This window comes from Melanostigma gelatinosum (assembly GCF_949748355.1).
Source record: "Melanostigma gelatinosum genome assembly, chromosome: 23".
Taxonomy (NCBI): domain Eukaryota; kingdom Metazoa; phylum Chordata; class Actinopteri; order Perciformes; family Zoarcidae; genus Melanostigma; species Melanostigma gelatinosum.
Window position 1 is genome coordinate 12,184,805 of NC_136656.1, and position 277,995 is coordinate 12,462,799.

At 43.5% G+C, this 277,995-nt stretch overlaps 20 protein-coding genes and 1 gene segment (V, D, J or C); 16 read left to right on the top strand and 5 right to left on the bottom strand.

Annotated features, from left to right (window-relative positions):
* Positions 1–6,368: 6,368 nt before the first annotated feature.
* Positions 6,369–7,186, top strand: LOC306796844 (Ig lambda-1 chain V regions MOPC 104E/RPC20/J558/S104-like). The segment is given in 2 exons: positions 6,369–6,372; positions 6,585–7,186.
* Positions 7,187–17,242: 10,056 nt separating this feature from the next.
* LOC306796845 (uncharacterized protein) lies at positions 17,243–25,177 on the top strand (the record flags this gene model as incomplete). Its single annotated transcript, XM_079295907.1, has 5 exons — positions 17,243–17,257; positions 17,377–18,066; positions 19,954–20,076; positions 23,461–23,525; positions 25,010–25,177. The coding sequence occupies exons 1-5, from the start codon at positions 17,254–17,256 to the stop codon at positions 25,175–25,177; spliced, it is 1,050 nt and encodes a 349-aa protein (XP_079152033.1). The 5' UTR covers positions 17,243–17,253.
* A 3,116-nt stretch (positions 25,178–28,293) lies between these two features.
* Positions 28,294–30,215, top strand: LOC306796256 (uncharacterized protein). The gene is made up of 4 exons (XM_079295101.1): positions 28,294–28,359; positions 28,510–28,836; positions 29,265–29,360; positions 29,599–30,215. Exons 1-4 carry the CDS (start codon positions 28,314–28,316, stop codon positions 29,652–29,654), a joined length of 525 nt encoding a protein of 174 aa, XP_079151227.1. The 5' UTR covers positions 28,294–28,313; the 3' UTR covers positions 29,655–30,215.
* Positions 30,216–32,432: 2,217 nt separating this feature from the next.
* Positions 32,433–45,586, bottom strand: rbm4.3 (RNA binding motif protein 4.3). Its single transcript, XM_079295908.1, has 11 exons — positions 45,509–45,586; positions 44,604–45,032; positions 43,866–44,483; positions 42,650–42,732; positions 41,974–42,046; positions 39,446–39,628; positions 36,851–37,165; positions 36,443–36,593; positions 34,184–34,602; positions 33,431–34,080; positions 32,433–33,032 (listed from the first exon to the last, which is right to left on the bottom strand). The coding sequence occupies exons 2-10, from the start codon at positions 45,010–45,012 to the stop codon at positions 33,452–33,454; spliced, it is 2,880 nt and encodes a 959-aa protein (XP_079152034.1). The 5' UTR covers positions 45,013–45,032; positions 45,509–45,586; the 3' UTR covers positions 32,433–33,032; positions 33,431–33,451.
* On the top strand, positions 36,528–37,495 carry tifa (TRAF interacting protein with forkhead associated domain). Its single transcript, XM_079295436.1, has 2 exons — positions 36,528–36,646; positions 36,740–37,495. The coding sequence occupies exon 2, from the start codon at positions 36,804–36,806 to the stop codon at positions 37,386–37,388; it is 585 nt and encodes a 194-aa protein (XP_079151562.1). The 5' UTR covers positions 36,528–36,646; positions 36,740–36,803; the 3' UTR covers positions 37,389–37,495.
* A 1,592-nt stretch (positions 45,587–47,178) lies between the features above and the next one.
* On the bottom strand, positions 47,179–61,437 carry fxr2 (FMR1 autosomal homolog 2). The gene is made up of 17 exons (XM_079295412.1): positions 60,740–61,437; positions 58,039–58,091; positions 57,139–57,232; positions 56,532–56,603; positions 54,983–55,131; positions 54,779–54,872; positions 54,284–54,400; positions 53,957–54,127; positions 53,781–53,859; positions 53,503–53,660; positions 53,111–53,197; positions 51,244–51,463; positions 50,971–51,150; positions 50,453–50,644; positions 50,173–50,280; positions 49,872–49,960; positions 47,179–49,774 (listed from the first exon to the last, which is right to left on the bottom strand). Exons 1-17 carry the CDS (start codon positions 60,788–60,790, stop codon positions 49,664–49,666), a joined length of 2,025 nt encoding a protein of 674 aa, XP_079151538.1. The 5' UTR covers positions 60,791–61,437; the 3' UTR covers positions 47,179–49,663.
* A 2,433-nt stretch (positions 61,438–63,870) lies between these two features.
* Positions 63,871–68,414, top strand: haus4 (HAUS augmin-like complex, subunit 4). The gene is made up of 9 exons (XM_079295173.1): positions 63,871–64,040; positions 65,491–65,630; positions 65,909–66,040; positions 66,276–66,416; positions 66,539–66,635; positions 66,724–66,869; positions 67,076–67,206; positions 67,376–67,444; positions 67,691–68,414. Exons 1-9 carry the CDS (start codon positions 63,974–63,976, stop codon positions 67,875–67,877), a joined length of 1,110 nt encoding a protein of 369 aa, XP_079151299.1. The 5' UTR covers positions 63,871–63,973; the 3' UTR covers positions 67,878–68,414.
* A 1,307-nt stretch (positions 68,415–69,721) lies between these two features.
* dock11 (dedicator of cytokinesis 11) lies at positions 69,722–122,600 on the top strand (the record flags this gene model as incomplete). 2 transcript variants are annotated; one of them, XM_079295676.1, is made up of 54 exons in its annotated part: positions 69,722–69,826; positions 74,099–74,215; positions 74,683–74,772; positions 75,871–75,953; positions 76,527–76,593; positions 78,063–78,158; positions 78,489–78,623; positions 79,503–79,686; positions 80,654–80,733; positions 82,028–82,111; positions 82,266–82,406; positions 83,672–83,950; positions 86,937–87,059; positions 87,189–87,271; positions 87,428–87,550; positions 87,791–87,867; positions 88,668–88,852; positions 89,006–89,071; positions 91,288–91,380; positions 92,860–92,983; positions 93,093–93,205; positions 93,299–93,382; positions 93,620–93,709; positions 94,525–94,646; positions 94,731–94,800; positions 94,888–95,013; positions 95,733–95,804; positions 96,323–96,469; positions 96,600–96,683; positions 98,007–98,118; positions 98,515–98,553; positions 99,775–99,956; positions 100,884–100,997; positions 102,637–102,712; positions 103,183–103,271; positions 104,065–104,185; positions 104,478–104,544; positions 105,207–105,254; positions 105,578–105,723; positions 108,666–108,781; positions 108,997–109,134; positions 110,054–110,236; positions 110,709–110,822; positions 111,401–111,616; positions 112,774–112,831; positions 113,732–113,838; positions 114,206–114,328; positions 114,991–115,104; positions 115,906–116,052; positions 116,312–116,522; positions 116,654–116,844; positions 117,235–117,335; positions 117,471–117,609; positions 121,178–122,600. In XM_079295676.1, 54 exons carry the CDS (start codon positions 69,722–69,724, stop codon positions 121,265–121,267), a joined length of 6,285 nt encoding a protein of 2,094 aa, XP_079151802.1. In that variant the 3' UTR covers positions 121,268–122,600. The 2 variants fall into 2 exon arrangements, with proteins under 2 accessions (XP_079151802.1, XP_079151803.1); XM_079295677.1 differs by lacking the exon at positions 98,515–98,553.
* Positions 122,601–123,607: 1,007 nt separating this feature from the next.
* LOC306796400 (interleukin-13 receptor subunit alpha-1-like) lies at positions 123,608–129,536 on the top strand. Its single transcript, XM_079295294.1, has 10 exons — positions 123,608–123,839; positions 124,875–125,011; positions 125,555–125,711; positions 125,814–125,907; positions 126,172–126,347; positions 126,496–126,629; positions 126,734–126,875; positions 127,790–127,889; positions 128,299–128,383; positions 128,465–129,536. The coding sequence occupies exons 1-10, from the start codon at positions 123,767–123,769 to the stop codon at positions 128,561–128,563; spliced, it is 1,197 nt and encodes a 398-aa protein (XP_079151420.1). The 5' UTR covers positions 123,608–123,766; the 3' UTR covers positions 128,564–129,536.
* A 1,532-nt stretch (positions 129,537–131,068) lies between these two features.
* Positions 131,069–137,237, top strand: il13ra1 (interleukin 13 receptor, alpha 1). The gene is made up of 10 exons (XM_079295659.1): positions 131,069–131,317; positions 131,820–131,968; positions 132,765–132,888; positions 133,048–133,147; positions 134,553–134,758; positions 135,126–135,253; positions 136,032–136,152; positions 136,298–136,394; positions 136,477–136,555; positions 136,758–137,237. Exons 1-10 carry the CDS (start codon positions 131,254–131,256, stop codon positions 136,851–136,853), a joined length of 1,164 nt encoding a protein of 387 aa, XP_079151785.1. The 5' UTR covers positions 131,069–131,253; the 3' UTR covers positions 136,854–137,237.
* Positions 137,238–142,439: 5,202 nt separating this feature from the next.
* On the top strand, positions 142,440–169,455 carry kirrel1a (kirre like nephrin family adhesion molecule 1a). Its single transcript, XM_079295109.1, has 15 exons — positions 142,440–142,680; positions 156,576–156,725; positions 159,288–159,437; positions 159,522–159,679; positions 159,790–159,940; positions 160,247–160,352; positions 160,526–160,674; positions 160,863–160,990; positions 161,690–161,816; positions 162,036–162,136; positions 163,416–163,632; positions 163,991–164,098; positions 164,283–164,410; positions 164,727–164,804; positions 166,752–169,455. Exons 1-15 carry the CDS (start codon positions 142,635–142,637, stop codon positions 167,496–167,498), a joined length of 2,544 nt encoding a protein of 847 aa, XP_079151235.1. The 5' UTR covers positions 142,440–142,634; the 3' UTR covers positions 167,499–169,455.
* Positions 169,456–170,250: 795 nt separating this feature from the next.
* ndufs2 (NADH:ubiquinone oxidoreductase core subunit S2) lies at positions 170,251–177,378 on the top strand. Its single transcript, XM_079295720.1, has 14 exons — positions 170,251–170,390; positions 171,461–171,564; positions 171,926–172,116; positions 172,497–172,617; positions 173,212–173,324; positions 173,845–173,919; positions 174,070–174,147; positions 174,243–174,328; positions 174,454–174,573; positions 175,664–175,793; positions 176,198–176,293; positions 176,548–176,631; positions 177,001–177,058; positions 177,156–177,378. Exons 1-14 carry the CDS (start codon positions 170,284–170,286, stop codon positions 177,191–177,193), a joined length of 1,401 nt encoding a protein of 466 aa, XP_079151846.1. The 5' UTR covers positions 170,251–170,283; the 3' UTR covers positions 177,194–177,378.
* Positions 177,379–177,592: 214 nt separating this feature from the next.
* On the top strand, positions 177,593–183,955 carry fcer1g (Fc epsilon receptor IgFc epsilon receptor Ig). Its single transcript, XM_079295136.1, has 5 exons — positions 177,593–177,790; positions 181,266–181,357; positions 181,699–181,740; positions 182,896–182,919; positions 183,223–183,955. Exons 1-5 carry the CDS (start codon positions 177,727–177,729, stop codon positions 183,274–183,276), a joined length of 276 nt encoding a protein of 91 aa, XP_079151262.1. The 5' UTR covers positions 177,593–177,726; the 3' UTR covers positions 183,277–183,955.
* Positions 183,956–184,700: 745 nt separating this feature from the next.
* On the top strand, positions 184,701–199,643 carry nectin4a (nectin cell adhesion molecule 4a). 2 transcript variants are annotated; one of them, XM_079295276.1, is made up of 11 exons: positions 184,701–184,981; positions 188,625–188,822; positions 189,353–189,520; positions 191,417–191,695; positions 192,228–192,345; positions 195,182–195,336; positions 195,441–195,597; positions 195,933–196,008; positions 196,318–196,380; positions 197,194–197,382; positions 197,517–199,643. In XM_079295276.1, the coding sequence occupies exons 1-11, from the start codon at positions 184,927–184,929 to the stop codon at positions 197,904–197,906; spliced, it is 1,848 nt and encodes a 615-aa protein (XP_079151402.1). In that variant the 5' UTR covers positions 184,701–184,926; the 3' UTR covers positions 197,907–199,643. The 2 variants fall into 2 exon arrangements, with proteins under 2 accessions (XP_079151402.1, XP_079151403.1); XM_079295277.1 differs by having other exon boundaries at positions 197,194–197,358.
* Positions 199,644–200,362: 719 nt separating this feature from the next.
* Positions 200,363–206,176, top strand: LOC306796416 (ubiquitin thioesterase OTUB1-like). Its single transcript, XM_079295317.1, has 7 exons — positions 200,363–200,437; positions 201,618–201,679; positions 202,226–202,324; positions 202,491–202,609; positions 203,209–203,293; positions 205,057–205,251; positions 205,592–206,176. The coding sequence occupies exons 1-7, from the start codon at positions 200,395–200,397 to the stop codon at positions 205,787–205,789; spliced, it is 801 nt and encodes a 266-aa protein (XP_079151443.1). The 5' UTR covers positions 200,363–200,394; the 3' UTR covers positions 205,790–206,176.
* A 479-nt stretch (positions 206,177–206,655) lies between these two features.
* Positions 206,656–208,295, top strand: LOC306796717 (citrate synthase-lysine N-methyltransferase CSKMT, mitochondrial-like). The gene is made up of 2 exons (XM_079295786.1): positions 206,656–206,817; positions 207,576–208,295. Exons 1-2 carry the CDS (start codon positions 206,730–206,732, stop codon positions 208,250–208,252), a joined length of 765 nt encoding a protein of 254 aa, XP_079151912.1. The 5' UTR covers positions 206,656–206,729; the 3' UTR covers positions 208,253–208,295.
* Positions 208,296–212,983: 4,688 nt separating this feature from the next.
* On the top strand, positions 212,984–217,276 carry LOC306796506 (mannose-P-dolichol utilization defect 1 protein-like; the record flags this gene model as incomplete). The annotated part of the gene is made up of 7 exons (XM_079295456.1): positions 212,984–213,110; positions 214,657–214,722; positions 215,172–215,304; positions 215,413–215,498; positions 215,967–216,085; positions 216,457–216,567; positions 216,682–217,276. 7 exons carry the CDS (start codon positions 212,984–212,986, stop codon positions 216,802–216,804), a joined length of 765 nt encoding a protein of 254 aa, XP_079151582.1. The 3' UTR covers positions 216,805–217,276.
* Positions 217,235–220,930, top strand: LOC306796847 (mannose-P-dolichol utilization defect 1 protein-like; the record flags this gene model as incomplete). Its single annotated transcript, XM_079295909.1, has 6 exons — positions 217,235–217,240; positions 218,128–218,255; positions 218,364–218,449; positions 218,594–218,706; positions 220,541–220,651; positions 220,766–220,930. The coding sequence occupies 6 exons, from the start codon at positions 217,235–217,237 to the stop codon at positions 220,886–220,888; spliced, it is 567 nt and encodes a 188-aa protein (XP_079152035.1). The 3' UTR covers positions 220,889–220,930.
* A 14,139-nt stretch (positions 220,931–235,069) lies between these two features.
* Positions 235,070–238,601, bottom strand: LOC306796877 (transcription factor Sox-19b-like; the record flags this gene model as incomplete). The annotated part of the gene is made up of 2 exons (XM_079295941.1): positions 237,640–238,601; positions 235,070–235,331 (listed from the first exon to the last, which is right to left on the bottom strand). The coding sequence occupies exons 1-2, from the start codon at positions 238,296–238,298 to the stop codon at positions 235,070–235,072; spliced, it is 921 nt and encodes a 306-aa protein (XP_079152067.1). The 5' UTR covers positions 238,299–238,601.
* A 13,903-nt stretch (positions 238,602–252,504) lies between these two features.
* On the bottom strand, positions 252,505–262,057 carry LOC306796449 (eukaryotic initiation factor 4A-I). The gene is made up of 11 exons (XM_079295369.1): positions 261,982–262,057; positions 260,615–260,657; positions 260,322–260,454; positions 259,353–259,492; positions 256,980–257,148; positions 256,437–256,546; positions 255,998–256,141; positions 255,611–255,748; positions 255,255–255,344; positions 254,634–254,713; positions 252,505–254,469 (listed from the first exon to the last, which is right to left on the bottom strand). Exons 1-11 carry the CDS (start codon positions 262,002–262,004, stop codon positions 254,325–254,327), a joined length of 1,215 nt encoding a protein of 404 aa, XP_079151495.1. The 5' UTR covers positions 262,005–262,057; the 3' UTR covers positions 252,505–254,324.
* A 1,224-nt stretch (positions 262,058–263,281) lies between these two features.
* LOC306796848 (sentrin-specific protease 5-like) lies at positions 263,282–272,482 on the bottom strand. Its single transcript, XM_079295910.1, has 13 exons — positions 272,198–272,482; positions 270,653–270,778; positions 269,624–269,821; positions 269,054–269,527; positions 268,559–268,672; positions 268,336–268,447; positions 267,872–268,019; positions 267,349–267,396; positions 266,622–266,699; positions 265,776–265,913; positions 265,168–265,251; positions 264,941–264,991; positions 263,282–264,719 (listed from the first exon to the last, which is right to left on the bottom strand). The coding sequence occupies exons 2-13, from the start codon at positions 270,738–270,740 to the stop codon at positions 264,609–264,611; spliced, it is 1,644 nt and encodes a 547-aa protein (XP_079152036.1). The 5' UTR covers positions 270,741–270,778; positions 272,198–272,482; the 3' UTR covers positions 263,282–264,608.
* Between the last annotated feature and the right edge of the window lie 5,513 nt (positions 272,483–277,995).

The following is a 277,995-nucleotide window of genomic DNA, read 5'->3' on the forward strand; positions in this document are numbered from 1 at the left end:
CTGCTTTTCTCTGACATCAATGGGTAAACTATCTGCCAAGATTACAAGTCAAGCGACCTCCGGGCGTTGGAGGCAGCTGTGGTCCGGTACTGGCCAGGAGTGAAATGAGGCCCTCGTAAGGCTGCCAGAGTTGGTGACGGGAGGCTGCCACCAGTCCAGTATGGAGTGAGCGCGCTATATATTTTCTAAAGACGTTCAAATAAAAAAATGAAGATAAATATACAGCATTGGATGCAGACATAAGCAGAACATGCTCGAAAATCCCCTCTGGTCTGTTAATAACTTCTTCTAACCAGAAATGTAAGCGGGGGGGGGGGGATGCAACCTTCAAAACTAGCCAGCTCTCTGCATTCTCTTGTTCTGACTGCTGTGGTATAAGGTGTGAGGTGCTGTGAACCGGTTTCCGCTGATGGAAACTTCAGTCCTCGCTTGAGCACAGGAAGACTGGCCCAGTCAGAAACCAAGAACAAAGAGAAGTCATTTTATGAGGGCAGCTCTGTCAAATGAGGGTCATGCCTTAAATGCAATAGGAAGTGCAATCTCACTGAACAAACTGCAATAATGCAGGTGGGGGGTATCATCTTAGGCTCCGGTGCCTATTATGCAATAAAACAACTCAAATAATGTAGTGGTTTCAGACAGTGTTGTATGAGCCATAAACGACTTATCTATCAACCAGACAGCATCCGTGTGATTTTAAATCCCCAAAGAAACCACTACAAACAACTTGGGATGAACGTCATGCGCCTTTATGCATTTGCCAGTTCATAATCTCTATAAACACAATCTGCACACAATCTGTATGTAGCTGGGCAAGATTTGTATCGGAAGCATTCTGGTTTCTGTTTGTAGTATTGACCAATCCTGCAAGAGGAGGTTTTGGTTGAATTTAGGGAAACACTCTATGTTGAGGGAAAAAGAGGCCGATCACATTGGCTGAAATGCAATCTGGTAACCCACCAGCTATCATCCGACGATGATTTAACTTTTTATTTGTTTAAAATGAACTTGTAAGCTTGTTACTTGTGAAACAATCCGGTCCTATATGTCACATCTCAACTCCAACTCCAAGTGTTGTATCTCAAGTTGCTAATCGGAGTGGAAACAACGAGCAGATCACAGACAATGAAGTCTTGGCCCGGATATCCTCTGGCTACACCGGAAGCCCAGAAATACATCCCCTAGCCACCAGAGGCCTCTCCGTCATCAGACCAATAGCCAAGGGTTCCGAGATCCCGTTTATTATTGATCACTCATTATGCACACATTTATTTTTGTATATTGCTTTAGTTTGATTTTATTTTTCATTTGCCAGATTTGTAGATTTCGTGGTTTGGTTCAAGAATAGTTTGTTGCATACGTGGCGTAGTTAGCATAACAAAAGTAAGGTAAAAGCGATCTCCTCTGGTGAGAGGCCTGTGCTTGTTTGACCCGTGTATCTACCCCGACCTCCTCCTCACGTGGACTTAGTCGCTCTTTTTACACTGCGTCACCTGACTTCATAGAAGCAGCCCTGCACGTCCTGGCTCAGGACGATGTAGAGTTTATACAGATTACAGAGTGTTTTCTCAGGCATACGTCTACAAACAGTGAAGGAGAACAGCCTATACACACTTTCACGTGTTACATCGTACATACTGCACATTAGACAACGTTGAACTGTTGCCGTCTACTTCTAGTTGTATGTGACCATCAATACCTTCAGTTGCTGCTAAAAATGTTGTCTTACGACACCACAGATAACTCTCTCGGTGTTTGGACTAAAGGGAAAGTCCTTCATGTCCTTAACTGTGAATCAAACAGCAGAACGCCAAAGCAGCAACATTTGAAAGTGGTAGATGTTCTTGAATGTTTGTTATCTTGAAAATGGTTCCTTCCGTTGGCCTATATGCTATATGTGGCAAGTAGCTATCAAATAATCAATGCTACGCAGTCACAACTGTGGTTAGTATTTTGCACACACGCTGTGGATGAGACTCTTCTGATGAGACCAACAAAACCGAAGTAGGGGCCGCTGAACATGTGTTCAATGTCAAAATAGGACATCCAATCAAACACAGTCTCCTCTGTGAAGAGGGAAGAACATACAGACAGGGGCGGGCTGGCCATAGGGGATACCGACGGGGTTTTGGGCCGGTCCACCTCCATCACTAACCGGCCCTCGCTCTGAGATCGCCGATCCCGACTATATTCTATGCTTCACAGAACACGTTCCTTTCCCGCTAGTCTGCTGTTTGATTGTGCAGTTTCTCCGCCAAAGTTCTCCTCTCAAACGGCTCTTGGAGGAGCAGCGCTCGCGCAAATAGGCAGAGGCAGCAAATAGATTCTGCCCCAAGCTGAATCTATTTGAGGATGCTGATTGGCTAAATTGTATGTCACTCATTTATATCTTGAATCAGCATTAAAGCATCATTGGCTAAACTGCTTCATAGACCCGCCTCTTTGGGGCAGATTGCATGCTAGGTGTGTGCTTGTGTGTGTGTGTGTGTGTGTGTGTGTGTGTGTGTGTGTGTGTGTGTGTGTGTGTGTGTGTGTGTGTGTGTGTGTGTGTGTGTGTGTGTGTGTGTAGGGGTGCTGCCGGCTCACAGATGGAAACCATGAGTGTGAATACAGATCGCGAGGAGCAGTATAAATATCAGTCAGCGATTCTTGACTTTAAGTATTAGAGTCAATTTAACGTGTTCTGTGAAGCATAGAATATAGTCGGGGTCGGCGATCTCAGAGCGAGGGCCGGTTAGTGATGGAGGTGGGCCGGTATTGGACCGGCCCAAAACCCCGTCGGCCTACCGGGGATTCCCTCTGTATCCCCTATGGCCGAGATTCTGCAGACCAAAGAGCTGATCCCAGATCAGCCTGACCTCACAATCAGACAGCAGACTATCAGGAAAGTACATGCAAAGCAAATGTTCCACCAGCTGCCACTGTTCTCTGATAGACAATATGTGTTTTATTTGATTTATACCAGTTATTTTTATTTTATCTTTCAGTGCTCTATTACATTCAGTACAGATATGAGTTGTAAACATTCCACAACCCGTCTTTGCTTATTCTAATACATACTTGGTTGTGGAAACCATCATCTCCTCTTTTAGTGGATTTGCTGGTCAACTCCCAAAGCACCAACATAAAAGCTCATTTGTGTTGCATTTTTTCCCTAAACACTGATCAGTTCAGTGGTTTAGTGAAGGTTTATGTGTGTGTTCCAATAACCATAGCTCCATTCTGTTAATATGCCAGAAAAATATCTAGTATGTCCTAATACATAGTATATCAAATGCAGTTTGCCACAAATACCAGGATGTACTGCGTCTGGTCGCATTTTGCAGCAAGCAACTGGTGATGTCTGAGATAACACTCAGAGAGAAAACACTGACTGGACAGATGGTCCTGTGGGTCTAAAGTCATAATGTGAACAAGACTCATGAGACACTCTGTTTCTGTATTAGCCGGGGTTAGAGTTAGAATTTATTTTGGACGTTAACACCACAGAAGAAGAAAAATGAAGGATGAGGGTGGGATCCCTCTGTCAGGACGGAGAGTGCAGGCATCAGATGTGTGTGTGCACACTCCTGGCTCTCCTGTCATTCCACATGTTTGGATCTCCATCCTCCAGGACATCCAGCCCCCTCTGCTCCATCTCTCCATCCTCCAGGACATCCAGCCCCCTCTGCTCCATCTCTCCATCTCTCCAGGAGATCCAGCCCCCTCTGCTCCATCTCTCCATCCTCCAGGACATCCAGCCCCCTCTGCTCCATCTCTCCATCCTCCAGGACATCCAGCCCCCTCTGGTCTATCTCTCCACCTCGCCTGAAGATCAGAGCAGAAAAAGTCACTGATGAATGACTCTATATTAGATAGAGAGCGTGCAGAAGAGGCAGAGGTATTTGTGTGTTTTTGTATTTATTTTAAAACAGACTGAATATGAACAGCCTTCCTTGTTCTCATCATCCAATCAGAAATCCATAAAAGAGATATTTAAAAGCCCTGCTGCAGGATGCTACCTATCGCCAACCCCGCCAGACGCAAGGGAAGGCTGTCTGGTGCTTTATCAGTCCTGCCAGACACAAAGGTTTCACAATCCTGCAGCAAACAGGCTGTCGGTCTCAATCTGAGTCGCTGTCTTCAGCCGGCTGCCAGTATCTTCTGTGTGAGGGGGACTGTGTGTCGTCATCTATCCGGCTCTTCTTTGGGGAGGGGCCGATGCCTGAAGTGGAGGCTGCTGCGTCGTCTTGGTCGTCTTCACCGTTCCTCTGCCTCTTCAGACTTACCTGCTCCGTGCGATCCTCTTCCTCTTCTTCTTCGTCTTCTTCTTCCTCTTCTTCTTCTTCCTCTTCCTCTTCTACATACCTGACGCCTCCCTCCTCCTCGTCAGCAATGTGCCAAGGCCACTGACCTGCAGGGAAGAGCTGATCATCACCATCCTGGAACTCACCTTCCACTCCCTCGTCGATGGGGAAGAGCATGAAGATCCCGATGATCGGTTCTGGTGCAGGAGGGTCTGGTGGAGGAAGTGCTGGTATGAAGGCGAAGGGGTTCACATGCGCTGAGAGGGGAAAATTAAAACTGTAAGGATTTCTCATAACATGAAATATTTCTGGATTACATTGAGCAATAATCAAAGATTAAGCAAAACCAGCAAAACAATTAAGGTATCAAACATGTATTACTTTGCAGTAAAATATGAAAAAAAGCAGTAAATAACACTTTGACAAACAGGACATCTTATTTGTGTCACCCACACAGGGAATTCAATACAATATAATAATATATAAATCATATAATAATATGCTGTATAATACAATGATATATATCATATAATAATATATATATATCATATAATAATATATATATATATCATATAATAATATATATCATATCATATAATAATATTCACTGTAATATAAAACACACACACAGTCACATATATATAATGATGTATTTATAACTATATATCATTTCTCAGCAGGTGCTTCATGTCTCTCACTCCCTAACTGTCCGTGCTGGATCCGTCCCCGTTGTTTTAAAAAGCTAAATAAGTTATTAGCATGACGTCATCCAGCGAGCCAAACCTGTCTGGTGTTCAGCTAGTGGAGGAGCTTCGCATGTACTGCTTCCCTTTCCCGCGAGTCTGCTGTCTGATTGTGCAGTTTCTCCGCCAAAGTTTATGTTTTCATTGATGTCTTTAATTAGTCTAACACTATGTAAAGTTATTAGTTTTTGTAGGTTCCGAGATCCAGTTTATTATTGATCACTCATTATGCACACATTTATTTTTGTGTATTGCTTTAGTCTGATTTTATTTTTCATTTGCCAGATTTATACGCTGCATGTGTTGCCGAAAAACTGAAAAATTCCCCTCTGACTGCAGATAGATATGCATCAATGCAAAGTATCCTCATACAACGTTACATGATGTGTTAAAAAAGGTATTGGTCATTTTCTGTGCGTTCTCCTTCGAGTGATCAGCAACACGAGCAGGCCCCTGCAGTGCAGAACCTGTCTAGGTTAGCTGTAGATCGTGGTTTGTGCTCAAGAATAGTTTGTTGCATACGTGGCGTAGTTAGCATAACAAAAGTAAGGTAAAAGTGATCTCCTCTGGTGAGAGGCCTGTGCTTGTTTGACCCTTGTATCTACCCCGACCTCCTCCTCACGTGGACATAGTCGCTCTTTTTACACTGCGTCACCTGACTTCATAGAAGCAGCCCTGCACGTCCTGGCTCAGGACGATGTTGAGTTTATACAGATTACAGAGTGTTTTCTCAGGCATACGTATACAAACAGTGAAGGAGAACAGCCTATACACACTTTCACGTGTTACATCGTACATACTGCACATTAGACAACGTTGAACTGTTGCCGTCTACTTCTAGTTGTATGTGACCATCAATACCTTCAGTTGCTGCTAAAAATGTTGTCTTACGACACCACAGATAACTCTCTCGGTGTTTGGACTAAAGGGAAAGTCCTTCATGTCCTTAACTGTGAATCAAACAGCAGAACGCCAAAGCAGCAACATTTGAAAGTGGTAGATGTTCTTGAATGTTTGTTATCTTGAAAATGGTTCCTTCCGTTGGCCTATATGCTATATGTGGCAAGTAGCTATCAAATAATCAATGCTACGCAGTCACAACTGTGGTTAGTATTTTGCACACACGCTGTGGATGAGACTCTTCTGATGAGACCAACAAAACCGAAGTAGGGGCCGCTGAACATGTGTTCAATGTCAAAATAGGACATCCAATCAAACACAGTCTCCTCTGTGAAGAGGGAAGAACATACAGAGATACACTTCATTCATCACAGCATTTTGAAGCACAATGTCACCTTCAAGCTTGGCGTTGTATATCACATGTCTGATCTTGACGGATATGGGTAAGTTGTGTTTTGTTATTGCCTGTTTGCTTTAATTAAACTGTGTTTGCTTCTGACATGGTTTCGTGCATCTTTACATACTAGCATTAAATTACTTGTGTATTTGCTTGCCTCCTCAGCTGCTATGGGAACTTTAAATCAATCCTTGTTATATTTTCTATCGGATGATGTTGGGGGAAATGTGACTCTGCCGTGCGTCTGTGATGATGCAGGGTTGGTTTTTTACTGGTATAAGCAAACCCTGGGACAGAAACCAAAGCTGATTGCTGCATTCTATACGTATAACCGTAATCGCACCTTCCACGGTGAATTTAAGAACAATCCACGTTTCTCATTAGATACTGAAAGCGGTAAAAGTCACATGAAGATTTCAGATCTGCAAATTTCAGACTCAGCCACTTACTACTGCATAGGGAGCAATTTGATTGACTTTAAATTTTGCGACGGCACTACTGTCAGTGTAAAGGGTTCAGGTTTGAAGGTCCCAGCTTTGGTCCATCAGTCAGCACCTGAGAGCATCCAGCCAGGAGGCTCTGTGACTCTGAACTGTACAGTTCACACTGGGACCTGTGACGGACAACACAGTGTTTACTGGTTCAAAGACTCTGAAGCATCTCGTCCAGGACTCATTTACACGGATGGAGGCAGGAATGATCAGTGTGAGAGGAAACCCAACACACAGACACACACCTGTGTCTACAACCTGCCGATGAAGAGCCTGAGTCTGTCTCATGCTGGGACCTACTACTGTGCTGTTGCCTCGTGTGGACACATACTGTTTGGAGACGGGACCAAGCTGGACTTTGAGGGTTAGTAACACGAGTAAAGGTTGTCTCACTTAATAAATTGTGATCATAACTGCTGAAAGGATAGTCTAAAAGTCTGCCTAAAAATGATACTCACTTGACAATAGTAATTACTGGTCATTGTAATAATTTATTTTGTGATCTGGTCATAAAGTGATTCCTCCGCTGTGGGAGACAGTAGACAAAATCTAACAGGGTATTTTCTCCCCTCGCTTGTTACAGCAGTCGTGCTTTGGCAGATACTTCACTGGGGCGTGAACCGTTGACCAATGTGTCTTTCAATTGGCATGTGGTCTCTGAGTGTTGTGTTTGGAGGCAACCCAGTCACCAGAACAAAACGATGGCATTGTACGTTTCTGCAAACCACGGATACGTTGAAGCTCGATATTTCTGAAGCAAAAATACGTTCATATCAACAATACTAAATACGCCTGTTTCAAAACTGAAAATAGTCATTTGGGAGAAAGATTTGGTTCCTAAACGTGATTGACAATGCATTTCGGGATATGGGAGTATAATTCCTCTGCTGAAAGACACCAATTTGATTTGTCCAGCTCAGACTGCTGAAGCCTTGTGTCAATTAAATTTCTTCAATTGAAAAAGCTTTAGGAAGGAGTATTCCCAGAGATGGGCAAAGATACATCAAAATGTATTTTGATACAAAATACCCCTCAAATAAATGTATCAAAATAAAATACAAAATACTGGTGCCAGAAAATGTAACAAAATACAACACATGTATTTTGTCTTTAAAATATAGGAAATACTTTTTTCTGGATTTTCCGTTTTCTCACAATTTGGTATAGCAGAGCATTCAGCTTTGGGCTTTATAATGTACACACAGCTCTGGTGAACCCCACAAAACTAAGAATACTTTCATAATATGCCTTTTAAATAAAATCAATTGGATATTTAATGTTTTTTAACAAATGGACATCTACTGTCATAGCCTGGCTAACTGTGAACTATACTATCTGCCAGTAATTGATATGACATTATGACATTCACATTGAGAAGATACAGCATCACTTGTAATACAGTGCAAAATTAGATGGTCAGACGTCTCTTGATATGGTTATCATGAACATACAAGGTCCCAATCTCCCTCTTTCTATAGCTAGCTACTCGACTGATAACTTGCTAAACACTGGCTATGCACTAGCCTAGACAGCGTGCTAGCGTCATTAGCATGTTAGCATCGATCACTAGCTTGATATTATAACCATCACCATGTATATAGACAGCATGCTAGCGTCATTAGCATGTTAGCATCGATCGCTAGCTTGATATTATAACCATCACCATGTATATAGACAGCATGCTAGCGTCATTAGCATGTTAGCATAAATCGCTAGCTTGATATTATAACCATCACCATGTATACAGACAGCATGCTAGCGTCATTAGCATGTTAGCATAAATCGCTAGCTTGATATTATAACCATCACCATGACAGACAATCCATTGAACTGGAAGATCTGAAGACTGAACTCGTGAACTGTTTTTTGATTGGTGGAGAAAGTATTTTGAGTATTTTAAATACGAAATGACTCCGCTCTAAAGTATTTTGTTACAAATTACAATTTTTATCGGCCCTATCAAATACAAATTACAAAATACTCAAAGTAATTGAAATACGTATTTCAAATACAAGTAATAGAAATACTGCCCATCTCTGACTATGACCAGTAATCCTTTCAGTTGTACAAATGGCATGTCAGTATTCGTTTTTCAGATATACCTGAGAGAATGCAACTAGTCCTTTAAATCAACATTAAAAATCCCGATAATGTCTCCTGATATCTGTTTCTGTTCAGGTGACGGGGACTCTCTGGTTTTGGTGTATTTCTTGAGTGGAGCTTGGGCATTGACCACCATGCTGGTTGTTTTACTGGCTTTCTCACTGTATAAGAGCAACCAAAGAAACCGCCAAAGTGCAGGTAACTGTCACTCTTTGAATACGACAGTAGGTATTGAGTACATGCTCCATTTGAATAACACGGCTTTCATTTTGTGTGTCACAACCAGAGAGTAATGAAATATTTTCAGAAAATTCTCCTCCGAATACAGATGTAAGTATCACTATTTTTAATCACGCAGCAATATCTTTATATTCTTTACATGTCGGCTGCTGCTATAACGTATGTGCAACATACAGTTAGCAAGTTGTCAATATGATTTATATTGACAACATGACAATTATATGTTTTCTTGACAAATGTTTAATTCAAGAGCATTAATATGATTTTTTTCCACATGTCTCTCTTGTGCTATATTGTTTATGATAGCGATTGATAATTTATTTTATATTTTGTCACCAGTTATGTGTAGACGCAGAGAACCTCCATTACGTTGCTTTAAGGGATCACAACTGCAACAGATCAAAAAGACAGACGGCCAACACCCAGCATGAATGTGTGTACTCCAGCGTAAGGCCGTAGGGCCGGAGATGATTCTGTGTACCAAGACATCTGTTATTGTTTCTGAAACACGAACACTTTATGAAATAAATATAAGGGCTTGCCTTGGAAGAAAAGATGTGCCACTGAAAAAAAACACTGCAAGACTGATTATTACAATTGTTAAAGAACTACACTCACAGGTCTGCTGGTGTCGTTATCTACTCTGAAAGTTTCCACAATTCTAACCAGCACTTCGTCTTTGACATCACATACTCAGTGAGGACAAAGCCACCACAGAACATTCTTTGCAGGTTGTTTATTGTGCATGCTGCCACAAAGCCGGTGTGTGTAAGAAGCTTTCTGCTGTTCGGAGTAAAGAGAGGAGATCTCAAAGCATCTCGTGTCTTTGTCTCTGTGGTTACAGGCAGGATGTCTCTTCATCACTGTTACTCAATGTCTCTCCCTATATGCTAAGGTGGGTCTGTTGCGTGACAAGCACTGCTGCATAATGTTACTTTTCTTTTGCCCTGACGTGATATAACTAGATGGAAAAAGAGCTTTGCATCTTAACTATAGATCCGATGCAGATCTAATCTAAGCAGGTCTTTGGCAGGAAAGGTGTTTGGGTCCTTTACTAAGTTAGAAGCAGAGATGCCACAATGTTAGTGTAAGTATTGCATTTACAGGGGAACACGTGAAGATGAGCGAGCGCAGTACTCAGCCTGATTTACCAGGTAGTCTGGGTCGAAGGAAAAAGATGCTATTGAGGTGCAATGTGGGAAATGTAGGAGCTGGATATACAGTGTTGACGAACATCCGTGTTGTAGCTTGAATTAACCCCAAATACTTAAAGTAAGTAGTTGCGCACCGGAGAGGAGAATAATCATTTTTCTAAAAACCTGTCACTTTGACATGAGAAGGTCCAACAAAGAAAAGGAAGTCCACAGCCACATCCGAGCAGGTCACAGAGATAGTTGAACACGTTTAATCCAGACCCACTCCATCAGCACACTTCCAGCAGCACATTGTTGCCCAGGGGACATCCAGCCGATTCTTGGAATACCTTCCATTCTGTTTACTTTTATAGATGGCACTATCGGTCTTTCTTTGTAGCAAAGATTTCCAGAAACTGGATTCCATTTTCAGTGATCCTTTAGCCACTCGCCCTCCTCTTTCTGTTCGCCTCCACGCTTTGTTCGTTTTTTCCCCCTGCTCACAGGTGTGTCCCATTTATCACTTTCCCCACCTTCCCTTCCTGTCAAGGTTGAAAAGGGCTATTCCATACTTTTTCTTTTCACCCTGTCACTTTAGGTTCACACACACAACTGCGGCCCAAAGCGGGGTTTAGGCTTCAGCACTCTTAGTTTATAACTAAATAAACTTAACTTGAACCTGCTACATTTGATCAACATTCTACATCTTTGGACTGCAGGCCAGACCCGTAACATGAGAAGGTCCAACAAAGGTCTTCATTTGTTCACCTGAACAGCTCCTCCTGATGTAACTCGTCCTCAAGTTCACATTTGAGTGTTGAGTAGCTTTTATTTGTCTTTCAAAAGCTACATTTTCAGATAATTATAATGTGCAAATTAAAAATAAACAATACCCGAGAATCCTTGCCATCCTTGTGTGAAAGTCCCAGAAAAACGAGTGTGTCATTGTGTAAATTCACTCAGTGAGAACTTTATTCTGTATATTTTCGTCTTGTTTCATGTTCAATGACATTCCAGCTTAATCACAGAAAGCAGGTCAGTCAGTTTCACGGTCAGTATCTTTTCACAGTCTTGTGGTCGTCAGATGAGACATTTCTATAAATTCTCTATAAAAGAGTCCAGTGCCTCTGAAAGACCCTGTGCTCTCCTTGTGTTTGTGTACTGGTGATTTCAAGCAGGATGTCCTCATTTTGTTGCAAGTAACCTTGTGTAGCTCCACCACTAAGACTTTCAGTGGATCACAGGGAGCTATCTTTGTGATCAAACTATATGTTTAGAAGCAGTTCAGTGATGTTCCACGACAGTGTGATTCTCTGTGTTTAACCACACAGAGGTTATGTTGCGCTGTGGTTAGAAAAACCTGAACAAAGTTTCAGAGTTAATAAGACAATAGATTCAAAGTATTTTCACTGCTGGGTTTGTTCAGCTAAGGCCTCATGCTGACTGTTTATCGCTCCAGTCCTGCTGTGCGTTTAGCTCCATTAGCTGTTAGCTCTGTTAGCCAAACACACCGTAGGACTCCAACCAGCTGCTAACAGCTAACTAGCTCTCCTCCTACCGACACAATAAGAAAATAAATGTCATAAGAAAAGTAGGGAGGAGTCAGCAGTAGTCAATAAAATACATCTTCAAAAAGTGTGAATCACCACAACCACACGAGGTCCATGAGCATTCAGTCATAAATGAGCACAAAACATATTCGGCTGATGGGTTGAGCAGTGTAAAGAAAGATACACAAAGATGCATAATCGCCACCTACAAACAGTAGTCAAAGTTGTTTTATTTCGAAAATTGTAATACAGTCAAACAACAAAATGTGTGTAAAACCTTTTCTTTTTTTTAGTGATAGCATACATTTTACAAAGATACTGAGCTGAGATATTTTGAGCCAAACTCTTTAAGACTTCACCAGCTCTTACCGATGTAAACCACGAGACAAATAGATACTAAGAACAAGAGAATCACAGTTCTAACGATGGAGAGCCAGACTAAGGTTGTCATCTGTGCCATTAGGTCTTTTCCATCATCTTTGATGAGCAGCTCGCTTCCATTACCGAACAGCACCTCCCCGCAGGAGGCCACAGCACAGTGATAGGTTCCAGCATCTGAGGAGCTCAGGTTCACCTTCTGCAAATGGTAGACGCAGCTCTGTGAAGGATACCCTGGAGGTGTGGAGACGTGTTTACACTGATCCCCGTGCGTCTGAAGGACGCCTTGGCGAGATCCGTGTCGGAACCAGTAAACACTGTGTTCTCCAGCACAGGTCCCAGAGTGTACGGTACAGTTGAAAGTCACAGTGCCACCTGGCTGGGTGGTCTCAGATACTGGCCGCTGGACTATTTCTTTGAGGTTGGCTCCTACAATCCACAGAAAACGAGGCTTTATTTGTATTTCATTTTTGGAGACATAAAGTGAAAGTAGGGCCTTAAACTTTTCTTTTCTTTTTTTTAAAGGGGTTTAATATGAGAATTTGCCTCTTTTGGATCCAGTTATTTTTCCGTGAAAATAAATGAAAACTTCAAAGGAACAGCATATTTTAGGTCGACAAGTGTTGATTGGAAAGACAAATATCAAGAGTTACATGATGATATGTTACATATATATAAATATGCATATGTGCTTGTTTAACAACTATAAGCAAATGAACAGTGACAATTTAGCAAATACATGAGGTGATAGAAAAAACTCAAATCAGACGATTTGCTACCTCTGCCTTTTATCGAAAGTAAAAGCCAATGAAAAATAACAGCACGATACCTTTGACGCTTAGAAAGACCCCGTCTCCAAATTCCGCCATGTTGGAGTGTGTGCTTCCACAGAAGTATGTGGCTGAATCTGATAAACGGACGTCAGAGATGATTAAATGATTCATCCCTTCCTTCCTTTGCACAGAGAAACGAGGGTTCTTCTCCAACCAGTGGAAGACTTTGGATGGTACATCATACTTGTAAAAATTAGACAGGAGCTCGGGTCCACTTCCTAAGGTTTGTCGGTACCAGGAGAAGTGCATTGCCACTTGGGTATTGTAGAAACAATGTAAAATCACATTGTCCCCGATGCTGGCAGATACAACCCCAGTGTCCTGTTTCACTGCTGCCGACTGGATCCCTGCCAACAGGTGAACTAGGTCAAAAAAGAGACAATGTTAAAGAAGCATGAGCTCACATTTCATTTTTGGGCCTTAATTAGACACTCATACACTGAAAATATTTCATATGAAGAAACTTACAGACTCCGCAGATGATCATATACAGGTGCATCTCAGAGGTCTCAAGAACGAAAAGGTTTGATCGACGGAGCAGAAAGCAGCTTAAAATGGGGTTGCGTTTGATTGGTTGCTAAGAGGGTCAAACTGTGTGACGCTTAAAAACATGTCAGTGGAAAATTAATGAACATATAAGGATTGCAAAACATGTGAAATGCAGCTCTGAGCTTCTCTTCAACGCAGGTTTGACAGTTTACAGAAAGTGAGATTAGAAATGATAACTTCTTCTGAAGCCACACTTGATGATATTATCCAACATCTTTATGTTCTCTTGTTATATTTCACTTTGAGCCACCCACCAAAAAGCATCATTTCAGGATATCTCTTACTATTACCAGAATAGTGTCATTTGTAAAAAAAGGTAATTTTTGATTAGATTTTTCCTTTTTTGTAACAGTAAGACTGTTATAGAGTGGCTATGAGGTTTCATAAAACAGTCAATTTGCTGCTTATTATTTATTTCTTGGTTTTTTTTATTCCGTTTAAAATCAGACTCAATCAAGCAGGTTCACCAGAACCACATTCAGACTCCAGCGAGGCGTCCAGCAGAAAACCAGCCCAGCTGCGGACCGACACAGATACGGCTTTGCTGCCACCTTCGACCTGCTGTCCTCTGCTCCCAGCAACAGCGTCTCCTTCTCTGGCCGGGAGCAGAGCTGAGGAAACTGCCCGACTTATAAAGTATAAAGAGAGAAAACTGCAAACTGACCCGCTTGTTTTAAGAAATAAAACCAGCTAATGTATTTGTACAGAGGAAATGAGTCAAAAACAAAAAAAGTCTCCATCACAGGAAAGCTTCAGTCATGACAAAAAACAAATTCTAATGACCAACAATAAAAAAAGGTGTCAACACTTCATTAGTGCCTATTTTACAAGCCATGTAGTACAGTATAGTGTTTGTGGCAAAGGTTGTGTAGCCTGCATTAGACTTAAGCTTAAGGATAACTGCTGTTCAGTCTAAATCCAGCCTTCCATCAGTACGGATTTATATCCAGCGACCACAGAAGTCGAGATGCTATGTCTGCTGAAGAAGTGAGGCCTCCGACAGCACCTGCATACATTTCTGCTACAGTAGGTATGCAGTGTAATCAGCCTAGGGAATTAAGGTCACTGTGTCTAAGATCTAATTTTGAGAAGAAAAAAAAGATTCAATATTAAAGTAATTGTATTGTTTTCTTTTGATCGACTTTTAAAGATTTTAGACTCTATTGCGAACTGACGAAGGGAAAGTGTACATGAAACATACAGAGGGGTAGCTTTCTGCCCTGGTTGTGTTTGCATGCACATGTGGGCAACAACAAGTCTTGTGGCTCCCCCCCCCCCCCCCCCCCCCCCCCCCCCCCCTGTCATTTTCCACTGCGGTGAACACTTTGTGTATCAGCGAAAGCCACAGGAAGACTGGCCTTCAGCTCTCGGCAATAAAACCACAAGCAAACTTGTGCTATAATACTTTCTTTAAAAATGTGAAGATGAATCAGACAGCATCTCAATCTCTTCTCAAACTGTCCCCCTCTTTGCCGACGACACTGACCAATTTCCTCACACTTGTTTTGTTCTTTCACCCTCACACATCAGCATCCTGCTTGCAGAAAAAGTGCCTTGAGCAGCCTCATACTTGTCGGGCCAGATGACGCCTACAAATGTACGTCCCAGCTCAACACAACTTACACTGTTGGGGCCCTCAAATGACCGTGTACCATTCATCTCTTGGCATGTGTGCTTCTCCCCTTCCATTTGGTGATTCCCAAACAGCTCAGTGAGTCTTTCTCAACAGAAACAGTCTGGAAGAAGGCGATACTGAATCGACAACAGCTGTTACCACAGTTGTTTATGGGCCTTGTTATCCGTTTGTTGCATCATCAGCTGAGAATTAAATCTCTTTGCTTTTTGTCCCAGGCTGGATCTCGATCTCAGTCTCTGAGTCTCAGACTTCTCCAGTTCCCCCACCATGATAATCCGGTTCACACGTGTCAGCAGCACACAGGCCCGCTGCATCTCCTTCATGTAAAGTTCCATCGAGTCCGCTTCATTCGACAATGGGGTTGAAAGTGACAAATATAAAATGGCATCCAATGTCTCCGCTGTCTTTCTCAAACATGTGCACGTGGGTTTGTGTGACTCTGGGCTGTATTTTTGTTTATTTCACATAAACAGACACACAGTAATTATCAGTGCGACGTCTTTAAAGGTTCAAGGTAAGAATGTTGTTTAGTGTCATTTCGCTACTAACACAAAGAAAACGTGTGTATCTTGTCAAAATAAGAGAAATACGGTGAATCATTTTGCCATCATCGTGTGTGAAGGCAGTGGTGAAGCTCATGTTTTAACTTACTGGGGTTCACAGAATGTTGAGCTGACAAATCTGCTACCTTTGAATCCATGCCTTAATAAACTGGGCTGCTCCAACTGCAAATCAAAGATTATAATAGATGTCTTTATGGAATAGCATTGTTGTAGTAGTAGTAGTAGTAGTAGTAGTAGTAGTAGAAGTAGCGTAGAACAACCCCCCCATGACAATGTAAGGGCGGCAATATTGATCATTGTTCAATAGAATCTTATTGAATCATCTTTCTTGTAGAAGAGCTGGTGAAACAAAGCTGACTGTGGTCCTGAGCGCTGTGACTGTTCTCACTTAGGTCATCATTTGCCTTGTTGTCAGGATGATGCAACTCCAGACAGGTGCTGTCTGAGGACTATCCTCTTGTTAGTATCAGGGTTCAAAAACGTCCTGCTTATCAATCAAATTGTATTAACAGCAACTTAAGTGCCGGACTAATTGTTTCTGTCACTGCTGATGAAGCTTTACGTCTTTCTATATCGTACAAGCTTTGACTTCAACTCACAATTGGTCAATCATTGTATTGTTTTTGTTAAGCTCATGCGCAAATTCTCTGACTCTTATTTGCAGAATCTGGACTCTGAAAGACTTGAGTTTCCATCCAAAACTAGTAGATGAAAGGACAAGTTATACAACTCAAAGTTCTATGTTGCAAATACAACGGGAATTTCATCTTGTGGCCATCGACAATGATATGAATCAATTTGAAGAAGGTTTCCTTGTCTTTATGACCCTGGTGTAATTGATTGTCTGTAACATGCAATCATCACCAGTCCATAGAACAACACTGAATAGAACAATTTGGATGCAGATTAATATATACTATATCACCATAATGCACCTAGTTCATCCATCCACGGCCAAATAAGCAGGGTACCTTCAACTATGGCATGGTCGCTGTAGCATCGCAAGCACCATCCGCAAATGTTTCTTGGGAATATCAGCATCCAAACACAGCATTCACAGAGCGCAGCATCCATTACTAAAGCATGACAGGTGGCCTCTACAGGATCCTCGCCAAATCCCAGCCACAATGTGTGGCAGCTACTTTCAGGGTCTCAAGTGGACTGTGCTTCCAATTCATCATCTGGCTTTATAATCAATGCTACGCAGTCACAACTGTGGTTAGTATTTTGCACACACGCTGTGGATGAGACTCTTCTGATGAGACCAACAAAACCGAAGTAGGGGCCGCTGAACATGTGTTCAATGTCAAAATAGGACATCCAATCAAACACAGTCTCCTCTGTGAAGAGGGAAGAACATACAGAGATACACTTCATTCATCACAGCATTTTGAAGCACAATGTCACCTTCAAGCTTGGCGTTGTATATCACATGTCTGATCTTGACGGATATGGGTAAGTTGTGTTTTGTTATTGCCTGTTTGCTTTAATTAAACTGTGTTTGCTTCTGACATGGTTTCGTGCATCTTTACATACTAGCATTAAATTACTTGTGTATTTGCTTGCCTCCTCAGCTGCTATGGGAACTTTAAATCAATCCTTGTTATATTTTCTATCGGATGATGTTGGGGGAAATGTGACTCTGCCGTGCGTCTGTGATGATGCAGGGTTGGTTTTTTACTGGTATAAGCAAACCCTGGGACAGAAACCAAAGCTGATTGCTGCATTCTATACGTATAACCGTAATCGCACCTTCCACGGTGAATTTAAGAACAATCCACGTTTCTCATTAGATACTGAAAGCGGTAAAAGTCACATGAAGATTTCAGATCTGCAAATTTCAGACTCAGCCACTTACTACTGCATAGGGAGCAATTTGATTGACTTTAAATTTTGCGACGGCGCTACTGTCAGTGTAAAGGGTTCAGGTTTGAACGTCCCAACTTTAGTCCATCAGTCAGCACCTGAGAGCATCCAGCCAGGAGGCTCTGTGACTCTGAACTGTACAGTTCACACTGGGACCTGTGACGGACAACACAGTGTTTACTGGTTCAAAGACTCTGAAGCATCTCATCCAGGACTCATTTACACCGATGGAGGCAGGAATGATCAGTGTGAGAGGAAACCCAACACACAGACACACACCTGTGTTTACAACCTGCCGATGAGGAGCCTGAGTCTGTCTCATGCTGGGACCTACTACTGTGCTGTTGCTTCGTGTGGACACATACTGTTTGGAGACGGGACCAAGCTGGACTTTGATGGTTAGTAACACGAGTAAAGGTTGTCTCACTTAATAAATTGTGATCATAACTGCTGAAAGGATAGTCTAAAAGTCTGCCTAAAAATGATACTCACTTGACAATAGTAATTACTGGTCATTGTAATAATTTATTTTGTGATCTGGTCATAAAGTGATTCCTCCGCTGTGGGAGACAGTAGACAAAATCTAACAGGGTATTTTCTCCCCTCGCTTGTTACAGCAGTCGTGCTTTGGCAGATACTTCACTGGGGCGTGAACCGTTGACCAATGTGTCTTTCAATTGGCATGTGGTCTCTGAGTGTTGTGTTTGGAGGCAACCCAGTCACCAGAACAAAACGATGGCATTGTACGTTTCTGCAAACCACGGATACGTTGAAGCTCGATATTTCTGAAGCAAAAATACGTTCATATCAACAATACTAAATACGCCTGTTTCAAAACTGAAAATAGTCATTTGGGAGAAAGATTTGGTTCCTAAACGTGATTGACAATGCATTTCGGGATATGGGAGTATAATTCCTCTGCTGAAAGACACCAATTTGATTTGTCCAGCTCAGACTGCTGAAGCCTTGTGTCAATTAAATTTCTTCAATTGAAAAAGCTTTAGGAAGGAGTATTCCCAGAGATGGGCAAAGATACATCAAAATGTATTTTGATACAAAATACCCCTCAAATAAATGTATCAAAATAAAATACAAAATACTGGTGCCAGAAAATGTAACAAAATACAACACATGTATTTTGTCTTTAAAATATAGGAAATACTTTTTTCTGGATTTTCCGTTTTCTCACAATTTGGTATAGCAGAGCATTCAGCTTTGGGCTTTATAATGTACACACAGCTCTGGTGAACCCCACAAAACTAAGAATACTTTCATAATATGCCTTTTAAATAAAATCAATTGGATATTTAATGTTTTTTAACAAATGGACATCTACTGTCATAGCCTGGCTAACTGTGAACTATACTATCTGCCAGTAATTGATATGACATTATGACATTCACATTGAGAAGATACAGCATCACTTGTAATACAGTGCAAAATTAGATGGTCAGACGTCTCTTGATATGGTTATCATGAACATACAAGGTCCCAATCTCCCTCTTTCTATAGCTAGCTACTCGACTGATAACTTGCTAAACACTGGCTATGCACTAGCCTAGACAGCATGCTAGCGTCATTAGCATGTTAGCATCGATCACTAGCTTGATATTATAACCATCACCATGTATACAGACAGCATGCTAGCGTCATTAGCATGTTAGCATCGATCACTAGCTTGATATTATAACCATCACCATGTATATAGACAGCATGCTAGCGTCATTAGCATGTTAGCATTGATCGCTAGCTTGATATTATAACCATCACCATGTATATAGACAGCATGCTAGCGTCATTAGCATGTTAGCATAAATCGCTAGCTTGATATTATAACCATCACCATGTATACAGACAGCATGCTAGCGTCATTAGCATGTTAGCATAAATCGCTAGCTTGATATTATAACCATCACCATGACAGACAATCCATTGAACTGGAAGATCTGAAGACTGAACTCGTGAACTGTTTTTTGATTGGTGGAGAAAGTATTTTGAGTATTTTAAATACGAAATGACTCCGCTCTAAAGTATTTTGTTACAAATTACAATTTTTATCGGCCCTATCAAATACAAATTACAAAATACTCAAAGTAATTGAAATACGTATTTCAAATACAAGTAATAGAAATACTGCCCATCTCTGACTATGACCAGTAATCCTTTCAGTTGTACAAATGGCATGTCAGTATTCGTTTTTCAGATATACCTGAGAGAATGCAACTAGTCCTTTAAATCAACATTAAAAATCCCGATAATGTCTCCTGATATCTGTTTCTGTTCAGGTGACGGGGACTCTCTGGTTTTGGTGTATTTCTTGAGTGGAGCTTGGGCATTGACCACCATGCTGGTTGTTTTACTGGCTTTCTCACTGTATAAGAGCAACCAAAGAAACCGCCAAAGTGCAGGTAACTGTCACTCTTTGAATACGACAGTAGGTATTGAGTACATGCTCCATTTGAATAACACGGCTTTCATTTTGTGTGTCACAACCAGAGAGTAATGAAATATTTTCAGAAAATTCTCCTCCGAATACAGATGTAAGTATCACTATTTTTAATCACGCTGCAATATCTTTATATTCTTTACATGTCGGCTGCTGCTATAACGTATGTGCAACATACAGTTAGCAAGTTGTCAATATGATTTATATTGACAACATGACAATTATATGTTTTCTTGACAAATGTTTAATTCAAGAGCATTAATATGATTTTTTTCCACATGTCTCTCTTGTGCTATATTGTTTATGATAGCGATTGATAATTTATTTTATATTTTGTCACCAGTTATATGTAGACGCAGAGAACCTCCATTACGTTGCTTTAAGGGATCACAACTGCAACAGATCAAAAAGACAGACGGCCAACACCCAGCATGAATGTGTGTGTACTCCAGCGTAAGGCCGTAGGGCCGGAGATGATTCTGTGTACCAAGACATCTGTTATTGTTTCTGAAACACGAACACTTTATGAAATAAATATAAGGGCTTGCCTTGGAAGAAAAGATGTGCCACTGAAAAAAAACACTGCAAGACTGATTATTACAATTGTTAAAGAACTACACTCACAGGTCTGCTGGTGTCGTTATCTACTCTGAAAGTTTCCACAATTCTAACCAGCACTTCATCTTTGACATCACATACTCAGTGAGGACAAAGCCACCACAGAACATTCTTTGCAGGTTGTTTATTGTGCATGCTGCCACAAAGCCGGTGTGTGTAAGAAGCTTTCTGCTGTTCGGAGTAAAGAGAGGAGATCTCAAAGCATCTCGTGTCTTTGTCTCTGTGGTTACAGGCAGGATGTCTCTTCATCACTGTTACTCAATGTCTCTCCCTATATGCTAAGGTGGGTCTGTTGCGTGACAAGCACTGCTGCATAATGTTACTTTTCTTTTGCCCTGACGTGATATAACTAGATGGAAAAAGAGCTTTGCATCTTAACTATAGATCCGATGCAGATCTAATCTAAGCAGGTCTTTGGCAGGAAAGGTGTTTGGGTCCTTTACTAAGTTAGAAGCAGAGATGGCACAATGTTAGTGTAAGTATTGCATTTACAGGAGAACACGTGAAGATGAGCGAGCGCAGTACTCAGCCTGATTTACCAGGTAGTCTGGGTCTAAGGAAAAAGATGCTATTGAGGTGCAATGTGGGAAATGTAGGAGCTGGATATACAGTGTTGATGAACATCCGTGTTGTAGCTTGAATTAACCCCAAATACTTAAAGTAAGTAGTTGCGCACCGGAGAGGAGAATAATCATTTTTCTAAAAACCTGTCACTTTGACATGAGAAGGTCCAACAAAGAAAAGGAAGTCCACAGCCACATCCGAGCAGGTCACAGAGATAGTTGAACACGTTTAATCCAAACCCACTCCATCAGCACACTTCCAGCAGCACATTGTTGCCCAGGGGACATCCAGCCGATTCTTGGAATACCTTCCATTCTGTTTACTTTTATAGATGGCACTATCGGTCTTTCTTTGTAGCAAAGATTTCCAGAAACTGGATTCCATTTTCAGTGATCCTTTAGCCACTCGCCCTCCTCTTTCTGTTCGCCTCCACGCTTTGTTCGTTTTTTCCCCTGCTCACAGGTGTGTCCCATTTATCACTTTCCCCACCTTCCCTTCCTGTCAAGGTTGAAAAGGGCTATTCCATACTTTTTCTTTTCACCCTGTCACTTTAGGTTCACACACACAACTGCGGCCCAAAGCGGGGTTTAGGCTTCAGCACTCTTAGTTTATAACTAAATAAACTTAACTTGAACCTGCTACATTTGATCAACATTCTACATCTTTGGACTGCAGGCCAGACCCGTAACATGAGAAGGTCCAACAAAGGTCTTCATTTGTTCACCTGAACAGCTCCTCCTGATGTAACTCGTCCTCAAGTTCACATTTGAGTGTTGAGTAGCTTTTATTTGTCTTTCAAAAGCTACATTTTCAGATAATTATAATGTGCAAATTAAAAATAAACAATACCCGAGAATCCTTGCCATCCTTGTGTGAAAGTCCCAGAAAAACGAGTGTGTCATTGTGTAAATTCACTCAGTGAGAACTTTATTCTGTATATTTTCGTCTTGTTTCATGTTCAATGACATTCCAGCTTAATCACAGAAAGCAGGTCAGTCAGTTTCACGGTCAGTATCTTTTCACAGTCTTGTGGTCGTCCGATGAGACATTTCTATAAATTCTCTATAAAAGAGTCCAGTGCCTCTGAAAGACCCTGTGCTCTCCTTGTGTTTGTGTACTGGTGATTTCAAGCAGGATGTCCTCATTTTGTTGCAAGTAACCTTGTGTAGCTCCACCACTAAGACTTTCAGTGGATCACAGGGAGCTATCTTTGTGATCAAACTATATGTTTAGAAGCAGTTCAGTGATGTTCCACGACAGTGTGATTCTCTGTGTTTAACCACACAGAGGTTATGTTGCGCTGTGGTTAGAAAAACCTGAACAAAGTTTCAGAGTTAATAAGACAATAGATTCAAAGTATTTTCACTGCTGGGTTTGTTCAGCTAAGGCCTCATGCTGACTGTTTATCGCTCCAGTCCTGCTGTGCGTTTAGCTCCATTAGCTGTTAGCTCTGTTAGCCAAACACACCGTAGGACTCCAACCAGCTGCTAACAGCTAACTAGCTCTCCTCCTACCGACACAATAAGAAAATAAATGTCATAAGAAAAGTAGGGAGGAGTCAGCAGTAGTCAATAAAATACATCTTCAAAAAGTGTGAATCACCACAACCACACGAGGTCCATGAGCATTCAGTCATAAATGAGCACAAAACATATTCGGCTGATGGGTTGAGCAGTGTAAAGAAAGATACACAAAGATGCATAATCTCCACCTACAAACAGTAGTCAAAGTTGTTTTATTTCGAAAATTGTAATACAGTCAAACAACAAAATGTGTGTAAAACCTTTTCTTTTTTTTAGTGATAGCATACATTTTACAAAGATACTGAGCTGAGATATTTTGAGCCAAACTCTTTAAGACTTCACCAGCTCTTACCGATGTAAACCACGAGACAAATAGATACTAAGAACAAGAGAATCACAGTTCTAACGATGGAGAGCCAGACTAAGGTTGTCATCTGTGCCATTTGGTCTTTTCCATCATCTTTGATGAGCAGCTCGCTTCCATTACCGAACAGCACCTCCCCGCAGGAGGCCACAGCACAGTGATAGGTTCCAGCATCTGAGGAGCTCAGGTTCACCTTCTGCAAATGGTAGACGCAGCTCTGTGAAGGATACCCTGGAGGTGTGGAGACGTGTTTACACTGATCCCCGTGCGTCTGAAGGACGCCTTGGCGAGATCCGTGTCGGAACCAGTAAACACTGTGTTCTCCAGCACAGGTCCCAGAGTGTACGGTACAGTTGAAAGTCACAGTGCCACCTGGCTGGGTGGTCTCAGATACTGGCCGCTGGACTATTTCTTTGAGGTTGGCTCCTACAATCCACAGAAAACGAGGCTTTATTTGTATTTCATTTTTGGAGACATAAAGTGAAAGTAGGGCCTTAAACTTTTCTTTTCTTTTTTTTAAAGGGGTTTAATATGAGAATTAGCCTCTTTTGGATCCAGTTATTTTTCCGTGAAAATAAATGAAAACTTCAAAGGAACAGCATATTTTAGGTCGACAAGTGTTGATTGGAAAGACAAATATCAAGAGTTACATGATGATATGTTACATATATATAAATATGCATATGTGCTTGTTTAACAACTATAAGCAAATGAACAGTGACAATTTAGCAAATACATGAGGTGATAGAAAAAACTCAAATCAGACGATTTGCTACCTCTGCCTTTTATCGAAAGTAAAAGCCAATGAAAAATAACAGCACGATACCTTTGACGCTTAGAAAGACCCCGTCTCCAAATTCCGCCATGTTGGAGTGTGTGCTTCCACAGAAGTATGTGGCTGAATCTGATAAACGGACGTCAGAGATGATTAAATGATTCATCCCTTCCTTCCTTTGCACAGAGAAACGAGGGTTCTTCTCCAACCAGTGGAAGACTTTGGATGGTACATCATACTTGTAAAAATTAGACAGGAGCTCGGGTCCACTTCCTAAGGTTTGTCGGTACCAGGAGAAGTGCATTGCCACTTGGGTATTGTAGAAACAATGTAAAATCACATTGTCCCCGATGCTGGCAGATACAACCCCAGTGTCCTGTTTCACTGCTGCCGACTGGATCCCTGCCAACAGGTGAACTAGGTCAAAAAAGAGACAATGTTAAAGAAGCATGAGCTCACATTTCATTTTTGGGCCTTAATTAGACACTCATACACTGAAAATATTTCATATGAAGAAACTTACAGACTCCGCAGATGATCATATACAGGTGCATCTCAGAGGTCTCAAGAACGAAAAGGTTTGATCGACGGAGCAGAAAGCAGCTTAAAATGGGGTTGCGTTTGATTGGTTGCTAAGAGGGTCAAACTGTGTGACGCTTAAAAACATGTCAGTGGAAAATTAATGAACATATAAGGATTGCAAAACATGTGAAATGCAGCTCTGAGCTTCTCTTCAACGCAGGTTTGACAGTTTACAGAAAGTGAGATTAGAAATGATAACTTCTTCTGAAGCCACACTTGATGATATTATCCAACATCTTTATGTTCTCTTGTTATATTTCACTTTGAGCCACCCACCAAAAAGCATCATTTCAGGATATCTCTTACTATTACCAGAATAGTGTCATTTGTAAAAAAAGGTAATTTTTGATTAGATTTTTCCTTTTTTGTAACAGTAAGACTGTTATAGAGTGGCTATGAGGTTTCATAAAACAGTCAATTTGCTGCTTATTATTTATTTCTTGGTTTTTTTTATTCCGTTTAAAATCAGACTCAATCAAGCAGGTTCACCAGAACCACATTCAGACTCCAGCGAGGCGTCCAGCAGAAAACCAGCCCAGCTGCGGACCGACACAGATACGGCTTTGCTGCCACCTTCGACCTGCTGTCCTCTGCTCCCAGCAACAGCGTCTCCTTCTCTGGCCGGGAGCAGAGCTGAGGAAACTGCCCGACTTATAAAGTATAAAGAGAGAAAACTGCAAACTGACCCGCTTGTTTTAAGAAATAAAACCAGCTAATGTATTTGTACAGAGGAAATGAGTCAAAAACAAAAAAAGTCTCCATCACAGGAAAGCTTCAGTCATGACAAAAAACAAATTCTAATGACCAACAATAAAAAAAGGTGTCAACACTTCATTAGTGCCTATTTTACAAGCCATGTAGTACAGTATAGTGTTTGTGGCAAAGGTTGTGTAGCCTGCATTAGACTTAAGCTTAAGGATAACTGCTGTTCAGTCTAAATCCAGCCTTCCATCAGTACGGATTTATATCCAGCGACCACAGAAGTCGAGATGCTATGTCTGCTGAAGAAGTGAGGCCTCCAACAGCACCTGCATACATTTCTGCTACAGTAGGTATGCAGTGTAATCAGCCTAGGGAATTAAGGTCACTGTGTCTAAGATCTAATTTTGAGAAGAAAAAAAAGATTCAATATTAAAGTAATTGTATTGTTTTCTTTTGATCGACTTTTAAAGATTTTAGACTCTATTGCGAACTGACGAAGGGAAAGTGTACATGAAACATACAGAGGGGTAGCTTTCTGCCCTGGTTGTGTTTGCATGCACATGTGGGCAACAACAAGTCTTGTGGCTCCCCCCCCCCCCCCCCCCCCCCCCCCCCCCCCTGTCATTTTCCACTGCGGTGAACACTTTGTGTATCAGCGAAAGCCACAGGAAGACTGGCCTTCAGCTCTCGGCAATAAAACCACAAGCAAACTTGTGCTGTAATACTTTCTTTAAAAATGTGAAGATGAATCAGACAGCATCTCAATCTCTTCTCAAACTGTCCCCCTCTTTGCCGACGACACTGACCAATTTCCTCACACTTGTTTTGTTCTTTCACCCTCACACATCAGCATCCTGCTTGCAGAAAAAGTGCCTTGAGCAGCCTCATACTTGTCGGGCCAGATGACGCCTACAAATGTACGTCCCAGCTCAACACAACTTACACTGTTGGGGCCCTCAAATGACCGTGTACCATTCATCTCTTGGCATGTGTGCTTCTCCCCTTCCATTTGGTGATTCCCAAACAGCTCAGTGAGTCTTTCTCAACAGAAACAGTCTGGAAGAAGGCGATACTGAATCGACAACAGCTGTTACCACAGTTGTTTATGGGCCTTGTTATCCGTTTGTTGCATCATCAGCTGAGAATTAAATCTCTTTGCTTTTTGTCCCCGGCTGGATCTCGATCTCAGTCTCTGAGTCTCAGACTTCTCCAGTTCCCCCACCATGATAATCCGGTTCACACGTGTCAGCAGCACACAGGCCCGCTGCATCTCCTTCATGTAAAGTTCCATCGAGTCCGCTTCATTCGACAATGGGGTTGAAAGTGACAAATATAAAATGGCATCCAATGTCTCCGCTGTCTTTCTCAAACATGTGCACGTGGGTTTGTGTGACTCTGGGCTGTATTTTTGTTTATTTCACATAAACAGACACACAGTAATTACCAGTGCGACGTCTTTAAAGGTTCAAGGTAAGAATGTTGTTTAGTGTCATTTCGCTACTAACACAAAGAAAACGTGTGTATCTTGTCAAAATAAGAGAAATACGGTGAATCATTTTGCCATCATCGTGTGTGAAGGCAGTGGTGAAGCGCATGTTTTAACTTACTGGGGTTCACAGAATGTTGAGCTGACAAATCTGCTACCTTTGAATCCATGCCTTAATAAACTGGGCTGCTCCAACTGCAAATCAAAGATTATAATAGATGTCTTTATGGAATAGCATTGTTGTAGTAGTAGTAGTAGTAGTAGTAGTAGTAGTAGTAGTAGAAGTAGCGTAGAACAACCCCCCCATGACAATGTAAGGGCGGCAATATTGATCATTGTTCAATAGAATCTTATTGAATCATCTTTCTTGTAGAAGAGCTGGTGAAACAAAGCTGACTGTGGTCCTGAGCGCTGTGACTGTTCTCACTTAGGTCATCATTTGCCTTGTTGTCAGGATGATGCAACTCCAGACAGGTGCTGTCTGAGGACTATCCTCTTGTTAGTATCAGGGTTCAAAAACGTCCTGCTTATCAATCAAATTGTATTAACAGCAACTTAAGTGCCGGACTAATTGTTTCTGTCACTGCTGATGAAGCTTTACGTCTTTCTATATCGTACAAGCTTTGACTTCAACTCACAATTGGTCAATCATTGTATTGTTTTTGTTAAGCTCATGCGCAAATTCTCTGACTCTTATTTGCAGAATCTGGACTCTGAAAGACTTGAGTTTCCATCCAAAACTAGTAGATGAAAGGACAAGTTATACAACTCAAAGTTCTATGTTGCAAATACAACGGGAATTTCATCTTGTGGCCATCGACAATGATATGAATCAATTTGAAGAAGGTTTCCTTGTCTTTATGACCCTGGTGTAATTGATGGGCTGTAACATGCAATCATCACCTATATCACCATAATGCACCTAGTTCATCCATCCACGGCCAAATAAGCAGGGTACCTTCAACTATGGCATGGTCGCTGTAGCATCGCAAGCACCATCCGCAAATGTTTCTTGGGAATATCAGCATCCAAACACAGCATTCACAGAGCGCAGCATCCATTACTAAAGCATGACAGGTGGCCTCTACAGGATCCTCGCCAAATCCCAGCCACAATGTGTGGCAGCTACTTTCAGGGTCTCAAGTGGACTGTGCTTCCAATTCATCATCTGGCTTTACAGCACATACTGTACAGTATTCTCTTCAGTGGGAAATAACAGCATCCATCTAAATATTACCAGGCATTAACATGTTAACTTGTGATTTCCTCAAAGAGTGTCAAGATGCTCCGAAGCTTTACGTTTGACACATCTCAGCTTTTTGATGAGGTTGTGTGAATCCTTGATATATCATTATATTTGATGTACTTTGGTGTGAAGATGTATGATGTCATGAGATTTTGGGAAAGATAACTTGTCTCATATTCACGAGGCTGAGCGTTCGCGTCAACACTATTTTCCTGAAAGCATTAATGTGGTCAGTTTGATCAGGAAACTAAAAGACATGCCCCGCCTCTTCACGTTGAAAGCAGCCTTACTGGAGAACAGTTCAGTTACAGATGTTGCAGAGCTTCAGTCACCCGCACCATGAAGAACTTTACCTTGATAACACCTTTAAGTCTCTGCAGCCTCTGTGAGTACAACTGCATTCATAATGTCGGTAACTTTAATTAAACCACCGGAATTGAGACAATTTGCTGATTTAAAAGTGTATTTAAAGGAAATGTTCATGTTCCTTGTGTTTAATTGAGAGTAAATCTCTTGTTGTCTCTTTCTGTTTCAGGTTCTGAGTGTCAGACTGTGGAGGTCCAGGCTGGTGGAGAAGTCACACTGCTGTGCTCCAACTTTTCAACTTCTCTTACTCAGATATTCTGGTTCAGAGTGGTCAAGGGATCCCAGCGCCGCTCCATCTCCTTCATGTACGAGCCTCTTGAGACGGCTACATTCTTTGTAGGATTTACAAATGGAAAATTTGAAATGAGATCCAACATCTCTACTGTTTCCCTTAAAATCAAACAAGTGAATTCATCCGACTCTGGACTGTATTTCTGTGGATATGAAGTCAGCAAAAACCCGGTTATTGTGGATGCAACATATTTAGAGGTTCAAGGTAAGATTGTTGTTATGTTTGGTCTGTTTTTGATTGAAGTGGCATTTTAAAGGGAACCTATCAACTTCACATTTCGTTTTGGTGAAATTCATAGTATTGACAGTAGTAACTGATAGTTTACATTTTCTTTTTTAAATCCGCCGTGTATTTTTGTCCATTAATATGAATCAGATCACTGACAGGTTAGATGTTCAGAGTCTTGTTAAATGTAGTTCTGATGTAAATGTGCCACGTTAGAGACTGATCTCTTCATTCCATTAGAAGGCAGTGGAGAGCCACACGATGACAGCAAGTGTAAAAGTAAATCATTGTGCAAACTATCAAATGTTTAAAGGTGAAACTCTTCAACTAAATTCAGTTTGACCCATTTTGATTGTAACCAGGCCTCAAGTCTTTAATAACTCACTGAATGATCTCTCTTGTTGAAGCGAATAAACTGGTGAGTGTGACTCTGGCCGGTCTGACTGTTCTCCTTGTTACGGTCATCATCGGTCTGGCTGTTAAAGTGAAGAAGCTTCAGAAAGGTATAATTGTTCTTCACTTGATTGCATTTTCACATCCTTTTTTCCCCACAACTTCCTATTTACCAAAATGCATCAACAGCAATCATTATGAATTGACCACAACAGATTGTTTCTGTCGTGCAGCTCGTGTTGAAGAACAGAATCCACGACGGACAGAGTTTTTTGTCTGTCAGTCGGTGCCACAGTCACTTCAAATCACTCGTCAGATCACGACTCTGTCTTTATCTCTTATTCACAGAACCAGGGCTCAGAGGAGCTGAACTACGCAGCAGTGACTTTTCATCCGAAAACTAAACGACCCCACCGGCCTGCATCAGAGAATGAAGAGGCGACAAATACAATCTATTCAGCCACCAGATAGACTCAGGAGGCACCTGCAACTGATGTTTTATTATCACACCATCACCATGGTGTCAAAGTTACTAAGAACGTAGAAGACGTTGACTTTGTGTCAGAGATTCTTGTAACAATATTCTCATTCATACTGATTATTCATGCTCATACACTTCTTTATTTGTTCCTAGCGTCTAGATTCTCTTACGGTCAATATTGAGATTTTGGGCACTTTTGCTTCCATTACATGTTTTCTTTCAGACTGGTGGAAAGAAAACATCCAAAATACACATTTAGGTTTTTATTTTACTACTTTATGAGTCTGTAGATTTCTCCTAAATAATCCATCATTTGAATGTTTACACATACATTTTAAGAAACCTTGTAATACAAGAAATAATTGTCTTAATGTAAAAGATCAACTGGTAAAGTTTGATGGTGATATCTATTTCTAAATACATATAAAGGCTGTTTTCATAAAATGAGTTTTTTTTCTTATACTGAGCAATAAATCTCTATAAATACTCCAAACTCTGCACTTTCATTCCGATCTATATTCTCCAGGTTTTTACAGAGGGGTTTGTTCATGTATAATTCTGATTTATAGAACATTTTATTCCTACAAATATTTTTTTCATGGCTGTTGACTGTATTTTCTGATTCATGAAGTGATGAAGAGATATCCAAAATGTGTTCTGTAAAATCCTTTGACTCCAATATGTCAACAAAATGAAACTAGAACGTGGAACCTGTCTTCATCGAACCTTCATATTTCAGTTCTGGAAGTGTCTGCAAACTAGCACATATTTTGCAAGATAATACATCATTTGCATATGTTAATATAGATTTTCAGAAAACTTGATTGTCTCAGTGAAAGTTATAAACTGAAGTTTCATGGTGGTATATAACTGTTCACCCTTTTCTCCTGGGGCGTCTGCCCTCACATGTTTGTCAGAAGGTGATACAATCACGACAGCACTTGACTGGAGGTCTGCAGCAGTGGAGTGCCGGGGAGCACAGTGTGGTCTGAGCTCAGCTGATAGTGTTCATGCATGCAGTATAGAGGTCACGCGTTAGTATTGATGCCCTGCTTGTTTTTTTTCATTGTGATAAACGGTGCCGTCAGTGAATTACATTTAAAGTTTGAACCGCAGTTACACCGGTGTTATGTTGAAGTCTGTACCCTTGTAGAATAGTGCCCCCCTCATGGTGACGGTTAAGGGATGAATCAGGTTTATGTCGGGGGAAACACTTAACAGGGAAACGGTATTCAACACAACACTGGCCTTCATCATAACCTAACAAAATGAAGACCCGTTGATCTTTGGAGTGACATCCATTCAAATAGATTCTTCGATGATGGGATAGTTTTAACACGCACTAACTCAATAAATGGACGTGTTTTTCTGGACTAGACATACCGTAACCAAGCAACTTTACATCAGCTCTCTATAAACATGTAATCCAGCTTGTGGGGTGATAGTCTCATGTGGTAAATTACTAAAGCCACACATCAATGCTCTTATCGGGCTGAATAAACTGCTGTGATCATGTTCACTGTGGCTGCAGATTAGGAAGAATGAAAGTAAAACATGTTACGGTGTCGACAAAAACAAAAAGTATTTTCCATTAAGAGCACTCGAACTCAAACTCATATGTGAACTGATCCTAAGCTGAGGGACTTCTCCATGTGCTTCTGTTTCAGGGTAAGTGTTAGAAGTAAGAATACTACAGGCCTGGGCTAGGACTGCGATAACCGAATTTTGCAGTGTTTTACAATTAAATCAACCAGTGTCATCTACCCTCCAGATCAACTGTGACCCTGCTTTCAAGTTGATATATTTATACTGAACATTGTGAATGTACCCTCATGCAAAAGGTTTGCGGTCCAAATATGAAACTGTGGGTGGAACAAGTCTTTTCTAAAAGGAAATCACAAACAATGCATTAAAGCAGTAATAAGAAGCTAATCAGGAGAACACTATAGTATTACTGGCAGTACATTAGTGGACAGACACTGTGTTAGTGATTGAAATATTTTATTCATACAGGTCAACTTCCAAAACAGCAACTCAATGCAAAGTACTGTCAATTTGTCATCCATTGAAGTTCTTTGTGTAAAATCAGTTTATGTAATTTCATGTTTTACAACAGTTCATAAATGTATGTCTGCAAGACAGAGTGTAGAATGTTCTTTTTTGTCATATGTATATGTGCTATAAAGAGATAGCTGTGTGTCGACTGTTAATAATCTAGAAAGGTAAATGTGAGCTGTCTGTAGTACTTCCTGCTTCAGTGGTCCTTGAGGCCCTCGACTTACCTGTTCACTCTGAAGGTCTCCAGCAGCCTTTGATGTCATCTCACCCCCGAGTCAAGATAAACTAGTCCCAGTTACACAACCTCACCTGGTGCAGAATGGCAGGACTGTGTTGCGCCCTTCTTCACTTAAGCCCTAATGTGAGCCAGTCTCAATTTTGGCACTAAAAGGGGAAAAGTTAAAAGGTGCACTGGGGAAGGAGGAAAGCTGGAGCATTCCAGACGAGACCAGGGGAGATGTTTTTTTAGATCAGCGCAACGATTTGATCTAGTTTGTTGTACGAGATATCACAAATAAACGTGGAATGATTTAATATAGACGATCCTTTCGAAGAGGTTAGATTGTTCGAATCAATTCAAGCGGTTACACTGATGAGGGTTTTTTAGCGCTGGGCATGAGTTTGGGCACATCCGAGAACAACATTACTGCACAAATCCGTTTATTAAAAACAAGTTCGACAATGGACAGGTACATGTGAACGCTTTGCGGTAACCGTCCTATTAACGGCTACTTTCTACATTTGTCAAACCCATACGTCTTAGCAGTTTGAATTTTCACAGCAACGCCACATGGCGGTTTTGTTTTCGATGGGAAAGCGTAACAATGGAACCAACGTGCAGATTAGATTTAATACCATGATTTAGTTCAACTAAATCTAGTCACAAGTATCGCCTAGACTGCTGCTGAAGTGGTCAGCTTTCTACGGTCACACACAACATCAGTACACTAATTTTTTTTTTTTTACGTAAATGTACAAAATAAAAAAAACGCCTAATTCAGAAGTCAAGCATTAAAAAAATACTACAGCACAATGACAAACTAAAACAATCAGGGGGGGGGGGGGGGAAACGAGTAAAAACTGTCCCAAATGAATAAAAAACAAAAAAACAGACGTGGGCGTCGGTAATTCGGTTCCTCCTGTGAGCATCGCAGTGGAACGCAACGCGCTCAGCCACAGACAGGGAGAGGATAGTGTCACGTGCATCAGGAGGCGGCGAGCGGCGACGCAGTTGACGACGATCCTGAAAAAAGAGCAAATGACACAAATGAACTGTCTGCAACTGTTGATGCAAAGCACGTTGTTCCATCTCAACTATCTGCTTGTGGAGTTCTGCATCGAGTCCCGTTCAGCCAGAGATCCCAGGTCGAAAGCTTGTATTTTGTCGGATTACGCCACACATTTAGAAGTAATATTATTTCCTTAAGTTTAGCTGAACTCCAGGTGAGTGCACAGACGTGCATTGCCAACGCATTTACAATTGTTGAATAGCACTTCGTACGCATGCTTTTTCAAACCTTGTTTTTCCCCCACAACAGCTGGAGCGTGCAGGACAAGTGACAAGCTGCCTCTGCCTTTACAGGGACGAATGGCAGTTTCGGAGAAGATATGAACACCAGTCTACCTCAGACCTATTCTCACCTTCACGTGCCTGGGCCTCGCTTAATAAGCGTAGCGTGCAGGTGGTGGCGGAGGCAGCCGTTCTGCGTAGGGGTCCCTGGCGCGTGGAACTCCGTATCCCGGGACCCGGGAAACCGGAGAGAGTCGAGAGCGCTCGTAGGAGTAGCCATTATTAGCGGGCGGCATTGGCGCGCTGGGCACCCTCCTTAGGGGACTGCGATCACGGGCGTAGTACGAGGACGGGGGTGGTGGGAGGGGACGACGCTCATACGGGTCAAGCGACGAGGGCATAAGACGGTCTCGGACGACGGCTGAGGGGGGAGGGGGAGGAGGGGCGCCAGCACGTTGGTCCTCGTAGGCGGCCATGCCATACGGACGGGCTCTGTACTTCTCATAGTAATCTACCACGTTGTATCGCTCCCTCTCACCCTCGTAGGGACGTTCGGGATAAACTGCTCGTCTAGGGGGAGGGGGTGGCAGAGGAGGGGCGGGGTAACCTGGGGGCATATGGCTGAGGCGGCCTCTCATGTAGCTGGGCGGGGGAGGCTCATGCCTCTCTCCCGGGTAGCGAGGGGGCCAATAGCCACCCCTGTCTGGGGGAGGAGGGGGGTAGTCATCACGCTCATCGTGTCTGGGACGGCTCTTAGAAATCTGGACATGGATGCGTTTGCCTAAATACAAAAAAAAAAAACAGATAAAAGAAAAAAAAACATTGGTTTAATAAGTTAAAAGGACTACAACGTTACTTATTTTACTTCATGACAGTTTTCTTACCTTGAAATTCAGTATTGTCCAGGCCCTTGATGGCATCCATGGCCTCGTCAGAGTTGGACATGTGTACAAAAGCAAAATTCTTGACTACAGCAGACTCTGTGACTGAGCCGTACTCTTCAAAGAGAGCACGGAGCTCGTCGTCAGCGCCCTTTTCTACGTTAGCTACGTGCAGTTTGACGGAGCCCTGGTTCTTCCCGTGGCTGGCCTCCACGTTGATCGGTGTGCCGTGAAGCTTGTAGAGGTGCAAAGTCTTAATGGCTTTGGTGGCGGCCTTGCGGTCATCCATGTGGATGAAGGCGTAGTTCTTGATGATGGCACATTCTGTGACTGTGCCATGCTCGGTAAAGAGTGCCTTGATTTCCTCCTGGTCTGCCTCTCGGGGCAGGTTTCCCACAAAGATCTTCACCATTGTTGAAGATCTGTTTGAGAGCAAATGAGAGAAAATTGAATATGTAGGGATGGGAAGAGTAAAATCATTTTTGCACCCACAGTGTTTGAACATTCAGCGTTGTGGTATAAAGTGAAATAACAGCTAACTGTATACCTAAATCCTTCTCTCTGATACTAGAGTCCCGTCTGTGAAATAAACGGGCCTGTTCATTGCAAAATGGCGGACGTCAGTTTAACTAACGCTGCCGCTCAATTTACGGATTTTAACACAAGTTATCAAACGTTAATTTATTTTTATATTGAAACGTTTCGATTGTTATTATCGCTATAATCCTGCGGTGTGGAATTCCCAGACCTCGGTTATGCTAATTCTCGTGCTAGCTGTTAGCGTGGCTCCACTGCCAAGCTATCACACAAAGCACCGCCGTCCATACTAACGTATAGCGGTGAGCTGAATAACATATTCACAGGTGAGTATATGTTACGGTTTTTTTATTGCAGCGAATTGTATATATCAACACAGGTGTGTACATTTAAGTTTACCTTTATATCGGGCGGCCTCGACAAATAATTCAAAACCGCTTTCGAGAGTTTTCCTTACACCGATTCGACTTCCGCTTAGCTTTTCTCCTCTGTGCGACATCCTACCCTACTACTATAATCAAAGACCCGCCCTACTCTGCCTCTGATTGGATAGAACGCGTTGCCTTCCTCGGTTAGATTGGTTAGGTTCAGGGTAAATACATCAGGGTAAGTCAATCGCGAGGCAGAGTGGGGCGGGAGATTCCTTCTTCTTCGTCTGTTTTGTCGAATTTATGTGGAACACAACCAACCCATAACAACACCGCCACCCACTGTCGTTTAATGGACATTGCCAATACAAGTTGTACTACCGTATCAGCCTTATTACGATATAGATAACATGCTATGGATTTTAGACACAAATTTGAGACGCAAAAACAAACTGAAGGCTCCTTAAATATGACTGAACAAAGAGCGATTCAAACAAATGGCATTCTTTTTTTTTACCAAAAAATGCTGTTTAGCATTCATTCTGTCTCGCACTTTTTACTACTTTATTAGCTTACCTGGAACTAAAGGAATGGAAGTTAGAAATACCTTCTGGTAAACAATCGCCCTGTGTTTATATGTAACACTAGTTTTATTTATTTATTTAAATCTTTAAACCTGTATAGTCAGTTATGTATGTTTTTCTTTTGTATGTTGTTCCTTACTGTTATGGCGTCATCTATTTTGTTTTCATTCTAATTACTTCTATTGTTTCTGTTTTTACCATGTAAAGTACCTTTTAAAGCGCTATACAAATAAAATGTAGTATTATTATTTGTACATTCCGGTGTGGTTGGTAATGTTGCAATGTTTTTTTCTGAAGATGTGGAAAGAAAAAGGTCGACCGTGTATATAAACTGAAACTGCAGCTCCCTTTCTCTTTCATGTTGCATCATTCGGGGAATTTTCTGTATCGTAATGCTACGTTCAAGTGCTGATCTTAAAATCGTATTTAGAGAACAGCTGTGTTTTTGATTAGTGCACTCAAAAAATGAGCATTGTAATTATATTACTGCATATTAGCTCACTCTTTCAGTCCGAACAGCCGGAACGTCAAATTTATTCACTTCAAATGATACAAAACAGATAAATCAGCAAATTCCCTTTCAAAAGTTTGAAAGGGTTAATTGTTGCCGTTTAGCCTAATAAAAGACGATTAATTTATAGTCAAATGAATCGTTAATTGTCTGTTCATCAGTTAACTGATTGATTCATACACTTAAGTGTATGAATCTTTTCACAACTGCTTTTCCTCATACACAATTTTCAACAATGATTTTTTTTCCCCCAGATTTGCACATGAAGGCAGCATCGTCCTGGGTCTTGTGAGAGTGATGCAACTCAGAAGAGGAAGACAGCAGCTTGAAAACAAAGAGCAGTTGGAGGACGTCTCTCTGCAGCAGCACCGTTAGTCTCCTCTGAGTGACTCGCTGTGCGTTATCTAGCTCCTCTGTGGACGGAGTCAAAGCGTCTTCTACATTAAAGTAGAACCTCAACATTCAGGTAACACACAAGTAATGTTTCTTTACTTTAGTTTGGACTGGTAAATACATCATCTCACTGGATTCCTAATATGTTCTTCTTTTGTCCCAGCAGCCTTTCATCACAGAAGGTCAATAGGTCAATCTGGTCCTGATTCACTTCAGGAGCTTTTTCTTCCATGATGAATGTGTCCCAGACGATGGAGACAGAGGAAGACCTGCTGACGTGCCTCCACATCAAGCTTCACCACCCTCAGCAGAGCTGTAAGGGCCTTTACGGGCTGCTTCCTCTGGGGACCAGGAGCAGACACTCGGCGGATGACCCCCTCAGGCTGGGACGTGACGCCCAGGCCTGCACCTTCGCCCTGGTCGACGTCCGGGTGTCCCGCAAACAGCTGGCTCTCCACGCCTACCGCACGCCGCAGAGCCCAGACTTGCTGTTCACCATCCAGAACCTGAGCCAGAGGGGGCGGCTGTCGGTGAACAGCTCCGAGTTGGGCTACCTGGAGAGGACGGATCTCCCGGACAAGGCCCTGGTCCGCTTCGGGGAGTATGAGATGCTGATCATCCGTGAGTCCGGCGAAGCCAAGGGGAGCTTCGAGGTGGACTTTGAGGTGCTGGCAGTGCCTCCGTCCAGGGAGACGTGCACAGGCGAGCCCAGTATGACACCCGTCGTGGAGACAGGCTCACGTGTGATGAACAGTTTCCCAGGAGGACTCAGTCTGCCTGGCCCCCTTGAGAGTGATGAGACGTGTTATTCGTGATGTTGTGACTTTTTACTTTGTCATTGGCTTGCATCTGAAGTGATACTGTGGTTACTGTGTGGTTGTTCCATGAGAGGATGAATCCCTCTTTGTAAATGTGTCTATAGATCAAGAAGCTGTGATCTTGATATGTCGGCTACTTTTAAAGAGCAAATGCTGTAACTTCTTGAAGCTGTTCCATTTCTACATTTTCAACTTGAGCACATTAAATTGTCTTTTTGTTAAAAGCTGTTCATCAGCCACAGATTTGGTAATCTGGCATCTGACTTTTCGGAAACAGGTTTGTTCAGATTTGTTTGAGGTGAAAGTTCTCAACCAAAACGCACCTCTCTTTGCATCAAACTCTTGGAAACTTGTGCACGTTCGGTCTCACTCAGCGGTGGAAGATGCATCGAGTATTCCTTTAAGTAAAACCTCGCATGAAACAATAACACATAACCAGTTGAAATATATAATGTAGGATTACGAGGTAGATTATTACTGGCACATTCATTTGAAAGCAGTATTGTAATATTCGTTTTGGTCGTATGTAACGATAGCTTTCAAATAAATGTCGTGGAGTTAAGTTAAAAGTAAAACGTAGTGGAATTAAGTATAACGTTGCTTGACTAAAGTACGAGTACCACAACAGTGTACTTAAGTACAATACTTCAGTACTTGGTTACTCTCCACGGACTTATTTCAGAGCAGGCTGCACAGACATGTTAATCAGTTTCAGCGTGACATGATGTAGAGATGGGAGTCAGTCTCGGGAAAACCTGTTTGCAATTTTTTTGTAATCGCCTTCGAACAAAGTCCAGTCTCACTGAACAATCTTTAATCTTCTTTTATAGAATTTACAAGCAGGGCAGCAACAGGAGATCTTTATCTCCTCCTGGAAGCAGACGAGCGTGGTTATTGTAGATGGTAACAGCAGCAGGCTTCAGGAAGGACAAGAGTCATACCAGGTATCACGGTGGAGGGTGTTGATGCAGGCAGCGGTCGGACCGGTCCAGGAAGCCCTACAAGCGCTTCATAAAAGGACCTCTGGTCAACACTGTGACGACACTCCAAACAGGACTTCCCGAAACTCAAGTCCAGCAAGAAGGCGCTTAAAAGAAGAAGCCTCATTTGAACTCAAATAATTTCAGTCAGCAAACAAAACGCCCCTCCCCTAAAAAAGGAACAGAGAAAATGAGAAAACTGGGAGGACTTTCTTCCAGTTTCCCTTTGAGAAATTTACAGATTCATTCGTCTTGTTTTAACTTCAGTATCTATCCACCCATAGCGGCTTACTTGTCCAGGATGGAAGATATCCATTGTTATCTGGGAATGATAATTATATGATAAATCACTTTACATTGTGATAAACTGTCAGTACATTATCCATTTTACATTGTTTACATTGGTTAAAGCAAGATGGTTTGAATAAAACGAGTCAACTTTGAGAAAACAAAACATGTTTATTTACTCAGGTTCATCATGTTTGAACTTTTCATACTGAATACCACAAGGGATAAAATGCATCTATATTATAAATAAAATGACAATGTATTAAAAAAAACTTATCAAAAATAAAGTGCTACAAACATTTGTATGCAATTGTCTTTATACAGTAACTTAAAATAAATTATGTTTTAGGATCATAAATAGTTTATGGACATAAATATAAAGATAATAGCAAAACAACTTTTTTGTAAATAGGTCATTAAACTAATATGGTTGAGCCATATCTCAATTTCATCAGTTTGGTAGAACGTCAGTTTGAGGTATCTCAAGTCAATAAGAATCAACACAAGATGTGACCTGTAGGACTGATCTGAATTCACGCCTCGGCATCAACTGCAGACAAAAAAAAGATGACAGTGCAGGTTTTCAGAGGACTGAACATTCCCTCCAGATCCCCAACCGCAGGACAAAACACACTTCCTGTAAATTCCTAATATGTTCTTCTTTTGTCCCAGCAGCCTTTCATCACAGAAGGTCAATAGGTCAATCTGGTCCTGATTCACTTCAGGAGCTTTTTCTTCCATGATGAATGTGTCCCAGACGATGGAGACAGAGGAGGACCTGCTGACGTGCCTCCACATCAAGCTTCACCACCCTCAGCAGAGCTGTAAGGGCCTTTACGGGCTGCTTCCTCTGGGGACCAGGAGCAGACACTCGGCGGATGACCCCCTCAGGCTGGGACGTGACGCCCAGGCCTGCACCTTCGCCCTGGTCGACGTCCGGGTGTCCCGCAAACAGCTGGCTCTCCACGCCTGCCGCACGCCGCAGAGCCCAGACATGCTGTTCACCATCCAGAACCTGAGCCAGAGGGGCTGTCGGTGAACAGCTCCGAGTTGGGCTACCTGGAGAGGACGGATCTCCCGGACAAGGCCCTGGTCCGCTTCGGGGAGTATGAGATGCTGATCATCCGTGAGTCCGGCGAAGCCAAGGGGAGCTTCGAGGTGGACTTTGAGGTGCTGGCAGTGCCTCCGTCCAGGGAGACGTGCACAGGCGAGCCCAGTATGACACCCGTCGTGGAGACAGGCTCACGTGTGATGAACAGTTTCCCAAGAGAACTCAGTCTGCCTGGCCCCCTTGAGAGTGATGAGACGTGTTATTCGTGATGTTGTGACTTTTTACTTTGTCATTGGCTTGCATCTGAAGTGATACTGTGGTTACTGTGTGGTTGTTCCATGAGAGGATGAATCCCTCTTTGTAAATGTGTCTATAGATCAAGAAGCTGTGATCTTGATATGTCGGCTACTTTTAAAGAGCAAATGCTGTAACTTCTTGAAGCTGTTCCATTTCTACATTTTCAACTTGAGCACATTAAATTGTCTTTTTGTTAAAAGATGTTCATCAGCCACAGATTTGGTAATCTGGCATCTGACTTTTCGGAAACAGGTTTGTTCAGATTTGTTTGAGGTGAAAGTTCTCAACCAAAACGCACCTCTCTTTGCATCAAACTCTTGGAAACTTGTGCACGTTCGGTTTCACTCAGCGGTGGACGATGCATCGAGTATTCCTTTAAGTAAAACCTCCCATGAAACAATAACACATAACCAGTTGAAATATATAATGTAGGATTACGAGGTAGATTATTACTGGCACATTCATTTGAAAGCAGTATTGTAATATTCGTTTTGGTCGTATGTAACGATAGCTTTCAAATAAATGTCGTGGAGTTAAGTTAAAAGTAAAACGTAGTGGAATTAAGTATAGCGTTGCTTGACTAAAGTACGAGTACCACAACAGTGTACTTAAGTACAATACTTCAGTACTTGGTTACTCTCCACGGACTTATTTCAGAGCAGGCTGCACAGACATGTTAATCAGTTTCAGCGTGACATGATGTAGAGATGGTAGTCAGTCTCGGGAAAACATGTTTGCTATTTTTTTGTAATCGTCTTCGAACAAAGTCCAGTCTCACTGAACAATCTTTAATCTTCTTTTATAGAATTTACAAGCAGGGCAGCAACAGATCTTTATCTCCTCCTGGAAGCAGACGAGCGTAGTTATTGTAGATGGTAACAGCAGCAGGCTTCAGGAAGGACAAGAGTCATACCAGGTATCACGGTGGAGGGTGTTGATGCAGGCAGCGGTCGGACCGGTCCAGGAAGCCCTACAAGCGCTTCATAAAAGGACCTCTGGTCAACACTGTGACGACACTCCAAACAGGACTTCCCGAAACGCGAGTCCAGCAAGAAGGTGCTTAAAAGAAGAAGCCTCATTTGAACTCAAATAATTTCAGTCAGCAAACAAAACGCCCCTCCCCTAAAAAAGGAACAGAGAAAATGAGAAAACTGGGAGGACTTTCTTTCAGTTTCCCTTTGAGAAATTTACAGATTCATTCGTCTTGTTTTAACTTCAGTATCTATCCACCCATAGCGGCTTACTTGTCCAGGATGGAAGATATCCATTGTTATCTGGGAATGATAATTATATGATAAATCACTTTACATTGTGATAAACTGTCAGTACATCATCCATTTTACATTGTTTACATTGGTTAAAGCAAGATGGTTTGAATAAAACGAGTCAACTTTGAGAAAACAAAACATGTTTATTTACTCAGGTTCATCATGTTTGAACTTTTCATACTGAATACCACAAGGGATAAAATGCATCTATATTAAAAATAAAATGACAATGTATTAAAAAAAACTTATCAAAAATAAAGTGCTACAAACATTTGTATGCAATTGTCTTTATACAGTAACTAAAATAAATTATGTTTTAGGATCATAAATAGTTTATGGACATAAATATAAAGATAATAGCAAAACAACTTTTTTGTAAATAGGTCATTAAACTAATATGGTTGAGCCATATCTCAATTTCATCAGTTTGGTAGAACGTCAGTTTGAGGTATCTCAAGTCAATAAGAATCAACACAAGATGTGACCTGTAGGACTGATCTGAATTCACGCCTCGGCATCAACTGCAGACAAAAAAAAGATGACAGTGCAGGTTTTCAGAGGACTGAACATTCCCTCCAGATCTCCAACCGCAGGACAAAACACACTTCCTGTAAACAAAAACAGAAGACACCTTCACTTCCAGCTCACAGAAGTGACAGGTCTGTTGTGGACTTCATAGTGAAGTTGTACTGCTTTACCTTTAACTACCGGGACGTCTGGTCCCATCTCGTAAGGTTCAGAGAAGATGGTTACAGCAGGCGGAGCAGAGACCTGGAGACAGAGATCCCACTCAACACATCTTTCATCATTACTTCATACCCAGGATCACGTAACAATGGAAAAATAAAAATACATTTTACACTTTTTTGTTGCTCAAATATATTTTAAAAAGTCAATGTTTCTTGATATTGAAAACAAAAGTTAAGTTTTATGGGAACACTGCAGTATGACTGCAAAAACACAAGAGGGAGCCATTAGACATGCATCTCATTAATAAGTGTTGCAGTACCAGTTTAAAGGGGGCCTACCTCCATTCCACTGGATGCTGCACACCTTCCGAGGGGGACTTACCATGAGCGAGCCTCTCCTGCATTGAGTGGGCCTCTCCTGCATTGAGTCTAACAACCTACAAAGAGCAAAAATACTAAGAACACCAACACTGCATGCCAATTGTGGTATAAATATATAGCTGAGGCTAAAGACAATAAATGAAAGTGGAACTGATATGTAGTGTGAACTCAATGACAGAGAAAATGAAAGATGCAAATCAAGACCAGAGAGCAATTGTCGCAAGACGACAGAAAGTTCAGGCGTCGCAAAGCTCGGGTGATTTTTGTTCTACTTCTAGGAGAACCGCTGATCGGCTTGACACACGGTAGGCAGCGGTTGCTGAGGACAGAGGCAGCCGGGGACGATGCGCGGCAGCAGGCGGACGCGGTGTGGAAACAGCATTTTCACTGGAACGGAACAGGGCTCACGAAGCATCACCCACCATGTGTCAAGAGGAGAACTCTGAGGTGCGGTAGAGTTTAACGGCTGGGTATATCTGGTCTGGTGAATGGCGGCTGCCTGCCGAGTCAGACTAAAAAGGCCTAAACCCAACGAGGAAGAATTTGACAGTTAAAACTGAGTTTTTGGTTTGATTCGTTTATTAAAAAGCCTTCAAATGAATAGCAACTTGTAAAGTAAATAAAAATCATACATAAGGGTGCTATAGATTCTATTTCCGCAAGAAAAGAGAACACAAAGTTTAAAAAGAACAAAACCACACTGGAACGTTTGCCTCTACACTGAATTATTTAGAAAAGGATTTAGATTTGTGTGATCAACCTTGGTCTGAGCACAACAATTTTGTTCACAAAGACGATATATTTTCTAATTTAAATGACTTGTTATGAAATGATGACCGTTTACCAGAGGCCATGTCTATTTCGAAAGAGTGAAGAGCAGAGGGATTTTGGCCGTTAACAGTACTGCGTCTCACTGAAATACACTAAACACCTAAACCAGCATCCTATTCTGCAAAACACTTGGAAGGATTTGAACAATAAAACAAGCAAGACGAACAGAAGAATGAACAGCTCAGAAATATACGTTAACGGTAGACATGGAATCATGTTTTTAAAATATGGGGCTGTCTGCGATACAGTATCTTCCAGTAAGTCTCAGGCAAACGCAACGCAATCCGCCATAGACGAGGGGGATGTATAGCGCCACGTACATCAGCAGACGACGATCTTGTCATATTCTAAACCTGGAAAGAGAGCACACCACACATGTCAAGGAGCGGGTTTTAGTCAGGATTCGCGCAAGGCTGATCTTTGATGTTAAAGCAACAATATATTAGGATTCTATCAGCAATGTTAAGTCGTATGTTGATCTCTTGGCTGGACTAGCTCTGCAGGAATTAAGAGCTCTGGCTGATGGTGATGGGTTCAAACGTGATTCTATTTCAACTTCATTCAGCTCGATTAAATTTAGGTACATATTTAGATGCGATATCAGGCCTACTTTTTATTAATGCGATTCATTATGTCAGGAACCATCCACTCTCTGTTCTCACCTTGAATTACACTCTCGTGGGCTTAATAGCCTGCATATCGAGGTGGTGGTGGTGGCGGCGGCGGCGCCCCCTCTGAGTAGGGGTCCCTGGGTCGGGGAGTCCCGTACATCGGCGCAGCATACATCGGAGCCCTGGACAGCGGGGAGAGCCGGGACCGCTCGTAGGGGTACCCGTTACCAGCAGACATCGCGGGCGGAGGGGGGGCTCGCCTGATGGGGCTTCGGTCCCTGGTCATGTAGGAGGGCGGAGCCGGTGGGGGGCACTCGTATGGGTTATGGCCCCCCATTCCGAGGCGCTCCCTAACCAGGGCCGAGGGAGGAGGCGGAGGAGGGGGATTGACACCGGAGTGCCTGTCGTCGTAGCCCCCCACGCTGTAAGGGCGGGCTCTGTATTTCTCATAGTAATCGACCATCCCGTAGGCTTCTCGCTCGCCGTAGCCACGGTCGGGATACACCGCTCGTCTTGGGGGAGGGGGCGGCGGAGGAGCGTACGCGGACATGCGCTCTCTGTAGGGAGGCTCGGGCCTCTCCCCCGGGTAGCGAGGAGGATAATAGCCGCCTCTGCTTGGCGGAGGCGGATAGTCCTCCTCCTCATCGGGCCCACCTCTGGGTCTGCTTTTTGATACCTGAACGTGTATGCGCTTTCCTGAGAGAGAGAAAATCAATGTCCCTCAAGTCTAAAAAAGGCAGAATACGAACAGTATGGACACCCCAAAAAAAACTTCCAATCCTTTCATTCGTGGAGTAAAATATCAAATGTACGTACCTTGAAAGTCTGTGTTATCCAGGCCCTTTATGGCATCCATGGCCTCATCAGAATTGGCCATGTGTACGAAGGCAAAGTTCTTGATAATGGCGCACTCTTTGACTGTGCCGTACTCCTCAAACAGCTCCCGGAGCTCATCGTCGAAGCCCTTTTCTACGTTGGCTATGTGGAGCTTCACGGGGCCCTGGTTCTTCCCTCTGCTGGGCTCCACGTTGATGGGTCTGCCGTCCAGCTTATAGAGATGGAGCTCACGGATGGCTTTGGTGGCTGACTTTCGGTCGTCCATATGGACAAAAGCATAGTTTTTGAACTTGGCACTTTCTGTCACTGTGCCAAACGGTGTAAACAGAGCTTCGACGTCTTCCTTCCCAGTGTTCTGGGACAGGTTCCCAATGAAAATCTTGACCATGGTTGCTCCAGTGTACTTTTCTAAAAGAGGGATAAACAGCATGAGACAACACAGGCCACCATGTAGTAGGAGAACGTAAGCAGTGAGAGAGCGAATGGTGGATCCGTAACGTCATTATCAGGAAATAGACAGCTTGTAATCGAGACGACATGCGGGCTAAAACAATAAACTACATGTGTCCTTATAAAACGTTAACCGTTGTTATAGAAGCTGAACGACTTTACTCACAGCTAACTTATTCAAAAAGCTTAAGTTGAAGAAGTTTTCGTGTTTTCACTTCCTGGTCAGGGAGCTGCTAGACAGGCTCGGTTATTTTGAATGGTTTCTATTAGCATGCTAGCATTAGCTCAGTTAGCCATTTTGTCTCGTGTGAACGTAACCAAATACAATTCAGTTCAGCCATTGGTATTGTATGCAGTTACGGTTGAAAACATGTGAAACCACAGTGGTAATAAAAGATAAGAAGAGATAAAGGCGTATATACGAAACTACTCACATCTTGCTTGTGTTCAGCGCCACAACGAAGTCGAAACTCCCCAGGATGCGATTCAGTGGATTACCAGCTGGCGATAAACGCACACGTAGGGCTCTGATTGGTGGATTGACGTGTCGCTCAAAACCAACGGACTGTGATTGGATAAAGACACGAAGGGTCGTTTTATGCGGCAAAAGCGTTTCATCATGGCGGCTCGCTCGAAAAGTTTGCTTTCAACTTTTTCAAACTAACAGCTTAATTTGTGCAGAAGTCATTTATTGTCGTGCTTTCATTTTTCTTGTATACTTATTTTCTTTACGTTTTGTCACGTTACATAAATATCTACTGCACATAAGTGCGAGGACTGGACCATCATTTAGTTGTGCATTAATTTACACTGTATAATAAAAAGCGCATGGTTGAAAGAAACTAGTGAATGATTAGATTTATGTGTATATATTATAAGTGCTGGAATATCTTTTGTAACATGGCTTACAGGTCAGTGTGGTAAAGTGATTCTTCTCAGTCTTATCAATATCTCAACTTCTAGTGCGCGAATGGAACTTCATTGAAATGCAAAGGTGCATTAGTGCTGGGTGACACAGTCATCTTTCAAGTTAGGTTTCTGCAGCTTAATGCACTTTAGTGTATTTTGTGAATGAGGGCATTCAGTAGAGTATATTCCTGCTCTACTGGATTCTAATAGGATACAAATACAACTAAAACAGACAGAGAAATTGTACAGTATTGCCAGAAGATGGGAAAATGATGGGTCAATATTAACTCAGAATCAAACAGGCACATTCAACACGTGCAAGATAAACTGATAAAGGTTCAGTAAGATGGGAAATTACAAACCCAGTAAGTCCATATCAGTCAAAATACACGTGAAGAAATTACCTGTGATTTATGATATTCTAAGATAGAATTAAAACCACATTAGGGAAAATAAATAGCGTTTGAAGTCAACATGCCTGCTTTTTTGTAGAGTAGTCAAGCAATTTTGAGTCAGAATTCGGCAAACAAGAATATCATTGATCACGTATTAACAGTCAGTGACTTTGATCTGTACATCCTCCCTAAACAGCGTTTGCCGTCTGGAGACTCGGGGCAGAACAAGGCCTCTGGGATTTGTCGCTCCGAGAGGGGTTTCTGAGATTAATCCCCAAAAGCAAAATTGAAAAGTATTCCTGAAGGATGTGACATCCCTTTGCAACAAGTTCACCCCCAGCTCCACAGTAACCTTTTAAGGAAACTGTAAGGATGAACAGTGTATGATTATACTAGGAATACAACAGTGAGTGGTCGGATGTCCTGGAGTTCCACAGTTATCTTTTTCAACAAATTGCTTACAATGCTGCCATAAAGCTGTGACTGGTGGAGCAGCACCCAGCCAACAGATGCAGTATGTACACTGGGTCTCAGCCATGCAGCTTCAGTGCTCACCGTCCTCTTACTGGGCTCCCTCACTGCTCTTCTCCTGCTGTTCTAGTGTCGCATGCTAAGAACATTCCTATATTCGTTTTTGATTGGAAAGGAGTATTTAACACTTGTGACGAGTTGAATGACTGCTGTATAATTCATACTAGCGAGTCTATCAACTGCAAAAAGTTCCAATTAACTTTTGTTCTGGCTGCTGTGTCAGCGTTTGAGCCGATAATAAAAAGAACAAACTATTCAGAAAAGATGTATACCAAACAATGAAAAGTCCTTTATTGCCATCAGAACATGAGTGAGAAAACCAGAGACAAAATCTGACAAGAGTGAGGAGTCGACTGTACAACCAGCATCCGTCCACACACACACACAACAGTCTTTCAACAGGACGCAAGGGGTACAGATACACAAGGATATACAGTAGTCACACAATGAGGTATAAAGGTAAACAAACACACCAGATAGGGGCTTCTGTCCTCCACTCACACACACATGCGACTGAACCAAGGTACAAATACTCAAGTGCTCGTTCATTCTTTAATAAAAACACAACATACAGGCGAGCAGAAATGTATGACAGCAGCATCTGGGTCATCTCAACCACACTCCCATTCATCTGTCTCTCCAAAAACCTTTGGTCATGTGGACGCTTGCGTGTCATGCACAACGTTGCCCTCGTAAAATGTAATACTTTGTGAGACTCCCGACAACTTGTGACTTGTATCCACGGATAAAAACATGGGCGTTCTGGGCAGATGAGAGGGAGGGAGGGAGGGAGGGAGGGGGGGGGGCGAAATGTTTTTGAAGTCACAAATAGTTTCTCTTCAAGGTAGAGTTTCTACATTAGTTGGACATTCAATGTGTACATTAGCAGCAATTCTAGTGAATGAAACGATGGCTTTGTAAGTCAGATTAATAAACACCTTTTCCTCATGCACAGGACAGGCACCACCTACTACTCGTTAACTAAAGGCCATGCACGTTAGAAAAATAGACTGCAAACTCACAAGACATAGAAATCAAAGTCTGTCTCCAGAGAATAGGTTGATTTCACTTCAATTTTTTATTTCATGTTTTTTTTTTCTAAGATGTGGAAATAGCAACAAAAAAAACTTGAGAGCGGTAACCAAGACAACAGTAACAACATGAGCAGAGAGCCACTGAGGGTTTCGACTTCCTCTCGTACTCCCATTTGACAACCCAAACCGCCCGGGTACAAGACCGACACCTCGCTCGTTTCGCCCGGTTCTCCTGTTGCCGACCTCTACTTTGCGCCATGCGGGAGACCACGTCGACTTACACGCACCTGGTGTGTATGTATGTGTCCTGCGAGTGTGGGCCTGTGTCTCGTGGCTCTCATGTCATTTGAAGCTGTCCCAATTCCCCCACAGTCCGCAGTGTCCAGGCCCATCCCCCCCCCCCCCCCCCCAACTAGCAGCGCCCCGTCCCAGAAAGGTGGTCGCCCTCGTGTGCGTCCGGAGCCGTGCGCTGCAGTGGTTTATCAAGACACTAGTGTGGCTGGAAGCTAGCACCGCCGCCCCCTCAGACACTGAGAAAGAGGCACGGTATAGTTCTCTTTAAGTCTAAATCTATAGTTCAAGTCTGCCGTCGGTCTGGTCTCAGCCTGTCCTGTTTTACAAGGCTGTGTGGGAGCCCCCCTGGACCCTCAAAAGAGCTCAAACAGGTGGTAGGAGGAGGAAGACGCCCCTCAGGCCTGTCGATAACCGTGTGACCCGCCCAGGGCTGCCTTACGTTTTGTTACCTCACCCCTCCCAGTTTTGTTCTGTGGTTGCCAAATATCTCAACTGTGCACACACAAACGCGTACGTACGTGCATGCACGCACTGACCCCTACGCTGTCCATTCTACACGGAATGAGGACAAGCGCCTTGAATTTCGTGTTTGGCACCAGACTTCTTTTTGCCTCGCGTTGGCTAGCCACTCTCTCCTCTTCTGTATCCTCTATTCACTCCTTTTACTCCTCACACATCTGTTCTCTTCTCAACCCCCCCCCCCCAAAAAAAACCTGGTAGAACACCTCGCCCCTTTTCTTCCTCTTGGGAAACAAAAACAAACTTAACTGGAAAAACGCAAGTTTTTTTATTATTATTTTTTTTTCTTCAAATTCAAGGCACAATGTCTATCCATATCCCAGTCTGTCTGTCTCCACTCAGGTTCAGTGTGCGGACATCGCGTCACATAAGCTATTGGACTGTCTGCTTGTGCGCCGCTCCCTGCAGCTTACATCTCTCTAGTCTGCACTTCAACACTGTTAAGAGACGAGTCTGTTTTGGTTGAGAGAGCGACCGCCAAGTCCAAACCAGTGATAAACAATGAACGAATTTAACATAACGAAAAATACACAAATAGACAACCGTTTCAAAAACAAACAAAACAAAAAAAAAAGAAAGTCTCGTCCTGTTTCTCGTATTTCAGTATTTTTAAAAATCAAGTCTTATCCACCAGCTCTTTTTTGGCAAGCTAGGTTTTTTTTTTTTTTTTTTTTTTTAAATAAGCACTAAGTACTGATAGATAGGATAGCATACACCGGTAACGTGTGTTTTTAAGTAGATGCGTTTGTCGTTTTTTTGTACTTTTTCACTCTCATAGTATGAATTCAGGTATTTTGTCAGGTACTTTTCACTCATCTGTTTAAGGTTTAAGTTAATGCAAGCAGGGACAGAGTTTGCCATGGAGTCTTGCTCTAGACTTGGGTTCACGAGGAGCAGGGCCATCTCTTTACGAGACCCCGTTGACCAAGGTCAGGGTCTCGCTGGCAGAGGTCATGCCTTTGCTGGGGGAACCCTTGGAGGGCGTTTGCTCATCCTTAGTGGTGCTGGTCCCGTTCTCCTGTGGGGAGGGGGGGGGGGGGGGGGGGGAAAGGTGAGGCTCTGACTTATATCAATAAAACTGAGGCTGAAGTCAATACGCGTGTTCCTGCCTGTACCTTGGGCTCGGGGCCAGCGTGGTTTTCCTTCTGTGGCAGGTTCTGTCTGCTCTGGGACTCAGCACGGGATATGTAGTCAGCAACAGTCACTGGAAACATTGAGATGCGTTAGCTAGAACAATCGCTGGGGGCGAGCTATATCGTACATGAAGCACACCGCAGACAGAGACTCAAAATGCCCTGGTACCGCTTTAAGAAAGGCTGTCAGCAACTCTGGAGCAATAAAGACGTCCAATAGAGAGCAATCATATCCTGTTCATTCTGAAGAGGAAACGTTAACTAGTGAAACCCGGTGACTCACCACTTTCAGCGGGCTGTCTGTCACGGCTGGCTGAACCTCCCTCTGGGCGGTTGCCACGATTACGACGGCGGCGGCTTCTGTTGCGGCGTTGAGGTCGCGCCTCATCATCTAACAGTCAAATGAGGAAACAAGAGGTTACCGTCTCTGGTTATGTCTCCGTGCTAAACTTCTGCTTCCACCATCAAGCGTTCTGGTTGTAATTGCAGAGATTTACAATGTGTATTTCTGTTTCGACAACAATGCCACAGAGACAAGAGTACAACACTGAGGTTCTTCTCACCCAGTCCGTTCTCGCTGGGGCCGGCCTGGCTGTCCGACTCCGTGGCAGCGTCCATCACGCTGGGCTCCTGGTCGTTGCGGCGGCGTCGGGAGCGCCTGCGGCGGTCTCCCACGCCGTCACTGGTGTCTGCGTCAGCCAGCTCTCCCTCACCCTCCAGCAGGGAGTATGGGTTACTGTCTGGGTCCCTCAGCACTGGATATGCCACAGAAAGTTAGTATTGCATCCAATAGTATTTATTTACATTGGATTTAACGCAAAGACTGTCTGACTGAAAACCATATTGTGAATCTCCTGTAGCCACCTGATGCTGGCTTTTGTTTCACCAATGCACGACTAATCTCCCCGGATTCTCAGGTGAGCTCTCTTTCCTGGAAAGACTTCCAGACCTGTTTAGCAGCACCATACTCTGCTGTAGTTTCTCATGTTATTATTCTAAGGTCATATCACATCCGAAGTGAACTAAAGGTGACATGTAAGGGCCCTTGATTGTTGGTAACCTGAACATGGGCTGTAGCTACCTGAGCTGATGGAGTTGGAAGGCTTGGACCCCGGCCCCCCGCGGCCTCGTCCTGAGTTAGAGCCTCGGCCCCTGCCGCCCCGTCGGGAGCCTCTCTCATCTCCGCCAATGCCGCGGGGCCGCTGCTCTCGCTCGCTAACCTCCTCTGACTCAGAAGCATTGGACAGTTCAGAGTTTGTGCCTGGATCAAGACATGTAAAAACAAACATTAGCGTGTGACTTTTTACACGACAGACGTGTCTTCCATTCTTTACATCACCTCCTTCATTCTCACCATATCCAGAGTACTGGGTGTTGGAGGCCCTACGCCCTCTGCCGCGGCCCCCGTAGGTGCGAGAGTTGTGGAGTGAGTTGCTGCTCTCATCTGTCAAGTAGCCTTTCTCCCGTTCGACACCGGGGCCCCCGGTCCGATTAGCAGGTGCGCGGTACCCAACCCCGATCTGACGGAGCTGCTCGTCAATCTGAAGACGCTCTAGGCGCAGCTGCTCCACTTCCTACAGGACAGGGACGATGAGACAAATTTAGACGGTGTGCACTTCATAGCCTGTTCCTCTGCACACAGTTCATTGAAATATTTCAACAAAGTGCCCCCTCCTCCCTGCCTCCTGTCCTACAGTACACCTTGACATCCGCTGGTCAATAAACAGAAAAAGTCACAACACAAACCACCATATAAATAACAGTTATCAAAGTGAGTCCCCAATGGCACCAATCACATGTATTCTATATTGCATCGTCATCATAAATTAAACATAAGATTCCTGAGTCACCTTGGTGACAAGGTGACCTGCGCCACTTCCAGTTTGTCAGAAATAATGCAGCCTGCCGAAAGTTCCATTGTACGCAGATTATCTGACCGACAGGCATCAGATTTCACTTCAAACAAAGGACACATGCTGCTATTTTAAAATCAGATGAGCCACATGTGTGGGGACCAAAAAAGGATTGCAACAACTTCAATGCAATCGAGGATCAATTTTATATTACAAAGATGTTTGCAAGAATTATTATTAAATCTACAAAAAGTAATTTGCAGTATTAAAGTGCTTTCTACTCACAACAATAACAGATGTTGTTGCTGACCTTTCACATGGTTGACTGATTTATTGAGACCAAGCCATGGTCTTAAAATCCTCTGCTGTGGGCCTGGGCTGGCTCTGTGCTTGTTATTACATCACTATACCACTAAGTGGCAGCAATGAGTCAAGTTCAGTGTACTGACCAGATATGACTGTGGGCAAATTCAATCCCCCCCCCCAAAAAAACCTGAAACATAACAGTCTTCTGCTGAAACACCGTCCAATTTCTGACAGATACAGAGTGACAGTATTGGTTTGTGGGGATCAAGGTTCGGAACGACTTATTGGTAGAGAACATCTGAAGTTTTCTGGATGTGTCTTGAATGACACAATGGAGGTGAAATTGAGTCGGCCACACAATTCTCCAGCTACTTAATATCATTTTGCTGGTTCCAGTCCACCCATGGGACATAAATCTTTTAAAAGTATGAACACTTTTTCCAGCATGTGCCGTCTTCCCTGATGAGGGGGCTGGGCTTTGGCCTCTAATGGCAGCAGTGCAATGCCAGCAGTTTCTATGGCGGTTTAGTGGTGGGTGATTTGGAGGAGAGGGTCTCACTTCATGGTGTGACAGCTGCCTCCACCAACGACCGCTGAGCCTCATGGGAAGAGTGAAAGAAGTGAGGCACAGGGCAGGGGGTCTGGGGTTATTTCTGGAAGCTGAGGGTCCAGATAGCTGGTAATCTAAACTCATGTGTACCCTTCACCCCATCCCACAGAGAGCGGCTATTTATGAAAGCGCATGAGGTCAGGGCAAAACGAGGCACTCTCAGCAGCTCTCCTCACGTGGTGTTGGGCGGGGGGGGGGGGGGGGGGGGGGGGAACAGGTGAATGACCAATATGAAATGAAACACATGTTGCATAAAGGACATGTGCTTCTAAGAAACATCTTTCCTCAACCAAGTGTCCAGATATTCTGAGCAAAAACACATTTATGGAATCAAAGTCTGCAATGTACAGAAGACAAATGCAGGTCTTGTTAATCTGAAGTGGTTTTAATTGACAGGAACAGAGACACGGCCAGTGCCGCCATCTACTGGGGAACGTGGAGGATTTACTCACCTGGAGGTAGGACACATGGTACTCCAACAGCGCCTGAGCATTGCTGATGTTCTCTTTAGTTCCCACAAACACGAAGGGAACCAGGCCCTGATAAAACACACAGAGGGGGAGATGTTTCTCATTAAAAAACAAACACTCATCACTATAAATGCTGACGCCCATTATTGGGCAGAAATCCCTGAGTAGGAAACAAAGTAGGAAAATAACATTTTAAGTGGTGATTTACAAACAATTTCTGGTGTGATTAAACATCACAGGAAGCACACTCAACAGAAACATGTCAAGCCATCAGAGACAACAGACAGCTGAGTGCCCACACACAGCCAACATAGCGGGGGGGGGGGGGGGGGGGGGGTTCAGGGGACTGAGTTCCAGTCGCTCTGTCCATTCACCTCTTTGTTGCCGGCAGTGTCGTCCCTGCTTGCCGCCTGCCTGCCTCCCTCCTCCCGGGGAAGCTTTTTGTCGTTGTCTCCCTCAATCCGCACACGGACCACGCCCGACTTGTCCACGATCTCCTGAATGACTTTGCCGCTCTTGCCGATGACTTTGCCTGTGCAAGAGAGAAAGAGGAAGGAATAGAATGTCAGGATGATAAGAGTGTTTACGAGTAGTGACATGGAGTGTGTTAAGTGGGACAAAATGAGCTCCCTCAGGAATGTAGCTCACTCACCTACAAGGTTCCTGGGTACCTGAAAGTAGTCTTCTTTGAATTCTAGAAACTCTCTAGCCTGCTTTACTGCCTCTGGGCTCTGCAACACAACACAACCATTAGACCACATTACACTACAGTATATCTATCCAAACATTGGGACAAGAACCGACACACAAGCTCATTAAGCGGCGTACCTCTCCGTAGATCCTGAACGTGCAGCTTTCCTCCTCCAACTCGATCGCTGTGACACCGGCAACTTTCCTTGCCTGCTGGATGTTGGCACCATGGGAGCCGATGGCGAGGCCCATCAGGTCCTCCCTGACCTTCACCTCCTCCTGGTACGCTGATGCTAACTGCTTACTGGTCTGGGAGGGGAAACACATGGGTGGTTTGTGTGCAAACGTATAAACGAAGCCTAAATGGCTGGCTAGGGTTTGTAGTTTTTCAACGACAAACATCCATGCGTACAGGCTAAATGAAGTGGATTTGACAGGATGTGGTCATAAGAAGAGTAGGTTTACCTCCAAATGTTTGGTGGCTTCTTCGTTGCGGGACATTAACATAAGCTTGGTACGGATGCTGCGGAAATGCATGTCGCTCAGAAGAGACGCACGCTTTACTGTAGTTTCATTTGTAGACTGAAGGACAAAAAAAAAAAAAAAAAAGGGGGTAAAGTTACAATTCAACAACAATTGTTTGATCAGTATTTGTGAATATGACTATTTGATGAGTCTTAAATAAACACAGTTGTCAAAAATGAGCTATCAGAATTTTGTCATTGTATTTCTTTTGTCTAAAAAAAAATAAGAAAGGCTGGAAGAAGAGAAAATATGTGACATTAGCTGGATTCAAATATACATCCAACAGTAAGAATACCCAGAAAACCCGTTTCAGATTTTAACAAGTGAGAGTGGCTACAGCTCCTTCCTATCATTTCTTCATCTGTGGATGTGTAACGAGGCCATTCCCTTGTTCATGAGGTGAGACCAGCTGAAGTGTGTATTCTGACTACTAACCAGCACAATGAGTTCGTGTGTTTGGGCACTGTAGAAGATGCAGTTGGCGCCGATTGCTTTCCTGAACTCTTTGTGAATGTTGTCATTTTCACAGCTGTCGATAAGAAAACAAACCACAGGAGAGTCAGCCTCGTTACTGAGCTCGGTGCAACGCTGACGTTTATTCAAATAAATCTACCATCAGGGTGTGAACCCGACACTCACATGTCCCTCAGGTCTTCTGGGATCAGGATGGGGACCTTGTGGAAGGAGGTTCGAGAGGAAGGGCTGTTGGGGTTGAGGGGCCTGATGCGCTCCGCTGTGACAATCTCGTTGTATGTGGCGTCGCACGCGGCGTATTCTATCACATAGAACTGAAAACGGCACACAAGAGACACATTTTTTAATAACGTAGCCAGAAATGTCAAGACACATGAATGTTGGCCAGCCCAGATAACCAATGTGAGTTGAAAAAAAACAAACACATGCCAAGATATACACGGAGCAGCACTGCTGAATTCAATCCATACAAAACTCTGACTCAGCTGTCAAGTTAAAGATTCATTGACGTCCGCTCTCTAGATTAAAAATGAATTGGTGTACACTCTCATATTAGAATAGAATAGAAAAGTACTTTATTCATCCCCAAGGGGAAATTTGTCTGTTGCAGCAGCAAACAGGGTTCCACAATAAAATAAAATATTGGGTATGGAAAATGCACACTATATACACACAACATAATAAAATAACAGAGCAGGACCTATTAAATCCTCCCTGACCTTAAATATTGAGATATTAAGAAAGCATGTCACATCAAAAATACATTCATTCATCTATTAAATGAAGCTACGCTACACTCCGTTCCTTCTGTGTTCCAGAGTGAGATGCAGAGAAAGAAAAAGGGGAGCCCAGAGAGAGTGAGGCAGTGAGATGAACATTGCACACTCCGTGCTCAAAAGGACAGAATTAAAGGCATCAGTCAATGCTAGACATTCCTGCAGGCTCTTATCAGACTGCTCCAAATAACAGCACGACACCAGCAGCAGCTCCCCGTGGCTCAGTAGCACTACAACGCTGTCCTTTGCCATATCCCACTGACCCACTATTCAACCTGCAGCTCGTGCCGTTGGTGACTAAGAGCCAGTTCCGGTTCTCGGTTATTAGAAACATCAACAACAACAAAAATACGTCAACTGTGCCCGTTAGACCGAGCCGGTTGCAAATCCATTTTGTCACGAGAAGTCGGTGAGAAGAAGCAGCACAGGGTGCATGGGAATACAATTTGAAGGCACAATATCAGACACATCAGGACATACTGGCTCTTTGAGCTCATTACGCTGCAGCTACCACAGGCCTGTATTTACTCAATACAGCAGTACTCAGAGCTCAATAAGAAGCTACTGTCAATACAGCAAAACACTGACAGTAAAGGGAAAGATAATAGCTATATATTAAATATTGAGATCCAGAGGAAGCTAACCTTGTTGGATATCATCACTGACTATATTAATATTCGTCATTTTCAACTAAATAGACCCGGGAACTAAAACTCAGGAACTACCAATTCCTTCAGTGCAGTGTTTCCACCGCATTCAAGGCACTGTGAAGATTATCATCATACAGAGGGGGAAAAGGGATTTGAAAACACCATTAAGACAAAGAAAAACATGGCTCTGAATAGAGTTTACAGTTAGTTGTTTTTTGTATCCCTTACCCCCTTCTTTAAATCTGTTTGTTTTAATAGTTATGATCCTTGGTTCATGGAACTACTTACCTCTCCCTTCATCATACGGACTCGGGCCAACCACCAGCCACATGGCTCCTGTTCGTTGGCCCTCGAGTAAACCTGTGAGGAGATACACAGTGAATGAGACAAAAAAATAAATGTAACTATTCCACACAGTAACTGCACCTTAAAACAGCAGACAGGATGCATACATATTGTGCAACCAGCTACTGTTGTGTGACAATGAGAATATGCAGAATATGTGAGGGATTGTTGAATATTGCAAAGACTCAAGTGCTCAACTTTTATAGTTACAATTTATGACTGATTGTACAAAATGCATGTAATATATTCTTCAACTTTAACACCAGACGATAACTTCAATATGCATATAATAATAAATGATCGTGGTCAAAAGTGCCCAAAAGCACCAAATAAATCAGATTTAAAACGGCTTTTAATCAGTCACATCCCAGATGACGTTTTACAATAAGAGCAATACTTAGAGTTTCATTTGAGATGTTTCATAATTCAGAGGCCATATAGATGTCCTGGAAAAGTCAGTCAAAAGTCAATATTATAATTATTGTATAATGATCCTCGTGGTGAGGCCGTGAGTGATGAGGTTAGTGTAAACTCAGGTGGATGGTCTTACCTCCACCTCCTCTCCTTCACCAATCTCCTTGTGGTATTCGGCTGGAGGAGGCAACCGCACGTCGCTGAAGGGCAACTGTCTCTCTGGCTGCCAGCTACGGCAAGACAACACCGAGACAAAACAAAAACACTCGTCAGCTAATCAACAACTCGCGGTAACAAAACGTAATACGGTTATGTTGTTCACGCTGTCTAGCTCGAGCTCCTTTTACCCTCATGTCATATTGGGATTGTAAAGACATGGTATATTACCCACTCACTGCTGTGCAGAACATGAACAGACTGAATGAAAATAAAAATGGGTTAATAAAAACGGTGTCTGGACAGTGAGTGACTATGTTCATTGTATCATGCACTTTACATTACATAAGAACTTGAAAATGGATCAAAAAGAGTGCAAAAAAGTTCAGCCAATGACCGGCTCAGTCAGTATTGATATCGGAAAAAAACTAATTTCCATTAAGAGCTTTATTATTATTCATTATATTCAATATGCTACTCCAACAACTCTGTGTGCTCAGAGAAAGTAAAAGGAGAAAGGGGAGGAGGGGAATCATTCTACCCCTCCCACCCTGCATACCGCGGGTCCCTATTTTTAGGGGCACCCTGCTCTACAAGCTGAGATAAAGAGGGACCAGGGGGATGGGTGGGTCGTGGAAAGGGACAGTAGGTGGGGCTATGAGTACATGCTATCAGAGCAGGACGAAAAAAACAAAAAAAAACTGTTAGACATGTATGGACAGCTGCATGCCAAGCACAGGTGCTGAAGAGGACAGTTTTGAATGCGTGGGTGAAGCCTGGAGCAGTCATCGTAACTCTCCATTACTACCGGTCAAGCTTTATTTCCCCGTGTACGGACTATTTACCGTACAGGAGACGTTACCAGAAAGAGGAAACTTACTTGTTTTCAAAAACAATTGTGAGCGAGTCTTCGTGGACATCTTTGATGTAACCCTAAGAGAGAAGCAGAGACAGATTTTTATTCCCATGAATTCTCAAGACAGACAGTGATGAAGGGTGGGGCCGTGAGCATTTGATTTTACATGTAAACAACTTAAGACAGCTGACTTGTACGCCATGCTTAGACAGATACTGCGACTGTTGCTGAAAAAGAGCATCCGAGGCTTTTTTGGAAGCCGAGACATTTCATCACAAACACAATTCTCTGGCTGTGAATTCTGTGCTGGGTAAAGTGACGATGAACACCGACATCTCCTGACAGCACAGACAGCCCGGGACTTTCTCTCACAATATTAAAATGCATGAGCTTTATCTTTGTATTCAAAGTGGGAATACTGTAGTTTTTCAAGAGGCATGTTCATGAGGGCACTCACTCAGCCTAGCCTACATGGACATACTATGCGATAGCCCAGACTACTACTAGAGAGATCACTTTAACATTGTCCATCATGGCCATCCACAAATCTGTCACAGCATGCCCAAAACTTTGACCGACAACCCCACCCACCCACCACCAGGCAACGCCGAGACGGAAGGAAAGTGGTGGGTGTGGCATGTCTCTCGGTGTGACACAACCGTATATGGGACAGAGCGGTCAGGCAGTATCTCGAAAGCATGTGTGGCTGTCGGAGTGGGGGTGTGGATTCACCTGCTGGCAAGGTGCTGCCTTTGCACTGCAAGAGCTGGCTAGGGTTTCAGCCTGGATCATGGGGGAAAGTGTGTGTAGTCACATTGGGATTTTACACCCTTTAAGCAGTCCACTCTTGACTACAACTCTGATTATCAGTCACAACCTGTTGCCGTCCTGACCCGGTCAAAACAGGCTTCTGTACGTACATGAACGGTTCTTGAGAAGAACCCAGCATTGACAACAGATCTGACTTAAAAGGGGCTCATCCTCCAGAGGTCACATTAGGAGACAGCCGCATGTTACCGGTATGTCAGATTGAGTATTGCTTCCACCAAATAATACCAGGTCAGAGGGCAGGCAAGCCCTTGGTCTAATGGGACATGACTGGTGGAAAGGTGGGGGCAGAGCGCTTCGTAATGATGTCCCCTCGTCCTCAGCCACATGCAGTCCACGTGGTGAGCAGGACCTTTAGGACCAGAGGAGGCAGGTTTGCAACCTTCCTCGCACACAAAAAAAGCTATTGTGTTCAGATAAGCGTATTTGATTATCCTGCTTATAATAAAATGTAAATAAATGTGCAAAACCTGAGATCTTTATTGAAGCAAGATTCCCAGCCAACAAAAGGAAACTAATAATTACTTGCAATTAACAGAATACCAAATTGTTTGAATCCTCATTTAGGCTTTTATCAGCTTGCCTGTCACGGGCTTACTTCTGCAAAAGATGCCGACTTTAGGCTACACAAGACAAAGTGCCAGTTTTCTTACAGGTGCTGCATTGCCCCGACAGGTTCATGAGTATGATCCTGATCCATAGTTAAAGAGGAAAAACTGACTCAAACCGGCACTAAGGTGAATGAAGAGCATTCAAACAGCAAACAACATTTTACTCCATGTGTCAACCATAACAGGAAAAAGGCAACGCCAGATTTGTCTCCACTCCCTCCCATCAAAGACAACATAATATTTACTGGAATGTGACATTTAGAATGTCGCTAACACAGTTAAATGGCCGTCTCATTGACATCCACAAAATGAGAGCTGTGAGATAATGGAGGTAGTAGAGAGGAGTGGGAGAGTTCATTCATGCCAGAGCCAAACTGTCACCCTGTAAAACAGAACGACAGGTGAAGCCTCATGAGGGGAGTAAATATAGGCTCATCTCTAAACCACCATGTGGCCGCTCGACTATCTGAACACCCAAAGGCGGAGAAGAAGAGGACATGGAGAAATAAATGTGTTAAAACTAAGAGCATTAGAATAAGATATGTCACATTGGTTAAGACTAGAAAGCAGGGGGAGGATTAATGGGGTTTACATATCCGATGAAATCTCAAATTATAGGAGGAACTACAATGTTCACCAAGACCCAAATCCGTACGACTGATGTAAGATGTCTTTAAATAATATGAACATATAGAATTAACTTTGCAGGCACCAATTTGCCATCTTAAGGTGATGTTTGACAACAAGCCGTGGCACAGCAGCAATAAAGACTTGAAGTCCTGTGTCTAGATATAAAACTATAAATTCGTTTGAAAATGAGGCAGAATTTAAACAGAAACTCCACTTTGGCAGAGCAATACACAGAAGACCCAAGATTCCGTTGTGTAGCTGGACCGTGGGTTAAGGGACAATACAGATATGTGGTAGCCTCTGTGCAACACGCTATGATAAACGCTGCATGCCATGTAAAAACTGTAGGAATCTGGTTCCTATATTATGGCCTCTGCGCGTATTGACATTTGTTAAAAACAACCAAATATAGGCCATACATGGAGATATCAAGTGCACTAGCTTCACAGCTAGCTGGAGCTAGCTACCCACCCCACAATGGCCAACGTTCATGGAACGCAAAACCATCCCTTTTCGTCAAAACTGGACCTAACTAATATCAGTCAAATAGTTAACGTTAAGCAAGCGCTGGGCTCAGGAAAACGAAACCTAACAGCTCTTCCTGAAACAAAACTTTGAACTGGGACAACTATAAACTACGACTGTAACCAGGTTACCTTGTAGAAGGCCCCATTCGAGCCGCGAACTTCCACGGCCAGCCCGTCCATACTGGTCGGTAGTTCCCCACAGCTGAGCTTCTCTGTGGCCGGTAGGACTCCCGGGGAGTCCGGTAACGTGACCACCCCCAGCTTAGCTGGCCCTTCGCCGCTATCCGGCCGCTCCGGCCGGTTGTGGATTTCCAGTGTTTCGGGTGGAGGGAGAGGGGCAGAGGTGAAGGGTTGGGGAGATGATGGGTGTGATGGGGCACACTAATGCAACGCAGACGAGGTCTCCAGCAGCAGCTCGTTAGGAGGTTCCGTTGTCCGCTTTTGTCTGAAAGTGGGATTTGGTGCTCGGCAACTGAAAGGCACCGCCACGAGCAATGGGGGAAGTCTCGACGTGCGCGAGGAGGAAAACGAAGCTAATGATGCTACGGTAGGAGGATGATAGCTGATGGATAATTAGCTGGGATGCTAGCTATAAACACCTTGATCCCGTCAGTTTTCAGAGATGCTAGCTGACTAGCATTTGATAGCCTGGTTGTGCGTGTGGCGCAGTCGTCACGTTGACAAATTTCACAGAAGTCGTCAGTGGGGGTCGTTTCTTCAGCCTGTGGTGCAATTTTCATTGGCGTTTCTTTCCCACAAATCGTTTGAGATGCACAGCCGCCCGGCGACTCCTACTCCAACTACCCGTCCCCACAAACACACGCCGATAGAGTGGATCAGAGTGGGACTGAATGACCTCGAACACCCCACCCCTCCATGACAAAAACACACCCATTAGGAAACCCAGGATCATGATTGGTCAAAGACCTTCGCAATCAACACTAACTTCCATTAATTGGTTTAGGAAATATGGGCTGGTCCACCAACGTGACCAATGAAATCTAGAGAGCTGCATCCAAACACGATCCATTGGTTTTACTCCGTGTCAATTATGATTTTATTCAAATTGACTGGCTCACATATCTAATTTTGCCCACTCATTGATGAGTGAGGACCGCCAGCCATTGTGTAAACAGCATTACTGCGAAGTTACTACACGTATAATGAACCAAGCATGAATCATATGCTGGAAACACACATTTTCAGACTAGGAAAGGGAAAAACCCCACACTGAGTTATGTTTTTTGTGCTTATATATGTTTATTTGATATTTATATTTACAACTATGTTTTCACAGTGTACAAAACAGTCCTGTCTATTCTTTATCTGTAGCTGTCCCGCTTTGATGCCCTTGACCTAGTTGTTATTTTCTATGAGTAAATTCTGAGAGATGCAACAAAAGAAAGTTAAATTTCCTGTATGTGCATGACCCAAAAGTAGTACAGGGAAGTATACAACTGTGTGGGCAAAGTTAGATATGTTAGGGTTCCATAACACCAGGAATGCAGCACCAAAAACACCAGACATGGACAAGGACCGTTGGGAGGAAACTGCTGAGAGAAGCACATGGAGGAGGCCAGAGGTCATCGGGGAAAGCCACAGAAATACTCACAGTTGGGGAACCCCAGAATCAATATGGATGTAACAGAATGTGATGATTACCTGCTCAATTCATTGTTTTATATCTAACCAATCTTATAGAAACAGCTGTATCATGTTGCATAACAAAGGCTGAGAATAGATATTATTGACAAAAGAAGGTGATTGTCTTTGGACGCAGCAGCCAGAGACCCAATCAATGGCAATCATGTAAACTCTTCTAATCAACTTTCAGGTACTGATAATATTAGGTCATGATATGATTATTTTAATTGTGAGCTCCAGTCCTCCCCCTACCTCACTTACCCATTGGTTAGCTCCAGACTTCCCACTGGACTTTGATTTCATTTTCTTTGAACAGCAGCAAGGGGAGTGGAACAAATCTTCTTCAGTAAAAAACAAAAAGAGAGGAATAAAAAAACTTCAATGACCTGTACCAAAGCAAAACAAGAGTGAACTTCTGCCGCTATTGCCTCTGCCTGGAAATTCAATAAGTTCTCTTAAATCGTCTACATGCCAACACCGACAGCAACAATTGGCCATGCTGTTGGCAGCTGATGGCCGGAGCCAAGGGCAAGAAAATATCAGATCTAAAATGATCTTGAGGAAATAGAGAATCCTGAACGGCATCAAAACACAATGAGAGACACCAAAAGACTGGAGGGTGTGATTTAGGGAACATGTTTATTTTCCCAGGGCCCATTTATCACAAATTCCAGTCCACATTATTGATGTACCTAAACTACATCATTAGGAAAAGCTTTTTTGGGGGTAAATTCTTCAGTTTTATAATATTTTGGATTCACAATAATCTACCTGGACTCAGATTTGGCTGACTATAAAAGAAAATCTGAAAATCCATGTTTGGATTAAGACAGAGTGGATTGAATTTACACAATCTGGACGAGAACAGCAGAGTGACTTTTCACCATACCCGATCCCAGAACTGGCATAACTCAAGAAACACAATTGTGTTGATGAATGAAATTAATTCACACCTCAAAGAATATGTTAGAGGCATGGCTGGTGTTTGGTTGTGCATGAGTACCCCATGGCTGAGATGGCGCCCTCTCTGGTAGAGGAAGAGCTGTCTTCTTAGTCCATCTGGTGGAAGGATTTGGAGCACTCACCAAACTGAACCAGAAGAAGTTTTAGATACAGATCCAAGCTGAGAGCCGGGGAGCTGAGCATACCAAAGGTATACAACACACCCTGGGAATTATCTTTACCTTCCTGCTGAGGTGCTGTGACACATGATAAGATAATGCTTAACATATCATGTTGATTGACTGATTTTGACATGAAGCTTTACTCTGAATATGCAGTCTGATGATAAACTTTATTATTTTGCGCCATGTTATGCCGAGGTTTGGTATAATTTGGGGAAACTATGAATGGCATAATTTTTTTATTTAAATTCAATACAGACAACATACATATTTTATTGTCACTCATTACAAAGAAGATTATGTTTTTGTCAAACGGTACTTTTTCTTAAAAAATAATTTACATTTAATTTTCGCTTTCGCAGTGCGCGGTCCCGCGAGTGGCATGCAGTTCTCGAAAGGAGGCAGAAGGGGCGGAACTCGGTTGTATTGACCACATGGCTCATTTAACCAAGAGGAACCCTTCCTTCAAGCGCGCGCAACTTGATTCAGGAAGTAGGCATTTCATGTTGCGTTTACTAGCTAGCGAGAAAGGTCTTCAGCAATCCCCAAAAAACGATAAGTTTCTTGGTTAATAAGAAACACAGTTCAGCTGAGAATGTCCGCCGGTCCCGAGTCCACACATGTCTCATCGCTACTGAAGGGTGACAGCCTGCATCAACAGGGTAAGATAATACGTTTAGCTACTAACTTAAAGTAACCGTAGCTGCTGCTTCGACTATTAACTCCATGTGATAATCTGAATCAGAAACCGTTTATTGCCGTAGTATGTTGAACATACAAGGAATTTGACATGACGGGAGGTGCGTAACATTTAACAACAATCAACAACGAGCAACAATGCAAAGTAGAACTAATTAAATTTACAGAAAATACAAGATAAAGTAAAATATAATAAAGTGAAATATGAGATAAAGTGAAGTCGAGTGCACAAGCGGTGTAGTGTGAAAGTGCCCAGTGTGATAGAAGGGATGTGCGGGGGAGTGACCGGAGGGAAATTGTCCTGGGGAGGACAGAGTCAGTGGGGGTCCCGCTCTGTTAATGAGCCAGACTGCTGACGGGAAGAAACTGTTCATGTGTCGTGAGGTCTTGGTCCTGATGGACCTCAGCCTCCTATCAGATGGAAGGGGCACAAACTGTTTATGTCCAGGGTGGGAGGGGTCAGCTACAATCCTTCTTGCTCGCTTCAGGGTCCTTGAGGCGAACAAGTCCTGGAGGGACGGCAGATTGCAGCCAATCACCCTCTCAGCAGAGCGAATGATGTGCTGCCTGCCCTTTGCAGTGGCTGCAGCGAACCAGACGGTGATGGAGGAGCAGAGGATGGACTCAATGATGGCTCTGTAGAAATGCACCATCATTGTCTTTGGCAGGTTGAGTTTCTTCAGCTGCCTCAGGAAGTACATCCTCTGCTGAGCCCTCTTGGTGATGGAGCTGATGTTCAGCTCTCACTTGAGGTCCTGGGAAATGATGGAGCCCAGGAAGCGGAAGGACTCCACCACGTCGACGGGGGAGCCACACAGGATGATAGGGGCTGGTGGGGCTACGATCTTCCTGAAATCCACAACCATCTCCACTGTCTTCAGAGCGTTGAGCTCTAGGTTGTTCAACCCGCACCAGGTCACCAGATGGTCAGTCTCCCACCTGTAGGCGGACTCATCTCCACCAGAGATGAGTCCAATGAGGGTGGTGTCATCCGCGAACTTCAGGAGCTTGACGGACTGGTGACTGGAGGTGCAGCTGTTGGTGTACAGGGAGAAGAGCAGAGGGGAAAGAACGCAACCTTGGGGGGAGCCGGTGCTGATGGTCCTGGAGGATGAGACGTGCTTTCCCAGCTTCACGCGCTGCTTCCTGTCGGACAGGAAGCATATTGTGGCTTGAAACTTTATTCATAATAAGATGAGAGAGGAATAACGTCGTACTAACATATTGCTTATTCACACCCAAAAACCAAAGTAATACGATTTTCTAAGCAGTTAAATATGAAAGCATATGCTGCCTTTGAGAGGAGCTTTGATTGAAGTTGGAGTGCTGTACGTTTCTGTTGTGAATGTCCTGTCAGTGCTTTGGTTTGGCCATTGATAACACATTTGCTGTATTTACTGTCCTCCCGCCCAGTTCTTGCCTCCTTCCCTCTGTGTGACATCACAGAGGAGGATCTGACTCAGAACCCTCAGTTCTGTAAACTCCTGGCCACCCTGTCTCAACATGTGGACCAGAATGGACTCACGGTCCCACTGAAAGCAGAGCTGGAAAAGGTAAAAAACAACAACAACGTTACCTTCCACAGTTACATACAAGCTTCTTGCTTTGCAGGATGGATGTATTACATGATGCAATTCAAACTAAACTTAAGTTAGACCAAACGAAGAAAGAAGGTTTTCCTATTTAGTCACACAGTCGTCTATGACTTACCGATCTCCACTGGTAACCAGTAAGAATTGCAATCACAGAGATGGAACCCGTTTCCTCGTGCTCGGGTCTGAGTGTGTTAGTGTTCGTGTTTGTGTGAGCACTTACAGATGCTTTATTCCAGGCTGAGCAGAAGCTGCAGAGCCAGAGGCGACACTGGCTGCGCTCCGAGAGCCTCCACAAAGGGCTGCAGGAGATGATCCAGGACCACTGTGTCAGGAAGCACCACGCCACTGTGCCCCCCGACCAGAGCATGGTACACTTCATACACTTGTTTGCACAATCGGCTGTCAGTGAATGATGGCAAACATGTTTCTGGTCATTGAAATTGCACTAGGCAACTCACTTTGCACACTGCATCTCCAAATTACAGCTACGGGTCACAGTTTGAAACATTTACACTTCAGTATCCAGAAATCTATCATGTAATATTATACTTTTAAGGCACTCACTGTGTGTGTGTGTGTGTGTGTGTGTGTGTGTGTGTGTAGTTCTATGAGACAATGGAGAAGTGTCTGCTGGTGGCGCAGTGTGTCAGACAGCTGGATCCCAGTAGCACTACCAACCAGGACCAGCCCTCAGTTCTGGGTCTGAACCCCCAACAGATTCTGGAGCTCATGCCATCAGAGAAGGTGAGTCAGAAAAGCGCAGAATATTCACCCACGTGCTTGAGTGACATCATCAGTAGAGTAGAGAGATACTTCAGTAACAAATGTAGCTTCTTTACCAACATGTGTGTGTTTATCGTCACCAGAATGTTCAAAGAATGAAACAGGGTCTTTCCAGAGAGCTGGAGAAACATCTGAAGAAAAAGTGTCTGAGCCTCCTCGCTTACTATCAACCTGAATGGGGTACAGTATCTAGACAGTATCTGCTCAGTAAATATTCTCACTTCTATCTATTTTTACATCACTTCATTGTTCTGCATTGACATTCTAGAGAATGAGAGTGAGGGTCTGAAGAACAGCAAGTTGTGTCATCTGTCAGCCCAGCTGGACACAGAGAAGAAAAGAGCAGAGAGTCTGAAGGAGACCTGTCGGGAAAACTCAGTTCTCCTGCAAAGACAGACTCAACTCTACCTCTCTGTGAGTGCTCGCTCAAGTGCATTGTGGTTAACTGACACAGGCTCATACGTTCCCTCTGTTTTTGGCAGTTTATCACATATGTATGCATGTTTTTTTGGGCATGTTTTGCAGGTTCACTTATTGAAATTGTCTCAAGATTAAAATGTTTTAACAGCCACAAATATGTTGTATTATATATAATATTAAAATATTTTCCTTGTGTCCAGGAACTGATTAAGTGCATTCAGCTTCTCCAGTCTCTCATCTTGGACCACAGGCTGAGGATCCAGACAGATCTGGACCGGAAGAAGTTGGACTACTTTGAGGGAAAATGTGATTTAGTCTTGCAGAAGATCAAGTAAGGACTTTTCATTTCTTTGCCTGCTTCTATACATTTTGATATTGCATTCTATTTACTGGTGTCTTCATCTAGAAAGACATACTCGATCAACGCCAATTCTGAGATCATCAGTATTGCGTGCATTTCAGGTTTTGTTTCCTACATATGTTTTTCTCTTCCTTCAAAGGACTGAGATGGTGGAGATTCAGCTGGACACGTACACAGTGGACTCGATAGCTGCTCATAGAAAAATAAGGCAAGAAGCTTTTTTTTTTGTCCATTATTCATATCGCTCCACTCTGCTTTCTCAAAGGCAACACAGTGATAGTAGTTGAGGGAATCCATAGTGTGTCTCACTCGTGTTCATCATTGTAATGCTCTTTGAATGTGAACTGTAACTTCCCGACATTGAGTCTGCTGAACGGTTATTATAGAAACTACATTCTGGCTGAAACTTCTCCAAAAACCTGACAGTCTGTCGTCGTTGTGTCTCTTATTTCAGAGAGAAGCTGGAGTCCGAGCTGAAGGCCTGTCAGGTGGAGAAGCATTCTGTTGGATTGAAGCTGGCCTCCTTTGAGATCTTGGGCAAAGAGTTTGAGGCCTTGGCCGATGAGTACTGCAGACTACGGCGGGACATAGAAATGAATAACTGGGCTCTGAAGGAGTTCACCCGGTGCAAGGACAAGTGAAGATCATATCTGATGCTGGGACAGCAGCCAGACGTTCTCTTTTCATCGCTTGTCATTGCTCACAGGGACATGCTTGGGACACTTGACACACAAACTGCTTGGACCTTTGACCTACGGGATCGATGTCGCATGTACAGTAGTGAGTGGGCTAACTCCCATTACAGCTCCTAAGAATAAATTCAGTTTTCTTAAAACGTCACCGTAGTAAGCAGCTTTTCTGCTGTCTTTGTTTCTACCACAACTCATTTAGAGTTCAAGGTGTTTAGTATTCATTCCTCTTTTAATTAGATGCAGCTTTACACTAAGCACTGTCTTCCATGATACTGAGTAACCACTTTTGATTGCTTTCTATATTAGCTCAAGGAAGTGAGAATCACTATATATATATATATACATATACTATGTGTGTGTGTATATATAGATATATAAACTGCTCATTCATAGTGCCATTGCCTTAAAATTGGGTCTTAGTTGGCAGCAATAATGCAACTTTTGGCAATAAAAGCTACATTGTAAAGGTTGTTTTGGCATTGAACACCTCACCTCGGGTATCAATGCATAGTCAAAAGTTTGGTGTGCATTCCTATATACTGTATGTTGTGATATAAACCTGGGAATAAACTAAAATAGCGCATCAGCAGGAGTCTAAATATGAGTTCTGTCCTATATTCATATAGCATTAGATTCTCTGAGCTGATATCTGTTCTCACTGACGGAAATGTACAAGACAGGCCCAAACATGTAAGCAGCCTCCTCTCAGATATGATGGGAGTCATGCAACACTCATCCTATACATTTTGTTTGCGTGTGTCTTGGCACACATTTTAAAGCCTAAATTGAGTTTGTGTTATGATGCTGATATTACTTTGTCCTTTTATAAAAAACACACTGCGATATAGGTAATCCTTATAGTAGATTAGCACAACCATTTATCCTGCCTTTGTCAAATAACCTGTGAGGAAATGAAACAACTTTACACAAGCAATAAAACTGCTCCCTGAAAGAAATTTTGTTGAGGGAAAACAGCGGAAATAAATGCTGAGGTTAGTGCCATTTTACCGCAGTTTGCAGCTTAGTCCACAAGATGGCAGTATACTTTAATTTTTTACAGAGGTCATGTCATATTTCCTACTCGACATGATGAACTCTTAGCAGACGTCCTGATTGCTTTTCTATTCTTCGACTTCATCTACCACTTTCTAAAAACCAAAGACTGGCTCTGGTGCTTCATTCTGTGCACAGGTTTAAACCTGTGCACAGAATGAAGCACCAGAGCCACAGTTAAAACATTTTAATATAAATATTTATAGTTCAAACTTTTAAATGAGGTGACTTCCTTCACATGACACGTTGAGACACGAAGTTTCTTAATTTGTTCCCTTCTTTTGTCACTATTCTATTCATTTTAACGTTCTCACAGCTATCAGAATGTACACGTGTCTATGGTCCCAATACGTTTATATTTATAATAATATTATTTTATTGTATTTATCCATCCAGTATATAGCCGATATACAAGGAATTGTGTTTACCATTATGATTTTGGTTAACAGTGTCAGGTTACCGCCCACTCCGTTTCTACATTGCCGATCTTTGGTTATTTTCTGCCCATGCGGAAGTAGGAACGAGTGAAGCATCTCGCGCTGTTCAGCCCTCTCTGCTCTCCTCTCATCAGCAGCAGCTCCGCCTCGCGACGCGAACCGCTGGCTTGGCTGGTTCACCGCCAACCGACTCAACCCACATCTGGCTGTCACACACAGCAGTGCTGCCGTTCCGTCCGGTACCGCGGCATGCTCGTACTCACACCGGGACATACGTGGTGGATTTAAAACCTGCGGGGCGCAATGTCTGAGGTTCGAAAATTCACAAAGAGGTTAAGCAAACCCGGGACGGCCGCGGAAGTCCGGCAGAGCGTGTCGGAGGCTGTGAAGACCTCCGTGGACCTTGTGGTGAGCAGAGCCTTTAATGCAGTCTGTGGACCGGTGCCGGCGGCGGTCATTTTAGCTATAACACGGGTAATGTAACTAACGTTAACCGGTTAGCCAGTTGCCCTCTTCTCCGGTCTCCTTGAGGGGAAATGTCCATTTTCAAGTATTCTCTACATTGCTACTGTTCATGTTAGTTTATGTCCACGTTTGTCAGACTCGAGCTCTGATAACGTTGCACCGAAACAGTTTTTTTATCAGCGTTACTGGCTGAGCGCTACATTCTGGGTAGAAGACGGGTCATCACGGAGCGGTTAAATGCCGCCAATTCGACTCCCATATGTTGGCTCGGCTTTTCTAAATTGCCGGCATTACAAAACACCATGATATTGTGCACAGGAACACATGTGTGTGTTTTTTTCCAGTCATGTGCGGCTCATTTTGTGTGCTGGCGGATAAAGAGCAGTGCCAGCAGGACAGCTGCAGCATGGCCCTGTCCGTGTGTGTGTGTGTGTGTGAGTGTGAGAGAGAGCTCCTGTATTTCTGCTGGAAATGGCCACATTGTGAAAAAGAAGGCAGTGCATGCATGTTCTTGTAATTTATATATATTGCTAATGACATTTGTGCAAGATTTCTTTTTATTTTTTTACGCATTTTGCTTCCCCCCCCCCCTCCCATTTGAATCAATAGCAGTGCTGATATAGTGCCTTGGAACAGACAGCGATAATGAGGGATTATAGGCGCAGTGGTTTGAGATGAATGGCACTGAGGATCCTGCTAACACAACGTGTGTGTTTGCGTACGCGCCCCCGTGCGTGTGAACTTATTTTCATGTCAGTAAGACTTGACATTTGTCTTGCGACTTCCAGTGATGTCAGTGCAGATTAACTTATTTTTGTTTTAACGAGAAACATCTGGTAACTTCTCATTGTGTGACACCAACCTAAAGCTCAGCAGCAGAGCTGGATAAGTTAGTATGAGAGAAACTCTTGTTCTCATGGGATTAGTCTGTAGTCTTATGATGATCATCTTGAGGAGTGTGACGCAAAGAGGTCACCAGTGTAATAATCATGTGATATGGTTTTGATTTCCGCGAAAGAGGTGGGAGTGTGTGTGTCTTGTTTGTGGCCACGTGTGATGTGTGTGCTCTGATGTTTTTTAGAGTAGCAGGTTTTGGCTGCTCATTTTATGGAATAAACGGTTGGCTTGGTAACTGAGAACAAACGTTGTTTTGTGTGTGTGTGGGGGGGGGGGGATTCCCTCCGGCATGCTGTGACCATGCTTCCTGTGTGACTGTGTTCGTGTGTTCCTCCTGTCATTCTGAACATCTGTATGAAGTCAGTCCTATTCAAGGTCCTCCCTTCCTTTCCTCCTGGTTTCACATGTTTCCTAACAGAGTCAAATACGACTTTATAAAAGGAGATGGAAGATTGAGTCAAACACAGGTGTGACTAACGACATCTCTTGATTGCTGCCTTGTGTTGCAATGATTCCTGGACAGAGCCATCGTTAATGTCATTAGTTCCACATCTGCTTTCTCTTCTCAAGTGAAAATGTCTCTGATTATTCGGGGGCGGGGGGGAGAGACTGTGTCTTTTTGCTTAAAATTCTAGTGTGAAAACGACAGAAACAAGAAGTAAGGGAACCATTTTAGAGGAATGCGCTGTTGCCATATAGGGTGTCGATATGTCCCATTGTCTTTCAAAGCGACTCTGTCGTTTAGCGTCTCTCACCGCCTTACTAAACCTGTATTTTGCCTCTTTATACATGTCCTTGTCCCCACTCCTCAATGCCTGATCCTTGTGCAGCCTTCGCTGTCTGAGGTCTGCTGTGAACCAGGGTTCGTCGTTGTTATAACTCACCCTGGTGCTTGTTGGAAGACCGCTGTCTTCACAGAAGCTGATGTATGACGTCACATCCTCTGTGTGCTCATCCAGACTGTTGGTAGCAGTCCTGAAAACATCCCAGTCTGTACAGTCCAAGCACGCCCGAAGATCCTCCATGGCTTCACTGGTCCACTGCTTAAATGTCCTCACTGCAGGTTTACAGAGCTTTAGTTTCTGCCTGTATGACACGGTCAGAGTGACCCAGTGCAGCACGAGGGACAGCGCGATAGGCCCCGCTGATTGTGCTGTAACAGTGGTGGAATGTAAACACAGAGTATGAATGAAGCGAACTCACGGCGGGAGTAAAAGGGCTTACAATCATCATCATCATCATCATCATCATAGTAGTCTTCGTCCCCTGGAGGCAACACTGGTGGGAGTCGTGCTTTGTACTGTGCTTGAAGTGTTCTCCGGCCTGGCTGATGGCTTGCGTCAGTTCCGCCCAAATGTTAGGTCATGTCCTTTCATGTTTTAGCATCTCTCTCTGTTTCTCAATCAGGGAGGCGATGGCCTCACAGCTGCCTGCTTGTGATCCTTCAGCGTCTTTCCTCTTCAAGGAAAGCAGAACTCTCTCGCTCTCGCTCTCGCTCTCACTCTCGCTCTCGCTCTCACTCTCGCTCTCGCTCTCTCTCTCTCTCTCTCGCTCTCTCTCTCTCTCTCTCTCTCTCTCTCTCTCTCTCTCTCTCTCTCTCTGTAACATGATCAGCGTTGCAGTGGAGACACTGCGCGCTGCCGGTTGCCTCTGACTTATAGCGCTGCGGTTCAGCTTGTAGCACATGACAGGAAGCAGAGCCGCTGCTTTCGGGTGCAAGGCCCGGTACAGTCATGCGTAATGCTTTCAACAGACTCGCAGTTTTTTGGTGTTTTACTGCAGCTCAGGTTGCTGCTTGTCCGTTCATTGTTCGGGCCTGTATGTAAAAAGATTCATAAAAAAGTGATGCTACATAATGCAGAGAGGAATCTGCAAACACTTAATTTCCCTTTTTGAAAGTATGATCAGGGTTGGGAAGTTGTGGTCAAAACAAGGAAAAAAAACAACTAATCGCAGGTTTCATGCAGACAACCGAGAAAGCCGGGGTCTGGTGGAAAAATCTGCAGAGAACACGTTCTCGTAACCATCTTATTTCATGGGCCAAATGAATGGTTAGAGAACACTGAAAGGGAGAACTTTCTTTCCTTTAGATACCAGGATATTCAAGGAGATGTGAACCCCTTTTAAACCTCACTGAACTAATACTGTACAGCCAAACTGTGTTCAAAACCACAGGCCTTTATTTTCCAAACTCTCAGGAAATGTGGAGTCTTGGGTTGGAAGATTTGACTCGGTGTAAACATCATACAGCTTCAATGAGGAGTTGGAACGAGCAGATACACAACATGTCAGACGGTGTGGAGTTCAGAATGTCTGGAAAAGCTGCACATCAACAGCAGCCAACCTACTGCATTTACTTCATTACTTTATTGCCCACTCCCACAGTGGTACAGTCGGAAAACAAGGCTCTGCATCCCAGCTGCACGGCTCTTAAATGGAAATATGACAACGTGGGACATGACTCAATCGTCCCCCCTCCGTTGTCATGGTTTCCCTCTCCCCCACTTGTTCACACAGGCTGCATGGCGGCTGCCATGTTGCCTGTGTGGCTGTTGGCTCGGCACTGTGGCACAGACGCTGATCACATCCATACGTTTCCTCTGCCCGGTGTCGCTCAGCCCAGGCTTATTGGCTAAGCTATTCATCACCGTCGTCGCTGCTTAGCTCGAGCTTAAACTTTCTTGGAATTAATTGTGAATCTTTCCAAGTGGTTTGGGTTTGTACTTGTGATCACATCTTGACCTAGAATGCTAGGTTTTAGCCTGTAGGCCCCTTTAAGACATAATGCAGAAAAGGCTGATTTCATATCATCCACTTCTCTATGAAACTCAAAACAGGAAGTTATGATGTTTAGCCCTGACATGTGATATATTTCTTGTGTTTGTTTTTTTTCATGATTACATATCATTGTCAAGCACAAGCACTGTATGCAACAGCTCATAACTATCAAGTCAAAAGTCATAATTTGTCCATTCCACTGCTGCTTTGTCCATTTCTGGCTCCCTTCTGTCTTTGCCCATCTATTTGTTCTCCCCACAACTCTGAGCAACTGCCCCCCTTCCTTCCACCGTGACACTCCTCTGAACTTGAGTGGTTGTTTCAATCTGATTTCTTGTGGTTCTGCTTTTGCACGGGCGGTGAAATGTTCTGGGGGTGTGAGCCCTTGTTAACTTCTTTCAAAGGACACGGTCACGAGGAGCTCGCAGGAGCCACAGCAGAGGAATGGACACAGTGAGCCGAGCGTGAGACCAAAAATAAATAGTTTTGTTTACTTGAAGTCACATGTGTTTGTGTTCTGTCCTGTCTTCCCCCTCTCAGGAGCAGCCGAAGATTATTGAACCGCTGGACTATGAAACCGTGGTGTTTCAGAGAAAGGCCCAGATCCACAGTGACCCCCACCGAGACCTGCTGCTCTGCCCCGTGGACGATGTCTCGGTGAGTCCTCTCCTCCCCTCTCATTTCCTGCTGCGTCCTCTTCCTCCCCGGGATGAACTCATAATCCTCATATTCAGCCAAATCAGCAGCTTTTCTTTTTACCTTTCTTGTAAAACTGTCTGAGCCAAACGTGAACAAAGAGCTGTAAAATATCCCTTTTTAAAGAAAGGTTTCCCATCATCAATCACTGTTCATCCCCAACACACCCGGCTCAATTATTTACGGGTCAAACACGATGCAGCCCGGTACTTCTGCTCTGTACTTACTGCTGTCGATTGAAACATGTGGCTTTGTTTAGAGGCACGTCTCGCTCTGTGTTTTCTTCGTATCTGCGCCTCCTGCTTCCTCTCGTCCACTTTCTCTTTGCCTGTTGTTTGTGGCTCCCTGCTGTCTTAATGTTTGATGGGAAGATAAAACAAAAGAACTGTCTCTGTAACGTTGTTTGTGTTTTGCCCGTGTGCACGCAGGAGTCCCAGGTCTCGCGGCAGAGGAGGACCGTCGTTCCCTCGGTGCCTCAGAATGCTGAGCGGGAGGCCCGGAGTCTGTTTGCCAAAGAGGTACGACCCCCCCAGCAGTCCCACAGCAGTCCCACAGCAGTCCCACAGCAGTCCCACAGCATTCCCACAGCATTCCCACAGCATTCCCACAGCAGTCCCACAGCATTCCCACAGCATTCCCACAGCATTCCCACAGCATTCCCACAGCAGTCCCACAGCAGTCCCACAGCAGTCCCACAGCAGTCCCACAGCAGTCCCACAGCATTCCCACAGCATTCCCACAGCAGTCCCACAGCAGTCCCACAGCATTCCCACAGCAGTCCCACAGCATTCCCACAGCAGTCCCACAGCATTCCCACAGCATTCCCACAGCATTCCCACAGCAGTCCCACAGCAGTCCCACAGCATTCCCACAGCAGTCCCACAGCAGTCCCACAGCAGTCCCACAGCATTCCCACAGCAGTCCCATGTGGTGACCCGGCCACACGCGTTCTCAAACCGCACATTTGTAACAGTTTCTAAAGGAGCTTTTGGAGTGAAAAAAATGGCGAGGTCCATAGGTGACATTAAATCTTCTCAGTAATATGACTTTTATTCCTCTTAATAATTACAATCTGCTCAATAAAAAGCTGACATAAAATGACTTCACACAGGCCTTCATGACATTCTGCCTAAAGTGGTCACTCCAAGCTCCTAAAGAAAGGCAGAATGCACAGGCCAGTAGTAAACACACTCTGTACGGATGATAGATTGTACCGGCGATGAGAAACCGACTCCTCTGGCCTGACGTGTGGATAAACTCTGCTGCTCTGCCAGCTCTCATGACTGTGATACAGCATGGAAACAACTGTCGTAGGGATGGTGAAAACAGACTCGGCATCCACCGAACAAAGATCCTTTCAGATTGAGAATTTCTGCGTGCAGTTTCACACTGAACGAGAAGTAATGCGCACAATGAAAACCATCTTGAGCAGTAGCAAGCAGAAGTCAGTTCTCCTGCTCCTTTGCAGACTTATTAATAAATAATGAATCGATATGATAAATGAATAGATGAATGGTATGGAGCTGGTTAGGTCACTTTGCTGCTGTAGCGCGCTTGTTGCATTTGAGAGGATCTGCTGCCTCTAATGCAGCTGTCTGTGTTCATGTGTTTGGCAGTGCATCAAGATGTACAACACCGACTGGCACGTAATCAACTACAAGTATGAGGCTTACTCCGGTGACTTCCGCATGTTGCCGAGGTAAGTAAGACATCGGGGGGGGGGGGGGGGGGGACGTTGAGTGCAAAACAAACATCAGAGGTTTTTTTCCAGCCAATTCTGTAACATGTACAAGAGATGTCCGCTCGCTCATGTGGGTCTGCCGGATGACAGCATGCAACAAATCGCCGTGTCTGCGTATTAATGCAGCTCTGGTGAAACACTGCATTCAAACTGAAATAACTGCACACAGAGTTCAGACTGATCTTTCCTCCACAACACAACAGGTGCAGCCCAGATGGTCTGAAGTCATATTTAAATGGTGATAAAGCTTCCTCAGGAAATTATTTCGTATCACTGCAACCTGCACTTGAACCAAATATTGAGGTGAAAGAGACACTTTACAAAATTCCAGGAATAAAACCCCGATAATACAATAACAGACGAGGTGAAACCAGATTTACTGCCCAACACAGGACATGCATAGCAGAGCAGAGATTGGTTGCATGCTTTCCAAAGAGGACAGACGTAGCGCGATGGCAGACTTCACCACAGTAGGTAGGGGGGGCTGATTTATTGCAGACTGCTCACCCTCACTCACTGTTCTTTCTAAAGCAAAGGCCTGAAGACGGACAAGCTGCCAGCCCACGTGTTCGAGATCGACGAAGACGCCAAAGACGAGGTGAGTAGCGCCGTTAGATCGCGGACATTGATCATTGGTCTGCTATTGAGTCAGAATGGACCGAGCGCATACATGCACAGCTTCCAGCGATGTGCTATAAACCCTGCTCGGAAAATACAATGATCCCTTTTAATCTTTTTGAATCACGGAGCTGTGACATACATTTGGCTGCTTATCCTGAAAACATGAGCAGCCATTGGCAGCGCGGAGGTGCTTTGAACCGGTGATTGTGCCGGAAGACTCCCTGTGACTTATGGTCCGTCCGTCCTTCAGTCCACCCAGCAGTGTGACCCCCTCAGAGACTGAGTGCTGGGCAATGAAACCAGTAGCCTTATATGTCCTATAAATAGCCCTCATCGATCCCCCCCCTCCCAACCCCGGGCTGGATGCGGATAAACTGAGACAGAGAGCGGGTTTAATTGAAGGAATATAAATGCTGCTGCCAGCCAGGACGGGGAGAGCAGGGAGGAGATGGCTCTATTAGAGGCCACTCTCCTCTGCACTTTCATTTCTGGCTGTGATGTCTAGGCAGGCTAGTAGCAAGACCATTTAAGAGGAAAAATAGAAAACACACATACACTTATGATAAGGCAAATAATACATTTTTATTGTAGTTTATCTTGTAGAAATGTTTGCTTCTCCATCCCCGGGCCACAGCAATAAATCAGTATTAATGCAGTCAGGGACATTAGGCATTAGGTGACAACGCTAAGTACAGCACCGTTGTTGGTATGAGGCAGGGCGTGGCGTGTTTGTATGGTGGTCCGATGGAAGTATGGACTTGAGCAAGCTGTGGGAGGAGAGCAGCCAGCCAATTAGATTACAGGACAAGGCTGAGGAGAAAGACGGAGACGTGGAGCTCGGCTGGTGGACAAAATGCCACTTCAGTGTGATCAGGCTCATACATTTGTATATGAGCGAGACCATTCCCTTGCGATGGATGTGGGCTCTCGGGTGCTGATGAACAGTCCCATCGTAGTTATGAGAGGGAAAGGCTGCAGAGACGGGACTGAGGCTGAGTTATGATGGACCCTTTATGGGAAACCAAAGAAATTCTCGCTATATTTAGAATATTTTCACAGTCATGACTGACAGGGAACTAAAGCCGCTATCTATGCTCTCTCTGGTCAACCCCTGCCTCGATCGGTTTAGTTAGTTTGTGTTATTGTGTGACTTTGGTGGTTTTAAAGGGTTTATTTACAACACAAACAAACTTACCGTTCGGGGCAGCGGTAGACCAGAAACTCCCGTCCACAGCAGCACATCGCTTTGCTCCAGAGCTGGTCTTCCTGTCTGTTTCTCCAAGACCGCCGTCTACCTCAGCTAATACACTGACTACAGATAATTACCTCCCACAACCCCACTTAAAGCAATCTTAACTATCTCTTTAATATGTAGGAACCATCAACCTGAATTACCCTGAATGATAAGGTCTGTCAAGATTGATTTCCTGTGTTTGTGTGTGTCAGGACACATCGTCGCTGTGCTCCCAGAGGGGAGGCATCATGAAGCAGGGCTGGCTTCAGAAAGCCAACATCAACAGCAGCCTGTCTGTCTCCATGAGGGTGAGTCGCCACCAGACGTCCCGTCTGTTATTCATGCAACGCGACGGCAACACATGACAGCCAAACGTAGCGTTCACCACAGAGACATGGAAACTCTTCCTTCTACTTTGTGGCTCGTACGCTGTCAAAACTTTCTCTGTCATCGTCTGCATTAATCCATACCATCATATTGTATTATATATTATGATTAAGAAACGTTTTTAAATCATGTTAGCAGAGCAACTTAAATGTAGGCAAAACCAGAAGAAGCCACATTTAATGCTGCATTTCTCTGTTCCAAGCTGTTCAGAATCCTAACCCTCTGATACTCTCTACTGCTGTGAATCGCAGGTGTTCAAAAGGAGATTCTTCTACTTGTCTCAGCTCCCCGACGGCTCCTACATCCTCAACTCCTACAAGGATGAGAAGAACTGCAAGGAGACCAAAGGATCCATCTACCTGGACTCCTGTATAGATGTTGTTCAGGTAAAAAAACAAATGCACAGCAAAAGCTGAAGCAACAACCCTTTTGTTTTTAGTTTGACAAACTCTTAAAGGGATAGTTTGGATATTTTTGAAGTGGGATTGTATGAGGTACTTATTCATAGTCAGGAGTACGGGAGCAAAGTAATGTACTGCTGTGGTATCCCCCGTAAAAAGTATAAACTATACGTGTATGTTATGTTTAGAACAATAATTATTCTTAGAATAAGAGCCTCGCTTTGCTCCCGTGCCGGTACTCCTGACTGTTTCTCCAACTTGCCAACAACTCTCTTCAACCCCACTTCAAAAAATCCGAGCTACCCCTTCAAGCTCTCATGATACCATGCTGCTCGTTTATTTTAACTCCTTTTGGTCTCTCTACCTCTGTGCCCGCTGTGAGTTTTCAGTTTTTGGCACGAGCTCTCGTCCTCGTGAAAGCCAGCGTGTTTCCCTGTCATGAGGCTTTTAGTCGCTTCAATTAGATGGATTTACAGCATTCCAGCGACTTGCTCAGAAGAGTCCCGTTCTAGCAGATTATCAGGGGCTGCTGCTGTTGGCTCATGGCACCGGCTGGTACCTCATTCAGGTCTGCGCTGAGCGGAGAGGCTGCCAGGAGGCTTTCAGCTTGATGAACACATTCAGAAGTTGATGAATGGGAAGAGTGAGGAGACTCATTCCGGCTGGTGAAGCTTGTGGAATATGCTGTGTTTTCGGTCAGATGATTTTAACCTTCAGGGGAAATGTTGCGTTTCCCCAAACTATAGCACTCCTCCTATTACCAGAATATAGCCTGTTCTTTATTCCATTGTAAGTGTTTGAGAAAGAAGGTGAAACAAAAACAACAAAGTATATGAAATACAATGACTCTTCCCCCCCCGTCAGAGCCCTAAGATGCGCCGCAATGGCTTCGAGCTGAAGATGCAAGACCGCTACAGCCACTTCCTGGCTGCAGACAGCGAAGCAGAGATGGAGGAGTGGGTGATCACGCTGAGACAGGCTCTGCAGAGCACCACCGAGGCCAGCCAGGACAGGAGGAATGGTGCAGAGACGCTGGACTGTTCCCTGGGTGAGTTATACCGTACCAACATACTCTACATATATCTGTCCAGATCATCTTTCAGCCAACCTATTATGTACAGTCTTATTGAACGGTTGCTGTGTTGTCATGGTCCAGTTAGCTATGATAATAATAATAATAATAACAGCATGTTTGTGCATAACCTCTGAGCCTGCTTTTGTGGTAGCCAGGGTTAAAGTAATCCCTCTCCCTGGCAGTGGAGGGAATCCTAAACTCCCCTGAAAGTAAGAAGTCTGATCCCTGTGTTATGACATTTTAATGGCTTCCAGATTACAATGATACAGAGGCAAGCAATACGCTTACTAATGCACACATAGCTGCTACCAGTAGAGAGATAGAAGCTTCCATATCAGCAGTAAATTCTTCTAGAATATAGTCAGCCGTGCAGGTACGAGTATATCAACACCTTCAGCTGTTACCTTTGTTCTTTTCACGCTTTAGTTTCTCTCCCAAATTCTCTCATGTGTGTGTTCCTTCAGGGGGCTGAGCTGTGGAAGAATACCAGCAGCTTTATGCAGCTTTATGCCAGCATCCACGGCCCTTTTTCCCTTATAAAATAATATACTCTCTCTGCAGAATGTTCTGGGGAAAGATAATAGGCCTAGCTTTGTCAGAGATGCTGATGAAGGACCGGGAGGCCGTCCAGAAAGATGGGGGGGCGCTCTGGGTTCACTCAGTCCATCATGTGTCCCCTGGGAGACAGCAGAATAGCGAACAGCCTCGTTTTAATTTGGCTAAGATATTAGTTTGTCCGTCTGGGAAACAAACCTTGCAGACAGCCACAGAGGAAGCCATTCGATAGATAGATGCTCTATTAATCCCACAAGGGGAAGTTGTTTTGCTCATCAATCATTAGGGAAGCGATGTGTGAGCGTAGTGCTGTTTGTTGTCAGACTGGGTCTCTGTGCATTCTGATGACCTTTACTCATGTGTGCTCACTGTCCCGTTCGATCAGATGACGACACTACCAGCCAAGGTAAAGGTGAGAGCCTGCTGGAGAGCCTGGGGAGGAGCTTACAACCTGAACTTATGAAGGTATGAACAAAGGATGGATGGTTATGAGTACATACAGACAGATTCGCTGAGTTAGTGAGATATAGATATACAGACGCATGAAACGTTATCACATCTCAAGTGTATCATCTTTTTAAGGCTCTACCGAATAGGTTGAAGCTTCACTCATAACATTGACATTCGAATTCTAAATCAACATTCGTATGCTGCGCAGCTCTTTTTAGGTTCGTCTTTTCTTTTCTTGTTTTCTGCTTTGCACAGTGCGTAGGGTGCAAACATTAGCAATAACTCCAGAAGTCAATATTTGTTTAAAATGAAAAATAAAGAAAAAAGATAGATGTAATCATTTTCAGAAATAGCTAAATGTTAATACCTAATGAAATATTCAGCTTTAATCTGTATGTGTTGGCTCTCCTGCTTGGTGCACAAAGGGAGGCACAGTCATAAAATGTGATGACGTCATAAAGGATGACAGACATTCAAAGCTTTATTCAAAAATCTTAATCGAAGCTTTGAAAGTAAAAAAATAAATAAATGTCACGATACAGTCCTACATTTTGTTGTTGTCTACATCCCTGTGGGCATTTTGTTCATGTAATTATGTTTTATTTGAAAAGAAAAAGAAAAGCTCATCTCTAAAATGAGTCTGAGCTTTGGTACCAGACCACATTCATCATCTCTTGCTCATAAATGTCTGCATGATGGAAGAGCCGTAGCAGAGCAGCTCTTTTGTTGAACTCTTTTGTTTGAGTTTGTTTTTTAAGCCTGTGAACAGCAGCGTTTATTCTACAGAGGCCGTGCTGTTTTAATAAGTCCATAAAGTCAGATCTACACTCGGACAACAAAGCCCTCTGTGCTCCGTGCTGCTGTTTCACTGCTGTTTGCTCTGGGCCACTCCAGCGCAGCTTCTCCCTCTCCACGCACAAGATCACTGGAGTTTGTCTGCAGGCCGGTCACAGGGAGAGCAGGAAGAAAGGGGGAGGAGATGGATTAGGGCTCTTACCGTGACCTGAGGGGTTTGATATGTTTGTCTCCATTAGATGCCCATCTCATCCTTTTGTCTCGGTCTGTTGATGCTCGTCTTCTGTCTCGCTCGGTGTCTGTTTTTCTGTTGGTTTACCAGCAGAGACAACAGCCTGCGGTACAGGGCCCATTACTGGGCCCAACGGAGGACAACAACAACAATTGCCGAATATGAAATAGAAACATGGCCCCTATATTTCTACAAGCCAGCTTACAATGTGTTGTATTGAGCATCAGCAAACATTAATACCGTATGCAATCATTTACCGCCTTCCTCTCTGTGTGTCTGCAGTACGCCAGGGAAACTGACCAGCTCAATAAGATGAACAGGAATGATGGCAGACCAAAGCTTTTCTCTCTGGATCCTGAGACGCAGGTATACAAGACGCTGCTTTTATAACCTGGTTATCCGATGATTTATTTATTTCACTATTGATTCAGACTATTTGATCTCTCCTCTCCTTTCCCCCATGTTTACCTCTCCTTTGTCCTCTCCACTGGATCAATCTTTCTCTTCTTGCTGAATCCAGAGGCTGGACTTCTCGGGCATCGAGCCAGATGTGAAGCCCTTTGAGGAGCGCTTTGGCCGCCGCGTCGTGGTCAGCTGCCACGACCTGACCTTCAGTCTGCAGGGCTGCGTCAGTGAGAAGGGAGACAGCGTCCTCACGAATGTATGTCGCCGTCTGACTCCCACATGAAAGATTCATTTCATGTTCTGCTAATATGATTCTGCTAATACTTGGCGCTACTACGTTCTATGTTTCGCCATGTACTCCTACCAATGATGAACTGTAAAGGGGTATTTTAGTTTGAATATTTATATGAGGTACTGTCCAGACAGACAGAAAGGAGAAACGTTTTATAGTCAAATAGATGACCAGAAGAGCTTATGATCAAAGAATAAATTAAAACAAGATTTGAATATATAGATCAATAAAATAAATAAATAGGCACGCTGAGACTTAAAACACCTAATTGCTTAAAAAGTGAAATAATAATATTTTTGAAAATACATATCTTGTGATTTTGTCTGTATGCACTTAAGCATTACTAATCCCAACACACAATCGTCCTTTGCTGCCCCAGAAAGCTCACCTTCATAATTCATGTTGGCCTGTCTGGAAGCAGTGCAGTGCTTTGTTGCAATACATTTAGTTTATGATCAAATCAGTTTGCGTCAAACAATTCCACACACTGAGGTTGCTGCATTGTTTCCCCTTTTTGTTCTTTGAAGCTAGAATCACCTGAGCTTTACATTTTCTTGCTCCAAAGACAAGAACTTATGCAAGAAGTCAGTCTGAGTGGCGGAAATGTCTTCAATGTGATTTCCGTAAAGAGCTCCCGGCGGCATGAGACAGCAGTTTAGAGCGTGTGTGAGCACCAGCTTTGTCAGAGGGGGTTGCTGTAGTCATAAAACATTGAGTTGCTTGCTGGTGCATTAGAGAGGCTGGTAGGAGAAGAGAACCGACGATATTCGTGGTTTGGAAGCTCTCTCTCTTTCCCTCCCTTCCCTCCGTTCCTTCCACAGCCTCTGATAGGTTTAATGTTTCTTGGATGGAGTCGGGCTCATCCAACATGCAGGAACCATCCATCCTGGCATAAGTGCTCATTCAAAAGTGTGTGGGTGGCACCACTGTGGCGCCGACGTTTGCTTACGCAAACTAGGGATGAGCTAATATTTGTTTTAAGAGGCCGATCTACAGAAAGGCAATGTTTCTATGATGATTATATGATCTTAATCCTCACATAGTTTGGCTCAATTCTCTGTCACATATTCCATAAACATTTGTGCATGTAATAAAACCCCTACTGAAGCAAGTTAATGCATCCAAATGTTAGGTGCTGGATAAAGTTAGCGTGAGATGTGATGTACAGTAAATGAGTCCAGGGATATTATCGCTTAACAGCCTTTAACCGTCTCTGTGCTGGACCCCAGGTGGAACCGTTCTTCATCAGCCTCTCCCTCTTTGACGTCTCCAAGAGCTGTAAGATCTCGGCCGACTTCCACGTCGACCTCAACCCGCCCTGCGTCAGGGAGATGCTGAACGACGCCTCGGGCCAGCTCTCCCCTTCATCCGACTCAGAGGCCGGAGGAGGGGGAGTCAGGGAGGGAGGCGGGGGAGGTGGAGTCATGGTGAACGGAGACTCCGCCAGAGGGAACGGCCTGCCGGTTCTCCAGAGGGTGTCGGAGGCTCTGCTGCGCTTCCCCACACAGGTAGAAACTAGGCTGTGATTACAGAGCTGTGTGATTGAGGAAATGACTCACCGATAGTGAGCAGCCAATCAGAGGAGAGTGTGACAGCTGAGTCACTGTTGTGTCATTCACACAGATCAAGGTGTGAATAACACAATGCAATCCTTTTGGTCCATTCGTGTATTCTGGAAAAAAAAAAACGAATTGGCTTAAATACATTTTTATATTCATGATACTAATAAAAAATGAAGTGAGATTGTTTATCAGTGTTTTACATCTAGCTGATTTGATGGGTAAAGAATTCATCAAAACAAGATTATAAAAGTGATGTAAAAGATTATGGTAAATTTGCAAATACTAATTTTTGAAGTTACAACATGAACGATCTCAGTTTCGTTCTCTTTAGCGGCACTCGCGGTAATTGCAGGTGTGTTTTTGGATCACCCGAGGTCAAAGCTGTGTCGCCACAGACACCCAGTTCATAACTTTGCCACAGACTCCTTCACAGTTGTGTTACCTCATTGGCGACGGATAGTGACATTTATTTTAATTAAAATCTTCAGGATTATTACTTGAAGGCAAGCTCCTTTAAGTAGAGGTTTGCTGTGTTTTATCTCTGGGATTGGTTTGTACAATTACAAACTAAAGCCACCGTGACTCTGCTGATGCAGCTTGCTTATTAGACTGTCGTCCTGTCATTTTAGAGGTTCTGTGATGTGTTTTACTGATTCCTAATTCTCTTTTCTCTCGCGTTTAAAGCAATTACACATGAAGAGCGTTCGTTCAGACTGTGGTTCACTCTCCCTCTGTGTTGTTTAGGTCGAGCTGCTGGGAGTCAGATGTTAACGACTTTGTCTTTGTAGCTCTTAATCTTAGTGTTGTTTCTTGCCGTTTGTTCAGATTGTGTTCTTATTTGTGACAAACCTCTCTTAAAGTTGCTTCAGAAACAGTGAGTTAATCAACATCACCGAGCAAGAATGCCCTTCCACATAACAAATGCAGCTGAAGGTACTATACATTTATTCCCTCTTTTCCATCCTAAACACCAATAAACTGACTACTTGAAACACCAGCGAGAACCTCTATGTGCTGTGGTTCAGAGGGTTGTATTTACAGGAAACCCCTCTGTGTGGTGTGTCCTCGGAAGACCACCGCCTCTGAAACAGAACTTGGGATTTACAAAGTGAATTATCACCAGTGGAACATGACTGATACCCTACATTTTTCATGTTGTCTGATCTTTCCCGTGCTGTGCTTTCATTTTTCATACTGTTGTAGTTTTTCCAGATGGCGAGTGTGTCTCCAGACGGTGCTTGGTTCTTGTCCAGCCTGTAAAAACTTGAAAAAGGATCCACGGGGCCTCAGTTTAGCTCATTCAGCGAACACTTGCTAGTGATTTCAGGATCCCTTAGGTCGCCAGTTTTATATTTTTGGAAATGATAATGGCCGTGAGTGAGTGTTACTCTTGGCTCAGGCAAACTCCTGCAAGTGCTGTAAGGTGCAAGCACACACACGCACGCACGCACGCACGCACGCACGCACGCACGCACACACACACACACACACGCACACACAGTCTGTTACTCACCTCTTGGCCCGTTAATATGATTTACTCACTCAGCAAGACTTGTGGCTGTTGTAAATTATCAGCAGTTATAAAACATACTCAGATATCCACTTTCTATTTCGGTGATATGTGTCATTACTGGGCTGTGAGGAGATGAATAACAGAGAGTCAAACAAGTATTTGAGGCAGAAACAGTATATGTTTTGCTGTTTTCTTATTTCAGATATTTTATTGAGCCGAAGAAGATAATGCATACAGTATATTGTCAGTGCTCATTTCAATTTATGTGAAAGAATTATAGAATTCTATTCATCTACATTTACCGACGTAAAACAGATGATATAAAAGATATCGGATTGTATCAAGAATAAGCTAATTAAAAAGAGAAAAAAGAAGTATAAAATATATGTGTATATACTAAATAAAAGAGACAAATCTAAGAAGGTAACTGGGAACCTTTATCTCCCCCCCCCCCTTAGTCTTCCTTATCTTCCTAAACCTCTGCTGTGTTAGTAACAGAGACTGCAGCAGTTGGAAAGCTGCCGACACAAAATAAAAGAGCCGCTCCAAGTCTCATTCATAGACGTAATGTCACATTCTGCCAACCGCCATCTGTGAAAGTGCCACACCGGCAGAACACTTGCATAGAAACACATGCATACAAACAGAGCGGCCTCCGCCTCTGTGATCAGTGTGCAGACCACAGTTTAATTTAGGTGCATTGGGTGTGGTCCAAAGACGGAGCCTCCCGCTCCCACAGTGCTCCTCCTCACCAGCAGCTCTCAGGAGCCCACAGCTTTCCAGTTCATGACATAATTCACAAATCCAATGCATTTGTCGAAGTGCGAATGTTTGGGGGGGGGGGGGTTGTTGAGCTGTGACACTGTTTGTGAGCTATTCTAGAAAGTATGATGTTGAATTGAGGAGCCTTGTTTTCTCCAGACGTTGTGTGGCAACAAATGTGCAAGATTGCAACCCGAAACAGCTGCGTGGTTGTGTTAAAACGCTGAAGACCAGTGATTGAGGGCGGAGGGACAGGGTTATGGCTTGGAGTGCAACCAGGAAGTGTGTCTGTCTGACTCGCTCAGGTTTACGCTGAAACTTTTATGTATTAATATGAGCTGCATGGTTTGTCCGAATGTAATTTCTGTCCCCTCCACATTGTTTGTGTGAACTGACACTACAAGCTTAAAAGACGGCCCCATCTCACCAGACCACAAATAGATGTGAGCCCCTGTGTGGTTTTCCTGTAGAACCAGCAGCCACTTCCCCTGCACTTGTAGAGAAGCAGTGGATGGATCTACGACTGAAAAGGCATTTTGAGTTTGAATTGCTGCTGATGGTTGCCAGTCTGCTGATACAACCACAGATGTTGTGGTGCACTATGTCATGGAGTCCCTCCTATAATCAGCTCCCTCGCTCCCTCTCTCTCTCCTCCAGGGGATCTTTTCAGTGACCAACCCCCATGCAGACATCTTCCTGGTGGCCCGCGTGGAGAAGGTGTTGCAGAACGGCATCACGCACTGTGCCGAGCCGTACATCAAGACCTCCGACATCAACAAGGTCCACTGCCCCCCCCCCCCCCCAGCTTTTCACCTCATTTAAAGACATACACACGATGAAAGCAGCGCTGGTCTTTGTCTTTTCTGCTCCGTTTTGATTTTGCGTCCTCTGTTTGTCTTGTCGCCGCAGACGGCTCAGAAGGTGCTCAAAGCTGCCAAGCAGACATGCCAACGCTTGGGCCAGTACAGGATGCCGTTTGCCTGGGCTGCCAAGTAAGACAGGAAGAACCCACGAGTCAAAATATTACTGGAGTCATCTTCGGAACAGCCTCATACAAATGCATGAAAGATATCATTATGATGAGATGGTTCATTGAGGTTAAAGTCTATTCCTCTGTTATGTACACGCGCTGTGTAATGTGTCCTCAGGCAGGTGTTCAAAGACGCCCAGGGCAGCCTGGACATGGACGGGAAGTTTTCTCCTCTCTACCGCCAGGACAGCAGCAAAGTCTCCACTGACGACATCATCAAGCTGCTGGCCGACATCAGGAAGTGAGTCATTAGCACGCTTCTGCTATTTTAGCCAGTGCTCAGTTACTGTGGCTCAAAACACTCATCCGCTTGCACATTTATCCCTTTTTAAGTCTGAATTTCAAATAGCATTGCTCTGCATTACAATACAAACGTTTGAGGTCACCCTGTAAATAAATAACACTTTTTAAACAGTAGAAAGTTCTTTATTCAGACTTAACTGTGTCTTGTTGTTGTTTTGAATCTATTTTTCCTTGTCAGACCTGAGAAGAGCAAGCTTCAGACCATCCCAGGACAGCTGAATGTCACCATTGAGTGTGTCCCACCTGACTTCTCAAGTATGTTGTCGCTTGTAAACGCGCCCCTTATTCTAACATTTGTCGAGTCTTAAAACACACGCATCACTGAACAATGTACAATAGCTCCTTAAAGACAAAAATGTCCCCATTGAAACACATTTAAACGACTATTTTTGATGAACGGGCATTTCCACCAGATTGAGTCCCTTCTCTTGTTTGCTCTTTAGAGCAAATACATTCAATTTTTCTGGTTTCCAGCACAAAAACTAATTCATCAAAATCTAATTTGTTCCTATTTTTATAGCAGTTTTAGGAAGGGGGCATTTTTGTCGTCTAAGATAAATGTAAGATAAAAACTAGCATTTAGTAAACAACATTTTTTTTAATTTCTGTGTTTTACTAGTGTCAATAAATAAAACGGCTGGTATTTAGAGTTAAAATTCTGAAAATGAATATTTGGTAGTAATGATCAGGACTGAAGTTGGTTAAAGGATTAAACTGTGAAAGTGGAACACAATATTAATTAATAATTGTATGGCAGCTTTTTGACGGGGACACTTTTTTACCTTGGAGGATATCGGAGCATCTTTTAAAAAAAGAAGCCACGAGGTTTGGTTAAGATAATTAATATTAATATGCAGCCTAAAACTATGTATGTTTGATTTACAAGGTCTCATCTGTAATCAATATCAGTATGTGTGTCTGCACTGACAGTTTGGGCATTTGCAGTGGACTTCACTCACATATATACGAAACGGCGATGAGTTCGGTGTTGGCTCTGGAAACGTGAACACAGCGTTAGAGGGCCGGTCCCCTGACTCGTGCGTTCTCTCCTCCAGATACGGTGACGTCCTCTTACGTTCCCGTCAAGCCCTTCGAGGACGGCTGTGAACGGGTGTCGGTGGAGGTGGAGGAGTTTCTCCCCGACGAGGCCAAGTACAACTACCCCTTCACCACCTACAAGAACCAGCTGTACGTCTGCCCCCTGCAGCTCAAATACGACAACCAGAAGACCTTCACCAAGGTGTGTGGCTCCGAATGAAGCTGGGTCAAAAGTTCATATGAATGAGGAAAATCTCTCAGCAACCACTGTGTTCTGTGCTATCGCTGCCTCACGCTCACTGATTAGCTGCTCTGCTGTGTGCATTGACTGACTGACGTCATGTTTCCACACCAGGCGAGAAACATTGCAGTCTGCATCCAGTTCAGAGATTCGGATGAAGAAGGTACACCCACTTTAAAGGTGAGTTGTATGAACTCTATGCATATAGTGTAATATGTAGTGATACTCACACTTGACCTTATTCACAAAATATTACAACTTAAGACTTTATTCTGGAAATGTTACAACTTTTTTCTTGTAACTTCTGATACAATTATTTTTCTTAAAGAATGATAATACCTCATCTTAGATACAGGGAACCTGTATTTTGCCTCTTTGTACATGTCCTTGTCCCCACTCCTCAATGCATGATCCTTGTGCAGCCTTCGCTGTCTGAGGTCTGCTGTGAACCAGGGTTCGTCGTTGTTATAACTCACCCTGGTGCTGGTTGGAACACCGCTGTCTTCACAGAAGCTGATGCATGACTCACATCCTCTGTGTGCTCATCCAGACTGTTGGTAGCAGTCCTGAAAACATCCCAGTCTGTAGATCCTCCACAGCTTCACTGGTCCACTGCTTAAATGTCCTCACCGCAGGTTTACAGAGCTTTAGTTTCTGCCTGTATGCAGGAATCAGATGGACCACGACGTGACATGACACACTACAGACTGCCAGGAAGAGGGAGGAGTTTATTATTTAAGTTTTTGATATTTCTGTCAAAAAGCATCCTCAGGACAATATACATGCACAAATAGAAGAATATATAATCGCAGAAAATACAGTCCAGATAAGGTTTAGACTGAACAAAGGACGATCACGCAGAAGATAGATGAGTAGATGGATGGTTGGAGAGGATGAACACTTCATTTCCAACAGACTGCCAGGAGCCTGAAGCAAAGGTCATGAGAACTTTCAGAATGTCCTACGTGAGATTTGATCGATGGCAGCGGCCTCAAACACGATTTTGTTTCATTGCTTTTCACAAAGTGGAAGTCGGAGTGCAGCTGAGAAGCCAGAAAAGGAGAGAGGAAACGCTTACAGAAGCTGGTTATTATAGCTGGCAGGAGAAGATAATGTATGGTCACTCTTTTCCTCCCTCCTCTTCCTCGCTATGTCTCTCTGGCCACACATGTCAAATATTTGTGGGTGGAAACTCTTTCCGCTTTCCACAAAATTATTTTTGACTGCTACCAGCCAAAGCATTTGCACTTGATGCCCGTGATTGAGTCAGTCCGGACGGGCAGATAAGCACCCAGTCATGCGTCTGGTCTCGAACAATGGCTGAAGTACAGCGAGGCCGCACAATGAGCGGGAGCCAGCGGCACGCCTCTCAGGAGATTTTAATCAGACGCTCTGGGATTTTGCATTCAAGTTCAAGTTCAAGAAGATAGGGGTTTCCCAGAGGCTGTGAATTACAATTTGAACATTGTCCTCTCTCTCTCTCTCTCTCTCTCTCCCTCTCTCTCTCTCTCTCTCTCTCTCTCTCTCTCTCTCTCTCTCTCTCTCTCTCTCTCTCTCTCTCTCTCTCTCTCTCTCTCTCTCTCTCTCTCTCTCTCTCTCTCTCTCTCTCTCTCTCTCTCTCTCTCTCTCTCTCTCTCTCTCTCTCTCTCTCTCTCTCTCTCTCTCTCTCTCTCTCTCTCTCTCTCCCTCTCTCTCTCCCTCCCCGCTCCAATCAGTCTCAATTTGAATCTGTTGGCTCCAGAACTCTGTCCTTCCTCTGGCCAGCACTGCTCGTTATTGTTCATTAGAGATGACTGCAACTGTTAGCATCCTAATTACGCTTTCAAAACCAGTCATCAGAACAGGCCTGGAGTTTTTTTTCTCCCCTTCTGTCGCCCATCGTTAGAAATATCCTGACCCGCTCAAGCGTGACTCTCGATACACAGGTTTATGATTCTCACAGAACTTCCTCCTGCAGGGGCTGCTGCTCTGATAGAAAACAGAGCTTTGGTTGTGCAATGTCTCTCCTAGAGAACCCCACATTTTCCATCCGTTAATATTCATGTCATCACATGTGGAGTCAAAGCGCTGTAATTGTTCTGTTGGTTGGTTTTCTGTCATCATCCTCCAGCAGTGGAGGCAGGGCACTGTCGCTTCATTACAATAAGGTAAACAGTGCTTTGGAAGGCCTGAGCATGTGTATAGGTTCTCTTGTCAAAGGCCATGCTTTTGATAATGTCAGGTTCCCTCCTCCGGTTCCTCAGCTCTTTGTTTAATCCGTCGGCGCTTCAAAGGTTCATACGAGGGGCTCGCACACTCACCCCGTCTTTTCTCCAAATATTGTCAGTAATCACAGATTTGTGAGCACTTCAAAGGGCCACAGTTTGATGACTGACTTGTGCTCGCTTGCCTTCCAGTGCATCTACGGCAAGCCGGGAGACTCACTCTTCACCAGCAGCGCCTACGCAGCCGTCCTGCACCACAACCAGAGCCCGGAGTTCTACGACGAGGTGAGAGGGTTTCCTCGTTACCCCGACCCGCTCAAATGCAATATCATATTGGCTGCATTGAGCATAACATTTTTAACAGAAGCAGAAGCACTCATTCATCAGGTTATCAACACTGAATTCCAATTAAACAGTCACAGACCTCTCTACACACACATGAGGCCAGGGGCTCAGCGGCAGAGGTACGGTCAGGATACTGTTGGAGAGGCGGGGCAGAGGGGCTCCATCTGGTCCCGGTATCAAACGGATTAGGATCTTAAGAGTCCCGCATGCACACACACATAGGCACCCTCACCGGGATTTACCTCCACATGCTTGAGCCTCCAGTCTCATCATGGAGAGAACAGGACGACGGTGATCTTTATCTTCTCACATGTTTTGCCTTGATCTTTTTATCCTGCAAAGCATCTTTAAATACGCTGGCAAGCGCTCTCTAAAATGTACTATTGTTATTTTTATAATCATAGTCAGGACGCAGACGGCCTTGAAGGCTGTCACACCATCTCATGGAGGTCTTGACTTTCCCAAGACAGGAAATTTAACACACCAACCGAATGATTCATACTCCTGTCATAATCATTCAAGACATTCTTAAGCAGATTGTTTGTTACTAGATCTGTACTAGTGGAAAATACATTGTGTCACTTCCTGTGAGAAAATCATCAGCAGCAGGACACAGAGAAAACACATTTCCTTGCTGGTGCTGCCCCCTGGTGGATGAGGTGTTTTTTTTTAAGGGATTCACAAATACTGTATCACGTGTTTGAGACGATTATAGGAGGTAAAAATAAATGAATAATGGAGCCTAATAATTACACTATGAGATTAGATTAACGTGGTACATTTATGAGAAAAAAACTCAAATCAGTATGTATCAGTTTTCCTCTGAATAGGCCCAATTCACAGCAGTCACTTCAAATTCCCGATGCTTATGATAATATGATGATCACAAAACCAAAGTGTAATTTGATTAGGTCATCCACTGCAGGCATAATACAAGGCAAGCGGTGGTGTGATGAGGTTGATCCAACCTTGGGAAGTGAAGTAATTAAAAAGTAAAATAAAAATGTTCAGATTTGATTCATCTTATATTTGTGACTTTAATTTCAATATTCAATATCTTTTACCTACAATGGCCCTTATACGCCGTTGTACAAGTCCCCTGGGTCTTTGTGCCAAATTGCACGACAAATGACCATTAAAATGACCAGCAATGAAAAACACAACTTTAACACGATCCCTGAAAGAGTGTGAAATATGAAGGTACTGTTTTCTAAATAAACAAGGCACTGTATTTGGAACATAAGTGACATTAATTGAGTGAAAACCTCTATGGTAGGAACTTTTGATGTTATTACTGGTAGTACGCTGTATTAAATCCATTATTGGTGTCAGTATGTTCCTATTCTGACGTCGGTAAGATGACGGAAATGTTGCTGATTTATTAAAGGTATAAAAAGCGAGTTGTTCCACTGTGTCCAGGTGAAGATTGAGCTGCCGGTCCACGTTCATGAGAAACACCACATCCTCTTCACCTTTTACCACGTCAGCTGTGAGTCCAGCAGCAAGGCCAGCAGCAAGAGGCGAGAGGGAGTCGAGTCACTGGGTGAGTGTGCTGGTCTCTCTTATTTAGATTCTAATCTCTTTGGCTGTGTTATGTAATGTTATGTGTCCTGATGAATGACACCCAGTAAGTCTGCGTTCCTGTGTTCCAGTGGGTTACTCTTGGATGCCTTTGCTGAAAGACGGGAGGATGCAGTCAGTGGAGCTCCAGCTGCCTGTAGCAGCCGCCTTGCCTGCTGGATACCTGTGTCAGGACACCAGGAAGGTACAGTTTACCAAGACTCTGTGACCCCACCAATGCTCTATAATCAAAGAAAGAAAACTCCTAAATGCTTCATATTTTATTGTGCCTAAACAGTCCCAGCCAGATATCAAGTGGGTGGAAAATGCCAAGACACTGTTCAAAGTGAGGACCCACGTGGCATCAACAATATACGCTCAGGTACAACAATTAACTCGTCAATCATTCTTTGAATACCCACATATACGTACAGCAGGCATTATTATGGTGTATGAGTTACAGGCCCTGTCTGTTTCTCCAAACTCCCTCTACTGTAGGTGATACACGGACTACGGGGTTTACAACCTCACGTCATGAAATCCAAACTATCCCTCTAAGGTAGCTGGTGTAAAGACAGTGTGTGTGGATGGTAGTAATATTGTGCTGTTTCCTCCACAGGACCTGCATCTACACAAATTCTTCCAGCACTGCCAGCTGATGAGGACGACAGCGGAGGGAAACCCAGCAGAACTGATCAAATACCTGAAGGTGAGTCAACACACTCAGTCCTGTTAGAGCAGGGAGCAGTTTACAGGCTCCATAAAAGATATCATCCATATCAACACAAAGAAAATGTTTTATAATGGCGAAATTCGTTTAGACACAGAGTGTAAACTTTATCAATGTGAGGTTTAAACCTAAGTTCAGATTCAAGCCAGACAAATCAGGAGAATTGCTTGCTTTGATAAACAGTTGATAGATCTATAAATATGAAAATACAAGTAGAAGATAAATAAATAATGTTCAGTTGTTAATGTCAAAGACTGGTACATATCCGCCACCATATCTTGGTAATGGTGTAAACAGGTGTATACAGTCACAGACACTGTTTCACAGTCTGGGTTATATAACTTGAGAGAACTTTCTCCAGTGCCTCGGGTGCTGAAGAGAAATGATCTCTAATAATGAGAGAATCCACTGGGACATCTTATTTATGAGGAGGCTGTCCACCTTAATACGCACAACATTTTTTGGTGGCGGTCAGACTTAAAAGTACAAGTCTTCTCCGTGAGATTTTGAAGCATCAATTACTGAATCACACGGGTTTTTCTCACATGTAGACTGAGTTTACTTTCTTTGTTTCAAGATCAAGTCACTCACATATTTTATGTCCAGTCATACTTGATTCAGAAAAAATCCTGCACAACGTTTCGGTCCCTCCGGACCTTCGTCAAGTCCGTTCTCACTGCCGGTGGTGACCAGAGTTTTGCTTTTAGGAAAACCTTCTTCAAGACCCCAACCAGCAGAATCCGTAGCTTCTGTAAACGTGTTGACACCGTATTTTTATTTCTCCCCTCCTACAGTGCCTGCATGCCATGGAGACTCATGTAATCATCAGCTTCCTACCAACGGTGCTGATGCAGCTGTTTGGGGTGCTCACAGCAACAACCAAAGCAACCCATGAGATTGCCGTCAACTCTCTGCGGTCAGTTGCTCGCCTCAGTTTGTGCTGTTTGATACTGATGATAGACGCTCACGGTGTAACCCTGCCCTGCTTCTGTGCCTTCAGGGTGATCATACATGTAGTCTCCAGATGTCACGAGGAGGGCCTGGAACACTACCTGCGCTCTTTTGTTAAGGTAGCCCACCAACACAAACGCTGCTACAGGGGTAATACAAATCTAAAGATTTACATAATTGATGAATGAGTTTAATCCCCTTCTTAGTATGTGTTTGTGGCCAACAACCCGACATCAGGAAACTCAGCGACTACCCATGAGATGCTGGCCACCGCTGTAACAGCCACCCTCAAGCAAACTGCCGATTTCAACACCAGCAACAAACTGCTCAAGGTGCGTGCGCTCTGCTATTTTGGTCGTGCAGCTCGGCTGTAGTATGAATGAATGAATGAATGAATGAATTTTATTTATATAGCGCTTTTCACAGACAGTAGTATCACAAAGTGCTTAACAGAGCAGACATTTAAAAGCATAACAAACACAATGTGACCCTAGGGTCAATCAATTATATACACAGAGAAAATTTAAAAATAAAATAAAAAATAATAAAAAATAAAATAAAAATGTAAAACATATTTTAAGAGCAGGTCTAGGACATGGGTTTACTTTTACACAAACGCCAGCCTAAACAGGTGGGTTTTTAGCTGGCTTTTAAAAGTATCCACAGTATCTGCGAGGCGCAGAGTTGCAGGCAGAGCATTCCAGAGCCTCGGGCCACTGCCTCAAAGGCTCGGTCACCACGGGTCTTACATCGTGTGCGTGGGACAGAAGACCTAGAGCGTTTGACCTGAGAGAAAGTACCACTGTTGAACAGCAGGCTGCAGACTTGCCTGTACAACGGCTCACCAAGTCCTCCAATCAGAAAGTAAAGTCTTTGTGACCTGAGAAGAAACCCTGAAGCATGTAGCGGCTTCTACTGTAATTTAATCTATTTGTTTAAACATATTTTCTGGGTCATCACCCTTTTTCTTTTTTCCCCTGGGGCGCTTATCCGCACTTTGGGAAATACCCATAGCAGGCTAACCCCGTTCCTCTTTTATCCCTTTCTGTAGTACTCCTGGTTCTTCTTTGAAACTATAGTCAAATCCATGGCTCAGTACCTGGAAGAGGGCAATCGCATCAAGGTTGGTATTAAGGGATTTCTTCTTCCTTTAGGCAACTAACTTGAGCAGCTCAGATTTCACATTCTGTGTGTTTAACAGTGCAAGTCTTTGCTTCAGACACTACCCCAAAGTTCAAATGTCTACATCTGGCACGGCCCCACAAGCAAACACACACAACGTGATGTCACGTATCACGACAACACGTTTAAACCTCACACACACTCAGAGGAAGCACAAGAGGCTCAAAGTGACTCACTGAGCCGTGTGTATATTCCACATTGTGATGCCACGTGTTTGCAGTTCATCTGGGCTGTAATCCGCAAAGCCAGATGTTCAGCGGTCATCAAAGTGAGGGCCGAAGCTGTTAAGATAAAAATCAAACGGCCATCTGTTGAGAGAAAATGGATTTCCCCTCCAAGTGTATCCGCACGCTGCTAATCTGTCTTCATAATGTCCCTGCCTGTTTGTCATTTTTCACTTTTTGAAGCCCTCAAACAAGCGATCTGCCGTTACATGTTTGTCCCCGACCGTCTCATCAGATGCCGCGGCCCCAGCGCTTCCCCGACAGTTTCCACCAGGCGCTCCAGTCGCTGGTGTTGTCCATCATGCCACACATCACCATCCGCCACATGGAAATCCTAGAGGAAGCCCGCTGCATCAACCTGAGCCTGGCCAATTTCATCAAGGTCTGACCTGAGCTGATTTAACACCATTGCACAGTTTTTACTTTGAACTCTCCTCCAGAACAGAGATGTGTTTGTTGTGTCCGTTCCCTCAGCGGCGTACAATGCGCTCACCACGTTTTCTCTCCCTCAGAGGTGCCTGACCGTCATGAACAGGGGCTTTGCCTTCGGCCTGGTCAACCACTACATGTGTCATTTCGGTCTCAGAGATCCCAAGGTACATGCTCAGTGTACATATACATCAGTACGTGCTGCAAAAATGTTGTTTTTCATGTTTAAAAATCCTAACCTGCAGTGAGGTTATTATTATTATTAAGATTTTATTTGTACAGGGACAGTTCACATTAATCGACAGCACACATTAATAAAAACATGACTGTAAATGTGACAGTGTTAGCTAAAAAAGCTAATTTTCAACCGTTGTCCCTGGGCACGGTGTTAGAAGCCGCTAAAAACATTTAAACATTTAAAAACTGTTTAAAAAGACAACAACACAAAAACAAGCAAACAGAGCTGTGCAATACAATCCTGCAGACACAGGATCAAACATGACAGACAAGCAGGCAGGCAGACAGACAGGCAGACAGACAGACAGGCAGACAGGCAGACAGGCAGGCTACATACGGACATGGCAGGCATGAGACTGTTAGTGCTGACACACCTGGTTGTTAATGAGCCAGGCTTTGAGGTTGTGTGTGAAGAACCTGTATGTGGTGCTCTGTCTTATGTGTGATGGGAGAGTGTTCCAGGTGACGGAAGCTGTGACAGAGTATGATAGCTGGCTAAACTTGCTTCTCCTGCGAGCTGTTGCTCTGGTTAGTCTGCTATTGGTCTTTTGTGTTATGAAAGTGCTCAACGGGGGAGGTGCAAGGCCATTAAGAATTTTAAAGGTTAAGCAGCTGTTATGGAATTTGACAAGACTATCCCAACACAGAAGATGGTATTTGGGCAAGATGTTGCATGGGGTTACACCCCATGGAAGACGTTCTGAGATGGGATTAAAAGGCTTACATTGGTGTAATCCAGAACTGTAGTGCATTTGGGAAGTTGTGAGCGTCTGTGTTTGCAGACACATAGGTACCGAATATTAATTATGCACAAGACGTCAAAACATTTATATTAAATAAGTCTCAAATTACCTTCTAAAGTTGTTTATGTTCATTCTATGTCGATCTTTTATTGTAAAGCCCTTTTTGCATTTCTTGTGTGAAAAGTACAAATAAAGTTTTTATTGTAATATTATTAAGCTCTTATCATTGATAAGAGGACAGAATTAAACTAAAAGTATCTTTTATTTTGCTGATCAGCTACTTTGGACAACTTGTTTTGTCTAATATTTACATAACTGACAAACGCGTATCTCCCGCCCTACCTCATTTGGCTAACAAAACCAGCGCAGACACCTGACACTTTGTTTGAGAAGCCATGTCTGAGGCGTCGAGTATTATATTTGAATGAGGAGAATTATAGTTATGCTCTGCGGTGGTTGTTGGGAATTTATATAATGCACTTACATGGGCGTGTCCTCTTTTGGCCACAGGTGCTGACTGAAATGAAATTTGACTTCCTGATGACCGTGTGTAACCACGAACACTTCATCCCTCTCAACCTGCCCATGGCTTTTGGGCGCACCAAGATGCAGCGGGTACAAGGTGAGCGAGTCGGACGTCACATCCTGCCTTCCATTTGAACGCATTATGCTTCCTACCACACATGTAACCACTGACCGTCTCTCACATGAACCCCAAATACCCCTCAGCAGCCTCCTTCTGACCCACACCCATCCACACTCGTCCCCTGTATTAACCTGCCTGGTTGTTTGGCCCATGCATACACAGGTCTATTATTGAGCAGGTGGCAAGTCACACCTGTTATACCTGCTGAACACATTTATCCAAACACTAATTGATACAAACACACAAGCGAAAGTGACAAGCAAACGACTGTGTGCTGTTGAAATGCTGCATGGGTTGTTTACAGTTTCACCTCCCGATTTCTTCATTTTCACCCCCCCTCCCTCCTGTTTTTTGTGTTTTGCTTGTGGTCAGATTTTATACCGTATGCGACGGAGCTTTTTGGCCCTGTAGGTAGGTGAAGCTCACCGCACCATACTGCACATCAACGCCACATACGTTTGCTGCCGTATGCCAATGACCTGCACCTCCTTGCTCTGACGTGCACTAACCCCGCCATCCTGTCTGCGTCCTGCCTTTTTCTCTCTCACAGGACACTTATTCACTCCCACTCACTCACTTAGCACAGTGCTAATGCCCTCACATGCCTGAGCCTGTGTGTTGTGGGAAGGACCATTGGTCCCTCTTTTCGTAGTGACTTGACACTTGTAAAAATCTTCTCACGATACTGGGTTTCTCTGTCTCTGTCTCTGTCTCTGTCTCTCTCTCTCTCTCTCTGTCTCTGTCTCTCTCTCTCTCTCTCTCTCTCTCTGTCTCTCTCTCTGTTTCTCTCTCTCTCTGTCTCTCTCTCTGTCTCTCTCTGTCTATGTCTCTCTCTCTCTGTCTCTCTGTCTCTGTCTCTCTCTCTCTGTCTCTCTGTCTCTCTCTCTGTCTCTCTGTCTCCGTCATCAGAGAAGATAATTGCTGCAGATGGGAGCTCAGTTTCCAGGCTGCTTTGCCTGCTTTCATATTAACACAGCATTATTGTGAAATTATTGTTTATGGGGGGAAACGGACAACTTCTCATTTCCAGTGGCACGGAAATATATATTTCCCAATGTAGGCACTGAGAAATATGTGATCTTAAAGGGTAAGTTCATCCCAAAGTCAGAAATATGTATTTTCCCGCTCACCTTTAGTGCTATTTATCAATCTAGATTGTTTTGGTTTAAGTTTCGTGTTGGAGTTATCGGCAAAAGAGATGTCTGCAATATAATGGAACTGGATGAAACTCGGCAAACAATCTAGATAAATAGATAGCACAGCAGATAGGAGGGTAAATATATATTTTGGGATGAACTGTCCCTTTGATTCCTCCTTCTTTGGTGTGGAAATGAATGAATGTGTGCTGTGGGGTTCTGTTGAGATTCTGTCGCATATTGCACTTTAAATGATGCCACAGTAGGACTGAACAATACTGATTATATTGCATGTACTGAGTAATATACAATCATAATTGTCTAATTGTTAGACGTTAGATTTCTAACACATTTCACAAGACTGGTTATCAGATTTTAGTATGAGGAAACTTCCCGCAGTCATGACCTCACAGACGGTGTCCCAATAAGCCATATTTTATCAGCATCAGTTCAGCCATGCTCGTGTACTGACGCTTCCTGTCCGGCCCAACCACAGAGCAGAGTCTGGAGTTCAGCCTGACGGAAGAGTACTGCCGTAACCACTTCCTGGTGGGCCTGCTGCTGAGAGAAGTGGCTGAGGCCTTGCAGCAGGGGCCCGAGGTCCGACAGCTGGCCGTGAGCGTTCTCAAGAACCTTCTTATTAAGCACGCCATGGACGACCGCTACACAGCGTTCAAGGTGAGGAAGGCGGGGCAATTCAATTCGGTTGAATAAAGAAACAAATAGAACACTTCCACCCAAAATCCGGCCATCACGGGAAAGTTGGTGCATCTCCACTGGAAATTTCACACATCCAGTCAGTCCTCATTTGATATGAATGCATTCTGTAGAGTGGTATCTATTTTTGTCATAAGGCCTTTATAAAATCTAGCCTAATTTGGAGGGTTGGTATGCACTGAAAAATAATTCTCACTATTGGATCATCAAAGTCTGTTTTATTTCTAATGTTCCAAATTATTGGGGACCTGGAAATGTCTATAAAATCTGATTTATCAAGACGATAATTGTTCTGTCTCGTTCAAAAATACATTCTACACTCAATCTTGACTCAAGCAGCATAAATTCCCTTATCCTGTATGTAGTTGTTTGGTTTAAATAACAATGAATAGAAATGCTGAATATGAGACTAAATTACCTGCTTGAGTGGTGTCTGTCATTTACAGAAGTCGTCTGAAATAGTTAGCTTGCTGAATCTGAAGGGGCTACACTCATACGAGCCCACGAGGAAGTAAAGACGGGAATATGAAAATGTTCCCGCTGGAGGCCCATTGTCTCCTGTCACCGCAGTGCAACCTATTTGAATCAGAACCTCAATGTTGGCACGCAAAAAAAGTTAATGTTTGACACATGCCCTTAACAAGATACCAATGTCTGTTATGCAAACCAGCCAGTGTTTAGAGTGCAGGCACGATTGGGAGCAGCTGGGAGCGGTTGGCTTTTGAGTAGTTTGTTCAGAGCAGACAACAGCTATGTATTTATGACAAGTGTAGCCATTTTGTCTCGCTCTAGAAGTTCACTCATCAGTATTAATACATGTGTGTATTGCATATCAGTGCAGTTGTTATTAAAACAAAACTCCTCATCTAATCACATTTAATGTTTCAGAATCAGCAGGCCAGGATCTGTTTGCTCTACCTGCCACTCTTTGAGCTGCTCTACCAGAACTTGAAGCAGCTGTCTGCCCAGCCACACAGCTCCAGCCCCGGGCTCGGCCTCAATGTGAGTCCCCTCTGACCCCTGGATTTCCACAGTTGGGTTACTGAGGTCTTCAACCTACCTTCTACCTTCAACCCTGCTTATTACATGAAGAAACATATAAAGATTCAAGAGGACTCAAACACTGAGGAGCCTTGAATCATCTGCACATAACCATGAGCCATTTGCTCATAATTCTGTGCTTGAAACGTGATTATTTTCTGAATGTAATAAAGACGTAATTTTAACAGGAGCATATGACTGCGTTGGAAGTCATTTGGGAGGATTCACAGTTACAGTTTCTTGGATTCTGTGTGTTTTGCACCCTGACTGTTCGGTTGTGATGCAAACTTCACATGGTGTCCGTCAGGAGGGCAAAACGATGGAGTCAGTACTTCAACGTATTGTTCATCATGAAGTCTGAGCCTTCCTACAGCTCATTTGAGTGAAACCTGGAGCAGGTGCTCCCTAACGAACAGTCTACATTTCAAAAAATAACGTTTTAAGTTGTGTTGTATGAGCTACTTATCCGTAGTCAGAGTAGTGCCGACAGCAGATTGAGTTCGGATGAACAGACTGGAGCACCAGCGCGGGAGCAAAGTCATTTATTTTAGACATTTAAAACAGATCTACATCATTCTAAGTGTACGCTGTATTTAGAATGTTTTCACCGCTTTAACTTACCGTCAGTCATTTCTGACGGTGAGCAGAAGCCGTTATCTGTGGTGTCGTCAAAGCCACAAGACTCTATTGACGAAGGCAAGGCAACACGAGTTTATTTATCGAGCACGTTTCAGCACCAAGGCAATTCAGAACAGTGCAAAAGAAACACATACAATACAAAACAAAAATAAGCTAAAATAGAATAAGACGGGTATGAAATAGAGTCAAACTGTGAGAAATGATTTCATAAAAGGCAGCGGCAGTGAAGGTTCCGGCTGACGTGCCGGTTTCTGGTAGTTTGTTCCAGTTATATAAAAACGCTGCCTCTCCATGTTTAGTTTTGACTCTGGGGACAGAAAGCAGACCTGTCCCCAGACCACCTGAGAGGTCTGGATGGTTCATAGCGTAGCAGAAGACCATTCAGTGCTTAATTAACCAACAGTAGTGTAGGACTCGAGCTGCAGCGTTCTGAATCAGCTGCACCTGTCAAATAGAATTGTTCAGAGAGACCGTTACAGTAGTCTGCTGAAGATGAATACATGGACTCGTCCTCTCGAGGCTTAAGTCCCTTAATCCTTGCGATGTTCTTAAGGTGGTAGTAATTGTAATTGTCTTAATGTTCCTTTAGGTCTGAGTCCATGACGACATCAAGATTTCTGGCTTGGTTTGATGTTTTTAACGTTGCCGACTCAAGTCGAGCACTGACTTGTCAACGTCTCTCCTTGGCTCCAAAAACAAATAGTTTTGTCTCTGTTTAATTGAGCAAACAGAAACTACAACTCAGAACGTAGAAGTTGTTGTTCTACCGCTGCCTCGGGCGGTTATGTTTGTGTGCTACAGATACAGATTCACTTAAGCTGCTGTTGATTTAGTCTAAAATACGTTCTGTAGGTAAAACACTGACTGGATAAATATCTCATACAAGCCCAATTCAAAAAATCGGAACTATCCCTTTAACGGTAACCCAGAGTTCTCTTCTTCCATCCATGTGGCTGTCCAGGGCTCCAGAGATGACCTGATATCAACGGGGTCCACAGACAGCAGGAGAACCAGCACTGCTATTGAGAGAGACCACGGTGAGTTCAGAACCGTGCAGACAGACACTGCCCAGCATATCTGGGCATCTGGTCTCTTCCTTTTTTGTTTTTTTGTATTGACAAAAATACAAATATATTTTTATATTCATATATTTATATGGTAATATATATTACCATATATATATTTTTGTATTGTTTTTTGTATTTGTATTTTTTGTTCGGTGACCGAACCAGAGTGTGTTCTGGGACTTCTCAAAGCTTCTTAAGAGCCATAGAAGACTTTATATTCCCCTTAACAGATGGTTTATTTAGGATCTGTTTATCGGATATGTTATCAGTAGGAGGTCAAGTATGCAGTGCCTACATTCCTTTCTGAGCTTGAGACAGTATCAGTGTCTACCCTAGATTTGCAAATGTCACTGCCAGTGAGCTTGTTAGAATTGAGTCAATGTGTTTACGTGATTGTGCTGCTTTCAGTTGGCATTAAAACTATACTGTGTTGGCTCCAGGTCTGCCAGTTCAGAATGGCCACGTTGTGAGGAGAGAGGACTCCCGATGCTCTCTGTTCATGGACTCAGGAACAGCAGACAGCACTGAGGTGAGAACATTCTACACCAGCAGAACCTCGGCTAAACACAAAGCCCCGGCACAGCCTGACACGTCCCCGTTAATACCAAGAAACAACAACGCATTCTATCTTTGCAAACACAAATGATGTTTGTGCTTATTTGCATGAATCCGATTAGAGAGTTTGAAAAAAAAATTCTGTCGATCCCTTTTTTGTTTTTAGATTTGTACGATTCTTTTAATAAATAATGGGCTAAAGCTCACGCCACGTACACACACTGGTTTGGATCCAAATCTCCACGGTGCATATTCTCATAATAAACCATCGTGAAAATAATACTGAAGAAAACATCTCGGTAATGCTTTTGAAAAGTGTCCCCTCAGTGCTGGCTGTCTCTGAACACATTGCCAACATAGCAAGCCAGGTTTATACTGGAAAACACACGGGCTCATTCATGTTCATCTTCTCTGGTCTGATTCCAGAGCCGAGTGAGCATCCGCTGTTTTGTCATGCACCCAGATGTGGAGTGTAGACGGACTGGAGAAGATTATTTATCGTCTGTGTAAATACGCTCTTTTCAGCCCACCATCTGAGGACTTTTTCCTCTTGCTGGAATAGTTGAATCTATAGTAACGTCCTTAACAAAACTCTTTGTTAAAGGATGCAGGCCGGGGAAATCCCATGTGCAGACCAACCGCCGTCTCAAAATACAGTTGGCTGTAAAAAAGTTACCAAATACAAAGACTTGTTTGGCTGAGTCAGCACTTTTTTTTCTCCCATGGATTTGAATATCTCAGCATTGAGTGTGTTTGTGTTGTTCCAGCTGCAGAGGCGCGGCTCCACCATGAGCAGCAGCCCCGTGCCTCCCATCGGCAGACTGGGACAGTATGAGATCAAGGGCCTCCTGCTCTCCTTCCTGCACATCGCCAAGACCTTGTCAGAGGGTCAGTGATTGATCTGTAACCGCACTGCCCGGTCACTCTCCATGCACAGGAAATGACATAACGTTCTGCTATTTTTGGGGGTAGAGTCTACGCAGAAGCTTGGCTCAGCCGTTGCACAAACAATGAAGTTGTGGACTGACTGATTGTCATCGAGGATGTTTAGTTGATTTAGCTCCACGAGTCCATGTAAAATCCACAGGAACCATTTATTCAAATTTCACTGCACATTAATGAATGTTGGCTACAAAAAAAAAACATGCATCAAATAGTTTGACTTTGTTTTTGTCCACAGACACGCTCATGGCCTACTGGAACAAAGTCGGCCCTCAAGACATCATGAACTTCCTCAGTTTGCTAGAGTGAGTAGTGGTAAAAAAATAGATAATGGTCTGTTGTAATGCAGTAAAAACTGTGTTTTCTTATGACGAATACTGTTAAAGTCAACAGTCTTTTGTTACTGGCATCACTCTTGGTGACTTGGAAAATGGTCAAATAAAGTGAGCTATCTGCAATCGAATCATTTAAAATGGCAGTAGACATTTTTCCAGCTAGTCTTGGTGACATTGATTGGAAAAGAGTTTGCAGCACTTCACAGGAAGCACTACATTTAGTTTTTCACGGCTTTGTGCCATAAATTGTGCCATTTTTCCAGGAGATGGCAGACAGAATAGCATCGTGAAAAGCCAGACTAAAGCCAATCTAAATGCTGATAAAGTCATCTCATGTCATTGTTTACTTCATAATGATAAGTCAAAGCTCTCTGTTGCCCCCTTGAAGAAACATGAACGAATGAGTTTACCTTTCACTTTCACCTTATGGCACAAATACCACAAAAGTCTGTGTGTGTTAAGAGACGATCGGGTAGACACTGTAGTGCTGCCTTATTGCTCACGAACCAAAGTCGTATAAAACAAAGACTAAAAGGTTTTTGGAATAAATACCAGGAAGGTTAAAAGTAAACTGAGCAAGACGTTCCTGATCTCCTGCTGATCTTTCTTGATTCTGTTCACTGTCCCTGCAGGACCTGTGTGGTTCAGCTCCGGTACATTGGAAAAAGGAACATTGGGCGGTAAGGCTGCAAAACCAACAGCACTGTTGACTTACCTGTCACATGAATCTGAAGCTACGATTACATACTTCCACAATTTCACAGAACTGTTGGTGTGGTTTGGTTAATCATTGCGTCACTCATTGTTTCTGATGGGTGATGTGTTCGGCAATGACCTTTTCTTATGTTATGTTCATATAATGGATACGATAACTGTCTCTCTCTCTCTCTCTCTCTCTCTCTCTCTCTCTCTCTCTCTGTCTCTCTCTCTGTCTCTCTCTCTCTCTCTCTCTGTCTCTGTCTCTGTCTCGTTCTTTCTCTCTGTGGGCGTTTCATTCATACAGGAGTCGGGAGATATGTGTGCCGAAGCTGTTCTCCTCCGACAGGAAGTCTCAGACGATGCCGGCTATGCGCTGCAACCGAGCCAGCCTCATGCAGACCAAGTTACACCAGTTCAGCACCATGGAAGCCTCCCTCACTCTCAATATAGGTAACCACACACACCAGTTTGTTTGCAAAACTTTAGGCCACCTTTAATCTTATTCGTCTCAATAATTTACATATAAGAAGGGAACTGATATGTAATTGTAATGTTCTAGAAAGATTCTCAATGAGTTACAAGTGAGTGTACGATTCTTTAAACAGGTTTCACTGCTGCCCCGTCCACAGCAGTACATAACTTTGCTCCAGAGCTGGAACTCCTGCCTGTTTCTCTAAACTCCATCTACTGTAGGTCATACACTACGTATACTGCAAGTGCCTCATACAACCCCACTCCAAAAAAGACAAATTCATATTTACAAATGGAACTCTATTCTGGACATCAACAGATTTGCAGAACCATGGTCCTGGTTCTTTAACAACAACCTCTAATATATCAGTTGGTACTGTAAATATTATGTATACTGTCTCTTTGCTTTGTGTTAAGTTGCATAGTTCTAACTCCTAACAGTAAGTAGTCTCCCAGTAATCACTCAAAAAAGTGCAAAAGCTGAATTTAAGGAAGACCTTTTCAATCTCCTTCTAGTAAACTTACCGTCAAAACACACTTTGAAACGGCAGCTTTTTGGCAGAGCGGCAGTTTCCCGACCACTTTTCCCACAAGTAAACAAGGCTAATAGTTTAGCCCGGACCGACCATAGTCTCAGTGTTGAAACCTGGAAGACAGCCTTGTTTAAACATGGAACAAAGTTTGCACTTGACAGTTGGATTTGGAGAGTCCTAGCGTAGAGACTGCCAGATGAGTTGTTCATGCAAAGTTAATCTCACAGAGCCAGACTTGTGCTGAACTGAGGTCTGGAGTAAATCAAGCACCAATGTTGTTAGAGACACACACACAGTGAGCTGTTGTTATACCGAGAACAAAGAAACTTACACCAAGACCAGGATAGGAAATTTACATATTTTTTAGGGGGCAATTTCTGCCCCCACTGACTGAAATCCAGGGGCATTTTCAAAAAATTGGGGGCACTTTTTGAAACTTGTGAAATAACATTTAACCTTTGTTCAAAATAATAAATATACTTATTTAGGCTTACAGTATATGAGCAATTGTCATCAACTGTCAATAATAAGACTATTAGGCAGTAGTCTACAGATTCAAAGTGTTTTCTTAGATTTTTTTAACCAAAAAACAAACATAATCAGATAATCATATTCAATTTTATTCTTATTTCTTTGTGGTTATTTATTGTTATTATGAAATTTTCTAAACAACTATTAACAATTATTAAGTCAACGATGCCTTGATTACATATACATCAGTCATTGTATGGAATTATTGATAAAAATATTTTTGTAGCACCTCAAATATTGTGATATTACCCATTTTTGTCCTGAATTTATGCATGAGTCATTGTGTGGAATATTTGAGAAGAACATTTTTATCTAAAAATTAAAAAAATGTGCCATTTGAAGATACAAATTCAGTTCAGAGTTTTTACTGAGTAAAATATCATAATTGACTGTCAGTAGGGGTGTAACGGTTCACAAAACTCACGGTTTGGTTCGGTACGATACAGTGGAGCCAGTAGAAAACTATAAATGCCAGAGAAATGTACTTGATTTTAAAATATATTTATTCATTACAACTAACATCATGAAGTTATTCTTTGACTTTGAACAATGATGGAACTATACCTGAGTGACCCGTCTTCTGGGGTGTCTTCTTAGCAACACATAAGCATAGAAAACAAAAACTGCTCCTTCATGTTATGTAGTGTTGTTACTTACATCTTGCTTACATCTTGTATTGTTACTTACATCTTGCAAAAGAGATTTTTAATCTCAATGGGGCTACCTGGTTAAATAAAGGTTTAAAAAAAAGGGTTCAATACGAATACGTGTACCGTTACACCCCTAACTGTCAGTCAGGTATTATTCATTTCCAGCAACCCTCAAATCAAAGAATAAAGATACTTCACGCACAATTTAGGTGTATTTTACCTTTAACTCACGAGATGCAGGTAGCATTTTTTATACTTAATGTGAATATAATTCATTGAATCTAATTTCCATTGTGCAATATGTATACTTTGTTGGCATCTTATTCTGAAAACCGGATGTTCGTCTGAAGAAACAGGATGTTGTCTCACGTTAATCTTTCTGGTAACTTTCAAAGTCCTTCGCTCGCTCCCGATCTGCACCGTTTGAATGAGTTTACCGTGAATGTCAGGATATAGGTGCACTAACATTTAAGTGTCTGCTGAGTTGACCGCAGTCACAGGTCTGATGAAGAAGCGCTCCATTTTTTTATTCGTTTAGAAAGTTCGGGGGCATTTTTTGCCCCTCTCCTAGTGATATCGGGGGCAAAATAAAATTTCTTAGGGCAGTTTTGCCCTTTGCCCTCGTGTATTTCCGACGCTGACCAAGACACAATAAAATACCATGTTTGTACCTGAACTGACACCAGCCGTAACCTATTAAATGTCACCGACCACATTGTGTCAAGCTTAGAGGCCTTTGTGAGCTAAATGTAATGGATAATGGATGAGGCTCAGCCAGATTCATGACCTGTGTTGGACAGGTGTTGACTGATTCTGACACCACCTGAAACCACCAATAGAGTTCAGCATTGCGTAATTGTTTTGTTATTTATACCTTGCTGGACTCACTAGCCGTTTATAACCCTGGCAAGCTACATGCTAATGTTGTCAAACATGGGAAAATAAAAGTTGAATTGTGCAAGATGTTTCGAGTGACTTTTGGTCGCCTGTAAGAGCAAATGAAAGCAGTTCTTGTTCTATTATCTGTGTGACAACGATGAATCATTTGCCTGTAAACTATTCAAATCAGCAAGTTAAAGAGAGTGCTGATAACTGAAGACAACGTGGTAATCGGCAGCCTTTTATACGCAGAAGGGAGTAATGGATGTGTTCTTTATTGCAATGTGAGCTCTGACTGTACACTGTGTCGTGATATTATCTGTTCTAGGGACGGGGCCATCAGAAGCAGAGATCCACCATCAGGCTCTGCTGGAGGGCAACATCTCCACTGAGGTCTCTCTCAGTGTCCTGGATGTCCTCTCTCTTTTCACTCAGTGTTTTAAGGTCAGTGCACGCACGCGCACACACACACACACACATACACGTGTTTACTTAGGTCACTTTTCGGTTAAGTTTGGTGTTTGGCATCCTCTGGGTCGCGGGAATAATGTAATTCAATGCAGTGTTCCCCTCTGTGTGTGTGTGTGTGTGTGCGTGTGTGCGTGTGCGTGTGTGCGTGTGCGTGTGTGTGTGCGCGTGTGTGTGTGTGTGTGTGTCAGACCCAGCTGCTGGACAGCGACGGTCACAACCCCCTGATGAAGAAGGTGTTTGACGTTTACCTGACCTTCCTTAAAGTCGGCCAATCAGAAGCTGCCCTCAGACACGTCTTCGCCGCGCTCAGGGCTTTCATCAACAAGGTACGTCTGCACATGGCGATATTGAAGTCGGCATGACCGAGACAGGCTCTGTTTAAGAAAAGAAGCTGTGATGCTTTTCGTTGTTTGGGAACAACCGTCTTAGCCACGAGTGAACACCCAGAAGTGATGAATGCTGTCACGTCTGCCATCCTACGTGTCATGGTGGCGGTCGTTCTCTCTCGTTGCACTATTTACAACATCCAAAACATGGACTTGACAAAAAAGAGCAGATGCAATGGAATAAACATCAGTTTCCTGTGTTTGTCGTTGTTGCTGCCGCCTTGTTCCCACATTCCCATATTGTCTTATTACTCTTAATCCGATGTATTTTTCGAATTGTTTTTCACACATTTCATTCAGATTGAACGCAACGTGATCTCAGACTCATGAGGGGACATGTCATGTCGAGCCCCAGCTTCCCAAGTGCTATCGTGTGATAGTATCACTGTTGGCTGCTTGTGTGATGCGTCAGAGGCGAGCAGCAGCAGAGACTGTTCTGACATGTTGTTGTGTCGGTTACAGGGAGACATTAAGAGTCATTATGACTAACCCAATATTGATTCATAGGAAGACATGATCATTTGTTCACTAAAGTACTTTGATTCTAATGTGTAACTATACCCTTTTTTTATTCTTAACAAATACCATCATTTAAAAAAACAACAACAATTAATTGACCGTGCAATCAAATATGATATTGTGTGTGTAGTAAAGGCTGTGTCCATCTATCTTATACCTCTTCACCATAGAGCTACGTACATGTTCCTTCATTACGATGAACACACACACAAGTTTATTTTGACTCAATCCCACACACTGAAAATAGTCCTAAACAAATGCTGCTTCCCTCCCCACATCCTTCAGGTATTTTTCTAATCCCGTCTCTGCCCTTTAACACACTAACTCGTTGTCCCGCCAGTTCCCGTCGGTGCTGTTTAAGGGCCGCGTGACGCTGTGCGAGGCTCTGTGCTGCGAGGTGCTCAAGTGCTGCGTCTCCAAGCTGGGATCTCTGAGGGCCGAGGTGTCGGCCCTGCTCTACCTGCTGATGAGAAACAACTACGAGTACACCAAGAGGAAGACCTTCCTACGCACGCACCTGCAGGTAGAGTGGAGTGGAGTGGAGTGTTGAAGTAGAGGAAGAAACAGAGGATGCGCATGCTATCCGCCAAACTGGCCTGACCAGTTTCTGGTCATGCGTGTTTAATACTTGAACAATAGCCATGTTGTCAACACAGTTTGTGGTCTGTAACAAGATCTCTCATGATCTCAATACTTCACCCTAATATTCACCCGAGTACTTCAGATGCTGTTCATAAGGCCAGTGGAGAATGTTAGGAGAGTGTTTAAAGAGTTTAAACAGACTGCATGCTCAGTTTACGGCTCCTCTAACACAGTAGCAGAAAGCCATCCAGCTTTCCATTAGGTCTCACTGGACTCTGTCAATACAAATTCCAAGTGGAGCTGTGTTTACCCTCCTCTCATTCTCCTCTCCTCCCCATCCACTCCAGTTCCCCCTCCTCGGTCCGCTCCTCTCTAACCATCCCCTCACTTTGCTCCTTCTTCTTTTCGTCCAGATCATCATTGCTGTAAGCCAGCTGATCTCCGACGTGGCGCTGACCGGCAGCTCTCGCTTCCAGGAGTCTCTCTCCATCATCAACAACTTTGCGAATAGTGACAAGGCCATGAAGGTACAGTAGAAGTCAACAAGACAAGAGCGTAGGGAAACCAGAAACTCTTACAGCTCCGAATCCAATAGCTGAGAAAATCAAGAAAATGGAGTGGCTGAAATATTACTATATATGCCTGTGCTGCGCTATCCAAGTCAAGAGGGGATTCAACCAAACACCTGCAGAAAGCCTCTCTGTGATCCAACTCTCTGTGTGTGTTTCTTCTCTATTTAGACCAGCCACTGCGGTCCCATTTGTAAAAACAAACACGTCTGCTCCCGATGTGAGATTAATTGTGTAGCGTGGTTTGTTTAGACTGTAAATACGTGTGAGATGATGGATGACGGGTTCTTTTACGAACAGGTTCAGTGTTCTAACTGTGTAGAGGTTTGACTGATGTGGGGAAACATTGCAAACATCGTACGTCACAATATAAAACAACATTAAGAAACTAAGAAATCGGTTTGCCAAACCGCAGTCGAAGAATTCAAATGAGTGTGAGAATGAGCAGGATCGTTGTAGCCGGCAACAACATGCTTTCACAAGTCTGTGTGTGTGTCGTGTGTGTGTGTGTGTTATCTCCCCTCTGCGTGACGCAGTCCACAGCCTTCCCCACTGAAGTAAAGGGCCTGACCAAGCGGATCCGCACCGTGCTGATGGCCACGGCCCAGATGAGGGAGCACGAGAGAGACCCGGAGATGCTGCTGGACCTCCAGTACAGCCTGGCCCGGTCCTACGCCAGCACCCCCGAACTGAGACGAACCTGGCTGGACAGCATGGCCCGAGCACACCTCAAGAACGGAGATTTCTCTGAGGTATCAGCAGGACCACTTTGGATGTGTCGCTTCGTGTCACATGTTCATCCGGCTGTCTCTTCTTTGGTCTTGTTATTGATACCTGTGTCCACATACTGGAAATGTCCACATCTATGGAAATGATGCGTGCCAACAGGACCGGCTTTCTGTTGTTGCTTTTAGACATGTTTGCATATAATCTTACCTCCTTTCTCTATAACTTACAACTGCACATTGGTGACGTGCACACTGCCACGCTCAGAGGCAACACCAAAGCAAATACCTTAAAGAGCGTGTGACAGTCCTCTCGTCGTACACAGTGAGTCAGTCCACTTCAGGTTTCAACCAAGCATTACTCACCACCTCCAGAAATTCTTTCTATGTTTTAACACATTAATATATATATATAGTTTTTAGTTTTACTGCTGCCCTTGGACCTTGTCCCACAATACAGCATGATAACAACCCTGTGTGTTTTGTCGAATTAACACACCTTTTACAAGGGAGACTGATACAGAGGTAAAGCTGAGTAATGAAGCTTTGTACTCTACTGCTACTTTACTAGAATTAGGTTGTCATAACAATGTGATGTTTTACTGAAGGAAGATGATGTTGTTCCACTCCAGAGGAAGGTCAGAGGTCAGGGTTGACACAGAGGTTGAACCTGGGTGGTCCAGTGGATATACTGATGGCTTGAGTTCAGGTGTATTTATTTATTTTACCGGTTTTATTACACACAAAGCTAAGAGGAAAGACAAGATGACAGCGCAGCAACCAGCAAATCTATCCTAAAACCCTAGATCTGTTTTATTATATATTTTTGGTTAATGTCCTTTTTGTTTTGTTTTTATTTTATATTCTGTTGTTTTTGTTTTTATTTTGTTTTTTATGCTTCCTTTTATTTGTTCAGATTTTTATTTTTTATACTGTTTGTATTTATTGTACACACTTTTACAATTCTTGTACACAAAAAGATCTTTTCCCTGTTACTCATTATAAGTAGTGAGTAAAATATGCCTTTAGAATACGACACGGGACACTTGGGAATGACTGCATGACTAAGAACTGATGAACCTTTGTGCCAGGGTTTTCTTTTTCAGTTTCCTATAGAGCTGCATGTTTCAGCTCTTGATCTGCTGGAATATTCTCTAACTCTGCTGTGTTTGTTGTCTCCACAGGCGGCCATGTGCTACGTTCATGTGGCTGCACTGGTTGCAGAATACCTCTACAGGAAAAGTAAGGCCCTCCCCACATCTACTGTACACACACACACACACACACACACACATACACACACACACACACACACGCTTTTACCTCCATTTGTGGCTTACACTGTATTTAAACACCAAGCAATGTGTGCAGCATTAATAAAAGTCCCAGTTGGTTGAACCATCAAGCAAAATAAAAGTTTGCTGAGGAAGCACCTAAGACATGTTTTTCCTCTTGCCTAGAGTGCTTTTAATCGATCTAGATTCATGGATTTTGGGGTGAACTGTCCCTTTAACCGACACACACCTACCTAGGACGTGACTAACTACACACACCTACCCTTCACTGGGAAACACACTCACTCTTTATAGAGCTTTGTGGTTAGCCAGGAAGATTTGACTGCACAGGGGATAAAAGACATGCCAGTTTGTTCGGGGACTTTCGTTGGATACAGCATGCAAACACTCCTCAGACCGACCACACCGGCACAGTGACATCTAGTAAAAACAAAGCAAATGGCTCTCATGTTTGAGGAATGTCAAGAGACATTTTATGGGGTGTGCAACATCAGTTGGTTGCCTGCTACGCTCTCAAAAAATGTGTTTGGCATCTAGACCAGAGGCAGCAGTGTCTCTGCTTTTATTATGTGATTCATTATGAGCTAGTCTCGTAACTACCAAGTTATATTCTATATTTCTCTGTGAGGTGTGTCTCTACAAACCACAACTAGGCCACGGTGACTATGTTTTGTCATGACTCGTACAGATTCCCATTTGGATTTTCATTGTTTTAGGGCCAGTTGCTGTGATGTTGCAACCTAACAACTTACATCCATGAAATACCGTGTGTAGCAGATCATTTCCTTCAGGACATCTCTGTGAACCAGTTCTTTTTTTTGTTTACCTTGTCTTTGCTGCTCATTAGAGTTGTTCCCCAGTGGCCTCGCAGCTTTTAAGAAGATTACCTTGAATATTGAAGAGGAAGCTGCCATGAGGGAAGACACCGGAATGCAAGATGTCTATTACACTGAGGTGCAGTGACTTCAGCAACAGATCCCCTGATTTTACCTCACAACTGGCTTGGTTGTCATTGATTTCTACATTTTCCTCCCAACTCGGGCTGGTATCTAAACTCAACACTTTAATGTGGTAGTGATAAAAAATAATGTGCACGTAGCACCGAGCTCCAATGTCCGGTCAGATTCATAACTGTGTTATATTTAATCACATAAATAAAGTTAAAAGAAATGCATAATTTTGCTATCGGTACTGTATTCCAATAACACCCAGGTTTAAACTAACATAACATAACTAATTCATATTTTATTTGTTTGATCTGATGCTACTGTTAATGTGGATAAAAAGATATCCGTTTTTTACTTTTCAAACCTTTTTTTAGGAAGTCCTGGTCGAACACCTCGAGGTCTGCGTGGAGGCACTGTGGAAAGCCGAACGCTATGAGCTCATCACGCACATCGCCAAACTCATCATCCCCACCTACGAGAAGCGCCTCGAGTATGAGGTACAGATCTCAGGATCAACATAAACATGCAGCCACTGTTTCTTGCAAAGTGATCCGTCCGTGTGCTTGTGAAAGCCACGTTTGCACACCGATGTAAGGACTTTGGTTTGTAGAAACATTTTCTTCATATAAATACGGGTGTGAAGAGTTTACCTTATTCATTTTCCACTCATTATTAAACTCCCGGGCTCCCGGGACCTGTTGACTTGCACTCACAGGATTGTTGGCGTCTCAGAAGTAACGTAACCGCGTACTCAACACGCAACCAGTGTGACCATTCTCACTACATTTAATGGGACTCTCTCACTCCTTGAGAAGACGACTCGGTTGTTATCGAGTGCTTTAAATAGCTCTTCCTTGCTGCTCTTGTAAACAACATCCGGGCGGGGAAAGGTCGGGGGCACAGGGGCCATGAGCCTCCCAACACCCATCCTGGAGGAGAAACGGGGCCCGCCAGTCTGTAATAGCACCTATAGACATATACTTGTCTAACGTGAACGGAGAAAATGTCTTTCATTTTTGTAATTCTTTGTTTGATGGGATGTTGCATAACTCCAATGCGTGTGCATGTTCCTGCAGGCACGGCTCAGTTATTTCTAGAAAAACAACAATCAGAAAATAGACCCAACTCTGATGCCATACATCTTATTTGTTTTTCCCAGAAACTAAGTCGACTGTACGACACTCTGCACAGAGCCTACAACAAGATAATGGAGGTGATGCAATCAGGACGCAGGCTGCTCGGGACGTACTTCAGAGTGGCTTTCTACGGACAGGTGAGGTGCACACTAAAGGGCTGGCTAAACTAGAATGTAGATCCAATAGTCTCATATTATGTCAGAACTAAAAGTAAGAGTGAACGCCCACCTTTGCCAGAAAGCTTTTGAAATACGGCGTAGAGGATAAAGTTAAAGTAAAAATAGACATAATGTGGCTCTGTGTCGGTTTTTTTGTTTGTTTGTTTTGGTGTCGTCGGGCAAGTTATTCCAGTTAAAGACGTGCAAATACAAAGCAAGATGTTCAGTAAGACTTGTTTGTTGTGATTGCATCAGCATGTTTTAAAACCCTTTGTTGGATATGTTATGGAAATATGCCATAAATATGAGTGAAATGATTAGAGAGACAAAACTGTGATTCGAAAAAATATTTTGAAACTGAGTGCAACACTGTAACTCGCCATGCAAAGGTTGCATTTAGAGATATGTGTGATAGCACATTCACCAGCAGGTTCAAGACTGGATGTAATAAAGTTGTGTAACTGCAGGGACGTTAGAAGTCAGCAGACACTTTCAGGATATGTGGCATGCAAATGTGTTGTGCAAGTTAGGCTGAATGTGGTGAATGTGTTGCATTCTACTTGTGCAAGAAGGCAAAAAGAAGAAAGGCAGAATCACGCTATCTTTTTAATGGTTTTGACACTTTCAGTTATTTTGTATTGAAAACACAGAGGAAAGAATATCATTTTAGGACTCATGACTGAACTAAATGCGTCGTTTTGATGCACATTACTTCCAGAAGGCTTCCGACGGACTGTCTGTCGTTATATTTCGTGAGTGAACGTGTGTGTTTTTGTGCAGGGCTTCTTCGAGGAGGAGGACGGGAAGGAGTACATTTACAAAGAGCCCAAACTCACTGGCCTGTCCGAAATCTCTCAGCGGCTGCTGTCACTCTACGGGGAAAAGTTTGGGCCGGAAAACGTCAAGATCATTCAGGACTCAAACAAGGTGCATTAGAGAAATGGAGGAAGGAGACGTTGGGAGTAAATCGCCTTGATGAGAATGATTGAATGATTGAAGCGAGTCAGTGGAGCGTGAAGAAGCAATGTGTGTTTTGACCTCAAGTCTTTGAACAAGAGGAATGTTACCCTTGGATGACATTTATACTATTACTCATCAATTGACAAGAGCCTCACCTATCTCATCCGTCTCTGAAATGTAGTGCTTTTGCAATTCTATTTCATTAAAGGTGTTTGCTTTCCCACAGGTAAACCCCAAAGACCTGGACGCCAAGTTCGCCTACGTCCAGGTGACGTTCGTCAAGTCGTACTTTGAGGAGAAGGAGGCACCGGAGAAGAAGACCGACTTTGAGAAGTGCCACAACATCAACCGCTTCGTGTTCGAGACGCCGTACACGCTGTCGGGCAAAAAACACGGCGGGGTGGAGGAGCAGTGCAAGAGGAGGAGCGTGCTCACAAGTACATGACTTGCTTTTCTGTGTCGTCTCTTAACAAATGCGTAAAACGCGTCGAACGTACATTTTCTTGCATTTTGTCACAATGGGCATATGCTAGAGCCAACCAGTTTTGCCTGCGCGCTTTATCTCCAGCTGCCAACACCTTCCCGTACGTGAAGAAGCGTGTGGAGGTGCTGGGGGAGAAGCAGGTGGAGCTCAAGCCGGTGGAAGTGGCCATCGACGAGATGAAGGCGCGAACGGCAGAGCTGACCAAACTCTGCTCCAGCCAGGAGGTGGACATGATCCAACTGCAGCTCAAACTGCAGGGCTGCGTCTCTGTGCAGGTAAAGGTCCCCGTCGCTCAGAGACACAGCGAAGTGAAAGATCAAATAGCGTGATAACAACTCCTGCATGGTAAACGCACGGAAGCCCTGAGAAATTCCAGTGATCCACTTTCCAAGTCTGATCGAAATGGTTCTCTCTCCTGTGTTGATGATGAGAACAGGTGAAAGTAATGTTTCTAAGTCGGTTTTCTTTCACCTGGGAAAACGGGTGAAACACGTTTTGGCAATTTATTTAGTTGCAGTTTCTTTTCACATGGCAAAACATTGTGTAAAGCTGGGCTGGGATCAGTATTTGAGTGTCACTCAAAAATGTTGCGTGCCAACGCTAATCTGGAAACAGATCAGTGACGTACGGGAATGCTTAACACCCTCTGGTATGTTTTGTTGTAGGTGAATGCAGGTCCAATGGCCTATGCCAGAGCATTCTTGGATGACAGCAAATCCAACCATTCTGGCATCAAGAAAGTGAAAGACCTGAAGGACATTTTCAGGTACTGTTGGATTTATTCTGTTTATTTCCTGCATTGTTACTTCTTCCTCATTTCTGGTCAATAATTATGAGGGATTTGATAAGTAGTCATTTGAGTTTGTTATTAAGTTTGTCATCTTATTTTTGATGATTGCAGGCGTTTTGTTCAGGCTTGCAGTATAGCTCTGGACATAAACGAGCGTCTTATCAAAGAGGACCAGTTTGAGTACCATGAGGGCCTGAAGGCCAACTTCAAAGACATGGTGAAGGAGCTATCCGACATCATCCACGAGCAGGTACTCTCACCTTTTCTGGGGGACTTCTTTGTACCGTTACACCCCTGTTACACAAACACTTAGCTCTGCTTTGATGTGCAGTTGGTCACAAAGGCTGCTGCAGTGGTCTGGAAATCAAACACAGACCTCCTGTGTGGCCACTCAGCCGTTATCACTATCAAACCATTTTCCTGCTTAATTTGAAAAACCAGTATTTTATTCACTGGAGCATGCTGGATGTGTTGAGTCATTTGTTGTGATGCTACAGTACGTTGTGGTTATGGGGCTAATAGTCACTGTGCGCTCATGTAATCATGTCATATGCAGTTAATCCATACTGCTCACAGGGTTACAAAATAATAAACGTCCCAGCTGCTCTACGTAATCCTCAGACCTTACTATAAAACAGGTATCATTGGATCTACTTAGATATTTAAATATCTCAAAATCTGGACAAATACAACCAGAACCATCTGTATGGATAGATACTTCAAGCGGTAAGTGACTCGTTTGTAATTTGGGTGAAGCGAATTCTTCAAAGGTGCTGAATTCCAAATTCAGAGCATTTCTATGATTGAGGGATTGCCTCCACATGGCTAGACTGAGCCGGCGCCTAGCCGCTAACAGTGTGAACAACAGCAGCAGTGCTGACAGAGCACACAGTGTTTACCTGAGGGGCAACCGGAGGGTGGGGCACGCTCACTGGGACTCGCATGCACTAGAAGCATGCGCTTTTTTTCTAGTATATTAAATTTAAAATGTAACACCTCCAAGATGATATGTAAAGTCACTATAGGGACAATCAGCACAGTTAAAAGCTTTTACTGTTGCATTCTACTCAGCCAGGCTCCATGTTAAAGGCATGCTGATAAGATTATCGTCCACTGAGCCTCGTGTGGAATCAGTAACATGCAAACAATGGAAACTGTGACAAATCTAACTGCACATACACTCAGCATTGACTTTTTGAATTCTGGTGTCCATCACCATGGTTTCTCCATTCCACAACTACACACACAGTCAATTTGTTTTCATCACGGGCACAGAAAGAGCCATTATCACCGCATCAACCCTGCTGGTTAGGTTTCATGAAAGCAGGTCTGATTTCATGAAGCAGGTCTGATTTCATGCCTCGCGTGTCTAGAAGCTTCCAGCGAATTCCAGTTAATGTGGTTGCGGCTGTCAAAAATAGAACGACTCGCTGATGAGACTTGGAGTGAGTCATAATGAGTTGCGGGAACTCTTAAAATCCTTGTCAATAGAATTGAGCTGATTCTCCTCGTGTGTGTGTGTGTGTGTGTGTGTGTGTGCAATAATATCATGTGGCAATCATTTTACAGAGAGGGGATACTTCACTGTTGCTCGTTGACAATGTTTACTTTGTCCTCTTCCCATCAGTGCAATGTGTTGTGGCTGTATTGCAGCAGTGTTGTTCTGCCTGCTGACATTTGATATCACTTTAGCTGCTCTGAACTAACTGGTCTGCCTCTTTCTCTCCATTGTGCTGGCCATTAGCTTTAAGGAAAAACAGGTAATGTGATCACGAGGTGTGTTAAAGCTCCATCTGTCTTTTTGTCCTTTTTGAAACCCATTACTTCTCAATGTGCACCTTCTTAGTTCATTCCTTCAGATGGTAATCTAAATACATACATTCATCCGGATGCAAAAAATAATAACGCAGCAGTCAAAATGGGGAGTCTGCAGAAATAGGTGATTCATTACTCGAGGCCTTGATTACAAACTAGTGAGAATAAATATTCAGCCATTTAAAATGCTTTGAAAAAGAACAAAGCATTCAGAGGATGAGTCCTTCGACGAGCGCCGCCGTATGATTGTGGCCGAATGCCGGCACCACATGTGTTGTTGACAACAATGCAAATGACATATGCCGCTAATCAAATGTTTATTTGCATGGCCGCCGCATGTAAAACCTACGTCCTGGTGATAGAGCTGCTGCTGCCTCGGTTATTCCAAAACAAACTAGGCCTTGTGTCAAGTCATGCAGGTGTGGTTGCCAAATCCCTCTCTTCTGGAGCGTAGAAGAAGAAGAATTCTAAAACTGCAAAGAACCAAATGTTCCGTATAGATCGGAGGTAGAAACGTATTGATCCGTTTAAATCGGCAGCGGATTAAATGCAAGATGTCGCTGTCCCACCACAAGTCGGCCATAAACTGAAGCGGGCGTATCAACTGAACAGCCGACGATTAAACCGTTGAATTGTGTATCTTATCAATATCCTGGACAAAACCACATGTAAACAGAGTGAGGAGTAGCATGATGGAAACCAAGCTTGACCGGTCTCGCGGAAGTTGACTTTGAGGGCTTTGCAGGGTTTTCATGTGAATCACTTCTATGGCGAGCTGCAGGAGACTCAACCGTCATTTGTTTACGCTCCGACATGGCACGGATGAATGCCTGTCAGCTAGAAGCAGTGTGCTTTTACAGTTGTTGCAAATTGTTGTTTTAAAAGTACATGAGTAATCTTCTTCAAAAACAACAAAGGGCCTGAAGGGGCGGGTGCTGCTAGCTGCTTGCATTGGAAAAGAGAAGGCAGCACTGGGCCGGGTTTTTAGGCTGGATGACTTTTAAACATGTGGCATATTCTTACTAGTTTCTCAAGATTACCAACCGTGCATTTAATGCATATCAGACAGTGTTCATCTTCATCACTAGTACCCTAGTGACTTCACCTACATGGAGAAAGGAAACATAAATCTAAAAACTCCAGCAACACTTAATAGCATAAAGAAACACTTGTATTGTGGGACAGGTGCATTTCAGCTTGTGGCCTTCATCAGACGTAGGATACAATGCGATATTCCTTTATTGTCATTTCATCCTCGTGCAGTTCCATTCTAGAAATGTACAAACACGTTAAAGATACAGCTCCACATGTGACACTTTCCCAGACGTACAAAACACATTCAAGCAGCCTCGACAAGGAAAGCCATCACATGGTATCCTCTGGATTCAGATCTCTTTTAGCGGCTCGCTGATTATAACCGTGTTTTTAAATGTTGCCTTTGATGTGAGAGGATGAAGTCGGATGCCAGATCAGATAGTCTGACCTACATAGTTTCAACAGCTGTCCCGCAGTCAAGTGAAAGTGAAAGTGCCGACTTAAAGAGGCGCGACGACATGAATTCAATAAAACAAGACATACGGATGTGATTCACTTTGTAGACTTTTACATGCACCGCGCTAAAACAGTGTCTATAAGCACATCGTAACCCCAGATATATTCAGCCATTCAAACAGAACGATGATCAAAAACAATGAAGTGAAGCAACATGCAAAGAACGTGCGCAAACCAGTCAGACGTCAGTGAAATACTTTCGAGTTTTAAAAAAACAAAATAACGCGAGGGCAACATGACTTTACATGCAGCGACGAGGACACAGTGGTGACGTCATTTTGAAATACTTTCAGAGCTTTGTTTTGCACTTCATTGTACAAACAACAGTCACGAACTGTACATTCAGCGTCTATTTCATGTTGATCCACATCTCACCGTGTGTGTGTGTGTGTGTGTGTGTGTGAATGTGAGTGTGAGAGACCCCTGTGAACTGTGTTTTGCTTTGATTCCAGATCTACCAGGAAGATATGATGCGCTCGCTGTTACAAAACTCCCTCCATGTGTTCCGTGCCATCAGCGGGACGGCCACCAACCTGGGCTGATGTCTGTCCCACATGCACACCCTCTCACTTCTCCCCTAAGGACCTGAACCGGATGAGGGGGTGGCTCCCAGTTTCACGTCCGCCCAGCTACGCTTGCCAAACCCCCCCCCCCCCCCCAACAGTGGCGAAGATGCCAATGGAGCCACCTTCCGCTCCTCTTGCTGTACGTGCAGTACTGCAGAAGATCGGGGTGCAAGACCACAGGAGTTGGATCGCATTCAAACCCACGGCAGCAGTGTTTCGGAGAATGTATCGCAGCAGCACCAACGAAATGTTGCACCTTTTATTTTGTTCCTCCTTTGTGACAATCTGCAGGATAGACTGTTGTTTTTCACAGGGAGACACTGTGCTAAAGCAGTATTTTCTCTCCTCCTGTCCTCTCTCTCTGCATCGTTGCCCTTCAGATCTATGCAGGACATCACACTTCCTCCATAATTCCTTTTTACTACTCGAGTCGACTTTTAGAAGACAGCGGCATCTTCTCATTGTACCGCTGTGTTTCGTTTGGCCGGGCTCTTGCCGGCAGAGCAACACGCCAACTTGGCAGCAAAGCATCGAGGTACTCAGTCGAGCCGAGGGGCTTTATAGGCGCACGGCGCGTTCCAGTCGGGCCGTGATAAACGGATAAGTGACCTCTCAAGAGCAGCAGCTTCAAGCGAGCACCAGGCCAGTTACTGCCCTGTTTGTCGTCGTGACAAATGCCTTCTCAGTGTGTTCCAAAGGACACACCTCAGGGTGATAAAGCTGCTCTTAAGAAGGGTTACGTTGTATATGTAAAAAAGCAAACAAAGTATCTTGGTGATAACAATGTTGTATTAGAGGTAATAAATAATGTCATACCAGAGAAGATGACGAATTCTATCAGAGCTGTAGTACAATCAGTGAAACAAAATTCTCTCTGTGGGCTCATTTAATGTGAACGGGACACGGCGATGGTATTGACTTCAGTACAGTGAGCAAGTGAAGAGCTCCTCTCATTAAGATCCAGTGCCTTTGTGCTTTGCCTTCTGAAGAGACTCCCCCATCCCCCAGTAATAAGACCGTCATCACGCGCTGGTTAGTTACAGTATTTCACAAGTGCTACACTGTAATTAGCAGATAAGATGAATAATATTTAAGCAAAATGTACATAATTTGTTGCCATGCTGTAAAGTGAATTCTGCACCCTTGTATGTTTGTACGTACTGTATCTATATTTGTAACATTTTGGACTCGTCAGTCCAAAGCTGTCCTAGCAGAGAGATTTTTCTTCTTTTTTTTTTTTCTTTTTTAATTGCGCTGTGTACTGAAGTGCGGCTGCTTGTCAAAATTACTTTGTAAAGACATTTTCCAATAAAACCTGGAGAAAAATAAACTATGGAGATCCTTTCGTTCTTGACTGAGGAGACAGCGGATGACAAACCAGTTTCACCACAAGGTCCATTTAGTCATCGTTGTTCTCTAGAGTCTAGAGAACAACGATGAAAACCTTCACGAGGTCTTCCTCTCAGATGTTGCCATGGAGTTTAATCCAAACTTTGACGCTAACATAAATAAGGAATCCTTAAAATGCTCTTTTCCATGACATCCAGTGTCACGCTGATTTCTGGAGTTGACCTTCGAAATGATGTCATCCCTGCAGCACTTTAGGTATAAACGTTGTGTTGCATTATGGGTGGTGTAGGATCCAGCATTTATGGAGCTTACCTGTATCTCTTACTACAGGGCTGAAAGCTAGGACATATTGGCCTCTGCTGCGTTGAACTTTATCACTAACCTTGTACAAAATTGCTAAAGTACTCCTTTAAGATTTCCAGCTATTTGGGACAAACACACAAAATGTATGTCTTCTTGTAAGAGGTGTTGGTAAGTTAAAAAATAAGTAATTTATACAGTAGATCAAGCTTGTCATTCATCTTTAAGTGTAGCCGAAAACAACACAGATGACATGTGGTTCCTCTGTATGTTTCCTCGTGTTAGTACATTCTGTGCCGCTGCATGAAGCCATTAGCAGTTAATCAGCTTATCGATTAACAGACCCACTTGGAGCCTGACGACTTCCTGGAGACGCGGTTGGACACTTGTGGTTTTCTGACATTACACTTAGGATCTCTGCCTCGGTCAGGAGAGCCACGCGGGCAGCGTCTTTTAACGTCGCACTCTTTGACACTCGTGTTTTATTTTTTTGCGGACTGCCGGGACGTCTCCGCGTGGGACACCGGTACTGTTGGGAAGAGGTTGGACGTTCCCACTGGTCTCCTGTCATCACAGCCTGTCCTCCCACTCTCACAGAGACTCCGCCCCGCTGTTCCCAGGAGACACCGCGAAGCCACCCAGAGAGACCGTCAAGGTGCCGCCGGTCTCTCCCTCGCTTCCCTGAGTGTGTGTTTTTATCCCCCGTTTTATTTTCCACCGTAGACTTCATAACGTCTGTATTTGCCTGTGTTGTGACATGAACGGTCAATTGGAGTTGACGCGCCTCCATACGGGATAACAAACGGTCAGACGCACGAAGACAACATGACTTTCACTGCGGAGTTTTTCACCTTCCTGACATTTACCGCCGTCATCATGGTTCACCACTGTAAAGCAGGTAAATACTCTATTACCCAGCATTCTCGTCGTAATTACACCGTAATTGAGCTTTATAAATTAAGGGCTTTAGTAGACAACGCAGCTGATACAAAAGTTCAATTAGCGACCGTTAATGGCGCACCTGTAACCCGTATAGTGAGCTGTCATCGTTCTCTTCGTTTGAGCTATTAACCTGTGACTTGTCATTCTGGATGTTTGTTTGATGCTATTTCTATCAAATAGTATCAAATAGCATCTGGTATGACTCAACTAAATGGGCCATGTAGCGGCGGGGTTTTGGGCTCCCTGTCCTGTAAGTAGTTTGTACGCACGAAGATAAATACTTCAAAGACACTTTTCCCGCTTTCATGGATCTGTCAGGACGGGAAACTATTTTGCAGTGCGATTTTTGTATTTCTTTATTTTTTGGGAGGACATTCCCATGTCAACGCGTATTTACTCAATTTATCACACTATATTTGAGAAAGATCAAGATACATTTACTGTAATCTCAATTCATACTGTGATTTTCTCTATATCTTAATAAAATAAGAGCTCATTTGACCCTATCGTACCTAAGTTCAGCAAGTCTATTGAGAAAAACGTTTCTGTTGAGTTCACAGGTGATTTTATCTGGATTTTCACTACATTGCTACACTGAGATCATTTTGTTTTAATGCGGTCAAAGGAAACTTCTCTTGCGTGAATATAATAGGAGTCTATGGTACTTTCACTAAACTTGCGAAGAAAGAGCGCTCGTGAGAGATTTAAAAGCCGTATTTCCTCTTAGTCACAGCGCACCAATCAAGTACCATGCTCGTAAAATAGTCGCGCAACAAAAATACAAAGTGCGTCACTTTTCAGCCCACTTGAGCGCGGTGTACCGTCCAGTTCAAACGGAAGTGAATTAAAAAAGAATGAACAAATTAATTCATTGATTATTGGGGCTATTGCTATGATGATTTTTTTTTAACAGATATTATATTATTCTAACAGTGCTATTAATTCAATCTTCAGGTGACATTGATTCTCCCCTTTTTTGTCTCGCGAGCAGCGCTCCCTCCACCGACAGAGCTCTCCTATGAGTGGGTGGACGCGTTCACTGCGAACGTGACCTGGAAGAAGCCCAGCGGTCTGCAGGACGGGAAGGTCTGGTACAAATACCGCCTGGAGCTGGGCCTCCCACAGAGTGTAGGAAACCTGCTTTATTAACGGGGTCTCTCTGGGTTTTTGTTTGTCTATTTGTGGGTGACTTGTTTTTTTCACTTTGGTTTCACATAATGTAATTTATGTATTTTTTTGACGATTAATTATTATGATTATTTATGCATTGCTTAATTTATTCATTGGTTTATTCATTCACTCTCACTGAGAAAAAAAACTATTTTGGGAGACGGCCTTTGAACGTAGATTATTACGAGGCTCTTTGTTGTGATGCCAAAGCGCACACTTAAATAAAATGTCTAAATACAGTAATATATACTCACCGGGCCCCGTGCAAGGCCCATTGTCTAAATGCTAAAAATGCAACCACACACTTATGCAAACAAACGTTGAATTACTGTGAAATCACACAAATGTATGTTTAAATATGAGGACAAACAATGAGAAACAAATAAGCAACTTGACGATAAACGTTGTAATTGCAAGCAGACCTCCATCCCGAGGTGGTTGGAGTGTTTCAATATGTGTTAGCATAACCGTCATTAGAGCCCGTGTTGTTTCTTCCTCCAGTATGTGTGCGTGAAATCAAGACATTTCTTAGCGACCCTCCTCACAGAAGAGACGGGCTCTGGCAACTGGACATACTTCATTTGGACTGTTGAAGACTGTAATAGTCAGAATGAGAGCACCGAGGTGCGCAAAATCATTCGAACCCTTAAACCAAGAGGTAAGAAGCAGACTGCTGTCCGCTGCGTCCGTGACGATGCCCTCAAGTCCGATTTGAATCTTGCCGCTTATAATGTGCCGTCTTTGTTCTTGCACTGCGCAGCTGAAGTGAAGGACATCAAATGTATCATCACCGGGACAAGAGAAATGAACTGTTCCTGGATCCCAGGGAATCCGGCTCTTAAGCTCTCCTATAGGTGAGAATTACAGCGACAGGAAATAGAGGAGATCCTGTATGTCTCCAGTGATGTGCAGTACAGTTTTAATGGATGCTGTTCTGAGGGGCTAGTTGTTTTAGCCTGCCCAGTGAAGGCTTGTTAACACGGGGAACGTTAGTGAAATCACGAAAGAGCTCGGCCCGCACAGATGCTAATGGGCACGAGGTAATCTGTGAGCTTCGTGAACATCTCGTGGCGACTGAAGGAATACTCTCTGATCACCTGCCCATCTTGTCGTTGCAGGATTTGTGGACTTACCAAGGAACTTATTAAGCCTCTAAGAGAGTGCGATCAGACTTACGTCGGTGCAGGGAGGTATGGCTGCTACCTGACAGCTGATGGAGTCAAGAATGACATCTGCGTGTCTTTTGCAACTGATACTGCTGATACTGGAATGAGCACCTCTAAAATTGCACCAAGTCAGTTTTATCTCCAATAGTTTATTATTTATATCATTGTGCGTTGTTAAGATAAATGTAACACATTTGTTGTTCAAATACTTGCACTGCCAAGTGCAAGTGAAAAACACATATTTATATGTATTTTTGTTGTCATTTTACACTTCAGTGATAGATCCACCAGTGTTGAGCGTCGTAGAAGAAGAAGGCGATAAGCTCAAACTGAGCTGGGTGCACCCAAAGATTGGAGTAAATTGCAGCTGGACATACACGGTGTGCTACAAGAAATGCAGTCACTCCGAAGTAAGTAGTTCACTTTAACTGCTCGGCCTAGAATTCGGAAGTCACAAAGTTTCTCCACACCGGTCAGATTCCAAGACTGTTCTTTTGTTTGCTTCCTGTTTTAGGAGTGTCATGACTACACTACACAGGGAGAGCCTGTGTTCATCCCCTACGATAAAAGCTGCCGCTACGAGTTCTGGTCCAGCGTCAAGACTCATCGCTATTGCGAGACAGTTTTCAGCGAACGCGGCAAAGCCGTATCTATTGGTAAGTGTCCGAACTATTATAGTGACGATGACTTGGCACTTTATTAAGTGCACTAAAACAAGATCGACATCAAGTCATTCAATACTGAATGACATATCGAGGAGGACATTTTTTTGCAGAGTATATTTGTCGTAGGATTCACTGATTCGCACGCTTCAATGCTGTACCTTAGAGTCTTCACTGGGTACTTTCCACATTATTTTAAAAAATGGAACAGACATCAACTCATACAGGATTTTATGCTGCCGCGAAAACGATGTGTCTGGCTGTTAGTGTGTCAAAATGACTAAATGACTTTCCCAAAGACTTCCCCAAAGGAAGAGCCAGAAAGGGAGGAAGTGCAAGTAAGAGCCAGTATCGGTTGCCATCAGTTATTCTCACGGTTTGTCTGCTTTTCATGTTCTATTAGAGCCATGTTTGGTGGAAAAATCATTCTAATCCTCTATTAGACAAAAGTACTAATGCCACACTGTGAAAACACTCCACTATACGTCCCGCATTCAAATCTGACTTAAAGTAAAAGTTCCCATCATAGTGCTGTAAAATGTTCCCTCCGTGTTTTACTCTGATGTGTAATGGTCCTGGATCAACACTTCATCCTTCAAATGCAAAATCAACCCATCAGGAGCTCCGTAGTTTTCACTGCATGGGAAGGGGTTGAAGAATAGAAATCTGAAAAGTAACACATGACACAGTAAAGTAGAAGTACCTTCAAGTGGTATTCAAGTACTATACTTGAGTAAATGTACTCAGTTACATTCCACCACGAATGCTTGGAGTTTTTTCTGCACATAAACATTATTATCCGTTGTTTTTTATGAGAAACAAATAAGTTACGTTTGATTGCAACTATTGCATTCGGACTTCGTGTTGCTCACTTGTATGCACTTTTCATCTACTCTGAATGACCGCAGGTACCAACGAGCCCGCTGAGGAGACGCTGACCGTGATCTCCATCGTCCTCCCCGTCATCCTGTCCGTCTGCATCTTTCTGTCCTGCTACTGCTTCAGGAGGTACGTTTTGCACACGGCACAAAGTACATTTCACAATCTATTTGTAATGAGTGGATGTTGTAAAGCGTATCTATGTGCAACGACGAAAACATGAGTTCATTGCAGCACAGGGACCTGCCTTGCACTGACAAGCCTCGCCCTCAGGCAGAGGTAGGGAGTGTTTTATGTGGAGCTGCAATAAAGAGAAAAATGTCATAAAGGAATGTCCACTGTACTCCAAGTAATTGATGGTATTTAAATATCTCCTGTAGACATTAAAGTGCTCTACTTTCATTAATAATCTGCATCTGGAATGGTTTTTGAGAAGAAAACCACCACCTGCCTGTTGCCGTATTCTCGATATCCCGTTGTGGTGGAGGGAACGTAGTGTGCTGGTTTTTCTGATCTCTGCCATCGTGTCTGTTTGCAGGCACAGCGCCATAATCTGCCCCGTCATACCAGATCCTTCAGCCATATTCAAGGACATGATGATTAACGGAAACAAAGAACTTAAGGTATGTTTTAGGGGTGGAATAAAAAAAACGTGTACGCTCTCCCCACACACACACACTCCTGACCCTGTTCTGTTTTTGCAGACCACAGCAGGGAGTTTGTACACGCCGGTGCCAGAGCCCATTGAATCCTGCAAAGTCAACCCCATAACCGATAACCTTGTCGTCCCGCTCAACTGCTGACACGTGCATGTACGCTGCAAAAGCCTGCCGTGCAGCTGGACTCGCACTCTGGGCCAATTCCTCGAGGAACGTTTCTAAAGTCTGTTGCACATCTGTCGGGTGCGGTGATGGAGTGAGCTGTGCCGACCTGACTCTGTGTCACTGCAGCCAGGGAACAACTTGAACCACTAGAGGTCGGCAAATAACATATTCAGCTGCTTTTAGCGAACTCTCTTAAGGCAGTGCAGATGTCCAGCTGCTGAGGCCTGGATAAGGAAATGCACTGAATCTTTGGAGCAGCCTTCAACCATAACAACAATAAAAGGCCACCAGGCTGTGGACCCGGAAATACTACCGGGGCAAGAAAGCTTTCCATGGCCGCACTGTGCTGATATCCTCCCGTTGATCACTGGGGAGGGAGACCAGCCTGTGTTCGGGTTGCGGGCCAGCGGAGGCTGTATTTACTGGGAAGTGTCCCAGCAGGGGCTGCTGTGTCCCTGGATATCTGCTGCACACATGGAAGAGATGACGAGAGAGTAACAATGGGAAGAGGCTCACGTCTTGCCACCGCAAAAGTCTCGTTTGCAGGAAGGACAAGCAATTTCCGGTATGACTGCCGTCATGGCAACTAGACAATGGGCAGGAAGCAATAAGTGGGAGGCACATACTTCTGTAATTGAGTGATCCTGACAATGTGGCCTGTGGTGTTCTGGCTTTTCAACCTTTGTACACAAACTTGTTTTGGGAGGAGAACATAGTTTCGGCACCTGAGCACCAGTTAAACGGAGAGCAGCTTGGCTGTCAGCTGGCTGGTTTTCTGACATCACAGACACACCCAAATCCAAAACGCCAAATCACCGTTCGTCACACACTCCTTCCTCAAACCGAAGGAAGGGAGCCATCTCCTGTTGCTTTGGTACATTTACCAACACTTTTCTGTTGGGTGATTGTTGATGATTCTCGCTGCCTTTTTAATGAAAATAAAGAAAAGTGAAACATGTTTGTTGCTCGGTTGTGATTGGCTGCCACTGCCAAGGTAGCAGCTACTCTCCATTACTCTTCGTGGGGCCCACACGAGGAAACGCTACTTTAAATGTGTAATTCAGAATCCTGAAACAAAGAAAACAAACTAACTACAACAAGCTTCCAGATGTTCTTGGTTGATTTTTGTTGTCAGTGTGCAGGTCACTGCTTCGGGATGTGTTATTGTTATTGTTCACCATTTCTACTAAAGTAACCCACAAAAAGACCAACCCAAGCCCTCACAAGAGATTGTAGAGTTTTAGCTAATGGCTTTACTAATGTTACTGACTCATACTAACATGATACGTAATGGATCTGTTATAAAACTCTAAATAATAATGAACAATCCATTTGGCTGGAATTCATCAACATTTATAATGCACATTACTTTTTTTTTTACTGAAAAGATGTTAAAATTTTAAAAGAAAATAGAATTTGGAGATAAACTTAAGAAATATATAAAATGATAAGACAAAAAAAGAATGAACCATACATTTGACAGTTTTATCGCTTGTTGGTGTTTATAAGTTTGAGTGTCATATATATATATATATATATATATTCCTTAAAATCAGAAATACGGTGAAATTGGCGGTAGTTTAAGTTATTTGACATTAAATGTACTTTGTTTAATCAATAACTTTACCATGAATGTTCATGTTATGTTTAAAACACTTTTACAATCAATTTTGATATGATATATTATTTACACAACAAATACTTTTTGGACTTGGATGAAAGATTAAGATTTGTGCATAAATGTTTTACACTCTGGTTCATCATTACAGAGATTACATTTTATTTCAATATCTATGAAATCTGGAGAAATATAAATTGTCTGGATATATATGTGTAAAATGTGGCTTTGTCTTTAATCTTATATATATATATATATATATATATATATATATATATATATATATATATATATATATATATATATATATATATATATATATATATATATATATATATATATATATATATATATATATATATATATATATATATATATACACAGAATGCATATGGTAATAGCTGAGCTCTTCTCCAATCAGAACCTTTAAGAATGTTCTCCCAAAAAAGCTTTTCCTCTGGGAGTCATTTTCCTTCTTTCTTTGAATGTGTTCATTTAGCATTCATGATGTCAATAGTTCAATACATGTTACATCAAAGGATTTATGAAGAAGTAATCGTTCATAACTACGTAACCACTTAAGTAAACAATAGGCTACCTTTATCAACCCAATTTAGTTTCGTTTTTTTCCCGGCAGTAATGTCTCAATTATTATTATTATGATGGTTTTGTGTGGAAGGAAACTTATTCATGGTACAATTACAAGTTAGTAGAACATAAAAAAAACACCCATTTTTCTAGAAATATTGTTTATATCCTATATGTTTATATGAGCATGTTTGTGTGCGGGCGTACATTCGCGTGCGTCCAAAAGAAAAGAGGAAGCACTCCGCCCATCTGCAGCCTCCCGACACCCTTCACTCGGTCCGCAGCAGAGCTGGGAGCTAACGTGGAAACACGGACATTTACCGTCTTCCGTTTTTTAAGTAACCGTGACAGCGGACCGGACAGCAGACGGCCCGTCGGTAGGAACGGGAGCGGTTAAAGGAAAACGTCGTATCCTCGAAAATAAACTTCAGGAATAAGACTCGCAGAATAAAAAGAAACCAGGATGCGTCACAGCTTGCAGCTGGTCGTGTTGAGCTGCCTCTTTCTAACGGTGGAATCCCAACAAGGTGAGGAAAGACGCATAGCGTTGTGTGTTACATTTTGGATTGTCTACTGCTTCCTCCACAAACATTCCAATTTTCCCATGGAATACGTCACGGTGTTTCCCAGTAGGCTACTGACGTCACGGCCGTCTGGTTATTCCCAGCTAAACCAAACATGTAAACGTAGGAGAGAAACGTGTTTTTAACGAAGTACAACTGGATGAATGTCTAATAAAAATGCATGGAAGTAAGATTAACACGAACGTGTGAGTATATCCTTCGACTGAAAATACTAAATCCTTACTTTGACTGATCCGTTGAAGTTCAGGACAACTCTGACTACATGCTGACTCATAAATCAAGCATTACTCTAGAATTCTGAGAATTCCCATCATCACCTTTTATACCTGGAAGAGCTTTAGGTGTTGTATTAGGCGGGGTTCACGGATCAAGAGGCGAATTAAAGGCACACTGAAATCATATGTTTCTGTTTTACATTTCTGTCTTTTCTCTTTGTACACCTCAGGCCCCATCTTACCACCACAAAACCTGTCCCTGGAATGGATTAGTGATTTTGACCCACAGTTGTCCTGGGCACCACCACCGCATTCAGTAGAAAACTGCAAATATGAGGTCCAAGCCAATAACAAATTCCCTTCAGACTCTCGAACAGATGTGAGTATGCATTTATTTCTTCATTAAGCAAAATGCAATTTTATTTACCGGTAATAGCCATGTTTGTTATTAAAGGTTTGTTGTCTGCAACACCTTTTAAATCTTCTTTGAGGATCCTGTAGCACCTGCACCAACAGTTACAGATATGTCAGTGTAAATGTACTACGTTCCACCACCGATTACATTCCTCAAATATATATATACTAGGGGTGTAACGGTTCACAAAACTCACGGTTGGGTTCGGTACGATACAGTGGAGCCACGGTTCGGTACGTTTCGGTTCAGTAGAAAACTATAAATGCCAGAGAAATATATTTATTCATTACAACTAACATCATGAAGTTATTCTTTGACTTTGAACAATGATGGAACTATACCTGAGTGACCCATCTTCTGGGGTGTCTTCTTAGCAACACATAAGCATGAAAAACAAAAACTGCTCCTTAATGTTATGTAGTATTGTTACTTACATCTTGCAAAAGAGATTTTTAATCTCAATGGGACTACCTGCTTAAATAAAGGTTTGTCAAACGTATTCCCTTCGTCATGCGTACCGAACCGTGAGCCTCGTACCGAACGGTTCAATACGAATACGCGTATCGTTACATGTGTATCATGACAATGTGCCAGAGCTCACTGTGTTTGAGACAATAGTCTCCTCGGCTCTCTGCTCTTAGATCGTATCAGACTGTGCATCCGCTTAACAACACAGCAGTGAAGTGGTGGGCTGCAGTGTTACTGATGGTTCGCTTGTTCACTCAGTTTTGTTCTGTTTCTCTGTTCTTGGTGGATTCAGGAGGTCTCAGGTCAATCCAAGCAGTGGTACTTTGTGATGAAAGGAGGATTTCTGGAAATGACGGTTAAAACCGTCTGCGGCGAAAATTGCAGTAAGCTGGTTAAGGTCAACGCCACCTACCCAGGTAGCTCAGTTTGCTCACCGCTGACTTGCGTTAACACCTGATTTTTGCTCTCAAATTTGGGATGCTTTTGAGTCGACGAAGAGATTTGTGTCTTTTTGCACCAAATATGGACCTGTGTATCCGTGGGTTTATTAAGATGCGTGTCTCATTTCCTCCCAGTGCTGGTGAGGGATTGGGAGTGCTACATCTACTCCGCCAGACAAGCCAACTGCTCCTGGGACGCAGCCAGCCACGCTCAAGATCTCAGGTTCTTTTATTGGTATGTCTGTTTATTTTCTTTACATTTTGTACTTACACAATCACTGGGGAGCAGTGCTGTACATCAAACCTTCACAATGTGTGTGAGGAAGCTGTATCGCATTATTTTCTGTTAGCGGTTTTCTCTCGGGGACCATTTGGGAGTAATAAGGTTCAACCGAGGCGGAATTCTTCGTCTTTTACGGTTAATCTGTTTTTTATCAGTCCAGGCCTCAGTTTAGGAATTGTATGTTGACTATGTGACGCTTATTTTTCATTAACCCATGCCATGTTTGGTAATGTCTCGGTAAATTAAGAGGGGAAGAGAGTAAAATCTATTTCCAGGAATCTATTTGTGTCAGTCCAATGCAACTGTAAATCATCCATCATTTTACATTTGGCCCGATCATAGCAAAGCATGTAGTCTCCAGGTTACTCAGCTTTCTTGTCATTGATCCACTACAAGGACAAAAACCAGGTTCCAGTCCCCTCATTCTTTGGTACTTGCTGTCTTTTCCCTTTACCAAAGTGTGGGGGCCGGCTCCTAATTAAGAAAAGTCCCTTTTTACTGAAGCTGTAGAGTCCTTGACTTAACGCAGACCTCATATCAGCAGATATTGTCAGCCTGAGACTCTTTAGGCCGTTTTGAGATGTCTGATTGAGGGTGAGTTTGAGTTCCATGCAAGAGCTGCAAGGGCTCTGTTTTATTATTTTGTTGAGTGGTTTATTGTCATCGAGACCAACGTTATTTTATTATAATTGAAGAATACTATTTTCCTCCTTGCTAAGGATGCCTTTTTTCACTGTGAAGGCACTTGTAGGATTCGTTTCTCCAAATAAATATGTCTGTATGATGTCGTTAAAAGCTGGTTCTCAAGTTTCTCCCCGATCGGCGGAAATCTGGGAAATTGGAACCAAATGGTTGGCAACCACAGAGGGAGGCCTCTGACTGGATCAGGGCCCAGGAGGTCTCTGTTAAGAACTTCACCCAGGGGCGAGTGTTGTCTGCCTGATGCCCGTTCTCGCCGGCTCGATAATTAAATAAACGGGGTAAAGTGTGCTCATGAGTGAGCTTTAGAGCGACTGGAAGGCTGATTTTGTTACCTCTGTCCCAAGCCAGGCTAGCTGTTTCCCATGGTTTTCAGTCTTTATGCTAAGCTAAGCTAGCCGTCCGCTGGCTGTGGCTTTATTTTTAACAGACAGACAGACATAAGAGAGGTATTGATCCTTTCCAGAATGTCAAACTATTCCTTTAACTTCACTGAACAGTGTTCTATATCTGTTGTTGTCCTCTTGGCTAGGTCTGAGTCGCATCATCTGGGAAGAATTTGCCTTATTTAAATGTTTGTAAATTGTATTAATTCATTTTTTTCTTCAATCAGTTCCTTCTTTGAGAGTAAATTACCTTTTTCTCTTATCTTTCCAAGGTTAACACATGAGACGTTCCAGAAGCCCCGTCCACGTTCCTTACTGGAGTGCTCATCGTACCGTTACAATGGTGACGTCAGGACTGGTTGTGACCTGAAGACCGACACACGCCACTCCATCATAGACGACTCCATCGACATCTTGTTTAATGGGACGCTGAACGACACGTTTGCCAGGAACACCTTTAAGATAGAGGACATTAAAGGTATGCAGCCAGCGGAATACCAGAACTCATTCAGTACCAAGAGCCCTGTGGAGGAAGCGTTCTGATGAAATACGTCGCACTTCCCCATTCGGTTCGAAGAGAAGTTGCTCTCTGTCCTTTCTTGGAAATGTTTCGCAGTTATCGCGGTGTAGACATGTGTGTGTGTGTGTGTGTGTGTGTGTGTGTGTGTCCATCTCTGTGTACAGTATGTTCTTGTGTAATGAATCCCAAACATACAACTTTAGACGACACCCAGCCCTTTTAAGGGAGAGAGACTTTTTCAAATGGCCTCAGTTGCTTTGCAGTATTTCATGATGTGTGACTAGATTGTAGTTATTATATCTCTGTAATGTTTGTCTCCATGCAGTGCGACCTCCTCCCCTTAACTGGACAGTCAATAAAACTACGGATCAGTTCCTTATTGAGTGGACCCCTCTTGACATTCAACTGCCTTGGATTTATATCGTTAATTACACTGAGTGTGGTAGACCAAAGGTAAGACACACAACAGCACGATATTTAGAATTCAATTGCAGCTTTGTTTTGTTTTTCTTATATGGCAATGTCAGTCAATCAACTCTTAGCTGGATTGAGACTCATTGTCCCCAGAGGATGAAGCTTCCTGACTTTGGTGATTCCCTGACTTGTTCACTAGCACCACCAGCAGGTTGCAACTCTCAGTAAAATATCTCCACAACTGTTAACGTCATGACATTTGGTTCATATCATGGTTCCCAGAGGATGAATCCTACCGACTGTTGTGTTTTGAGTGAAATGCCGTGACTGTTGGAAGGATTGTAATGCAATCTGGTAGACTATCATGATCCCCTCAGGATGAATTGGAATCAATTAGCTGCCCCCGACTTTTCATCAGGTCAAAAATACTCCGGTTTCTACCAAATAACTATGAAACTAAAGACGGCATCAGGCTCAGCTGTAGTTTTCTATCCTCATTTGTACCCTAAAACAACTTCAATCACGCTCTTGAATTAACACCACTTGAAATTGCCTGGAAAGTTCAAAGAAGGGGAAACCACTTAAATCTAAAATATAAATACCAGATAGATGGTTTTCAAAGGGAAATATTTCAAAGCTTGAAATTCAGTTTCATGTAAACCGTAAATTCACAATAAGCAGTTGCTTCTCAGATTATTGTGGCTGTAGTTCACCCCGAAATTCCACAGAATTGATTCACGTTGTCTGATTCAGTATTGAGTCGGAACAATGAGTCAACTCAATGGGTTGGTACTGTTGTGCCTTCATTTTCTTACAGAACAAAACGATTACTCCAGGAAATTCGTACTTGGAACTGAAAGCTGGCTGTCAGTACCGCATGACTATCAAAGCAAATACGACGAGAGGAGAGACACCGTGGAGTGACGAGAAGTATTTCGGTACGGTCAAGTACCATACATAAGTTCAAATTTGAGTTACTTTTAACTTTACTACACTGGATTTACATTGTAACCTTTAAAATACACTGCAGCTGTGTAGGTCACGCTCAGACCATCATAACGTTGCCGATGTTTTTGCAAGCAGATGCAGACACGGATCCTAATGCATGGCTGTACGCTGCCATTCTCATCCCATTGATGCTCGCTGGCCTGACTGCCCTGATGTTTGTGTGTTGCAGGAAGTATGTTAAAGTCTTCATCTTTTTGCTTTTGCGCCGATCGGTTTTAGTTGTTTGCCTCTGATGTTTAACTCTTTCTGTTCAGGAATAAGGAATATGTTTTCCCCAAAGTACCAGAACCCCGGGACCTCCTCAGCGATATTTCTAACAACAACAACAACGAGGTGACTAAGTCTGGGGTTAAAGCACAGTGGATAGGATAACAAAAGTAACGAATAGGTATCACCATGAAACTCCCCCAGTTGATTACTGATATTAACACAGTTATGTTTTGTATTACAACTTTTCTGAAATGTTATGTTTAAATATTCAAATTGATAGAATTCTGTTATTTATTTGTATTTATTTATTACTTCTTTTTCTCAGAGCACTGGTCACAAGCTGTACGTCCCGCCAGAGGAAGAGGACAGCTGTAAAATCACTCTGGTGGTTGATGCCCTCATCAACAGACTGGACATCTGACACATCATCTGCAGTGGCAACACCTTCAATCTGCAAGATCTCCCAAAAATTCTTGTTTCGCAATACTGGCTCAACACGAAAATGTGGAGATTTAACTGTTTAACTGATAAATCCAGGAGATTGATCGCTTGTAGGCTCGACCTACACGTCTTTAGGAAAAGCACACGGTCTGCACAGATTCCCCCGCAGCGCTGTGGCCTGATTGTTTGATGGCTGCCTGGACAAACGTCAGGGGAACACTTGTGCCCTCTTGCACAATCTGATAACGGAGGCCTTGTTACACGTTTCAGGGAGCTCTCCCTATAGGATCTCACTGATAGAGTTTACTGTGCTGGGTGCAGACAAGTTTTAAAATATGTCATAGAGTAAAGAGATTTTTTTAGCTTTGAGTTGTCTTTCTTTTAACCCTTTATGTGCCGCCTAAGACCACAGGACAGTAGTTGCACTTTGAAGCCCGCTGATCGACTCAAAGTCGTTGGTCTTGCTGGATCTGAGGTCTGAGATTTGTGTGTTTGTAGAGCTGATGAAACACTGATGTGTCAATGTTGGGAGAAATCTAAATGACTAATTAGGATGCGTTTAAATGATTCAAGAATGTTAGCATACATTTAACAGAAGCTCATCTCTGTAGTGTTTAAGGCCTGTGTCCTTGTGCGAACTTTCACTGACACCAGGCGTCTTCAGCAAATGTTTAATCGATTAAGAAGCAGTTGTCCTGAATAAGAATGATAACAAACGTGTAGAAAGCGTCAACACTTACGCAGGGCTGATTTGCGATCATGACTTACGAGAACAGTCAATAATGGTGTTGTACGAGCAAAAAGGTTGAATATTTTGTTGATGTGCCCAGACTGGCTTCTGGGTGCTACTTTTGAACTTTTGTAACTTTCATTTTATATCACTTCCTCTGATAAAACAAACACAACAGATCAGGCATTCAGTGCTGCTGATTTAAAGGAGCAGTTTGACATTTTAAGAAAGATGCTCATTCTTGCCAAGGGTTAGATGATACAATTGATGCCACGTTAACATCTATATGCTGAATATGTAGTTGGAGCTATCTTAGCCGACCTAAACCTACCTACTGTCACCTTTCAAGTTCACTTTAGGATTTAGAAACATTTGAATTGTCGAATTCACTTCATAATTAACAAGTTATATGTTGTCTTATTTATGTACTCTGTTTGAAAAAAAAAAATAATAATAATAATTGTAATTTTTTTCTGTCATGTGTCTTTTACATTTTCACCGTGGACCAATTTCTGAATACAACGTCACAGCAATCTAATGACGCAACAATAACGGTGATAAGAGTGGAATAAGAGTTTACAAGCAACATCATGGTGCTCACTGTGAGATTCAAAATAACTCCCAATATTGAACCCAATTTAGTAGGAAGAGGGTGGTGAGCAACTGAGTATCAAACATACACTGTGTCCTAAAGGTCATGTGTGAAATGGGAATACAGTTGGTCCTAAGGCTGTTCGCCCTGCAGACCATATTTGGGCAAGTAGACCTGGACATTCTGATATAATCAAACCTCCAGTATGAAACCAACCAATTTAAGGCCATCCAAGTCTTCTTTCAGATTAGTGGGATCACCAGAATGAAAAGCGAAACTGGTTTCTTAGAAAAATAAGACTAATGGTGATTCATTACCTACACCGACACAGTGTAGGAATTTCGAAACGAGGACGTGTCGAAATTCGCCTGGAAATTGCTTAATTTTGCAGAGCTTGTGGCTTGCCCCCCCCCCCCCCCCCCCCCCCAGAGCAATTGTACAATAGCATTTCTGAAAATGACGATGAAAGAGCTCGTGTCTGTTGCGTTGATGCCGTTACAGAGTTATTATTCAGGGTGCGTGTTGCTTCGCGTGATTAACAGGATGGGTGGACCGGCAGACTCACAAACCTTGACCTTGACAAGTGCACAAAGACAGCGAAGATGACAAGAAATGAATTACGGTGTCACGCTGTGGTGGAGGGCGGGGGCAGAATTGGTTATCTGATGCAATCGTGGTGTAACCTCTTATTCTACAGCACTGTTGCAATATAACGCACCTCCACTGGGTGCACCTCCATGTGAGAGTGAGTGATGAGTCCAAGACTATCAAGTGTAGAATGTCCACTAATTGAATCCCTTTACATGTTTTCACTTAGCTATATTTGTTTGGGATATCATGCATCCGCTCTTATTGCAGTACCAATTAGAAACACGTTCCCTTTCTCTGTGAATTGGTTCAAAATGTCTTGTTTCGCCTTTTGTTTCTAAATCTGTCAAATCGCCGACAAATCGCCCAATAAATATAATATTTCAATGTGAAAACGAGGGACACAAAGCTCGGATAGGCACCATTTTGGCTTTGTTCATTTGTTCAGGCTTTTTATTTTAGCGACGAGCGTTAAACCAGCATGGATTAAACAAGATACCCGGTGGCGCAGTTTCAAAATTAAAGCCCCAGAGGCCTTAACTTTTTTTTTTTATTAAAACAAATGTTGTGTTCACACCTTTCTCAATTGTTTATTTATCTGTACACACTTCTTTCATATTTAAGATAAAGCTGTACTTGTTTATGTATTTCATAACAATGTTGCAATGTTAACTCGTAGATATTTACTTTTTGTAAGTACAGTTCTTGTTTTTATTTCATCGTTGCTTTTGGCAATTTAGACGCATGTTTCCCATGCCAATGAAGCCCCTTTGAATTGAATTGAATTGAGCTGAAATAGCGTCTACGATGAGGTGACTTTTATTTTTTCAAATACGAGCTGTAGACTTCCTGTTTCACGCAGGCTAACCTGACTCATCTCAGAGCAACTTCCCACCTCAGACGGAGCAACAGCGCCCTCTGGTGGTCGGGCCCGGCAGAGCCAACATGTCGGCCCAGACTGGTCCTGATGCTGCGAGGATGCAGAGAGCAGCGATTTGAGAGGGTGTATGTATGTAAAGCGTGCCAGGCCCGGTTTATCCTGGCGCAGTCTCTGTGGCGCAATGGAATAGCGCGCTGGACTTCTAATCCAGAGGCTCCGGGTTCGAGTCCCGGCAGAGATGAGTCACTCTGTGTGCCACACGGCAGACCTGCGGTCATTTTTGTCCGTTGGAACAGGTGATGATGTTTTGGTTGCAGATTATTATGCTGTAATAGTCGTTCCTCACTATCTGAGCAATAATGTGGCTTGTAGTGAACAGATAAGCACACGGACCCATCCTCCTTATTCTTCCATGCATGCGAAGTCAAATCTTTTGTTCTCTTTTGGTAAATTTACACTAGCTGTGAAAAAATCGAGAGTATATATTTAGTCCATTTTTAATTCGGTGTACTCATATGAGCCTGCTTGTTTTCTTGACTGATACCACTGTCTTACTGGGGCACATATACGTGTTATCTTTATTTGTATTACAGGCTACATTTGATTTTACCTGGCTTTAAAATAAAAAAGAATATTGTTTTATCTTTATTCAAATTTTTGGGCTCGATTTCTACAGAAAAAGGAGTTATAACATGTTAAAGGGAGTAACATGGCTAACGAGTTAAAATGATCTTGTTCAAAAACCTTGGAATTTGACAGTGTGCATTTTCAGTAGCCTGTGGCAATTATCACAATTACAATTATAGTATTGGAATTAAACTTCACACACACACACAAAAATAGATTACAAAACATTATAGACGACACTATATTTTCCCCGAGCTATCCGTGAACCATTCACAACACGTCCACATTTGAATTATTACTTTTAGTCATTTTCTGCATTTGTAGCCCCTCCGGCGGGCTTTTGTCAGGCAGTAAAGGTGGACACAAACCAAAATATTCTGGGATCAAAAAAGGTGAATATATCTGGTGTGTGCGCATGCGCATATATATTTGGAACAGTGTTCCAGTTGCGCTTGGGGCACATGCAGGGGTCGTGCTTGGTCGACGACGCGAGGGGGCGCTCCAGTACCGGCGTAAGCTCCACTGGACTGAGACGGGAGGAAACCGGCTCACTGTGCAGACCAGTGACGGCTACGGTCTCGCGCAGAACCATCACCAAAATCTGTAGCCTACATTATGTGACAGGAATGAGGACACGGTCCTTTTATTCATCATGTGTTTGGGCAGTTGCTTCACAGTGACATCATTGCCTTTTCCCTCTAAATAATATTATTCTAGGGAGGAATAGTGTCCGTGAATACCAGCACAGTACTTCTGGCCTCCTATAACTTCTATAATCATCTCCTTCTAATATTAATTTGACCTTAAAGCTCCGTGTGACATCATGATACTATGACATGCTCAGTTATGTTCAGTAACAGCTGACCTCATTCATGCTACCTTCTGATGTATGATATCTCTATATATTTATATTTTAAGTGTGACATCTGCATCACTCTTCAATAAAAATGATTTTAAAAAACGAGGTGGCTACAGATGTGGAGGTAAGTTACGGTGTCTAGAATGACATCATCACCTAATGAAACACTGTGAACAACAGAACTCGCAGTCCCGACCACAGCAAATGTGTCAAAAAGGATTATGCCCCCCTAAACTGGGTTATTTCTCTTTTTTTCCGTCATGTATTTTTTTGCCGGTGTTGGCCTGTGCAGGATCCAGAGGGAGAGAAAAAAGGGGGCAGTGCTGTGGTGCTGCTGACGTGAGAGAGAGAGAGAGAGAGAGAGAGAGAGAGAGAGAGAGAGAGAGAGAGAGAGAGAGACACAGAGCGAGAGAGAGCGAGAGAGAGAGAGAGGAATGCCCCGTTAATGAGAATATGACGTCTAGTCATAGAGATTACAGCGAGGACAAAACCGGAAGTAGAGTGTTGTCGCATTGTCTGAACTTTTATATTATTCTGATTTGTCAGGGAATGTCAAAAATGTTTTTGAACTTTCTTATTGTTTAAAAATAATACCTTGTCGATGTACATTCTTATATTTATAGGTCTTAAATTAGATTATTATGATTTGGGGATATATATTTTCCCAGTATAATAATAATTATTGAATTATAAAAATGATTTTGCAAACTTTCCCACCATACTTTTAGATGAATAAAAGTGCATTCTCTAAATATAAGAGTTACCAGCTATGAATCCCTCAATGTTTCCTAAAATAAATCTTAAAATAAAGACAATTATTAGAAGAGTTTTGGGGTTACAGGAGGCTACAGCGTGCACATAGTCATGCTTATACTTCTGAAGAAAATGGTTTCAGGACAAAAACTCTGCAGGGTTTATTTAGAAGGAAAAGCTTTTTATTTTTAGGAAAAAAAAGCATTCTATATGACAGTGGCACGTAGAAGAGGAGTCACCTTGTATGTAGAGGGTTGTATAGGACTATGCAGTACATGGAACATCAAACACAATACACCCTGTGAATATGATCTAGAACAAAAATATCATGTGTTTATTATATGAATACTACTTGTATTGATAGTTTGTTCTGTTATTATTGACTGATTACAATTCCTCAAATTTCACCAGCAACCGTCTTGTTCAAGAGGGATTTTATTTTGAAGAGAATGACCGACAGTTTCCGGTGTCACCGCTGCTAGCTTACCGCGTCCGCGTAGAGTAGAAAACGGACTGTCGCTGGAGAGCGAAGAAGAGGAGAGGCGAGAAAAAGCAGTGAAATTGTGTAAAACCTGAGCAAGTCCAAGCCGAGTCAGGGGACACACGAGGAGGGACGACGCAGGAGGATTATTTTTCAAAGCATAATTACTATTAAAGTCAGTAAACTCCCGCTTTTTGATGCTGTCCTCAAGGAGGTTTGAGCCAATAACGGACTTATTGGTCGGCTGAACCATGCAGAGGCTGCTGCTCCTGAGTTTGGTGTTGAGTTTTCAAACTGGTAAGTCTGCGTTTCTCTCTTTTTAGCGCATAACACACGGCGAGTAATGTTTGACTGTAATGTTGTGTGAAACCACAGAGGCTTTAACACAGAACGAGCCCTCCATTTGTATTTCTTCATTTTGTCGGGGAGATAAAAGGAGGACAGGCACACAACGTGATTTCATAGCATTCCCATATGAGCCGCAGCAATGGATCACCTTAGGCGTGTGTGGGTGCGCGTGTTCGTGCGGCATCGTGTGAGCGCGCTCGCGCGTGCGACAGCGTGTCCGCACCGCAGCAATGGATCACCACCACGTTTCTTTTCAGTTTTTTTTATCAATCATTGTCTCGCGCCGCTGTCTGTACGCGTGTGCGAATACACGCGTTCGATTGCGCGTGCGTGCGTCCAACTTGAACATGACTGGCGCGTGCGCGCCCACCGGCCTGAGTGACCTTTTGCACATGACAAACCCCTCAGTGGCGTTATTGAGGACGCTGAGGACGTGACGGGAATGACAGTGATTGACCAGCGCTGCTCTACATGCCAGCAGCATCTGAATGGCTTGTCAGTCAATGAGACCACTTCCACCAGCCCCTGTAGTGATCCTGTAGTGAAAGACAGCTTATATAGCTACCCCCCCCCCCCCCCCACACACACACACACACACACACTCTGATGCTCCTGTCCTTGTGTCCTACATGTGTGCTTGACACAAAGCCCATGTTCACCCTCTCTGTGCATTCCACGATGGCACAATGAGGCGTGTGCACCTAGCAGCAGCAGCAGCAGCAGCAGCAGCAGCACATGCATCTGCTCCCCCTTCCTGTAGGGTACCAGGTAGGCTATTGGCTTATGATAATCACAGCTGTAGCTGAGTTGCTGGGAGACAGGAGGCTGAAGGAGGAGGAGGAGAGGATGGTTGTAATTTCCATAAGCTACCTGTTTGATCGAGGCATATCTGTGTCGTTGTGGACGCGCTTCCACGGCAAACCTCCCTTTCTCCCCTATTGTCTGCCTTGGCTGACCGGGAGCGTGCACGGCTGGCCGGCTGGCCACTTCATCATAGGTAGGGGGCGTGTTCGGGGAAGGGAAGGTATGGAAAGGGATGATGTCACCGTGTCTGCCAGGCTTTGTATTGCTCAGCCAGGCTCGCCGTGCTCAGCATCCACCCATGGTGTGCTGTTGAGGGTTCACCGAGCACGCCGCAATCTTTCCACAGCGAGGAGCAGGCTCCTTTTCATCAACCAAGCAGGCGCTCCTCGAATCCACGTATGACACAATCTGGTAATATGTCGGCAGAGCACGCAAACACACATTCCCCCCCCCCCTGCTCTCTCCATAGAGACCCCTCACTACTGTCACATGCTGTTGCCCTGTTTGTCCACTCATCAACCGTTCAGTCCACATGACTAGCTCAGTAACACATGCGGACGTGCATAAACACACACACACACACACACACACACACACATAAACACAGCCTTATTTGCATGTGTGGAGCCATGTGCCCTATTGTCTGCTGTAGAACCGTTACAACTGTAAAGTCCATTATTACTCCGCGTTTGGCTCACGAGCACAAAGACGTTTGCTCTCGAAGGCAAGATTAGCAGGCTGCTTTTTGTTCAGTGCGGTGTAAAATGGTGTAGTAAATGTTGCATTGTGCTTTTTGAAAACAAAAACAAGAGAGGAGTAAACATTACCCAGAGAGAGAGAGCTGGAGTTAATATCGCCTTTTAAAAGAGATGACACTCGTTTTTAGGTTTTGGGAGCATTTTTCTTCAGAGCACCCAGACTCTTATCTTTTCATTAGACAAGTAAAACATAATTGCATGGCCTGCAATTTGCACACATGTAATTGCCTGCTAGTGCTAATGATTGGATGGTTATTAGTCAAGAGGCTAATTAAAGCTTTGGTGAATCACAAGTTATTTAGATTCAGTACGTCTAGCTGCACCGCCGTGTGATTGATTCAGCATCCCGGCCTTGTATCTACATACCAGCCTGGTAACACGTCCACCATTAATGCAGCTGTTTAGTGTTACTGCATAATCAATCATCGCAAACGCACGCCTTCAACTTCCTAATGAGCAGGAGAGCCTTGATGCTTGGACTTGCAGCACTGCACCTACGGGGGGGGGCATGGGGCACAGGGCTCAAATGCTGACTCGGACAAAGGCTCCGGTGCAGGTGTGCCGTGTGTCAGCCTCCGTCCCTTTGTGAGGCCCTGCATCACAGACCTCAGACGGATTCCTGTGTTGTGAGCAAGCGGAGAAAATATTCAGATATTGCTGGAGTCAGACAGATTAGAGGGGGGGGGGGCTTCTACGCTCAAGGGTGGTTTGATCAGCAAGGTTGTGGTCACTGCTGATGTAATGTCTCAAAGTGGGCTGTAACAGTTCAAATAACAACGAAGAATTAGCAAAGCCTCATAAAGAATCCAGCGCGATACTAAAACACTCTGTTAAAACTGCTGATTTACAACATTTGACGCATTCCTGCCAGTAATTCTCTGTGACATTTTCATCTAAATAAATTCCGAATTTTCCGCTCTCGGTATCTGATTCATATACAGTCACTCTAGAGACTGGAATCTTTTTTTTCCCTCTATTTTCTGGGCAAACTAATCCTCTGTTACGCAGCAAGTGATGTGTTTTATGTATTCACAATGAATAAAAGAACAGAGTAGTTAGCTCGAGCTAATCTCAGTATAACCAGACCCCCGTTTCATTACACTGGATGTCTGGAGAAATTCAAACACTGTGTTGGTTCTAGGGGGGGGGCGTAGTGGGCTTTAATAACCACTAAAACCGCACTTGGGAGGACTGGTTCCTGCTCATTTAACGGCTGTGAGAGATTTGAACATGAGCAGTAGTGGCTGCTACTGTGGCTGATGAAGAAAATAAAAACCTGCCACCGACAGAAAGTCCCAACATGTCAACGTCCTCCTATGAGGAGCTCATGGATTATCACTTATAGAATTATTTACAGCTACGTGAGCCTCTCTGAAGGCGCTCTGCCGTGGTTTCATGGCCAGCCAACCATTTTGTGGCGCGATGGTGAACCCTCTCCGGCTCAGAGAGGAGATCTGGAATGACACATGTAGCGAGGCAGAAGTCTGTTTTAAATTTTGATCCCAGCGTGAGCGAGATGTAGCTTCGGAGCGTCCTACCATTGATACACGAATACGGGTCACGGTTCTTTTAACGGGATCCGACTGAAGCCTATTTGCAGAGAAAGCGTCCCTAATTGACATCGGCCACTGAAAGCAATGTGATGTCATGATGTACGTCCACGCCTGTTGTTGCTCATTGGGCTCCGTACAATCAACACATTCTTGGCACTTGTGTCGTGGCGCGTGTTCCTCGGTGTGTGACGTGGTGATTGCTGCCCCCCCCCCCCCCTCCCAGCTGATGTGTTTGTCTCAGGGCATTCCTCTGGACACGAGGGTCCCAGAAGGCTTCTTGAAGCGGCGCTTGGAGAAAAAGAATCCGCTTGCAGTGAAAACCTGAAGAATGTAGTCAGATAGCTTCATTATCAAACTTGTGGTCAGAGAGGAATTCAATCAAAAACTGAACAGCTACATGGATGTTTCTCAAGTGAAGCCTCTGGATTTAAAGGCCCCATAACCTGATTGTGTTTGACAGGCCGAGGGCATCCAAGAAAAACACGCACATCCCCTTAAAACGCTTCTTTATGCAGAGTCCCCCGAGCAAGAGAGGAACACTTTATCACATCTGACTCAAGCTATTGGCCTTGTTTTCACAAACTGCACGGCCACATTCTGCAGCGAGGGCCAATTTGGGGTGATGGCCAAGGGGTGGGGCGGGTTACAAAAAAAAAAGAAGTTGTTTTGGGGGGGAGAAGTGTGAGAGAAGGAGGGGGGACAAAGAGGGGTAGTGCGGGCAGGTGGGTGAAGCCTGATGGAGAGTGATTTGACTTTTTCTTTGGGGGTTTGTTTAAAAGGTGGTGAGTAGGTGAGGTGGGGGGGGGGGGTGAAGACGGTATTGTAGTGTAGGGAGGAGGGCGTGCTGGATGAAAAGAAAAGCGAGCCGGCAAAGAGGAGAGAGGGACGAGGACGACGGAGGAGGAGGAGGAGCGGTCGGGAGGCCAGCGGCTGAGAGAAAGGCACCATTACTCAGGCCTGACTGCTCCTTCAGTGGGGACAGTGAAGCTGCTCATTCAGACAGAATATGGCCGAGGCCGGTTCAAAGGCTACATTTGCGCTGGAATCTGGAGTGATTGAACCCACGTCTGAGGGCCCAGCCGAGCTCCCCCCCCCCGCCCCGTCCCCGCCGAGGTTAATTGGCTTTAATCGGCGTCGCTGTTCACTTTCTTCTTCGCTTCCTTGCCTTTCGCTCCCAAACATGAGCCCTTTTCTGCTCCCCAAAGTTCATTCTTTCTCCCTCTCTGTCCCCTCCTGGACTTTTCTTTTTCTTTTCTTTTTTCAATCCGACTCCCCCCCCCCCCTCTCACCATTACTTCTCCTTCTCTTTCCATCTCCCCCTTTCTCTCTCTCTCTCTCTTGCTCTCTAATAAGTTCCAGATGTGGTTCTCGCATTCCTCTGGTCGGTGGAGAGAGAAAGAGAAGAAGGGGAGGGGGAGGTATGAGTGGAGGGGAGGCGGTGGGGGAGGGGACAGGAGGAGAGGCACATGAATTAAAACAGGGAGCGCATGATGAGGAAGAGGAGCCCATGTACTGTAAGACACACACACAGACACACACAAACGTGCACTGTAAAAACATGCACGCACACAAGCTGGGGGGGGGATGGGTGCATTTTTGTTGAATGTGTGTTTAGGGGGAGGGGGGATGTCGGTCCTGTAACCTCAAAAGTTTTGGGACATTCTCCCCCCCCCCCCCCCCCCCCCCCCGTCCTCCCCCTCGCCCCCTCCCTCCGCAGGAATGTGGCTGACGCTGATGATGTCACTTAATTTCTCCGCTCTCCCAGTTTTCGGCTCCTCTGGGACAGAGAGGGGGAGATTCGACTTTGCTCCATCCATCTTCCCTTTACGATAACAACATTAGGGTCAGCCGTCCAGCTACATCGGTTACCACGGCACATGTAATAGAACAGCGGGCTAAATTGCTGCAGACTGTAAATAATGAGTGAGCCATCTCTTTGTGGTAATAATCTGGAAATCCAGTCATTATAACCCTTGTTATTCAGATGCATTATTTCGGCAAAGACTAACGCTATGCCCTCGAGGCTCACCGTAACTCCACATCAGGCTTCACCCGGTTCACATCTTGTCATTATAAGTTGATGGAAGATGTTCTACATGGCTGAGAATATGTGGACCGTGGGCATTAATGTGCAGCTGTAACAGGCTCCGCTCTTCGTCTCTCTTTTGGAACCTGGCTGCATGGATTCTCTCCCATTCAGCCAGTTAGTGAGCTCCAGCTCTGGCGTTGGGTGATAGGTCGGGGCTCTGTGCGGGCCAGTCCAGTTCTTCCACACCAAACTGGGGAAAACCAATTTGGCTTTGTGCATAAGGGTCGTTGTCATGTTGAAACAGGAAAGGGGCAAAAGTGTCGACACAAAGTTGGAAGCGCACCGTTGCCTAAGATAATACTGTATATTAACTCATGATCAAGATATATCATGGGAGTATTTCAAGCCGAAAAAGACTTGAAAAGGTGGAGAACCACTGCATTAGACGAGCTGTATTTTTTCGAACGTTATCCCAAGGCTTTAAAATGTGAAATTCTACCATACTCCACCCAGATTTACTATCACCCCTCTCACTTTGCTCTCCAGGCCTTGAGTGTGTTTGCCACCTCTCCAAAGCCCCAGGATGCAGTGGTGGCGATGTTGGCGAGGGGCTCTGTATGAATATTACTTTGCTCTCAGGGGTCAAGGCCCCGGGCTTTTATTGGCTGGTTTGTGACAGATGACATTGCAAGAAGCTACGGCACATACCAATAAAATTAGATTACACTGGATTGAATTAAAGCAGACCTTGGAGGAGGTGATTTATCGATGGGACGCCGCTTGTAAAATAGTCCTGCTGCTGGATTCCATTACGGCAGACCATCTGAGAGCTGTCGCAGCCGACGCCGCGGATGTTTACGTGCTGTCGTGTGGCATGTGGAGGCAGAGTGGCCTCAGGAATGGGTCGCTGGCCCCAAATCAATGGCTTGAATCCTCGATTCATCAGGACATCGATTTGTGTCTGTTGAATTCTGCGGCGCCCCGCTTGCTGCAGAGTAGCAGCCTGGTCTGCATCCTCTTGTTCCAGCTCATCCAGAGGAGCTATTGTTAGGGCTGGTCACCCTTGGTTGCAGCAGAGTATATTCTTTGTCTCGTGGATTACCAGCGACGGGCCGGCTCTCCAGCGCTTCAGCATATTCATGTGCCCGTGATGTGTTAGATGCCTCGTTCCACGAATTATCATATCACCCACCACTGATCCTGGGGTTGCCATGGCCACTGTGTCATTGTGTCAGTGGTCCTCACTGGCTGTAGCTATGGTAACAATGTCTGTAACAGGGGTTTGGTACAAATAAAGCTCTTCAAATGTGAAACACACACACACACTCACACACACACCTAGACAGGAGCATGTGCGGCTCAAAATGGACAAAAGCTCTGGAATAATTTCCCTCCCGCCATTTCCAAATAAACTGTTTCCACAGCAACCATTTTGATAGTAATGGAGAGAAGGAACGAGAGGGAGGAGTGATGGAGGGAAAGGTAGCGAGGCTGTAGGTGGAGGGAAGAGAAGGAGGATTGATCACTTCTAAGTAGATGCCTGCCAGACAAAGGAAAGTGAATGGGGAGTGAGAAGGGGGCAAGGCCACAAAGGAGACGGAGAAAGAGAGAGGTCGCTGACTGCGAGTAAGGGGGAGGACGGCAAGGTGAGGTGACAGAGGAAGGGAGCGAGCAGGCAGACAATGCGGCAAACAAAGGAAGGAGTCTGTGTCTTTCTCTCTCTGGAGCTTTCGCCCCTCTCGGCCCTGATCTTCCCTCCTCCAGGGGTCACCTTGTGTTTGAGTGACACGGTGTCAGCGGACTCGGCGGGACGCCTCCATTCACTCCCCGCTCCCCTCCATCTCGCCATGGCGACGGGTTATTATGGCCGTCCTGCCAGGCGGCCATGTTGTTGAGCGAAGGCACAGGTGGTAGAGTTCCCACAGCCGGATGAATAGAGGGAGAAGCTGCATGCACTCATGCACTACATGTGTAGACGTGAGAGCTGGGAGGACTGGTCGATTTATTGATAAGTTGCTGACAGAACATTCATTTACAGCAATAATTGAGGGTCTGCTACTTTTCTCTGTTTTCTATCATAGCAAACTGAACGTATTTGGGCTTTGGGTTGTTAGTTGGACAACCTTCTGAAATATGAAGCCAATGCGGAAGTGCCTTAAACTTGCGTTCTTTCTGATGGCCGTCAGAGGACGACTCCTCTGTTTGCAAAAATAAGTCTGGTTGTATAGAAGTCTGAGAAAATGCCTCTACTGCTCATCTGATTTATTACCTCAGTAAACATTGTAAACATGACGTTTAAAGCCTTCTTAAATACAACATGATCATCATTTAGTTCATGATGGTCCATTTAGAGCAAAATAGACCATAAAGCAGGGCTTGCTTTAGGGCGGGGCTACCTTGTGATTGACAGATCTCTCCCACAGTGTTGTCCGGTCTGGGAGTTGGCCGTGTTTTCTTCTTACATCTTTAACCTTTTCAGTTCAGGAAAGTTATTTGTTATTTGTTGCCTTAAAAATGTCTTATTCAGCAATCAGTTGTACGCAGCTCCGCCCTCTCGTGTCACTTCTGGTTGCAAGATGGCGACGGCAAAAGTGATGAACTCTCGGCTTCAAAACTGTAGACCACAGACCAATGGGCAACGTCACGGTGACTACATCCACTTCCACAAACGATTTGATGATGTCATCTTTTTGTAGACTGGAGGTGAATCAATAACTCAGTCATAAAAATGAGCACACTTCAAAAGTAAGTGAAAAATGCAATGAATACAGGGTGTTTAAATTAATGCAAGTAAACATTTTTAATTTAATGTGTTTTTTAAATCTGTTAATGGAACAAGGGAAAATTAGCTTCTTAGGATTTCTGGAAATAAGATGTAATATTTAGCATTTCAAGACAAAACAAGATCTTGAAATTAGCCGGGAAAGCAAATTTTTAGTCATAATAAGCCTGTAATTCTCAGTAAGTGTTTTTCACTTAACATGATATTCAAGATGCATTGTCTCAAAACAAGTGTTATGAGCTAATTTGACAAGTAATTAGATAAATATACTTTGGATTTACTTATTTGTACTTAAGATTTGATGTTTTTTGGAGTGCATTACCTCGTTACCTCTAGATAAGTTACACAATAGTGCCTACATCATCATAAAAATATATGTAGGGTACGTGCATGAATAATGCATGTATACAATTACAATGCACATTGCTGTACTTCTTCAGATCCTCACATTTTCGGGTCAGCTTTTTAGGAAAACAAGCACTACACAAACCAGCAGACACACGCACAGACTGACTGACGGACTGACACCTCGACGTATGTACAGTCATGTGCAGAAAACAGGGAGGGCCAAGTCAGTGCCGCATGACTCCCGCGGCTGCAACTTTGTCCTGAAACAATGATGTCATCCTCCCCCGTTACACTTCACCGCTCTGTGTCTGTGGACCTCGCCGTCTCTTTGTTCCCCTAGTCCTGCATCTCATTTCCCAGCAGCCCCTCCGCAACACCAACACATCGGCCTCACGCGGCGGCGATATGGAATTAGACAGATAACAAAATCAATTTGGAGCGGATTGACAAACGGTGGGGGGGGGGGGGGGGGGGGTGCTGAAAGAGAGAAATAATGAGAGACCAGTGCGGATATGTAATTGAATAGGTGGAGGGAGGATGAGGTCATTGAAAGATGTTTTTCAGAAAAATGGGTGTACCGAAAGCTGGGGAGGATTTCATCAGACACACAGATGCACATACGCGTGTGCTCTCGCAGACACGCTCGTACAGAAAACTTTTCTCTTTTTTTTTGGGCAGTTACTTTCCACGTCAGCTGTTGCTATGGCGACGCAAGTCTGTGATCCAGCCGAAGCGCGTGATTGGCTGGAGAGGAGCGAGGGAGATGAAGGCAGGGAGGGACTTTGTTGGAGGGGGTACAGAGGGGTACGGGGAGGGCGCCAGACACAAAGATAATTACAGCGATGCATAACAATCCATACAGAATGCCATTTGCTTTAATAGCATCTGATTTAATGAGACCGAATGCCATCAGTGAACCTTTCCCAGAACCCTCTGCTGCACGCCATCACTTCCAACCTCGCCTCCTGTGCCACAGACTCAGCCTGGGTTTAGATGCTGTTCAGCAGGCTTTGACATTCACCACCTAACAGCGGGGTGTGTGCCAAATCAAGGAACGCAGGGTACACGAGCAGCACACTTACTAAAAATAGCTCCAAACATCTTCGCGTGCGTTTACAGTCATTTTCGGCAACAAATTGACGGTTCATTACCTCGCTATTAAAACACCATCGTACGGCGCGAGAGGTGCTCTTGGGCTAAATTGCTGTGGCGGTTCACACTATGGCGGCGTGTGGCCGTGCTTTTGGTGAGTCACCCGGCCGAGCTGTGCGTGCCCGCCTTTGGCTTTGACAAGCCGAGGTCGGTGTCAGTGTCTGCAGGGGCTGTTGCCCTAGGCCCCATCTTAATCCTAATCCCTTTCCAAACTTTGACAAGGGCTGCATTTAATCCTAGACCAAACTGAGAACCAATCCCAACGGAGACGGAGATGCTCCGCCGCGACGGTTCAGGCCGAGTCGTGGTGCAATCCATGTTCAGGAAACCGCCTCTATGTGTCGATTATATGTTTGAGGTTGTGGTTGTGTGTGGTTGTGTGTGGTTGTGTGTGTGTGTGTGTGTGTGTGTGTGTGTGTGTTGGTTAGCCCATGGGGTGAAGGTTAGGTCATCTGCGCTGCCTGTTTTTGTTTGTGTGTGTGTGTGTGTGTGTGTGTGTGTGTGTGTTCGTGTGCATGTGGTCATGGTCGCAGCTCAGTGTGACCGTGGTCTTTGTGTGGACAGGGTGCTCGGAGGCTCCCGGTGGTGTCTTGGGGGATCAGTGACTCAAGGAAATCAGGACACACTCTAAATTTGTCACTGCAGCATAACCCACATAATGAATGAACACAAGCTCCCTCACGCATCTTGTCTTTGCTCTCACTGCTCTCCGTGCACAGATTTCCTTCTTTAAACACACACAAGCACACACACTCATGTTGACAAGTGTTCACTGGGTAATATGGAAATCAGAAGGCGATGAGCACATGTTTAAATGAGTCAGTGTTTTCAGTCCTCAGCCTTTGCATGGGTGTTTTATTTTCCTCTGCAGATTGTGTAGCCCACACTCAGGAGTGTTCAGTTTGGATTATGTTTGTGGTTTACTGAGGCAGTTGAGGGAATACCTCCAGCTAGCATATCTGAGGTGGTGGAGGAAAGGATTTGCTTGCCCTCAGGCTGTTGTCAAGGTTGCGTGGTAGTTTAAACCAAGCTCAACTCTCTTTACACCCATGTGTATGTGAGAAAAAGGCGTTTCTTGATTTTTACGATAGTATAAATCCTCATTCCAGTAATTAGTGTTAGACGGATCAGTTTTGGTAGATTAGGGTGCATACGGTGAATTGAAACTGCACCACACTGTCTAGAATTACCTTTTGTTTATGTTAGTCTAAATATCTTACCGATTTATACATTCTCCACCTTCATTAAATAACCTCTACATCACTGCTGTACGTGCTACGATGGGCTGAGATGAGCAGCATCCCTTCTGCTTTGTCTGGAGGAAGTGGAGCGACACACACCTCCTAAAGATATAGCGATATAATAAATATGTTTTATACATTTACAGTGGATCCCGTGACTACTTTTATGTGAGAGGGGTCACACACATAACAAACTCTGTGGTCCCTCTCAGATCTATGGAGCGTTTTAGCATCCTTCAGCTCATTATTTAGTTCTTTACAGCCTGCTACTTGTTTGCAGTAGCAGGCAGGCAGTGAAAAACGCTCAGACAAAGCCACTGTACACTAGCTCCCCATCACCAAATGGCAAAAAGGCAAATTTAGCAACTATCTGGGGAGCATATTAGTGAAGCATTTTAACAGCTAAAGAGCCACAAAATGTGAAAACAAGGAAATATTTGTACACCTATTTACTGTGCACTTTCTGAATTCAAGTTCTGGTCTTTTATCCAACTAGGACTATCTTATCTGCCATGTTAACTCACCATTGAACACATTCTGTTCCAATAATGACCAACTCTGTTTTGGTTGAAATAAACCCTTGGTTCATCAGGTTATGTGTAAGAAGCCTTTGCTGGCCTCTTTGTGCTATTGGGTTCAAAAACATCTCCCAAAAAACAGCAACTGGCGATGTACTCAGCCAATATATTCGTCATATATTCCCCAAGCCTAGTATTTTTCCAGTTAGCCATTGTAAATAAAAATGTTTTGAGACTTCACCTTGGGCTCTGAGAACTGGCCGGCTGACTTTGGTTGAAGCCAGACATTGTGATTTTGGGCTGGCTGAACCGGGGCGAGCTGCCACCAGAGAGTACTAGTCGAGCTCTGACAGAACTCAAACAGCCATCTTGATAGCCTCTGACAACTTTGTTTGAAGTGTTTTTCTATAACGTTAATTATTTATGACTAAATGAGCAACAACACCATTTCACATTCGGAAAATAAACCTCCTGAAAGGGATAGTTTGTGTTTTTTGAAGTGGGGTTGTGTGAGGTACTTATCCAGAGTCAGTGTTTTACCTAACGTTGAAGGATTTTAGGAGTTTGTGTGTGCTGTATTTAGAATGTTTTCACCACTTAACGTTGCCGTCAAACAGGGAACCAAAGTCTCCATATGTGCTCTCGAGAGCCACCGGACTTGGTGGTTGCTGGCTGGTGAAAACTCGCATCCTTGTGGTGCCTCGTCAGTGTTTACAGTTAAAGTCTTTGTGAAGTATCTGAAATGTTTCCCCCAACTTTTCACAGCCAGTTGTTGTTGCTATGTTTGCTTTGTTTACCTTATTAATCCAGTTCATTTGGGTGATCCTCAGGGAACAAATTAAGGGCCGCCCATTATTATTATTTCTGGTTCAGTGCTAAATTATTCTAGGTATGCATGCTGCAGAGCTCCATCTGCATCTGATTCCCTTTTCACCGTGTATCCTCGCACATCTCCTTTATCCTCAGAATATTAATGTGCTGCACTGTCAGAAGCCATTGTTATGATTGGTAAGGAAATCTTTTTGCATGACTGGGTTCCTTTGTATTATCAGGCGTATTGTACCTCCGCAAATCGCACCAAATCTGACACGATAGGGGGAGAGTGCATGCCTGTGTACGTGAGAGATAGGGACCGGGGGTCACGATGGGGGAGGCGGGAGGTGGGCGCAGAAGAGGCATATGGCAGTTGTTAAAAAATAGTGAGAGAGATGGGAACCTTCAGTAAAGCGCTGGAGGGCTCTGAGGGAGAAGTGTGAGGGAATGAGAGGGAGTGTACGGGAAGGAAAGGTGGGGTGATGAAAAAAAAAGTGAAGAGGAGAGGACAAGTGAGAAGGAGAGCTGTAAATAGGAGGTGAAGAAAAGGGAGTGAAGGGACAGAAAAGTGAGAGAAGAGAGACGGGTGAACGGAGGGGACTGAGAAAGAAAGTGCTGGAGGGCTGATATTTAATGTGATAAATGAGTTGTGACAATCTGCCTCAAACCCCCTACCAACCAGCGAGGAGGAGGAACACAGGAATAGAGAGCATTATGGGTAAAAGGACATGTACAGCATTGTGCATGTATAGAGAAAGGAGGCGCGTACAGTACACACTGTGGTGGAGGAGAGGAAGAGGGAAAAATATGTGCAGGCAAAAGGACATTCATAGACAGCATTGTGGATGTTCAAAGTGGAGGAGGCGAGTGGGGGTGCATGCATATCGAGGGAGAAGCAGAGAGTGAAGCAAAGCAATGTGGGTAAAGGACATACAACATTATAGAGAGAATAGAAGGAGAGGTAATGGCTGAGGAGGACGTGTGTGTGTGTGTGTGGGGGGGGGGGGGGTACCATGCAGCATTGGGTTCATGATCTACTGTACGAGATTCTTTGAAAATAACAAGTGGGAGAGGGGAGAGGAATGAAAGCCACGGAGAGAGAGAAACATTTTCGCTGCGAGTCCTCCGCAGTGACTGCCTCTCCTCTATTGTGCGGGTGTCACGTCTTCAAGGGACGGCTAATTACAACTTGTCATCGTACAGCGCGGACCAATAGCGCGGCGGCTTTTTCTCTCGTTTCTGCCTCATTTTAGACGGTCGGTCGGTGGGCCGTAGCTGGTCTGTCCTGCTGTGGTGGTGGACTACAGACTGGAGGGCGAGAGAGACCAGTAGACAATGACAGCCACTGTAGTTTGGGTTGTGGAGTGGAAGCCTGGGAGATGACTCATAGGGAGGAATGAAGAAGGGGAGAAAAAGAGAGACGGGGGAGGGAGGGCCGGAGAGTTTTGAGGAAATAAAAGTCAGGAGCGAGAAGAGAAAGGGGTGCGAGAGACCCGATGGCTGAAGTTGCCTGTTTGATCTCCCAGCTCCTCTCTCCTGAGTCAGCGTTAACCACCTCTTCGTCTTCTCTCTTCGTCTTCCTTCCTCTTCTCTAACTCTGTTCTGATTTCCCCTTGTTTGACACCTCCGTCTTTCCGCGCCGCTCCTCACTCGGTCGATGGCCGCAAGCCAACGTGCGATCAAAGGGGGTGCAGTTTTCAATCAATTAACCATAAAAACCACAGACACAATAATATGCTATACATGCGGTTGGGGTGATGTTGCCGTAGCAAGTTGCGAAAATGAGAAAGTCCCTAACTTACCCCCACCCTTTCTCCCATTTCCCGTCCTCTCTCTGTCTCTGCAGTGTGGACAGCGAGGTTCTCTCAGGAGCCGGCAGACCAGTCGGTGGTGCGGGGCCAGAGGGTGATCCTGTCCTGCATTGTCTTCAACTACTCAGGCATTGTTCAGTGGACCAAAGATGGCCTGGCTCTGGGCATCGGAGAGGACCTCCGGGGTGAGACATCATACTCGGGCTCCCTTCACTCTGTTCAGCATGTGACTAAGATGCCTTTTTTTCCCCAAAAGCTGATGCTGATACTTTTGGATTGGAGCTGCTGATGGGCAAACATTTCTGAAGCTGTAGAACATTGTGTTTTTGGAATGTCTTGAGTTCTTTCTGGTTCTCTTTAAACAACTGTGAAGTCGGCTCGCCGCTCGCTCCTTACTCCACATTTCAGCGTGCAGAGGGGCGCCATATGTTTAATGTGTAAAGTTTGTGCTTGCAGCGGCAACATTTGCAGTGCAGCGCTCCGGAACTGTGCTCAAACTGAAACTCAGGCCACGGAGGTCCCACACGTAACATTTATGAACTTCGCATAAAACCGGACCTAATTTTAGACCCAGAAAAATACTACAAATGCACAACACCACTGTTACACCATGCATGCCAACTATACTGTCCATACCCAGTGACTTGTATCCCCAGTGCCTCTGCAGTAACCAGGAACCAGACCACGAGTCTACAGCCACGCTAGCAGCTCTGTACCAGAGCTCAGCGAGGCTTTAGCTTCAGGCTCATCAGCTGTATGTTTGTTGTCACGATAACCACTAAACTACCAGCTATGACAGGCTGCACACGGCACGCTTCCATTTCCAAGCCCTTGACTAAATATGTTTGTAGTTCCAGCTAGATTGAGACGGCAAGGTGACAAACTGTGCGCTTATTCAGGCTGATGTTAACTTCAGCCACCTTCCTCCGCACGTCTCATCCGATGTTGGATGGGGAACTCGAAGCTCCCTTCAGGCATATTTTACAGATTGACATCCTTCAAACTCGGCTGAGGAGCATCACATCATCAGTGGGCGCCATCGACTAGCTAATAACCGTTGTATGAAAGTATACCTATTTTTTAATGAGAGTCCGATATGCATGTAGCCCTCGTTCTATCATGCAGCTGCCCTTACTGTTCACTCCAGTTCGTCTTTGCATTTTTGTCCCTCGGGATGAACATTCCAGTTTGATTTATTAAGTCTCCCGCCTGTCTGTGTGTCAACAACGATTTAAGACGGCGCTTGTCTGACTTTGACAAAACTTGGGGGAATGATGCATCTCATCGCTGCGCTGCAGCGTCTTCTGGATTGCACTGATTAGCCCAAAGGGGATTGTTTACTGGTCAGAGCAAGTGGGCCCAATTTTAACTGGTCGGTCCCGAGGGAGACTGCATCATTCGTGACATGCTGCTGCCTCGTGTTTTGTTGATATTGCTGTTGTTTTCCTGGAACTTTCTGCTTTAATATTCTGCTTTTGTATAGATTTTCCTTCCCTTTCCTTTCTGTTTCTTCCATTCTCCTTCTCATCTACTGTATGTTATGATTTTGGCCTTTATTACCCTCTCCTCTCTAGCTCTCTTCCTCTCCTGTCTGTCATGCTATTCCTCTGCGACCTCTTCCTCTAAGCTCCCTCGCTTATTTCCCTCCCTCTTGTTCTCCTTCTTTCGGCCGCCTCTGTTGCACTGAGCCCGCTCTCCTGTTCTCCATTTAACTTCCCCACCATGTTTCTCTCTTCACCCTCATCTTGCTTGACACACTCTCAGTTCATGCTTCCTTTCTGTCATCCCTTCTTTCCTCGTCTGTCCTGTCTCCATTCTTCCTGTCCCTCCCTCCCTTTCTTTGAATCATATTGTTACTGTAATGGTCCAGTGCTTCAAGCCAAAGCTTTTAAATGAAAACGTGAATGAACAGTGGCCACTTCGTACACACACGCACGCACGCACGCACACACACACACACACACACACACACACACACACACACACACACACACACACACACACACACACACACACACACACACACACGTGTGTGTGTATGAGGCTCTGTCCCTATGCCCCCCCCCCCTCCCTCGTTCTCTGGGCTTTTCATACGCTTTCTCTCTCTCAACATTTCACATGCAAATGCACGTATATACAAAGCACACACACACACACACACATGCATGCAGAAGCAAGGTTACACAAGGTTAGGCGAGCAGCCAGATCAATTCGGGCGCTGCACATGGAGACGACATAGCGAATTTCACATGCGATCTACGTCTGGGCAGCAAACATGAATTCTGCACCACGGACTGGAGTGGATTTGAGTCCTCTAAAACGTTGCTGTCATAATGCATTCATCTTTTCCCCCTGCTGGTGAGAGAGAGCATGGACGCCACCTAACTGTGAGAAGGTACAGCAGCGACACAGCTGGGCTGTGTGGCGGATGGGGGAAGGGAGCGGCTGGGCTGTGTGTGCGTGTGCGTGTGCGTGCGCGTGTGCGTGTGTGTGTGTGTGTGTGAATGAGTATGTTTGGACATGCAAGTGTGTTTGTGAATGTCTTTCGCATCAAGTGGCCATTCATCTCTCTGGTGTCACTTTGGCTCCATTCATGACACAGACTTGATGTTTTCTTATCAGCACAAACTGCCACGTTGTATAGATATAAAAAGCCACCCGAGTCAGACATAAAAGTCATCGGTTCAAAGTGGATCTAAAAGTTCTGTTCTGTTGCGTGATGTGCTGTGCCTGTCTCTGTGTCCCAGCCTGGCCCAGGTACCGCGTGCTGCGCGTGCAGGAGTTGGGCCAGTACAACCTGGAGATTCTGTCCGCCGACCTGTCTGATGACTCCCTGTACGAGTGCCAGGCCCCCGATGCCGCCCTGAGGTCCAGGAGGGCCAAACTCACCGTCCTCAGTACGTTTGTGTGCACGTGTGTCGGCGCACGTGTCCATTGAAAGTACGCGGAGACGTTGCTAACACTCTCTTCTCCCGCCCCAGTTCCCCCAGACAACCCAGTTATCGATGGGGGTCCGGAGGTGTTGCTGAATGCGGGGGAGTCCTACAACCTGAGCTGTGTGTCTCGAGGGGCTAAACCGCCGTCTATGATCGAGTGGCTGAAAGACGGTCTGCCTGTGGACGGGGCTGCCAGTACCACTGTAAGTCAGTCACACTGAACACACACACATTCATGAAACATTTGTACTGTGTTTTATCTGTATTGTAAATGTTTGATCAATGCCTCTCTGCCCTCCATCATCATCATCAGGAGGTGCTTCCGGACAGGAAGAGGGTGACCACGCGTAGCTACCTGCCCATCCACCCTGTCGACTCCGACACTGGGAGGAACTACAGCTGTGTGGCCACCAACCTGGCTGTTCCCACCGGAAAAAGCACAACTGTCACCCTCAACGTTCACCGTAAGCAATGAAATCGAACAGACGCAAGAAAGAAATGTTACGTTCCCATTGAAAGAAGAATGGGAACGTAATCTATCACAATATATAATTACACTACCCTGCTTATTACTTATTTCAGACGAATTAAAAGCAACATGGCGTCATATTTTGAAACATAAAATCATCTGCCAGCCGCTGAATGTTTTATAGCTATTACTAAGTAATGCGTGGCAGCCATTTTGCATCAAACTGTCCTCCAGATTGCAGCATATATTAGATGCAGTCAGGCTGCTGTTATGCGACTCTCTCTCTCTCTTTCCCTTCCAGATCCACCGACAGTGACCTTGTCCATTGAGCCTCGCTCTGTCCTGGAGGGGGACAGAGTCGCCTTCACCTGCCAGGCTCACGCCAACCCTCCTATCATGGGCTACAGGTCTGCATCCACATACGAGCACATTGTCATTCTCCTTTTTGGCTTGAAAGGTTCTATTTACAGGATTCAGAGCATTAATATAACAGCAAAATAGCTATTTACGATGTAAAGACATACATACGTTGTCCCAGGGTGTGTACATGTTTTCATGGTGTGTAATATTTTAACCCCAGTTGGGCGAAGGGCGGCGTGGTGCTGCAGGGCGCCAGGGAGAGTGTGCTCACCACCAAGGCCGACCACTCCTTCTTCACCGAGCCTGTCTCCTGTCTGGTTTTCAACGCTGTGGGAAAGACCAACGTCAGCATCCTGGTGGACGTTCACTGTGAGTCACACAATGCTCATCTCACCTTGTTCACTCGTCATGGCCCACTTCACTCGCTACAGTCTGGAGTCGGAGGATTAAAAACACACCGTTTCTTTTTTCCTCTGAGCAGCTTCTCCTCTTCAGTCCGTCTGCGTTCTTACCCATTGCTCAACAAAGAACTGCTCTCTCTGTTTCTGTGTCTCCAGTCGGTCCAATCCTGTTGGTGGAGCCGCAGCCCAAAACAGTAGATCTTGACTCTGATGTCACCCTCAACTGCAAATGGGCTGGAAACCCTCCGCTCACACTCACCTGGTTCAAAAAGGGTTCCAACATGGTAAGAGGCTAAGAGCCCACGCTTTCCTCTGTTTTTACAGGTCACGCTATCTCCTCCCATCTTTTACTAATGCAGCCTGTCATTCAGTGCGTCTGTCTGTCTGTACACCTCGATGTCTTTCTTCTAAATTACTGTAAAACATATATACACAACATCTACTGCGTACACCAGCCAGAAGCTAACGTGATGGCTAACAGGTGTATGTGAACATTGATAGTGTTGCTTTAACCACCGGCTATCTGCTCTGACTCTTAAAGTACAGTTCAGAGGGTTTTTGACTAGAGATCAGAACACAACACAGTTAGAGTAAATGCAGCCCGCCTCATGGACTGACACGCACCCACGTCTATCTAATCAGTCTTGTTCGGGTATCTCTTTCTCTCTAGGTAGTTTCATATTTAGCCGTAATTTTCCCACAGCTAATTTTCCAATAGATGTGGTTGCTAGGCAACTGCAAAACCTTTGTGATGTGCAAGTTTGTATTGTTAACCAGTTAGGGTCAGAGTAGTAGGACAAATATACTCAAATAAATATGCAACATAATCAGTTACAGAAATAAGGTAAACAGTTGGAGGTGCAATACATTAGCCTCTCTTCTACTTATGTCCATGTGGGCTTTTATTTTGGTAATCCCCGTGTTTAGCAAATGTGTCTTGTTTATATTTGTGTCCTTTTTTTTTTTCTCCACTCCCCCCACAGGTTCTGAGTAACAGCAACCAGCTGTATCTGAAGTCGGTGAGCCAAGCGGATGCCGGCCAGTATGTATGTAAGGCCATCGTCCCACGGATCGGAGTCGGAGAGACTGAGGTCACTCTCACCGTCAACGGTCAGAGAACATCCACACAATTCAATGTTTCACTGCCTGTACATGAAAACCATGCACGCTCTAAAAGGGCAGCTTGTCAGTAATTGACAAAAATAAGTTTCATATGTCCAAAGTGGTGGCCATTTATTTTTAAAGTAATTCTCTTATATTTAAGTGTAATTTGTTTTATTTCTCTCTTTCGCACACACTCACATGTCCTCTCGTGTTTGATCAATGCAGGTCCCCCATTCATCTCCAGTGATCCAGTCCAATATGCAGTGAAGGGGGAGAGAGGAGAGGTGAAATGCTACATAGCCAGTACACCTCCTCCAGATAAGATTGTAAGTGAAAACATGAGAAAAAGGGAAACATTTCTGGCATCAAACCCACGATGATAAATGTCCACATTTTAGCCCGGAATCAATTATTCAGACAAGAGAAACTGACAAACTAGGAAACGCTTCGACCACATAGAGCATAAGGTTGTACCTTCTAGTCTGACAGCGATTTGTCTTTCACTGTTACTGTACAGTCCTGTTCCTAAGTGGCCCTACTCCTGCACGGTGAATGCTTTTAGGCACTGTCCCCGTTTCGTTTTGAGCGGTGACTCACCCTCAAACTCTCACAGAATTTCCCTCCGTCCCATCACATAAACAAACCAACACTAACACTTAGCCGCTCCACTTTTAGCTTCCTGCGTCAGAAAGCAGCCCGGATGCTTTCTCCACTCGGCCGTATCGCAGTAGTAGTAGTTCCTCTGTGACGGATCCATCCTGACTCGCAGGGCGCGCTCCTAATGCAGGCGGCGGGAGGCTGGGACAGAAAAAGAGTCATAACATATAAAGGAGTGGAGAGGAACGGTGGTCCCGGTAAACGCCACAGCCAGGAGATTATCCTTCTCTGGAATAAGTGGGCAGATTATGGGAACATGAGGGTTTATGCATAATTAACTTCGCCTTAGTACAGTACTTCAATGCTGAATAATACAGCTGCTTTTAGTGGCTTTAAAATCGGAGGCTGTTCAAGATTCGCACCAACTCCGTCAACCCCACTCACCTCCACTTCAGTCTGCAGAAACATACAGACATCGTGCGTGATTACACGTGAGCGGTGTCGATGTGCGCGGTCTCATTTCTCTCATTCCGACCTTCCAACCTTCCAACGTTGCTTTTTCAAGAGCATTTTCAAACAAAGGCTGAACAAACAGACAAAAAGGTTTCATGTATCTCATCACTTCAGAGTGTTTATTGTCCATATATGTATCTGTCTCACTCAAACACTGTTCAGCTGTAAAATGATACAGTTTGCTCCATGAGGTGTTAATATAACTGTACGTAGACACATTTAATATGACAGACTAATGTGTTCGTCTGTGTGTACGCACGAGTGCATCACTGCATGCACATGACATTTACTGTGTGATTGTGCAGCGGTTGTTATTATAGCTCTGTATGAAGGGGATTCGTTTTATTGGCAGATGGCCTGTTACAGTCACGATTCAGTTATTGATTCATATCAATCAAAAGAAAAACATCTATTCAGATAGAGTGAATAGAATTTTACCACACAACTTACTCATTGTGATATCATCTGATATGGCCTCCTGTGTGTGTGCTGCAGGTGTGGGCGTGGAAGGAGAACGTGTGGGAGAAGGAGAAGGGGACGCTGCTGGAGAGGTACACGGTGGAGCAGAGCAAACCGTCAGCCGAGGGCGGCGGCGTCCTCTCCACCCTCACCATCAACAACGTGATGGAGTCGGACTTCCTGTCCACCTACAACTGCACGGCCTGGAACTCGTTCGGCCCGGGCACCATGATCATCACGTTGGAGGAGACCGGTGTGTTTCGTGAAGTCATCACTTTATAAATGTCACTACGTGTAGACAAGACGGCACGTAGTGGTTCCATCGGGAAAAGAGCAAAGGAGAAGACATGCACAGCTTTAAATTAGTTATCGCAGCGTTACATGATTTAAAACTCTTGAGAAGTAAAAAACAAATAGAACCTGAAAAACAATGTTCATTTAGATCAGTTCACTTTATTTGTCTATCATATGTAGTTTAGGTTAGAATGATGTCGTTTTTGCGTTAAAATCTGGATTGTGCAGCTATCGCCAGACAGACATTTGCATCTTCACTCAATCTATCTCTCCATCCATCTCTCTCGTTCTTTTTCTCTCGCACCCCCTCATTTCAGAGGAAGTCTCGGTGGGCATAATAGCTGGTGGGACGGTGTTCTCCACCATCTTCCTATTCATCCCTCTGCTGGCCATCGTTTTGATCTTCTACCGGCAGCGCAAAGGCAGTGAGTCATACTCTCCATGTGCTTCACACATACACTATAAAGCCCAGATCTACATGTACAGCAGAAGTTTTTCATGTTTGAGGTTCCTCTCCACCGTATGGATGTAGGTCCCCTCTGAACTTGCCCCTCCAGGCCGCGGTGCGTGTGTCCAGCTGTGTTCAACCTTGCCGTGTTTTGCTTCCAGGTCGGCGCGGGGTCACGCTGGGTAAGCCCGACATCAAGGTGGAGACGATAAACAAGGAGACCCACAGCTTAGAGGAGGACTCCGGCAGCGTGTCCACGGCTTCGCGTATGGTCAAGGCCATGTACTCGGTGAGCGGCAGCGGGATATGTGTGCTTGGGCCGTACACTGTTTACACAGCCTGTAGTTGCAGAAAAGAAAAACTCACATTAACTCAGTAACCTCTCCCTACACCCCACACTGCACCTTTTGACTAAAAACATCGTGTTTTCCCCTGTAATCGCTCCTTTTAACACTTTGAATTCCATTTTCTCTTTTCCTGTCTTACTCTGTTGCCTCCTTCCCTCTTCCGTTTTGTTATGGCACCTTCTCTCCTCCTTTTTGTTTTTGTTTTGTTGTTTGACGGTTTAGTTTCTCCCCTCTGTGTCCTTCTCTCCTTCCAATCAGCCCTTTAAAGATGACATAGAGCTCAAGTCTGACCTCCGCAGCGACACCCTGGACACCCGCCAGGAGTATGACCTCAAGGTGAGCTCATTAAACACTCGTTTGCATCAAATCCGGAAGCAAAGCAAACTCAGAAATGACTCAAAGGTAGAGAAATCGGTAGAAAAACACACATGTTCAATAAAAAAAAGTCAAAATCAACAAAACGTTTGTGCTAAAATGATGCCAGTGTCAAAGTGAGGTCTTGTGGAGTTCATGGTGCAATGTTTCACTCTATATACCTCAGGGGGCTGCAAATACCCGACTCATTAATGACATGGTGACTTTCATCCAGTGAGGAGCAGCATTTGTGTTCTGGTGGAAGTGTCTACCTGACAGAAATATAGATTTTAATATTATTTATATACAATCCCAACTGACAACTGATTTGATCTCAAAAATCCAGGTGCATTGAAGTGTTGATGTTCCCTTCTAGACAACAGGTGTGTAATGATAGTTCATTGCAACCTCACGACTCCTGCTAAATATTGAGTTTGATGTTTCATTCATTGTAATATTTATAGGTTCTAAACGTTTCACTGCATAAAAACATGTTATTTTAAAGTTTCACGATTGACCCTCTAGAGGGAGCACATGTGCATCTGCAGCAGCAGCCAGGAGGAGACAAAGACCAGACAGATCCAGTCTGGGCTTTGACGGCAGGCTGCACAAGTCAAAATTCAATGCAGGTTTAATTCAAAAAGGCAAAATCAGATTAGCAACTAAATCCCAGTTCATCTAAACTGGAAAACAAACTGCTGCTTAGAATAAAATGTGCAAGTATTAGCTTCTATAAAATATTAAAGGTGTTGAATGTTTTGCACCTTAATAAACACATGAAACATCCACAGTAGTTTGCATTAAATGTTCAGTGAATAAGGACGTAACCAAAGGGGCTGCTGTTTATCTAACTGCTGTTGGCCAGCAGATATGACTTCTTGCTTCTTAACTTATCCAGTTAAAACAATTACACCTCCGGTACAAAATCCCCTCGGCTGTCTCAAGCCTCAGGAGTATTTAGACCTCTTCCTGTCCTCTAAACTGGTGACCTTTACACTTACTGTTAGTATAGCACTCAGTACAGTGAGGATATTAGAGTAGGGTGTTTTAGACAAACATATTTCTGCAGTTGGCTTTTCTTTTGTTATTTTCCTTTCATTTTTAGTTCCCAGTCTTCTCCGCCCCTCACTCTCCTCCAGGGCCGTGAGGCCACTAGCTCTGCTGATTGCTTAAAAAGGTTTTCTCTCTCATTCGAAGACGTGTAAAGACAAAAAAACAACAATTGGAAATACATTTTAAAAAGATGAAGGCTGTTTAGGCATACCCTGCCCATTCAGCTGGCATGAATCATTGATACATTTTGACACTGTGGGGCTGGGCTTAGTTGATGAATGTATTTTCACGCGTAAAGCTGCCAAAATGTTCTGTTGAACCCCCCCCCCCCCTACCACCATGAATATGTTGTGAGGGCAAACCAGCCCTCTAGCTGGAGTGCTGTCTTGGATCACTTTGAAGAAACACAGACATGAATCCACCCCAGGTGGTTAGATCAGCCTCCGACAACAGCCTCAGCCAGACTTATTTTTCTCTTTCCTCGCCGCCTGAAGCACTGAAGCAGTCAGACAAAGTTGGGTGGGGGGGGGAGAGTCGGGTACGTGAGAGACAACGAGGTGGCAGAATCATGTCAGAAGTAACAGTAAAGCAATATGATGTGGGTGTAGTGAGCAGGGAGTGCATCCTTCCTTCAACCAGACAATCTGGGATTGAACATGGAGTCTTTATGAAAGCTTTGGACAGAAATGATCACTTCAGAATTTCAGTGTTCTTCTTGTTAATCTGTTCAAAAAAGGACTTCTCTTATTATAGTCTTTTTGATTCTATGAATCTAAACTCTGGCATATAGAAAATGTATTTCCCCATATCATATCTTTCCTTAATGCCCACTCTGTGCTTTTGTCTCTTGGTGCTTGTCTCTGCGTCTGTCTTCAGGACCCCACCAATGGCTACTACAACGTGCGAGCCTCCACCCACGATGAAGGCCGCCCCGCCTCCCGCTCCACCTTGCACTATTCTGACTACCGCTCCCCTGCGGGAACACCAGGGGGAGCTGCAGCTATCAGCAGCAGTGCCGGAGGCTCGGGAGCCACGGCCAGCGGAGGAGCCCCTGGTCCCCCGGGGCCCCTCACCTCCCCAGGCCGCCCCCAGGCCTGCTATGACCCCCGGCCTCCCTCCAGACTGTCCCACATCAGCTACGCCCAGTTCAACACCTTCACCCGTGCGGGCCAGAGCCAGCAGCCCCCGCCTAACCCCGCCCCCGTTGCCAGTGACTTCCCAGGGGACTGCAGCCTCCTGGACTCCACTTCCCAGCTGGCCTACGACAACTACGGATACCCCTCGCATTACCAGACCTACCGCATGGGTTTCGCCCCGTCCAGCCTGGCCACGCTGGAGGCCTGCCCATCCTATGAGATGTACGGGGTGGGATCCGGGGTGGGACCTGGGGTGGGACCTGGGGTGGGACCCGGGGTGGGACCCGGATTGGGACCCGGATTGGGACCCGGGGTGGGACCCGGGTTGGGGGGCCCTGGGGTCGGCGTGGGTCCCGGGGGTCCCGCTCCCTCAGGATCAGAGACTGGACTAGGGAAGTACGGCAGCTCCACCCGCTTCTCCTACACCTCGCAACACTCTGACTACTCCCACAGCCGACACACACAGAGGATGCAGACTCATGTGTGAGACGGAGGGACGCAGAACCACCTCACAGTCTTAGCAGAGCATGAGGAAGCATCTTATAAATAGCGTCACATCCCAAAAAACACACACAATCATAGATTTACACACACGAACACAGACACACACTACAGAACTCAGACAAACATCACACACAGACACGCACAGAGTCAGAAGACCGTGCCCATGAGACAGAGAGCGTATGAGAAACGCGGAGAGAAATACGAGACGAGCGGTGGAGAAGGAGCTTTAGTGAGACAGGGAAGGGAAAGTCCACACAATTTTGAATTCCCTCACTCCCGATGTGTTTGTTTATCTGAGCTCTGAAAGAGCGGACGGCGAAAGTCACAATCAAGACTGGGACAGAGAGCAAGAACCAGAGAGAGGACGAGAGGACACAGATCTTTTGCTATGAACTGACTTTGTAAATGATGAGCAAGAACGTCTTCAGGCAAAACTGACTGACTGTCAAATACGGTAAATGCTGAACCAGTGGAAGTAATTTCTGGCCACCATCTTTTTTTTCTTCTTTTTTTTTCGCTGGTTGTCTTATTCAATCATCATAGAGCACATATATATATATATATATATATATATATATATATATATATATATATATATATATATATATATATATATATATATATATGTGTATATATGTGTATATATATATATATATATATAGTGTCCCAGAATGCCCTTCTGTACAGTGGTACATGCCATCACACCTGTTCGGCGGCGTGTGGGAGTGTGTTGCGGCCGGGACGGCGTTGGGAGGGTCGTCATCATTTTGCACCGCATCGACAGTATTCATGCTTAGACGTCCCTTATCTACCGGTATATCTGTGTAATGTCTTATTTTCATTTGCACACCAGACTAGAGCTTTGTATTCTATTTTTTAACATTACAGAATTATTTTTGTCAATGTAAAACATGTAATGTGTATGTATGGACCAAACGTTTGAACGTGAGCCCGCTTAACTCGGGCGCCTGCCCGAGGAATTCCGCTGAGGCGGAGTGGTATATCAGCGGCGGAAGGGTATATCAGTGCGTAAAAGAAACCTAGTGCCAAGTGTTCATGTTGTTCTTCACCTTAGACCATGTATATGCAGTAGACGCTCCTTCTATTGGTGACTGTTGCTTTACAAAGCAGGCTCGGGGGCCTTGAGTCATTCCCAGACATTTTCGTAGGCTGGAGCCCCTTCTTTTCCTCTGAGCTCCTAACTACAAGCGTGGTGCAGAGACAGAGAGAAAAACACAGATGTTGGATTTAGAACTGAGTGGCCTTATAGGGGAACATGTCGCACATTTCCATTTTGAATCATTCCTCATCGTCTGTCTGCCAAAAAAAAAAAAAAAAAAAAAACGGCCGGAGGAGAATGTGTATGAAGGGGTTCAATGAAGGCTTGTCCACAATATTGACGTGTAGTAATGTATGACTGCGAGTGTGTGGGTGTGCGAGTGTGAGAGAGAGATCAAGAAGGAGTGTGTGTGCATTGGCACGCACATCGATTTGTACAGTGTGTTTGTATAGACGTGTGAATGACTGCGCGCGTATGGGAAGCATACTGTAAACACGCAGCGCCCGATTCCAGTGTGCGGGCGGCTATTGTATGCATGCCCGTGTGTGTATACAGTATGTGTGTGCATGTCTGTGTCTTAAGTGTGCGGGTGTGTGTTTCAGTATATGTCCATATCACTTTCTCTCACAATCCTGTTGCAGTACTTTTATACCTCTGGTAGGACTGTATCCTGTATTATTGTGTCTTTGAATTTAGAAAAATCCAATGTTTATCTTATTGTACTGTTCTTCGTAGCAGAGACAACTGTTCAAAAGATGTACAACGAACGTTATCAAACTCATTTTTTTATTTCATTATCTTCAATATTTTTTAAAAATGGTATGTAATTATTTTTCCACAGTATTACATAAATAAAAGCACTGTTTTTTATATAAAAGCAGAGTTTGTCTTGTCGTCTTTGGGAAGATGGGGATGGGCATAGTTTAAAATATGTTACCCTTAGGCACTGCTGTATGCGGTCTATTAAAACAATAATGTAATTATCTTGTGTTCTGATTACCCATGTACCGGTATGTCTTTATGACAAATTCACAGCATGGGTTCCAATTAGGAGGCAATTCAAGCTGTTGACAGGTATATGAGTGTATGGTCATTTAAGATCACAGTAAGGACACATTATTAAATAAAGATAACAGTCACATACAAAATAATTATAATATGTGTGTGTTGTGCTGTCATCCTATATGAATGGAAGATGATGTTGCTTGGCACTGGGAGTTGAAGAAGCCGGTCGATAGGCAGTAATAAGTGCAATAAAAGGTGGAAATGTATTAACAAAAAGTTTAGTGAAACAGGTAAAAATGGATCCTGGGAAATTAAAGAAAGCCTCACATCAAGCTGCTGCCTCCTTTCTCCCATTTCCACTGAACAGTGTGACTGTTGCATGCAGATGAGCGCACCAAATTGAATAGAATGTAATTTACTGCATAACTATGTTACCTATCCTCCTACAGTATTCTGAGCATAATGTATTCACGTATTTATTGTATAAGTTACAATAAATTATACATCATTTCTCGTAAACTGAATGATTTCGAAATAAAATCTGCAGTACACATTATCAACAAGTAAGCTACTTATGTATTTGGACACATCATACCGATAGAGGGCAGACACACGCGTTATACACGTAGTGCGCCTGTAAAAACACTAAAGAAGAAGAACATACTCTCCTACGTCATAGGGTTAGGGTTGTATATTAGCCAAGATGGCGGGCACGATGCTAAGGTCGCTTACCAAACTAGGACGTCCTTCAACTAAATTAATATTAAACAATAATTTGCTGAGCCCTGGCTGCACTGTCGTGCAAAACAGGTAAGAAAACACAGACACAAAACGTGACGCTCCGAGTGGCCATTGTATTCCAGCTGTAGTTGCTTGAGGTCCACATAAATGTTCACACTGAAGGCAAATGTTAGCATAATGCTAAAGATGTTGTCACTCTTTGAAACAAGTCGAGTCGCCTGCTGCAATTTTTTTGTGTATTTCGGAATGGGAAACGTGTAAACAAAGCATGCATATCAGTGTTATCGCAATGTCACCCTTGAAGCTCGTGTACGTTGCACGAGACATTAACATTCCTGCTGTCTAGTGGTTACCTAAGCTTTAAGCTACTGTTAGCCGTCTGATTAGCTAGCGTGTTTACTACACTGTTATGCACGTTTTAGGCTCTGTTTAAGGTCAAAGTATATCCCATATTACATGGAATTATATACAGAACTGATCAGTTTGTGGTAAATTGGCTGTAAATGTAACCACAGATCAGTTGACCGATGTTGACGAGTAAACGGTGACTGTGTGCCACCATTCTAGCTAAATTGAAGACTAGTTTAATGCAAATGGAACAAAAGTAAAGAAAGCAAGTCTTTAATAAACTACTACCAGTCTATAAAACCAGTGTAGAGATCTCTGAAATGGCTTTGTTCTTGCATGTGATGATTATGTAGCACCAAAGTCAAGTTAAACTTGAACATACAGGTTTGTTATTGATGTATTCTGACACCACAGGAGGTCAGCAGATACGCATGTTCTTATGTAGTCATGTATTGATGCTCCAATAATTAGCAATAATAAACACATTTCTGCTATACTAGCATGACCCATATATCTGCTTTGTGCGTGTTCCTCATCAGCCAATAGTAACTATAATCAGTTGTCAGGGTGGTAAGCATAGTGTAGTCAGATCGTCCCCCTTTCTAAATGTCAGAAGAACTAAATGAGACGAAAGCCTCTCTGGTAACATGCAGCAAGCCTGCGATGTTGCACCTATCAAGCGCCAGAATGCTATTTTTGCATCTCTTCAATTGTCTGTATGGGCTCAAACCTAAAGGCGTACCAACACAACTTTACCTCATGTTAAGAATATTTTCGATTGTTTTTCACAGGCAGAAACAATGGCAGCCAGATGTGGAGTGGATGGAGCAGTTTGCTGGGGCAGTGATGTACCCCACTGCCATTAATGCGAAATGGACCCCACCCCCCTGGAATGGTACCACCCCGCACACACACAGCCACACTCTTACTAGTTAAAAGATTTATATTCCTAACTACTCTTTATTTTAAAAACCTTTTATTTATTTAAAATAAAAGGCAAGTGTAAAATGTTGGGCTGCCAAGAAAGTGTGAACGCTGACAACAATCTGATATAGTTATAAAAAAAACAACATACCAAACTTAGTCAGGAATAGAAAGCCCAGTGTTTTCCCTGGTGTTGACGTGTACACTTTGTCTAAATTGTGAGCTAAAAAGCTGCTTTTTATTTATTTATTTATTTGGATTAGAAAATCAGATCCTGAAGCAATACCCAGGTTACTTACCCTGACCTGTGTTGTTCTGTTTTCTTCGTGCAGACAAAGATCCTAATGCAGAGAAGGACGTGTCCAACCTGACCATCAACTTCGGTCCCCAGCATCCTGCTGCTCACGGTGTGCTGCGTCTCGTCCTGGAGCTCAGCGGAGAGTCCGTCAAGAAATGTGACCCCCACATCGGCCTGCTTCACCGTGGCACAGAGAAGCTCATAGAGTACAAGACCTACCTGCAGGTACTGAACCACTTATTCTGGAACCCATATTTACGAGGTAGCGGTTTGAATTCCACATATGTAGAAGGTTGTAAAATCAGAAAGTGTGGAATCACAGTTTTGATGGTTTCAAAAGACAGAACAAGTAAATGGCAACGCAACTTATTGTCAAATCCCATTTTATTGCGTTCAACACAACGAATGAGCTGGATTTACTGTGAAAAAGTAGACTGTGCGAGAGTAAGAGAACGTCGCACCTCCTCTTTTGAAAAAGACCAAATTAAACTCTTGCCGTGAACAGAATTACTCAAAGATTAAGAGGACCTTCTACCGTGTGTCATGTGTTATGTAATTCCCGTAAGTCCCTTACCCAGTTCCTCCTTTTTTTTTCAATGCTACAGGCTCTGCCCTACTTTGACCGTCTGGACTATGTTTCCATGATGTGTAATGAGGAGGCCTACTCTCTGGCTGTGGAGAAGCTGCTCAACATCCAAGCTCCCCCCCGTGCCGAGTGGATCAGAGGTACAGACTGGAAGTGGTTAGCCGTCTGCAGATTCTGCAAAGTCTTAATATTTATAATGTGAAAGTGTTTTTTGTTTTTTTCTGTACCAGTAATTTGAACATGCATGTTCTACATCGCTGCTATTCATATAATTCTGAATATTTAGAGAAATAAATGATATTGATTGATGACTGATTTTGGAGGGTGTGACACACACACGTCATTTATTGTTAACTAAAGAGATACTGCACACTTACGTGTGTAATTTAAGCTTCAAACTAAATGATATGACTGTACTGTGATGAAACTTATCCATGCTGGTGTTAATAATGACATTTCTGACCATATTTATAAAAAACTGCATTTTGGGGTCGAAAATGTCTCAAAACGTCATCTACTGTTGTAAATCAGAGATGAGAGTCGACTGTTTCGCGTCATGAATCACTTCTCTCCATTTCAATTTCCCAGGCTTTTATCCAACACACATTCTGAAACCATAAAAACTATGAAATTCACTTTTTACTGATTTAAAAAAATGGTTGCCAACGTTTTTTTGTCAACCGACTCATCAACTTTAACCGGTTGTGTGTGTGTGTTCTGTGTTGTGTTCGCAGTTCTGTACGGAGAGATGACTCGCATCCTGAACCACATCATGGCCATCACCACGCACGCCCTCGACATCGGCGCCATGACCCCCTTCTTCTGGCTGTTCGAGGAGAGAGAGAAGGTCCGACTCATTCTGGCCCGTCTTGTTATTGATCACTTACTAACTGGGGAAGGTGCTGTTAGTCAAGTAAACAGAAGATTTGTGACCAAAAACGTCTCGTGACTTCTTTAACTAGCTGCAGACAAGTGGTTGCAGGAGATTCAATAATTTAGAGCTTCATCTTCAGGAGAAATCGCCCCTAATGATGTGCAATTCTCTCCTTTTATTCAAGTAATTATTTCTTTGTTTGTTTGACAGAGACGGTTGCTTAGCTGTATCAGAGTTGGTTATAAGCTTCTTTGCATCTGTAGTCCAGAGCATATCATCTCTCTTAAGACAAGTATCCATCAATCCATGAAAGTTGGATTTATTTCCTGGCCGTTGTATTAGACTGCTTTAGTTATAGCTAGCTATATACATACACTCGGGCCTCAGGAAATATTCACTTGACATTGTTCTGTATCCATTGAGTAGATCATCTTTTTAACTATCGACTACTTGAGGCCCTCTAATGAACTGCGTGTCCCTCGTTTCCTCTCAGATGTTTGAGTTCTATGAGCGAGTGTCTGGAGCCAGGATGCACGCTGCATACATCAGACCTGGTGGTGTGCATCAGGTAGGAGAACTCGTTGAACAATGCCTGTTATGACAACATGAAACCACTATCTCTCCGGGACACTTGTGTTGTTCGAACAGCTTCAAATCAGATTCGTCTATCAGACGGTGAGCATGATCCCGGGGCTTATGATGTTAAATGTGTTTCCAGGATTTGCCCCTCGGCCTGATGGACGACATCTATGAGTGGTGCAAGAACTTCTCCATTAGAATCGATGAAGTAGAAGAGGTGAGCGACTGAAATCCCCACAAGCCCTTCACATGATGAGGATGTGTTAAAGGTCTGTGGTGAACATTTCAATCTGTTGGTTTTCCTCTCTGCAGATGTTGACCAACAATCGCATCTGGAAGAATCGTACTGTGGACATCGGGGTGGTTACTGCTGAGGAGGCCCTCAACTACGGCTTCAGGTAACCCAAAGCCCTTCCCTTTTAGTTGCCTTTTATTGAAGAGCTTGCATATTTCAATGACTTTGACCAGCATGAATGTGTACGCGCTGTGATATTTATCCCCGCTCTCCTCGCCCCTCCGCCAGCGGAGTGATGCTGCGAGGGTCTGGCATCAAGTGGGACCTGAGAAAGTCTCAGCCGTACGACAAGTATGACGAAGTGGAGTTTGACGTCCCCATTGGAAGCAAAGGAGACTGCTACGACAGGTACGAGATGAACAGATGGTTTTCTCAGTTCCATTTCCGTCACCAAATATGCAACATGCAAGCTGCAGCTTCTAGCATGAGATCATTTCCTCGTCAACACCAGAATGATCCCCTTACTGCTACTCTTTTATCGGTATCAAACACATTCAGACGTTGAAGACTCGTGTGAAAAGGAAGCTATCTGTCAGACGTTTGGATTGCAGTGGTTTGTCTTTGCTGTTTTATAAACGCTGCATTGAACCAGCATATATCATCCTGCAGCAAGTGTGCTTTACTGGACAACCATATGTAAATAAATCATGGTGTATACGTAGACACAGCTGGATGTGTGAGCTTACGTATTGGGGCCGTTATAGGTGGAAAAAAGAATCCTGAGCCGGGACAGGGGGAGTAATATTCTCTTAGATGAAAGTGGTACATTTACAAGAAAACAACTCAAATCAACATGTTGTTTGAGTCTGAAGAGGCCAAATTCACAGCAATGTCTCTTCAAAGTCTGGATGTTTATCATAATCTGGTGATTCTGGGCTGAAATCACCAATATTTCCCTTTGAAATCCGATTACAAAGACTCATTTGATTAGCTCATCCACTGCAGGCAGGCAGATGCGTCTGATCCAATCTTGCGACATGGAGGAAGTGACACGTTTCCCTGACGAGTATTTTTCTTGCTAATTTTGACTTAAGTTCTAACATGTACCGTAGTCACATAGTTGTGAACAGCATTCAGAGAGCAGCGTGTCTGCTGATACAGACGTCACCCACTTCTGGTGGGTCATAAGTGATGATTGAGAGGGATTGTCTTTGTATCAGTCCATATATAGTTTTTTCAGAAATTGATGCATATTATACCTTTTTAATTTCAGAGAATATTCAAGCTGTTTTCTCAGGAGGCAACATGCTTTATTGGGGGAGAAATGACCATATCTGTTCAAAAGCACAGACTCTCATTGTTTCCTCTTTGTGTGATCAACTCCTCTCCATTGATCTACGTAGAACTACTGCACGCTGATCATGCTTCGTGGTTGACGTAGTGATGTGCAGTATTATCGGCATCTGTAGCTCACCGCTGTTTCCTCGTTGTGGTCCAGGTATCTGTGCAGAATGGAGGAGATGAGGCAGTCTCTGAGGATCATGCACCAGGCACTCAACAAGATGCCAGAAGGAGAGATTAAGGTGGACGATGCCAAGATTGCCCCACCCAAGAGGTCTGAGATGAAGGTGAGCTCAACCTCCCTCACAGTATTTTTCCTCTGTTCCTTTCATTCGGTGGGAAGGTTTCATTACGCCTGCAGGCCATTAACACTTTCAACTCCTTTCTCTGGATTCTCTCCTGTGCTTTATCACTTCTGAGTGTTAATTACATCCCAGTGGCGTCACTAATTTGTCTTCACACTACCCTCTTTACTGAATTAGGCCAGCTCTGCTATACAGTGCTCTTTAGTTTGGCTGCCCTAAAGGCTGGAGATCAGCTCTAGTTCGCCTCAGTGCTGGAATGTTCAGTGTTTCAATTCTACATTTCAGTCAACGTGCGCAAGATTCAACCACCTCTAACGTGTGTGTGTGTGCATCATTATCAAAACAGCTGCTGAGACATAACCTGTTCTACGTGCTCCTTGTCCTAGACGTCCATGGAGTCTCTGATCCACCACTTTAAACTGTACACAGAGGGCTACCAGGTCCCCCCAGGGGCCACATACACAGCTGTGGAGGCACCTAAGGTGAGACCACTCATAAGGTGTATAATATTTCTGGATAAAATTGACTTTTTCGCTATTTTCATCTGATTAACTGCACAAGTAAAGTAATCTGCAGATGCCCTGTAAGACCTAACAGATTTTAACCGAGCAAACAAAAAGTCTGCAGATCCTCTGTATGCACACGGTTGTTTGAGTCTTAATTCATTGGGAAGCCTTTAGGGACGTGCTGTGATGTAATATGCTGACTAGAATGTATTTGTGTGTGTCTCTTGCAGGGGGAGTTTGGTGTTTATTTGGTGTCGGACGGCTCCAGCAGACCCTATCGCTGCAAGATCAAAGCTCCTGGATTCGCTCACTTGGTGCGCACTCACAACTTCACAAGACACTGAAATATTAAACACACCGGGTATCAATTATTCAGCACGTTTAACGGCTTGTCCTTAAGGCTACTTTTAGGTTATTAAGTAGATTTTATAAAGGACTATAGTGCCCCCTTCCTCCTCCTTCCTGCTCATGGACATGAACCGCTGTTTAACGTCGTCATTTGAATTTTGGTCTTCGAGGCTAAAAAAGGTTTTTAAAGTTGCATAAACAAACTATTAGAGTAGTTAGTGCATTAACTTCAGGCTATAACCTCATGAATTATGAATATTCCTTTTTCTAAGAGCTCATCTGCTCTGAATAATCGCCAGTTATTCTGAATGTTAATAAATGTTTCCTTCTTTTAGGCTGGCCTGGATAAAATGGCCACAGGACACATGCTGGCTGACGTGGTGGCCATTATTGGTAAGAAAGTGATTATTGTTCAAGAATCCATCCTCAATACAACAATATTGTATTGCCGTATCAGGTGGTACTGAGCCTTCTCTTCTTCTTCTGACAGGTACTCAGGACATAGTGTTTGGCGAAGTTGACCGTTAACGTGACGCCGCTGACGTGCTGGTTCTCTGAAGAGGAGAGGTCGTCCTCTTCTCACATCTGTTGCTCGGGTTCTCTTCCTGTTCACGTTTGGCTGTAGTGAGGCTTTTGACAGACGACTCTACTTAACTTCAGTGATGTACAATGCCCAAATAATCCTAATAAATATTTTATGACCGAACAGAAAAGTATTAAGTTGTATCTTTTCACCATCACATTGCAATAGGGGGAGATTCTTTTTTCATATGCTGCATTTCCTGGACTTCTGTCTGAAATTCAAGTGTTAAACATGGCAGCAGAGACCAAAGCCTCGATGTTTGTCCTTCCTCTGGTTGGTGTTAAAGGGGGAGTGGCCTGATGGACTTAGAGCTCAGACCACAACTTCCCCTGTTGGCAGCGAAGTATGCAACGCTCGAGTGTTCACTAGAACTCAGACAGGAGGAGAAGAAGAAAAACCCCAACCCACAAGTTCGTCGTGTTTGCTGTGTGCTGGCCACTTAACAGAGTACCAGTGTGTGTGTTGAGCCCGTGTTACCATGACTGTGTGGGGCCCGTTACTGGTGGTCATTCCTCTGTGGATGACTTTTGGGAGCGCCTCTGGTGAGTTGAGACATCCATCTGGGGATATTCTGAAACCCAAAGTTTGTATATTGATCAGGGTGGTTTGATGTCCGAAGACATCACAGTGATGGCTTTATGAGAGAACTTTGAAAGGTGGAAGCAAACCCGACGATATTCAGACACAGTGTGAGTGAACAGCAGCTACGATGTTGAGTGGAGATCAGGGGGAAAATAAGTTGGTTTTTTTCATGATGAAACTCAGGCATGACTTTTGAAAATACTACTATTTGATGTTTATTTGGAGCAGTGAGGTTTTCTGGTATAGGCAGCAGAAATGTCGCCACCACATTCCAGTTGCTGTAAAAAGAGAAGCTGACCCCGTTGGCTCGTCTCACTGGAGGGACTGAGGCTGGTGGGAGTTTGGAACTTGTTACACCAGTTCAGACACCCTTCCTCGGGCAAATACGTTCACTTTATTAGAGTAGTGTCACGTTAATAACCATGTTGACTGCCTCCCAATACTGAATTTATTACAATATATTTAGCAGTGACATATAATACGCAGCTTTAACAGCTGTCTGTTAAACTGCATTCAAACTATTATGTTCAGAATAATAAGTAACGAGAAACTAAACAATTGTAAAGTATAGACATGCATATCGAGCCTGAAAGGGTCAGTTCATATTGGGCGTCTAATAGGCCAAGAAGATATTAAAGGAGGGTAGACTTTACACTTAAATAACTTAAACACCAATTTTAATAATCCAGTATTACTTTAAGTCAAAGATTTAATGGTTCCACCTTCTCAAATGTGGGGATTTGCTTCTTCTGCTCTTTTTTTAAAATGTATTCCTTGGCTCCATTATACTGTTGCTCACACAGAGAACTTCTCACGACGATGAAATAGTGATTGTTCAAAAATATTCTACGTTTTATACTAAATTACTTTTTATTTAATTTTCAACAGAACAGGATATTCTCTGACACAGAAAAAAAACAAATGAATAAACCCAGACAAAAACCGGATGTTTTATCGACCATGTTATTAATTGATTAATGAAGGAAATAATTGGGAGATCAATTGATAATGGAAATAACGTAAGTTGCAATTTATGTTTTTTGTGTGCAATTCAAACGGGGTCGTTTTTAAGTTGAAGCTGAGATATTTCAGTTTGAATTCCAAACCACAGCTGATGTGGCCTACTTCTTTATCTGTGGTCTGTCAGTCACAGTCAGCTGGTGTGCAGATGTTTTTAAAAGAAAATACGTCTCCTCCATCCACTTTGTGAACTGAGAAGTTCAAAAGATAGAGGTTGAAATTAAGTGCTTAATATCACACTATCACATCAGTTATTTCCGGGGGTTACTCTGTTTACCGTTTCCTTTGAACCAATGCTACGCGAGAGTTGCGGAAACCAAAACACGTAGATGACCCCCCCCCCCTTTTCTAAATGTACGAAAATACATTTGTAGCTATAAGGTACACTATGAGGTCAGACATGAGTGTTGAATATGTTCCAAATTACATTTCAATGATATTCAAATGTATATTGTGAAAAGTTAAATGTAACACCCCAAAGTTCTATTGAACAATCGGCTTAACTTATAAAGCTTAAAATCAAGAAACAAACAAACAAATACTGTATATTTATCACACCAAACTATGGAGTGTGAACTGTGCCACAGGAATCCTTTCCAGTGCTTAATTAGAATGAGTCAATTAAACAATACATTGAAAAGAACTATATGTAATTAAATAAATCTCAGTGTAAATTATAAAATAATAATTAAAGTTCCATTAATCATTAGTCTTAAATGTAATAATTATTTGAGAAGCTTTTAAATGTGACGTGTCTTCCTGTCATACACATTTCATCTCACAATTGTTTTCTCAAACTTTTTTATGATCTCATCTTTGTTTTAATTTGAGTGAATTTAAGAGTCCAACCACAGCTCTGATTGGACATGTTGCTGCGTTATGTTCAGCAGCTTTCTTGTGCATAGAGATCCTATTTTGATCTGCTCGGTCAGAGCTAGTATCCTTAAATGAATCTAGTAACTTTGAAGTTGAGTTATCATTTAATGAAAACAGTGAATATCAAAGCAGTGGATTGTGAGTTAATATGTCAGGAAGACACATCAGCAAATATAATAACAAAATAACATCCAAAAGCCATTTCTGACATTTATCAGTTTTTCCATTTGTTCCAAGGACTGAAAGATAAATAAAGTTACGTGCACTAACATGCACTAAAAAGCATGCGCAGCCGGCTCGGCTCTGTCAACAAATCATTGTTGTTGGATAACAACACACACAGAGGGAGAGTGGCTTCATCAGCGAGACATTACTGTAGCTTTACATAGCAAACAGTCGTTTGCTGCTCAATGCTCTGAATCTCGTATTTTGCTCCTTTAATCACTATAGTTTATCCATCAGATGCTTAATAAATGATTAAAGGGAGGGCTAGATGAGTTGATTTAAGATATACATAGAATGAGATTGTCATACAATCATGTAATATTGCAGTTAGTGGTTTTCGTTGGTTGACTGAGAACTTGGGGCCAATGTATTCCGAAAGTGTTGGCCATAATCAGAAATACATCACATGTTGAGCTTGGTGTCAGATACTTGTGAGAGAAGACATGACCCCATGTCGCTGCTCTTTTATAGTTTGCTTGTAATTTCTGCATCATGTTCTTCATCGCGCAAAAAGCAGAAGACGCAAAAAGCAGAAGACGCTTAAAAGCTTTCTGCGGTGGGAGTCTGTGTGTGCGCACGAAAGGCCAAGACATTTCTTCGAGCTGGTTTATAAATTCCAATAGCCTTTAATAAATGTGTTTGCCAAAGATAGCACAGTTCTGAGGCTCAATATTACACTTTGTACTTGCTGTGCAGTGAGAGGTTGTCGTTGCAGTTCATAATCAAATCGTCATTGTTTTTATGGTCGTGGGAACATTTTTCTGCTTAAAAGTAAATCAAAAAGTGGATACTGTAGCTTGGCCGGGTCAACAATAATAGTATGATATCCACATGATATTCACCTTCACAATGTGTCTTTTCTGGTTGTAAATAATCTGTTAAGCGTGGCTATAAAGCTAATCCTTTATAACTGTCGTGGTTGCGTATACAATAAAGCTGACCATTTAAACAACAGCAATAGAAAAACAATCATCTGTAAAAGCTTTGTCAGAAACCATGCTCAGTAGTCACCAACACCATAGCTACGTGTGTGTGTGCTATGTGTTGCATATCAAGAAGAAAGCAGTGTACAAACAGAATATTTCTCCATAGACTGGATTGAAGTACTGTTTAAGATCGTACATATGGCTTCTTATGTAATCGCTGCTGTGGCTGTTTGTTTCACAATCTAAAATGGTGACACCGACGTTACTCAATAATCCTGTTGTGTAACGGACAACGATACAGCCCCACAGAGCAGTGCTCATCACATGACACCCAACAGATTAAATCAACAGATACATGTTGATAAAGTGTCCTCCCGTGTTCCCTCAGCCACTCTGACAGAGCCACAGGTCTGCTATGTGCTGGATGGAATCCTCTTTTTGTACGGCATCATCCTGACAGCTCTCTACTGCAGAATCAAGGTTTGCGTGCTACATATTTGCCTTCACAGAAACATACATGCATCAAAAAAAACGGATTCACTTAGAATAGGAAAGAACATGACATGTTTCATTGTCTGACGAAAGACAAGATGATGGAAAGTAGTCTGGTACATTGTTAATGTTAATGTGGAATAGGGTGTCGTCAGCGAAATAAAGCCTGGGAAAAAAATGAACAATGACATAAAACCTTTTGCTAGAATACGTGAATGTTAGATGCTGATGTAATGATATACAACATTTCTCAGTGCGAGGGAAAAGAAACAGGTAAACTACAGTTTGACACATATAGTTACTTTCAATAATCACTCTTTTAACTACAGATCTGCAATGCTAAGGAGGCTGGGAACGCAAAGGTCAAGCAGGTAAAAAACACGGACGGAAATAGACATAAAGACATGACTTTCTGTAGAGAATGGACGTAGAGGGGTTAGAACAAACTCAATAGCAGAGAATACAGTTCACCACAGCACAAACTGGAGTGTCAGTGAACAAACCAGGGACAGAGCTTCTTTGGAAGCAAACATAATCTCAATCGTCAGGTCAAACCTCAGTGGGCAATAGGAAACACACACCTATTTGGGTTTTTTCCCCAGCAGCCCGACACTGCAGCTGTCTGTGGCCAGTTAAACTATGACGACAGCTCGGCCCCAGTCGTCTCACAGACCAATGAAAAGCCTCTCTATATATACTGTATACTCTCTTCATTATCATGCTTTCATTGAAACACTAAATTGCTCAAGAGCCTGTTTCATTTAAATTGAAATCATTTAAAACTAACTTGCAGAGATGGAGTTTTTCATTTTATTGCGAGAGCGTTTAACCTGCTGTTTTACCGCTTTACTTATTCTAGTCTATAATTTCCTTCCATTAGCCACAAACTGCACACAGGTTAACCCCCTTTGACACACACACACACACACTCTAAAGCAGGGGTCTCAAACTCCCGGCCCGCGTCATTTTATGTGGCCCGCGAATCCGCCAGCAAATAAAAAGTTGTTTTTTTTCTTTTTAAAGTTAGACTTGAGAATAAAAATATCCCCATAGTCGAAATTATGAGATAGAAAGTCATAACTATGATAGAAAGTCAAAATTATGATAGAAAATCAAAATCATGAGATAGAAAGTCAAAATGATGAGATACTTAAACACAGTCATAGAAGCAGCTCTTTGGCTGGTTACTGTACATTTAACATGGAAATGTATTGTGAGTACATTGAAGACTACACTGTGAATGCAGAGAGTTATTCAACAATATGTTACGAGTAGTTACATTTACAACCGGCCCTCTGTGGGCGACCATGATGCTGATGTGGCCCGGAGTGAAAATGAGTTTGAGAGCCCTGCTCTAAAGCGTACGGCTCATGCTGATCTCTGCCTTGCACTTCTCCTACAGATCGTTCTTCCTCTTTATACAGAGTCCAGACATAGTCAATGCTACACCCTGTTACAGCCAATTACCAAGAAGTGTGTTACTATGTTATACTCTATCTAACACTGTTGTTTTCTACCCCTGACAGAATGTTGAAGAGAGCATCTATACGGTGAGTTTTGATGCTGTGAGTGACGTAAAGGAGATGAGGGACAGCTGATTGCTTAATAATTTAATCATCTATTTTAACATTTAAAGAGACACGCGCTAAAACGGAGCATTTCAGACAGAGGGTGGAAGGAGGTATATTCAGACGGACAGTTTGGGAAAAATAATGCTTTTCAAAACAATTAAAACATGTTTGTAATAGAAACCCAAAATACAAGTATAAACCGGAAAATGTGCACGAGATGTCCCCCTTTAAATGATAGTGTACACTGAATGTCTCATTGTCCTCCTCTCTGTTTCTCTCCAGGGTTTGACTCCTCACGCCCAGGACACTTATGAAACTATTGGCATGAAGAAGTGACACGACCAACGAAAGTCCAAGAAGTGCATGCAGAAGTGTTTGCTTCCTTTTTCAGAATTCGAGACGTTAAGAAGGACGACACAGAAACGGGGAAGTCGAGCACAAGATGGGCACTCTCAGAAAAAGCCTTTTTAAAAGTATTTTAGTTTTTTACAGCTCTGTTGCACATATTTCATTTTCACGCAAACATGTTTTGAAAACTGTAACGCTTCAGATACTTCTTGTATCGTAATGCATACAAACAAAAAGATGAATGTCGTCGATGGATGTTATCTTTCTATTTGTATCGTCTGTCCAACTAACTTCCTCTTTCAGGCCGTTTGGAAGATGTCCGTCTTTTTGTGGCTCCAAACGTGTTCTAGTTGTGTGCAAGATGGCAGAAGGTGAACACAGTTAAAGCTCCAGCCCTATAGAAACACCGAGCAGTGTTTCCTGCACACCACACGATGGCAGTGATGGTGTCTTTAGTGAAGTCCTTACCTGTCCATACTCAAACAAACACACACGCACACACACACACACACACACACACACACACGCACACACACAGGTGCCTGAAATCAAGGAAATAACACAGACTGCTGTAAAGTTTGCCATGTAAACGTCTGCCTGTAGGATGCATAGAGCTGTTATACATACAGAAAACCTATTAAATGTGCAACTTGCTTCTTAAATAACTTTGTCTCTCTCTGAATTGCAGTGTAATATCGCGTCCTATATATTACGTTTGTATAGGGAGTGGTAAACCTCCGGTCGTCATAAGCGAAACTGGCTTCTAACAGTTTGTATAAAGCTCCTCACGTCAGTCTGGGAAGATTTGATCTGGTAGATTAAGCCCGGATCAGACTGATTGGAGACGTGTTTAACATGGGACAAATAAAGGAGGAAAGGATTGCAATGTGTACATGTGGGGGAGAACAAGGCACAAAAAACATGATTTGAACATGATTCATGCATGAGGTGTTGTATGGTATTTCCTTTGGAGATTAAATGGACCAAAGGTGGGCAGATTTCAGTTTATTCCCCTAATACTTGTAATTATCCCATTCAAAATTAAAGGATTCATTTTGCACCTCTTGTTTTGGCATCAGCCTACAGTGTACAGCAGGCTATTAACGCTGTTTTGACTGACTTCTAATGTCTGCCTTTCACCTGCCTCTCCTTTGAGCAGAGCATGTAAAGACGAGTAAATAACTGTCAAGTTGCCTTCACCGAACCGGACTGGTGACTTTGGTGCCGAAGTGCGTGTGTTTGTGGGTAGGTCCGTGTGTGTGTGAGAGAGAGAGAGAGAGAGAGAGAGGGAGGGAGGGGGAGAGAGAGAGAGGTGTAGCTCCAACAGGTGTATCTCAAACAGGTAAAGCTGCTCCTCCTTTTTTTCTGAAGGGCAAACATGATGGCATGTGCTTGACAAAACAACACGCAACCAAACTGAGAGGACTTACACTTTCCACAAGGACTGAGTTTTTACAGCTGTAACATATTCCTCGCCCCGGACGGGACTTTGGAAGGGATCAAGGATGGAGGCATGAGTCCGCCTCAGTGCTTCATGCATGCCTGCCATTTAGGATACCATTACCTGGACTGATGAGCTGTATTTCACTGCTGAAATTGTCCCAGCTTGTGCACAGCTAACAATTACTGCCGAGGAGAATGGCACCTCTGCCGACCAGACTGTCTGTGTGTCTCTGTGTCCTCTGGATCTTTGGTGAGAAGGCTTTCCCTGCAGTGATATCATGCATAAATATAGTGTTCTTTTTAAGAGTTTACAGCATGTCTGTGTCTTTATCCTGTCTGGTGGCAGATGTGATATTCCTTCATGGTCAGTTCTCAACAACAATTATGCAGTGACCTCATTGTAGGCTGTTTCATATATCCATATCATACCAATAGGCCTGTTCATGATACCATTGCAACATACTGAATGTGTTTAGAAGAAGATTACAAATTAAGAAAAGATAGCTGTTTAAGATGTGACCTTTAGTTTTCTTGCTTAAACCTTCCTTCCTCCAGTATCTCATGCATATTCATAAGCCAAGTTCTGTACACTCGGGGCAGTGGACCCGCTTGTCTTAAGCTTAGCTGGAGCAGTGCTGTTAAAGGAAACACCACTGACATTTCTGGAAAAACAGGTTGCTGTTGATCAAATCCCCTCCTCTCTGATTCAGGGAACCTGTGTTCGAAGGCCTTTCTAGTAAGAGTGTGTGTGTGTGTGTGTGTGTGTGTGTGTGTGTGTGTGTGTGTGTGTGTGTGTTGTAAATGCAGTAGGTCTGTCTACTGTTTTGAACTTGAATATTCTACACATTAGTAACTTTGTTGTAACCCTGTAATCTTAATTTAACATCACATTCACATTAATCAGTTTATCAGCCTGTTACTTATCAAAGAGTTGAGCTTGATACGAATCTGCCCACAATTCAAATACCGTACTTACACAATGTCAGAGAATGATGGAAAAAAACGTTTTCAATCTCATACATGAAGGCAGATATAGGTGGAGTGTTAGTCCAGTAATGCAGCACAGGCAGATTCCACCGTACGTCTGAAACCTCAGGGTGACAAACACACCACACACACATCCATGGAGAAACACACCTGTCTGCAGAGTACACTCATCAGGTCTGCTGGTAAATGCATGAATCACGTATACCCACTGACATATCTGAACATATTGAATCAACACCTGTAAGAACTGCTCAGTATAAGACACGCAAGCAGCCAGACCTGTGAACGTGGTACGAGTTACGTTGGCTGTTTTGGAACGACTGACAATGTTTCAACGGGAAATCCATGTGGATCATTAAAATCCAGTGTGTGACGGACAGTGTATTAACACTTGGTGTGTCTCAGCAACATTTAAACATGAATTCCCCCCTCAGGTTGAACTGCTTTAGCGCGGCCTTTCATTTTTTTATCGAGCGCCATCTTCAGGTCAACATGTCAATATGTCAAATACTTCGATTTCTGACTTGGTTCCCTCGACAAACAGTTCATGGGATTTCATCTGATTTTAGGTTGTTACAAAAAAAAAAAAAAGATCATGCTTACACATTGTGTTCAGCAAAATATTAGTCACAAATTAACACCACTTTTGAAGCGTAAGTACATTCGGCAGGGCTAAAACGCTAACGCTAGGCTATAAGTGAACTACACCACGGTCGCATGACTTCAACATCACCACCAGCAAGCTTCCAACGCGAGAGTGCCAGTATGCACACAAGGCAGCAAAGCCTCCGTGGTCTGATTTAGCCACTCGTTAGCCGCCTTTTTCAAAACACGCGAAACCTTCAAATTCCCGGGATGTTTACTGACATTATTTATGTCGCAGAACAAAACTTTTAAATCTCTTAAGCTTGCGTTAACCACAGACTCACAGAAAACAAAATCCATTAACTTAGAGACGAGAGAACAATTCTGCCACTAATATTTGCAACTCAACGGTGACTTGCATACTTTCAAAACTAGATCTTGATCAAACAGCAGTGAAACTGAAAATATAAACTTGTGAAAACAGAGTCAGAGATTTATTATTGGTGTTTGGGTGTAAACCACCCAACAGTGTCATGGTCATCAGAACATTGCACCCCCAGAAAGGGAATCAATCACCAGCAACAGCACAAGGCTGATGTCAAGAGCAGTGATATAGTACCATGATGATGAATCACCTGTCCGGGCTTTTAGGTGGAAATTATTCCACTCATTTGCATTAGCAGAACTTTCACAACACATAATTTTATTTTGCCAGTGTGCCAAGACGAATAGCCCCCCCGAGAGATTGCTGGAGGACAGCAAAAGATATCATCTGACTCATTGTAGTTGGTCTACATCAAACAGAAGGGGAGAAGAGCGGCAAAAACTGAAAAAAGAAAAGTAGAGATGCACGCTAGTGTTTGTGGTTTGTAATGTTGCATTGTGAAACACACAATACACACTTGTGTGTGTTTTGTGTCTTGTGTGTTTCCTGAGGCCTTGAAAGGCTCACTCTGTCCAGACACTGAGGTAAACCTCAGTTAGTTTGCTGTGAAAGCTCATCTCGAACAACGAGTCAAGCGACATATCTTCCCTTGTGCTTCTTCTGATCGACAACTACTTTTCTCTCTCCTCCCTCCTGTCCGTCTTCACTCTGTGTGGACTCTCTGAACCCCGTCTGTGAATTTAAATTCTTTCAGTCTGAATATGTATTGTCATACATGCAGTGATATTTATACCAAATTCAATAGACATTCAACTTTTTTGAAGACTGTGTATCCGTATTTCATGAAACCATAGGCCTGAAACTTTGAAACATTAAGAAACACAAATTTAGACATCGGGAAGGATGCTTTATTTGCTCTCCTGTCTCGAGAGTGGGAGGAGGCCCTTAATGCTAAGCTAATCCGCTGCTGGCTGTAGCTTCATATTTAACGGACAGATATGAGAGTGCATGGTTTACATCTTCTCATCTAAAACTCAAGACGAAAGCAAGCGGCATTTCAAACTTTTCCTTTAAAGTAAATCCTTAAAAGTGCTCAATACTAAATTCCGAGCATATCTATTGCCTCCACACGGATCTCAACATGGAGACGGCTGAGATGGCGGCAAGCAGCTAATGGGGCCAACAGCACAAAAAGGGCAAACAAAAGCAACAGTGCTGACCGAGCCGACAATGTTGTGCAGACCGGAGGGTTAGCGCTACGCTTCTGCATTGACGTTATCAGCCGTGAACGCCGTATGAGCGCAGTGCAGAGCGGCGGCCATGAGTTAGCCAGTGGAGCACGCTCACGTGCACTAACATGCACTAAAAGGCACACACGGCCGGCCCGGCTAAGTAATCAAAGCAGAGAAACTCAAATAACAACACACACAGAGGGAGAAGGAGTTCATTCCCTGCTCAGGTAGACATTACTACACGATATCTTTACAGAGCTAATAGTTGTTTACTGCTATAATTATGCTCTGAATGTCGTAGCGAACCTTTAATCAACTACACTGACGAAGAAGAAGATTGGACCAAAATGAATGTGACTTTTCTTTAATTTGCTCTACGCAGCCTATGGTCAGCCAAGATAAAGGCTACACCACATTCTTCAGGGGGAGGTGCACATGCTTTTGTAATATGAGCTTCTTCCTCGTATAGCTACTCTCTTTTGAATTGGCAAATGGCGTTCATTCCTGACCTGCTATTTTTCCTATAGCTATTGTAATTGTAGGTGAAAGGTCACTTTCAGGGATCTAGTAGAGCTGGAGGGCATTTGGTGTTGAGTTCGGCGTCACTGGACTGCACACTGAGAGCCAATTTCAGGATCTCCCATATGACTGATTTCAGATCTCTTTCTCATTCGATATAATTACTTACTCCTCTCTTCTTTTAGTTACAGTGATATGGGGAGACTTTGTGGATCTCCCTCCAAACGATTCCATACTCTCCCTGGCAGAGGCGGAGACCGTCCTGCCCTGTCGCTACCAGCCACCTGGTGAGACTGTGGTGGTGCAGGTCAGCTGGTATAAGGAGAAACATGACGGCACTAAGGAGCAGATCATCCTTGCACACCATTCTAATGGACAGACAGGTCAGTTGGTACCGTGGCTCTTGTGGCATTCTCTCTGCCGCATGCTCAAAAAAGCTTCTTAAAGAATATTCTAACACGTAACAACTTCCCCTGTCTTTATCATAGCACTCGATCTTCTATGCTCATTACAGTGAGCAAATGTTCTAGTGGTATTACAAGTTGATGTGTTAGTTTCAGTTCACAACTGCTTAAAAAACTAATAGAGCTTAAAGGCAGCGCTTTTTAAAACCATCTAAACGATTTAGGAATTGAAGCTTACACCCATTGTGAGTGTGAAAGATGCCGGATAAGACCCTGAACTAAACACCCAGAATGTACATGTAATCTTCAGCAAGAGTGCAGGCATGTGTATGGAACTGAAAGTGACAAAAGAAACCCTGAGGTCCGTTTTGAACTTGGTGGGCCTAATTCTTTTGTGTCACATCTGATCCTTCCACACATGGTCTTTTAACTCTCTCCCTTTCTCACACTCCCTCTCTCTCTCTCTCTCTCTCTCTCTCTCTCTCTCCATCTTTTCTGCCTCTCTGCAGCGTTTGGGATGTGGTCTCGACGTGTGCGCTTTAAAAGCAGCGAGCCCACCGTGGACTCGTCTCTGGTCATCATGAGCTCAGAGGTCTCTGATGAGGGGCAATACATCTGCCGCATCAGCGCCTTCCCCGACGGCAACTTTGACAGAGAGATGTCACTCATCGTGTGGAGTGAGTCCCTTCCTCGTGGCCACACAATCGAAAAAGATTCGCTCAGTCAAGTTTGTCAAGAAGTGTATGATTTAATGCAAAAAATATTTGAGTATCAAACACGCATTATTACTTGGCAGTTAAATATTTAACATGTATTCCAACACGAAAACAATCAGTAAATAACACTTATATAACATAATATAATATAATATAATATAACATGTTCATTTATTGAGATGCCCCTATGGACCTTGTTATAGGAGGTAAAGATCAGGAGAAGTAAACATGAAGTGTAATTATGAATACTGATGTTAAATTAAGCTATGATGAGTTTTCACTGTTAATTTAACATCTCTATTACATGTTGATGCCTCCATGACCAAGTTAAGATGAGACTGAGGACAACTATGTAGAATAAAAGATGTTCACTTTGCATAATATGTAGCTTGACAGAGTTCTCATGTGTGTCCTGGTGTTCTCATGTTTCCTTACCTCCTCATCCCTCACTCCCTACCCTGGTGTTCTCATGTTTCCTTACCTCCTCATCCCTCACTCCTGTAACTGTCCGTGCTGGATCCGTCCCCGTTGTTTTAAAAAGCTAAATAAATGATTAGCATGACGTCATCCAGCTCGCCAAACCTGTCTGGTGTACAGCTAGTGAAGCTTCGCATGTACTGCTTCCCTTTCCCGTGAGTCTGCTGTCTGATTGTGAGGTCAGGCTGATCTGATATCAGCTCTTTGGCTGCAGAATCTGACGAGGACGCGCAGCGAGGGGGGCCTGATCGTTCTGGCCCCAAGATTAATCTATTTGAGGGCGCTGATTGGCTAAATTGTATGTCACTCATTTATATCTTGAATCAGCAATTGGCTAAACTGCTTCATAGACCCGTCTCTTTTGGGCCAAAACGATCAGGCCCCCAAGCTGCGTGTTCTCAGAGTGTCGTGCACACAGACAGAGCACGAGCAGAGAGCACACAGGCGGAGAGGACGAGCAGGAAAAGCAAATATTTTGCGCAGATATCACATTTTACACATATTACTGGGTACATTCCGCAGTTCAAAAACAAATATTGACAATTTGTAGAATTTATTATTATTATAATTTTTTTTCTTCTTTTTGTTATTGTGTGGGTCCAGGCCCCATGGCCCTCAATTGGCCTGCCGCCACTGCCAATATGACTGTTTGCACAACGTGATCCACATATTCTAAGACATAATGAGTTTTACTCCATGGCTTGATAATAATAATAATATAATATAAACATAATCAGTTATACATACATAACATACTGACTTATCACCTTGTTTGTCAGTAGGTTTTCACAGACAAGTTGAGCAGTTGTTACATCCTTATAAGCAAATAATCACCAGCGTAGGAAACATAATGTGATTTCATATGATCATGGCTTGCATGGCTGAACATGCCATTTCAGTTTTGTAACCTGGGCTCGATCTTTTTTTATAAATAACAAGTTATGTTAGCTGACTAGTTTATTTTTAAAGTAGTTTAAAGGCCCCAGACATGTTTTATTCTCTGTAGATGTGTATAAAGAAGTAACAAGCACAGTTAAAGGAAAGAAATAGAAACTCAAATTGTTATTTATTATAAAGTTATTATTTAACACTTACAGACAGGAAAGACTTGACATCGCCTGTCTCTTACTGAGCCCCACCCACTTCAAATGAGAAAAGCACAGACAACAACACAAATAAAGAGATCCCTCATGGGAAATGACTAAAACACTTAAATTCTGAGGAAGACGGTGTTCGTGTAGAATAATGACTCTTAGTAAGACACTGATTGAGGAAATGTGTGTACACTTCATTCTAAGTATACATCAACAACTGCTAAATGTGTTGACTTATCATCATTGTCTTCATTCTGACCAAACATTGTAACCCCCCCCCCCCCAGCCGTTCCTATCTCCTCCCTGGACCCTGTGATTCTGGTGGAGGGTCAGTCCTACCGACAGGCCGCTTCCTGTCGCTCGGTAGCCCGCCCGCCTCCCCGCCTCTCCTGGGACACCGACCTGAATGGCCAGTCCGTCAATCGTTCCTCCGACAACGGGGCGGTGTCCTCGCACTACTCCCTGCACCCCCTGAGGAGCATGAACGGCAAGAAGCTGGACTGTCTGGTGTGGCATCCGACCATGGCGGGCCCCCGCAGGCTCAGAAGCAAGTTGGTGGTGCACTGTGAGTATTCATCAGAATTATACAGAGGAAGTGCTGCATTATAAAAAAAACAAGGTTTGAATTGGTCCCCTGGTCCAGAAAAAAAGGACACATTCAAAACATGCAAAGAACAAGCAACTGTTTCAACATTGGTTGCACTTTCAGCTTTACTTCCTGTTTTATTTTCTTTTCTTTTTACTGTCAGCTTCACTTCAAAGCAGGAAGAGACTTCGTCATCACTTTTTGCTCTTTATCTTCCTCTCAGTTTCATTTGCATTTCTTTACCATTTCAAATTCCCTTTCCGCAAAAAGTCTTAAAACCCTAAAATCATTGTGTGGTTACAGGATATCGTCAGGGCCCTATGACTATGACCTCGGCTTTGTTGCTGTATACTTGATTACATTCATTGGAAGTTGTCCTTCATACAACTGCATCAGTTGAAAAGGTTGACCGGTCAGCCTCAGCTATACATCTGGTCCTGGTCTTTAGTCTTTTTGTTCTTCCCTCACGTGCCTCATGAACAAGCTGATGCATTGTTGCTCTTCCTCCCAGTCCCTCCGCACGCAGAGGTGTCTGGCTACAATGGAGACTGGTCCATTGGTTTGGAGAATGCTGCCCTGAGGTGTGTGAGTGGAGGAAACCCCGAACCACAGAGTTTCACCTGGATCAGGTACAGTTGGACCCGCCTCCTTCTCCGTCTGTCTGGTACTTGTGTGACTAACTCTGATGTGTCTGGTCAATGTTTTCTCCTAACTTAACCCAGTAATTAGACCAATTATTTTGCTGCAATTCCACCATTCAAGGGTACAAAGATGTTCAGTCACTCAGGTCAGACGAAGTAAAACCACCTCCAGGTGACTGGGGTGTTTTTTACTATTTCTCCAGTCCTGCTCTTCTTAAATGTAATGCGTGCGCCAGACTAGACGACGTGTCTCTCTCACAAAGCATGTTATTCACTGCAGAAATGTGCTGTATCATTACAAAGTGCATCTCCACAGATGGGGACCAATTGCATCAATAAAACAAAGCATATTGTGTCCACTACTCCACCCATGTTAGCTGTGGGCCAATAGAAACTTTGATTAGACTATGACACACAGCAATAAGTTCAATATTTTTGAATGGTTGCATTTACTGAAAGCCAGCTTTGGACAAGGTTGAAATATCAGAATATACAAGGACTGTGCCAGTATCGCTCCTGTTCATTTTCTGAAAGCTTTTAAGATCAATTACTTATAATGTAAGCTATAAATGTTGAGTCCAAATGCGATTTGAATGAGATCAACCTCCGTTAGAAGGTACGTATATAACATTGTGGATTTCCCCACTGTGGGATTAATGAAGGATTATCTAATCTTATCTTGACTTGATTCAACTTGAAATGTGTTTGTTTATCATGATAAAGTATTTAAGTGTTATGGTTAAGCGGGAGTCCTTTAAGGGGTCCTTTGCCCCAAAAGGTTTGAGGAAATCTGCTTTACCCAACATATTCAGAATCAATTACTTGTTAATGTATCCTCGTCATCTACAGATTATACTTGAGGTTAAAATAACTTTACAGTGTAGTGGAGATGGTTCTCCGCCCTTTCCACGTCACTTAACCAAACAAGTCCTGGCATTGTCACGTCCTGATTCTGCATGCTTCAATGGGAACTGGAAGCCTCAGATGTCACATGTGTCATGTAAAAATGCTGCTTTAAACCCAGACGAGGGTTTGACTCAGATGCCGGACTTCTTCTGCTTGAGTCACCTTGTGTCATTTGTAAGCCGTTTCCCTTCGGTGCATTATTAAGATATTCTCAGGGTGTGGCGGAGAGTTTGGCGAGAAAAAAAAACTTGAGCCACAAAAAGTGACTGCAAGTCTCCCATGGAATCATGAGAAGTGACAGTTAGGCCCCAAGGGGAGAATTCCTCACACACAGATGAGGCGCTTTTAAATGTAAAGTGCTTGGTAAGGTGATGATGTACATATTGCTGTTAGTCACAGGAACACACCTTGGTAAAATGAGTTTTTGTGAGAAAGACAGTTATGAGCAACCTCTCCTTACTCGTGCAGGCCCTTCACATGAACACGCACACACAGATACAAATGTGTTAGCAGCTGCTGCAGTGGGCGAACCTGTTGGCTTTGTCAATAAAAGGCGGCGGGTGAAGTAATAGCTGGTGTCACAGTGTCGTGTTGCAGCTTGTCCCGAGAGCAGACAGATGAGACAGTTTCGCACGAAGGAGGGAGCTACAGGGGGATGAGAAGAAAAAGCGAAAGGGATGAGCAGAGGTGAACTAGTGGGAGCAGGATTACAGAATGGTTGGGGTGGGCCGAGGGTCGGAGAGAGAAGGAAGAGGAAGCACAATGTGTAAATTTGAGTGAGATGTTATCGGGGAGTTGTTTCATGTGAAACAGACAGTTCCTCTTCTTAGTGAAGCCTCTGTGAATAGGAACTTAGGTTTGCTTCAGTGCATCCTATAAAAGTGGGAATAGAGCCAGTGTTTCTGGGGCAATGCAGGTTGATCATGTGAATAGGCGGAGATTAAGCTCAAGGCATGCCCTCAAAACAACAACACTGAGGCAACACCCTGGACTGTGTTGCTCATCGACGTTTCCTACACATCTCCCCTGAGTCACTCTGCCAGGAATTGTGCAGTGGTTTCAATCAACTAAGTGCCATTGTTAAGATATTGTTGTAAAAAGTATAAAACGTTTTTTTATGTCGATAAATAAATAAATGCAGAGTTACCCTCGCTCACTAATTCATCATGTGCGACAGAAACGAATCATAAAAGAACAAAAAGCAGAAATGGTGGTGTGGTCAGCATGAGCAACATGGCTGAACAAAGGAAATGAAATGGCAGCTTCTTAAGGGACTCTGTGCAGAGAGGAGTTCAGAAAAAGACGGGGGTTATGTATCTATTGTTTTTGTGGAATTTTGTGGAATTTGTGGAAGGAATTTGTGGAATTCCCATTTTTTGAGAGGGGGGAGTGGGGGAGGCTTTTCAGTATTCAGTAGCACTCGTCTGGCTGGGATATGTCAATGATTCCCACTTATTACCTTATACAAATGGCCTCTTCTTAAAACTGCTTAAATACTACATATCAATATTGTGTTTCACTTACACTGAATTCCATGTTGTTGATTTTTTTTTTGTGTGTGTGAAGGAAACCAGGAAAACAGCATGTATTTGCCCCATAGTGCAAACATGAGAAAATGCCTCAATCTGGTGGAAAATAGTACATTTTGGAAAGGCAGAGCTCTAGATTAGAAGTCTGATTTAAGAGAAGGCATGGTTTTATTCTGTGACGGACGTTTTTATTTGGTTTTATTGGGGATATTTTGTGAGTGTCTGTGTTTTATTATAGGCGCTAAAGGGTGAACTTCCAAAATTTGAAAAAAAAACCTCACAATCTTGCCAAAATGTATGCCTATGTGTTAACACAGACAAAAATGTAAAAGCCAAAATTGTCCCAAGTGAGGCACAAGGGTTAATCTTTCTTTTGTTTCTGTATGCAGAATGGGGGGAGAGTTGCCGGAGGGTGTCATCCCCCACCCTAATGGAACACTAGTTTTTGGGCGACCCCTAAGCTTGTCAGATGGAGGGACCTACCAGTGTGTGGCGAAGAATGGCGTGGGAGTAGGCAAGGCGGAGGTGGAGATTGGTGTGGGAGGTAGATGACAGCAACATCAACATCACATACTGACTTTACTCTGAGAATAAATGTGTGCATCCATCTAATCCTGCCAACTTCCCTTCCGACTCTCCGTTTGACAGTATCCCCGAGGGAGAGCGGGATTGAAAACATGCTGATAATCATCGTGGGGGGCATAGCCGGGGGGCTGCTGATCTTGATGCTCATCATCGTCATCACCCTCATTTGTCATCACAAACGCAAGAACAAAAGGCTGGAGAGGGAGCTCACTGTGAGGAAGTATGTTGATTTTATAAATTTTTAAATCAAGATGAGATAGGACGAGATGAAACCTGAATGATCTCCGCAGCGAATAATAACAACTAAGAATGGAGCAAATCAGGGTTATTAAGCACATCACATCTGACAGTAACAACAGTAGAGCGTGTTAAGTTGAATTAGAGGAACACAAAGTGTGAAATTCATTTGATTAATGAGTGTGTGTGCTGGATGTGCAAAATAAAAGCAAAAAATAGGCATGAACACAAAATAAAAAAAATATAAATATGCAGTGTGAACTACATAAAAACGTACACAGTGATATATCTTTGATCTCTGTCTGTCGTTTCTCACAGTGAGGAAATAAGCACTCTCTCCAGGCAAGCGTCTTTCAGGAGAGTGAACTCCGTCAGCACAGACGCCAGAGGAACGGTACGAGACTGAATTATTCTTTTCACACTGAGCGTACCGTCCTACTGCAGCATCGTCTCGTGTGTCTGCGCGACCTGATTCAGGCTGCCGGTCCCATAAGTTTCACATCATGGTTTATTCCAGGATCCTTATTTAGAATATGTGGTGTGATGAATACATAATACTGTGGCAGTCAAATGACAGCATCTTGTCTGTCATCTGTCACTGCTTCCAAGTGAGTTGGTTTGGAAGTTTTGAAAAGGCATGGACTTTTTTTCTTTTTTTTCCAGTGCCACATCTAATCCAGCCGTCTGCTTCTTTTCATTGCAGACAGAGGAAAACATCCCTCTGAAGGTGGAGGGAACCTTGAGGACCAGCCTGTCTTCCCTCGGGGTCAGTCTAAATATCAATCTAACTCTGCACGCAGGGCCAGGGCTGGGTGACTGAGGCTTTACTGCCCAGATGCCAGACGGCTAAATTCTAAAAAGCTAATTTACATTTTTTATTTATTTCGTGTTGTCATACTGCTGACGTGAACCATGGTGTTCTGTAGAAGGTTATTTTCTCCGTTTATTATTGTGAACTTAAGTTTTCATGTGTGTTGACATACTTGTTTGTAGACAAAATCAACATTTGTGCATGTTGAGCTGACGTGCACTAACCTCCTTACGTAAGCTTCCAATGACTGAGAAGCACTTGATTGGAAGTACCGGTATACACATTTATTTTCCTATGGTAATTCCCAACTGCGTAGTTCTTTATAAGAGGCATCTTGGAAGTTATTAGGACATTATTCAGAAATCTGAAAGTGTTATATCATCTAATGTCATTTTACATGACGAGCCCTTTTGATCTTGAGCTGGAGACAATATTTCTTAAAGGGCCCGTAGAGTTGCTACCACTAGGCTAGCGGTCTCCACATGTTTCCAGACTAACTGTAGCTTTATTTCCAACTCACAGATACAAGAGTGGTATCCATTTTCTCATCTAACTCTAGCCAAGAAAGTGCATATCCCAAAGTGTTGAACTGTTGCTTTAATTGATTAATTAGCTTTAGAAGTAAATGATCTCAGTACGACTTGACCTCCTTCCAATTAATACCGCTTCAAGTCACTTCAGCTTACAATAAGGGTGCAAAAGACAATACCATCTGTGCATCTAATCAGTGAATGAGGGAATACTGATCAGTGATTCCCGCGCTGACAGGAGCAGGCGAACTGCCGTGACAGCCGATCTACTCTCTCAGGTGGACGGGGAGGAGGGGGGGCGTTTGACTACCTGGGCAGGCCAGTCCTGCACAACAACACGCGGAGGGGAAGAGACAGGCCTCTGGACAGAGACGAGGAGAACCGACTCAGAGTGGAGACATACGTGAGAAACAGCGCTATTTCTTTAGTAAGTGTGTCTTTGTGCATGCGTATTAAGTGTCAAAGCCTGATCGCACCAAATTGTGGAATGCATTATCAGCCTCTTCATACTTACCTGATGATGTTGCAATTATAAAGTGTGTCTGCTCCGTGTTGTTGCAGCAGGAAACTCGTTTCCACCCTCCCCTCACGCCATCAGCCGTCCCAAGGATACAGTCCACTGAGATTGGAAGACAGCCGAACGGCAGCGCCATTATCCCAACAGATGGGGGTTCACAGCCAGGAGGCGTCGCCAGGATACAGCAGCCTCCTCTGAGCTGCAACTACCCACCGGTAACAGACGACGAGGATGAAATAGATGAAGGTTTGGGGGGTCCCGCCAGTCAGGAGCATCCCGATGACCAGGACAGCGAGACCAACAGCTCCCCGGTGTCCGAGGCTCACAGTCCACACTACCTGCAGACTAATGGTACACTCAGACCCAAACCCCGGCCAAGCTCCACCGTGGTCAGTCCTCATGCCTCCCTGATCCACAAGGCCCAGATAGTTTAGCAGGCAGCTGGGAAAATAACACGTGAAACTGCAACACTGGCCAGCTCTGGTCTTGGAGGTGGTTCAAATACACAGGCAATGTTTGGTTTCAGTCAAGAAAAACATTGTGTGGTCAGGTATGAACAATCTGCATCTTGACTGCAATGCTGCATCTTTTTTTATTGTGTGGGAACATGGTGCAATAGAATACAATCTTAAAAAGAAAAGCTCTACTCTGAAGCATCTCCTGGATATTTCTGGATGTCAAATGTCTGCCGGATGTTGTGTATTCCTCGGAATTACTGGCACAAACAAAGACAATGTCGCAGTATTTCCAGTGCAGCTACTACAGTGTTTAACCGCAGACAATATTCCTTGCTGGTCTTTCTCAATCTGTTGCTCTGTAACGAACAGGTGAATGCAGCTGACATACTTTTTGTGGGGGGTGTCGAAATGAATAGGAAATCGACAAAATTCAGGAGGAGTGGTGGAGTCTGTGGGAAAATTGGTACATCAGCATACATTGCAACACCTCTGTAAGGAGGGAGGATTCATGCTGGAGTGGAATTCAGTGTTTCAGTAACTGTATACCTGTGTTAGGTTCCCTTACACAACACAGTTTGGGATCTGATCCAAACCGTGGGGTTGTTCCTGTCTTGCCACACCTGCAACATGCATACCTTCACATTGTCTTGCTGTCCTTTTGCCTTTGACTTTAAGCACTGAGACATTTTGGATCAGATAAAGGCTTCATACAGACAAAACACGAAAATGTGTCCGATATACATGTCGTGATTTGGTGATCTGTAAATCTGGACAAATATGCAAATGATTTCTGTCCAAAGATGCTTTTATATATATTTTTCAAATCATCAATACAGTAAATAGTAAAGCATGCACATATAGCAGACTGATAACGAATGTCCCCTGTTCAGGCTGCTATGCGAGGATGGTACTTTTAACATATTAAACACACACACTCAATAAAGTGTGTATAAATGTTGTGTACCTCCATGTATGCACACACATACAAAGTGGATGAAAGCTGAAAAAAATACCACATGTTTGCAATGTACATTTTAATTTTACTTTAGTTTTTTCAACCGATTGCGTGCCTTTGTGAATACATCTTTAACACGACCATAGAGACAAAGGAAGGCTGCCATGAATAGCTTACTGTATCTGTACGTCGCAACGTTTCTTCTGCCAGCTGGGTTTTTTTCAACATCCAAGACAAGAAGATGCCTTTTCCAAGGAGAATTTGACATAAACCGGTACAGATTGTTAGTATTGTGGCAAAACCAAACATGTATTATTTATCTGTAGATGAATAATAGTGGATACGTTTTGTATACATCAGTGTTGGGTTCTGTTACAGCCCCGATATGGGAAACAAAGTACCATCGGGAAAATATGAAAAAAATCACTTTTGCTTTTTTGGCAATTATGAAGTATTATTTTGTTCTCACATGTATACATACTTTATGTTGTCTTCTGTAGATACAACACAAATGTGTACCATTGCAAGTGGTGTTTTGTATTTGCTGTAGACAGTGCCCCCTGATGTTTACTGCTGGAAAGTGCAGGGACCTGAATTAGCCTAATGCAAAACGACAGAACGATGAAAGACTCTGCATTCCACTGTGATTGTGAAAAAAAAAGGATCTTCCTTTCTGGATTCTCATTTATTTTAAGGGCTTGTATGGGTATCTGCTTGTATTGATGGGTTGGAAATAAATGTGCATGTGTTTTGTAAGACTTTGATGCCAACTAAAACTATTTTCTTTTGTAAATAGGGGAAAGTACACTGACATTTATTCTGGCTTACCTGCGAATTGTTTGTTGAGACTCCTGTTGAACTTTTGCAGGGCTTAATGTGCCCTGGGCAGGGCCATTCTAAAGGACCGAATGAGCCGTGGGCCTGACTGACCGTTCCTCAAATTCTAGGTGCGTAGTCTATGTGTCCTGTTACATTATGCTTGGTGTGCAGTTTAAGGTGAGCTTGTAGTACAAATGAATTCAAGAAAAAACACCATCTGCGCATAACATCAACTACAAACTAGATTTTGACACAGGACCATACAAGGCAAGAACATAACTGGTAATAATATGTGAGGACACCACATGTTATCATTTTAGTTGTACCAAACAAACCCGTACCAAACTAATTTACACTTAATTAAATGACCACAAACCAATTTACAACACAGCAAACACAGTGTGACCCCGAGGGGTCCGGGAGCCTTGGGGGCATTTGCCCACTTTGAGTTGCTGGTAATCCAGCCCTCTTATAAAGTAAGGTAAAGTTGGATGTTCAATGATAAGGGTTTTATCACAATGGGAGAATGTGCTTAATAGTTTGGTGTAAACCCCATTCTGCTTAGAGGGCCTTGACATGAAAGGATGTACCACTGTTAAAAACCAAACAAACAAACACAAATAAGACTAGCCCGGAAGTGTGTAACGAATGAGGTCATGCAGAAGGAGGAAACAGATCTCGATAGCTAAGATGGCGGAGGAGCAGCAGGAATCATCACAGGGAGAGGTGGAGGGTGAGAGAAACGGTTCCAACATAAACTATCCAACTAACAGCGCGATCATTTCTCTCGCAAGCGAAGCCCACGTCTCCACGAGTGTGTTTCAGCCGCTGCCTTCTCCGCAGTGAAGGCGGTTGACATGCAGCGATGAGGGGGAGACAGAGGCCAGAGCTTGTTGGATAACGTTAGCTAGCTACCATTGCTACACAAAGAGAAAACGCTTGTTTAGTTACTGACAGGGCAACCGTACGTGACAGTCCCAGAGTTTTTTACCAAAGGAAATGTTAAAACTATACTTTAATATTAACTGCAGGACTCCCCGTGTTTGCTTGCTAACACGACCACATTCGTCGTGGCGAGAATGTGTTTTGTTTACGCACAGGTCGAGCTAGCTGAGCTGACTGACTGACGCTAGCTGGTGTTGTGGATTAAGTTGTTTTCGTGTTAACTGCTGAATATGGCTGAATCCGTCTGTGGTTGCGTGTGGTGACGGCATGTGATGAAAACGGGAATAGAACATGCAGTCGCCTTCGTAGATGCTTTATTATTGTCTTCATTATATTACGTTTTTAATACATAACGTCACCCATTTGATGGTGTTTGTTATTTACGTGAGTGTAATGTTGGTTTCACAGACAAGGACAACTCTTATGTCTCTTTTTAATGTCAAGACAATAAAAGATAAACAAACAGAAACACATTAATATACAGGATTTTACACAACTTACTAAAGTGTCACTGAAGGCACTAACCCTCTGCCACCGTTGAAGCCCTTTCTTTGGGAGCTGCAACATGTCTGTGCAGGTTGTTCCACTACCTGGCACCACACTGCCAGATTTATTTGTGCATGCATGAACAAATACATGATTCAAGATACTTCCAATCAGTGCTAATTTAAGGCTTGTTTTAGATTTTTTTTTTCTTTAAATCACCTTTGCAACAGGTGTTGCAGGTGTATTGATTATGCTGTGGGTAATCCAGCTGTATGGTTTAGGTTACATGGGTGCATGTCTGTATTTAATAGTGTACTTTTCTGCTTTTTGCAGCTGTATTGTAAATCTGCAGCACTGATCCTATTTCATTCCAACACTATAGTAATGGTTCCACTGAAATTTAAACCTGACCAATTTTCCATTCTGATATGCATCATAAACACGGGCATACACCTGAGGCCTAATTCATCTTTGTCTTTCAGGAGGGAACTGCCTCGCATATGATGAGGCCATAATTGCTCAACAGGACAGAATTCAGCAGGAGGTGAGATATCCCTTTTTATTGAGGAGCATAATCAAAACATTCCCAGATTCAAGTTATTTTTCAGTTTTTTCCCAGTTAAACATTCAGAAAACTCTGCTTATATATATATATATATATATATATATATATATATATATATATATATATATATATATATATATATATATATATATATATATATATATATATATATATATATATATATACAGCTGAACACCATAGAAAATGCTAATTAGAATAATAATTCAGATTACTGCTTTTTAAAACTGCCCAGTAACTGACATTGACTGTGACCTGTTCAGGAAACTATACTATTCTGCACAGCTGTGACCTATTAATAAACCAAGAGATTTTATGATGCGAACATGATGCATACAAAAATGAAGTTCTGTATCATGAAATGTATAAATGCACAGCTTTTTTTCGGGTCTATATTGTAACCTTTGTTCAGACAACAAGAAGAGCCTGGTCAGGGCAGACGCACCCATGAGGGAAGTTTCTTACTGTGCATGCCCCAATTATTTACTTTTTTGTGTTGGTATCTAGATAGCCAACAGTAGCCGCTTAGTGTCGGACAGACAGGACCTGGCGGTGCTGCAGAGGGAGTACGCTGAGGAGGACACGGTATATCAGCTCAAGATCAAGGTGAGTCAATCCGCACCACCTGGTCTGAGGTTACTGCGCCCACATCAGGGTGCATGTCCTCCACAGTCCAGGGTGTCTTTTTATCCAGAGCAACAAAACAGTATGTTGCTTACAAACCACTACTCTTTGCATTTGATTTTGTCATTCTTTTCTGGTTTTGCTGCAGGACCTACACAAACAATACTCGTACATTCGCAAGACGCGACCCGATGGGAACTGTTTCTACAGAGCCTTTGGCTTCGCACATCTCGAGTCGCTGCTAGACGACAGCAAAGAACTTCAGAAGTGAGTGTCCCAGTTTGTGCTATAGTAGCTATTGGCCTCTCACACTTTGGTCATTTTGGCCCTTAAAGTCTGTTTTGGTACAGCTTTGTCTTCCCATGACTGCACTAATCTATCTATATATCTATATATCTATATATATCTATCTATCTATATATATATATATAGATCTATATATATATATATATATATATATATATATATATATATATATATCTATATCTATCTATCTATCTATCTATCTATCTATCTATCTATCTATCTATCTATCTATCTATCTATCTATCTATCTATCTATCTATCTATCTATCTATCTATCTATCTATCTATCTATCTATCTATCTATCTATCTATCTATCTATCTATCTATATATATATATATATATATATATATATATATATATATATATAGAGATAGAATAGATATATATATAAATGAATGAATGAATGAATGAGTCACCGTACCTGTTATGGTTGCAACAACGTGTGTGCAGTAGTCTTCGTTGGTTTGTCCTGTCTTCACTGTTCTCCGTGATACTTCAAATCTAACCAACACTATGGTGGCCGCAATATGCTCAGCTTTATTGAATTTATCTCTACAGGTTCAAAGCAGTTGCGACTAAAAGTAAACAGGACCTGGTTAAAGAGGGCTTCACTGAGTTTACCATTGAAGACTTTCACAACACTGTAAGTTTCTTGGACAAGAGAAATGACATTCATTGTTTATTGCAAATGGACAAACCTCAATGCAGAAATTCTGAAGTAGCAAACAGCATGAGACTTTTCACAAAAAAGACAATACCGTACTTTCCGGGCTATAGAGCGCACCGGTATATAGGCCGCACCAGCTGATTTTTAAAAGAAAAAAGAATGTGTGCATAGATAAGCCGCACTGGTCTATAAGACGCAGGTGTCCCCGTTGAACAGCAAGATGCTTTTAACAGTACTAAAGTTGTCTTCTTCTATGAACATCATAACATGTTGCTAGCTTCTAAGCTAATTTTAACATTACGGCCAATGGGGAAATGCTAACCGCGATTAGCATTAGCGAATATATAATATATCTTTGTACATCTTTTCATGCAGACATACTTGCATTACAGACTAAGGTCTCTCACGGCTACCAAACGAAAAGCAATGAGGCAATAACTGTTGTTGCTCATAGCTCTGAATAGCTGTTGTGCTAGCAGCAACTGGCCAAGCCAGTTAGCCGTAAATGCTATTCAGAGCTATGAGCAGAGAAGATCAGCTTTTTCTCAAGTCTGCCAGTGGATCCTAACAGCCCGGAACAGTGTGAAAGAATCCATCATCACCAACGGGTTCTGAAAGGCTGGGATACTATGAGATTAAGGGGACAGCGCAATGAGGAGGACAACACAAGCTCAAGGGCGGATTTGCCCCGTTCATGATGTGGTGTGTTCAATGACCCAAATGCAGACTCGTTTTTTCCAGTTTTTTTTTTTCCAGTTCTACAAAACTTGTTCTACAAAACATTTATTTCTCTCGCTCAAAAACACGCACACAAAAAAACTCTTGAACAAGTTTTGTAGAACAAGTTTTCGGTTCAGAGCACAACAGCTATTCAGAGCTATGAGCAACAACAGTTATTGCCTCATTGCTTTTTGTTTGGTAGCCGTGAGAGACCTTAGTCTGTAATGCAAGTATGTCTGCATGAAAAGATGTACGAAGATATATTATATATTCGCGAATGCTAATCGTGGTTAGCATTTCCCCATTGGCCGTAATGTTAAAATTAGATTAGAAGCTAGCGAGTCGGACATGTACTGTTAAAAGCATCTTGCTGTTCAACCTTTTTTGTCAACAGTCCTAGTGAGAGGTAGGTCAAAGGTACTTCATCCATATTGTAGCGACCCTGTCAGTAACAGCTGGTACCAGAGGGGTTGCTGGTAGCAACTGTTCTGTGTCGGGAGCTAGTAAATGTTGTGTTAGACCGGAACCGGAAGTTGCGGTTGTTGTTGTTGTGGCGGAGAAAAGCTACGGAAAAATCCGTCTATAAAGCGCACCGGACTATAAGCCGACGCCTCAAAGCGTGGGGTAAAAAGTAGCGGCTTATAGTCCGAAAAGTACGGAGGTTGATTTAACTACACTGTCGATATCCTGATCAATTTGAGTTCATATGTGCTTGTTATCAGTTTAGATGACAAAATTGTGTGTCACGATATCTCGATATGACTTCAACACACTACAATTCTATTGAAAGGCGATAGATTACCGCACAGCCCTGATCAAAGCACGCACAGTGTATCTTGTTGAATTAGGTTTGTGACACTGTTAACTGTAATTTGCTCGATGCCCTGCCAACTCTGAATGGTCACTTGCGTTTGGTCTGCTGGAGCAGACAGGCGGACTAGATTTGACCAGTCGGACAGAAATTTCACATGATGGACATGTCCGTATCTAAATTATGTAAATAATGTCTTTCCTCCAAGTTCATGGACCTGATCGAACTGTGTGAGAAACAGCCGAGCCTGCAGGAGCTGCTGAACTCCTTCAATGACCAAAACGTGTCAGACTATGTGGTCGTGTACCTGCGGCTGCTCACCTCAGGCTACCTGCAGCGAGAGTATGGTTTCTTTCAGCACTTCATAGAGGGAGGACGCTCTGTCAAGGAGTTCTGTCAGCAGGTGCGTTTTTTTAAGTTTTTACTTTGAACTTAAGATTTACTTCTAGTTCCCGAGAAACATATCTGGGTCTCATAACCAGTTTCCTCTTTTGCCAGTTTGTGTGAAAGCATTAATAGAAAACATGGTCGCCACATTGGAAAGTGTCACTATTACACTTGGTTTTAGGGGCATGCACACGCATATTAAAATGATGGATCAATATGTTACACAGCATATGAAGCTTTGTGTTGCATAAAAAGAGTACAGTCAGCTGACAATGTAGAATAGATTGCAATGTTCAGTATCTAACCACTGAAGTTCTGTGAATACATACTGACACTTAATGTTTTTCTTTTTAAAGGAGGTAGAGCCCATGTCTAAAGAAAGTGATCACATTCACATCATCGCCTTAGCCCAGGCCCTAAACGTATCCATCCTGGTGGAGTACATGGATAGAGGAGAGGGAGGAACAGTCAATCACCACGTTTTCCCTGAAGGCGGTGACCCACGCATCTTCCTCCTCTATAGACCTGGCCATTACGACATCTTGTACAAATAACACTCCTAACCACAGCCCACCTCATTCTCCTCCTGCTGTACGGTACAGCAGTGGGTTAAAAAAAATAATTCAGCAGCCACGTTGATGAAGCATACATCTGTGTATAATACTACACTCGTGTATTTGAAAAAGATAAAATCACATTACATGCCTCCCTTACCCCTCTCGCCCCAAACTCCCAAGTCTATCCTCAGTCATCACAAAATGGTTAATTAAAAAATCTTTGGGAAAAAAAAAATAGAAGTGACTCCAGGCATTTAGAGTTGTACAGGTTTTTTTTTTGATTTTTTTTTGTGGTTGTAAATGTTATCTACTTGCTTTATGTTGGATTATTTTCCTTTGTTATACTGCGTTTCATTGAGTTTTATTAAAGGGATTTACATCTTATTTCTTGTCTTTTTTTCTAAGGAGTCAGATTGAAGTGTAACAAATGATACGTTACATTATCAATGAATCACTTACAGCAGTGGAAAAATAGAATTCCTGTTGGAAAATTAAACAGATAAAACAATGACTTTGTTAAGCATAATGAAATAAACCCCATAGTTCATTACAATTGTATATTTTGATAGTGTGGCTGTGCCAGGCACGAATCCCACCTGTAAAACTGCATTGGTTACTTGTTCACATTGCGCATCTGTTCAACCGAATGCACAGTTTCAGTGCATGGATTATTCAGAAATGGTGTGCATTGTGTACTGGAATTACTACAGGAGAACAGTTGATGTGCGTACACTTTGTTTACACCTGGATTTACGCATGCGCAGGACGCGTCATAGCGGCTTGCGTAAACCTATTTAAAGATGGTCGTCTACTACAGCAGGAGGCGCTGTCTCGTTTTCGTGGGCGCCAATACTCGCTGCTGGTGCCTACAAATGTGGGCAGAGTGAGAGTTCTTTCGTTGGATAAGAGTGAAGACGACCAAAGTCGCTGAGGGAAAATGTCTCCCTTTACAAAGTCGCTGACTTTGTCAGGTGTGAGAATAGCTGCAGCGCGTGCAGCACGGCGTCAGTACTCCTCTCTGACAGGTGGGCTCACACCGAAACGTATTATGTGTAATGTTCGATGGCTGCATTGACTGCATGTTTCTATGTCTGAACTGTAACAGTAAGTAACACATGGCGAAGCTCTGCCTGTGGAGCTCCAGTGGGTTAAGCTAGCGCTAATGTTCTATAGGTCATATGTGACTAGCGTTAGTTGAATAGGTACTGATGTAGGACGTTCTCCTTTTACTTAAAGTGAGTTGCAGGTGTGTGTGCACTGATGTCTTCGCTAATTGTCACCGATATGTTGGCTACAGAAGCTGACTATAAAGTAGCACTTTGTTGTGCAAAAACGTCACACTCAGTTGCTAACTTGTTAGCGACACCAAGCTAATGCAGTCTAATATAACAGCCTGGATACATCAACACATCTATTTAACAGTTTAAAGATGAACTGAGCACTATAAAGTACACAAAGGGAGGATTCAATGCAGGACTGTTGAGTGTATGTTGCTTTTTTATTTTAATGAGCAATGTGAATCATTTAAGTTTGTCAGCTTGGTAGATTGTCTTCATGCTGAGCTTAGTGGCTTCTAAGGATCCAAGAAAAGGTCTTAAATCATATATTAAAAGAAAAGATATTTGACACATTAAATTGATAGATTTTAAATTTACTTCAGCATGAAGTCCCTCCAAATATGTCAGAAGGATGGAGGCATTAAGGCAAGTTGTATCTGTGTTTTACTGCTAATGTTCACTCACTAACTCATGTGACATAATCCCATCTGTGTTTCTGCCTATAGCTGAACTGATTGAAAACATGGATAAGAAAGCAACCTGGGACCGCTTCTACACTGAGAGCAGCAGCAGCACAAACACCTTCAAACACTTTGAGTGGTTCTTTGGCTTCGATGCTGTCCGGGACTTCATTATGCCCCTATTGCAGACCAAGCCCCACCCAGACGGTTTGCTCCAGGTCCTGGATATGGGCTGTGGCACTTCTGCTTTAGGGCCCTGTATTTACAGACACTCTCCTCTCCCGGTCCGGGTCACTTGCGCAGACATTTCCCCCATAGCTGTGCGACTAATGCAGGAACACGTCCAAACCAAAGCCATTCAACCTCACAATCTTTCCTCTCGGCTTGAGTTCGTAGAGCTGGACTGCACACAGCTCCACGAGCACTACGGTTGTAGCAGTGTGGACCTTATAGTTGATAAGGGCACCACAGACGCCTTGTTGAGGTCGAAGGAAGGGAAACGGAAGGCCAATCAGGTGCTGAAGCAGTGTTTGAAGGTGTTGCGGAGCTCAGGGTCTCTGCTCCAGTTCTCCGATGAAGACCCTGATGCCAGGCTGCTGTGGCTGGAGACCGAGGCACAGGAGCCGGGGGTGATGGCAGCAGATGTTGGGGTGCAGGAGGTTGGGGAGCGAAGGGGAATGACTTACTACTGCTACCAAGTGACTCCTCGCTCTATTGTGTAGCAACTTTCTTCATCTGGATGGTGATAATATTAAATGAGTAAACTACTGAACTGATTGTAAAAAGTAATTGATAAGGTACACCTCTCCACCAAACTGGACCTCCACAGTCCGACAACAAGATATTTCCTACTTATAAAGTAACCTGAAGGTAAAGAATGACTTCTTCATGAAATGATAAAAGCTGACAAACCATTTAAACTGTGAGAAGTTTGAGGGAGGTCAGAGACTTCCTAGTGGGTTGGTGGTTTTGCCCGTCCTGGCTCTCTGTCCTTCTCTCCAGCCCCTGCTCACTCCCCAGACCTGCCAGTCCTGGTCACATGACATCCCCTCCCACCTACACACCTGTTCCCACTTTCCTCATCTGACCTGTAGTTTCTAGGAAACACACCTAAAAGATTTGACTCATATATTTGGAGTTTTACGATAAGTAATTGTTCTAACATGACAAACATTTCACCAACAAAGACCACGCTTCTTATGATTGCAAATTAGTTTGAAATAACATGACGTACATCACAAAAAACATAAATAGGAGAACTGAAGCCACCGGGAGATAATTGACAGACTTATACAGGGAGACACGGGTTGTTCAATCAGGAGAAACTTAATTTACAGTGAACAAACACATTTATTAAAATGTGTAAAGTTAAAATTTTGGAGAGTTGACACTGGTGGGGGTGTTGAAGACAGCAGGGGCAGGCTGAAGATCGAGATGACGGCATGTTTGAGTGGGACTGCCCTCAGTGGAAGAAACCTTGAGCACCGATGTGATGATGAATGGGGAGGAGGGTCACATCGCTTTCTACTGAAATGACAGCTGACTGCACAGAAGAGAACAGGTCTTTAAAGTTTGACGGGAAATCGCCCACTGTCAGCTGATAGAGTAGGAGCCAGAGAGCAGAGATGTGTGAGTGAATGAGAGCATAAAATACTTTACATAGTTAATTCATTTACAACTGTATGATTATAAGTCCTCTAAGCAAAGCTCTCTAAGTTTGACTGTACTTAACTCTCAGTAAATAATCAATGCTAACAATTTGATATTCAAGGAGGGATTTGATAATCCTTAAATTATTATAGTGGCACCAAACATACTAAACTAAATTACGAACAATGCCAACTGACAAAGTCTATTCTGAATCCAATGCTACAGGTCAGATATGCTGCTGGTTTACATGCCAGGAGTTTGGTGAGAGTATATTACCCCGTCATCGTACACCGGAAGTACCCAAACGCATGTTGGCACATGATTTGAAGACTGGGCATCCCCTTGTTTGATACTACTGAAACAGCAGCCCAACACAGCAACATGTCGCCGTGCAGGACTCTCCCCACTGACTCTCTCTCAGTCGAGAGAGAGAGAGGGCGAGATATGTGACTGCCTCTCCCCGACAGTTCACGCTCACTGTCCCGATCAGGATCACCAGGGAAGTTACTCTTGCATGTGTGTTGAGGCTAAAATCTCAAGCCCCACAGAGAGGAGGCTGGAGCACATGTGTCCGGCTGCCTTGTGCCGTCGACACACGCTGCAATAATAACGCTACCAAAACTGGTTTATAATTATAAGGAATTTAATTCCACTGATGCAAGTACGATCACAGTTACACATTGGAGTATATACTCCTATGAAATATTAAAACAATAAAACCCCATTTGCAAAAACCTCACTCGGCTCCTCAGGTGAAAAACACGTCTGTCCTCCGAGGGCCTTCACAGAGAGAGGAAAAAAAGACTTGAAATTAAACCTCCCACCTTTGTTCGAAACACCTCCTCTTCCATTTTTCTCGATTCCTATTGGCTAACTTCCAGGAGTGTATTCGGCTGTCTGCCCGAGTCTACTAACACATTCAATGACTGTCAGTTACATTTTAACCCCTTCTATAATAATCCTTCAGTATGAAAGTTAAACTTCTGCAACTTGGCAGAAGCTTCATGTTTTTTAGCTACTATTCCTACATCACTTTATGTTTATCTTAATTATGCATTCCCAAAACCCTTATGATTATGACTAATTATGATTTATTAATTATGAATTATTAAACACTTTTATTATATCTACTAACTACAGTTTTTTGCTCAAATTTCTTACAGTGTCACAACTACGTTCGCGGTAAGACCAGTGTCCAGATATAACGATGATCCATAGAAACCTGTGAGTGAGTGAATGAGAGCATGAAAACACTGTCCTAATGTAGGAGGTTAGAGTAAATCCCAACATTTTACACACGTAGTTCATTATTTTACAACTATGATTATAAATACTATATTTCAAAATATCCCTCCTATAAGCAAAGCTCTCTAAGTTGTACTGTACTTAACTCTCAGTAAATAATCAATGCTAACAATTTGATATTCAAGGAGCTGGTAATCCTAAAATCATCATGGTGGCACCAAACATCCTGAGCCAAATTATGAAAAGTGGTAGCAGTCAAAGTCTATTCTGAATCCAAAGTTACAGGTCAGATATGCTGCTGGTTTACACGACAGGAGTTTGGTGCCAGTATCTTACCCCAGCAGCCGACATCGGACACACCGGAAGCCTGAAGTGAGCTCTGAGGCAGACTGGCACGCAGGCTTCCTGCCCCCTGGTAGCATTGAAGACTGGCCGACCATCTTTACACTCTGATAAAGGCAGCCATTCAGGCTCCAGAGGAACAAGTCCTCCGGGCCGCGCTGGCTTGCCCCACACAGCGACACCTATCACCATGCAGGGCTTAAGAGTCTTCCCCACAGTCCAAACGCCCACCGTCAGCATTGGCTCCGAGAAGCCAGGGCTACTACCTGGGTAACTCCGTAGTCTGCCCAGAATGCAGTTCTTAAGACAGGGGTGTCAAACTCAAGCCGTTTGACACCCCTGTCTTAAGATGTGCTGCAGGACACCCCCAATCTACTCAACACAAGCATAAATCTGCTAACATGATGGGACAACACCCGACTGCAATTGGTTGAAAAGCTTGTAAGTTCATCAGCCAATTAGCCGGATGATAGACCTTCACGTCAACAAAAGTTCACCATCCCAGCATAACTGAGATGTCCAAGTCAAAATGATCTACCTACATTAAAAATGCTGAATATCTATTTTTATATATATACTGAGTATACTTTATATTTACAATATACGTACCTTGCATAACTGCATGAACCCTTATGGCACAATACAATTCTGTACATTGTTGGTCATTACCTTACTCTGATGACTTGCACTGAATGGGATTGGCCAGAGTTGCATAGTCCGGACAGTAGCTGCTGGCAGCCGCCTCAAGCAGACTTCAAATGATCATCAGTCATGGTGGAACGGTGTATGGACTTAATGTTCTTCATGTGGGAAAAGGCTGACTCACATAAATATGAAGAGAGCCGAATAATGCAGTCACATTTCCTCATGTTTGGGTAGTTTTCCTCTGTGAGTAAGTTCCAAAACTGTCCATGAGTCCAAGCATCGTCCTCCCTGCACTTGGCAATAAATCCATTCGAGCGGCCAACCATTGCGGGCGCACCGTCCGTGGTGATTGACACACTGGGAACTGGGTTTTTGTCGATAAAGTTTTTGAAAGACTGAAAAATGTCCTCCCCGAGTGTGTTCTTTCATGGACAGTGTTGTTAACAGCTGTTATTTTGCAGTCATATCTGTAAACACCATCCGAATAAAAATGCATGGAAAAAACATCTGATGTTCACCCCATGCTATCATGGAGATGTGCTGTTTGGGCAGCAAACTTGACTTTGATGGATGACTCTACCTTTGGACACTGGGCAAAGTTAAGCAAGGATTAGTCCGTGCTATGTTGACCCAAAGATACAAGAACATTGTAGACTTCAAGGCGTTTACGATCATCTGACCAAATACTTATTGCTGTCATGCCGTCTCTAACTTAGAAAAATGCACAAAAGTCTGTGCGCATGCGTGTTCCAGCAGTAAACACAGAGTCGTCTTTTACGTGACCATACAGACAGAATGTACTCTGATCTCATTACGATGTCCTGAGCTTCTTGTTGACAGCACACAGTCTATAGTTCCATATTTACGACATTTTATATTGAACATTAAACGCGTTGAAATCACGTCTTCATGTAGACCACATATCAACGGCCAGCGTAATATGATTTTGGAGAAATACGTTTAAAGTAACCAAAATCGCGTCTCTTTCAACCTACAACTGAACAAACCAATATTTTAAAAGAAATTGGTGTTTTGTGACACGTTAATATTGTAACCGTAATTTAGCCGGTTCAAAAGACGGTGAAAATAGGTCTAAGACATTCAGGCCCCATTTCAACGCATTTTCAACCAGAAATCAATGTTGAAATCCAGGTGGGTTCTCACTGGGTTCTGTTGCTCCGTTGCAGTCTTAATATTTTTTAATAAAAGTTTGACATTAATCAGTGTCGAGTGCTGTTTTGAGGTTTACACTGCCCGGTTTATGTTGATGTTTTTCGGACTTTTCCACTTTATTGTCCAGTTTAAAACATGTAAGAAAAGCAATCAAAAAGTAATCAAATGTTGAAAAGGTACATCACTTTGACAAAGCAATTAAAATAGCTACATTACCTTGATAAAGTTGTAACAGTCTTTTTAAACGAGTAATCTGTAAACACGTTTTTAAAGTGACCTTCAACAACACCGCTAGCTCATAGTTGTGGTCAGCCAGCGGAACCTTTGTAATGTAATGCGAACTGGCGGACCTCCTTTAGTGTTACACATTGAACGGCAACGTCACATCTATCACCACAATGGCGGAAGAAAGTGTTTTGGTTGAAGGGTCGTCCTTTATGGAGCCCTTTAAAGGGCTTTTGTTGACATATTTTATGCCAGAATCATGCTACGACGAGTTCTTTCTCAATTTCAACTTCCTGGACGGTAAGCGGCTCATTTCTAGTTGAATACGGAAGCTCAGTGACTGAAGAGACTCTTGGAGGATGTATTGCTCAATGCGTCACGTCATAAAGCAGCTGTTATGTTACCGGTATGTACGTTAAACGTCAGGTTAGAGAAGCAGCAGACAGATTTAGCTATTTACTATTAATAAAATCAAAAGAAAGTAATTTACCGTAAGTAAAAACATTAAATTGGGACCTTAAAAAAACAACAAAACATTCCGGTTATTATGACATTGTGGGTCTTGTGTGAGTGACATGAACTCTGCAAATAATTCCTGCTGAAAATGAATGTGTAGATGTAACGTTATAAGATGCAGCACAACATCTTAAAAACACGCATGTTGACTGATTTGAATGACTCAATTAAATGCATCCCATGTCAACATGTGACCAAAACACGAGCTGTGTTCCAAATCGCGCACGTTTTACTTTTAGTAGATACTGCAGCTGCCCTTACAAAGTACGTGCTGTTGTATGCATTCAAGTGGGAAATTCTACTTCCTCATGGAATTTGCTTCTTGAAATTTGACCCTCGTCAAGTGTTTGAGGGCTCTCTTGCAGACATTTGGAGCCCTTTATGAACCCTTTCCGCAAGTCAGCATGGTATGGACTTAGCCTAAGGGAATTACCCACAAATCATTGCAATGTGACGTTAAACACCGGTAACCATTGGACGCATGGAGGGAGACTTAAAAAAAAGGTAAACAACGTGGCTCACATGTGTTCATGTCTTAAATTTACTCAGAAACATTAAGGGTTAAAGATGGAACAAAAAATAAATATGAAATCAGAAGATAATTATTTATTTATTCATCAAATATTTGATTTCGTCATTGAAGCTGTTTTGACAAGACAAGTAAATAGATTATATGAAGTTACCTCTCATCTTGTGAAGAAAGAGCCTGGAAGACATTCAAATCAGGGAGTATAAAATAAATACCCACAATTATACATCATATTTCTTGTCCACCATCTCAAGCCCTCACAGCCTCTCACACTCAACCACTTACCAGGTGACCTCAGTAGGTCCTTGAGGGTTCAGGGTTTGAGGGTTTAGGGGGGCCATTGGGATTTGGCCTTTGTGCTGTTGCATGCAGTATACATTGAAATGGGAAATTCTACTTCCTCATAGAATTTGCTTCTTGAAATTTGACCCTCTTGCTCATGTACCTGCAGCGCAAAGGATTGTGGGTCAGAATAGCCAGAAAAGCATGCTGTCTTGCGTACTGCAGAATGCGACTGGATGCAGGAGAACATCCTGGAATTTTCTGGGGTACTGCATTTGACACCATATTGGGCCATGCTAAATATCTTTCTGGCACACCAACTAGTATGGTAGACACACCGTCCTGCAGCCCCAAATACTGACTACAGCTCCACATGAAGATTCATCCACTGTGGAAAATAGTCCCCGTTTGAGTAACTTTTGTTGAAAGCGACATTGTTTTTGTGACTGATTTGGTGTGTGTGTGTACTTTGATGTGATTTATGACATTCAGCTAATCTCTTTTCATATTTTGTTGCAGTACCATGTCTGAAGATTATCCTGAGCAAAGGCCTGGGGATCGGCATCATCCTGGGATCAGTGATGGGTAAAACACCTCACCTCCACTCTTCATGATTCATAAGTCAGTTGGACTCCTGATGTAGGTTGAGTTTAAGATTTAGATGAATCACCGATCGTTTGGTCCATTTGAAGCCTTCTACTTACCGAGTAGCATTATTTATTTAACTACTCTTATCAACATTGTATGTTAGATATTAAAATGAAGATATGAGAAAGTATCATGAATTGACAACTAGTTATTTATTGGCAACATATATCTCGCTCTCAGCGCTCTCTCTCTCTCTCTCTCTGCTCTCTCTCTCTCTCTCTCTCTCTCTCTCTCTCTCTCTCTCTCTCTCTCTCTCTCTCTCCTCTCTCTCTCTCTCTCTCTCTCTCTCTCTCTCTCTCTCTCTCTCTCTCTCTCTCTCTCTCTCTCTCTCTCTCTCTCTCTCTCTCTCTCTCCCTCTCCTCTCTCCTCTCCTCTCTCTCTCTCAGTGAAGCTGCCTCAGATCTTCAAGCTGATGGGAGCAAAGAGCGCTGAGGGGCTGAGCTTCCACACTGTGCTGCTGGAGCTGCTGGCCATCACAGGAACAATGGCCTACAGTATCGCCAACAAGTTCCCTTTCAGGTTGGGACCAAATGCAAATCAACTCTGTGAAGTAGAGCTGCAGCGCTCTGACAGTTTTGTGTCCCATGTTAAGTAAGAAGTTGAGTAACAGTGTGAATGTTTCCTCAGTGCCTGGGGGGAGGCTCTGTTCCTCATGCTGCAGACAGTCGCCATCGGCTTCCTCATTCAGCACTATGGAGGAAGAACCAGCAGAGGTACGACTTACCTAAGGGTGGACGCTCACATGCACCAATGTGCCCTAGAAGGCAGGCGTGGCCGTCGGCTATGAAAACAAAGCTTGGATAACAAAACACACAGAGGGAGAGTGGCTCAGGCAGACATTACTCCACTACAGCTTTACACAACTAGTAGTTGTTTGCTGCGATATTAATGCTCTGAATGTCAGATTTAGCACAAGACTCGCCGACAACAAAACGATTGCGAAACTAAATATTTGGTGCAGGATACTCATGGCTAAATATTTGTCTCTCGCCCATTATGTTAAAGTAAGAAGAAATGTACATAGTAAATAACCATTTTACTACTATAATATAGTCTGGGCTAGTCTAAACTGGCTACAACACGCCCCATAGGAATCTTTACATTGTGAAATAAAAGTGAACCAAACCCAGAGAAAACTCAAAGCCGGATTGAGTCCTTGGACATTGTCTCCTCTCTCCCAGGTCTCCTGTTCCTGGTTGTGTATTTTGGCCTGCTGGTCCTCGTGCTGTCTCCAGTCACTCCCATGTCAGTGGTTACCTCCTTACAGGCCTCTAACATGCCAGCCATCATCGTCGGCAGGGTGAGGCCACACAAGTCGAACACATTTATATAGTAATGTATAATAATGAATCAATTCTATTTTTCACATCATATTTGGCGGCGGACATTTCGTTCTGCTGGTCAGTGCTGTGTTCCTGTGTTTAACTATCTATTGAGACGGGTTTTTTCAGAATGAATGACTAATATTTTTGAGAGTAATTAACTAGTATTAACAGTAATCCGGTGATCGTTGCTTGTTTCCGTAGTTAAAGTACAAACAGGAACTAATGCAGAATGACTTTCCATGTTGTGAACTTACCAAAAATATAAAGGAAAGTAACTAATGCAGATGTGCGAACACACACACACACATAACGCAGGAGAGACTGACGGTGTGTGTGTTTGTCTCAGCTGATCCAGGCGGCCTCTAACTTCCGTAATGGGCACACTGGCCAGCTGTCTGCTGTCTCTGTCTTCCTGCTGTTTGCTGGATCCCTCGCTCGCATCTTCACCTCACTGCAGGTAAGAGGACTGTGTGTGTTTCCCGCTGTAATATGTTGAAAAGTACTCTCTTATTATCAGCCTGCGTTCACATCGCACAAGTAAATAGTTTTGAACCATATCGCCTTCTTACAGGAAACTGGAGACTCTCTGATGGCCCTCACCTACGTCATATCCTCCGCCTGTAACGGCGTCATCGCCCTGCAGGTTCTCTACTACTGGAACAGCTCCCCGGAACGCAAGAAGAAGAGCGAGTAGGCAAAGGACACGTAGCTTCAATCATAGAGCAGCATGTTTCTTTCCATAGCCAACTTTCAGACGTTCTCCAGGAGGCGTCTTCAAAACTTGAACTAATTGTACAGAGCCACTGAGGAGTGCGGGGATATTGGATCTGCTGGACAAACATTTGACTTTAAAGCAAGGACGTGAACAGAACATGCCAAGTATATCTTCCATGTGGGCCCGCTAGCTTTATGTCGCTGGGTCCAGACTGCCCCGCTGTGTAATACACTGAGATTACATTCCTCTTGATCCTCATCAGTGTCAGGCTCCGTTCACACTGGTGTGTTCAAATGTTTGGGAACATTTAGTGTACTTGTATTTTTTTATCCCATCCAGGGCCTCCGATTACTGTCGTCATCATCACGGTTAGTTTTCTGGAAATGATTTGGAACAGTTTTGCCCTTGGATGCCTGTAATGATATGTTGTTTCATCATTTCCCATAAACAGAATTTGACTCCGATACATTTCCCCTGAAACCTTCGTTACTCGCTACAAAATCAAATCTATCTTTAGAAACAAAATGAATCACGAGACCAGCGTCGGGGACTGTGGTGGAACACAGACTGCAAGCCAGCAGGTTTGGTGAATCAGTGGTCCTAGCAGCAAGTTAAATCATTGGTTAATCACGTTAATGCACAATTGCAAACACGTGCTCTCAAAGCCGCGGTGTTTTGATTCCCAGTGATGCCCAGGATGCTACATGCTATAAGCTAGCGAGCGACTACATGAGTAGAATTCCACTCAGGACGGGTGGGATGAGGAGAGGTGGATGGGTCAAACAGACAGTGTTTCCTCCAGGAGGCCGCAGTTTGTGCCGTGTGTGAAACGAGAAGCCAATGTTGATTTATCTGTGACGTGACTTCCGTACTTAAGCAACGCCACTTCCGTAGATATTTTAACGCAAACCACGATCTTTTCCTAAACTTAACTCAGTAGTTTCATCGCCTAAACCTCAGTTGTTTCCTGTGAAGATGGAAGTTTATTTTGAAAAGACAGTATGCATGTAACAAGCCAAAACAGACTCATGTTGCTGGACTTTTGCAGGAAAAACTCACGAAAAATGAGAAGTAACTTTTCGTAAGATATCAATAAAACGGGGATGAATTTATATCATTGTATAAAGAGAGTGACATGAGAAGATCAATCTCATGTCTGTCAGTTAAATCAGCTACAATCACTCTTTTAAAGTGATTAGTGACTCGTCTAAAACATTTCAAAAAAGGAATAACCAATAGAATCATTCTATACACTGTAGCTTCTTTACATTGTATTAGAAGTAAAGAAGTTACATTCTGAAGCTGCCTCAGATCTTCAAGCTCATGGGAGCAAAGAGCGCTGAGGGGCTGAGCTTCCACACTGTGCTGCTGGAGCTGCTGGCCATCACAGGAACAATGGCCTACAGTATCGCCAACAAGTTCCCTTTCAGGTTGGGACCAAATGCAAATCAACTCTGTGAAGTAGAGCTGCAGCGCTCTGACAGTTTTGTGTCCCATGTTAAGTAAGAAGTTGAGTAACAGTGTGAATGTTTCCTCAGTGCCTGGGGGGAGGCTCTGTTCCTCATGCTGCAGACAGTCGCCATCGGCTTCCTCATTCAGCACTATGGAGGAAGAACCAGCAGAGGTAGGACTGCATGCTCACGCAGCCATCACTCGTGGTCAGAATGAGAGCATCCTGTTTAGATTTACATTGTGAAATAAAAGTGAACCAAACCCAGAGAAACTCAAAGCCGGATTGAGTCCTTGGACATTGTCTCCTCTCTCCCAGGTCTCCTGTTCCTGGTTGTGTATTTTGGCCTGCTGGTCCTCGTGCTGTCTCCAGTCACTCCCATGTCAGTGGTTACCTCCTTACAGGCCTTGCCATCCGGCATCGTCGGCAGGGTAGGCGTTGGCCACACAAGTCTAATACATTTATAGTAATATATAAAGCAGTGGCGAGCCGTGCATTTTGTACCTGGGCCTTCACTGCTGTCTGCAGCTGAAATACCACTTTATAACCACATGATGGCACCACAGCTATGGTTATTATTCGTTTCTAGGGCTGTAACTATTTACGTACTCGTATTAAACCGTTCGGTACGAGGCTTACAAACCGAACAATACGTTTGAATAATACTAGTGTATTTGGAAAATGCAGAAGCTCAAATTGTACTGCTCTGCTATGTCTCTCCTCGTCTCAGCCCCGTGTGTCACGGTGTGTGTACATCTGACTCGAGTCAGGAAACTTGTCAGAATACCCATATTTGCCATTTGATTGGCTGAGCTCCATCACGTCATGTGATTCACAACGCATTGGTTGGTGTTTTTCCTGCACCGCTGAACAAGTGCTGTAAATGCTGGAATAATTCCGCTGCATAAAAAATATCCTTCAAAATAAACAAGATTTCTTTTCTTTTTTTTTTGTCAGGCAAAGGCCCGTGATCCACTGAAAATGGGTCCGTGACCCACCAGTTGAGAATCACTGATGTAGGAGACAACGGTATGTGTGACCTCTGTACTGGAACAAAAAACAGCTGGGGCTCAGCAAGTGTTCTGGGAGGCTTGTAACTAGCTTACAACAGCAGCAACACGCATTCTGCTACACACTCAAGGGGACAGGCCATTCAGATATTAGATGTAAAAAAACAAATGCAGTTGACTTACCAAACTCCATCCTCCTTTCTTTGTTGACAAAGAGTTTCATCGCAGTTAAATCCCAACTCAAAAATCAGTTTCTCCTCCTCCTTCAGCCATTGAGTGTTCAAAAAACAAAGCTAGGAAAAAAAAACAAAAATCTACACCAAGCAAAATACAAAAAATGTCATAATTTCTTCCATATCTTTCAATTTGAACTCTTACTCGTCCAACTAAACCTCTGCTGTTAAGTTTCACGATCGTCACGTGCTCGCCCACTGACCAATCACAGCACACGCTGCACCTCACTGCAGAGCTGCACATGGAAACTGAGCTGCAGGTAATGCTGACGTAGTTGTAGGCCAGCTAGCAGGCTCTGACACGTCAAAGGATACGCCCAACATGTCAAACTAAAGATCTGATTGGTTGAAGACTATGACAATCAACAATATCATCCCCATTCACTTAAACTGCACTGGATGCACTTGAGAGTCTGCAGGCCTCTGGCTCTGTTCTTACCTAGAGACACAGAGGTGAGATCTGATTGGATAGAAGCTCTACTTAAAACAAGCTGCACTGGAAGCAGAGCAACTGAGGAAGACAATAGCTGTGCAATGAGAAAATAAGATAATGGGAAAATATTTTTATAAATTATAATACATGTAGTGTATTTTTAAAAATTATTAAATTATAAAATGGCTATAACTTTGAGTCTGTTTAGGCCAGCAGAGAAGGCCTTGCAGGCCCTGACGGCCCGCCACTGATAGAGTGAATCAATTCTATTTTTCACATCATATTTGGCGGCGGACATTTCATTCTGCTGGTCAGTGCTGTGTTCCTGTGTTTAACTATCTATTGAGACGGGTTTTTTCAGAATGAATGACTAATATTTTTGAGAGTAATTAACTAGTATTAACAGTAATCCGGTGATCGTTGCTTGTTTCCGTAGTTAAAGTACAAACAGGAACTAATGCAGAATGACTTTCCATGTTGTGAACTTACCAAAAATATAAAGGAAAGTAACTAATGCAGATGTGCGAACACACACACATAACGCAGGAGAGACTGACTGTGTGTGTGTGTGTGTGTGTGTTTGTCTCAGCTGATCCAGGCGGCCTCTAACTTCCGTAATGGGCACACTGGCCAGCTGTCTGCTGTCTCTGTCTTCCTGCTGTTTGCTGGATCCCTCGCTTGCATCTTCACCTCACTGCAGGTAAGAGGACTGTGTGTGTTTCCCGCTGTAATATGTTGAAAAGTACTCTCTTATTATCAGCCTGCGTTCACGTCGCAGAAGTAAATAGTTTTGAGCCATATCGCCTTCTTACAGGAAACTGGAGACTCTCTGATGGCCCTCACCTACGTCATATCCTCCGCCTGTAACGGCGTCATCGCCCTGCAGGTTCTCTACTACTGGAACAGCTCCCCGGAACGCAAGAAGAAGAGCGAGTAGGCAAAGGACACGAAGCTTCAATCATAGAGCAGCATGTTTCTTTCCATAGCCAACTTTCAGACGTTCTCCAGGAGGCGTCTTCAGAACTTGAACTAATTGTACAGAGCAGGGGTCTCAAACTCCCGGCCCGCCACGTCATTTTATGTGGCCCGCGAATCCGCCAGCAAAAAAAAAAGTTAATTTTTTTTTTTTTTAAGTTAGACTAATAATAATAAAAATATCCCTATTGTCGAAATTATGAGATAGAAAGTCGAAGTTATTCGATAGAAAGTCATAACTATGATAGAAAGTCATAATTCTGAGATAGAAAGTCAAAATTATGAAATACTTAAACACAGTCATAGAAGCAGCTCTTTGGCTTACTGTACATTTAACATGGAAATGTATTGTGAGCACATTGAAGACTACTTTAAACTGTGAATGCAGAGAGTTATCAATATGTTACGAGTAGTTACATTTACAACCGGCCCTTTGCGGGCGACCATGATGCTGATGTGGCCCGGAGGAGCCACATCATGTCACCGAGGAGTCCGGGGACATTGGATCTGCTGGACAAACATTTGACTTTAAAGCTTTATGTCGCTGGGTCCAGACTGCCCCGCTGTGTAATACACTGAGATTACATTCCTCTTGATCCTCATCACTGTCAGGCTCCGTTCAGACTGGTGTGTTCAAATGTTTGGGAACATTTAGTGTACTTGTTACCGGCACCAGAGCTAGGGGAAATCTGAACCGGCAGCAAAGGTTACACAGGCTAGGAAGCACTGTGTAACCAACTGATCTAACTGTGGATTAATACAGAGCGTTAGCGTCATGCTCAGGCCAGAGCTAGTTTTATACTGAGCTGCGCATGAGCGGAGCCTGTAGCTACGTTCTCTCTCATGCAGGGGTCTTCAATGTCTTTCAGGCCAAGGACCCCCAAACTGATAGAGAGATGGAGCAGGGACATATATTCATGTTTTTATTTTAAACATGTGCAAGGTACAGTGAGTAGGGTGGCCGGGCCACTGCCATTTATAGACACACCTTGTCAGCTGATACCAATGCCAATATCAACATTGTCTGTCAATTGCATGATAATCATGCATACAAGCTATTCACATTGACGTTTTCATTTTAAACATGAATGTGGAAACAAAACTGAGTGATGGCCTATTAGTGCCACTGCCATGCATAAATATACATGTTATCTTTCATACAATACCGAACTATTCAAATAATGGACAGATTCATGTTTGGAAAAAAAAAAAATATATATATATATATATATATATATATATATATTTTATTTTTTTTATTTTTTTTTATTTTTTATTGTCTAATCAACCAAACAGTTCGCGGACCCCCTGCAGACGAATAACCCAACACCAGCACAGCACGCGGACAATAGGTGTGTTTCTCTCTCCGGGGGATCGATTCCAAACAGCTGCAAAATGGGGGTGAGTTTTTATGTGTTTTGCTTAATGTCTCGAGGTGAGTACACGAAAGGTGAATGTTTTGGGGCTCATGCGTGATGGTGAGATGGGAGAGAGAGAGAAGGAGGGAGGAAGAGAGACCATGGTGGATGTGTGTCTAAGGTGTGGCACTCACAACTGAGCTGACGGCCCGCCGTAACTAAGCAAATGCAGACTGACGAAGACTTTTTATTCAATCTGTGTGAATTGTTCGCTTATGGCCGATAATGGCTGCGAGTCAGAATCAGAGGTATCGATCCGGCAGGTCTGCCAGGTGCATCGCTGTCACATCCATTCATCATTCAGGACAGTTTTCAAGCTAGAATGTTGAATAATTCCTCGATTCAGCTTCTTAACGTCTTAAAGCAGGGGTCTCAAACTCCCGGCCCGCGGCCCGCCACGTCATTTTATGTGGCCCGCGAATCCGCCAACACAACACATAGGGGTCGCGGTCCCCTGTTGAAGACCTCTGCGCTAAAGGATCCACAGCAGCACCAAAGCCCCATCTACTGGCGTGATTTTGTATTACCTCGATATAAAGTCTGAAGAGTGTTAGAATAGTTCAATTATTAAGAAAGAAAGGGGCGGGATCTGTTTTAATAAAAACTAAACATGTAGCATTTACAACCTACTACACTTGTATTTGTTTCCCATCCAGGGCCTCCGATTACCGTTCTCATCACGGTTATTTTTGTGGAAATGATTTGAAACAGTTTTGACCTTGGATGCCAGTAATGATATGTTGTTTCATCATTTCCCATAAATAGAATTCCACACCTGCCCCATAACTGTAAGGTCCCTTACAATAACACATGAATGCAGTTGATACCTTGTTGCCCTCTCGACAGGAGCTTAACTCCCGCTATACTCTCCCCCTTCGTCCTTGTTACTTGTTTGTCTTCCGCGTTGTTTATCTTGGTGTTAACATGTCTGCACTATTCACCTTTATCTGTCAAATTAAGTACATAACCTGCGTCAAATGTATTTTCAAAATAAAAGCCCGTCTGTTGTCATGGGAAATAAAATATAAATACAACTAACAAATACATTACATACACAAATGTAACACGTTAAATGTCTTGTATGTCTTAGTATGGAGTATGCAGAGTGTTATTTCAAAATAAACTTCCATCTTAACAGGAAGTTAATCTTAATCTAAGTTTGGCAGCAAATCTACTTTGTTTGGTTAAGCAACAGAACGTGATTGCAGTTGGCTTGACCAACGAACGAGTCACGTGACTAATGACTGACTTGACAAAATAAGTCAGCGTTGACTTTTTAGTTTCACACGAGACACACACTGCGGCCTCCTGGGTGAGCAGAGTTTACAATGGAGCTAGTTGGAAGCTACAGACGCTAAAGGGTGCCTCTGTACGTCTGAAGTTTGTTTGATTTTAAAAGCAAGGTTTTGTTTTATTCTACCTCGGATGAGGGTATCCAAAAAAACAAAAACAAATTTTTAAGACTTGTGCCTGTAGTAACAACACCCCTGGTCCATGACACTACAGATGTTAAACCACCTAAGCCTCCTCAGCAAGCTAAGTCAACTCTGACCCTTCTTGTACAGGCCCAAACATAAAAACAGGCCCGTCCAGGTGAGCATGGGCACAGACAAGTGAATAGTTTGGGACAAGAGGGACAGTAGGGTTGGGGGGGGGGGGGGGGGAGCAGGGGCAGAGGCCCCACAGCCAGAGCTGCTGAAGAAAGGATTCAACTAACACTGGCCATCAGACTGTATTTTCCACGGTGTGAGAAGATGATGTGGACGGAAACGCCACTGGGGCATATTCACACGTCACTCACTGACCGCCGGTTACCATGGCTTGACTTGTCGCCCCTGCAGAGGCAAGACCCTTACCTGTTGCCAGTCACTCTGTCAGTGGGCTCTTGGTGAGGGTGCCGTGGGTTCAGATGTCTTCGGTCTCGGTAATCAGATAAGCCGTGTGCACAACGGGGGGGTGTCACACGGGAAAAGGAAAGTCTTTTCTCCTCAGTTGAAGACATGTCTCCTTTCCTCTCCGTCCCGGTCCGTTCCCCTTCCATTCATTAGAATAGCGAGGGACCCTTCACCACTCTGATGGCAACAGAGTTAATGTAGTTACCACTTGAGACAGCAGAGGCTGCTGTTGCTGTTGACTGGGACTGAACCCGGACTGAAACACTGCATCTTTCTTCCCTCACCACTCGCTGTTTCTGCCTTTATTTAAAAAACACTTTGCACACTTTGCAGTATCATCATGTTCCACTACTTCTGCTGCGATGCAAAGTTTAAGAGCAGCTAATGAGCACTGATTGACTCAACTTGGGCTGTCACTTTCTGTTTCTTCCATCTTTGGTTTGTGAGTGACTTTGGAGCTCAGAAGTCTATAAATGATATCGATATGCCAACAGTAAGTGCATAATGAGGAAAGGTTTGTACAACATCCACTCATGGCGACTGAAGCGTAGTTCAGCTTCAGTATGGTTGTGTTGAGTTACTTCACAGCATTTGGTTAAGGTCAGGAAAAGAGTTGAATACACAGTGTGTTTAATGCAACATTGTTGGCTTATCTATAGTGTGCTATCTAACAAGCTGGCTTTACTAAAGAACAAATTCCTAACGTGTCACAGATGAAGCTAGGAGAGTGATTCAGCCGAGTGTCAAACAAGAAAGAGATGAATCCACCTCAATTGTCCCTCCAGCTCCCTAACATTCAAGATGCAACACGTTCTAATGTTTTAATCGATTAAATCAGGAACCAATCTACAGTATGTTCTCACACCTAATATCCCCCGCAGACACACATGTACTCTGTATCTTGTGGATGTTTATGTGGATGCATTTGTGGACGTATTTTAGATGATTTTTTTCTTTTTCTGTTTTATGTCTCTCTTTCTATATTTTTTTATAACCTCCCGTGGATAGGTGTTGTAAATTAGCGTTTTGCTACAAACACTTTACACAGTGCATGGTCCTTTTGCATAAATGTATGTTACAATTCTAATGCTACTGTGACGGCCATACCACATATACTGATGAAAGAAAAATGAGTGGCGGAGAAGATAACAAAAATCAGGATTTATTCATCTGGTATGGATCATAACATGTCGGATATGGAATTCATTTGTAGATGCGCAGATTCAAAATGAGACCAAACTTTTCTACTGATGTCAGTTTTTGAGCCACGAGAAAGGCCAAAATGAAGCCTGCAACAGACTTAGTATGTTTTCAGCCTGGCCGATTGACAGAAATGCCTTTTGATTCTGTAGCACTTGTCAGCGGTCAATGACGGTACAAAATATCAATAAAAAGTGTTTTCTAAAAGTGTGAATCACTCACACACGCATGCCCGACCGAATACATAATCTCCTGGTGGAAATAATAACAACCAATTTAAAGTAAAGCGCCTAAAAGAAAAAACAAACGAGATGCACATTTTGTACCACAGTTGTTTAAAGCCATCGAGAGATGTTGGCCAACATGCATGCCAGAGGGTGTGTCGCATCACCTGCTGAACAACATTTTCGTCACCATGCTAACGGGTGTGTGCCGGAGTTCAGGGAAGGGACAGGGTAGGTTGGCTGCCTGGGATCAACAGCAGCGTTTCGCTAAAAAGGAAAAGAAAGGGAAACTTCTTTTAATGAGAGAGATGGGTGAGGGGGGGGGGGCCGAGTAGCCGCAGGCTGGCTCATGTCTGATTGTGGAGCGGAGATGGTGCAGATTGGTGTGTTCGCTGGGCCCGATCACCTGCCACTTTTCATCTTGGGAGGTCTTTCTTCCCTCGTTAGCGTCAGACTAGGCTCACCACTCTGCTGCTCTGTCCTAACCTCGCTAATGTTTTAGGTGCAGGTGAGCCGTCATAAGATTACAACACTCTAAACTGGACTCACGTGGTAAAATACATTATAAAGATGAATAGTGATATCAACCCTGAAGTGAAACAAACGTCCTTAGCCAGTCTACTGATCCAAGATCAGGACCGATGGAGACGTTTCGTGAGGTTTAGGTGTTGGCCATCTGGGGTTAACAGCTAAAATGACCACGTGCACAACTAAAAACACTGCTAGTGTGCACGTAAAGGTGCTAATTGACAGACTAGTGGATGACATAGATTAGAAGTCGAAATCTAACATTTGGAGGGGAGGTTAAGGCCTTTGTTCAGACTTCTGAGGCATCTATGAGTAACGTTTTAAAGATAATGTGAGGGTTCCTGTTGTTTGGCCGAGAGGGCCTCGAAATCTCTATCGCACCTGCGATCTGACTTACGTGTGGGCTCTTCATATCAGACTCATCAACAAGCTGCGTTTAACCATCTCAGACGATCTGCAAAAAAAAAAACCCAATGCTGAATGGAGTGGAGGAGAATGGAAACATTGATGAAGATGAAGTGCGCCGACACTCCTTTCATCCGCCCGAAAGGCTTCATCGCCCAGGTTCACGGTGAGTGTGGTAAACATATGTTTATCAGAGCATCTAGACACGCAGGGCGTTTTCACAGCCATGCACGATACCGGTCAAAGGGCCAATACTGAGAACAGCAGCTCCACCGCGAGCCATTGCTCTACTATTGCTGTATCTATATGTATTTTCTGTCCTCACTTGTTATGAAATGTTGGATTATGTGACCTCTCGGAACCTCAAGCAGTTACCTGAGCGGTTCAGAGGGAAAACATTAGCCTGACGCTGCTTTTTGGCTTGTAACTCTACAAAGTTACATTTGGCAACCAACTCTTGGCCTTTGGTTGCCATCAGTGGCAACGGCGGGACTGCAAACAGCAAAACATGCACCACAAAGTAAATGCATTTTTTAACGTTTGTTGCATTAGTGATGTTTAAATATTGCTGTAGCAGTCAGAACGGGAACCAGACAACGCTGCACGTGCGTTGGTGAGTGAACTTGGGTGTGTACAGGCGTCTCTTTCAGGAACGATAGAAGAAAAGTTAGCGTAGAGTTGCTTGACAGCATTGTCAACGTCACCAATGCACAAGCAAATTGAGAGGAAAGAACCAGATGAACAGGGATAATGTGGGAGGCAACGTAATCCGGCATCTTTGAGCTGGACAGAAAATGATTCTGCAAAGCCAATGACTCAACACCTCAATAAGCCACGCTCAGTTCACTAGTTCAAGGTAGTGCTTACAAAATGAGGCGGAGGCTGCAAAAGCTGGCACACCCATTGACGGGCCCGTAAACCGCCACATGCAAGATTTCATTATGAAGCGAAAAATAGCAATCGTGTTTTCAGGTTTCGGCAACCAAGAAGCTGTGATGCCCACTTCTGAAAGTCGACGTTGAGTCCTGCTACAGGCCACATGTTTGTACTAATTCAAGCCCTTCTGATATACTAACGCTATCAGTCTCCGTCTCTGCGGATTCCCACAAACGTAGCAAACACCTGTGGTCACATTAATCATAGTTGGTTAGATCTTTGGGCACGCAAACACAGAAAACAGAAGCTTTGCCGCTCCTTCCTCCAGCCACTCCTCCCACACATCCACCTTTCTCCTCACCTCAGGGTGTGCCTCTCCCCACCTTCTGCACACACATACCTCATTCGGGTTACCTGTCAGTCAAGTCTTTCATGGCTTAGCAAACACTTCCCTCTATTAGTGGCGGTGGGGCCTGTATCTGCTGACAGCCCTGCTGGCCGTCATGGTGGTCCGTCCGATTCAGAGGCTCCCGTTTCTGCAAAATGGTTCCGCTTCGAGTCCTGCAAGTGTGTTGTCTTTTCGGAAACGTTGATTACGTTTTTTTTATGTGGTGGAAGGCATGCTCCAACCAAACACATGTGTTTTCGAAGATTGTTGTTTGCACACGTGTGTCCCCCCCCCCCCCTCTAATGGAGTATGTGACCTCTGCAGTTGTCAGACAAAACAATGATTCCTATCGCACCTTTATCCCGCTCAGCCTCGCTGTGTGCGTGTGCGTGCCCTCCCAGGTATTGCGTGCCACCCGCTTGCACGCTCAAAAATGCGTCAGATCTTGTGTTCATAGGCTGACGTTCATCACAAGTGAAGCGGAGAGCTGTCGAAACGGCAGACGCCCACCTATTCACCTGCGTGCCGGCAAACAACGCCCCAACCGGCCGTGTGGAGGAGGGCGTGAATGTTTGGGTGTGCAAAAGCCTTCGGTTCTTCAGGGTCTGGGTTTACGGTTACAACCCGATTTAAGATTAGATTAATATCACATTTATATTAATAGTTCATTAGAATCACAACCACTATTAGTCAGCTTTATTAGCCAATTGTGTTTTTTTCACACACAAGGGATTTCACTCTGGTTTCCATGGCTCCCAATGAACTTACACACAAAATAAAGACTTTGAGTTTCCCCCGGGCAGTGTTCCTGGTGAGCTGCAGTGGAAAGATAGAAAGAAAAAGAGGGAATGTTGTACTAAAGAGGCTATGACTGACAATTTGTTCTTATATTCATCTTATTTCCCCTGTTTTTTTGCATTCTGTCTATTTTCCCTTATCATAAAGCTTTTTGTTCTGCTTTTCTTGTATGAAAGGTACAAATAAAGTTTATTTTTATCAATCGATTGCTGTTGTTTTTTTATCATTTTCATTAATAACTCAGAGGCCTCATGTTAACTTCAGGTGAACTTAAAACGTATCAAGAACTGTGAATGGTGTCCCTCATCACACTGGTGGGATCTTTTGGTGGTCGGATTACAGGAAACCAAACCTGTATCAATGTTCACACGGGCACCTGACTAACGTTTTAAGACAGACTTGAAACACTTTTCAACCCGTCCTCATAGAGGCCAGATGTGTCTCTGTAAGGCAGGTTCGGGTAACACTATTCTTTATGCCCCTATTTAGTATTTATCAGCAGTATATCTATGTTGATAAATGGTTGATGACGCACTATAACGTAGTTGTGAGCAGATCTAAATGCTCTTTGCTCTCAAGCTCTTGCATGCTTTGTTCAGCAGCGATTAACTGTGTTGTATAGAAAGGATGGATTGGAAGGGTGCAGGAGCCCCATGGTTTCTAACTTCAGGTCCCAGGCAGTGAGGGGACGCGTTAGTGTAAGGACCGTGTCAGTATACATGAGAATGAAGAGGATACAATACAAACGTTTGTACAGCTCGACATTAGCATCTAATGAGAGGGAGTTTTAGTAGATTTTTGATACGATTCTGATCTTCAAACTACGGAAGAGGATTTGGGCCACATTAAAAATGTATTTGAGTTCTGAGTGTAAAGTTAAGAGTTCTGAGATTAAAGTCAGATTTGTGAAAATATAATCAGAATCCTGGGTTTGAATCAGAAATCTAAGAACAAAGTCAGAATTCTCAAAAATAAAAGCAGATTGAATTCTGAATTGGGGAAATAAAGTCAGAATTCTGAGTTAAAGTCAAGTCAGATTTGTGACAATAAAGTCGGGATTCTGAGAATAGAATCTGAGTTTTGAGATTAAATTCAGAATTCTGAGAATAAAGTCAGAATTTAGACTTTAATGTGAAACACATTTTTCACCTGTTGCCTGAACTCAAATACATTTTTCATGCAGGTCTAATCCTCTTCTGCCTCTCCTGTTCATGCGTTTACATGTCCAGGCATACGTGCGTGTGTGTGTACATAGGACGGTGTTTGCCCTGCTGTGCATGCAGAGTTGGGGTCTGGGCTCCTGCGGGAATGCTGCAGGATATACATTAAAAATCCAGGCCGCTTTTCCATGACATGCTTTTGAAGTGGTGATTTCCCGGAGCAGTGTTGCCAAACTCATTCCTGTCTTTTTGTGCTGATATAATTCCTAATTCCTCCTCTTTACTTGTTGGAATGTTCATTGAAGAAAGAGACAACAGCAGCCAGTGAATGAGAGCTTGACCTGCCAGTGAGCGAGCATAAATTAACTTCGCATGAGACGAGCTGGGACTCAAATCCAGGCGCTTGTAAAAAAACATAGAGGTTATGACTAGATTGTGTGTCACCAGTAAATGCCTACTCGCACTTTAAAAAGAAAAAAAACCCTGTTGGTAACCACCACCTGATTGTCACTCATAAACTCTCTCACTCACACACACACACACACACACACACACACACACACACGCACACACACACACACACACACACACACACACACACACACACACACACACACACACACACACACACACACACACACACACACACACACACACACACACACACAGAGGCTGACTACAGCTCTTTGTGGAGACTTTTAAGTCACTCTCTGCAGATCCATGGCAACCACTTGTTGAAGCCTCACTGCTCGTTGCTAAGTGATGGGATGTATTGGACCAGAAAATCCTTTCCATTGACACTCCCTCCACCCCCTTCTCCACCCACTCCTCTCCTTACCCCATCCCCTCCCCGCCCATGGACCGCAGCCAAAACAACCCACATATATGCTCCAACTTCCGCTGGTTACAGGGCAAGAAGCGTTGCTTTGGTCCTGTGCCTGCACATTCAACCTGTAAATACGCCGGCCGCCAAAAAGAGGTGAAAAGGTGCTCATCAAACTTTCACTTGTTGAAGAATTTCTATCCACTCGCAGTCTGATCTGCAGTCTGAAATACTAGAATGCTTCACAGCAGCAGAATCAAATGAACGGTGCACAATAGAGGCTTTGCTCAGCTTTTCACTTACTTGTTAAGAAAGAGCTGGATTACATCGATATTCCCCAGTTCAAAACTAAAATTCTTTTGAAGTTTTATGAATTCATCTATTTCATCCTACTATTATTTAATCAGGCGTGTAGCCATAAAGAACCCTGCTTTATGTCTATTTGGTCCCTTGAGCCCTTGAGGTAGTTCTAAAGGTTCTTAATGAGGGTCAAGGGATCCTTGAGAGACTCAGGAAGTTCCAGGTGGGGTTCTGGGGGACCAGGAAGGAAGAGTATAAATGAAAGTTGGACTGTTATTTATACTATTATACTATTCCTTTTTGGACTTTTATTTTTGTTGGACTTTTATTTAGTAAAATAAAAGTCTAAAGCAGTCCATGAAGTTTCATAATTAACTGTACATGAGCTAAAATGTATGATATCCCATCACCTGTGAAACCACTTTCAGTTATAGTTTGAGAAGCAGCGACATGATACAAGCTACACCCCCCCCCCCCCCCCCCCCCCCCCCCCCCTTACATCTGTTCTCCGCTCTCCTCCTCCTCCGGTTGATCCTGCTGCCCTGGTCTCTTCTCCCCCTCCTCCCCCCTCCTCCCCCCTCCTCTCCCCTCCCCTCAGTGACCGATTAGCCGGTGCGGGGTTCTCTCCCATTTCCATGAGAAAGGCGGCGGTCGGTGAAAGGGTTAAGCCAGAGGACGAAGCCCCAAAAAGCAGCCCTAATTTTCTGCCCGGCGGGGGAGTGGGGGGAAGCAGGGAGAGGGAACAAAGACGCCCGGGGGAGGAGCGGAGACTCCGGCTTTACTATATGCACCTGCGGCCTGAAAAGCCTCGGACAATGCGCCTCCGACACGGCCAATTACGAACGGGCCATCCACCCGCTTTCTCTGTGGAGAGACGTGGGGGGAGGAGGGGGTGGAAGGGGAGGAGGAGGGGAACGGGGAAAGTGAATTTTAAAAGAGGGTAAAGATAAGAAAGTAAATAATCGAGCTTTAAATCATCCAAGGCACTATAGACGGGCCCCCTCCCCCATCACATCTTCCCACCCCGGCAAGACACCCATGTTCTCCCGCTAATGTTCACTTTTGTCCTGAGGTTTCCACTCGGAGCTGACGGCTCCGCCTGTGAAGACGCTGTGAGAAGTGGGGAGAGGTCGCTTTAGATTGCTGGTATGCCATTCTTATTTGCGCCTAATGATTCGGGTGGATGAGGTCATGTTTGAAGCAACAGCTGAGAAACGACGCGCAGATAACCGGTTCCACCGATGCAGACGGGGTTTGTGAGAAAGGAGATGAAATAATAAGCACGATGATACGTCAGACACTACACGTTGATGATTGGCCGATACAATAGCACTGAGAAACGTGAAAGCACGCAGGAACATTGCGGACCAGCTTCATAATCACCCGGATGTCTTTTAGAAATTAAAGATGATTTCGTTAAATATTTGAAATGCAGTTTTTCTACTGTTGCAGGTTGTCATTGATTTCCATTCATTTCTGAGAGGAATGAACAGTGTTAAACACACTTAAGTCTGCATCACTTTTTAAACCCACCTGCACCAATAATACCATTTTGACAAAAAATATTGCAGATGTGACGTTCACTGTGATGAGGTAAACATTTGCAGTTCGGTCTAAGTGATCAGAGTTCCATATCATATGAACATTATGCTATAAGACGAATGTAACGATGTGACACATGCAGTGGTTGTATAAAACACTCGCATGCTTTTAAGGAGATTAAACTTAATTGACACTAGTTTGGTGCTCTAAAGCAGTATACAGACTAAACTAGTTATTCTCAGTGGCCACTTTATTAGGTACGCCTGTAAAATGTAATCCAACACAGCAGCTCAGCAAATTATACCTTGATAGATGGTTTTATTTTGTTGACAGTGCCAACTGTTCAGAATAGAGGCAGTTAGGTGGCGGACTGCATGTTGAGGGTTGTACGCCAATGTTGCACTTCATATAAATGAATGGACTAAACGCCGGTATTGTGACCAGTACAACACAAATAAACATACAGCTGAATCAACTTAGCCTACAAATAAGGTTCACTTTATTACACTCCAGCTGATGAAAAACATGCAATACGGTAGAAAGCTCTGGTAAGTGGACCTTGAGCGTTTTTTAAAAGACTGCATTCATTTGTTCAAGTGTCCCTAATAAAGTGGCCACTGAATGCATCGGTCATGTGATAAAAGGGTTTTCACTTAACTCCTAAAAGACACAGTTAACGGGACATCATTAATGAAAAAAGGATTTGTACTTTTTATTAATATTGTCATGAATGCCATAACAGATTTTTTTATAATCAGAAAGGAGTTGAGACTCTTAGTATAAGAGCCTAAAAATGTTTACATTATTTACATGAATGCTACATACAGTAACTCTAGTATATGGCAGCATTTACATACAAGAGAATTCATTCTAAAAATAGAAAGACAAGTCAGTAAAAAAGTTAAAACACTCGGGTAACAATGTAAACAGTCAGGCATTACTTTAATAAAACCGCTCTCCCTTTGTCAAAAAGATAAGTAAGGCATCTGTTTCCAGTGCATGTGGAGTTAGTAATGGAATGCGTCAAAGTTAAACAGTTGGAATAATCTACCACATTCAATATTCACAGTGTTTCTCTGGAGGCTGACAGTAAAAGTTCCCTTTAGGTCCATAGCAGCACTATAACCACCCAGCAGGCTAGACAGGAAGATGCAGAAATAACAGGACTGTCTGTTTGAGAGGCCCAGGATTAAAAGCACGCATTTCTAGAGATTGATAGAATTACCGTCAGGTAAATATCTGAAACTCACTGATACATTCTCTTCACTGGGAGTGAAACACATGCCTGGTAGGCCTTCTGTCAATCCAGTTTACTTGGTGGAAGACAGAACGCGTAAATCTTAATCTGTTATTTTGGAATAAAATCACCGACCGGTAGCATTTCATATCAAATTCCATTCACTTACTGAAAAGCCTATAAAACAATACAACTCTTGCCTAGAGCAAAGTGACAATGAATACACAGAGCAACTCAGGATGCTGCCAGAACAACGCCTCTGAACAATAACGTCAAAAAGATCAACTCTAAAAACTAATTATAGCAAATAACTCATAAAAAGGCAGCAAAAAAAACAGTGTCACCTCTTTCCCAGACAATAAATCCAGTGACGCGGCGAGACTGGGGACACTAGACCTGACTGAAATGTTGAGAACCAGCCCGGTTCTACGTTCTAAAGCGACACCACGCAGAGGCCAGTGTGTTCCGTTTATTCCTATGGATGCAGTGCTGATTGTCCCAACAGGTGGTTTCCAAGTCATCCAACAAGATCTCATCAGTTCAAAATAAAATAGAAAAATACAGAGTACTAAAACCAAATCCAAGGTACAAAGAGTTCATTTACCCCCCCCCCCCCCCCCCAGCTCTTTCATTCAAGTTGTGCATTTCCTTCCCTTTATCCCCACCGGCACCCGGCTGCTCTCTAGCTCCGCTCACGCATCAGGGCAGCAACAAGCAACAACAACCAGAGCGATTCAGCTCGGGTGATTTGTCGTCACCAGCTGAGCGATTGTGATCCACCGACCGGGCTGCCAGGTCGCTTTAGTCCCTGTGCTGTGGACAGCAGGCACATAAACCAGCTACCCGGCACCGACTGGGTATGGTGGAGCCGTCATGAGTGCCACAATAAAAATAAAATAAAAAAAGAGTCTTTTGACTTCTTATGGATAAGTTTCTAAAATATATATAAAAAAATAAAATAAAATAAAAAGTACAGAAAAAGACAGAACATTTCCTCATATGTACACAATAAACAGACGTGGGCTCGGTCTTCACTGCAGTCCTTGGTGGGGAGAAGTCTGCTGGAGGCTGGTGGGGCAGGGAGGAGTCTCTGTACGTGTGGTGGGTGTGTGTGGCATTTCTTAACTCGTGTGGCACCAAAGAGGTAGAAAAACAGCTTTTCAATGAATCAAAATAGAGTTGTGTCTGGGAACTGTGTCTGTTCGTTCACATCTCTTTGCCCGTCTATAAAGTCCCCCACACCCGCCTCTCATCTCCTGTACAGCCAGTTGTGCACCGTGAGCATTTCTGGTCCTCTCACTCAGGTCCCCCCCCCCACACCACTACCCCCGTGACTCCCACTTCAAGTCCTAGATGTGTGTGAGTGGGACGGTTCCGGAGAGGTAGTGCTGCTGGACGCTGGTGTAGCCCCTCTGTGCTGCTGAGGGGTCGCCGGCATCCCCCCCTGGTCCAGGGATGTACATGCTGATCATGTCCCTGAGGTCTCCTTGCAGAGGGCCCCGGTGGTGGTTGGGCGTCCCCGTCGGAGGCGAGTGGGACACCGGTTCTGCCTTCACCATGGACATGGTGACGGGGCTCGGCTGCTGGGGACTGCTGCTGTACGACATGGGGCTGTAGGGGGACAGGATGTTACGATAATGGTTAATAAGATGCACTGTCACCACTCCTCTTTAGTCAGTCAATGGATCTGTAGGACGCTGTGACGCCAGAGAGATTAAAAAAAAAAAAAAACACGTCAACTGCACACCGTGTCTGGCTGCACGGTGCTGCAGAAACAGATTTTACAAATCAAAACCCATTTCAAATATTCTTTACTCACTTTCAGCACCTTAATTCTGAATGTCTTCTTTTATCCCATAAAAACACTTCAATATATACCACATATTTAGATCCTGAAGATGACAATCAGCAACACGGAAACACTTTGACTTGCATCTTCTGTCGTCCATCTGATGTCCCAACAGTCATCTCACACCAACTGAAGCAAAACTCTTCACAGGTTGAGGAAAGTTACATTTTAAATTAGTTTACCACTTTGTGCACGACACAATACAAACAATCTCTGCTTTTCACCAATAACAGAAGTAAACGCATCTTTAGGTGTTGAGGGCTCTTGATCGCTGTCACATCATTGGTCTTTTGACACACGCGGAAGCTCCTCGCCCTCCCATTGGGCCGCACCCGGCCGACTGAATTGGTCTTCATCAGATGTCAGTTACCGACTGAAAACGTTTTAATAAGCCGGTGAAGATGAACCAATATGGATAACAGGACAGAGCTGCTTCTCTACCACTATACTTGTGAATAGGAGAAGAAAGGGATGGATGAATAATTCTAAAAGTCCCTCATGGAGCAAACAGGTTTGGGGTAACAGGACACAATGGGAGAGTAGGATTTGATCATTCCCAACGACTGAGGGGCGTCGTTGTAGAGACACCTGCCAACAGACAACTTCCTACTTAATTCAAATAGTCTCTGAGCCATTTAATAAAGCTAACTGGTTCTAGTTTTATACTACAGAGCAGAAATTGAGATGATTTTTTTTTTTATATATATATATATATATATATATATATATATATATATATATATATATATATTATAGAATCTGTTGACAAATAGTCTTTGAGACCAATCTTTAAGAAACCTTTTGTCCGTTGCTGTGATTCAGGACAGGAGGCCGGATGTCAACAAGTTTAGGCTTCCAACACGACTCAAAGTCTGACAAGCGAGTAGCCGATAAGCAAATCATCTTTCGAAAGGATTCACCTGCTGGAGAACCAAGATGTCTGCAGTTAAATCATTCAAAAAGATAAATAATGAGATACTGGAATAGATTTCCACATCATCCATCTAAAGTGTTCAAGCTTTGTACTTTTTGAGGAGGGGGGGGGGGGGTGTTGGACCCGTAAGGCAGGAGGCAGAGACCCAGAAGTGTAACTGGGACAATGGTGGCGCAGGACTAGGGGATTGTGGGTAGAGGACCACACACAGAGCTGCCCTTCCTACCGTCAAGTCACCCTGATCAACATTCCAGGCAGGACCCAGCCCAGAGCAGAGCGTCACACGCATAACAAGTAGGCAGCGGACTGAAAGCCTGTTGTTCCAGCGCAGCCACAGCTCCTCAGTGACTCAATGGCCCTGAATGCACTTTATCTCAACACTGCCACCTGATTAAAGTCGCACATTTTTTTTAAAGTGCACTCTGTAGGTTGGAGCTGTATTTTCACACTATATTCATTTTCTTATTTTGGACAGTATTTAATTCATTCAAACAAAACAATTTAGGTGAATTATCAAAACAGAAGTGCATGTTTCACAGTTTGTGCTAAGTTTAATTTAAAGTCAAACTCATGTGTATGGAACAGGTGTGTGTAGACACGTTTAAGTTTGGAAAGTGTACTTTCATGGAGTCACAAATAATAAGGCTGAACGCTCAATTGAAGAGTTAAATAAAAATTGCATTATTTAAACGCCTTAGTTCACTGCGCATGCTCGCCCATGAGACTGAATATAATCCACTGATTGGCATTTAAAACTGCTCCCCTCTCATTTCATCCAACTTATTTTGTTTTTGAAGGAGGCCATCATCAGGTCCCATGCTATATACTTGTGTTGGCAGTGTTTAGTGCCTCAACAAATAGTACATTTTAATAAAACTTTGATTAAAAAAATAAAGCCATATTGTGTCTTATTATTGTGGATCCGGCCTAGTGCGCATGTTGGAGACCTTGAATCTCATTTTCTACAGCGCTTAGTTCAATTTCAAATACTGAGTTATTAAAGTATTAACGATAATATATAAAAATCACAACTTGGCCGCACTTTGGTTATTTTTACTGCCCCGTCTCCAGCAAGTGACGTGACTAAAACACATGTTGGACGTTATTGTGCAGAGCTACAGCGGACACACACTCACCTGTAAGAGTTGGCTCCGTTCATGTACGTCTGCGCCGCTGACATGGAGGGCGGGTACTGGAGAGCTGACAGGTCGTACCGGTGGAGCTGCTGCGTGTAGCCGAGCGCCTCGCTCTGCATGCCGGCGTACCCCCCGGTGGGGCCCCAGCCGTAGCTGTCCATCCTCGGACTACCACCTTGGCCCTGCGCCGCCGCCAGCAGGCTACCTGCCGACAGCGGGTACTTGCCCACCTGAGTGTCCTTCTTGAGCATGGGCTTGGTCTTGCGGCGTGGCTTGTACTTGTAGTCGGGGTAGTCCTTCATGTGGACCGCCCGCAGCCGCTTTGCCTCGTCGATGAAAGGCCGCTTCTCGGCGTCGGTCAGCAGCTTCCACTCGGCTCCCAGCCGCTTGCTGATCTCGGAGTTGTGCATTTTGGGGTTTTCTTGAGCCATCTTGCGCCTCTGTCCCCTAGACCAGACCATAAAGGCGTTCATGGGCCGCTTGACTTTATCCATGGGGTCGACTCCGGGGGCGCATGCCGTTTTGGAGCCCGGGTGAGAGTTGCCATTGCCGCCCATGCCCCCGGTCATGTTGCCGGTGACCGGCGACATTCCCTGGGAGGTCTGGTGAGACTGGGGCTGGCCGGTCGGCTTCAGCTCGTGTTCCATCATGCTGTACATGTTGGGACAGATGTAGTAAAGTTGACACGACTTACTGAAGAGTTGAAACGCAGTCGCACAGCAGCCTCTTTGTCGCCGTCCACCTGGCGACTTGTTGCCAGGTTTCCCTGCAGATTTGACCGGGTGATGCGAATCAACTAATTACTCACGACGAACCGGGGACACCAAACAACCGCAACGGACGAGCAGTTCTATTTTTCTGTTAAATGAAAAGTTTGTTTGTGTCGGTCATTACTTTGATACTGAAACACGGGGACGGTGTTCACAAAGTTCGCTGCTGCCTCTCCTCGGTGCTGTGCAATAGTTCTCTGCGGAAAACCACTTGTTGTCAGTCGGCCAACTCACACACTGAACTCATCTGCCCGTTCACCGCAAAAGTTGCCCTCTTCTCGTGCAGTCGGCCGGGTGCGGACCAATGGGAGGGCGAGGAGCTTCCGCGTGCGTGCGTGCGTGCATGCAATTTGCAATTGAAAGGGCTCCGAGGGTGCGCGAGACACTTGTTGATGGCGGGGAGAGGGGAGGCATTCCACGGAGACAAGTATCTCAATATTCAATTAGCCTGTTATCAGTTAGTTGATCAGATTGTTCACGTTTGAATAAAAATGTTTCATCAAAGTTCTCTGCGAAAAGAGAGTAAAAATCACTGCTTCGATTGGGTCTAAACACTACGCGTGCGCACAGACACACACACACACACACACACGGAGGCTACTTCTCTAAAACAAAAAACCAGTTCAAACTGCCTGTATCTGTCTTTTTTAAGTCTGGTGTATTTATTCTGTTTATGTACTGCATGATAATTACAACACACAAGTTATATAAATACCAGTTAAATAAATACGAGTTAAACAACTACATATATAACAAGTAAAATAACATTGAATATTACTTCTTATAATGATAAAATCACATTGCAATTTGCATAAAAGCTACAAAAACAAAATTATTTAAAAAAAAAAAGAATTTCAGGAAGACCACGAATGAACCACACATCAATTTGAAGGGATTTTCTTTTTTGCAAATGTACATAGAAAGTGAGCTTGATGAAATAATTGTTTTTAGTTTGCTTTTCCAGAGAAACCGCAATCACAGGCCTATATTAAAGAACAACAAAAGTGCTACTTTCATTAAAAAAATATATCCTGTGTCTAATGTAATATATACCACCACAAATACGTACAGATGTCTTTGTTTGGGGCCAGATTAACCCCCTTTTAAGGCCCTTGTTGACCTTCACTTCCTCCCATTCAACAGTATGTATACAATGTGTTTGAATACTAGTCAGGTACAGTGGGAACAACTGGCAGCTTCGTTATATTTTTGCCCAGAGGCCCAGAAACATACCAGTTTAATTACCAGTTTTAAAACTCGACAGACACAGAGTCCCTCTACACCAGATATCTGCAGATAATGAGGTCTTTAACGGTCTGGGTCCTGGGGCAGTAGCCCACTCTGCCTGTGTGCTAATCCAAAAGGTCACGACAAAATTCATATTTTAATCTGTCGGCCTAAATCTTGAGTTCATAATGGTGATTGTGTACCTGCTGTTCACTCATAACTTTGTATTTTGTATCATATTGGGCATATCTTTATTGACTCCATGATTATGAAAATACATCGCAATTGCAACTTCTTCACGTTAAAAAAGACATGCACTTATCACACTTTTTAAAATCTAATCACGCCTGACATAGAGCTTGTTTGCCGACTGGTGTGCATAACGTGTGAATACGGGTGTAGCTTCCTTGTCTCTGACATTTTGACCTGTCGAAGATCCAAGCAGAATCGTAATGTAGTCAATAAAAGTGTTGCATGTAGTATTGTGCAGGCGTCACCTTTTCCTTCATGAAACTGCTACTTTTTCAAACATATTCCTTCGCCGCTAAACTAGTCCGACTCAATCAAAGACAACAACATTATCATAGGTCCAGCTAACCGCTAATGAAATGCTCCTTGTGTCTTCTTTAAAGCCCAGCTTTTGAGAAGCCTGGCCCTCCTTTCAGAGGATTGTGCTGAAGACATGTCCCCATACACGGGTATTGATTCGGCCACAATGGCACACAGAATTACTTTGGAGCTGCGGGAGAATGAGGAAGATCTTTGTTGGTCTGGCGAAAATAGACCTCTTCTTTTGCTGTCCTCCAGAGTCTTTGTTAACGACGCCGCTCCCCGAGACTACAAGGGCCGTGCTGTGGCCGAGTCTGCTCCACTTCATCCAAAGTTGGCTTCAGTGATGTGGCAGATGAATCCATTCGTTTAGCCCGGCACGTGAAGTCATACAGCATAGTAAGCCGTGTCATTAAGGACTGAATTATGGAAAGATGTATTTGTTCATGAACAAAGAATAAGCAGTGTTTCCTGAATCTACACTCAAATATTAGTCGTTAGTCGTTAGTCGTCAAATGTTTGCTTTATTATGATCACATATAGAAGCTGAAACACACGTCATTGATTACTGGTGTTTCTGCATATAATCGGCCCAGAAGTGTCTGAACTTGGGATGTGTTGGTGGTTCCAAGACGCAGATTCAGAACTGGATTCGGATTCATTAAATGCTGTACAACTCCATCCCTACTGGGCATTGACTTATCTGAGACTGCACACACACTGTTTTGGAAGATGCATGGCTGAAATTGTTTGTCGTAGAAAACATATGGTTTTGTGAACATTTAGCAAAAGCTATGTGGGGCCCATTCCTTGCCCTCAAAAACATGACATGAATGAACTGGATCGGACATTTTAGGGCAGCCCAATATCCTATGACCATTACCACTAATCCATGTTCAGTTGTGAGTCCTTTACGTAGCCAGGTGTAGAGTAAAGGTGGAGGCTGGGGTGTTGGATGGGTACCTAGCGTATCCATCTTTCTTGCTTTCTTGCTCATGTTGCACCATAGACCTGTAGTTTATGTTTTTATGATCCATAACCAAGATCTGTATGTTACCAGACCATAACCATACTGTTTCCGATTTTCATGGGTCCTGAACTGTTTATTTGTAGACAGCAAGATTTCAAACGTTCATTGTCATTGAACATAATCCAGGGTTTTGCTGAAACCTCCAATACCAATGTTCTCTTGTGGCGATCATGTTGTACCTGCTTTATCATTATTGATGCGTGTGTCCACCTGTTATTTCAAAATACAGAAACTTAGTGGCCCTCGGGGTCTGATACCGATGCACCCTTTAGTGAGACACACCAGGCTTTCAACTAACTCCAGTGTCATTATTAGACGATCAGAGCAACTGACGTATTATAATGAGCAAAAAAGTCAACGTAGGGCGGGAGTGGAGGTTTAATGGGTCAAACAAACACAGGACTCTCACCCAGTAGGGCACTGTTTGCGTCCTGTGTGAAACCAGGTCAACATTGCCACTGACCAAGCGTCAGTAAGTTGTGAGTGAGAACTTGTTGCTTGTGAATCCTCTTTTCATCATGTCCCTCGCTCTGCCTCAGGATTGATTTATGCTTGTCACAAGGGGTTAATGGGAGTCCAGTCTTAGAGACCCACGGCCTAGGTTTTGATTGATAGTTCAGCTTTCAGCCATTGATAACGCCCCAACATTAGACGCATATTATTCTATGTGATCAGGTCATGTCCCGCTTTGATTGTATTCCCCACAGTAACTTCTTCACTTCACTTTATAGAGCCTACAGAGGGAGGGTGGACTATGCACATCCTTAAATAAGTGGAATCACATGCAGTAAACCTTCCGTTTCGCCTTCTCTCATTACTGAACAGGAGACTCGTGTTCATTCATTCACTGTGATGAAAAGCAGAAGAATGACTCTTTCTTCAACTTTCTTAAAGGGATATTTTGGATTTTTTAAAGTTCTTTTATACATGGTACTTATCCATAGTCAGCGTATTACCTACAACAGATGGCTGTCGCAAAGCAATGTACTGCTGTGCAAAACATAACTAAAGCCGTTATCTGTGCTCTCTTAGCCACAAGACTCCTTTGACAAAAACAGCAACTTTACTCCAAAAAGCACAGGAGTCCCCCTCATTGCCTTGGGGAGTACTACTGCAGGAAGACAAGTTGTATAAAGTCTTTGGTGTCTCCAGAGGGAGATGTGCCTGATAAATGTCCTCCAGTGATGTCACTTGAGCCAGAGTTGGTTGGGACTGAAGTCAACTTTTAACAAATCTGGAGTCGTAGAGACAGAAATGATCTTGCTGCCCGCTGCTCATCTCTGCTTGAGGCGTGAGGCTGCATTAGCCGAACAGTGAGCATTCTTGTTGCATTGTGGGTCGTAGCGTAATAGCCTTTATCATTTCCTTCACAATCAGCCACCTCCACCTGCATCGGACACATGTGGGAGAAAAAACAATCAGACAATCACAGTCTTGTGGTGCTCATGTGATATCCAACAAGCCTCATGGCGGTTACAGGCGTCAGCTCCATCGCTACCGCAAAACCTGTTCACTCTAAACTTTAAATCAAGCTCATTGAATGAAAGCTACGGTATATCTTTTTCTTAGTAGTGCTATAGCCGTGACTATAGCACAGATAACAATCACTGAGTCACAAACAGGTGAGATTTCCCAGCACTAGGCATGAATGTGTGTGTGTTTGTGTGTGTGACATCTTACCAAGTGTGTGTAAGAGTGAGTTTACGAAGTCAGTTGGGCACACACACATGCAGGTGTGTGTGTGTGTGTGTGTTTGTGACCATGTGTTTGTGACTAATTGGGAATTGTGAGGCTCCAGTCTCCCGTTTCCATCTCCATGACAACCTTGTGTGGAATCCCTTCCAAACCTTGCCCTCCTCCGCCTCCTCGCTCCCCCTGGCTTTCCTACTTTCAAAAACAACTCACCAACACACTCACGCTCTCGGCTTTTCTTCGTCTGTCTGTCAACCTCTGCGGCTTCAGATGGAATGGCGGAGGAGTTTTCTCAGCACCCCCCCCCCCATCCCGTCGCACGCTCTTACTTCACACTGTCACGTCAGACACAACACGGCAGTCGGTTTCCACCTTTCTGTCCATCATCGCAGAGCTGTGCTCTCCTTTTTTTAAATGTTCTTTTGCTGCTTGTCAAAGTTGACGGAGGTGAAGTAAAGTGAGGACAGCAGCAGTTTTCAGTCCCCCCCCCCCCCCCTCACAGAAATGTCCATGCTGTTCACCACCTGGTCTTTTATTCGTCAGGTTTTCCATTGAAAACCCAATAATCAGTCAAATGTACTGTTATAAATTCCTTTTCTCTACAAGTGCTGCAATTCATTCATTTTTGTCATTTAGTCTTTGGTCACAGGGGGCTCCTTGGCCTTCAGTCATATGAAACATATGGCGGGAAACTGTAATCATTTTCGTGGCACACACCGCCGAGGTGGGTGTGTCGATCCTGATGTGGGTGGGAAAGTTCCGCCTACTCTGTTCAGCTTTAATCACTACAATCTCACCTGTGACAGAAAGGTGGCTCACAAAATGTGTTCCCTGTTATCTGGAGAGACTCTGGACTGTCTGACAGTCTCTATGATATTATACAGACAAAAATGTCAGCAATATATCACTACAACTGAATCCTTGCCATAAGTGTCATAAGTGCCATAAGTCAACATATATTGTGTTGATGACAGTAATTATTTATGAAAAGTATGCTACCTACCCACCATAGGGATTTATATCAGGAGGAGAAGGACCTTAAGCAAGTATTAACTAGCACCACAGGTTAAAAGCAGGTTTAAATAGGAGAGTTTTGAAAGTGGCGAGTGACGGAGAATGTCTGAGGTGCTGGGGGAGAGAGTTCCAGAGGGAGGGGGCAGCAATGGAGAAGGCCCTTTCCCCCCAGGGCCATTGCTTGGACAGAGTAGGGGGGGGGGGGGGGGGGGGTAGTGTGTCGGTGCAGGAGGTCAGAAAGGTAGGAAGGGGCTGGGCTTTGGAGGGCTTTATATGTGATGAAGATCATTTTGAACCGGATTCTTTGCTGTATGGGGTACCAGTGGAGGTTTTGAAGGACTGGGGTGATGTGATCTCTGGTGCGGAAGTGGGACAGTAGACTGGCAGCTGAGTTTTGGATGTATCTACCAGTAGTTTGTTGATGATTTTGGTGGATGTGCCATACAGGATGCTGGTGCAGTAGTCCAGTCAAGAGGTGATGAATGAGGGAATGAGGGCTTCAGCAGCTGTGGAGACAGAGGGGCGTAGACAGGCAATGTACTTTTTAGATGGAAGAAGGATGTTTTTGTAAAACGATTGACCCAAAGAGAGGGTGTGATCAAAGATGACACCAAGGTAACGGATGTGTGTGTTTAGATTATGATTTGAGGTAAGCAGTGCTGGGGCCGGGCGCATGTGGTAGTGTTCCAGAAACCTGAGAAACTATTGAGAACTCACGAGTGCCAGGAGGCCGTACATTAGATCAAGGATATTGTCCAACACCCCAGGACTGAAGGTTCCAGACTTAAGCTCGCCATTTTCTCTTGCTGTTGATGTGTGTGATGTAGGGATTGGAGCTGTCCTTCTTCAGCTCGGTGAGGACGGCTGTGAAAGACCAGTGACATACTATTCCACAAAGTTATCCAAACGGCAACCGGCATATTCCACCACTGACAAAGAGGCTTTGGTGTTGGCCATGAAGCTTTTTGAAATTGATCATGGTTTACCACAATCAGTTTGCTTTCCTGGCAAAGTTCCAGTGTGTCAATGGTTGAGTGTTCGGATGGAGCACTCGATAACATTGAGCACATTTCACCAGACATTTTAGCTGTTTTCTCTTACAAACTCCAAACGTTTTCTGGAGAATCGGGTCCGGATATTATCAGGAGTTGCAATTTCACGCATGTATCACCCAACCGGAGCTTGTCTGTGTCAGACCCGTTATAACCTAATGGAAATACTCTAGAATACTCCAATACTTTATGGTCTCAATCTCGAGTTTCAAGTCTTCTTCAATACAGCATGATGTTCATTTTGTAAATTTTGGTCCAGTTTAGAGTCAAATAAACATAAAGTGGAGTATGCTTTAGGACGGGCTTACTGTGATTGACAGGTCGCTGCCGCTACCAGAGCCGTGTACGCCGTCTTTACGTCACTCCTTCGCATTCCAAATATGTTAACTTCCGTTCATTGGTTGCGAAATAGCAAAAATGGCGACAGCCGTATTCCAAGATGGTGACGGCCAAACTTGAAGCTTCCAAACGATGGTCCACAAACCAATGGGTGACGTCACGACGACTACGTCCACTTCTTATACACAGTCTATGAACATAACACAAATACTCTCGGGCCACATATAGCTGGTTTGTAATTTGTTCACAATTGAGTCTCTTGCTGTTTTTTGATTTGTCTGACAATTTCGGAAGCAATTGTCCAGTTCGCCATTTTCATTGGCGACTTCGTGTAAATGACCGTTCTTCTTCACCGTTGGTTGTTGGTGTTCCTGTCTTCCGGTTTTGCGTCAGCCGCATGATAGAAACGCCATCAACGCGTCTACTCGTTCATGGGGCATTACACCGACATCGTACGAGGGAGCTGGCAGGGTGAAGTCTCTTTAACGTCCGGTCGGAATTATTTTGACATTTGCGTTCTCACATACAGCTCCTCAGGAAAATGTCGAGATAAAATAATGAGGTTGCAGTACATATGTGATAGGGGCTTTCGTCTGCTGTTTGATGCTTACCCAGCAACAAACAACAGACAGACATTCAGCAGCCAAAGAGACAGATATTCCACTCAGGAGTCGGTGGAAACCAAACCAGAGCGAAAAAGGTGAGTGATTATTGGATGCATTCAAAGTGCCTTTGGAAAAAGGGCCACCTCGGCTGAGAGCGGGACACAACAAAAAAAGCAGAGACGTAACTTGTTTTGAGGCTGCATGGACGTCATATTGGGACACCGGGGAGGTTAGGAGGGGTTAACCTGCCTGGGATGTACTGTGTGTGTGTGTGTGTGTGTGTGTGTGTGTGTGTGTGTGTGTGTGTGTGTGTGTGTGTGTGGAGTGGAACAGGTGGACATGAATCGGAATGATTGCTAACATTGCTCTGTGTGTGCTGGATGTACATGAAGACATTTAATACGTTTGCCATATCAGCTTTAAGTCTGTCTATTTCTGTGTTTTTCTGCTCCCTAGTGGCTAAAAATCATTGAATGCAGCTTTAACCTAATTATGCCATAATATCTCCTGCTCACTCAAATGTGGACTCACTAAGCATGTCAGAGCATCAAGTCACATGACTTCTTTTAGTGTTAAAGAGCGTTGACCATGACATTTCCATTATGGCCTCTCTTTCACAATGCCCACAAAGTAATGAGAGGATTCAAATGTTATGGAACTCACTGAGGTAAAAAAAACAGCTTGATGGAAAGGAGGGAACATCTGAATGAACAGAAATTAAGTGGGATGAAATCAAGAAGTAAGGAGGGCAGCGGAGTGGGGGTGGGGTGTAGATTATAGGGTGAGAAAGAAGCAGTGAGGACGGGCAAGTGAAAGCCACAAAATGAAGGAAGAAAGGGGGACCAAGATGGCGAGGGAGAACAAGGGAGGAGGAGGAGGCTCGAAAGGATGAAGGGATGGATGATGAAGGGGTGGGGTGTGAGGGTTCAGTGCAGGAGGGTGGTTTTGGGTGACAGGCCTCATTGAATAGACCTCTATTCTCCCCTCTGCTGGCTTCTCTTCTCATGCAAAACAGGCCTGTTCAGTCTCCCAGCCATCCGTCACACAACAGAAAGACCATGGCAGGCCCTTTACGAGCCTCACACTCGCATAATCCACCCCCCCACCCCACCCACCCACCCCACCATCTCTCAACCCCACAATCCAGCACCCAACAGGGGGTGGAGTGGGTAACAGCAGAGTGTGTGTGTGTGTGTGTGTGTGTGTGTGTGTGTGTGTGTGTGTGTGTGTGTGTGTGTGTGTGTGTGTGTGTGTGTGTGTTTGGCAGTTGGGGGATGGGTACGGGTGTATCTTCGCCAAAGTGCCTTTGGAAAAAGGGCCACCTAGGCTGAGAGCGGGACACAAAAAAAAAGCAGAGACGTAACTTGTTTTGAGGCTGCATGGACGTCATATTGGGACACCGGGGAGGTTAGGAGGGGTTAACCTGCCTGGGATGTAGTGTGTGTGTGTGTGTGTGTGTGTGTGTGTTTGGGGAGTGGAACAGGGGGCCATTGAAAGTGTTGGTTCAGAGCTGCAAGTCAATGACAGCTGGAGGGAGCGCAGTTTATATTTGCGTTATTCGTGCGTGCTGGTGCGGGGCGCATATTCACATTCACTGTGCATGACAATGCATGTGTGTGGATGCTGCATACATGTGATGGAGGACATTTAGCCGGTAGACATGGGAATGCCTTACGGCAGACACCAACAATGTCAAAATGAGAGCCACATAGAGCCTTTGCTGATCTCCTTGCCCCTCTGACAGTGAATCCCAGATTGATGTAACTAGCCTGGTCGTCTATTCAACTGCCGACGCCTGACTCCTCTTCAGCATTCAAGGTTCGGTCGACTCTGGGCAGTCGGGGCCAGTGCTGTCACTTCCATCTTGACTGTCTTTTAGGCCTTGTAGTCATTTCAAAACTCCACTCCTTCTGCTTTATTCAGAGACTGAGGAGTCCGACTCGGAGTCCAACAGGCATTAAGCTAACGCTAACGTTATTAGTTCATGCTACGTCAGACGTCCACTCAAATTTTGTTTCTTAAATATTGAAATGATTAACAACTGATTTTTACATTTTGTGTAATGTGATGTGCAAAAAAAGAACTGTCTGTAATAACATGTAATTAAATGACAATTTGTTGGTTTTAAAGGGACAGTTCGCAGGGCGACCGTGGCTTACTGGGTAGAGAGGGTTGTCCGCCAACCGAAAGGTCACCGGTTCGATCCTCGGCTGCAACCGTGTCCTGTGTCGAAGTGTCCCTGAGCAAGACACTGCACCCCTAACTGCTCCCCGGGTGCCTGTCATTGGCAGCCCACTGCTCCCTATATATACAGGGATGGGTCAAATGCAGAGAATAATTTCCCCACTGTGGGGAAACAATAAAGGAATGTTTCTTCTTTCTTCTTCTAAAAGCTATGTCATATCGTCCCATTGTGTTGGACAGAAGACAGACGTCTCTACGGTCGACATCACAGTTACAGGTGATCACGAAAGCAGCAAGGCACACTTCTGATCCACTTCTGAACCCAATCACAGCCGGCTGTGATGAGAAAAGACACTCCTGAAACTTTCAAGTGTAGACAGAAGAATAGTGCTGTCTGGTGTTAAATGACTCTTTAAAAAAAGATCATTACCGTTTTTGGATGCTGTTTATGGATCCAAACCTGTCTTGGTTTGCTATGCCTGCTGTCAAAATACTCCACTTTCTTTTTTTTTAAATGACAGACGACAATCCAATCCAAACAAACAAAAAAAGACATTGTCCACAAACCCAAATGTTCCACCAAATCAAGTTCAGTAAACCAGTCCTCGGCACACTCATTTTCTATCTCCCTGAGCACCCACTGATTCAAACGCACTCTTTTGCAATCACTTTCACACAAATCATCCCTCATGTTAATGCCAAATTCAAACCGGCGGATAAAAGCACAGGAAAGAAACAGAGAGGGACAAGAGTTGCACTCACTGACCAAAATTCCCCATGAAATCAATGAACAACGTTAGACATCCCACCGGGATCCAACAGCAACATGACAACAAATGACCTGCTTAAGTCCAGGATGTTAATTCTAATGTTATTCCTAAAATACTGGGCAAGTACACACGCACACACTATTTTAGAGAAGTATTCCCCAGAATGCATTGCTCTAATAACCCCCTGCTGCACTGTAACTACTCAGCCCGAGTTCGAACATGTGCGGGACGGCCCGCAAATCAAAAGAAATAAATCGTTCAACCACTTAAACAAATTCATGAATTCTGAGTCCATCTGGGACTGACATAAAGCAGCCACGTCTGCAGCTGAGTGGGTGGCCCTCGCACTCACACCCGGGGGCTCCCCAGCACAACTACAGTCTGATCTGTTGGCTGGCGAGCTGCAGCAGATTAGGCGCTGCTCAAGGGCACCTCAGCCGTGGCGGTGAGGGAGGTGCGAGGGCTGCTCTTTCAATATTTATCCAGTCAGTTGGGGAATCGAACATCATGTGGTCTTATTTGTCGCTGTCTGGATGGATAGTTTGGCTTCTATTACTATCTCCGCCAGGGTTAAGCCTGTGAGGAGATAATGTGTTGGACCATGTGCGTGCATGTGTCTGTCTGTCTGTCTGTCCGCAGCTAAACTTGCATACTGCTGGACACGGCAGCTTAATATTCGTTGTGCTCATTTATGATTGTGTGCTCAAGGACCTCTCTTGATTACAGTGATTCATACATTTAAAAAAACTAAATCTACACATAGCCGGAACAATTGAGTGAGATTCAACTCTTCTTTGTTTGGGAGGGGAGAGGGAGACACAAATATCTGCACTCTTCTGAGTGCACTTTTCTAGTTTACATCACTTTTCTCTTGGTTTAATTCAAATGACGTATTAACCAATGACTGGTGACCACCGGAAGCCATTTCACATGATATTTCCCAACTTTCTATTGCTTGAACACTCAATCGGATCTTATAATGGAACTCATTTTGAGACAAATACACCAGCTTAACCAGTAAAAAAGATGAAATGGATGTTTTGTCTGCTAAAATCAACCAAAAAAAGGCCCTGCAAACCAGTTCGTACGGCAGAGCTCAGAGGCTCGGGTCCTGTATGAGTTTAAAACGCTCTCATGATGTTAAATTCTTCCTGATTGTGATTCTACGTGCTATTTGAAAGGAGAGAGGGTTCTTTCTCCAGTTTGAGTTGCTTTCACACAGTGATCCTGCCAGTTAACTTTACAGGCCTGCTGTGGAGAAGAAAGAACAAGGTCTCCCTCTGGTGGAGAGACCTGAAACCCAGAGTCCATATTCCTCAGTGTGAGAAATCTGTCTTGAGGGGTCCGAGTCTTCGGACTCAGAGAAAAGGTGTTTCAATAAACTAAGGGTTATAAATAAAATAGCTACTTGTTTTTGGCAATTTAGGTAATGGAGTAATTTAGTTTTGCATCCATATAAATGTTAAAAGGACTTTCTTTGTACCGGAAACGTGTTAAACCAGAGTTTTATAATATATAGCAAGATTACACGTACAAAAACTCAGCAGCAGTCTTCATGATTACTGTATACTTAGTGTGTATAAGTATATATTATTTATCAACTAAGAAGAATTCTATACTGTCTCTCTCGCGCGCTGCATAAAAGATGCAGGGTTGCTTGGCACAATGTTAAGATGCTATAGTTACAAAAAGATTAAGCTTCCAATAGAAACTACTTCAACTTTTCAGGCAAACATGAACATTCAATAGAATATCTGCACATTTTTAAAACCAACATTTAAAATTGAACATTTTAAGCAATTTAAATTGCCGGTGACTATTCAAGATAATAATTTACTCGGATTAAATACAATGTTCTTAATCTTCTAAATAGTTTTAATTCCTTCAAAATACCCAAAGAAAATATGATTTACCGGACCAGGAAATAGTCCACCCTGTAAGGCTGCGAATTCATTGTTCGGATTCATTGACAGGAATCTGTTTGCAGTCCCATTTAATTATGTGATTATTTTTCACTCAATCATGAAGCCACACTTTTGTCATGGGCTACATTTTCTGTATATCTGGGAAAGAAATTCAAAACATGCAACCAGTGTTAGCTCTACTAATATATATACATATACATATATATATATACACATACATATACATATATATATACACATGCACTCACCGGACACTTTAGGTACACCTTGCTATTCCGGGTTGGGCCCCTTTTGCCTTCAGAACTGCCTTAATTCTTCGTAGCATAGATTCAACAAGGTGTTGGAAACATTCCTCACAGATTTTGGTCCATATTGACATGATAGCATCACGCAGTTGCTGCAGATTTGTCGGCTGCACAACCATGATGCAGATCTCCCGCTCTATTGGATTGAGATGTGGTGACTGTGGAGGCCATTGGAGTACAGTGAACTCATTGTCATGTTCAAGAACCCAGTTTGAGGTGATTTGAGACATGTGCATGCCCTGCATTATCCTGCTAGAAGTAGCAATCAGAAGATGGGTCCACTGTGGTCATAAAGGGATGGACATGGTCAGCAACAATACTCAGGCAGGCCGTGGAGTTTAAAAGATGCTCAATTGGTACTAAGGGGCCTAAAGTGTGCCAAGAAAATACCCCCCACACCATTACCGTTGATACAAGGCAGGATGGATCCATGCATTCATGCCAAATTCTGACCCTACCATCTGAATGTCGCAGCTGAAATCGAGACTCAGACCAGGCAATGTTTTTCCAATCTTCTATTGTCACATGTTGGTGAGCCTGTGTGAATTGTAGCCTCAGTTTCCTGTTAGCTGACAGGAGTGTTACCCGGTGTGGTCTTCGGCTGCTGTAGCCCGTCTGCGTCAAGGTTCCACGTGTTGTGCGTTCATAGGTGTTCTGCAGACCTCGGTTGTAACGAGTGGTTATTTGAGTTTGTTGCCGTTCTATCATCTCCAACCACTCTGTCCATTCTCCTCTGACCTCAAGGCATTTTGGTCCACACAACTGCCGCTCACTGGATATCTTCCTTTTTTCGGACCAGTCTCTGTAAACCCGAGAGATGGTTGTGGATGAAAATCCCACATCAGCAGTTTCTGAAAAACCAGACCGGCCCGTAAGGCACCATTAACCATGCTACGTTCAAAGTAACTTAAATCCATTTCTTCCCCCATTCTGATGTTCGCTTGGGACTTCAGCAAGTCGTCTTCACCACGTCTAGATGCATTGCGTTGCTGCCATGTGATTGGCTGATTAGCTATTTGTGTTAACAAGCCATTGAACAGTTGTGCCAAATAAAGTGGCCGGTGAGTATATACACACACACACATCTTGATATTGCAACAATAAGTTGCAAAATTATATCGATAATTTCAAACATCGGTTTAACATTCTAAATGTGTTCATTTCCTGTTGCAGTATGAACGACAGCCGATCATGTGACAGGAAGTAAACACGGACACGAGTTACATGCTAGATAAATATACTGTATATCCGCGGTGTTTTAAACTTTTATTTTCACGAAGTCTACAGTAAAAACTAATATTACTCTAGTTCATGGCATCAGACGTCAGTCAAACTGCTTCTGTTCAAAAGCCGAGAATTTGCACCGCATTTGCGCACGTGACTGAATGGACATGACACCAATATACAATTAAATGTTTATTGCGTAAAGACAATCAGTAATGACCATAGACTGTATATAAGAAGGTAATGACATGCTAGAGTGTACTAGATAGAGCCCCAGATGAAGACTGCCACTTTAAGATGAGGCTCGTAATCGCAGCGCAGAAAAACTAAAAACACCACGTGATGAGGAGTGAACGGTCCCTTCAGACCTGCAGTCACACAAACACTTATTTTAACCAACTGAAACAGGAAAACGCGGGAATAAATATTAAACTTCAGTGGGCACGGCTGTCTGTCAATAGCTGTAGTTGACCCAAACCTCGCGCGCTCTCAGCGGCAGATTTTCCGGGACAGGTACGTGCCGGTCCATTAGAGCCAGAGCATCAGCTGTCATCCGTTAAAGCCTTTCCACCAAGGGGTTGGCCACAAACTGAGTTCATGCTAGTCAACAATGCAGAGGCCAGTTTACACTGTCATGGAGGAGAAACCTTTATTTTTTTTAAAGACCATTAAAATAAATACTATACAGAATCCAATGTAGAAAACGTGATGCTTCTATCTCAAAAAGGTTAACAATTCCGCAGTCATCTTTAAAAAAAAAAAGCACTGACTATACACCTCAAAACATGACTGTTCTCCTACACACCAAACCCCACGATGACAGGCATTGTAATGATAGCTCAGAGAAGGGGGGGGGGGGATCTGTATATACTTCTGTAGTTTGGTCCTTTCATATCAGATACCCCCACTCCTAACATTTTTGGCAAGGTAGGTTACAAAAAGACACCTGCCACCGTATCAAAAATCCAATATTGTGTTGAAAAATAAAATCTAAATGAACAATAATGTCAAAAGCGTTAGAGATGAAAATCCAGCCGGGTCATCAGGGTCGAGAGGCAAAGTCGCCACAGAACTCACCGTTGTTTTTGCCTCCGAACGTCTGTGGCCACCAGTCAGTCTTCATCTGAATGCTACTGCACAAGTCAAGCGCCATGTACAATAGCAATTAAAAATATAATATATATGAAACAGCAGTAAAAGGATCAAACCGGTAAACAACTCATTCATGGAGGATTTTACTATATAGGTCTTTTTATTGAATATGCCCTGTGTACTCTAGCCCCAGAAACCTCTTAACATGAGCACGGATGGGCGTTAAAAGGCTGTTTTCAGTACACTGAAGGTTGCTTAAATACTGATCTGGTCAAATGCAGCGCTTCCCATTTCATTTAGAGCATTTAGATGAGTCCAAACTGAACTGCAGTCTAAGCCACTCGTCTATGTCCGGGTGCAAATTATAGCCGCATTTCACAAAAGCTTTGGGTTAGCGTCGTGCACGTTATCAATTAAGCCGAGGTACACTTTTTATTTATTTTTTTTTAAAGCTTTTGCTGACAGAACTAGAATATTTTTAAACCGTAACTTTGTTGGTTCTTTTTTAAATGTGCTTTTGGAAACGCGGTTATGTTTTGCATGTGTAGGAACCAGTTACAAACGTGCTTGTTTGAGGTTGAAAGTCCTTTTGTTTGCAAAAACATAAATGTCGAAATGAATGCTTTAAGATTTAGAGGGATTAGCTGAAGTAAGAATTTAGGTGCCAATGAGGGGTAATGGACTATGGCAAGCAGATGAAGCAGGTCAGTAATTCCATCCTTCCAAAAAATGACGTCAACGGTAAGGGAGGAACAATGGCCACATTCTTCCTTCCCTTAGAATGTAAAGGGTAAAGTCATGGTGGAATTTAGCAAAAGAACGTTCTTCGAATTCAAATCGTATAAGAAAACAAGGTTTTTACTGCTAAAAAGAGTGGGGAGAGGGTGGCCGACGGGCACGTGGTCTTCTAGATGAGATCGGCCACATTCATGGGCATCTCCTCCACGGTGGTGTTGTAGAATGTCTCAATGTCCCTCAGGGTTCGCTTGTCATCCTCGGTCACCATGTTGATGGCAACTCCCTTTCTGCCGAAACGACCACCCCGACCAATCCTGTTGGAAAATAATTGAATAAATAAATCATACTAAGAAAAGCACTGGCAGCACCAGACAGCCAGAGTACTTCGAGGACAAGTCACACAGGATGGGAAACGCTCCCAGGATATATGATTGCGACTCAGATCATTTGATTCTTTGCACCGCAGGTCTCGTCTTACCTGTGGATGTAGTTTTCCCTGTTGGTCGGCAGGTCGTAGTTGATGACTAGAGACACCTGCTGGACATCAATACCTCTGGCCTGAGCAGGAGCAGAGCCACCATTAGCATCCATACAGTACAGAGGAGTGACAGGACTGAGGTCAAGCAGAGACTATTCTGTTTCAGGTCGACATCCAGACCACGTGAACCACAAAGAAACTCATCTGACCCAAAGTCTACACTACATCGTTTTAATCTCAGATACCATTTGGTTGAACACAGCCAAAATGTCAATCTGACAGCTGCACACACTTTCAGAACCGAATCTAGAACGAAAAAAGGAATCCCTGGAGTGGTTCAAGAACTCTGGACGTCCAGATTGATCAACAACAACTTAAGTAGATTAGTTAGATTATTGTGTACCAGTCAGAAGATAAAATCTAAGGGGTAAAACTGAGTGTAATCTGCCAATTAGTTGTCAGTCAAGGACTTGAGCCCAGCTACAGTGGAGGGCAGATAGGCTTCTCTACCAAGGAACATTCAGTCCTTCACCAACACTACAGATGGGAGGAGAGGGAACCCTGGACTGCACACAGTACTGGTCTTAGATAGTCTGTGTAAACAGCAGATGTTGTACGTACCAGCAGGTCAGTGGTAATGAGGACTCTACTGGAGCCAGAGCGGAACTCCCTCATGATCAAGTCTCTCTCCTTCTGGTCCATGTCACCGTGCTGAAAGACGAGAGCGGCGCATACAAGTGAGACAAAGACGGGTATGTTACACATCTAGAACAGCCACAATCAGGGTTTTTCACACTCCTTGACACCATTGCATTATTTTACCTACAACCATGTAGTTTAAAGCCTTAACCCCAGACTAACAGGGCTTTTACAGGCCCAAGTAAACATGCAAAATGGACTACCTCAATTAAAAACATGTTATCGTGTTAAACAACTCTCAATGATGTTAGATAGGTGGTGTATGTGGAGGCCCTTACCAGAGCAGACACGGTGAAGTCTCTGGCGTGCATCTTCTCGGTCAGCCAGTCCACTTTCCTCCTTGTGTTGATGAAGATGACCGCTTGTGTGATGGTCAGGGTTTCGTACAGGTCACACAGCGTGTCCAGCTTCCACTCCTGAGGACCACCACCAGGTCAGACACAGCAGTCTCAAGCATGTTGTACATCTTGGCACATTACACTCTGTTGCCCATCGTCAATTGCTAGCACAACTAGCTTAAACTAATGTTTGGACTGTAGTGCTTACAGAGAGGTTCTTACACAGTAAAACAAAACAGTTCAACAGCAACCCAAACTACATCTATCAAAAAAAGAACACAGGGGACTCATGTTTGCTGCCATTTCAACTAGAAACCGTTTCACCACCTCTTTCTCCACGTTGATGTAGAACTGACGGATGCCCTCAAGGGTCAGCTCCTCCTTCTTCACCAGGATCCTGACAGGTTCACGCATGAACTTCTTTGTGACTTCCAACACGTCAGCTGGCATGGTGGCCGACAGGAGGACAACCTGAACACAGACGAGGGAGACTGTTAGAACTTTGGACTCAGCTGAACATCAGTGTATCCAGTCATCTAAAAAAGAAGATTAATATACAATCGAAACAGTTGAAGGGTAAGACTGAGTGTAATCCGCCAATTAGTTGTCAGTCAAGGACTTGAGCCCAGCTACAGTGGAGGGCAGATAGGCTTCTCTACCAAGGAACATTCAGTCCTTCACCAACACTACAGATGGGAGGAGAGGGAACCCTGGACTGCACACAAACCTGACATTTGTTAGTCTGATGTAAATGCTTAGTTCTTACCTGTGTGCTGCTTGCAAGTTTCTGGAAAATCTCATAGATCTGGTCCTTGAACCCTCGACTAAGCATCTCGTCAGCCTCATCCAGCACAAACATTTTGATGAACTTGGAAGCTGCAGGAAAATGGCATAAATAGATCAGAACACATGTTTAATGCTCTCATGCCCTCGGTCAGTGTTGATTGATGCCGGGTGCTGTATTCAGAGTAGTGAAGTTTGATCACGTCTCTGTAGCCCTGCTGTGCCGAGGACTCAGGCTGACAAAACGCCGACCAGAGCAACAACACAGCAGCGGTTTACAGAGTCAGCTGACACGCATGGGTTTCATCATTATACAGCAGGTCTCCTCTGATCAACAATAGTTTTATTCGTCGCACATCAAGTGAACTTCGATCTCGACGTTCACCAGTTTCTCTCCCACTCAATTCCCCATGCAGCAGGACACATTTCTAGAATTGCATGTCCAGAGTATTTGTCCATAGTTAGTGTAAAGTTATATAAATTATATGAGTAAATTGATTTGAGAAACAATTATGTGGGGACTTACAGAGGTTTTTGCGATTCAACATGTCAAAGACACGGCCGGGGGTTCCCACCACAATGTGAGGAGATTCAAGCTGGAGCTTCTGGGATTCACTGCGAACGTTGGTCCCTCCGATACAGGCATGGCAACTGGCTCCCATGTAGTCACCCAGGGCCAGCACCACCTTCTGGATCTGAAGGTCACAAAAAAAAAAAAAAGAGGAAAAAACATTCAAAGAAACATAAGTATGTTATAAATGGCCTAAAACTGTAAATCCATGAATTGCTAACGCTCAAACAAAGCACGGCATGTTGCCTGAGGTTTTACCATTCGTCTCCATGTTGTACTTATTTTCTCCCAGGTAGACCTTTGTCATGTCTGGCTTTGGCAGTGTAGCTTAACCGCAGGAGTCAACCACTATTCAAATTATGATCCTTTAAGTGGTTTTGATGTGCTGTATTGAATAGATCATTCATTCACAACACATTTTCAAAAAACATTTGAATGTTGTGCATCGTATATAAACCTGATTTTTGCGCAGTTTCAGATAAAGCTACACGCATCAGTTTCCCCTAAATTCATAGAATTATGAGCACCTGCTGCTATAATGTCACACCATCATCGTTATCCTCTGTTCCACACACGGCAAACAGAAGACACATGTTTAGTGAACTTAACTTCAACCTAACCTGAAAAATCACTATTGAAATAGAGGGCTGTGCTTCATGAATTTTGTTTCCCAAGAGGGATGACATCTTAAAATATTACAAAATTCAGAGCATCATTTCAAAACACCAATAGCCGTTGAATCTATATTTAAAATAGAAATTTCATGCAGCCCTAGTTTTGAGCATATCAAGACTCTTTCCATCAGGGTTAATCGTCTGTATACATGATCTTACTGTTGCAAGTTAGCCATAGAACAAAACGTAATCATTACCTATGATACGACTGGTGCATGGTGCTGTGCAAGCAGTGGTTTTAACTTTAAACCAAACGCAGCACATTGAATCATAACAAGACATTAGTAGATTGGGCACATTAGTTACTTTCTCCTCTTGAGAACCCTCCAGATGTTTATACACAATGATGATGACACCATTAAGAAGTGGGACGGCTGCTGTATTCAGAGTAGTGAAGTTTGATCACGTCTCTGTAGCCCTGCTGTGCCGAGGACTCAGGCTGACAAAACGCCGACCAGAGCAACAACACAGCAGCGGTTTACAGAGTCAGCTGACACGCATGGGTTTCATCATTATACAGCAGGTCTCCTCTGATCAACAATAGTGTTTTATTCTCCTGACTGTCACCATGTATTAGTATTAACGGACAGACATTAGGTATGTTACGGCCTATCGAATCATATTCAACTGAGCTCAAACACAAGTTGATTACTTTTTAAGCTCAAATACATTTTTCTGGCAGACCATTAGCATTCTTCACCATTTGATCAACCTTCACAGCCATAAGCCAAAAAATAATCATTTGAAGCACATATGGACTACAATACTGTGCATACGGCTCAGAGCTGGGCAATAGATTATCTATTAATTCAAGGTTTAGGAAGATGTTTGAAAATGATTCATTTAACGTGGGTAATTAGGTACACCACTGCCGCATGTTCTTGGGCCACAGGTAAAGCAAACATAGCAGCATGCACTATCACAAGTGGTGAGTCACCCCCCCCCCCAAAAAAATGCCCCTTTGTCTTAAAATGGGTGCCACCTAAAAGCAGCAGAGAAACTACTTTAATCCACATCTGAAACAGACGTGTGGCTGGGAGAAGTATGTGGCAACCCCAATACCTTCTAAAAAGCAGGCGACATTAGTGGAATAGTTTGTCATAGCATCCCACCGGAGAATAGTGCGTGTGTGAGATGCACAATAACATTGAATCTGGTTTAAATATTTCCCTTCAGGGATATAGCTCCAAGTCATAAACTATTAATAACTACAATTTTGCAAATCAAAAAAGTCACATGTCATGCAGTTTGGCTGACTTTCCAGTACTGAGGAACTACTGGAGGGGAAATTTGAAGAAAACAGCTTGTCTGTCAAATTGATTGCAACACTGGTTAAGCCTGTGGGACATGCTAGTGTTTAAGTTTCTGCCTCAACTGAAATAAATGAAACCTTGCAATGCGATTCATGTTAACAGCAACTACAAAACTACCCAGGGTGACATGAAAATCAGCCAGATAATTAAGTTTCTTAAATGTTTGACTCTCAGTGAACGGAGCACAATACTTTGAGATTTTAGATAAACCATTGTCAGATTTGTTGAAATTACACAAATATTTCCATTGGTTTTAGACAAAATCGCCAGAACCAAACTTTTTAAAGTACAATCTCTGCAGGTTTTCCCCACACTGTTTGTGTAATGTGACGTTAGCCTACCTGCTGAGCCAGCTCCCTGGTGGGAGCCAAGACCAGAGCCTGGGTGCTTTTCGCCTCCACATCAATCTGCTGAAGGATGGAAATGGCGAAGGTGGCAGTCTTCCCAGTGCCAGACTGGGCCTGAGCGATCACATCATATCCTAAAGACAAAAAGTCGTAAAAAGATTTATTCACTGTAGTGCACAGGATTATAAAACTGCCTTGAACCGTCCCTCAATTTATTAACTGCAAGGTGGTGACGGTTTTATCAACCCAAGGTGCTCAGGTGATTTCCTCAGTCCAGTATACATTGACAATAAATACCAGACAGTGTGAGTTGGCCCAGATTAGAGCAAACAAATCCTACCCCAAGGTTCAGCAAGCATGTCAACCTCGGATTAATCAGTTTAACTTTAACCATCAGTGTTTTACTGACCATCGTTTCCCACCAATATTCAGTAAAATGTGTGATCAGGACTTCAGCATTCATGCTTTTCTTGTCGCCGATCTCTGATTGTGTTACATTGTAAACAACCAATCGGTGTTTAAATTGACAGGAGAACAACGTCTACATTAAGAAAAAAAACAGACATAATATAACATGGATCATCAATGATCTGCAATTAGTATTGGCGGCAAAAAAAGAAGTCATATTTGCTCCCTTCTTATCTTTTGATAAATGTCACCGTCAGTTAGGACAGTGGGTCATAATGCCTGTGTTTTTGTGTACAATTTATTTTTTAATTAAAATAAGGTTGCTTGCCTCACTTTTAGTCAGGCAACTGGCAGCTTATTTTTTGTATAACTTGATCTGGTTATTCTTTAACTCACTGAGAACTACAAAAAAAAAGCTTTGGGAAAATTGTTTTTAAGAGCGTTTCGCAAGAATAAATGCTGTGTTACTACAATATTTCTCATTATTGTGGGTACTGTGTGTCGAGGAAAGATGCTGTGATAATGATGAAGTCTCCATTGAGAAGCCTTACTTACCCTTGATACAAGGCATAATGGCTCTCTGCTGGATCGCAGAGGGCTTCTCAAAACCATAGGCATAAATTCCCCTGAGCAGCGCCTCGCGCAGGGCCATCTCATCAAAACTGTCTGTGATCTCATTCCAGTTGCTCTGGAGGTGGAAAGACAAACACATGACATTGAAAGCTGTGGGCTCAAATTTGATTGTCACAACAAACTGCTCCATCATACATCTAGATTGACAATTGTTCTACGCATTACAAGTAGATGGGTAAACATTTTCAGCACCACTGTTACTGTAGGGGACTCACCTCAATGATGCCATCTGGCTCCATGCCCTCCGGGCCATTGTCTCTGTGAACGAGAAGACCATGAAGGCATTGTTATTTCTTCTTCCACACCAAAACACAATTTCCATCACCATTCCAATAAAATCAAAAGCTTTGGAATGCGGGTGATTAATACAAATCGGCTTGAAGGAACATTCCCATGCTCGTCTACTCTTCGCGGAAACGAAATTACACAATACATACTTCCTCGTTATCATGTTTTTTGTCAGACACCTATATATTCTTCAAGTATTTCACATACTACCTCCGAAACATTGAAAACGCTTTAACTGAATAGCTAAATAAACTGTTAATCGTTCAATCCTTGTGCTTTTAAGCAAACGCCTTTTTTTACACGCGTCCGCCATTTCTACTGCATACATTCAAGATGGTCGTTCCTCCAGTAGGGGTGTAACAGTAGGAAGCGATTCGACTGGAATAGCGGCCTAGCAGCTTAAAATGTCGGCTAATTGTATATAATAAGACTTATGAATAATACAACCATGTTTTGGACGTAATACTAAAATGTGATGATAAGACGGTGATACTACTTTAAAAATGCTCTGCTGGCTGTGGCCCCCGGTCTGCCATAGCCACTGCCAACAGGCCCGTTTGTATGTGGTCTTTTATTGGACTTGTCCAGTCAGCGAAACACATTACCGATGAGTGTACCGACACATATCACGTATTTGTTCACGGAGGTAGCATATGCTATCACGCTAGCATTCACTAACTTCTCCCAGCAGCCGGTAGCGGCCTACGCTAACGGCATTGTCCGAGCCCTAGTTAGCACTACTGCGGCCATGTGCGCCCGTCCTACGAAAAGAACAAATTGTTCTACATTTCCGCCCCCATACCTCAAAGTGCCTTCCTCTACTATATCACAGACCGCAAATTCCACCATTACAATAAAGCAATTCATTTATTAACAGGCTTGGACCGACGGAAACAACATAAGAATAAAATGAAGGCCTAAAGCAAGCGCATTCACGTGCTACCCGAGCCGCCGGGTGACATTTAATTTTCCTCGGTTGAGTTCAGCTCAAACGCCACCATTGTTCCGCCAAATTAACAGTTTAACGATGTATCGAGCAACATATACAGATTCAACGTAAAATAGCAACATGTAATGAGAGTTCGCCGTATAATTTAATGAAATGTGAAGACGTTGGTCCGAGGCAGGCTATAGACAGGCCTAACCCTTAGTAGAGCACATAAATCACAAGATGCGCCGATTAAAGTCTACTTTCACAAGATTCATCGATAACAAAGACTAACGTATCGACAAAAATGAGTTACTGAAATTCTGAACCTCAGAATGCCGGTAAAGCCATAAAACCTTTCCTTACCTATTATCATATTCAGCCGACATTATTCCAAAGAAAGAAACTGCGGCAGAGATCTCTTATATACGTTGACAACACACAAAAAGGCTTTCTCATTGCAACAAATCGCCGTCATTTAGCCGTAGTCCCGCCCACGGACACTAGTAATTGGTCAGTTTGTACGTCATATATAAGTAGGCGGGGCGTCGAGTCTAAAGTAGTGCACGATTGACTCGCTGTTAGCATGCCAGGGGGGCGGTGTTTAACTTTTATAAGGAAACTGTACAAAGGTAACAACGCTTTTTGAACCCGCGCTACGCTGGTATATGTTTTTAAGCCCCCCATTCTTCGTTCAGCCTTTCGTCAACGCGGAGAACAGACCCATACCCTGGCATGGTAGATTTTTCTGTTTTCTTCTGAACCCATTCTTATACAGACTATGTCTGAATCACATTTCTTGTAGATTAGTGACACATCTCATAGCCAAGGATGTAATCTGGACAATGTGAAACAGTTTGGATCAAAGGTTTGCATGAGTCACAGTGTAGTCATCTGTAGCATATTTCAACACAATTTATGAGGGTGAAGTGCTGTATTTTATAGGACATGACCCACTTATTCCTACTGGAGCAGTTGTTCCAATTTGGATTTAATATCCTAATTAATGACAATTGAACTCACGGACGGAGCCAGGATTTCAGAAATACAGAGGTCAAAGTGTCCAAGCAAGATCTGTATATCTATAGTTTTTAGATTCGAGTTGTGCATGTTAATTTATATTATTGGACTATCTAGGAATAACATGTCTGGATTTTGAAAAAGGCATCGTGCAAAGGTAGCGAAACCACACTTGGTCCTTGATTTAAAAGGTCATGTAATTTAAAAAAAGAAAGTGTTATTAGCTAAATGTACTTTAAGTATCACAGGTACTAACACTGTATTTTCAAATTAATTACTGTGTAGTGTAGCATTCTACTGTTGAAGTTGCTTTAGTTGGTGCTAATTGTAATACATATATTGTTGGGTCACAATGCATCATATTTTAAAGGGCCATCATGTGTTTTTTATGTAAAGTCTTCACTTGCAAAGTAGCTTGTACTTGTCACATAAATGTTAAAAAGTACAATGAATTAAAGTTTAAAGTGGCATGAAAATGAAATTCTTTAGTGTAAGTGTGTACTTAAGAACAGCGAATAAATGTACTTTGTTCCATCCCACGATGGATAACATGTAGCTCATGTCAGCCCGTCCAGTTGCATTAATCAAACGCACAATCCCTTTTTTGCCGCATATTTTTATTTTCAGCAACCATAATGCATTGTAGAAGACATATAAAACTGTCGAGTCTGTTGCATCAACTCCTGTTTGAAAAAAAAAAAAAAAAAAAGAACACAGCTATCAACAAATTTGTTTTTTGTTATAAAAAAAAAAAAGAAAGAGGAGGGTGCTGTAACTCCTTTGTGACCGTACTCCATCTGTCCTGGTCCTCGCCAAATTGGCTCTCAAACTTCCAAAGAAATACCAACAAGAGGATCTCTTTTGTACTTTCCCTAAAATAACACAAATTAGTAGTCCTCCTTTTAACATCTTGTAACATTGTTTAAAGCAAGAAGCATATCAACACGTTTACCGACGAGATAAAACAGGAAAAAAAGATAAATGCAATGTCAAGATACCCCTTTCTTTGGGCCAATGCGTCATTCTAGCTGGTTTGGGCAGATGCAGATCCAGTCTCCCACAGGCGTGTTATTTGGAGACAAGTGATGGGAGGCAGACGGCCAACATGTGGCATGTCCCATGGATGTAAATAAATTTTTCCCTTAAAAAAAAAATAAAGGGAAAATGCACTAGAATGGCTCTTCACACTCCGGATGTGTTTTCTGATGTCAATATGGCAGCACGTTAAGTTCCACTCTCACTTTAAATCCATCCAAACATCTTGTAGGAAATTGTTGAATGAATATCATACATTGGAAATGTCACTAAAGTGGCAAACATTATGTGCTGACTAGACAGATGGACTCGTCGACATGACATTGGCCATAGCATGGGGCAGTGTATTTTATGTTTCTTTTGCTGAGAGTTTCACACTTGGAACACAACACAATGGATTGGATGGAAGGCGTGTACATCCGCTGGTACTATTTAACCACAAGCTTACGCAGACTGGTTCAATTCATTCGGCCGGGAAAATAGTAGTCAGGTTGGACCGACTGTGGTCCAAAGTCTTCATCTGGACCGTATCCTTCAGACGTCTTCATGCTCAAGGTGGACTACGATAGGATGGAAGATAAGCACGTTCCCAAAACGGAAGCTAGTCTTGGCCTCTGTCAACCACAAAGGAATAACCATGACATGGAAATGAAATCAAGAGTTCTCAAAAAGGGTGGAGAGAGGGAAGCGGAGAGAGAGGAAAAAAGTGAAACAATGACATCACCTACAATAGAAGAAGTCGTTTCTCTGGATGTTGGCAGAGAAGAAAAAAAAAAAAAAAATTTCAATGAAAAGTTTCTCTCTCTGTGTGTCTTTTTTTCTCCCAGTCGATCGTTTGCTCCACTTGCCCTCTTCTTGTCATATCATTGTCCCTCCATCTTGTTAGGGTTGGGGGTGGGAGCAGGTGGAGATGGCAGGCGGGGCTGGGAGGTGGTGGGTCACAGGGTGAGCTTGCAGTGACAGAGTTCTTTGTACATTTGCCTCCTCAGCCGCGGCATATCCTGCTGGCCAAAGATGAAGGGCTGACCTAGGGCCAGACACTTGCAGTACTGCAGGGCGGAGGGGGGGGGGGGGGGAAGAAATAAAAAATAAGTTATTGGCGTGCAGGAGGAGCAGAATCACGACAACACAAGTCAGTAGGCGTGTGTTCCTACGATGCTAAGTGTTTGTATAAACAGCATCAACACTGAGGGCTCAGAAAACTGACCGTTGGACAAAATGACGACTTAACAGAGAAACTAAACCAAGCTGCACATTTGGAGAAACCCACCTGAAGCACAAAAGCCCCGCAGTCACTGTCGTTGTTCTGACGACCCACATTCTGCAACAAGCACACGACACATTCGTCATATGCAGCACAACAGTTGACATGCAAAACAGAGCCATGGTCATGTTGCAGCAGCAACAATAACAACCCACTTTTGGGAAATGAGTCACCTAATTCTGTGTCAAAGTCAGAAACATTTAAAAGAAAACAAGCAAACAAAAGCATCTCACCATTTTGAAAAAGCCCTTCCATCCCGTCAAAAAGTCTTGCTGCTCTTTTTTGATGGCCTCCGCTTGCAGATACTTAAAAATGTGCTGAAAACAAGAACAAGTGATTCTATCAAACTAGATTTATAACAGTGACACAAAAAGAAACTTGTGATTTGATGATAAAAACACACTTTAATAACATCTAAATGCGAGGCCCAAATATGATCAAAAAGAATGACAACTAAACCAATTAGATTGAAGAGCACTCCAATGTAATATATTAGATTATAGCGTTGAAACATACATATATACATATATGCATACATACACGTGTATATATATATACACACACACACACACGTGTGTGTGAGTGCGAGTGTGATATACATATATATATACATGTATATATATACGTATATACGTATATATATATATATATATATACGTATATATATATACACATATACATATACACATACACATACACATACATACACACACATATATATATACACACACACACATATATACACATATATATATACACACACACACACATATATATATACACACACACACACACACACACACACACTATATAAGGCCTTGGTACTGCTGTCTGGTCCTACCTTTGGGCAACGTCTGTTGAGAGTCCGCTGAGAGTCGAAGTAAGTGATGGCTCGACGCGGAATGTCGACACTGACCAGTGACCAGTGGACCTCCAGGTGGATGGGGATCAACAACAGATCCTTCTGAAAGATGTCAACCTGAGAGAAGGAGAGTATGCAGAGAGGAGAGGAGAGGAGGGAGCAAAGGGAGAGATAATGGATGGAAATGTATCGTTGGAGAAATTCATTCCAGGGCGGCAGAATACGATGCAACACCGGTGCTAAGCTAAGGAGGACCACTGATCCTTCTCAAGGTCAAATGTTCTTCCATCTACATGTTTATGTCATGAGTGCCATGGAAAAAGTTGATTGTGGTGTTTTTAATGAAATGTATCCACAACGTTGGAACGTTTTAGTTCAGGAGGTCCGCAACCGTCAGCCTGTGTGTGTGTGCGTGTGTGAAGGACCGCCTGCTTAACTGATGTCCTCTGCATAAAACCGCGTAAACTGGCTTTATCCACAACATCGGAAAATTTAGAAAAAGCCCATGAAGCTATATTACGAGCTCCACCCTCTCGTGTCACTTCTAGGTGAAACGAACAAAGATGGCGACGGCCAAAACGACAAACTGAACAAATGGGGCTCTCCCTTATTCTGAATTGGCGCAAAATACAAATCATTACACCGTAATTCTAACGACTGTATGACAAAAAGCTTGAGACCATCAACAGACCAATCAAACCACAAAGAGATCTGAGGCCCTACTTTGTCATTTCAAATGATAGACAGGCTACATATTTACGTAAAGAAAGGACAAATGTCTAGATCAACCTTAATGTGAAGAGAACCCTACCCGACAACACTTACATTTTTCGTCCACCGTTTGACCCCATCATAGCCTTTTGTCCTCAGCTTATCATAAAAGAAGCTGTTGAAAAAGTGCACCTGAGGGAGAGAAGAGAGAAACAGAAGAATGAGGGGCCACAGCTCCACGAAGCCCCTCTCACGGCTCCTGTTGCTTCTGGATGATGTACTTTCTGACACGAGCAGGACCACGTGTTCCAGTGATTAGCCCAGCTGTCCTTATCGTGTCCCCTGTTTCACACGCTCTCTTTAATGATGAATTTTAAGAATGTCCGCAAAGACATTTCCATGTAAATGCAACAAAAGCCTAATGGGCAATAATTTAGGCTTTGTTATCGTTCAGCCTTCCATTTCATTCCAGCTGAGACCGGCTGACAGTCACATGTGACACATAACCGTCAGAGTACGGAGGGCGCTCGAGGACGACTAGACGTCATCCTCTGGGGACCACGAGTGTCTCCATCTGATATGTCAGTCTGGGCTGACCAACAGACAGACATGTCCCTGGAGCCGGGCCACTAGACTGGCTATAAAGCGTAACTACAGTGTTTAACATGTTAAGTTCATCGCAAGAAATCAGCAGTCGGACGATCACTGGTGTTACTTGAATAAAGAGAAAATCACTTCTTAAGATTGTCGTCGGGGCGGGGACACATGCAGACCCAATGCATTCTATTTTGGAGTGATAGGCTGTATTGTGTTAGAAATAACTGATTATCAATTTCCTTACCTTCTCGGGCACAGAGTCCATGACCAGGTCACCATACATGTTCATAATCTGAGGCAAACACAAAGAGCATAACATAAGGGGGGTTACCCTATTTAAAGAAGCATCTTAAAAAGTGACAGTGTAACCTTTCTGATCAGTGACTACCAAAGGATGTATTTCACCTTTAACCCATTTCGTCTATTTATTGGTATAACATCTACACCATCTGACATTCTGTCCTGGTCTGTAAAGACTGGAGTTTGGCTGCAGGTCTGACAACTGTATTCATCTTACTACGAGGAAGAGGAGCTGCCCTGAACTACGTGTTCTGGGCAGAGACAAAATGACTAATTTTAAGAAACTCATGAGCACATCTGAGGTAACCACAAGACAAAGTGTCGCTTTTGTGTGGCTCTTTGTGGAGAAAATCTGTTTTACAGCTCTGACTGTTAAATCAACTAATGGATTTGTCAGCCCTACAAATGTTGAACAGTCCTGGTAGAAATCCTTGTTGTCACGGCGTTGTGAGTGTGTGGTGCTCCACCTGGTCGTTGAGCCAGTTCTGTCCGTACAGAGTGCCCAGGTCGTCCATGGTCAGCACGTGGCGCTTGTAGTTGACTCTGAACGTTTTTGCCAGAGCGGATCCCGACGAGCGCTGGAAGGACTGTATTAGGTGCTGCACCACTGCTTTCCTAACACACAACAGAGCACACACACAGTGGTACGTTACTCACTGAACTCATTTAGACTGGTTTACTGGATGAATTCTGCTGCCTATTAACCCGACGGTCTGACAGAGCGTTAGGTTGGGACTCTCATTTAATTCTTTCCTGCCCACATGCTTCATGTCACACATCTGTCTGGATCCTCGCACTGAATGTATTCGGCTTCAATGGAAAGTTAGGGAGACTGATGCGTGATGATGACTGGAGAAAATAAATGATTATAGATTTTTAAAGCGCCATCTGACCACACGGACTGAAGAGGAGGCCGAACCCTGTGACTGACCTGTGAGGCTGTGAGAAGCTCTCGCTGAAGATGTCCTGAAGCTTCTCCACGATGTCGTCCACGTGGATGGGGATCAAACTGCCGTACTGCTGTAGGGACTCTTCAAGAATACCTTGACAGAAGACATTAAAAGGCATCAAACCATCATCTTTACAAGGCATGTGTTCCTAAAATCCTCGAAGTCAGCGAACATGAGCGGCCAAACAGAGCCTGTGGTCCGTACCTGTCACACAGCTCATGTGTTCCTCAGTAAGGGCCAGCTCCACGGGTTTGACCTCCACGTCCTGCCTCCCTCTGTCCTCTTGCTTGTCTGGAGAGCAGCCGTTCATCAGCTCATCTGCCAGAGAAAAGGAACCAAATTACATGCACACGTTTCTTATTTTTCCTTTCTGCAGAGTTTTTCCCTTCTCAGCGATCTGGTGAAGGTAACATGTGGTGTAATGGTGTACCTCAACTCTGTTAATTGTGTGAAATCTCAATTAAGAAGTTGGGAGGTGGAAGCATTGGGTGCTGTGAAAGAGGACATGGGCTTGCCAGTGTTGTACTTTCCCACAGCTAACTGAACGTTTATCTCGTCACAAAATCCAAGAGTCAGTTGGGCTTTTTATCACAGTTCTGAAATGTGTGTAAAAACCAAACTATCTTTGTGAGCCGTTTTTTTTTTTTACCCATTCTGTTTCTCTAGCTTTCTTCAGAAGTGAGTGGTGTATGTCAGTACCTCTCTCAGAGTCTGTGAACCTCTCATCGTTGCTGTCGTCCTCTTCATCGCTGTATGGTGACTGCAGAGACCTTTTTGTCCTCCTCTGCTTGCCGTGCTGAATGTGCCTCTGCCCTCTGCGGCTACACCGGTACCCCCGGGAGCCCACCCACTGCGCCCGCTGGCGCCAGCTCTTCCAGTGCTTGGTGAGCCGAAACCCAACGCCTCTGTGAGAGCGCAGACGCTGCCAGCGCCGGAGCCTCCTCAGAGCCCTGTACCTGCTCAGGTGGGACCTGAACAAGTCCCCCGCTTTGGCCTGGGAGACGGCGTCCTTTGCCGGGCCGTCGCCGCCGCCGTCCGCCTCCTGTTGTGGTCCATGATGTTGGTGCGAGTGAGGGTGCTGCGTGGCCTGGGAGGGAAAGTCTGGGATCTCCCACTCCAGCTCCGCCCGGTCTCCTTCATCTTCCACCTCGTCGTCGTCTTCCTCCTCCTCCTCCTCCTCCTCCTCATCCTCCTCCTCCTCTTCTTCTTCATCATCTTCGACCTCATTGTTATCCCAACCCTTGCCTTCAAACTCTACCCCGTCCTCACCATCCAGGTTATTTTCCTCTTCACCCATTTCCTTGATCCTGCCCATCCCATCCTCCTCTTCCTCCTCCTCCTCATCATCATCTTCCTCCACATATTCGCCTGTCCACACCTTCTCTTTCTGGCCCAGTCTGAGGTGCATGGGGCTGGGTACACTGTTGCCTGACACAGGGACTATGAGGTGGTCTCCAGGAATCCCACCTAAACACAAACATGAGCAGTGATCAACTATGTCAGCTGTGTTTAACCATGTGCCATCATAACCTAAAAACCTTGAGCTTTTCCTTTTAAAAAGGTCCAATGTGTAGCATTGAGGGTAATCTATTAGCAGTGCAACTAGTGGTGCAACGGACCATAGTTCATCCTTCGTCTAAGTTCGACTCCGTGGATTAATTACACAGTTTAAACATCATAGTGTGAGATAAAGTTTTACTGACAATCGTAATTGAACAATATTCAGTGAAAATATGGAATCAGGAGATCTGCAAAAACTGCATTCCATTCAGTTACATTATGATGCGTTCAGGCATGGTACGCATCAGATTAGATTCAGATTCAATGAGCAGATTTGATACGAGTGGAGTAACGGACCACGGTTGATCAGTGACCGGTAGAGATCCCCCTCACTGTTCGGCACACATGTGAACCTCGGATTAATGACAAAGTTTAACGTTAACCATGACAGTGTGAAATTAAGTTTTAATGACCATCGTTATCTGTCAATATTCAGTTAAATATGTGATCAACACATCAGTTATGTTTTGCTAGTCGAAAAAAAAAATTGTCTGGAGCCTTGTAGACCAGCTGCTATAATCAAACAACAATATGGATCATCGATGATCGGCAATAAGTATCGGCTGCAAAACAAATGTGAGCAGGGATCTCTAAAAGTTGTATTTGCTCCCTGTTTTATTTTGTGCTGACCCGATCTGTGACTCTGAACCGTGACTTTTATGATCCGTTGCACCACTATTTGATACTGAATTTGGATTTGATCAAATGTCATTGAACCACCAGCAGTAAAGTGCCTACCTCCTCCTGTGTCGTCCTGCCCCACAGCGGTCAGACCCAGGTCCCCCTGCCAGCGGTTCTGGGCCAGGCTACCGCCACTGTCTCGCATTCTCCACGGACAACCCACGACCTGCGCCAGCTCGTCACCTGCAAACAGCAACAGACTTCACTTCCTGTATAAATGCAGCATGCCAATTACCTTGGTGTGAATGCGAACGTGACCAGCTGAGCCACAGTGCTCCACTCTCACTCCACACTGGCAATTTATTTATATCATTCATATTTCTTAAGTGCATCACCACATATCTGTAGCTTTAAATATCAACACATCCCTCATCCAAATAGATATTTAATAAAACAAAAGGTCAAGTTAATAAAATCCCTTAAAGGCAGCTGTCTTGTAAACCATTATACAAGCTGCATGTATTCAATGCATGGGTGAAGGAGTGAGGGAAGAAGCCCACACAGTGGTAATGTTTTGGCCTCATCTAGAACCTCAGCACTCCAAACCTCACTCTGGATTCACTCACAGTGGATTACATCTTCAAACAGGTGTGCCGGAGGCCAAACCAACGTTTACACTTTAAATGTCTACAGACTGTGCTAGCTACTAGCACGGCGTCAACATATGCCCAGTGAAGAAGAAGTAAAGTGGCACAGTGTGTGAAAACGATCAATTTAAGTGGACCGAATAACAATTGTGAGACGCAAACCGCTGCTTGCTATGAGGCAGGTTCATATCTCGCTGCACCCGCTGAGCTACACCGCCCAGGTGGTGTACAAAACACTCCATCAAAGCACCTCTCGTACCTTATAATGACAAGTCGTTATTATATTACTGCTTGTTTTGCCAACTGCAGCACTGAGACCTTCAAACGGACCATTGCAGCGCGTTAATTCACAAAAACAAGGAGTTGCTTTGATGGGAATTTAAGCCTTCTGATCTTACTATCACAAGCTTGATTATATGTTGTCCCGTTTTTATCCAGTATATATGTCCCTGTCCCCTCACAGGCAGAAGACCTGTTCTGTTAACACCGATCGTCTTGTTACCATGTGCACCAGAGAGCGGACATGTAACTTAGCTCGCTAGCTAGCCCGGGTAAGAGAATAACAGGACTGGGAAAACGGGCATTTTCTACGGTGTAATGTGGTGCGGCCTGTGTCCTGTGCAAGAGAGATGCTTTGAGAAAAGCGGCTCTGTGATGAGGACTATTCTTTCCGGTGAAGGAAATAGTCCTTGCCAAGGCTAGCTTGTGCGCGTTGAGCGCTAGCAGCATCACCGTCATAGTTTCACCCCTTAAAACCCAAATAAAAATAGCATTAATTGCGAACCTTAATTATTCCGCAACCATGCACAGCCAAAGCCCCTGCACCAACATTATTAACAGTCTGAAATAACAAAAGGTCTTCAATAATCCGTTGTCTACCCGTGCTAACATGCTAGCTGGTTAGCCATGTTGTCGTTAGCTAGCTAGGCGTTAGATATCATGTTAGCAACAACATAATAAAACGCCCGGCTCACTGTGTTCCTTGCATAGCTAGGTGTTGTAATAGCATCCTTACCGTTAGCTTGCAGATTTATATGAATGTGTATCCAGTTGCGTCCGACTGAATGTTGGGCGTGTGTAATTGTCTATGGGTATCGAACCAAAACAAATGCTAATTTGTGTTAAACCTCATTCAATGAAGTCAGGTGTGCAGCAGCCAGATGTCACCTCCTTGCTTTGATTTCTTTGAGGTCTTCCGGTTCAGAGAAAAACGCAAACACTCCACAGCAACGGTGGACTACAGTTTACGATGGACATGAAATCGACAGGAAGAATCTATTTCAATTGATATGGTCTATGTGAAACGAGGGATGAGGTGAGCCGGATCACTGCAGATTGTTCGCTCTCATGTGGAGAGACAGCGAGATCCTTCTTGTGGCACTGGCACCTCTGCGTCACTCAGCGTCAGTCTGTGGCACGCAGCGTCACACAGCGTCCCTCTCTGTCTCTCAGCGTCCCTCTCTGTCACTCAGCGTCCCTCTCTGTCACTCAGCGTCCCTCTCTGTCAGTTCAGCGGAAAGATTCAGCTGTGGCACGCGAGCATAGTTCGGCAATTGTCAAGAAGCTGCGGAGCTGAGGGGGCGGAGCCACATTTCCTGAGACATTTCCTGAGAACACCCGTTGTTGTTACGACAGATCAGCTTCCATAAATCATTTTTATGATTTTAGTTGAGTCACAGGAGCCCCCTGTTCTCTGTATGCATCCTTAGAGTAAGTACGTTGTACTTTTTTGTTTCTCATTCATTTTATTTCAGTATGATTTAGCTGGTTTTGCAACAAAATGGAACATAATACACTTTCTAAATTATTACTTTTATAGTCACTTACAACAATCGGCTACAATAATGAAAATAAATCATCCGTTTTAGAATCATTTAAAAGTATATATTAAAATTAAGACATAAAATGTCCAATCCAAAAATACATGTTTGAAAATATCTTCACTCTTCCTCTGCTTATATGTATATGTATGTCAGTAGGACATATGTTAACTGTTAACAGTTTACAGCATACTTAAATAAATATAAATAAATACAAAACACACGCACACTTTGTACACACACTGCAGCAATTCTTTTGCAGGAATATGAGCATATTTTCCCCCTCTGGCAAAATACAACACGTCTCATGCCTTATTTTATTTTACCAGTTGGTGGCGGTAATGCGCCAATTCGTTTGCCAACCGCCAGTACACCAAAAGGGAGGAGAAGAAGAAGCAATACGTGTTTTATTGATCCATTTCCTTCGTACAAGTCAGTCAATCAACTTCCTTTCTCCTAAAAGTATGCTGATTACTTCGACCTACTATACGTATCCACAGGTTATCCACGTAGATCGTTCCCTTTAACACGTTTTATAACACGATCCCAAACACGTATTGCTTTTCATCTACGAGCGGCGTGATTCAGTTCCGAGAAAGAAAAGAAAATTACGTTCAATATAGGATCACAAAATATTAAAAACGTGGCAGGAAATTGCTGATATTATGAATGTATAACACGTTAATCTCATCACTGCACTCTATTATTAAACAGCCTCCAGTAGACCTTGCTTCAGTTACCATAGTAACACAATCAGTGATACATTTTCAAAATAGTAAGACTTCTGACAGTCTGCCTCCACCTACAGCTCCAGAGATCAATCTTAGCAGTCACAAGACAGTTAACATGACAGCAACGAAGAAAGGAGAACACATTCATCTTGTTTTTGCTCTTGTCTTGTGAGATTCGGAATTGTTTGAATATTCTAGAGTCAAACTTTCTATATCTCAATGCCAATACAACTGAATAAATTGAATTTGGACCACAGTATTTGACCAACATTATATCTTCTCATCTTGGCCTTTAACTTCTTCTGTTTCACCAGTCAATTCAGGATTTAAGTGTGACAATTAAATCAATGACTCAGGTAAATTAGGCTTAGTGTTTGAAAAGAATGAACCAAACATCTCTCTATATTTTTCAATTGTCATTATTTATTGCTTCATGAAGTACACATGCTCACTTTTCTATTACATACAAATAACAAGTAAATACATGATGTATACAACTTGGTTGCAAATTAACCATCAACATCAAATATCTGTCACCCTGAGTCACGCTCGGTCACTCTGCGTCCCGCTCGGTCACCCTGCGTCCCGCTCGGTCACCCTGCGTCCCGCTCGGTCACCCTGCGTCCCGCTCGGTCACCCTGCGTCCCGCTCGGTCACCCTGCGTCCCGCTCGGTCACCCAGCGTCCCGCTCCGTCACCTTGCTTCAAGCTCCGTCACACTGCTTCACGCTCTGTTACTCTGCGTAACCCTCTGTCTTCCTGTGCAGATTGAAATACTTTTTTTACACTACCCTGATGACTCCGTCCTGGCAGCAGGACTGGGTCCTCCGCTCCTCACTCATAGTATTATTACAACGGGGTACGTAGCGCTGTCGCTCATGAGCACAACAACACAGGCACGGGAAAGCTTCTTCTTCTCCTCCCTTTTGGTGTACTGGCGGTTGGCAAACGAATTGGCGCATTACCGCCACCAACTGGTAAAATAAAATAAGGCATGAGACGTGTTGTATTTTGCCAGAGGGGGAAAATATGCTCATATTCCTGCAAAAGAATTGCTGCAGTGTGTGTACAAAGTGTGCGTGTGTTTTGTATTTATTTATATTTATTTAAGTATGCTGTAAACTGTTAACAGTTAACATATGTCTTACTGACATACATATACATATAAGCAGAGGAAGAGTGAAGATATTTTCAAACATGTATTTTTGGATTGGACATTTTATGTCTTAATTTTAATATATACTTTTAAATGATTCTAAAACGGATGATTTATTTTCATTATTGTAGCCGATTGTTGTAAGTGACTATAAAAGTAATAATTTAGAAAGTGTATTATGTTCCATTTTGTTGCAAAACCAGCTAAATCATACTGAAATAAAATGAATGAGAAACAAAAAAGTACAACGTACTTACTCTAAGGATGCATACAGAGAACAGGGGGCTCCTGTGACTCAACTAAAATCATAAAAATGATTTATGGAAGCTGATCTGTCGTAACAACAACGGGTGTTCTCAGGAAATGTCTCAGGAAATGTGGCTCCGCCCCCTCAGCTCCGCAGCTTCTTGACAATTGCCGAACTATGCTCGCGTGCCACAGCTGAATCTTTCCGCTGAACTGACAGAGAGGGACGCTGAGTGACAGAGAGGGACGCTGAGTGACAGAGAGGGACGCTGAGAGACAGAGAGGGACGCTGTGTGACGCTGCGTGCCACAGACTGACGCGTGCCACAAGAAGGATCTCGGCCCTGCTGCTCATGTGAACTACCAACAAGTCCGTCGCGCAGCAATGGCGTCATACAGAGACTGTTTTAGTGGTAGCCTTTCGTTTCTAACCCCTAATTTCAGTCTATTGCAAAAACAAACGTACGCAATGAATTTATAACGATTTATTTTGATGGGTTAAATAAGGTGAGTGAAACACAATCAGTGTTATTTGTGATTTATGTTGTTGATTTGTTCCTTGTTATCTGCAAAGTTTATAATACAATGAAATATGCAATTCTTTTGAATTATTTGAATTTGGGGATGAGTTTATGAAAGTTCTGTGTTTTACCAAAATATCATCTGTGCTGCTAAACTCAAACACTGCCAAAGTATTCATAGACAGCTTTGTTACCTTTACCTTCAAACCTACCTTCAATTAGATAATTGGCGCCTATATCATTTATAAACTCGTATTATAAATTGTAAACCTCTATATGCCAAGAGATTAAACATTTGCTTAAATGACATCATCTTGATGGAACAATCAGGATTTATTTAAAATCTGCACACTTCTGATCTTTTTTGCCGTTTTTAGATGTATTTGATTACTAATAATTTGTTAATGAAGACCCTAATTCTCTTTCAAAATACCTTTTGTACTCTAGAAGAGGCTTTTTTTTAAAAGAGACTCTTCATTACGTTGGTTTCGGTCACTTCAGAAACATTTTACAATGATACCAACAGTAATGTTTTCTTATCAGAGGGTCACCTCTCCCAGATTTGTATTTACCAGATGATTAAGATATGGCTGTCCAGTGTGACCTTATGCTGGATACCAAAATGCTAAACCCATTTACCACCCAGAATCAGAATCGGTTTATTGCCAAGTACGTTTGCACATACAAGGAATTTGGCTTGGTTGATTGGTGCCAAGGCGAATGTTGTGCCAACGTTGAGTTCATCTCAAAAGGAAAGAATAGTCTTTATTTTAGCCATGACTTAAAAATTCTAAAAGTCCTGAAATTATTTTCCAAACCTCTGGCCTCAGGATGAACTCAGCTAAAAGCGGAATACTGTGCATGATTCATGGAGAGCACTCAAGGTTGTGTGCATGGCCCCCAGTTTCAACCTTGGTGCCTTGGCCAATGAATCTCAGGAATGGCATCAGAAAGAAGGTCTAAATGAACTGCCCTGGCAGTCACAGGCACTTGAATATAATGGCAGACCTCTTCTCGTTCCTACAATCTACTTTAAGTGAGACTTAGTTTGATTCATTCTAATTTACACTGTAAGAAAATTGAGATTTAAAAAAAATGTAAATGTTTAATGTGTGTAGAGGGAGGTAATCGGCTTGTTTTGAGCATTCTGAAGATCATTTTCATGAGTTCTGGAGAACTGCTGTACCAGAAGGTGGCAGCATAATCAAAACTACATAAAACTAAAGACAGAATTTTTAATGTGGCACACTCTAGCAGCACAGGGTAGCATTATGTGACAAACTGACAATGTGTGCACTTTGATGTTTTGCTATTTTCTTGCTAAAATGCATTAATTTTAAGAATAATATATGACAGAAATAATATAATGGTGACTAAAATAACATTTATTGGAAAACAGATGCTTAGATGTGAATGCCAGTTTGAGTACAATATTAATCAACAGAATTGTGCAACCCAAAAACATTTAAAACACAGTATTTTCAAAATGGTGAGACAGGGAATGACAACACATTATTTGGCAACAATGTAAAACAAATCTGTTTATTTCTCACCTGTACCATAGGTTAGCCTGTAATCAGCACCACGTGCTTCAGCTATACAGCATAACAGTACAATTCAAACCTTCAACATCAAATAATCCTCTATGCATATGATATTCTACTGTACAAAACCCCATATTTTAACTGAAAGAAACCTTCAATGTCAATTTGTCAAGAATGTATAAGTTTGTAATCATCCTTTATACAGCAACCTGTATGAATATTAGTCATTCATTTCAATCATCCCTGATGCCCTTACATAGCGGCAATTCTATGAGAACAACCGGCCTGTTGTCTTTGTCATGCATCTTGGGATGACGTACTGGGATTCAAGGCTCCAGCTATCTACAACATCGGCACAGCCGGTTTACCTTTCTGCTAACCATAGCTGCAGCCATGAGCTGGCCTTTGGCTGCGGTCAGAAGGATCTAAACTATGAGCAATATGTTTCTCTCCATCGCTGAAACACTTTGCTGATATTGTTAAGTCTCCTCTTGAGAAGTCCGTCTACCTTTTTTTGGGTTGCTTTGCAGTGTAGGCAGTTGTTACACTGAACAAACAAGTAATGTTAGCGTTAGAAAGTAACGTTAGCATAGGCTACCGTATCAAACACCTGTATTTAGCATAATTCCAAGATCCTATTAAGGACAGCACCATTAACTTATGCTTATCAATTTTCTTAAAAGGAGTTGTATGAAAAGATCAATACCACTCTCCATAATGTAGCTGGAGCAAGCAGCATATTAGCTTAGCTTAGCACAAAGACTGGAAACAGGGAAACCCCGGCTAGCTAGCCTGGC

Coding starts and splice junctions, on each gene's coding strand:
- LOC306796848 (XM_079295910.1), bottom strand. CDS start 270,740: ATGCGAGACAGTGGCGGTAGCCTGGCCCAGAACCGCTGGCAGGGGGAC. Junction 268,673..269,053: donor GTTCACAGACTCTGAGAGAG/GTACTGACATAC, acceptor TTTCTCTGGCAG/ATGAGCTGATGAACGGCTGC. Junction 264,720..264,940: donor GCGGGGCTTTTGTGCTTCAG/GTGGGTTTCTCC, acceptor TCCGCCCTGCAG/TACTGCAAGTGTCTGGCCCT.
- tifa (XM_079295436.1), top strand. CDS start 36,804: ATGATGAATGTGTCCCAGACGATGGAGACAGAGGAAGACCTGCTGACG.
- il13ra1 (XM_079295659.1), top strand. CDS start 131,254: ATGCGTCACAGCTTGCAGCTGGTCGTGTTGAGCTGCCTCTTTCTAACG. Junction 135,254..136,031: donor CTGAGTGTGGTAGACCAAAG/GTAAGACACACA, acceptor ATTTTCTTACAG/AACAAAACGATTACTCCAGG. Junction 136,153..136,297: donor GAGTGACGAGAAGTATTTCG/GTACGGTCAAGT, acceptor TTTTGCAAGCAG/ATGCAGACACGGATCCTAAT.
- fcer1g (XM_079295136.1), top strand. CDS start 177,727: ATGACTGTGTGGGGCCCGTTACTGGTGGTCATTCCTCTGTGGATGACT. Junction 181,358..181,698: donor CTCTCTACTGCAGAATCAAG/GTTTGCGTGCTA, acceptor TTTTAACTACAG/ATCTGCAATGCTAAGGAGGC. Junction 181,741..182,895: donor GGAACGCAAAGGTCAAGCAG/GTAAAAAACACG, acceptor TACCCCTGACAG/AATGTTGAAGAGAGCATCTA.
- LOC306796416 (XM_079295317.1), top strand. CDS start 200,395: ATGGCGGAGGAGCAGCAGGAATCATCACAGGGAGAGGTGGAGG. Junction 201,680..202,225: donor AGGACAGAATTCAGCAGGAG/GTGAGATATCCC, acceptor GTTGGTATCTAG/ATAGCCAACAGTAGCCGCTT. Junction 205,252..205,591: donor TCAAGGAGTTCTGTCAGCAG/GTGCGTTTTTTT, acceptor TTCTTTTTAAAG/GAGGTAGAGCCCATGTCTAA.
- kirrel1a (XM_079295109.1), top strand. CDS start 142,635: ATGCAGAGGCTGCTGCTCCTGAGTTTGGTGTTGAGTTTTCAAACTG. Junction 156,726..159,287: donor CATCGGAGAGGACCTCCGGG/GTGAGACATCAT, acceptor TCTGTGTCCCAG/CCTGGCCCAGGTACCGCGTG. Junction 164,099..164,282: donor CTACCGGCAGCGCAAAGGCA/GTGAGTCATACT, acceptor TTTTGCTTCCAG/GTCGGCGCGGGGTCACGCTG.
- haus4 (XM_079295173.1), top strand. CDS start 63,974: ATGTCCGCCGGTCCCGAGTCCACACATGTCTCATCGCTACTGAAGGGT. Junction 64,041..65,490: donor TGACAGCCTGCATCAACAGG/GTAAGATAATAC, acceptor CCTCCCGCCCAG/TTCTTGCCTCCTTCCCTCTG. Junction 65,631..65,908: donor TGAAAGCAGAGCTGGAAAAG/GTAAAAAACAAC, acceptor GCTTTATTCCAG/GCTGAGCAGAAGCTGCAGAG.
- LOC306796449 (XM_079295369.1), bottom strand. CDS start 262,004: ATGTCGGCTGAATATGATAATAG. Junction 255,749..255,997: donor ACATCAACGTGGAGAAAGAG/GTGGTGAAACGG, acceptor GGTGGTCCTCAG/GAGTGGAAGCTGGACACGCT. Junction 255,345..255,610: donor ACTTCACCGTGTCTGCTCTG/GTAAGGGCCTCC, acceptor CTCGTCTTTCAG/CACGGTGACATGGACCAGAA.
- LOC306796717 (XM_079295786.1), top strand. CDS start 206,730: ATGTCTCCCTTTACAAAGTCGCTGACTTTGTCAGGTGTGAGAATAGCT. Junction 206,818..207,575: donor TCAGTACTCCTCTCTGACAG/GTGGGCTCACAC, acceptor TTCTGCCTATAG/CTGAACTGATTGAAAACATG.
- LOC306796400 (XM_079295294.1), top strand. CDS start 123,767: ATGACTTTCACTGCGGAGTTTTTCACCTTCCTGACATTTACCGCCGTC. Junction 125,712..125,813: donor TCGAACCCTTAAACCAAGAG/GTAAGAAGCAGA, acceptor TGCACTGCGCAG/CTGAAGTGAAGGACATCAAA. Junction 128,384..128,464: donor ACGGAAACAAAGAACTTAAG/GTATGTTTTAGG, acceptor CTGTTTTTGCAG/ACCACAGCAGGGAGTTTGTA.
- LOC306796256 (XM_079295101.1), top strand. CDS start 28,314: ATGAAGAACTTTACCTTGATAACACCTTTAAGTCTCTGCAGCCTCT. Junction 28,360..28,509: donor TTTAAGTCTCTGCAGCCTCT/GTGAGTACAACT, acceptor TTTCTGTTTCAG/GTTCTGAGTGTCAGACTGTG. Junction 28,837..29,264: donor AACATATTTAGAGGTTCAAG/GTAAGATTGTTG, acceptor CTCTTGTTGAAG/CGAATAAACTGGTGAGTGTG.
- nectin4a (XM_079295276.1), top strand. CDS start 184,927: ATGGCACCTCTGCCGACCAGACTGTCTGTGTGTCTCTGTGTCCTCTGG. Junction 189,521..191,416: donor GATGTCACTCATCGTGTGGA/GTGAGTCCCTTC, acceptor CCCCCCCCCCAG/CCGTTCCTATCTCCTCCCTG. Junction 195,337..195,440: donor GGTGGAGATTGGTGTGGGAG/GTAGATGACAGC, acceptor TCCGTTTGACAG/TATCCCCGAGGGAGAGCGGG.
- rbm4.3 (XM_079295908.1), bottom strand. CDS start 45,012: ATGGTCAAGATTTTCATTGGGAACCTGTCCCAGAACACTGGGAAGGAA. Junction 42,047..42,649: donor CTCAGCAACCGCTGCCTACC/GTGTGTCAAGCC, acceptor CTCTGTCTCCAG/GTCTCTGCTCCGCCTGCTGT. Junction 37,166..39,445: donor GAAGCTTGATGTGGAGGCAC/GTCAGCAGGTCC, acceptor TACTCCCCGAAG/CGGACCAGGGCCTTGTCCGG.
- ndufs2 (XM_079295720.1), top strand. CDS start 170,284: ATGGCGGGCACGATGCTAAGGTCGCTTACCAAACTAGGACGTCCTTCA. Junction 170,391..171,460: donor TGCACTGTCGTGCAAAACAG/GTAAGAAAACAC, acceptor TGTTTTTCACAG/GCAGAAACAATGGCAGCCAG. Junction 175,794..176,197: donor CCAAGAGGTCTGAGATGAAG/GTGAGCTCAACC, acceptor TCCTTGTCCTAG/ACGTCCATGGAGTCTCTGAT.
- fxr2 (XM_079295412.1), bottom strand. CDS start 60,790: ATGGACGGGCTGGCCGTGGAAGTTCGCGGCTCGAATGGGGCCTTCTAC. Junction 54,873..54,982: donor CCAGAAGACCTGAGGGACAT/GTGAGTGTCGGG, acceptor TCTTATCGACAG/CTGTGAAAATGACAACATTC. Junction 53,198..53,502: donor ACACTGCCGGCAACAAAGAG/GTGAATGGACAG, acceptor GTGTTTTATCAG/GGCCTGGTTCCCTTCGTGTT.